This window comes from Pelodiscus sinensis, chromosome 1 (assembly GCF_052426305.1).
Source record: "Pelodiscus sinensis isolate ZL-2025 chromosome 1, ASM5242630v1, whole genome shotgun sequence".
In the NCBI taxonomy this organism is placed as follows: Eukaryota; Metazoa; Chordata; order Testudines; family Trionychidae; genus Pelodiscus; species Pelodiscus sinensis.
In genome coordinates, this window is record NC_143052.1 from 183084125 (window position 1) to 183372482 (window position 288358).

At 41.3% G+C, this 288358-nt stretch overlaps 1 long non-coding RNA gene across 8 annotated transcripts; it reads right to left on the reverse strand.

Moving 5' to 3' along the window:
* Positions 1 to 32578: 32578 nt before the first annotated feature.
* Positions 32579 to 174733, reverse strand: LOC102445745 (uncharacterized). Of its 8 annotated transcripts, XR_012897831.2 has the most exons (12): positions 174515 to 174733; positions 172631 to 172772; positions 166082 to 166177; positions 129972 to 130093; positions 129429 to 129590; positions 114477 to 114559; positions 66149 to 66210; positions 47903 to 47999; positions 41583 to 41642; positions 39930 to 40042; positions 39610 to 39829; positions 32579 to 32717 (listed from the first exon to the last, which is right to left on the reverse strand). It is a non-coding gene; the product is annotated as an uncharacterized LOC102445745 (long non-coding RNA). The 8 variants fall into 8 exon arrangements; XR_016347923.1 differs by lacking the exon at positions 32579 to 32717 and having other exon boundaries at positions 36097 to 39829; XR_016347925.1 differs by lacking the exons at positions 32579 to 32717; positions 166082 to 166177 and having other exon boundaries at positions 36097 to 39829.
* Positions 174734 to 288358: the final 113625 nt, after the last annotated feature.

Consider the following 288358-nt stretch of genomic DNA (forward strand, 5'->3'; position numbering starts at 1 on the left):
GACAGATTTCGCAATGAGCGTAGTTCCACCATTATCGCTATGACTAACCATAATCAAGGAGATACCATTCCAGATCTCTGGCTATGCTCTATAATCCTAGGCTATGTCTACATTGGCAAGATTTTGCCAAAAGCAGCCACCTGTCTACATTGGCCGTGAGTACGTGTGCAAGAACACTGACGGTCTAATGTATAAAATCAGTATTCTTGCGCAAATACTCTGATGCTCCCACTCAGGGATAAGCCTTCTTGCGCAAGTGTTCTTGGGCAAGAGGCCAGTGTAGACAGGCAACATCAATTTCTTGCGCAAGAAAGACCAATGTTTAAAATGGCCATCGGAGCTTTCTTGTGCAAGAGAGCATCTACACTGGCACGGATGCTTTTGCGCAAAAGCACATCTCTTGTGCAAAAGCACGTGCTAGTGTAGCTGCTCTCTTGCGCAAATACTTTTAACACAAAAACTCTTGCGTTAAAAGTATTTGCGCAAAATTTTGCCAACATAGACGTAGCCGTAGTGTGCATGGAGGAGTCTAGAAAAATCTAAGGCAGTCTTCAAAAAAAGAAAGGGAAAGAATGTCATTTATTTTCTTTCTTAATGACATAGGGTATGTCTACACTACAACGTTAATTCGAACTAACTTAATTCGAATTAGTTACTTCGAACTAAGCTAATTCGAACTAACAGATCCAGACTAAAAAACTAGTTCGAATTAGCGTTTTGCTAATTCGAACTAGCATGTCCACATTAAGTGGACCCTGAACCAGGCTTAAGGATGGCCGGAAGCAGTGCCGGCAGGGCATCAGATGAGGACTTAGAGCATGGAGATGCTGTCTCAGGCTAGCCGAGGGCTGTGTTAAAGGGTCCCGACCCCCACCCCGGACAGACAGTTCTCAGGGGTGCCCCGCTTGCAAAGCAGTCCTGGCTTGGATTGCCCGGTCTACCCACACTGGGCACATCACACCACTCAGCAATCAGACTGGCTGCACTTGCCGCAGGCTGCCATCTGGGGAGAGGGGGCAATTGGGGGGCTGCAGGAGACCTTCCACCCCCAGAAGCCCCCAGAGCCAGCCCAGTCCTCCCCATTGGGGGTGCGTACCCCATTCCTCCCTCACCTCCTTCCACTTACCCTTCCCTAGCCCCTCTTCTTGATGTATAAAATAAAGGACAATTGTGTTAAAAAATGGAATCTGTCTTTATTGAACAAAACTGGGGGAGAATGGGAAAAAGAGGTGGGAGAGGGGAAGAGAGAGGGTAGGAGAGGGGAGGGCAACTACAATGATCAGGGGTTGGGAACAGGTCCCATATGAAGAGAGGCTAAAGAGACTGGGACTTTTCAGCTTAGAAAAGAGGAGATGGAGGGGGGACAGGATAGAGGTTTCTAAAAGCAGGAGTTGGGTGGAGAGGGTGCATACAGAAAAGTTCTTCATTAGTTCCCATAAAGAAGGACTAGAGGACACGAAAGGAATGGGTAGCAGGCTTCAAACTAAGTAACAGAAAGTTGTTCTTCACAAAGCAAAGAGTCAACCTGTGGAACTCATTGCTGCAGGAGGCTGTGAAGGCTACAACTAGAACAGAGTTTAAAGGGAAGTGAGATCAAGTCATGGAGGTTGGGTCCATGGAGTGCTATTAGCCAGGGGGTAGGAGTGGTGTCCCTGGCCAAGGTTTGTGGAAAGCTGGAGAGGGATGGCACGAGACAAATGGCTTGGTCACTGGCTTTGGTCCATCATCTCCAGGGTCTCTAGGGTTGGCCGCTGTCGGCAGACAGGCTACTGGGCTAGATGGACCTTTGGTCTGACCCAGGACAGCCATTGTAAGCTCAGGGATCAGGGTCAGGGGTCTCAGTGGACCACCTTGATTTTCATGCACACCTGCTCGTGGGTGGCCAGGCTGGCAGCTCTCCTGCCCTAGCCGGCCACTTTCCTGTGCCTAGTGCCGAGGTCATGGACGAGGTACGCGATGTCCTCACTAGCCCAGGCGGGTGCCCGCCTCTTGCGGTCCCGGGCAAGCTTCCGGGAGCCGCCAGCCTGGTCCCGGGAACAGGGGGAGGGCTGGGGGGCTTCAGGTGGGTGGCTCGATCCGTGCCAGGTACAGGGTCTGCTGGCTGGGTGCTGGCAGGCTTGCACCTGGCACGGGCACCGTAGCCAGCCCGTGCCCCTTTAAGGGGTCCGGGGCCGGGAGGAGGGCAGACGAGTTTCCCTGGTGTTGGCCAGAGTGGCCACCAGGGAAACCTGGGGAGGGCTAGCCTCCCACTAGTTCGAATTAAGGGGCTACACACCCCTTAATTCGAACTAGCTAGTTCGAACTAGGCTTAATCCTCGTAAAATGAAGTTTTCCTAGTTCGAACTAAGCGCTCCGCTAGTTCGAATTAAATTCGAACTAGCGGAGCGCTAGTGTAGCGCCTATGAAAGTTAGTTCGAACTAACGTCTGTTAGTTCGAACTAACTTTGTGGTGTAGACATACCCATATATACATCTTGCCTCAGCAGTTCCAGTTCAATTCCAACCATACCGTTACTATAGGCATGCTCCCTGTGACTCCTGTATCAAATATTATTGGGCCTATATCTCAAACAATCAAAGTTCTCCAGCATGAAAAATGCCAGTCAGCTATAGGTAGGAGGTTGTCTCATCTTATCATAGGGTACAGAAATGTCCACTAACAAAATTTCAGAATAGAAAATGAAGTCTGGGAGTAGCCAAAAAAGAGAAGCTGACATACATACTGCAAGGCAGAGATAATTAATTATTTTAAATTAATTGATATTTTGAAATTATTTTCATTATTAATCATGCTGTATAAATAATACAAATAATGCAGAGATCCATAAACATTTTTACAACTAAAAATCCTGTTTTCTTGCCATTTTTTAAAAAAATTCTTAATTTATTGCCATTGTATTGTCCAATGAAATTGTAATAATAATAACAATAAAACATCTGCTGGATATTTATGAAAATTATGAATTCTTAGTACGTATACATTCTTTGCATTTGTGCAACGTGAACATAATCCTGTATCCCTAGCCCTTCCACCTTGTCTCCTCCCTTCTGTTTGTTAATTCCACAATATGTATTATATAGGATGAATTTTCCTTACCATTTGAATGACCCCTTTAGTAACAAAAGTTAGAAGAAAATGAATTACATAGTTACACATATGAATAGTTGTGGAAACCAAACCAGCATCTTAATCTTTACACTTTCACCTTCTGCCACTATAAACATAATAGGGAAATAAAATATAATTAACCCCAAACTGACACTTATAATATCAAGTTATTATTTTTATCCTTGGTATCTTCTATATGAGACCAGCTCTTTAAAGGCCTCGTTATAAGGATTTCTTTGCCAAGAGCCAGGTTTTCACCAACCCTCCGGCTTTTTCAATCAGGCTTAGGAGTCATTATGGAATATTTTTATTTTTGGATCCTTTCTTTAGTTAATGACCTGGAGCAATTAATATTGACTGCAGTAAAGCTAACAGGAAAAACAAAGCCAGTTTATTTTTAATACGCATGAATTTTAAAACATTTTGACTTTTGCCTCATCCTGTCTTCACATACATCTTTTTAACCAGTATATATTTTCAAGCACACTGTTGAGATGGGTAGTGAAATGGCCTTGGAACTGAAAGATGGAAGCTTTGCCAACCATTTGCTTCATGGCCTTATGTCATTTTTCATGCCTGTGGCAAGGTTTAATTAATTAATGTTTATACAGCATTTGAAATAGAAGGTGCTATATAAAGACTTAGGCTACATCTACAGTGGCATGATTTTGCGCAAGAACTCTTTTGCGGAAGAGTTCTTGTGCAAAACTCTTCCAGAAGAGAGCGTCTACACTGGCATGTGCCTTTGCGCAAGAAATGTGCTTTTGTGCAAGAGCATCCATGCCAGTGTAGATGCTCTCTTGCACAAGAAAGCTCTGATGGCCATTTTAACCATAGGGCTTTCTTGCGCAAGAAATTGATGTTGCCTGTCTACACTGGCCTCTTGCTCAAGAACAGTTGTACAAGAGGGCTTATTCCTGAGTGGGAACATCTTCTTGTGCAAAAAGCCCTGATTTCATACATTAGAACGTCAGTGTTCTTGCGCAAAACTCGCAGCCAGTGTAGACAGGCAGCAAGTTTTGGCGCAAAAGCGGCCGCTTTTGTGCAAGATCGTGCCAGTGTAGACACAGCCTGTGTGTTGCCATAAACCAGCTGAATATATCTGTACTGATCGAGGATTAAGCAAGCATATTTTAGACAGAGTTCTCTTGGCTATCTTCTGTTGTATGTTCATTATTCTCCCTCTCAGAAATCATACAACCCTTTCTCATGGTAGGAGCATGAAGGAGAAGCCAGGCTATGGACCTGCCCTCACCTCATTTGTTTTGGTTGTTATGACTACATTCAGAGTCTTGGGCTACGTCTACACTGGCCCCTTTTCCGGAAGGGGCATGTAAATTTCACCAGTCGTCGTAGGGAAATCCGCGGGGGATTTAAATATCCCCCGCGGCATTTAAATAAAAATGTCCGCCGCTTTTTTCCGGCTTTTAAAAAAGAGCGTCAGAGTAGGAATAAGAGCCTCCGGAAAAGGGCACTTTTTCCGGAGGATCGGGGCCAGTGTAGACGCTCTTTTCCGGCTTTTTTAAAAGCCGGAAAAAAGCGGTGGACATTTTTATTTAAATGCCGCTGGGGATATTTAAATCCCCCGCGGATTTCCCTACGACGACTGGTGAAATTTACATGCCCCTTCCGGAAAAGGGGCCAGTGTAGACGAGCCCTTGGTGGTTCCTGAATGCAAGGTTTATGATTCTCTTGTATGAGATCACATGGTTGGATAGGGAACCTAAGAAAGGCTTTTGGAAACCTTCAACTCCACTTGTCTCATTTGCCTTTCTTGGTCATGATACAAGAAATCATAGTCCATTTTAAGCAGGACATATTTAATGCAATTCCATCTTCGTCTCTCTTGTTTACTGTAAACCACATCCAATCTGGAACTCTGCACAGTGCTCAGAGCCGTCTACTGGCTTAATCATGTACTTTAAGTAAAACATATTATGCCCAAGTAAAAGTAGAGTATAACCTATCTCTGTCCATTAACACATAGGAATCTCCACCCTGACTCTCCAGTAGCATGGTACTTGGGGAACTAATTTGTCCTTCAGTTTCCTTACACTGTATTTCAAATATCTGCAAATATTTAAGATGCAAGATAATCCTGTTATATTGTGCAGAACCTTTAAGCTTCTAAAAGCAAGTTTGTATGAGCAGGAACAACAACACAGGTCAAAGGATACTGGAGAAAAATGTGAGTTGTATAAGTGATTTCACAATCTTTCCTACTCAAAAATATACATCCCTGGGTCTGTTTATTTAACCTTCTCTGTGGCTGTGTCTAGACTATATCCCTCTTTCGACAGAGGGATGTAAATTAGACACTTCAAAAGTGCAAATGAAGTGGGGATTTAAATATCCCGCACTTCATTTGCATAATCGCGTCATAGCACTCTTTCGAACAAGCGCCATTTTGAAAGTAAAACCGCGGTCTAGACGTGGTTCTTTTGAAAACAGCAGGCTTTTTCAAAAGGTCCTGTACTCCTCATTTTTTGATGAAAAAATGGGATAAAATGACTATATTATAAATGCCCACCTGCCCCATGTAGACATTGCAGATATGCTCTATCAAAGGTTAAACCAGTACTGTTTCAAACAGAATTACATCAGTCTATAGTAGAGAGCTTTTAGAATACATCAATGAATCTACATGGGGCAGTCACATTATATATTAAAGCTTTCTACATGTTGTGGTCCTCTAATTCACATTGCCATACCATATAGACAAACCCTCAAAGAAAAGCTAAGCTTCTCAGAAACATTTAAAAATCTTACCTCCAATCCATTCCATAATGGCAGAGGCAATTTACTATCTCACCAATAAAATGTGGCCCATTATCAATAGGCAGGCTTCAGACAAAATAACCTGTGCCTAACAATTCTACATCAGACATGTTCTCTCCCTTCCGCAGTGTGTTTATATTTCCAACTTATTTTCACAAAATCTTTTTCAACTGTCTTTGCTTGCTTGCCTCTTTTATATTTTTTTGTCATTGATCATTATCAACTTTCACCCTAATTATATATTTGTGGTTCAGTCCAGACCAGCAAGGAGTTATATCACCACTTGTCTTGTAACTCTGGATGCCTTGAATCTGATGTTGTTGCTGTTGCTTGCAGGCTGGACACCAACAGGAAGCCACACACTTACAGTTTGCAAAGTGACACACACACACACACACAAACACAGTTCCAAACTTACCTAAAGTATCCTTGGAGAATCCAGCCCTCTTCTGGAACACTCACAGATATTACATTCACAGATCTTTAAAGAGGAAAAACAGCAACGTGTTCACCAAACTGAAGTTAACAATCACTTCAGATGAACCAAAGAACTGGCTTGGTTTACATGAGAAGTAAAACCAGTTTATTCAATTAAAAAAGAGACTTAAAGTTAGTTCAAGTACAAGGAACAAATTTGGAAATGGTTACAAACAAACAAAAGCCAAAAAAAAGTTTTCTAATGGCTAAGACCTACTTAAAAGCTACAGTCTTCCTTCAAGGTAATTTCCTTACCTCTAGTAAGGGTCTGCACAGAATCCAAGGTGGTTGTTTCCTTGTCTCTGCAGGTCCCACTATTTTTATAGTCCCATGATCTTTTGAAATATATCCTTCTCAAATGTCCTTTTTTTGCCCATGTTTGCTGATATAGACTTCATGCTCATTCCAACTTCTTTCCCTCCCCAGTGACTTTTTAAATGTCAATAAACTTTTTCTCCAATACAAGTAAATAAATCCATTAAATCTGGCCACGTATAGTTTGAAGTGTTGGATTCTTTCCGTTGTCTGTAGAACTTTATCAATTCCCCTGACATGCCCACTTCAAACACATTTAGCCTCATGATTTCAGCAAATCTATATAACCCTTTGAAGTTTGATTGTACATAATTTCTACATAAGTATTAATAATCAGTGAGTTATTAGCTTTCCAATGGCATATTATATGTCACCATTTACCTACAATTTATAGTGAACTGAGGTACACTAAGTTGTTTCAGGCCAATGGAAACTCACTGTCAGCTGTCAGGGAGTCGCTTGCCTTCTGGCACAGAAATGCTTTTAGGGTCACACCTCTTTTAAGAGTGCCAAAGTCCTTGGCCAAAGTTATTTTAGAAATAATAAAAGCCCCATCATCTTTTCTGGCCACGAGTCTGGTTAAAAAATCATAACATGTAGTCAGAACCCTCTTGTGTGAAAGGAGAGACATGGATGCATTTTGGTTAGAAGCCAAGTATTTAAATAGACCTAAAAAGTGTACTTGGAAGACAGCTTAGTAAAAACACAACAAAAATTGGGGGTGGCACCATATTTATACTGCTAGCTTTTGTGACCCTATTACTGTTAATCAGGCCAGGGAGGGAGAGGTAGTGATAAAGTCTAAGCACCAAGGCACAGTGTAACAGGGTTGCAGCAATAATGGCATTTTGTTCCACAGGCTAAGTGAGAGGAGAGAGAAAAAGGATGAGCAGTATCGAAAGAGACTGAGTTTATGAACAGAATTGGTGAAAACCCCAGGAAGCAATTCAGAAAGTGCTTAACATCAGGGAATTGTAACCATACTCACTTAGTGGCTGGTCGAGAAGTGTGGTGTAGTGGTCAGAGCTACAACCCATGACCATCAGGCAGGGTTGGTAGGAAAGCCTATGCCCTTTCACTCCTCTGGTTTCTATCCCATTGCCCTTTGAGGGTTCCAGTTTTCTGGTTTCCAAGGCTGCTTCAGGTTGCTCTCCCTAGGTCACTTTTTATCCTTTTCCATCTAAAGTAGCTCAGTCCAAGGTTTTCTCCTGATGGAATAGTCCACACCAAGAAAGGAAGAATGGATTACCACTGAAAAAGGGACTATACATGGGAGGAGGATAATGCTTTTTTCTCTGTGTCTAGGTTGGGTTCTCCCATCCCTTAGGAAAGGCCCTTTGGGACAGTTATCCTAGAGATTTTGACCTTCCCTCTGTTCTGATTAAATGGTTTTGTTGGTTTGGTTTGTTTCAGTTAGCTCCAGATGCTGCCACTGTGAACCAGGCTGAGAAGTGCCTTATTCCTTAAGAGGTGACACTGGGATGAACCAAACAGTTTCCAGAAAAGCACACTGCTCAAGGTGTAAAAGGGCAATGGCATCTTACTGCCTTTTAAGAGCAGTCTCACTCGTACCAATGCACCAATTCATTTACCTAACAATTTGTAGTTTTGAAGTTGTGCAAGATAATTGGCCCCGATTTGGGTTCTATAATTACATAATTATTTCAAGAAATTTTGGAAAAATTTCAAAGATAATTGAGTTTTATAGACAGTTGTCTATGTAAATCAAACATGTTCCTCCCTCTTCCCCCCCGCATCACAAACTTTGCAGTCAGAGTTAAAAATATTGTTTGACTTTTTAGTACCTGTTCCCAAAGGATCCCCTGAATTAAGGGAACAAATGGTGAAATGTTTAGCAAAATAAATTGAGAGCGTGCACACCAACGCTGTGGGAAAAATGTGAATGTGTAGCTCTTAGAACACTTCGAGAAGGGTGTGTAATGAGAAAATACATTAATCTCCCTTTCAATTGCCACAATATCTTTAAGATAAAAGCACATTATTAAATCCTTGAAGAAACTTTAATTTTTATTTTCTTTTTATACTTTCTTTGGTCTATTATTTTTCCAACAAGCTAACAGCTATCCTTTATTTCCAGCTACTCAGATTTTACATGCAACATCATTAATAGCTTTTCAATAGAGACCAATATTGCTGATTAGACACATTGATTTCTATTTGGTGCTTGAATGTACAGCAAGCAACTTCAATCTGATAAAAGAAATTACTACCAGTGATAATTGCATAGAACTCTATTTTTAAATGAGCCAGAGAAAAATTACCTCCTCCAATAAAAGTTTTGTGTAACATTCAATTACAGCAATCAGTGCTCTTGTACAAAAATGTGAGAAGACATAGCTTTAAAAGCTTAATGACAATGAAATGGTGTACCTGATGTATGGTGCACACAAAAACTATGTTAAAAGAACATTAATGTTTCAAAATCAAGCATTCAAATGCTATTTTATGGCAGAATTGCCTTTGTAACTTTAATTTGACCCCATTGTGAATTAGTATTATGCTACTGGCTTTAATTACATGTCCACATACTATTTTTCCACAGGACTGCTGCCTCATTCAGTGCACAGCACAAACTGCCATCTGGGGGTGATTCAGGATTGTACAGTGGCTGTTGTGCATTGTCTTGTTCAGCCTCAGCATCCCTGGGCTAAATTTGCTAAGTGCAAATTAGGCTGCCAAACTCTAACATGTCTCTACTGAGCATGTGTAAACTGAGATTTTCCAAAGGCTCAAAACTTAACCAGATGTAGGCATTTCCCCCTACTGGGATAGCAAAGGAGTCATGCTCATTTCAGGAGGAGTAACGGTAGTTCGAACTAGGAAGCCTAGTTCGAACTACCTAGTTCGTGCCGCGTGTAGCCGTGCTGCACGGGGTTCGAACCAGCGGGGTTTTAAAAATGGCGGCTCCCCGCTTATGCAAATGAAGCCCGGGAAATTCAAATCCCAGGCTTCATTTGCAAGTGCGGTATGCCTACATTACCCCGCTAGTTTGAACTAGCGGGGTAGTGTAGACATACCCTGCTTGTGGCTGGTCTTTGGCCACTGAGTCTGGGTCTTACCCAGATCTAGGTTCAGCTCACACTTGGAGCTAGCCGTAGTGCTGATCTCTCAGTCAAGGAATAGACCTGACTGGATTGAGCTCCTGAAGGGGACTGCCAAGCACCAGTCCTGCAGCTTCTTTTACACCTCTCTGCTGGGTCCTACTTGGCTGCCGAAGAGACAGCCACTCTATAGGGGTACGTGTACACTACATCGTTAATTCGAACTAACTTAGTTCGAATTAACTAATTCGAACTAAGCTAATTCAAACTAACGGATCCAGACTAAAAAACTAGTTCGAATTAGCGTTTTGCTAATTCGAACTAGCATGTCCACATTAAGTGGACCATGAACCGGGCTTAAGGATGGCCGGAAGCAGTGCCGGCAGGGAATCAGAGGAGGACTTAGAGCGTGGAGATGCTGTCTCAGGCTAGCCGAGGGCTGTGTTAAAGGGTCCCGACCCCCACCCCGGACAGACAGTTCTCAAGGGTGCCCCGCTTGCAAAGCAGTCCCAGCTTGGAATGCCCGGAGTACCCACACTGGGCACATCACACCACTCAGCCATCACACCGGCTGCACTTGCCGCAGGCTGCCTTCTGGGGAGAGGGGGCAATCGGGGGGCTGCAGGAGAGCTTCCACCCCCAGAAGCCCACAGAGCCAGCCCAGTCCTCCCCATTGGGGGCGCGTACCCCATTCCTCCCTCACCTCCTTCCACTTACCCTTCCCTAGCCCCTCTTCTTGATGTATAAAATAAAGGACAATTGTGTTAAAAATGGAATCTGTCTTTATTGAACAAAACTGGGGGAGACTGGGAAAAGGAGGTTGGAGAGGGGAAGAGAGAGGGTGGGAGAGGGGAGGGCAACTAAAATGATCAGGGGTTGGGAACAGGTCCCATATAAAGAGAGGCTAAAGAGACTGGGACTTTTCAGCTTAGAAAAGAGGAGACGGAGGGGGGACAGGATAGAGGTCTCTAAAAGCAGGAGTTGGGTGGAGAGGGTGCATACAGAAAAGTTCTTCATTAGTTCCCATAAAGAAGGACTAGAGGACACGAAAGGAATGGGTAGCAGGCTTCAAACTAGTAACAGAAAGTTGTTCTTCACAAAGCAAAGAGTCAACCTGTGGAACTCCTTGCTGCAGGAGGCTGTGAAGGCTAGAACTAGAACAGAGTTTAAAGGGACGTGAGATCAAGTCATGGAGGTTGGGTCCATGGAGTGCTATTAGCCAGGGGGTAGGAGTGGTGTCCCTGGCCAAGGTTTGTGGAAGGCTGGAGAGGGATGGCATGAGACAAATGGCTTGGTCACTGTCTTCGGTCCTTCCATTCCAGGGTCCCTAGGGTTGGCCGCTGTCAGCAGACAGGCTACTGGGCTAGATGGACCTTTGGTCTGACCTAGTACGGCCATTCTAAGCTCAGGTCTCAGGGTCGGGGGTCTCAGTTGACCACCTTGATTTTCATGCACACCTGCTCATGGGTGGCCAGGCTGGCAGCTCTCCTGCCCTAGCCGGCCACTTTCCTGTGCCTAGTGCGGAGGTCGTGGACGAGGTCCACGATGTCTGCACTAACCCAGGTGAGTGCTCACCTCTTGTGGTCCCGGGCAAGCTCCCGGGAGCCGCCAGCCTGGTCCTGGGAAGAGGGGGAGGGCTGGGGGGCATCGGGTGGGTGGCTTGAGCCATGCCAGGTACAGGGTCTGCTGGCTGGCTGGTGGCAGGCTTGTACCTGGCACGGGCACCGTAGCCAGCCCGTGCCCCTTTAAGAGGTCCGGGGCCGGGAGGGGGGCAGTAGAGTTTTCCTGGTGTTGGCCAGAGTGGCCACCAGGGAAACCTGGGGAGGGCGAGCCTCCCACTAGTTCGAATTAAAGGGCTACACAGCCCTTAATTCGAACTAGCTAGTTTGAACTAGGCTTAATCCTCGTGGAATGAGGATTACCTAGTTTGAACTAAGCGCTCCGTTAGTTCGAATTAAATTCGAACTAACGGAGCGCTAGTGTAGCGCCTATGAAAGTTAGTTCAAACTAACGTCCGTTAGTTCGAACTAACTTTGTAGTGTAGACATACCCTAGTGTCTGGAGGACCTCTTCTTTGCTCCTCCTGCTGCGATAGGGTGCGGCAAGGCCACTAGCCTCCTGTAGGGGGCATTGGGGCCTAGTCCAGCCCATAACACTGTCAGACACATTCTACCTGATAGCCATCTCAGCATGGGGAATAGTAGCCTGTATGGCTAAGTTTGACCAAAGTTATAAACAACTGAAAATAGAATGCATTGGGCAACCTTGCTCTAGATGTCACTATTTGTTCATTTTATAGTTAGTTAAATTGTCAATTGTTCTTGCTCTGGTTGCATTGCACACATATTTGATAACCCTGAAAGTCTGAGTACTTTATATTTATTAAGTTTATGAGGGAGCCAGTCTGAGAATGCTTAAATACTTCTGACACTGGAGTAGTAGCTGATAATTAATACTTTCAAAACTGCAGTGTCATTCACAGAGAATTTTCAGGGAACAGTGATCAAAGCACAGATCTTGAGGTAGCTCCTTTTTCAACGTGGGGATGCACAATATAATCATGCCAGTTTCAGTTGTTTAGGTTATTTATTTTCTATCAGCAAGTATGTGTGGAACAATACAGACAAAAACAAAAATCAAGATCTTTTTTAATGACAAATAGGTTTCTTATAGGCATATTAATATAGAACTGAGTAATAAATAATTTAAACTACAGTTCAGAAATTTATTTCCTGAAGCCCTCAGAAGCAATGCAAAGGTATGGGAGACCAACGATAATGGAGAAGCTGAGGGAGAGGGAAACAATTGCTTTGAAGGAGCCTGAGTGAACCTGCAGGCTCATGGGATGTGATTGGGAGAAATATGGAACGGAGTTGTTTTTGAGGGGCGGGAGGATGGGAGAACTGTTAGAGAATTGTGGGAGCCTCCCCCATGCAGACTCTGACTGGCTCTGAGATTCTCCCATTCAGTTAGGCACATCCACTCCTGTCCCTTTATTTTATTTCATGCCCACTCAACTACTCAATCCTTGTCCCCATGTGTCCCTGGTTCCCCATTTCCCCCTATTCCTATGTGTCCCTGCACCCTCACTCAACTACCCCATCACTCCATCCCTATGTGTAACCACATCTCCCTCCCTCTGTCCCTTCGTGGCCCTGCAAACCCCACTCAGCCAACCTTCTGCCCCATGTGTCCCTGCACCCACATCCCCCATCTTCATGTGGTTCACTTCCATTCAGCCCTCACTTTAGTCTGTCCTTGCCACAAAACCTTTAAAGCCCCCATCTCTGTGACCCTGCTCTGTCTGTTCCCCTCCCCACACACACTTATCCTATGCTGTGTCACCTGGACCTCACAGAGTGCTGTGAGGAATGCAGCGTCTGCTTTCTCCCTATTGGCAGCTGACTTTTACAGCCAGTGAGCTGACTGCATCTGTTCTGGCACCACAGCAGCTCCTGATAGCTGAAAGATACAACTGCATCAACTTTCCATCAGTACATATTTTCTTCAAAGAAAAAACAATCTACTGGGCAAATGTTTTGCACAGTGGCACAGAATTCATATTGTTGATGCATATTGTAACATTGTTGCTAGCAGCTCAAACTGAATTTTCTTCAGAAAACCAATTTGGTCCTGATCTATATTATTTTATTGCAAGACCTGAAGCCTTTCTTGATGAAAATACAAAACTGGTGAATGAAGGAAAAGCACTAGATCTAATATATGTTGGATATTAATAACAAAATTTTCTATGGAACATCAGGAGCCCTTTGCAAGTGGACTAGAAATTGGTGTGGATGCAAGTACTGTCAAAAATTAAGACATGTCTGAAAGATGGCAAACAATGGCTATTGTAGATGGTAATATCAAGCTGTGACAAGATGTCTAATAGAAATGTAACAAGTATAAGCATCATAATACCATTATATTCTGGAAATGGAAGTAAATAATTAATAAAAGTTGTAGTTATTTTTCACTTGACATTTTGTTATCAACTAGGAGCATAACAACAATCTACAAAGTGATCCCCAGGTATAAGAAAAATGAGCAAGCAATAAAAAAAGGAGAATCAGCCTAGGAAAATGTAAATATAGGTTCATATCTGCTGAATGACTCCAGGTAAGCCAGGGCTCTCTGCCTGAGTGTATGAACGTTCAGGTCAGGTGCCTAATATACTGGCACCATATACCCAATGCACATAATATAGCTGAAAAATTGTAATTTCAGTGAATATCTACAAGAGAGACAGGCAGAAATTTAATAGGAATTTTCAGTATGATTTTGCAGCCTTAATAAAAGTATTTTTTGGTATCTCTGTGCCACTTCCCTCCCTCCTCCTTCGGGAGGCAAACACACTTTCCACACAGCCTATGAGGCTGACATTTTGTTTGTTTGCATTTTTGGGGGGAGAGAAGGGGAAAATATCTCCTTAATATTCTCCCTTCTTCTAAAATTACACACATATTCATAGAGTCCTAATAGAGGCATACATACTTCTTAAAGCTTCAGAGAAGTAGCCATGTTAGTCTGTAACTGGAAAAACTTAAAAAACAACAAATAGTCTATCAGCACCTTAAAGACTAACAAAACTTGTCAATGTTATCATGAGATTTCGTGGGCACAACCCATTTCTTCAGATTAATGGAGTTACGTGAATTCAAAATGTAAATATCAGGAGCATAGGAGCCTAGGTTGTACAGACCTTTTACATTTTGGTACATGTTAACCTCTGCAAATAACTAGTAAATATATATAGAGAGAACTGTTCCAGTGATTTAACATAGAATTTGCATGTTGTGTCTTTATCTGAACCATGTGGTTTTCCTCATTTGCTTTTTGTCTGTTTAGTTACTTGTTTTATTTAATCTGAAATAATGACTTTGTTCAGATGCACTTGGTACTAAACATTAATAATTTTAAAATAATTTTACAAGAAAATTGAAATAACTCCATTGTCAAGTTCAGTGTTCATTGTGTTACCAGAGCATTTGTTAAGGATCTCACAAATGTCTGTGTTTTGTGGACATTTCCCCTCTACATTGTTCTCAGATATCACTGTACAGGTTCAATCACAGAGATCCTTTCAGACTATATCCTGAAGTACTGAAAACATCACTGAGCCTCTCACACCCAGTCTTGCTCTGCCAAATGCTCTGCTGGCACAGAGTTGGGGTCAGAGCCACAAAAACTCTATCAGCTGAGTTTTGGGAAGTCTCAGTCAAAGGAGCTTGACATAGCATCCATGGCACCTATCAAGAAGGACAGTAATCAGATCTCCATCAGATTAAGCCCAAAACACTGCATTCAATAGGAAAAATGTTTATAGCTTGCTCATTCTGCAACCATTTAAACTTTCAGGACTAAACAAGGTTTTCTTCATCTTACTAACTTTCAAATAGTTACTAATGAAGAGACAAGGTCCTTAATAACCTCGATGCTACAGCAATATACCATGCACACATCTGTCTGCACAAGTGCATGCACTCACATACACACACACATGTTTATCTATGTTCTGCTGTCAAATCTTCTGATTCCCTTTCTGGTTCAACTAGAGGCAGAAAGAAAAAACCTGAAATGCCAAGACAAAGTTAAACTGGGGAGGTGGCACTGAAACTGCAGCCTCTGCATAGCTTCAAGACTTTGATGGATTTTTTTACCCAAGGTATTTAGTACCTGTTCAAGATTTTGTTTCTAGAACAATGCCCATCTGGCATTTATTTGAAGGTATGAAAGTGTTTCTAGATTTTTCAGGAAAGCCTTTGTGAGTATAATTCATTTATCTAGTCATAAATAGTCCAAAAATGTATCAATTTAGAATCAAATGCCTAGAATCTCAGTGGTTTAAATCTGCATCACTCCATTGATTTCTTTGGAGTTAATTGAGTTTATACTTGATGAGAATCTGGCATCAAATTCCTAATACATTTCTTTTGTTACTTATGCTGCACTCAAGCTGTATAATAAGGGTCTGTTTTTTCCCCCAGAAATACTGAGCTTCCACAACTCCAACCTTCATCCACTGGAGTGGATGGTGTTCAGCACTGTTGAATAATAAGGTTATAAATCTCACAAATAGCCTGAAACTAAATCCAGAAGGATGCGCTCAACACATGCTCAGAGAAGGAGAGGTAATTGTAGCATGAGGTTCTTCTGTGTCTCCTATGAACTGAAACTGCCAACTGTGGTGTGTAAATATGTAATATTTTTGTAATATGGACTATGGTCCATTAGGAACTAAAATCAGATCAGCAAGCTTACTAACATAGGGCCCCAGGCAATAGATTTAAACCAAAAAACAGCCCACAAAATCTGCTTGTTCTGTTTTTAATCAGCCTTTGAATGCAGACAATTACAATGAAGCTACTGAAAAATATGGACTTCTTGTCTTTTATCGTGTTTGGATAACCAAACAACGAGGTTTATGCAGCTTCCAGGCAATTGTTTTATTGCTTTTTCTCTTTCACTTTCACAGTACTGGCTTTCTTCCTCCTTCTTCTGAGCATTGACAAAGCCCATGAGTACTGAAAGACTGTCAGTTCAAACTCTAGCTTCTGTTTGTTTTCACTAATGAAAACTGTACTGAATGTATGCATGCAGCTTGGGGAAATCTGCTTTTTGTCTGTTATAACCAGCTGCACACATGAACCATTTTCATTCTGCTATAGTTGTAGAGTAATGAAGCTTTAAGTACCTGAAGTATCACTGCAGTTGGCTGATGGCATTTGTTCATAAGAGCATGTAAATAATTGTGATTATTATTATACTGTCACACTTCCTAATATGCAAATGATGGATAATCATGTTCAACTCTAACAAAAACGTTCCACTTTATTCAAGATTATCTATACATTTAATATAGTAGGCTTGGACGGATTCAATTTTTATTGGTAAATGTCAATTTCATCATACACACAAGCTGATAAAAATGAGGTTTACACAGATTTTCGAAAAAGGGGGAGTTGCCAAAAAAACCGCATCTAGACTACTTTCACTTTCGAAAGCTACACTCTTTCGAATCTTCCCCATAGTGTAGATGAGCCCTAAGGGTATGTCTACACTACCCTCCTAGTTCGAACTAGGAGGGTAATGTAGGCATACTGCACTTGCAAATGAAGCCCGGGATTTGAATTTCCCGGGCTTCATTTGCATAAGCAGGGAACTGCCGTTTTTAAAACCCCGCTGGTTCGAACCCCGTGCAGCACGGGGCACGAACTAGGTAGTTCGAACTAGGCTTGCTAGTTCGAACTACCGTTACTCCTCATTTCACGAGGAGTAACGGTAGTTCGAACTAGGAAGCCTAATTCGAACTACCTACTTCGTGCCCCGGATAGCCGCGCTACACGGGGCTCGAACCAGCGGGGTTTTAAAAATGGCGGCTCCCCGCTTATGCAAATGAAGCCCGGGAAATTCAAATCCCGGGCTTCATTTGCAAGTGCGGTATGCCTACATTACCCCGCTAGTTCGAACTAGCGGGGTAGTGTAGACATACCCTAAGGTGCTTGTTTGATCCTAAGACTGCATACACTGGGACCAATACTTAGCTGTAAAGACTTAGCTGTTAATAACAGTACCGCTTCGCATTTCTGTATTGGCTTCAATCCAAGAATCTCAAAGCACTTTACAAATTGTTGCCCGATCCTGGAAATTATGCACCTCTCTCTCTCCCCCTCTCTCTCTCATTTATATCTCTGGCTGCAAAAGCAGACAGAGAGAGGGGAGTTGTCAAGCATAGCAAGCTTGGGGTTTTCACAGCAGAGGGTCAGAGAGCCTAGCAAGCAGGGAGCAGCCCCCTAGTATTATATAAAAGCAGCACCAGGGCACAGAGAAATCAAGAGGTACCTGAGTGAGAGGTAGGAACAGAAGACATCTTCTCTTGACTCTTGATCTTGTGCTTAACAAACATGGTCTCTTTTTGGGCATACTTACACTAGGAAATAATTCTGAAATAAGTAAAATTGAAATAACTCCCTAAATAATAAAATCAAAATAGTGCATCCACACTACTGGGGAACATCGAAATAGCTCAGAATTATTTTGAAATAGCATGAGCACACTGTTTGAAGCCTGCTTTCAATTTAGCAATCCCGGAAGCACTCTGGGGAGGGCACTAGGAGCACAGACACTTCCTGTGGCTGATTGCTAGGGCTAGCTGAAAGATGTGCTTTCAAGGGATCCCCTCTACAGCCGCATCTCACACGCCACTCCTCCACTGCCTCCTCCCTGGTGGGACACCAAACTCACGCTGTGTGCTCTGGTTGCCCTTGCGAATGCCACAGCACTGACATCATGGAACCAGAGCTGCTGCAAAACTGTGCCAGACTCACAGGCCTCGTGCTGTGCCTCATGGCGCAGTTCGTCCAAACTGCTCACTTGTTGCTCTAGCAGGAAGATGACCAGCCCAAACAGAAGGTCCTGGCACTTCTGCTGCTGCAAATACTCCTAAACCCTCTAGATATCATGGAATGCCACTTCTGGAGGAAAGAGACCGGTTCCAACTGGTGGGACTGCATTGTCCTGCAGCAATGGATGACCAGAAGTGGCTACAGAACTTCCTCATAGAGAAGGACACCTTCCTGGAGCTCTGAAAGTGGCTCACCCTTGCCCTTAGGTGACAGGACACACAACTGCAACTCACCATCCTCCTGCAGAAGTGGGTCGCTATTGCCCTGTGGAAATTCACCATGCCGGACAGTTTACGCTCCGTCAGGAACCAGTTCAGTGTGGGGAAATCCACAGTCAGGGCCGTGTTCCTGCAGGTATCAACGGCCATCCACACCGTGATGCTACAGAGGGTCATCATGTCAGCACCCTCACTGACGGCTTTGCTGCCATGGGCTTCGCCAACTACGGGGGGAGGGGGAGGCATAAAGAGCACTCACATCCCCATCCTGTCCTCCAACCACCATGCCTTGAGGTACTTCTCAATGATGCTGCAGACCCTCTAGACCACAAAGGATACTTCACTGATGTTAGTGGTCTCTGGTTGGGGAAGGCGCACAATGCCCACATCTTCCAGAACTCAAGCCTGTTCCAGAAGATGGAAGCCAGCATGTTTTTCCCCATAAGGGTTGGGGATGTGGACATGCCCATGTGCATCTTGGGTAATGCTACCCACCCCTTCCTTTCCTGGCTGATGAAGTCTTACATGGGCATCCTGGATCCCACCAAGGAAAACTTCAATTCTAGGTGGAGAAAGTGCCACATTGTCATGGTGGTGCCCTGCTGTGTGCTCCACAACCTGTGTGAGAGCAAGGGGGAGACTTTCCTGCCAGGGTGGAGGGCAGAGGCTGAACAGCTGGCCAGGGCTTATGAGCATCCAGATACTGTGCAATTTGATGAGCACATCAAGGGACAGTGCTCATCCGGGAGATCTTGAGGGAGAGTTTCAGCCAAAGCCTCCTGTGAAACTCTCCCGCAAACTTCTCCATAAGGGGTCCCTGAATTGCCCCTGCATTACCTCCCTCACTCTTTCTTTCCCCTGCCCTTCCTTCCCATCTTGCCCCTCTCCCCTGCAGAGCAAATTAAAAAAACCTATCTTTTTGGTGCAAACAAGGCTATTTATTAGGGGAAATAAAACAGGGGAGGAACTGGAGATGGAATCTGGAGTGGTGCCTGCCTCAGTAAGCTTATGAGTCTTTGACTGCCTTCAAGGTCCCACCGCCCCATGTTTGGGCCCCCTGTGGAGAGGAAGGAGGTGAGGGAGGAGCACATGGCCTCATGCTGGTTCAACAGCTGGTCCTACATGGCCTTCCACTGCTCCCAGTAAGTCTGGTGCACATTCCAGTAAGCAGCCTGCTCTTGGCACTCATTGTTGAGCCCTGAGATGAGGTACTGGAGGCAGGCCATCTGCCCCACAGCAGGTCTTCCCAGATGCATTTCATCCAGTAGATCTCATGGAGTCAGGAGGATTGCATGGGAGGTGGTGGATGTGCCATGCTCATAACTGGCTCACCTGAGAAGAAAAGTTACAGGGACAGTCATTGTAGGACACACTGTGTATGAAGCCTAGCCCTAATCTCCAAGCCAACAGTGAAGGTCTTGATTCAGATGATGGTGATATGCTTTGGGCAAGGTCATCTGTTGCCTAGACAGTGGGCACTTTCCTGTAAGGACACAGATATACCAGGGGTACATCACTACACCCACAGCCCAGGGACAAACAGGCATGGGAAGGTCCCAGTCAAGCCAGGAGCATGCAGGTGGGAGGGCAGACAAGGGTGGTTTGGCCTCCTTCTGTGTCTCACACACACTGGGTCCAGCATTAGTGGCATCCCTCAAAGAGAGAACTTGTATCCCTGCCTGCTGGAGGGAGGTGTTGGGGGAGATGTATGTGAGTGACAGAGGCTGCTTGCTGGAGAGAGTGATACTGTGGTTCCCTTTTCTTACTCCCTTTGACAGGTGCCCATGCAGGGAATCAGTTTCCTCTGCATTTCTGCAGTTGACAGGGAGCATATCCTGTGAGGCACTGCTGTGTGTTTTCATGATCCCAAACTTCTTAGTGGTGTCTTGTCATGAGAAGGTGTCCCACCATGGAGGCTGGAGTAAGGCCTTGTCCAATGCCTGGGAGAAATCCTGGGAAGCAGGGACCAGCTCTAGGGTGAGGAGCAGCTCCTGGTTAGTGGGCATGGGTGCTTGACTGAGCTGCTCCTCTTCCTCCTCCTCCTTCTCTTTCTCCTCCTCCACAACCCCATCCTCATGGAGGCTGATGCCGGGCACGTCCTGGCTAGACTCAACAGCGACAGGAAGCAGGTGACTGGCCCCACTCCCAGGATGGCATCAAGTTGTTTGTAGTACCAGCACATTTGTGGTGCCACCTCAGAGAGTCTGCTCTGATCCCTGGCATTATTGTAGGCCTCCTGGAGCTTTTTTGTTTTCATGCAGACCTCGTTGAGGCTCCACATGTGTCCCTTCTTGGCCAGGATGAAGACCATCCCGCTGTGGACATCAGTGTTGTGCCTTCTGGTGTGGAAATCCTAGAGGTTAGTCTCTTTGCTCCAAACTTTGATGAAGGTCCAGGATCTCCATGCCAGTCCAGTTGGGGCAGCCAAGAATGCTGTGGGAGTGCTGGCAGTTGGCAGCTGTGGGGGGCTCAGAGGGAGTGCTGGGATCTGCCATGGCTCCTTGGATGGTAGCACAGGGTGTGGCAAGAGGCTGGCAAAGGTGTCCTTGTGCCACAAGCCCTTCTCCTGAAACCTGCTGCTTTATTAGCTCCACAGGAAAAGGGGAGCAGTGGAGCCAGCAGATGTGACCAAAATGTCCAAAAGGGCAGCTGTGAGAGGCAAATTATTTCAAAATAGCAACAGCTGAGCATTCATGCTCAAGCTATTTTGAAATAACAATTTTGAAATAAGGGTTATTCCTCGTGGAACGCAGGAGTACAGATTTCAAAATAGTCAGCCCATTATTTCAAAATAACAAGCTTGGTAGTGTGGATGCTCCACTTGCTATTTCAAAACAAGGGGAATTATTTTGAAATAACTCCCTAGTGTAGACCAGGGCTAAAAGTGTCTTGTAAAGCACTTTGGGTACGTCTACACTTGCTCCCTAGTTTGAGCTAATGTAGGCGACCGAAATTGCTAATGAAGCAGGGATTTAAATATCCCGGGCTTTATTAGCATGATCTCACCAGTGCAAAAACCTTGTAGTATAGACATAGCCTTAGGGGTAAATTAGAGCTAAATAATAGCACAGAACACAGAGCCGGGACTGGTGGCTGTAAACAAACTTTATGGGACTGCAGAAAACTTGGCTATACCCATGGTAAGAGGACAACTGGTTAAATAAAATCATGTCAGACCATGGATATTGCCGGACCAAAGAGAGCTAAAGCAAAGAGGTTCAACCTGTAGTATTATTGCTTCCATTCATTTTCTAGGCCAGCCATAGTGCAAGCCACCACACTCCTTCTCCCCTTGCCCTGTCCCACAACTCAGAATCCTCAAGGCTACTGGATTCAGTCCCCACTGATATTTAGAGCAACATCAAGTACATCAGCCAGAAATGCCACAAGGCACTGGCCAAAGCTCATTCATGCACAATAACTTGTTCATGCCCTATCATCCCTTTGCCACAACCGTTGCATATCTTCTAATGCAAGAGTTAGTGGAGAGGGAATCAAAGAAGGTGAGGTAGAACTGGCTGCGTTGGATTACTCCACCTGGTGATTCCAAGAAACATGACTACTACAGTTTTATGGTTTCTTACCACACCAAATAGGTACACAGTAGCTGGAACAGGAACCAGGATCTGTCCTAAAATTTTCTAATTTCTGGATTACATCTTTCTAATTTGTGATGCCCTGAGAGCTGATACACTTTAGTTATTTACCCTCTTTTCTTTTATAAGTCTATGAGCTTGCTATAAATACTTTCAATTTACAGGTGCTAACACTTTCTTCCACAAGTTTTCTTCTCCATTCTACTTCATATTTACTCTTTGCTCCAAAACTATCACCAATTTGTTTTAAAATGAAATATTAGAATATTAATATTAATAAATATGTAGAGGAGGGACAGGGCTGCACTTAAAAGAAATAGCCACTTCTTTGCGCCTAGATTTCATTTTTATTACAGTCAAAATAACATAGTGGTATTCTGCCAGTTAGCCCTCACTCTACATAATTTCTGTCAGTTTTAAAACTCAAAGCAGTTAATCTTATCACTCTGCTTACATGATGAATTATTTTACAACCTTTTTATTTTTTTAAAGTGCTGAGAAAATCCTAGGAACATTTCATCGAAAGCCTCCCCCATTTGTGTCTCATGAGCTGTGAAATATGGTTTAGATACAAGAGAGAAGATAAATAGTTTTCATTTGCAGTCCACAGAATATGGTTTGTTCTGCTCTGGTAACTGGTAAATCTAAAAAATGCCCTGACATAAATTCTCTGTTCTTTTTAATAACAATAGGCATTTAAGTGGATGGGTGAGCTCATTCAACCTTTGTGCGATGCATCAAATCAAATCCTATTAAACATTTAATGCTACAGGCACTTAACACTTAACAGCTATCTTTCATGTGACATAAAAATGCACAGTTTTCCCTTAACTTTAGGCAAAAATAAAGTTACCTGATACGAATGACTGTCCTGGAAATGTGTATTTAAAAGTAAACCCTTCTACATATGTTGTATCCTACAGTCTGGGTGCACTATTCTAACATCCCCACAATCCTCGTTCTACAAGGGTTAAGGGATTTGTCGGAATAGTGCCTTACTTTGAAATTTGGCACTGTCTACACAGTGCCAAATTTCAAAATAAGCTCTATCTACTTAAATGTAGAATATGCTATGCAATTTACATAGTGAATAGATATTTCATTTAAAATCATTTGAATTTCAGGATATATCAGCATCACAGGTGATCCATATTAAACTGTATATTTATGTGGTCCTCATCACCATAGTATCTGAGACTCTCCCAAATATTTATTCCCACAGTGCCCTTCTAAGGAAGGACAGTATTATTAGCTCAATTTACAAATGAGTAACAGCAGCAAAAGGAAATTAATGGACTCCCTAAGGACGTCTGAGCCCAGAACTGTGCCCATCATTTGGTTCCCATCCACTGCCTTGGTTCTACTCCTGCAGTGTAAGCCTAGAAATGTTTGGGACTAATGAGGCAGACAGATGCAGCGGCTACACTTAAAATCTTTCTTCTAGTTTAAAAATTCTATCAATTTAAGAGATATTCACTGTGCCTGAAGTGGAGAATATTCTACAAACAATAATTTTACTCAAAGTGGTGAAAACTATTTAAGTGAACCCATGCTCTTTGTGAGAATACTGCCATGGTTTAAGTTCTTTAGTTTATTTCTGTGATTTGTAAACTCTTGGGCTTTTTCTACACAACAAGATTTTTTGGCAGAAAATATGCTGATGAGGGACTCATTAGCAGAAATTGCAATATCATTAGCATATTTTCTGCTGTTTCTTTTTGCACAAGGGGTTTTTGAGCAAAAAGTAGCTGTGTAGCTGCTTCCATTTTGCACAGAAAACCCTTGTTTTGTTCAAGAACCTTATGCTTCTCCGGGACAGGCATAAGGATTTTGTGCAAAACGGGGGTTTTGCACAAAATGGAAGCGGCTAAACTGCTTCTTTTTCTGCAAAAACCCCTTGCACAAAAAGAAACAGCAGAAAATATGCTAATGATGTCACAGCTTATGCTAATGAGTCCATCATTAGCATATTTTCTGCCAAAAAAACTTGTAGTGTAGACATAGCCTTGGAGACTTCTACTCCCAATTTAAATACAACATAAAGTCAGTGTTTCTCAAAGACCAGTGCCTGAACCAGTGCCAGTCCCTGACACAGTTTAGGAAGGAAGAAAGCTGGTTCCTGGTAACAAGAAAGGTTGATAAACACTGAATTGAGGGATATCCCAAGAAAGATGAGCTGCATGTTTGTCAGTGTACAATGTGCAATAAATAGCAGTGAAGATGGGATCCAGTTTGGATCAGTTAAAAGATTTCCAGTGTACTCTCTGAAGAATCACAGTGATTAAAATGCACAAAGGGAAATGATGAAGTCTTCTTAAAGAGCTATTAATATGGCTGTGTGTTTATGCTGATCACTCCTCTCATTTTAATGAAAGTGAGCACAGCTTTGATATTTACATTGAATTTTGAATGGTATTTCATAACTCATGAAAACTGCTGTTGAAGAAATAGAAAGACAAATTTCTGATCTAAGTGGGAAGTAAAACTCAAAGGTCCTGGCACGCTAAATTTTGTGTTGTAAGCTACATTCTCCCTATTTCATTCTTCCTCTTTTTTCTGCACTTCTGCTAACAGCTTTGCCCAAGTAGGCAACCATGGAGCAAATGGGACAGCAACAACTGTTTGAAGAGAAGGAGAAGATTGCTCCTGTTTCTAAAGCCAATAGCACCAAAAGAAAGTCCCCAGAGAGAGACTCTAAAACAGTCTAGTGGAAGGAGAGTGAGGAAATAGATGGCACCATGCTAGTGGAATATCCTCTGTCCAGGGAGGTTAGAGACAGTAGGAATTGTAAAGTGTACCTCTATTTATATCAGCTCTCTTTTTAGAAAAATACAGGCAGCCCCCGACTTGCAACAAGATTGGTTCCTAGGGAAGCGTCACAAGTTGGGAGCGTCGTAACTCGAACCTGCATTTATGATAGGCACCTTGTGTCATCGTAAATGCAGTCCGAGGACGTATGTCTGGGGTTTTCGGCCCCTTCCACACTTACAAAAATGGTCATAAGTGTGGGGGGTCGCAACTCGGGCTGTCGTAATGCGAGGGTTTCCTGTATCTGCCAGGAAGCACAGCCAGGACAACATAATTTCCAGGGATGGGATGGGAGGTAGAGTGAGAACATAAGAATGGCCATATTAGGTCAGACTCAGGGTTGATCTATCCATATATCATGTCTTCCAACAGGGACTAATGCCAGGTTTTTGAGAGGTAGTGAACAGAACAGGCAATCAAGTGATCCTCCCCCTTTCTTCCACTCCCAACTTCTGGCAGTAAGAAGTATATGGCAACTGAGATCATGGGATTGCATCCCTGGCAATCTTAGATAATAAACATTGATGGGCCTATCCTACATGAACTTATCTAAGTTTTTTTTTTTAAACTAGCTATAGTTTTGACCTTTTCATCATCTTCTGGCATTTAATTCCACAGGAGCGGTGTGTGTTGTATAAAGAAGTACTTTGTTTTAAATGTAAGGCCTATTAATGTCATTGGGTGACCCTCTGATTTTCATGTTATGTGAAAGATTAAAATTTCCTTATTCACTTTCTACACACCATGACTGACTGTATAGACCTCTATTATATCCCCCCTTAGGGTATGTCTACACTACCCCCCTAGTTCGAACTAGGGGGGTAATGTATGCATACCGAACTTGCTAATGAAGCCCGGGATTTGAATTTCCCGGGCTTCATTAGCATAAAGCCGGCGCCGCCATTTTTAAAAGCCGGCTAGTGCGAACCCCGTGCCGCGTGGCTACACGCGGCACGGACTAGATAGTTCGGATTAGGCTTCCTAATCCGAACTATCTGTACGCCTCGTGGCTACACGCGGCACGGGGTTCACACTAGCCGGCTTTTAAAAATGGCAGCGCCGGCTTTATGCTAATGAAGCCCGGGAAATTCAAATCCCGGGCTTCATTAGCAAGTTCGGTATGCATACATTACCCCCCTAGTTCGAACTAGGGGGGTAGTGTAGACATACCCTATGTGTTCTCATCTTCCAAGCTGCAAAGCCCAGTCTTTTTAATCACGCTCATATGGAAGCTGTTCCATAAACTTAATTATTTTTAAAAGGTTCAGAGGGGTAGCCGTGTTGATCTGTAACTGGAAAAACTAAAAAACAACGAATGGTGTAGCAGCAACTTAAAGACTAAAAAAACATTTAGATAGCATCAGATGCTATCACTTCTCTAGATGAATGGAGTATTAAAAGTTCAGTTCCAAAATAAATCGATGGGGGGAGGGAGAAGGAAGTGAGAAAAATAGAAGTGAATTCACTTCTTCCTTTCCCTCCACACCTATTTATTTTAGAACTTGACTTTTAATACTCCATTCATCTGAAGAAGTGGGTTGTACCCACAAAAGATCGTGATACTATCTACATATTTTGTTAGTCTTTAAGGTGCTGCTAGACCATTCATTGTCTTTTAATTATTTTTGTCACCCTTTTCAGTACCTTTTCCAATTCTAATATATCCTTTTTTGAGATGTGGTAACGAGAACCTCATGAAGTATTCAAAGATGAGAGATGGGCAAAGAGTAGGCATTTGGGCTTCCTACATTGCTGGTGGAGGGGATCATCACTTTTCTCATGAGAACAGACAGTCAGTACAGGTTGGACCTCCCTGGTCCAGCACCCTCAGGACCTGAGTTGTCACGAACCAGGGAGTTTGCAGGAACAGGGGAGGTCAGTGCTCCCTTGCTGGCTGGCTGCTCTCAGGCTCCTCACCGTGGGGCTCCCTGACCAGTCTGGCACGGCAGGGCCTCCCCATACTACAGCCCACCCACTGCTTCAGCATCTCTCATGGCTGCCAGCTAGGACTGTCTGGCCACCACAACCCCACTGCCACAGGGTGATCACCATGGTTTCCTGGAAGGGGACGCCATGCCACCCTTACTCTCTTCTATGGCCAGCACTGCTAGGGCCAGCAATTCTCTGGGGCTCTCCGGTGGGGTCACCCACCTCCACCAGCCCCGCTTCAGTTGGGGCATTCTTGGCCAGCACTGCCCAGTCACACCAGGCCAGTTGCCACCAGGGGTTTCCCGTGGTTCTGGCAGGGGCTACCTGGCTGCTTCCTTCCCTGATGCTGCTAGAGGTTTCCTGGCTGGGCCTCCCAGCATTGGCAGTCCCTCTGCAGCTGGAGACCCATCTGACCCAAGGATTCCCCTGCCATGGAGTGTGCTCCCCAGCCATGCCTGGCCCCATTGATGTCAGGGGTTCTCTGGTCAAGTCAGGGGCTCCCCAGCAGCTGCCTTGAACATCTGCTGATGGTTGAGCCTTAGCTCCCCAGGCCCTATATTGTCTCCCACTGCTACCTCTGGTCATGCTGGACCACAGATGTTGCTGGACCAGAGAATCCTGGATTTGAGAGGTTCAACTTGTACAAAGGACACAGGGAAGGAAAGCTAATTTTTTCTGCCTGTGAAGGAGTTGATTACATTTACAAAACAAAGTAAACCAAATGTAATTGGCCTTTCCTGGTCCTAACCCACACATCTGTACAAAGGTGAGTGCAGCCAGCACTTTAATGTGTTTCCAGAAGCCTAATGAGAGTAGGTTTAATAACTAATGAATTTTAAGGAAATATATGCCTATGGCAAATATCACTGCATCACACAAAAGAAGCAAAATAATTTAGAAGGGGAAATGCTTTTAGAGTACTTTGATGATTAAAAGAAGCTGAAAGAAAAATTCCTAGCTTAAATATATTGTGGCAGATTGGTTTATGGCATGTGAAACCCAAAGTTATAGGTTCAATACTTGCCAGTTTTATTTAGAGAAAAAGGTGAATATTAGTCTTACTTGTGGAGAAGGGCCAGATTAAAAAAAAAGATTTTTCAATAGGTAGGAAATCATGATTGGTTAATTAAAAACAAAAACAAAAAACGCCCTCAAATCCAGTATGTCCCTGTCTCAATTTTTCAACTTATTTGGAATAGCCTAAAGTCAATTTTGTAATACAATGAAAATTGACTGCAATAATTTCACAAATACACTCCACCAAAATGCTCAGTTCCCCACAGTCTTCCAACCAGTACAGTCAAGCACAGAATGGTACCATTCTACATCCACTTCATGCAGATGTCAATGATGCTACAAGGTGCAAAGCCTAAACTACTCAGGCAGGTTTCTCAAGAGAAATAGAAACACTTGTCAGAAGAAAGAATAGGTTGTCGTCAATCTTCAGAGTTCAAACATTGGGATGGCAAGTAGATATTATAAAACCTAGACATTAATGCAGTTTTAATTACTAGTATTAATTTATTATTATTATTACAATACAGACTAGGTTTCCCCAGGACCTCAGCATCTCACATGCTGTGAAAACACGGAAAATGATAGACTATAAAGTCTTTGGGGGAAAGGACTATCTGATGGAACAACTATTCCCCCCCCCCCCCACACACACACACACACACAAAATGAAGTTATCAATCAAGATATAAGTGACACGAAACCTGGAAAAATATACAATCTTCCAATAAATACATTATTCTCTTTTTGTTGTTTCTCTTAGTGGGAGTATTTTAGGGCAGACCTAGAGGTCATAGGGTATGTCTACACTAGCCCCCTAGTTCAAACTAGGGAGGCTAATGTAGGCATTCAAAGTTGCAAATGAGGCCCGGGATTTAAATATCCTGGGCTTTATTTGAATCTTCCTACCCGGGCACCATTTTTAAATCCTCTTAGTCCGAACTAACTGCCTGTGGCTACATGTGGCAGTCAAACGTTAACTCCAACTAAGTCCTTAGTTCGAGTTAACTGTTACACCTCATGGCCTCTGAAACTGTTACACCTCGTGGGGCTCTGAAAGACTTAGTTGTAAAGCTTGCCATATTGATACATTTTGTCCTGCAATACATCATTGTATGGGTACGTCTACACTAGCCCCCTAGTTCAAACTAGGGTGGCTAATGTAGGCATTCTAACTTGCAAATGAAGCCCGGGATTTAAATATCCCGGGCTTTATTTGCATCTTTCCATCCAGGTGCCATTTTTAAATCCCCTTAGTCTGAACTAACTGCCCACAGCTACACGTGGCAGTCAAACGTTAACTCGAACTATGTCCTCAGAAAACAGCAAAAACAAGTTTCCATTTTCACCATTGTAAATGCATTAAAGCTTGACTCTTAAGTGTTCTCAAATCTGAATGAATTTTTGCCTTGTGGGGGCACAGAGTAGTATTATATATGACTGTATAAATCAGACCTTACTCAGACAGATGGCTATGAGTTCACTTCAATTACCATAACTGATGATAATTTAAATCACTAGTCCACATTTGTCAAAGAAGAGTTCTGGTATGAGTGGCAGGAGGTTACTATAATGACTAGTTCTGTATAAGTTTCCCTATGAAGCAGCTAGTACATCAGCTGTATTTTAGTGTACCATGGACCATTTAACACAGAATTTAAATTGAGTATTTGATTATTCAGTGTATGGCATGCTTATTTTAGGTGCAACTGATTATGTTTATTTTTATAAATCAGAGTTTTCTTTGACAGGATAACAATCTTGTGGATATAGCAAGAGAAGTGGTAGATGTAGTATATCATGGCTTTAGCAAAACTTTTGAAACTGTCTTACATAACTATCTTATAAACAAATTAGGGAAATGTAGCCTAGGTGGAGCTACTATATGTTGGGTGCATATAGTATTTGGAAAACCATTTTAGAGCGTGCTTACTAATGGTTAACAGTCAAGCGGCAAAGGCATATCAACTGGAGTCCTGCAGGAATGGGTCCCAGGTCCCGTTCTATTCAATAACTTCATCAGTGGTAAGATACTGTCCCAAAGAGTACACTTATAAAGTGTGTGGATGATACTAACCTGTGAAGTACTAGTACTTCAAAGTATACACTATTGAGTTATTTTGAAATAACAAGGTGAGTATCCCCACAGCAATCCCCTTATTTCAAAATTATTTTGAAACAATGGGCTTGTTATTTTGAAATAATAACCCCTCATACTATAAGTAATAATGCCTATTTTGAAATTGCTATTTTAAAATAGGGTTAGTGTGGACACTCAGTTGCTGTTATTTCAAAATAACTACTCCCCAGAGACATTCCAAATAATAACTCCCCAGTACTTCCTGGGGCTCTCAGTCAAGGTAGCGTATCCACATTAAGGCTATGTCTACACTGTAGCACTATTTTGAGATACCAAACATATCCCAAAATAGCTATTCTGCATTGAAATATAAGGGGCTCACTATTCTGATGTCCCTGTAAATGTCATTCCACGAGGAGTAAGGGATGTTTTGGAATAGTGATATATTTAGAAATAAGTGCAGTGTAAACAGAGCCAAATTACAAAATAAGCTATTTTGAAATCAACTCGAGATAAGCTACACAATTTGTGTTGTTAAAATTGCATAGCTTATTTTGAGCTCCAGGTCCAGCTGCAGAGCTCAAAAATAACTAACTTCAAGACTTCCCTGTACTGTGGATGTACTGTACCGAAATAGTTATTTCAGGAGCTATTATTTCAAAATAACATAGGGTGCACACATAGCCAGAGATAGGATTAAAATTCAGAATGATCTGGACAAACTGGAGAAATACTCTGAAGTAAAAAGGATGAAATTCAGTAAGGACTAAATAGCATGAAATTCAGTAAGGAGAAATGCAAAGTACTCCACTGGGAAGGAATAATCACTTGCACACATAGAAAATGGGAAATGAATGCTTAAGGAACAGTACAACAGAAAGGGATCTGAGGGTCACAGAAGATTAGAGGCTAATATGAATCATCATAACACTATTGCAAAAACAAACAAACAAGCAAACATTAGGGGGTGTACCAGCCTCAAGGCTAAAGCAGGATATGAGAAGTAATTTTCCACCCTACTCCTTACTAATTAAGCCAGTGCTACATTTCAAGAAAGATGTGGAGAAATTGGAGAATGTCCACAGAAGAGCAACAAAAATTATTAAAGCTCTAGAAAACTTCCTTTGAGGAAAGACTGAAAAATATGGGTTTGTTTAGTCTGGAGAAGAAAAGACTGGGAGGGAACAAAACAACAATGTTCAGATATATAAAAGATTTTTACAAGGAGGAGGATGAAAAATCTGTTCTCAACCTCTAAGAATAGAACAAGCAACAGTAGGCTTACTTTTCAATAAGGGTAGTTTAGGTGGAACATTAAAAAAAAACCTTCATATCATTGTATTTAAGCACTGGAATATATTGCTTAAGAGGTTGTGGAATCTCTGTGGAGGTTTTAAAGAGCACGTCAGACAGACATCTATCAGGAATAGTCTAGCTATTATTTAATCCTGCCTTGAGTGCAGGGGACTAGACTAGATGACCTACTAATGTCCCTTCCAGTCCTATACTGCTGTGTTTCGATATGTTGTCCAATAATTTAGTTCACAACAGACTGACTGTATATCAAGGGGTTTATGCATGATTATACTACATTCAAAGCAAATTTGCTGGCAGAATTGCATGGAAGTCATACAGGAATAGTGAGAATGAAAGCTGGTGGTCAAGCTGGATCAGGGGATAGAGTTTTTAAGCATACAATGTAGTGAATGTGAGCATGCCTTTCCGCCACCCTTGGAAATGGGCTCAGAGACCATAGCAGAGAATTCGTACTGGCTTTACAGAGAGGGACAAATGTTCCTCATGCTGCTCAATGCATACTCAAGGTGGTCAGAGGCAATAAGACATATATTTGTGGCATATAAGATTCCCAGAGTTCTATTAGGCAACTCCCATCTGAAAAGTTTCAGATATTCTTTAAAAATAGTAGAATCTAATATACTAGATCAGCTTTTTACCACCCTGCAGCAACTTGGATTAGCAGAGCTCTTTAGCTAAACATGAAAAATAGTAACTGAAAAAGGTAACCACCCAATAAGTCAATGAGCCATTGTGTTGCAGATATTTTTGCCTTGCTATGCTAACATTCGAGCAAAATTTTTTTTTAAAAAATCCCAAACACCAACACAATTACCAGGAAAATAAGACAAGCAGGTAGAAAAATGTGAAAATGTGAAATTAAATATTAAATATTGAACACATACTTTCTCCTATGAAACAATTGTTCTATATGGCAATGGAGGAGATGGAATGGAGAAGATAGAATAGAGAATAATATATGTATTCCTTTAAAAATAAACAAAGCTGAAATAAACATTAGCAAAATCCCATTGATATAACAGTTAGAATCTCTCTCAATTTTCATAAAACTAAACTACTTGGTTCTCTCCTTTATCCAAATTTCCTTTTAAATAAACAAAACCTTTTTTTTTAAAATGTGGCCAGTCAAATCACTTTTGTCATGTTTAATGCTTATGAAGCCTGCATGAAATCAACTGAAGGTCTACAGGTCATTGTAGACTAATGAGTGTAGATAAAATGTAACCATGGGAGAATGGATTCTAAACACAAAGAAATCAAGCACTTCAGCTGGAAACTAATTTTGGAAAAACCGAAGATATTAAAGAACAGCTTACTAGACCATTTTTTCCTGTTGAAAAGATAATCAGCACATTAGTAGGGGTAATTTACATCAAACTTGATTAACACACACTGGCCTAACACCAACATCAAATCTATGGAGACTAGTGTCATCCTTCTGTGTAAGGATCTTTATTCCCTGTGGTGTCCAGTCTGCTGCTACTCACCTGTCCCAGCTGAAGCAGTGAGTATAGCCTCTGGCTGCCATTCTCTCATCTGACCTTGGGGTATGATGATGCAAAAGGTAAGGTGCTCACTCAGCAACTCTGCAGTCCTAGATTCATAGAGCCTGGCTCGGATACAAAATTTGTATTAGCATCCACAACTGCATATGCAAAAACAAGCCACGGCTATCCACATCAACATCCATGGGTGTGGAAGCCTGTGGATATAAAGTGGATATCCTCAAATTTGCAGGATTCTAGATTAAAAATTTATGTCTGCATCTGCATCCATATCTGCAAAAGTGAACTGCAGATAGTTGGATCCACACAAATGGAAGTGGATACCTGCAGATTTGAAGTAGATACCTGAGGATTTGCAGGGCTCTATGGACGGCAGCACTTGACAGATACATTCCAAATTCTTAGTTCACAAGCAGAGTAGCACTTAGACTCCAAAATCAATGGCCTGATTGAAAGGGAAGACTCTCTGTTGACAATATTGCTTGATCTTATCTCAAGGAGAGAATAGCAATGTTATATCTATTTTCATGCTGTCTTACAGTAGTTTGCTGGAAAGATGTTCTCAGAAAGAAAGCGCTACAGATCATGCCATTTCCTAGCTCATATTTCTCTCTAGCTTCCGAAATATTTTTGGAAATATTAGAGTGCAGAGAAATCTATTGAAGTTGGAAAAGCCATAAAAAAAAACAGCAGGCAGGTCATCAGAAGTGCAAAGCCAATTAGTTTCATCTGAAGAAAAATGGCAGGAAACCAGGAGAGATATTAAGACAAAGTCCGAATTTGCTATTTGACATCCAAGGTGGAAGAGATTATCTAAGTCTCTTATTTCTACTAGTTTATTTTGGGTTTTCCCTTTCATAACTAAAATAGTAGTGATCCATTGCACATCCATTAATTCCCAAAAGTCAAATAATTGGGGTGATTTCTAAAGATACAAGACATCATATTCCTATTTTTGGATATTGAAAGAATCATGTTAACCAGTACTTTTCTTTGTTGTTGTTATTGTTATTGTCATGCCACATCCTATTGAGATGGATCAGATGAAATAAAAGTGTGTTTTGACACTGATGCAGGCACAGATATAAACACAATCACTTGTCATCTTGAACATTAAATACTATTTATAGTCAAATTTAAGAAACCAAACTTAGATTATAATTTTTTAAAATTTCTTTATTAAGCAGCCAACCATATTTTGACGCTTTATGTATTTAATGGACTACTTTTAGTGTTTTAAGCCAATTACTTAAAAAAAAACCCTGTCTTTAACTTTGACTTCTGGGTTTGATTACCTAGCTTTAATTAATTAAATGTTTTGCTTGAGAGTTAAGTTTATGAAATTAATCAATGTCCAGTAATATAGATGATTAGACTAGCAAACAAAGTTGAACAACCAATTCAGAGTTTTTAAAAAAGGGATTGCAGATTTAGTCTTTATTTGTTTATGAATTATCCATAGACAGACATTGATTTTCATGATTTTGCATAACTCAGAAACTATTCAGTGATTAGGTCACTGTAACATATTTCAGCATACAGATTGCTTTCTAGCTATTTGAGTTATTATCACTATATCCATTGGCTATGTCTACATTGGCAAGATTTTGCGCAAATACTTTTAATACAAGAGTTTTTGCATTAAAGTATTTGCGTAAGAGAGCATCTACACTGGCATGTGCTTTTGCGCAAGAGATGTGCTTTTGCGCAAAAGCATCCGTGCCAGTGTAGACACTCTCTTGCTCAAGAAAGCTCCGATGGCCATTTTAGCCATCGGGCTTTCTTGCTCAAAAAATTCATGTTACCTGTCTACACTGGCGTCTTGCACAAGAACAGTTGAGCAAGAGAGCTTATTCCTGAGTGGGAGAATCATAGTTCTTGCACAAGAAGCCCCGATTTCACATATTAGAATGTGATTGTTCTTGCGCGAGAATTCCCCACCAGTGCAGACAGGCAGCATATTTTTGCGCAAAAGCAAGTGCTTTTGCGCAAAATCATGCCAGTGTACACACAGCCATCTAGTTTGTTACTCATGCATATCAATTTATGAGTTACATGGTATTTTTCTATTTCTTGTCTGGGGGACACCCAGTCCCACACAGAGATTTCAAGCTGATTGCTCAAATATTTTGGAGCAAATATTCATATGCATGAGTATCTGCAACAACTTTCATGAACAAACAAAAGGTTCCTCATATGAATGTTTGCCTGAGACAAGGAAAAAAGGATAAAGGAAGCCATTTTAGGGGCGGATTCTGGCTGGCACTTACATAGGTGAGCAGTGGGAACAGAGAGAGAATGAGAGATCCATGCAAGTTCCAGCAAGAATTGCAGCATTTACACAAGTAATTCACTTTCCCTACCTCCATGGATAGGGTAGAGAAAAAGCTTTAATTCTCTCTGGCTAGCCGCATAGGCCGTGTCCAGACTCAGGGTTTTTTTCAGGAAAAGTAGCCTTTTCCCGAAAAAACTTCCCCTGCGTCCAGACTCAAGCCGCGTTCTTTCGAAATTATTTCAAAAGAACGCGGCTTTTCTTTCGATGGCGGTAAACCTCGTTTCACGAGGAAGAACGCCTTCTTTCGAAAGAGCCTCTTTCGAAAGAAGCCTGCAGTCTAGACATAGCCATAGTGAAATAGTGATGGAGAAGAAGTGTTCTCCATGTGTAATGGCGTGCTCTAGGAGGCATTTTGCCTCCCTAGTGCATTCCCTCTCCTTATTACAAATTATGTGCAGTTTGCACAATTAAGCCCTAAATTGTTTTCTTTCAACAAATTTTCCGGAATATTTTCCCTTTATCTGCCAAGTTAACTTATCCAATATACTGTCGTAGTTAAAAGCAGAATTAAATTATGTCAACCAGTACTTCTGTATACCATAATAAGAACTACATGACATATTCCAAAGAAAACAAGTTCTTTCTGGCTCATTTCACAGCATCTGTATCTCTATTGAACTACAGAAGAAAGCAGGGTCAGGGCATTCTTCGTAAACCTACCAATTGAAAAACTGACATTTGTAAAAGATCCTTTTCTAACACAGCTAAGAACCAAAGCATGTAGAGGAGCAAATGTCAATTAGCAGCTTGTGTTTGAGGCTGAAAGCCAGACTCTCCTAATTTGTAATCCCAGCTCAGCCATTTACTCCAGATGTGGCCTTGGTCAGATCCTCAGCTCTCTTCTGTAAAATGGGAACAATACCTACTTCAGGAGAACTAATGTTTATAAATCTTTTGCATTACTTTTCCTCTGCAACAAAACTCCATACATACAGGTAAAATAGCTTGCAACCAGACTTCCACAGTCTCTCCAAAATTACACAATTTAGAATGAGGACATTCTGCTTGTATGCACTTTAAAAGATTAATCTTTGTGTGTAACACAATTCACATCACAGTCATGAAAGCCATACACACACACACACACACACACACACACACACACACAAAGCAGCCAGTTTTTGTGAACCAAGGCATTTGTATGGTATATCAGTTTTTATTTGGAAAGGGAAACATTAAAATGATACTTTACACTAACAGAGAGCAATCAAGTAGTAGGCATGGTAGAGAGCAATCAAGTAGTAGGCATGGTAGAACAGATTTTAATGTTTCCTAGAACCAGCATACTAAGGGACTCACTCTGAATTTTAGCCAATGCCTGAAAATGACGATAGGAGTCTTTTCATTGACCTGCTTCACATCCTTGGGGGTGAAATTCGAATAATAGTATCTGTACTCAGGCATAGCTCATAAAATGATTTTCCACCTATGTTATACAGCATTGATTGGAACCTTACTGTCCTCCCAGATATCTGGCTAAAATTTGTCAAACAGATCTTCCCATTCTATGCTTTCATTATTTTTAAGGCGGGAGGCCATGTTCTGATCTTAGCAAAGTCACTATGAATGTGCATCCACGATCCTCAGCCCATCACATGGTGTGAGAAGTAAATACAAGTGTGTTGGTCCCCCAAGGGAGTACAGCATCCTGGCCACAGTGTGATGGCTTGTTGGTAACTAGTGGACTGAGTAGCTAAAGAAATCGTAGGCCCACCAAATCACCACCCATGGGAGTCCTGATAGTTGGAGCACTCAACCCCATCAACTGGTCCAGCATCATTATCTAAGCCAGGAGGTAGCAAAGGAAGTTGTTCATAAATTAGATGAAGTCCTGGATAGCTGCTACATTAGATACTGTTTTCTGGCCTGACCTCTATGCCCCATTGTCCCTGATTCTAGCTTCTATACCTTGCTCCTGCTTTCCAGCTTTCCTGCCTCATTACTGATCCCTACACAAGGTGTCTGATCCCAATTTTAGCTCTCACTCTTGCCTTGAGTTCCTCTCTGCTGATGCCAATCCCTGCTTTGACCACTATGTCTGACTGCCTGAGTTCTGATCATGATACATGGGGCATTTTCTTGAGTTTTATCTACATCAAGTATACGGTGTGTAATTCAAGGAATGAGCTCTGCCATGAAAATATTATTTGGATTTCATTTTGAACCCCTCTCCACTGGATAGTACCTAATATTAAAAAGATACTTCTCCTCTTCTGTATCACACTGAAAAATTCACACATTCTGAGTAATCTCTCCCAAGCCTCTTACACTACAATTTATATCATTGAACATTGACAGGCACTGTCATCTGAAGAAGGGGGTTGAGCCCACAAAAGCTTATGATATATTCTTCATTTTTTGTTAGTATCTAAATTGCTGCAGGACTATTCATCGATTTTTAAAGTTACTTTATTGATAGGCACTGTTCTCTTCTGTCTATAAATGATGCTATATTGTTAGCTTGGTCTATACACAGAGAAATAGATATCTAGTGAGACAGACTATTCAGTTCTCCACAGCTACTCCTTCTGCAGGGGAATTTTCTTCTTGACATGCCACTAACATCAAGTTGGATCTGAATGGTGCTGCAGCCCTGCATGCCAGGTTATAGCACCACTCACTGAAATTTGACCCAGCCACCCCCTCTCGTGATGGAGGGTAGCCGGGTCACATGTGAGTGGTACTGCCCCCTGTGTGTCAGGCTATAAAGTGCAGAATAGAGATCCAGTCCCAGCCTCCTGTCACAGGACCCACTGCTGCAGGATGTATGTGAAGAAGCCTCACTCTTCCACAAACACACCTGGTGCCTATCCTCCACACGGAGCTGGGATTGGAGCAGTGGTGGCAGGGTAGCAGGGCCTGTGATGACTAATCAGTGTCCCTTTGGCAGAGCAAGGATGCGGCAGTGGCAGAGGAGGGTGTTGGTCTGTGATTTTGGGCCATCCTCCCCACCACCATGACAACCCAAGAACAACACAAAGACAAAGTGCAGTTGGTGGATCACCTTTGTAAAAGTTTGGGAACCATGAATCCAAAATGTTCAGCGTGTGTGGGAAGGCTGGTCTGTAGCGGGACACTTCGCAAGAAGCACAAGATTTGAATTCACAGAATAAACAGTGTTCTCTTTGAACAGCTGACTCTTGTAATTTAAGGTGGAATGCTACCTAAACAGGACCATAACAGCAAAGACCCAGAAACATTACTGAGGGAGGAACATCGAAGTGTTATTGAAAGTGGGCTACCATAATAAAAAACCCTACAGGTTCAACCTCCCTTGTCCAGCTCCCTCATGACCTGAATGGTCCCAAACCACAGAATTTGCAGGACAAGGAGAGGCCAAGACTCACTACCTGGGTGTAGGGTTCTACTCCCAGCTGGGGCTGTGCTCCGTTCCACCTGCTCTGCTGCTTCCAGTCTCCCTCCCCCTCACTGCACCAGCCAGGACTGGGACCACCCAGCTGCTCACAGCACCAATTGGGGCTGCACTCTTGGCCATGGGCCCCACTGCCTCTCCCTGGCCAGGCCTGTGCTCCCCATGGTGCTGATGCACTGAGGCTGCGCTCTCCACCACCAGCCCAGACCATGGATGTTGCTGGACTAGAGAGTCCCAGATTTTAGAGGCTCATCCTGCAATTCAAACCTTGAAACACACTGATTTACTGCTGCTCCCCTTCTTTAATACTCACCTCATTGTCCTTTTGGCACTTGGCACCAACTTCAACATTTATAAAAATCTGTTTCTTTCTGCAAAATCCCTTGGTGCTTGTTGATAAAGGCATGCTAGATTGTATCATTCTGTGCAATACTGTCAGCAGAGGATCCATATCTTTATGGGGTTTCTGGTAGCAATCACAGCCATACTTGCTCTTTATATGTTGTTTTACATTTTCTAAGTGATCTTGGAAAAATGTATCTAAGTTTTGCACCAACTCCTGACAGCACCGAACCTAGTGCCAGGTCTCTGAACTTGAAAGGACCCATAGGCAGATGAGAAAGGGTAAGAAATGTTCCCCAAAACACATCTGGAGCTGAGAGGGGGCATATATGAGGCTGAGTGGAATATACTGTGATTGAATACATACTTGTTTAACTTACACTGGCATGGCTCCTCGGGAACCTCCCTTTGTGACCTCCCTTTCTAGCAAACACAAAGGGAGGACTGTCTTTGTTCCCTTAGGTGAATGCACCATCAGGCAGAGCAGAGAAAGCCTGCAGTGAAACAATTTGTACCTACTGTATCAGCCCTTAAGTTTAGTTAATTAACTAGTTAAGCCTCTCAGCAATCCCGCGAGGGGATCCCAATCAATTTATCCCATGAACAAATCCATGGTAGAGGTCTTGGAAGGAGAATCATTTTCTTAGCATTATTGCATAGGAAGTGGGGAGACAGCAGTTACAGCTTTTCCCTGCATGCACAACACACACAGCAATTCTTCCCTCAGAGAAGTTGCAGGTCCCCATGTGATGGCACTCTGCTTCTGTGACACTCGTAGATGCTTTTCCTCTCCTGCTGCTTCTGAATTATAGAGCTGCAGCTCCGTTGGTGTAGGGCATGATTGCTCCTGGGACCATTATTTAGTGGGTGCTTTTCCAACAGATAGTTTTTCTGTGATCCTTGTGCTCTAACATAGCTGAAGGCTGAATTAGTTTTGAACCTTTACCTCAGCACATTGGTGCGGGGACATATGACCCCATCGTCATGTCTTCACAGAGTCCAGGACCATAGGGACGGAATCCTCGGAGTGAATGGTATGTCCTTCCAACAGCTGATCTCACTTGTACTGCACACAAAGTGACATTTCTTTGTGCTTCTCAAAGGGAGGGCCCGATGGGGCCAGGACCTCATTCATCAACCTGGATCTGCATGTTGCCATCTTGATGCTGGAATAAAGCCCACAGTGTTACTCACCTTAAGAACACTCTCTGGAACTAGTTGCATGAGAGGTTAAGCTGTTTATTCCTTGTCACTGTCAATCCTCACCTTGAAAAGCAGTTTCAGGGAACGGTGGGAAGGGTGTAAATCAAGTCTGTCTTGTAGAAAGAGAATATCTTCAAAATGATCTTTCCAAACATGCTCATACAGCGACCTAAAAACTATAGAAAGATAGTGGGTGGTTTGTTGGGGGAGGGGAAAGAGATGCTGAAATTTCTGCAGCATATTCAGTACAATGGATTAAGACTGCCATCTATTGCCTGTAGTGCAGCAAATGTGCACTTATGTTATTCTGAGCTATTATACATCATTCAGCTGATAATACCTTAGTGCTAAAGTTGTTTACATACATTTTTGTCAGTTGTACGGCATGTTCATAACAAGAATGCAGCAAATAGAAATACCTAACAGATGAATAATTTGCAGAGCTAGAGCAGAGCATATTCTCTGTATCCAGAGTCTTTCTTCATCCTTTGTAGGTAACATTCTCATATACCCATATTATTCTTGCAAATGAAGGTCTATTTATGCACTATATAAATGTGGTGACTAAATGGAGGAAGCTGCTATTTGTTTCAGTCAATCATTAGTTAGGTATGAGGAAAACCATAACAGAAAATTTCATTTCACCCACACATTCATAGCTTAGACTTAATATTCACATTTCTGAAACTAAAAGCTAAGCACAACCTGACTGCAATGCAAAATAGCAATGACACTTTTTGCTTATGGGAGCAATTGCCTGTAAGTGAGCAGTATTGTGTCCTAAGGGGACTGCAAGGCTGGAGAGAAAGTGTTAAATTATATTATCACTGATCTGTAGAGGTCCCCTCTATCTCAGTAAGGCAATCAATGACAGAAAGTTTAGCCCTACTGTTGGTAGTGGACACTATAGGGCTGGCCACCTGAGGACAGGACAACACAACTAGTGGACTGGAATAGTGGAGCACCTGTGCTCTGCAGAAATAGTAGAGTTCTAAATGAGCCATGAATTCTTCTATGCCAGGTCTACACTAGATCCAGCAGCTCATCTTAAGGTAGAATATGTAGCTGGAGTTGGCTTACCTTAAGCCGAGTTTGGCGGTGTCCCCACAGCCAGAGCCCGACAAAAGCAAATGCTCCAATTGGCTTCTCTTACTCCTTGCAGGAGCAGGAATACTGAATGTGGGTGGGGGCACCCTCTAGTTCAATTTAGCAAATCTTAACTAGACTCGCTAAATCAAATTCTGGAAGATCGGTCACAGCAGTGGTGATCTGCAGAGTGCAAACATGGCCCTAGAGCCCTTTGAAGAATTGTAGCAGAGTCTGTTGTGATGTCTCTGGCAAATCCCTCTGCATGTACACCAAGGCCTTAAATTGACTGCACCTTACAAGCTACAATACAACCATAATATCCAGCTTGATGTGGAGTGATATGTTAGTGTCTCCAAGCATACACTTAGCTGTGAAATAATCAAAATGTCACAAGAAAATAATATGCCTTAAAATACTGCATTGAGCATAGTACAGCACATTGACCAGATCCTCAATATTGTAAATGGACATAGGTCCATTGAAACCAAAGGAATTCTGCCAATTCATACCACCAGTTGAGGACCTGGCCCTTTATTTGTAATTTGTAATTTATTAAAATGACCCATCACAATATATTTTAATATAATTTTCTTCAGATGTTGTCAGATGGTCTTAAAGTATAATTACCATATATTTATATTCAGCATCAGCAGGTATGGGCCTCAGCTGAGCTCGGAATTGCCATCACTGTATTACAAACACAAAGTAAAAATTAGTCTTTGCTCCAGAGGACCCATGATGGACTCTTAAAAAAGGAATTTCTAAACTATACCAAAGAGATCTCACTACAGGGAAGCATTCAGAGCCTGTCAGAACAGGAAAAATCAGCATTTAACTGTGAATTATTATTTCTGAATTTTCTGGATGTATGCACTGGTTATTTTTGCAGAAGACCTGTACACACAAGTGATTGTATGCACTGCAATCAGCGTGGCTATCTGTGTGAGCAAAGCTATTTATCTCTGTGTTCACCACATCAGACCACAAGGCTATAACTGGGCTAGATTAGAGGCCAGTGCCTTGGGGAAATCAGCACTGTCCTTACAAAGCAGGCCCTGCCATATCTGTTCTGCACATGAGTGTATCAATGATCTTTATTTCAGCCTATTGGCAAAATGTGTTACACACATTTGGTCAGGATGAACTTTCAACTGACTCCCAGTAAAACTAAAGATCGAAACTGTAGTGTGGTGTTTTCAACATTTATTAAACATGATCTATGTAATAAAATTCCAGAATTGTTAGTCTGAAATCTACAATATCTGTTGAGTCAGCTAAAAGTGAGGGGAACAGCTATACGCATGATTGGAGGCACTTTTTGTTTTAAATACTTCCAGGTTCCATCATCACTGGGATTTGTGGCCTACGAATGTCCAGTTTTTAAATTCTCAGTCAATTTTTGGCTTTTTTACATTTTACAGATTACATCCACATGATAAGCACACTCTTTTCCAAGTTAATATATCAAAGGTCTATAAAATTATTATATTATAGGTACTTTGTAGATAGCAACACCTATCCTAGAATTAAGATTGACTAACAGTTTCCCTAACAAGACTGTTTTCAGTTGCTTAGAACTTTGCTTAGGAGACAGTTGTCACTGACATTTTCCATACTCGTCGATTGCCCAAGGCTAATTTATTTTGGGATGGGAGTGAAGCAAAATGGAGAAAAAAATAGGGGTCAAGAAGGTTTCAGCAACAGTGATTCAGCCGTTTTTAGGATCAGTTTAAGGAATAATGTATTGTTTTGCACCTGTTAAAAGCTCATCCAAAGACCTCTTGGACCTAGCATTGGTAGAATTCGGTGCTAAATTCCTTGAAGATTCCATCTGCTCTGACCTTTGTCTAGACCCTCACAGTCTCTGCTTGTAACCAGAGTGTGCATGCCCTGATTCACCATCCCCACAGAGCAACTGTGTATGCATCATTCTAGGACTACATGGATTGTGCAAGACTTCCCCTACATTTGGTCTTTCAGGCTCTCATTATGGTTCCACAACATGGGAATTCTAAGATTTTTCTTGTTTTTCTGTTTTAAGTTTTTTAATGTAGGAAATTAAATTAAATATCCTATGTTAAAGATTGTTGTGCATTGTGATACAATGATTAATTGCATGGTCTCGTGTTAGTTTAGGAGGAGGGAGTTAAGCTAGTTGAGTTTATACCCCCTTTGGATATGTTTGAATTTAAGTTTGAAATATCAAATTCCAGGATAGATTCTATCACATTTCTCCATGCTGAGATAGTTTCATTTTGTTGTTGTTGCATAGAACATTTTATTTTAAAAAGGTACAATTATTCAGAACTTTAAAGCTAGAAATCCATTAAGCTTCTCCACCCCCTAAAGTAATCTACAAAACTCAGTTTGTTCAAAATGTTAGTAAACTATACTACATTCCAATACAGATTTTCTTACAGACTATAATACATATCATAGCTTGTCAAGCTGGAAATATAAATAATTGATGCCCGAGGCATTTGTTCTTTATCTTCAACTGACTTTTAATAGAAAAAAAGTTTGAAGAAAATTTAGACACGGATTTAATAATTGAATGCACTGGCACAGCTTAAAAATGTAGAGAACAAAACAAGTTATACACCATGACTAGAATGGCTCAGTGCCTTAGTGATGCATAGGACAATTCACAAGCAAGGAAAAATATCATTTTCTTAGTCCATCCAGAACAGTTTCTCTTCTTCCTAGAGCAAAGGTTGTCAAACTTTTCATTAAGTGGATAATGTTAATTAACAGATTGCTTCATGTGTCACCGCCTCTCTGACTCACAATTACATAATGCCACTGTAGCTGCTACAAAGGTTATTGACATGAAAAAGGAAAAATAACAGGAAGGTGTTTCTGTGTTTCTGCTATCTTCAGGGTGCTGTGTTGTTTGTTTTCATACCAATTAAATTACTCTGCTTGAACTCCAGGCCCCATTGAAGTCAATGTGAAAACTCCCACTGCTTTCAGATGGGCCAGAATTTCAATCATTGACACTTTTTGCTCTTCATACTTCCCCTCTCGTCTCTTAGGCCATGTCTACACTAGGTATTTTTTTTCAAATTTACTAAGTTTGACTTCTGGACAACAAATTCAAAGTTCTGTGTACTCACTACATGGAAGAATCGAATGTAATGTAGCGCATTCACATTAATGGAGCCTGCATTGGCCTCAGAGTCCCAGGAAGCACTCTGGGGAGCTGTGGAAGGCCTCCCAGAGGTAAGGTAGAATGAGTGGCACCGGAGCATCCACACTAATGTTATTTCAGATCTACGAGTTTGGGAATAGCATTATTCTTTGTGAAAAGCAGGAGTACAGAGTTTGAATCCCCCAGCCCCTTATTCCGGAATAATGGGCTTAGCAGTATGGATGCATCATTTAGAAAAGTGACTTGGGGGGCTAATTTTGAGCTAAGGTCCTAGTGTAGACCAGGCCTTATTCTCTTCCTTCCCTCTGCACATCCTGCTCTTCCATTTTCTCTGCACACACTACCAGATTCATTAATCCCTTCTTTCTCTCTGATCTTCCATGTATACTACCCAGTTGTCCCATTCCTTTTTCTATTAAGCATTCCTCTTACGTGTAGTGGCTTCCAGGTCCAGTCTCACTGCTAGAATCCATTCTCAAAAGAACGTCTTCCTCTTATGTAGCAGCAGCATCTCCTGGACACTGTTAAGTTAGAGTCTTCTTCTCATACTTTCCAGCTGCTTTTAAGGTTATCTATAGCTTACTTTTCAGTGAAGAGCCAGGATACCTCTAAAAGCAGCTAGAAACAAGGAGCAGCTTGCCTGTGATCCAAAGTCCACTAAAATCATTAAGAATTTTTGCAATGACTTTTGTGAGCTTTAGTAGGAAAATTACCTCCAGAGAATAGTGTCAAATATCAGTGTGCAATAGACTAATTTGAACAATCACTTTGGTTTATTACTTTATGGGTTTTAACATCCTTTTTAGAAGTACAATCATGAAACCATATTTATTTTGTTTTCTATCATTTCTTATGTAACACTAAATTCTAATCCAGGTAATAAAAACTGATACATATTAGAAGTTTGATGTCACAGTGAATTTATGAGAAACCAGTTAACTGAAATCACTTAACCAATGTGTGATATGTGACTCTATATACCCTAATGTTCTTACGTTAATTGAAGTCAATGCATCTCTTTGCATGTATGGGTGCTTTATCAGGTGACTAGTTAAAGTAATGTAGTTCTGCCCTGCAAAAGATCTTTGAGGGTCTGGCACCTTCTTTTTTCAAAGATTTGCTCCCTGAGTATATTCAGAATATGTGCTACCTGTAGCACGTCATGCGGATTGCTGCCACCACTTTATACTTCTGTTGGTCATGCTGAGCCAATATATTTAGGAGGGAGGAAACTGAATTCTGTTGCTTATTGTGGCCATTGATACAATTGTTAACTTGTTTCTAGTCAACAACATCTGTACACACCAAAGAAAAATAGTAGGTTTACACATTTGTAATTAAAAGTCTGCTTTAAACTTTGTTATTGGTCCCGATGATTAGGAAAGAAGTAATCCATCTTGCTTTTCAGTTCTGAGGCCAGGTCTACACTAGACCTGGAATGCTAGTTTAATGTACGCATTGTTTAATGTATGCAATACATAGCTGGAGTTGGCTTACCGTAAGACAAACTTGGTACCATCTTCACAGAGGGAGGCTGATTGGAACAAATACTCCCATCAGCTTTCCTTATTCCTTGCAACTATGAGGAGTACTGGTGTTGACCAGAGCCACTTTCAGCATTCAGTTTAGTGGGTCTTAACTAAACCCACTAAATCAAATGCCAGAAGATCACTCTCTAGTGCAACAAGTGAAGACATGGCCTGAGTGAAGTTTGCTAAATTAGCAACTGAAAAAAAAATGACTTATTCAATGAGGCTGCATCTAGACTGCCAAGTTTTTCCACAAAAGCAGCTGCTTTTGCGGGAAAACTTGCCAGCTGTCTGCACTGGCCACTTGAATTTGCACAAGAACACTGACGATCTAATGTAAGACTGTCAGTGTTCTTCCGCAAATACTATGTTGCTCCCGCTCGGGAAAAAGCCCTCTTGCGCAAATGCTTTTGCACAAGAGGGCCAGTGTAGACAGCTAAAAACTGTTTTGCGCAAAAAAAGCTCCGATGGTGAAAATGGCGATCGGGGCTTTCTTGCGCAAAACCACGTCTAGATTGGCACGGACGCTTTTCCGCCAAAAGTGCTTTTGCGCAAAAGTGTCCGTGCCAATCTAGATGCTCTTTTCTGCAAATGCTTTTAATGGAAAAACTTTTCTGTGAAAAGCATTTGCTGAAAATCATGCCAGTCTAGACGTAACCACAGTGTATTTGATATGAAATATCACTGAGAGACAAAGTGTAATCAAAGCCAATAATATCTTTTTTTTTCATTTGAAAAGAATTCTTTGAGAATTTGTACTAGATTTCACATATAGAGATTTTGCTTGCTTTTTCTTTGTCTGAACACCTCCTCACATATATCTATGCCAAAGAATTGTAGTGGCAGCACCCTTCAGTTATAAGCAGGGCCCAAGAACCTGAGGTTCTCCATTATTTTTTCTTAATCTCATGTTCAATATCTCAAGTCCTACTTCTCTTCATGTTAACAAGAAGCTTCATCTTATTTATATATCTTGTATGATTGCATTATCTATTGTTTTATTGGGCTTCATTCAACGCTCATTGAAGTTAATGGGAGTCCTTTCATTATCTTCAGTGGACATCGGATTAGGCCTGAAGTGTAGAGATACGCTAAAGTGACACTTCAAAAATGGTATTGTGCAGATTTATAGTTATCATCCCTTGGTAATGTTCCATAACAAATACACTCATTGTACAAGTTTGGTTTTTTGGGGTTTTTTTTGAAGTTGCTAATCTTTACATGCTTTACTTAGGCCATGTGTAGACAGCAACAAATTTCAAAATAAGCTACGCAATTTGCATAGCTCAAATTGCGTAGCTTGTTTTGAGATAAGGATAAGGTATAGATACACCCTCACAGCCCACTCAGCCTCATTAGCGTTGATGCTACAATTGACAGTTTTTTTCTCCCCCTCTCCCTTCTTTTTTGTTATAAATTTGAAGGGGCCTCCTTTTTTTCCCCATTTTTTATCTCAACTCATCGGAAGAGGTGGGTTTTGCCCATGAAAACTCATGATACTATACTATTCTAAGTAAGAAGGCATATTGCATGGGTTACTTGAGATTCCTGCAGCCATTCTTCTGCATCCTCACCATTCATTTTCTCGATTGTTGCATGAAGAGAAATGCACAGTTGAAAGTGGGGTAAACAGGTGCAGTTTATGTAATTAAAGCAAATGCTTTAGAAGTGCTATCTTGAGAAATCTTGTCTTATTCACTGTGTAAATTTCTAGTTTGCACAGCTTACAAGAGAACAACAGGGGAATTTTTGTAAATGGTTGCCAATCAGTATGGCAGTAATGGGCAGCTGGCAGGGGACCAGTGTTTGTGATATGCCTAATTGCAGTGCTGTTTTATTAATTATTATTATATATTCATAGATTTAAAATATGCACTTGCTCACTCCTTCCTGGTTTGTGCACATGGGTGTTGGCTACATGCAGGACTGGAAAGCAGTACCATTCCAAACTCCATGATTACAATACATTGGTGATAAAATTTAGCCTGAAATAATTAAAAGTTTTCATTTAATAATTTGCACATCAAGGAATATAATGTATTTAGATGAGGTGGTGCAAAGAGAGAACTTCTAAATTCATACACCTGATCAATCAATGACCTAGTGCGCATATATAGACAAGTTGCTAATATCTTTGTATTTGTTAGGACTGGTTAAAAATTTTCCATCAACACAAGCACACACACATGAAAGTGTCTGACTGAAGAAATTTTCATTTTTTTCCCCATGAAAAGTGAAACATTTGAAAAAAATAAATTTGAAAATACCTTTTAGGAGTTGTGTTTTGGGATTCAGATACTCCTATTAAACTTTGTAGGCTGGATGCCCCAGCTAAATTACCTCTCCTGTGATGCAGAGGAGTGGCTGAGGAAAAAAGATCATAGTTTACCATGAGTGACATAGTCCAACTGGTCAACCCACCCCATTGTAGAGAATTCATCATCTAAAGGTACCATCTACAAACTGAAAAAATTTGTTTTCAGATGAAAGTATATGGATTTTTTTTATTTAATTTTGTTTAAGTTGAAATTTTATGTGGGAAAAGAAACCCTGGCAGTTTATTCATCTGAAAAAAAAATAGATCCATGAGGCTGAATTAATATTTTCAAAGTCTTTTGACATCCTTCACTGAAAGGTGGTATACAAGTGCAAATATATTCTTTTAAAATATTTTCTGTTTAATGCATTGGAATAAAAGGATGAAGCTGATAAGAAATCTCTTTTTAGATGATATGGGTAAAAAAACCTCTAGTTCATTCTAAAAAAAAACCAAGCCATTTCCTGTGCTTGTTTAACATGAAAACCCTTCTTACTATAATTCTTCCAGTAATCACTCTAATTTGGAATAATTGATTTTGCTATTTTGAAAAATCTGAAATGAGTCAGTCTTGTTACAAATCAGTTAGTGGGAAAGTGCACTTAGTTATGTAATTGAACATGTCATGAATTTTTCAGCTAGATTTAGCACTGGGAGCTGCTCGTTCAGAGTTACCGTACTGCAATCTTTCAGGTCACTGATCTACAAACTGGAAATTCTTTAAGTGTCAAGAATTGGAGTTTGAGTAACTTTCCAATTATCTACAGCTATATACTTGGTGCAATGACAGACATGATCTTTATTCAGACCATATTAAGTAGTTCTGCTGTGCATGGGCATATGTTATACAGAGGTATGTACTCTGCATACCAGGTGAGTCACAAAGCGATGCTTCATATTGCAACCTTCCACAGAAACATAGAGGAAGAATTTGTAGAAATGCGTGTGTGTACATTAAGGAGAAATGTGAAGCAGCTCCAACACTATATTTACAGATGCAAAGATCTGAACTCTGGGCTCTGTCTACACTGGCAAGATTTTGCACAAAATCTTAACACTTGTCTACACTGGCTGCGAGTACTTTCACAAGAACACTGACGTTCTAATGTAGGAAATCAGTGCTTCTTGCACAAATACTCTGACACTCCCACTCAGGGATAAGCCCTCTTGCGCAACTATTCTTGTGCAAGTGGCCAGTGTAGACAGGCAATGTTAATTTCTTGCACAAGAAAGCCCAATGACTAAAATGGCCATCGGAGCTTTCTTGCGCAAAAGAGCATCTACACTGGCATGGATGCTTTTGCGCAAAAGCACATCTCTTGTGCAAAGGCACATGCCAGTGTAGATGCTCTCTTGCACAAATACTTTAACGCAAAAACTCTTGCATTAAAAGTATTTGCGCAAAATCATGCCAGTGTAGACGTAGCCAGAGATATGACTGAGTAGAAGCAGAGGTTTGCCTGTACCCCTTCCCAAAGTGTGGTCCCAATCCTTCAATCATTTTGATGTGCATGTACCTTTGTACCTGAGTTTCATTGATGGACATAAGAGTCTGGGTGTGAGGAACTAAGTCTAAACCACTAGATCAAGGTTCATAAGATTCTTTACCTGCAGCCTCTTTACATCCAATACATAAGCCTGGTTTTTAAGGTTCAAAGCTCAGAAAGACAAAAGTACAGTCGTTCTATATTTTAGCAAACAGTCCAACATCCAATGATGTATAAACCTAAAAATCTTCACAAGGAGTGCAAGAAAATTTCCCCCTTGGTTTGAATAAGCCCTCTAAGGTTTAAGTGCTACCTTGATCAGTTGGATTGTGCTGAAAGTAATACGTGACTATAGCCTTAAAGATTCCTAGAGGATTTTTTGGGAGTATTTCAGTATTTGAACTTCTGGTCTTTTGACAGTCATCAAGAAGTAGTGTATAAGTACAGACAGCATTAAAAATTTTATAAAACTTTTTGTACCTCAATAAAAAGTTTGGTCCAGTTTCGGTTTTAAAATGAGTAATTTATTTTTGTCAGTTTGTATTTTGCTTCTAAAATGGGTCATTATTACCTACTAAGAAATTTTATACCATGGGGGTCTGTAAACTACAGAAATCCTATATCACTTGCCAGACCACCAACTAGATACTGGGTTTAAAGTGTCCAAATGAGAGCAATGGGCATATACTTTGCGAATAAAATCAATTACAGTACTTTTTTCGATGGCATCTGGTACCTCCCGTGGATTTGCAATTCCAACTGGTCTCATTAGCATCCCTTTTCTGGAAGGGGATGCCAATGTAGACACAGCCATGGTGTTTACTGGAAGAAAAAAGGTTTAAATATCAGGGGGCATTAAGATGATACAGTAAAGCATATGATTTCTAATTGCTTTTAGCCTTTCTAAAACAAAATCTTATTAGCTAAATGAAACTCTCTTTGCAATGAACTGTTTTTCTCAATCACATTGTCAAACTTTTGCCTAAAGAGGGGAGAGGCAATGGTGAAAGGGTAAAATTCTATATCCTGTGCCATATTTTCTTTAGCTCATTTGTAGGATTGGGTCTAAATCAAATGTATGATACACTTACTAGCAATTGCACTACAGAAGTGTAGAAATTGTCAGGAAAGTTTACAACTCTAAATTGATGCAGAAATAGAAATGGAATCATTCTATTGGATATAATTATGGAGGATCGTCTTAATTCAAGTGTTATAACAGGACCAGAGGCAAAAAAATTATGGCAGAAGTTGACCAATTCAATGGAATAAGGTTTTAGCAGTAGGAACTAAAGATGAAAAGGTTTTAATGGAAATGTAGGATATAGCTATGTGGGAACTGGAATAAGTCAGCAGCCCCTAGGTGACATAAGGAATCATACTCTGGTAATTAGCCCATCTCACCAGTCCTACTATCAGAGGTACAGTTCTATTTTTAGTCCAACAGCTTGATCAGAGTAGTGGAAGTTATTCTGCATGAACTGTAACTTACATAATAAAAAAGATATGCAAAGCCCACTCAGACCTACTCCTTGTTCAGCCAAATCTCTAAGGGTATGTCTACACTGCATTCCTCTTCCGAGAGAGGAGTGCAAATGCAGACAAACGAAATTGCAAATGAAGTGCGGATTTAAATTTCCCATGCTTCATATGCATAATTGAATCCATTAAGCTTCATTTTATAAGGAGTAAGGGTAATTTCAAAAGAAGGTTTTTCTTTTGAACTAACTGTGTCTAGACAGCGTTTCTTTTTTCAAAATAGGGTATTTCGAAATAGTGCCCAGACGCGATTATGCAAATGACGTGGGGAAATTCAAATCCACGCTTCATTTTCAATTTCATTTGTCTGAATTTGCATTTCTCTCTCGAAAGAGGAATGTAGTGTAGACATGCCCTAAGACAATACACAGTAGTTTACATTTATAGGAGCTTATGCTACCTACTTCTTATTTATAGCACCTGAAAATAAGAACAGCAGTTTGCATGGCATGGTTATAGCCAATGTTACAAGGTATTTATGCGCTAAATGTTCAGATACCCATTTCATTTGTTGAAATAATTCAAATATATTTATAACACTGGTATTCCTTTCTTATTCAACAGTGACATTACAATTGATTCATCACTATTTTTAATCTCGCAGTTAACTGAAATTATTTTTGATCATGATATAACCCTAATAAAAATTAATTGGAAATTTAAAATTTAAAACCAAACCTAAATTTATATAGAGCATAAGCATATTGCCTTGGCTCCCAGAGAACAATGTGTTCATTATTATTTTAAAAAATGTGTATTATAATCTCCACCTACTCCAGGACCTCATGTAGGTATGTTAACCATTACAAGGAAGTTGAAGGTATTCCAAATCCCAAAATTACAAATCCAGGAAATTTCAGAAATAAACTTACACTCAAAGACATCTAAATATGGATGTAAAGGTATGAAAATGCACATTTAGGGTAACCACATCACCTTAACTCTGCCCTGCAGTTACAGCATGAGAAGAAAAGGAAAAAATTATCTATCTATCTATGTGCTAACGCATACTTAAAATTCTTTTTTTTTTTTTTTTTTTTTTACTTGAGGAACAAAGGAAAGGAATTTTTGGTTTAGGTACAAAGTATATTTTTACCTTTTACAAGTAAACGCTGAAAATGTTCTCTGATAAAGGCACTGACTCATATAAAAATGTATACTATAGGTTCCCTCACATTCATTCTTTTTAGGAAATCCACCTTAATAATAGATAGACAATAAATAGTTCATTCATATCCTGTGTGTTTACCCGCTGAACTACCCTCCTGTATGTGAGGTATCACAGTTCCCCTGTTAGATAAAAAAGTACTCTAATATTATTTAGGGATACAAGGATCTCCCAGTAAACTGAATGGCTCTTTTCCCCAAATCATTAATAAAGTAAGTAAGTGTCAACAAGCTATACAATGAGTAGTAGAAAGAAAAGCAAGGCCAAGACCCACAAAATCATTTACATGCATGAAAATCTTTGGTATCAGAGAAGGGGGAAAAGATGGTTTTGTTATGAAAAAAGAAACTTGCAGTATTCTCAGACAGAGGCAGTCTTTTCTGTTGACTTTCCACAAATAAGCAATTATTCAATAAATATGAACCGGACATCTGTCAACATTCTTTTTGTACTGACTATGAGGGATTAAGAGGGATTTTTAAAGTTTTATGTGAATTATTTCCAAGACATGGGTTAAATTATTGCCTAGTGTCTCATTAATGGGCTTTGAAAAAATTATATAGTACTAGTCGATGAGGCCCATCATTTACTGGCCAAAGTCATTTTGCACAGACGACACTTATAAGAAAGTTCAAGAAATTAAATATATGTAATAGAATTTATTAATGTGCTTGCAAAAGGTAAGTAAAAGAACAGTTTTAAATTTGCAGCATTTCAACTTCAAACATTATTCCTTTGATTGAACAATTACCATAGTACATTTGAATCAGAAACTCACAAAGCTTCCATTGCTCTTTCTGAAACTAATTTGAATGATTTTGTGATTTGTAACAGTAAACATTTTCTTTGAACTAAAATGACAGTTGAATAGGTGACTCATTTTTATTTTGTTAGCAAATATTGTTATGAACTCTAATCATAATAGTCATGACTTTTTTTCTAATGAAAAACAAAAATAATTAATTAAACATTCACCCAGCATATTCTGATGTAAAAAGTAGTGCATTCAGCTAATTTCAGTGGCAAGACAGTTTATGCAAAATTTGGTATCTGTAGGAAATCATGAAATATGTCTTTATTTTGCACAAACAAATCCACAAACAAATTCTTCAAAACATATAATAGGGTACGTCTAGACTACATGCCTCTGTCGCCAGAGGCATGTAGATTAGGCTACCAGACATAGTAAAACGAAGTGGCGATTTAAATAATCGCCACTTCATTTAAATTTACATGGCTGCCGCGCTGAGCCGACAAACAGCTGATCAGCTGTTTGTCGGCTCAGCACGATAGTCTGGATGCGCGGGTGTCGACATCAAAGGTATTTGTTGACCACCCAGGTAAACCTCATCCCAGGAGGCATACTTGGGTGGTCAACAAATACCTTTGATGTCGACACCCGCGCATCCAGACTATCGCTCTGAGCCGACAAACTGCATATCAGCTGTTTGTCGGCTCAGCGCGGCAGCCATTTAAATTTAAATGAAGCGGCAATTATTTAAATTGCCGCTTCATTTTACTATATCTGGTAGCCTAATCTACATGTCTCTGGCGACAGAGGCATGTAGTCTAGACGTACCCATAGATGTGTCAATAAATACAGTTTATTATGAAGGCCAAAAAAGTTGAGTATAATACATTAAGAAAATAATAGTGTAAGTCTAATGTATACACATAAAACCAGTTGGATTTATTGATATCCTATTACTTTTGGCTCTTGATATTTTAAAATAATATGATAATTGTACAATTATCATTGTAAAATGATAATTAATTACAAATACGTTAAAGCCATAACAAATCAGTAATGGTAGTTAAGGAGATAATGTCACATCTCTTTATAGTCTATTTCCTCTTCTGAAAAGTTCTATGGATATTAAAATGGATTAAACCAATAGGGTTGAATAGAAGCTATATTTAAAAATAACTATTGAGTTTAATAAATTAATATTCTTATCATAGAATTTAAGCCATGTTGAACATTTTTTAAACAGAATTATTTGTCTGCTATAGGATCATCCAGATTTTTTAAAAATTCTCCAAAGGTATTATTTTTCATTAAAGGACAAGATTATCTCTTGTCTTCTGTACCCATACAAAGGAGTAAGAAGGCATAAAATGAGCATAAGTAATGGTAAAGAATCTTCTTTGGAGTCACTATTGATCCTTCAAATCTGCATGAGTGAATGGTATGTAAACAGCAGTGAGGGATGGTCAAAGCTTTGACTTTTTCAATGTATTAGCCTGCAGAACTGAGCAATCATGTAGAGAAGCAATCTGCTCCCAAAGCAAAGGGATAGCATAGAACCATTGTGAGTTTTGTCATAATTGTTCCGCGTATGCTTCTGGGCAGTATTGACTTTTAGGGCACGCTCTGAAATGTGTATCATCCTTGTATATGTGTTCCTGCTGTTTAATACTTTTTTAAATACATGCACACACAATATGCACAAATACAAACACACGCAATACATTAAAAAGTAAGGAGAAAATTAAGGTTACAAAGTCAAACACTGTAAGCTGTGTGTATAGCCATCTTTTTTTTGTGAGTGATGGGTTGCTGGCTCATTTTCCAATGGCATGAGAAGCTCCAGTCCTCTGATGAAGTTCAGCGTTGCTGGAAATCAGCAGAGCCTCTCTCCCCTCTACTTGCTATCCTCAAAGAAGGCAAGGGCAGAGCAAAAAGAGCTCAACAGCTCTGTGCAACTATATTCCCACCTGTGGGCAACAGGGATAAGAAGAAGCATACTGACTATGCTTTTCAACATTCTATGCTTTGCAGCACCCGCTTGGGAAGGAGGTGGAGGGGATGACATACCCTTGGAGATGTCCCTTCCGCCATTAGTCTGCCTTGTTGAGGGCAGTGAAGAACTCCAGGAAAACCAGAGGTGAGGCTGGAATAGGCTGACTTGAAGATGGGCTGAATCTTAGGACATGAAGGAAAGGCATCACAAGGGCCATGGCCTAACAACTTTTTGCCCAGCCAAACCTGATTCATGCTCAAAAGCTTCAGAGGGGTGGCCGAGATAGTCTGTAACTGGAAAAACTAAAAAACAACAAATAATCTAGTAGCACCGTAAAGACTAACAAAACACTTAGATGGTATCACGAGCTTTTGTAGGCACAGTGATTCCACTAGCTAAGTTGCCAAACCACTCGCTCAAATTTGGCCTGAGTGCCACTCTATCACTTGAATTTGATGTCAGCGCTATCATAATGGAGGGGAAGCCAGGACAAGTTTGAGTGAGTGGCATTGGAACAGTCTGAATACCGTGCTCTCAAAACTGGAGGAGGTAGGTTTAGGGGCTCATAGGATAGGGAGGTTAGGAGGGGCAGGGGCAAATATGACCCCCACACATGCATATGAAATAGCTCTTCTCACCACCCGGGCTGAGCTGATGAGGGAGCTCACGGATAGAATTAGTTTTTCAGGTATCTAAAAGGGTGTCATAAAGAGGAGGGAGAAAACTTGTTCATCTTGGCCTCTGAGGATAGAACAAGAAGCAATGAGCTTAAACTGCAGCAAGGGAGGTTTAGGTTGGACATTAGGAAAAAGTTTCTAACTTTCAGGGTAGTCAAACACTGGAATAAATTGCCCAGGGAGGTTGTGGAATCTCCATCTCTGGAGATATTTAAGAGTAGATTAGATAAATGTCTATCAGGGATGGTCTAGACAGTACTAGACTGGTCCTGGAATGAGGGCAGGTGACTGGACTCGATGACCTCTCGAGGTCCCTTCCAGTCCTAGTATTCTATTATTCTATGATTTTATGAACTGTTGGGTGAGATATTCATAGATATAGGGACAGAACTATTTTCCCGAGATCTATGCCTCCTCATCATGAAGTCTCTTGCTTCACCATGCCATCTGTAGTTAAACATATATGTTTAAGGCCAGGTCTACACTAAAAAGGAAAGTTGAATCATGATACACAACTCCATCTATGTTAAATACACAGATGGAGTCGATGAACCTTGATTTGCGTTTCCCTGCTATCCTCCCATCAGGAGGCTGATGGGAGAAAATGCTTCCATTGGCTTCCCTTACTCCTTGCAGGAGCATGAGTAATGGTCGCTAATGAGGGCGCCCTCTGAGTTTGATTTAGTGGGTCTTAACTAGACTCACTAAATTGAACTTCGGAAGATTGATTGTTGCAGCATTGATCTTCCACTGAGTGATGACATGATCTTACATTGCAGCCAATATATAATTAATTTGTATGTATATTTAGGGCCTTCTAAACCCATTGTAGCCTCTGAGTCTATTCATTGATATCAATAGGCTTTGGCTCAGGCTCATATGGTATAATAAACAGTATTTATAGTATGAGTTTATATGATCTAAAGTGGAGTTTTGAAACCACTGCTTTTTTAGAATATTTTTCTATACCTTTGTTTAGTCTTTACCCCAAAATTATTTGGCTGATTTGGAGATATAACTTCTGATTATGATAAGTATGTGGGTTAATCAAGCATTTTGTGGAAATCCTGAACTCATGTTAAACAAAAATATAAAAATGAAATTGCCAAGAATGGAAAATTTTATAGCATCACAAGATAGATTATTGCTTCATAACATCTAGAAGGATGAGGCCAATAGTGGACAACTGATTATTTATGTTTATATAACCTACAGGAAAAGATCCATCTCGTTGAAGTTATTGTTTAAATTTTGAGACATCTATCTATCTATCTATCTATGTAACCCTTGTGAATTGATGATGAATGTCTGCATTTTTAAATTTGTGTTATTTACCACACATTAGGATCTAGAAGTTATATTGAACTCTGTGACGTGTTTTTTACCATGTAGGTTAAGTGGCATTAAGCAAACATCTGCTTGTGAAATATTGTTCAAATAGCCAAATATTTTTTTGAACTATGTCACTGGTGGAACATTTGTCTTTGATTTTTCAAATGTTGTTGTACATCATTAGCAAGGCAAGCACCACTGTTATTATCATGATGGTTCTGTAGAAAAAGGATTTCTGGATTTAACAATCCCACATGAAAGTGCAAAATTTCAGCTGCTTTCATTTGTGCTGTAGTTTCTGTTTGGCTGTACAGTCAGCCTAAGTCAAAAGTTTTCATCATAATATTTGAAGTTTATATTTGCTTATGTGCTTTAAATATGATTTTCTTTAAATTTGCTCCTCTTTCTTTTCAAAGGATTTTAAAGTTCTTATAAAGAGCATTATAATATACAATTGACATATATAGCATGGACACATCTCCTGCTATTATGGTTTTTACACCACAGAAGTTTAAATTCTATGTGGAGATTTCTTTGCTGTTATAAACTGATTCACCTTCACTGAAATCAGAATATGGCCCTATGCATCATAATATACAACTCCACTGTGTATACTTTATTATCCAAAGATATTGTTTGCTATTATTGCTCATAACTCATAACCTGTTATGATGCAAATGGTGAATGTAATCAATGAATTTTAGCTTAAAGAAATATAATTAATTCTTAACAGCTTGTCTAAGAAACCATTTTCATCCATTTAGGTCATCAAAAATAATTAACATTCTCCAAAAAATCTTTTTGGTTGGTTGTTTTTTTTAGGTCTGTCTCAGTTACATCCTTTGATACTTATAGCAATTGCTTATACTGGTTTTTTTAGGTTATGGTGGTCTCAATTTTTCTCAATATGCTATGTTTTTGGTTATGCCTTCTCAATTACTTAGACTCCAGACAGAAAATATATACACGAATTTCAGTATAAATTGCCTTGGTTTTGCCTGAGTAAAGTTTTGCTGTAACTCGCATCCGCAGCCCCATTCCAATATAGAAAGGATCAGGCTTCTAGGTTAATAGGAGGCAAACTGGTAAAATTGTTCAGATTGCAAAGAATCACATTCATTTTTCAAGGTGGAGAATAGGAAAATTAACTGAGGGTTTCTAAAAGTGAATGGGATTTGATCCTAGAAAGCTTTGCATGATTCTTAGGATTGCTGATATCACTACTTCTGTGATGGTATGACAGGTTGAACCTCTCTCAATCAGCACTCCCTGGTCTGGCAAACTATACGGTCTGGTGAGCGTTTTGAGCAGGGGGTGCAGCCCTGCAATATATATATTTTTCAAAGTATTTTAGTACAGGCAGTCCCCGGGTTACGTACAAGATAGGGACTATAGGTTTGTTCTTAAGTTGAATTTGTATGTAAGTCGGAACTGGCTCCAGATTCAGCTGCTGCCACTGAAACTGACCAGGGGCTGACTACAGGAAGCCAGAGGCAGAGTTGCTCTGCCCCCAGCTTCCTGGAATCAGCCTGATCAGTTTCAACAGCTGCTGAATCTGGAGCCTGGGACAGAACAGCTGGGGCGCTGCCCGGTAGGTTCCCACAGGACCAACCCGGCAGCACCCCAGCTGCTCTACCCGAGGTGTCCCACAACAAAAGCCTGGTCTTCTGGGGGGGGCACACTAGCTGCACCCCCTCCCCCCTCAGCAGACCAGGGGGACAGGAGCAAAGCCGCCCAGGTGGCGGGGGTCCCGCTGCCTGGGCGGCTTTGCTCCTGGGCAAACGAGCAAAGCCGCCCAGGTGGCGGCTTTGCTCGGGTGTCCCTGGTCTGCTGGGGGGATCCAGCAGCTTTGCTGGACCCCCCCCCCCAGCAGACCAGGGAGACTGGGAGAAGCTTTTCTCGCCCCGGAGGACGCGGGTGGCGACCCGCCGCCCGTGAGCTCCGGGGCGAGAAAAGCCCCGTTCGTAAGTGCGTATACGACGTAAGTCAGATCCGCGTAAGTCGGGGACTGCCTGTAACTATTTTTAACATTCTGAACAAAAATATAGATTTTTTTCTCTTGATCAAGCCTGCTGACTGTGTTGATGAACAACATAATCTACTATATATGGCTACGTCTAGACTGCAAGCTTCTTTCGAAAGAAATTTTTTGGGGAGAGATTTTCCAAAAGAACTTCTTTCGAAAGAGAGCATCTACACACAAAAGCACATCAAAAAAGCGATTTGCTTTTTTGAAAGATAGCGTCCAGACTGATTGGACGCTCTCTCATATAAAAGGCCACCCAGAACCACTTCAGCCAGGGCTTTAAGTCACCAGTTGCTTTCGAGTACTGGTGCTAGAGCCTTGCAGAGACACGTACTAAAATGGACACACACACACCCCGCCAGACAGCCGTTTCTGAGCTTCTGCTGCATGCTTGCTACCTCTTCGAGGGATAGCAAAGCTCTTTCAGTGCCTGCTGTGGTTGCCCCACTTTTTTGGATGCCACAGCTTTTCTATTGGTGCCAAGGAGCCAGAGCTGCCTCTGGGCATGCGATGGCCCCACAAGGCCATGTTTCAGTTTTTGCAGCACTTTGTGCCAGCTGTCTTTCTGGGTCTGCATGAGCTTGACCCCAAGCTCATTTTTGGGAACCTCTCCCTGGGTGCGGGAGCTACACTCTGGCAACAACACCCCACAGTGGAGAGGCATTTCTGGAGGCTCTATACCAGTTCAGATTGGTGGGTCGGTCTTGTCATGGATCATTGGGACAATGAGAAGTGGCTCCAAAACTTCCGCATGCGGAAGGCCACCTTTTTGGAACCATATGCCTGGATTGCCACCACCATCCAGAGACGCGACACCCACCTGCAGCCTGCCATCCCCCTGGAGAAGCAGGAGCTCGCCACCCCAGACAGCTACTGGTCAGTGGGCAACTAGTTTGGTGTGGGGAAGTCCACCGTTGGGGCCCTCTTCATGGAGATAAATCACTCTGGGGCTGCATTCGCTGCAGGTGGGGGGAGTCCTGGAAAAGTGGGTCCCTAGAGAAAGGGGGTTTGGGAACTATGGGTGTGAAGGGTTGTGCTGGTCTGTCCTCACACAGCCCTGCTTCTGGGGGGGTGGCCTCACAGAGGTTAGCTCCTGGGGTGTTTGGGCGAGGGGAGTGGAGAAGAGGGGGACGGCAACCTCTCAATGGTTCAGACGCTCCCTCTCTCATTCTCTCTTTTGTGCATTTGTTTGTCTCCTTCTGCAGGTTGAGAGGGCCACCAACTCGCTCCTGCTGTGGAGGGTCATCCACCTGGGAGACCTAGACCAAATCATGGCCAGATTTGCTGCTCTGGGGTTCCTGAACTATGCTACAGCCATAGATGGGACCAACATACCAATCCATGCACTGGAGCATCAAGCAGCCCAGTATATTAATCAGAGGGCTAATTCTCCATGGTGCTACAGGCCTTGGTCAACCACCATGGATACTTCAGAGACATTTTAGTCTGGTGGTCGGGCAGCGCACATGATGCCCATGTATTTTGGAGCTCTAGATTGTATGGGAAGCTGGAAGTGGGCACATTTTTCCCCCACCGTGAACTAGCAGTAGGGGATATGCAGATACCATTGTGTATTGTGGGGTTGTGGCTTACTCCTGATGCTTATGGAGCCTTATACATTGCGGAGAGGAAGGGGGAGGCCTTCCTCCCAGGGTGGGGGGGGGCAGATGACAGCTGCGAGGAGCCTTCAAGAATCCGTGGACAGCTGCCATCCACCAGGCCCATCAGGCCAGGATGCGCATCCAGGAGGCCTTGAGGGAGAGGCTCTCTCAAGGACCCCAGTAAGTCTCCCCGGTGCCTCCCCAACAGGCAGGCTTCTTCCTCGTAGAAAGAGAAGTACCGCTGTCAGAAAAATCCCTATGTTCTTTTGATTTACTTTCAAGAATGTGATTGCAGTGTGGACGTAACTCAAATTTGGTCAGAAAAATGGCTGTTTTTCCAACAAAACTCTGTAGTAGACATACCCTAAGGCTGTGTCTACATTGGTATCCCTTTCCGGAAAAGGGATGCTAATGAGACACTTCCGAATTGCAAATACGCGGGGGATTTAAATATCCCCCACGGCATTTGAATTTACATGGCTGCCGCTTTTTTCCAGCTCGGGGTTTTTGCTGGAGAAAAGCACCAGTCTAGACGCGATTTTCCAGAAAATAAGCCCTTTTCTGGAGGATCCCTTATTCCTACTTGAAAGGGATCCTCTGGAAAAGTAGGACTAAGGGATCTTCCGGAAAAGGGCTTATTTTCTGGAGAATCGCGTCTACACTGGCACTTTTCTCCGGCAAAAACCCCGAGCCGGAAAAAAGCGGCAGCCATGTAAATGCAAATGCCGCGGGGGATATTTAAATCCTCCGCGGATTTGCAATTCCGAAGTGTCTCATTAGCATCCCTTTTCCGGAAGGGGATGCCAATGTAGACACAGCCTAAGTGAGTTTGTCTGTCTTTCTGTCTATAAGGGCTTGTCTAGACTATGCTGAAGTTTCGATCTCACTTTTGAAAGTGGAGTTTTCGAAAGTGAAAGTTGTCAGGATGCAGGTTTTTCAGCAGCCCCCCCCCCTTTTCCGAAAAGCAGCGTAAACCTCATTTTTTAGGAAGTGAGATCGGAAGAAGATATACAAATTCTGCAGGATATCCTCTTTCAAAACTTCAGCGTAGTCTAGACATAGCCTTAGTTCAAGAACTCCTCCTAAACGGCAAGAGCTAGGACCACCAAACTGAGTATACAACTTCCTCTTATAATACCTTAAAGCAAGGTCAGAGTTTGGTTGTGCCAGGGAAACAGAATGTGCTTGGAATGGGATAACTTCTCATAAAATCAAACAGAAAAAAAAAGACAATCACCGGGCAGCTGAAAGGGATTGGCTGGGGAAAACCTCCACATCCAGGACTGCCCCATTCCGATGCCTCTAACCCCCAAACACCCATTAGGGAATGCAGGGGGATGAGGCTGAGGTTCCCCCCCCCCCAGATTGATATGGGGACATTTCTGGTGGGCCCCTTCATCGGGGGTGAGGGGAAAATGCACAGTTTGCTGCATTCTTCACTCTGACAGGGCAGTGCAGGTGCCAGATGAGCTGTGCGCTTTGCTTCTTGACATTAACGGGGAAGAGCAAGCTGCCCTGGTATGAATCTTGGAGGGAGCTTCATTACCCCATCCTTCCCAACACCTTCACGCTCCTGCCCAAACTCAAAGGACACCCCCATTGCCGTTGGTACTCCTGCTTCTCATAAGAAGCTGATGCAGGCATTTACTCCCTTCGGCTTCCCATTGTATGGACGTTGCAAAAACTCAATGTAAGATACAACGACTCCAGCTACATAATTTACACAGATGGGGTTCAATATCTTACTTTAACCATCCAATGAAGTGTAGACCAGGACTGACAATCTTGCCATTGGCTTTGATAAGCTAGGGATCAAACCCTCATTGTTGTTTACATTCTCTATACTTTCATTATTTTAATTCATTGCAGTGATACATATTCTTACATACTCTTGCAGTGGTATATGCCTTTTGGAAGCTTATCCTGCATTTTTATATTTCATACTAACAAGGAAGACCCAGGAGAAGACTAACTCCTAACAGTAATAGCAACATAATATAAGTACTGCTCTTTTATTGTGATTCAACAGAAAGGAAATAAATGGTATTAAAAATAAAGTCTTATTCATTTATGGGTAAGTGAAAATGTATTCCAGGGCTTATATGCAGCAGCACTTCACTTTAAAAATGTGATTAAAAAATAACGATGGTATGGTCTAATAGGAGACATTAGAACTTCTGTAAAAAATGAATAGAACTATGGAGAAGTCAACTAAAAACATATTTAAAGGATTCTTTTAATCTAGTTTTTTCATTGAACTACCCAGGCCTACATTCAGACTTACGTTTTCTGATTCCCAAGCTACTACTGCATGAAGGTTCAGAAATAAAAAAAAAGAGAAGCAATTATTTGGAGGGCTTATATGAGATAACGAAATATCTTTTTCATAAAATAAAAGTTTTCCACGGATCATTTTTTATTTTGCTGTAGTTTTTCAATTTTTGTGTCAGGAATTTTGTGTCAGATGAAATATTCAGTTTCAGAAAATACAGAATGACGTTTCAGTTTGGGTCCCTTTGATAGTCAGTTGCATCCATGACAGTTGTTGTTAATTAAGCTGTTAATTGCTAGAGCAGTCAACATCATATAGGGTTCTATGCCTAGTGTGTCATTCTGGATCCTTAATTTTAACCATGATTTCATTCCCATTCCAATTTTTGCATTGGTGATTCATGGGAATTCTACTTCAGGTGCCTCATCCACCCCTATCCCTGAAATGTGCAAAGTTCCAGTCAACCCATTGAGGAGAACTGGGGCATGAATAAACTGCAGTTTCCGTGAGGCACTTTGTCTGCTCACGTGAATGAAGTTCAATCTTGAACTAATCAGAAATTAAATAAAAGTTTTTTCTAAACTTTTCATTCAATAAATAAATGAGTATTTAGGCTTCTCATTCTTATTCAGGAAATAAACAGGTGTAGACAAGTCAGACTTTCCCCACAATGAACTACACCCGTTTGTCACTTAAGTACTAGAAATAACTCTTATAATGCGGTGGATTAGGGGCTAATATGAAAAAAACAAACAAACCTATAATGCAATTTACAATAGTAAAATTTCTACAATTACAAAAATACTAACAACAATTATTTCAATAAATCATAATAATATTTCCTTAATTCTCTAACAAAGCTATTCTTTATAAAGGTGAGGAAACAATGTAAGGTAAAATAGACACTTTTCCCTACCTCAATTTGTCTGATTTTTGGAACCAGCCCTTTCCTCTGGATTGGTAGTTCATGAAATGAATTTTATATTCAGATTCTTCCCAAGACTATAACCAGATGTCCAAAATACAGAGAGAAATCTTTTCCACTTAGAAATGGAAACAGAAATGCCTAGAAATTAATGAGAACTCTGTTCTGAAAAGATTTTCATACTACAGTTGGTGGTCCGGGAATGATAATGGGCCCAGATGTAGACAGTACATTATGTGAATAACTTTTCTCAAGTAGTCTCACAGAAATCAAGTGGAAGTACTCAGATAAGTTAAGAGTTGTTAACATTCAGAACATAAAACACCCAGAAATATAATACCTAGAGGGGATTAGGAAGTAGTGAAAAGGAAACTAGAATGAAGATAGAGGAACCCCAAGTTAGGAGTGTATTCGTTATTAATCTGTTCCTACGCTACATGGTGCAATCAAGTTCTTACCATTTGAATATGCATTCCAGATTAAAGACCTGAAACCCCAACAATGTGTGAAAAATATGTTAAACATATGAATGTATCTTCTGTTGTTGTTGTTGCCAAGAGTTACATACAATACATATGTTGGTACATCTTTTGCATTCTTCAAAACTAACATTATCAAACAAAAATAGCATATTGGTGTACACGAGGCACCTGGGGATTTAGTACTAGTAAGTACCAAAATAGCAGTTGTGTCAAAATAATAAACAAAAGGAAAAATTAGCCATCTCATAGCATTAATTGTCAATTTTACTTTTAATGTATGTGCAGATTAGATGCATTTCCATGTTTAAATAGGTAGAGGGAGTTTAATATTTGACCTATTGATATAATATACCATATTCTGGAAATTTACCTCTGAATGATAGAATTGTCAGAGATCAGAGAACACAATGAATTCATCAAGTGAGTAAATTTAGCTCACTGTTCAGAAAAGATTGGTCTTACTGCACTTTCCCAACTCCAATTTCTTGCCTCAGAAATTCACTTCCTTACAGAAAAAATGCATTAGCACAAATGTAGCTTTGCTTTTTTCAATGCTCTAAATTCCATTAGTCTAATGGTTTGATAAATTAATTTTAGAAAGTTAGCTATCCTTTTCTTATTTTGTTGCGAAAGTAGTATATTCAGATTGCAAGCAGGGTTGTCCTTAAATTAAACATTATGGCTACGTCTACACTGGCCCCTTTTCCGAAAGGGGCATGCTAATTTTACAGGTCGTAATAGGGAAATCCGTGGGGGATTTAAATATCCCCCGCGGCATTTAAATAAAAATGTCCGCCGCTTTTTTCCGGCTTTTAGAAAAGCCGGAAAAGAGCGTCTACACTGGCCCCGATCCTCCGGAAAAAAACCCTTTTCCGGAGGATCTCTTATTCCTGAAGTAGGAAGTGAAGTAGGAATAAGAGATCCTCCGGAAAAGGGCTTTTTTCCAGAGGATCGGGGCCAGTGTAGACGCTCTTTTCCGGCTTTTCTAAAAGCTGGAAAAAAGCGGCGGACATTTTTATTTAAATGCCGCGGGGGATATTTAAATCCCCCGCGGATTTCCCTATTACGACCTGTAAAATTAGCATGCCCCTTTCGGAAAAGGGGCCAGTGTAGACGTAGCCTATGGGAATGCTTAGAATAAAATTAGTTTACTCTACTTGATTCATGTTAATGAAAGACAGAGCATGTCTTGAGTACTAACTTTATCAATCCTAAAACTGCACTACAACTGATTTGAAATGCTATGCTAAGATCACATGCTTTTATTTGTAGTAATCTACCTCTTAATTTATTTCCAGCAAGTGCTTTATTATTTTATTTCATAAGACTAGCTATTGAATTAAAGATAACTAGAGATCTGTGGTATGCAGTTAAAAAAAAGTGCACAATCTGAAGCACTGAGCACTTAAAATCTCCCATTAAGTTACATAAGAATTTTGGTTTGTACAGAATGCAAGGGAGGACTTGTGATAAAGGCAAAGCTGACAACCTTAAAAAAAACAAGCATCATACAGACAGTGTGTTTACACAGCACCTAAACTGAAAATAAAATATGCAATTTGTGCTATGCAAATTGCGTATCTTATTTCGACCAAAATTTGAAATAGCGTATTTAGAAATTTGGCTTGTCTACACAGTGCCAGATTTTGAAATAACATGCTATTTTGAGACATCCCTTATCTCTTGTGGAATGAGGGTTATAGGGATGCCAAAACAGCACATCTGTTATTTCAAGACCTATCTCAAAATAGCGGGCATGTTCAAAAGATGTGGGGTAGCTATTTTGGGATACTTCCAGTATCCCGAAATAGCCCTGTGTGTAGGCGTACCCAAAATGAACAGTTTTCTCATTACAATTCTTCAACAATACTATACAATATGAACAGATCACATGCCTTGCAGACGTTGTCCAGTTCAACAAATCCTAAAATCCATCAACTTACCAGTAATGGCCTTTTTAGAACTGTGGTGTTTCCTCTGTCTTCAAAGAATCCCCTTCAATAGTCTGTGGTTATGAAGGAAGCATGAAATGTACAAGTGCATTTAATCCAGGAAGAAAGCAATCAAGAGCTAGTACCAAGTGACTTCACCTACTGTTTGGACTTCAAGATAAAGCTTTTTTCTATCTAAAGTAGCTCTCCCTTTTTAAGGAAGCAGTGATTTCTCTGATGCCTCTAATTTCTGCTTTTAAATAGTCTCAGCTGTAGGGTCTTTTCCCTAGCACTGGCAGCTTTTACAGGGAATGTCTAGTTAGCACCCTTCCTTTCCCTGCCACCGCCAACCTCCTTCATTTGGAAAGTAGTATATCATTTGACAATCATATATTTTAATATAAGGAGAATATCAAATACATGAAGTGTAAGTACACGGTCTTATTTCAGTTTACTTGTGTTAAATATAAGAAGATAGGAAAAGAGGACTAGATTATGCATTTGTACATTTAGCAATCATAATTACAGCATATGGAGAATATAAGAAAAGTTTCAGGTATTAATAAACTAATAATAGACTCTCCAAAGAAAAATCCATCTTCCATGCTATTATCAAGTCCCATGATACAGCCATTCTAGCTCTCCCTCTTCTTATCAACATGGATCTTGACAGTATTTGATTATGTTTCCCAGATAGGTAAATTGAAGTCTGACTGCCAGACAGCTTTCAGAATCTCTCCAGTTTGTCACCTATCCCACTGGGCTTCTTGGGATCACAGTATTTCTGGGGTCTGCAGCCCCAGGGCAGCCAACCAGGCTGACTGTCCCAGGACCTCATGATTCAAAAGGTTCACAATTCTGTTCCGATTGTATGAGTTAGGCATGAGGCTTGCCAGATTTTAAAACATTGAACCACTGAAATCCTGTGCATAATGGAACTGTTCTTTTCTCATTTCTTCAAGTTGAAATACATTACTCCCTGCTCAAATATCTTTAGGTTCTAGATAGAAGTGCACCAAAAAGTACAGATGTTTTCTGGCTCCACACCTTCCTCCTTGATGCCTAAATTTCCATGAACACACATAAACCCTAAGCTAACAGAGAGCCTTCAAAGAGGCCTAAGGGAAGAGAGAGAGTGCTGTAGAGTAGATGTGCAATGAAGTGCCCTAATAACTACATTAGAGAGAGAGAATGCATGAGGTAATATTTACATCAAGTGACTAAATATGAGACACATAAGAACATTACCGGAAGAATAGATTTCCAAATATGTAACTTACTAATTTTAGTGAGCACTAGGGGGCTGCGCCCCTCCTCCCCTGCTTGTTTCACTCGCCAACCCTGCTTTCTCTGGGGATAGATGGCTGGCTGGGAAGAGGATGCAAGAGTAGGTTGGAGGGAGGGTGTCTGGTCAGGGTGGAGGTGGAAGGGGTGCATGGTCTTGGCAGGGTGGTGTGTGAGGAGGCTGGGGGTGCAAGGTCTCAGGTTGGGGAGTATGAATGAGTGGGCTGGGGTGTGGGGTATTGATTGTGGGGTGTGTGACAGGGATGGGGGTGCAGGGATGGGGAGGGAGGCTGCATGGTTCCAGCCTCCCCGGAAGACAGGAGGGGGGAGGATGCACAGCTCCCCTCTCCCAGGGGGTGAAGGAGAATATCTACCACCCATCCAGAGTACCAGGGAGGAGGGAGGTCCTGTGGCACCTGCCCCACACCTCCAGGGGGGTGACAGGAGGGACGAGGAATGACATCACACTGTCATCCCACAGGAAAAAAAAATCATCTATATAGATAGTTATATACAGAATTTTATTGGCATTTCACCTGACAATGAATCATATGTTTCTCTGAACAGAACTCAAATATCTGTCCTTAAAATGACTCCAAACAGTTGCTGCATGGCAGATTAAATTCACACATCTGAATTATCACAAGTTGGAGAGAGCACTTTTTTATTGCTGTATGCAGCACACCTACAAATGAAGTGTGATTAAAAATAAAGTCACTGTCTGGGTTAGTATAATTACTTGACTTTTGATAACTTCTGATGGACTTATTCCAAAAGTTAACTGTAGCTCAGCATACCTAGTCCCTTGCATAGGTCCCATATGTTGACTGCAAAAGAGTGAGCAAAGTCAGGATTCCTCAGCAAAAGTCATAGGACTGAGTTAAAACCAAGAAAGGAGTTTCCCATTAACCTTAGCACAAAAAAATACAAACTTATTTCAAAACTGTCTACACCACTATTTTAACTAGTCAATACTTCAGATAACACCCTGATATATGTATATGTCCTTCTGCATGCAGGTGCCTCCATGCAACCATCCACAGCACTACTAGCTGATGCCACCTCAGTTTCCCCCTTCAACAGGGATGCCATAATTTGTGACAATAATGCTTTCCCTGGGCTTGTTTTAGTGGTATAAATTTCATCCTAAAATTAAAAATCAACTACCCCAAAAAATTAAGAGCAATAAAAAGTCTGCTGCTCCACTTGGCTCCTCTTTTAATTCGATCTCCAAAATCAAACATAACGGGGGAAAAAATCCATGGGAGATGCTTCACCCCTACTCTAGCTCAGCACTGTCCTTTTTCTGCTTGTCTTACCGAAGAATGGTACCTCCCAGGGCTTTCTCCTCTGGATGCCAGTGCCCCATAAATTGTTAATCCTCAAGGCTCCTTTCTTTCTAGTCCTGAGAAAGAGAAGGAAAGACTGACCCCCATTTCCCCTTCTACACTCTTCTCCAGGGAATCTCTCCCTGCTTCCTCTTCCAATCATCCCCACTCTTTGTAGGGCCCAGGTGTCCTCTATCCAGCTACCTTGGGACATACTTAAACAGTGGGATCTTTCTGCTTCTGTGAAATTTAGATCTCTGGGTGGGATGAGAGGACTCAGGCCAGGCCTGCCAACAAGAATTCTGGGCTCCAGGGAAGAGCAGCCAACGAGCCCATGCACATGCACAAGCCACACCCATGCGGATGCAGTCCACCTTCATTTGGACAGTGCAGCACTGGCCAGTGCACTCTTCCATTGCATGAGCCCACATACCGCCCCCCCCTCCGGTAGGGTTACCGACTGTGCAATTGTGCAGACCCAAAGACCCTTACCCAGCCTCTGCCCTGGCACTTCCTTCAGGCCATGCTTACATCCTACCCCTTATCCAATGCCCTCTACATCTGTCACTTGCTCTTCCTCACCCTCACTCATTTGCAGCAGGCTGGGGCATAGGGTTGGGATGAGAGTGGGGGGTGCTGGCTGTGGAAGGGAGTTTAGGTGCTGGCTCTGGACTGGGGCAGGCAGTTGGAGTGTGGGAGAGGATGCAGGGTGCTGGGATGGGATAGTCTGTAAACCTCGTTTTTTGAGGAATAAAGGCTCTTGTGCAAAAGGGTTTTTTTCCCTACAAATGGCCTTGTCTACACAGGGCTTTTAATCACAAAAACATCTTCTGCAAAAAGGATCGGAAGAGGATATGCAAATGAGAGTGTGAGATATGCAAATGAGCACTCCATTTGCATATCTTATGCAAAAAAAACCCACCATGCAGTGTAGACGTTGACTGAACAGTGGGGTTTTTTTTTTTGGAAGCCCTCTAGTTTGCCCAAGGTGTGCATCTGCATCAAATGGACACAGGACCACATTCATCCCTGGTATAACTACTTTGGAAATAATGGGTTTGATTACCACAGTTAGATTTCAACACCAGAGAGGAATGTGACCCATACTTTTATAGGCTGGACAAATCATTAACTGTAATTTATTAATTTGGACTCACAAACGATTTCAAATGACATAAACCTGGCCTGTTTTCAGAATCTATGCTAAGGCCAGGTTAAAATCTCCTCATAAAATCACTGCATAGCACTTAATTTTGGATGTGAATTCATCCTTATGCATACCTAGGCCTATATGACCACTTCAGTGATGTTTCATGAGTGAACAAGGGTATTCAATGAAATGTCTTCTCCTACTATGTCTGCATGTGCAATGAGTTAATTTTATGTAATGTGTAACTAGATAAAAATTACAGTGCAGTCACTTAGTCACTGAGCAGTTCTAAGCTAATTATTTGCTCTAGAGATGTACAGAGAAAGCATTCAGCAGGGTGTGCAGGGAATGAGATGCACATTTCCCATAATGGTTAATGAGAATTGCAATCTAAGTGGCTGTGTGCACATCATTGAAAATTTATTCCATAAATTGCTACTTTGTCTCTGGATACAAATTGCTAAAACCAGCTGAGGTCTTGCATGCACAAATATGCTCATATCATATAAGATGCTAATATATCTTCTAAGAGGCTGGAAGAGGCAGGAAAGTTGTACCAGCAGCACATATTGCATTCATTGTTTCAAGGCCCAAGAGATCATCATGTAATTTATTGTCTACCATTTTCCTACTTCTGTGTAATTGCTTTCTACATAAAGTTTTTAACATGCATGCTTAAGCATGCACAGGGAGTAAGGGCAGGCTTTGTTTTAAAGTGCACTCAAAGTGTTGAGAGTGGTTCAAATACCAGTGAACCTAAGATACATGTCTTTTTATGCCCAAATGATTATATATTACAATTCAACATTTTATTGGGTGTTGTAGGTGTCTTTTGTGGGTGTCTACTAGCACCCTGTCAATACCATTTTTCTGTAAGGACGAGTCTACACGAAGACATTATTTCAAAATAACTTATTTCAAAATAATAACTCCCAAAATAACTATTTTGAAATAGTGTGTCCATACTACAGGTAAGCCTTGAAGTGCTACCTCAACTTAGAGCCCTAGGAAGCACTAAGGAGTATTAATTTTAAATGACTCTAGGGAGTAGTTATTTTGAAATAGCAGCAGTGAAGCATCCACACTAATGTTATTTCAAAATAACTATTTCAAAATAAGTGTTATTCATCCTGGAAAGCAGAAATTATCATTTCAAAATAACCAAATCCTTATTTCAAAATAATGGGCTTGGTAGTGTGGATGATCCACTTGTTATTTCAAAATAAGGGGAGTTATTTCATAATAACTCCTTAGTGTAGACCAGGGCTAGGCAACACAAAGGAGCTTGGTGTAGAGAGACTACTCCTCCTACTTGGTTCCCAACTCATTTCAATGAGACTCTCCATGGGCTCCAGTATCACCAAACTATTTGAAGATTCAGGGTATTTACCTGCAGTATGGGCTGTCAATGGCTTGATTAACCTCCAAGACAAATGAGAGACCCTCAACTGAGTCTGAGGCACAGCATTGTTTCAGACTGTAAAACTGTGAGTGGGTGATTCCTCTTCTGACTAGAAAGGGGAATTAGATAAATAAGCAGTGGCCCAAGACAAAAGCTAGATGCAGACCAAATCTTTACCAAACTTCTGCAAAGCATTTTAATATTCCCCTGAAACTGACCATGACTACAGGTAGAACAATTAAAAATCTACATGGGATATTTGCTCAAGAGCCCCAGCCCAGCTGAAGCTACCAAAAGTGTAACGATGGAGTCTACTGTTAAGATCGTCAAACTAAAATGATTTGGTTTAAGCTTCAGCTGGAAGGAAACTGAACCTTCAGTATTTCTGACTCATAAGTCTTCAGCTAAGTTGTTAGAGCATTTTTCAATTAAACTTCAAGTTGGAAGATTTTGATTCATTAAAACAAACATTTATTTTTGCAGGATAGTGTTGTTTTCAACAAATTCCTAACTCAACACAATTTCAAAAAAATCTAAATGGTCAGAACACTTTGTTTGCATTTTTTAATCAAAATAGTTTGATTTTCCAGTTTTAAAACAAAAAATCATTTTAATCTAATTATAGTTTTAAAAAGTTTGAACACTCAAAATCCAAATGAAGCATTTTGAAATTTTCAGAATGAATTTTTTCAACTGATCCAAATAAATTTTCTCCAGATTTTCAGTGTGTGAAATTTTGAGATTCTAACTTCATGTCTCACTTGAGGATGGGAAAAAAAAATTTGGAATCTAAAAAAATATTTGAGGAGTAGAAAAATCTTTTCCTGCCCAGCTTTAGTCTTTAGGTCTATCTATAGGCTCCAGTACACAAGTCCTTACACAGACAAAATTCCTATTACTTTCCATGGAATGTTTCAGGATTCAGGTTCAGGTTTCTCAAATATGTGGAACTGAAGGATGGTTTATTTCTTTTGTCTTTACCCCATAGGTAAAATCCTCAGCTTGTCTTTCACTTTCCTTTACTCCAAATTGCTTTTGTATTTACTCATATCTCTGTGGTTTAGTATAATTGTATTTCCCTTTTTAATAAAGGAAACTGCTAGGGTTAGTTGACTATGTGGGGCATTGGGGGTGCTGAAAGCATGATTCAGAAGGTTGCTGCAATGCTAATGACCAAATCACTACTATGACTTCTACAGGCTCACAGGCATGAAGGGAAGGCATAAACTTGCTTCCTCTGCTGCTTTTAATAGTCGAGAGACATACTGTGTGTAATGTTAATTTGTCCTCTTCTTAGATTTGGTTTCACTGGTAACATAAAAAGCCTCACCATAAACATGCAACTCAGTGTAAACATCCTCCCCAAGTTCAGCTGCTTTGAGATTTCGTTTTTCAGGCACTACCCTAGGGAGAGACCCAAAAAGCTCTTAAATCCTGGCTGAAGCTAACAAGATCCAAATGCCAGTTGAAGTCTATGTGTTTATGCAGGGGTCTAGCACCTGATCTTAAAGCTGTCTCAACAAATGAGCTCTGCACAGAAACTGCCACCCTATTAACTGATGACTTTACCTATTGAAGTCCCTTATCTTGAATGTTAAAATTCCCCTGAGCGGCTCACTGTAGCTGCAAAAAATGCTCAAGGTGGGTAATTGATATTGATTGTAAAAGCAACTATTCACCTAAGCATGTCAGAGAGAAACTGCATGGGCTCAGATTGCTTTTTTAAAAAAATATGTCTTGACCATAAGTAGAAATGCATGCATTTATCCCAGATATAATATCTGCTTAGCCCAGCCCAGTAAGTTATAAAATGGTAGCAACTACCATAAAGGAAAGCGAGCAGGAACTCCATTTCCCATTGTCCTCCCAGCTTTGCCATTGCATAAACCTATTTAATTTTTCCTTCCTCTTCCTCTTGTTTATAAAAAATCTAATTAATAAATTTGTATGACAGCTATTACAACAATGTTCATGTAAATGTGCTACTTTTGAACTGCTCCAAAACATTGAAGAAGGGGAATTTCTACTGTATTCATGCTTCTGAACAAACTTTACTTTTTCTCTCTCTCTGCAGTGGCTGTGCCACACAGTGATTGAGGGAATACACTGGAAATAAAACAACTCAACTCCTCATTGGAACGTTGCCAAAAATAGCAGCATTGAGACTTCTTGTACAAGAATCAAACTATGGTTTGGGGAATGCATACAGAATGGGATGTTACATTCCTTGGACTGTTCAAAGTAAGCCAGTTTAATGAGACTACAGATATTTAGGGAAATGTCAGTAAAATGCATAATCTTAAATTTATGTTAATATGTATTTAAATATTTATGGACTGATGCACCTTGTTCAACGCTGTTCCTTACTGGGAATAAGCATGGGAGCACAGAGAGCCAAATTCTGGCCTTTACTGAACCCTTTCCTCTGTTTCAGGCATCAGAGTTTGCTTCCAGAATAGTGTCAGGACCACACAAGAAAGTGAGTCTAATGGACTGATGGCTTATATGAACCTGAGAAGGATCCAGAATTTACCAATGTGTAGTATATTATTAATATATTAGCAGCACCCATCAACTCCCCCCCCTCGCACCTGCCTCAGCACCTGCAGTCCACCAATCAGCTCCACCTCCTCCCTCTCAGTGCTTCCCGCCCACAGTAATCAATTGTTTCATGGCATGAAGGAGGATCTGGGGGAGAGGGAGTGGAGCGAGGGCACAACAGGCTCAGGGGAGGAGGTACGAAGGTGCAAAGTGGGAGCATGTTCTGTGGCAGAGCCAGGGTTGATCACTGAGCACCCTCCAGTACACTGGAAATTTGGTGCCTTTACCTCCAGCCCTGGAGCTGGCGCCTATGCACAGAGCCACATATTAACTTCCGAAGAGTTGCATGCAGCACCACAGCCAAAGGTTGGCTACCCCTAGCCTAATACATGGTCCCGCACACTCATATCCCTGAAACTTGTGCATCTATAGATTAGACGGCATGTCTAGAATATATGTAAGGGACCAGGTAGAGCCTACTTACATATTAAATTCTGGTATAAAAATAAACAAAACGAAAAAACCAAGCATTAACCTGAAGAACAATTTGCATCTTTGCAGAGGCGCACTAAAGTATATTCCATAGAATGGAGTGCAGGCTACCAGTGAGATATTATCCCTGAGCAAACAAGATTCCAGAGCTGGCTGAATTAAGAGGTGATTAGCTGCTGTAGTTCTACAAGCATATTCATGCTCCCTATATGCTTTTTTAAATCTAGGAGGGTACATCTACACAGCAGTATTATTCTGGAATGTTATTCCACGGTTATAACCAATGTTATTCTGAAATAACATAATACACATCTACAAGTCTTTATTTTGAAATAATGTTGAGCTGGAGGACTTCTTACTCCAACTCATGGTAACTCTCATTTCACGAGAAGCAAGGGAAGTCAAAGGAAGAGTGTTCTTCCTTCAACTTCCTGCTGGGTAAACAGCGCCAAAAGACAAATTAAGCTATTTTGACTTAAGCTACACAATTGACATAGCTGAAGTTGCATAGCTTAAATTGACTTTAGCCCTGCTGTGTAGATGTACCTGGAGACATTGTGATTATACTAAGTGCAATGCCACTGGGAGTTCTCACCAAAGGGTTGCAATTGAGTAGTTACTTTTAGATGGGGAAAAAATGCACCAGCAAGAGATACCGCTGGCTATGCTAACTTAAACATGGCATAGAAGAATTATTGTGGGTTAGGCCTCTGGTCTTCTCCTTTGGTTGCTTTTGCACAGGCTTCTGTTGCTTCCTTTGCACAGACTAAGTTTGCAGCCCCTGAGACTGATAACAAACAATAGGAGATGTGCTACGAAAAATCAATATGCTGTTTGCCTTGAGAAATATCCCAGAGGCAACATACAGTTATTGTGCTTTGAAATATCTTTATAATAATAAAAAATCATACCTGTCTTACACCACAGGGTATTGGAAGTACCCTTAGCAGCAAAGGCTTTAAGAAGTAGATAAAAGCAAAATGTTACTCACTATTGACCTATATTAACAGCAGTCAAATTGTTTGGTGTCACTTTATATCATATCAAGGCATCAAATCCTGAGAAATGCTGAGCACTTGCATCTGCTATTGCCTTCAAAAATGAGCTGCAAGAGGTGCACAGAATCTCTCAGAATTTAACAGTAGTTAGTTGCCACGATAAAATTATATTGGATGTTTGTTTCAGCTAATTGCTTATGCTAAAAATAAAGAGGTTAAGATGATAAGAGAAAGCATGAAAAGGCAGAGAAATGAAGAAATGGATTTAAGATGAACTAACTTACTTATTAAGGTGTCTAAGACATTCTGATATATTACCTTCCTCCAGTTGCTTATAAAAATAAATTCATTGAGCAATAACCATATTGAATGTAATGCTACCCGTTTGCAAAATCTATCAATATTACCAGGGCTGTACCATAAAGATTTTGATTTACCTAGGCATTGAGATATAATTTCCAGCACACAGATTGCCTTTAAAAAAACAAAACTTCAGATGAATCTCTTTTTGTGAAATATTATTAATCATTTCCCTTCCAGTCTTCTAACAAATACTTTTCATGTTGTCAGATTATTTTCCAGTAATGCCTTGGAGATCCCTCACTCCTCAGACCACCACTTCTCTGCACAGACCTCCCACAATATGTATCTGGGAAGTATGTGTGGAGGGGGAGTTGAGCTGTTTCAGAACAACTGTGCCTCGACTGAAGCTGGACTGTGTCCTTTTGAATTTTGAGGAAGTTCAAATTTGGACATCTCTAATCCAAACCAATAAATCCATGTACAAATGTAATTCAGAAGCAGCGCTCTGAGAAATGTAGCAGCAGAGATGGACTTTAATCTGTCTGTTGGCTCTGTAATCTTAGTCATTTCTATTAAATTTAAAATTCATTTGCAATACTAGAGTGATCTGATCCATAGAGTGCCAGATCCTGTCATCCTTAGTCACGTGTACAGTTCCTTTCTCCTTGAGTAGTTCCATTGATTTCACTGGAGCTACTTAATATGTAAAGTACTACATCACATGAGTAAATGTGGCAGGATATGATCCTTTAATAACAACATGCAACCCACTGATGTTTCAACCTATTAGAATGTGTTGGACTATGAAATTGTCTTTTCTTCTCTCCGATAGATTGCATAGATTATATACATCTAACATTTAATATTTTCTAATCTAATTCCCACTGGCAAAACCCAATAAGATCCAAGATAGTGTCCATAGCAGGATAACTTGAGTCTCTTTTTTCCTTTAGAAAAGCCCTGTGTCAGCAGAACAATATTTCAATAAAAAGAGGTCTCCAGGGAAGAATCTCTAATATGGTAGGAACTAGGAAGCAAACTCTGTTGAAATTCTCTTGGGCAGAAAAGAATTGTTGTTCTTATCCTGAGCTGAAGATGTGTGCTCACTGAATAGTGAACACATATCTTCATTGCAGCTGATGTCACTTTGTCAGATCAAAAAACTATATTCAGTGTAGCTAACGCAAAGTACCTGGGGCATGCTATGTTTCCTACACTTTCATCATACAACTTCATAACTATTTATATCTATGGCATACAAAATATTTCAAAGCACAAAAGTAGAAAGCATGGTTGTATAAATACATATGAAGAGAGACATAGGAAATGTTATACCGCTATGTACTGCTTTTGTAGAAATTAATTTGTAAAAGGTTTTAGATAATACAGTAGCTTCTCTAAAATGACTACAAGAAGGAGAGTGAACTGGAAGCAACAGCTTCTTCTTTCTTGGACAAACTTCAATGTGATAACCTCAGTGGTGAAAGTGACTAAAAATTTCTCATTAGTGCTGTCCTATTGCAACCCAGGTCTCTGCCTGCTCTTTAAATAGCTCCCTCCTGGTTTTTGCTGCAGCTCTGCCAGCACTTGCCAGAGCTGCATGCCAGGGTGCACCCACTTACTTTAACCTCTGGATAACCTTGAGAAATTGGGGGGTTATGCTTGCACCCCCTTCTGAATTGTGGATGACTTTATGGTATCATGAAGTTACTGTACCATAGAAAGTCCACATATATAAATGAATTAGCAGGGCTGTGACATAGCTCTACCAGGCCAAACACAGTGAGCAACACTCAGTGATTGTATATTCAAAGAAAAATACTTTGAGATAATGGATTTATGCTGCCTGAGAGAAGAGACATCCTCCTTCTTTCCTAAGGGAAGAGGGGTTGAAATCAATAGACGGTTACCAGCAGAAGAACACAACAGCTAATGATTCCATCAGGAATCTACAAAGAAACTCACAGGAAGAAACTGCAGAGAGAGTCATTTTGTATCACATTCAGATGAGGGAGGCTGCTTCAGGAGCAGGGTACGCCATGAGGGTAGAGAACACCCCGAAGATATGCTAAGGGAAAGCAAGCTAGTGAGGGTCATAGCACTAGAGCAATCAGGTATCTTTTTTGGACCCAAAAGCCCAGTCAAAAAGGAATTCTGGAGGCTCAGTGAGTACTTCTGAACAGGTCGTTGAATGTCCAGTTCATGGAACTGCAGGAGGGATCACAGGCTCCTTACTAGAAGCTGCATGACCCATTGGGAAGCAACCAAACCGGCATGTTCAGCTCCTAGTCTTAGGGGCTCCAGGGGAGGGGTTCCATATGCTGGCCTGCCCCCGACTCTCAGGCACAGTTGCCCAGGGAGGTAAGTCCCTCGCCCCTCCCCTTCAGCCCCCTTTCTTGCAGCCACAATTCCCCCAGACCCTCCTCTGGATGGCACAGTCAGGAGATGCGAGCAGGGCAGTTCCTGGGGTCAGTCAATGGGCTCATAGCAGGGGGTTTCCCAAGAGATGGGGAACAGGTGGATTGGCCAGAAGATGGAGGTTCCAGGGGGGCCATCAGAGGATGGGGAGCTGTGAGGGATTAGATTGGAGGTGGGGGTTCTGGGTGTGATGGTCAGGGGGCAGGAAGTGGAGGGGATCTATAATAGGCAGGAATCCTGGGGGTGGTGATGGTCAGACTGGGGAGTGAGGGAGGAGGGTGGATAGAGGATGGGGCCCTGTACTATCAGGGATGGGGAGGTGGATGGGGGTGGGAGTCAGGCTATGCCCTGTTTTTCAGGGAGGTAGACTACCCCAGCCATATCTACCTCGCCCTCCATACTAATTTTATGTACCCAGTGTAGCCCACCCCTGAACTAGCACCACTCAAGCACTCAGCAGGTGGCTGTTAAGGGAGTCCTGTGGCATCCACATCTCCTGCTGTTGCTCAGCCTCATGTGGTTGGACTCAAGCTGCAACATGTGCAATCTATTGCCCCATTTCCAGCATTCAGGATTTCAGGGTTCATATATCTCTGAGTGCTGGGATGTGAAGGGATGCAATAGCAGGGGGATGCTCATGTTTTGACCAAACTATGTAGAGAAGCATACATCACATATACCTACATGGACGGTCTTGTTTTAGCATCTTGCTTTCCTCAAAGTTTACGTTTTCTCACTCTCATCTAATAATTTTAGTATTCCTTTGGGCTCTACTTTGATAGTTGCTATGCAACATTCAGGAGCAGTTTGGTAAAAAGATTCCAGTTCATTCTTACCAGTTTTTCTGTGCTCTACATTATGCAACACTCCTCTGCCGTAATGCTATATTAACTTTATCATCACTATAAGTTGGGTTATATACTTGCCAAGACACACATTCTCTGTGTGATCACACAGATTTTAGTTTCCCTGCAGAGCATACATCATAAAACATACCTCAGATGTGCTGTCAGAAAAGCTATTTGTATAGCAAGAGGTTGGTTAGAAACATTAAGAAGCCTTATAAAGGCTAGCAGATACAGTGTACATTCATCCATTTTTTTTATTTTGTACATTTCAACATACTTTAAACAATGGATCAGTACTCACTATGGGTCCCTAGTTTACAGTGGTGTTAGATAATATCCCTTTAGATCTATACTTTACAATTCCCACAAGTCAAACATCAGAATGCTACCTCTTATACAGCACCTTTCAACAGTAGAACTCAAAAGTGTTTTAAAAAGTATGCTCAAATACTCCACACCCCAATACTCGTGCTCAAATATACATATTGGCTGTGTCTACACTGCACCCCTTTTCCAGAAAAGGGATGCAGATTAGACACTTTGGAACAGCAAAATCTGCGGGGGATTTAAATATCCCCTGCGGTATTTGCATTAACATGGCTGCCGCTTTTTTCCAGCTTGGGAATAAGCCGGAAAAAAGCGGCAGTCTAGACGTGATTCTCGGGCAAATAAACCCTTTTCCAGAGGATCTTTTATTCCTACTTTCAAGTAGGAATAAGAAATCCTCCGGAAAAGTTTTTATCCTCAAGCCGGAAAAAAGCGGCAGCCATGTTAATGCAAATACCGTGGGGGATATTTAAATGCCCCGCGGATTTTGCTATTCCAATGTTCTACATTAGCATCCCTTTTCCGGAAGGGATTCCAGTGTACACACAGCCATCCTGTTCTAGATCTAGCATAAGAGTTTTCTAGTGCGTTTGTGATGTGGATATACACTTAGCACACGTGTAAATAACATTTATAATGAATGTGATGTACAAAGCCTTTAACTGTACGACTGACTTTAGTTACAGGTTTTTAGTTAAAACAAGTTGTTTGGAAGAGCAATCATTCTGGTAAAGGGGAATTATGCTTCACTAGAATTCTTTGAGGGGGTCAACAAATGTGTGGACAAGGGGGATGCAGTGGATATAGTGTATAAAAATGTCTTTAAAAAACAATAAGATCCTTCCTTTAAGCAAAATAAGCTGGCATGGGAAGAAAGGAAAGGTTCTCTCATGGAATAATAATGGTTAAAAAACAGAAAACAAAGGTTTGGAATAAATGGTCAGTTTTCAGAATGGAGAGAAGTAAATAGTGTTATCCCCCAGGGGTCTGTACTGTGACCAGTACTGTTCAACATAGTCATAAATGATCTAGAGAAAGGGATAAAGAATAAGATGACAACATTTGCAGATGATATAAAGCTACTCTAGATAATTCACTCCAAAGTAGACTGCAAAGAGCTACAAAGGGATCTCTCAAAACTAGGTGACTAGCAGCAAAATGGCAGATGAAATTCAATGTTGATAAATGCAAATTAATGCACACGGGAAAACATAATCCTGACTATAAATATAAAATGATGGGGTCTAAATTAGATGTTACTACTCCAGAGAGCCATCTTGGGGTCATTGTACAAAGTCCTCTGAAAACATCACCTCAATATGCAGCAGCAGGCAAAAAAGTGAACAGATGTTATAAATCATTACGAAAATAAGAGATAATAAGACAGAAAATATAATATTGCCCCTATCTAAATCCACGGTAGGCCCACATCTTGCATAGTGAATGCAGATATGTTCTTCATATCTCAAAAAATATTTTAGAATTGAAAAAGGGCAACAGAAATAATTAGGGATATGAAGCAGCTTCTTTCTGAGGAGATATTAATAAGATTTGGGACTTTTCAGTTTTGAAAAGAAACAGCTAATGGGGGATATGATAGACATCTGGAAATTCATGACCTGTCAGAAAATTAACAAGGATGATTTATTTACTCCTTCTCATAACACAAGAAATAAGGGCCACCCAATGAAATTAATAGGCAGCAAAAAGAAGTATTTATTCACAAAATGCATAGTCTCTGCCAGAGACTGGTGTGAAGGTCAAAACTGCAACAGGGTTCAAAACAGAACTAGATACGTTCATGGAGGATAGGTACATCAATGACCTTTAGACAACATGGACAGGGATGGTGTCAATGGGCTCTCTTTGCCAGAAGCTGGGACTGGGCAACAGAGGATGGATCACTCAATGATTATCTTTGGTCTGATGCAGTAGGTATGTTCTTTTGTTTTGAAAAGTTCAACTCTAGAAGAGACAGCGGCAGGGCTTCTGGCCCACATGGGTTAGAAAGGTGTGGGAGAGGGAAAAGAAGGAGAGACATTAATTATTCCTAAGAGCTCAAACTAGCACACTTCCCATCCTCCTCATGCCTGCTACAATTCTAGCAATGTGGGCCTAAAATAAATACATGCATAATCATATAGCTGGAGCTCTTATTCCTTTCTCATCCCTTTCTTGCCCTATTGTGTATCACCTACAGTCACTGTGTCATGTCCAAATGAGTATTGCAAATTCTTTAGGGCAAGCACCATGTCTGATCTTCTGTGAAGCACTAAACCCAATAAATCAAATGCCATATGACTAGATGTCAGGGCACTGGAACCTGAGGCTGTGTCTAGACTGTATCCCTCTTCCAACAGAGGCATGCAAATGAAGCACTTCAGAAGTGCAAATGAGCCCGGGATTTAACTATCCCAGGCTTCATTTGCATACTCTGATGCTATGTGGATCAGGCTCAGTGTCAAAAGTAAAAGTAAAGTGTAGCTGTGGCTCTGCCGTGTTTCTGCTGAAAGCGGGGGGCTTTTTTGGCAGATTCTGTACTCCTCATTTTTTGCGTCGGCAGAGGAATGCAGTGTAGATGTAGCCTGAGAGAAAGAGTAACAGACACAGGATGTTCCTTATTCCATGACCTCAACAAGCTTAGGTTTGGGCAAAGGGAAAGACTCAAGGTATGTCTAGACTACAGGGTTTTTTCAAAAAAAGGGTCCTTTTTTCGAAAACTTCCCCTGTGTCTAGACTGCTGTCATGTTCTTTCAAAATTAAATTGAAAGAAACCGGTGGTTTTTTCGACCACGGTAAACCTCATTTTATGAGGAAGAAAGCCTTTTTTCTGAAAGTTCTCTTTTGAAAAAAGATATTCTTGAATGCAAACAGGGCTTTTTCGGAAGAGAGCACCCAGACTGCCTGGGTGTTCTCTTTCGAAAAAGTGGCTTGCTTTTTCAAAAAAAGTGGTTGCAGTGTAGACACTGTCTTTCAAAAGAGGCTTTTTTGAAAGAATCTTTTGAAAAAGCTTCTTTTGAAAGAGGCTTGTAGTCTACCTGTAGCCATATTGACTACAATGGGAAATAGCTCAGATCCTAGATCTTCAGATCCCTTTAGAAAGGAGGGGGTGGGATAAGACCAGGTTCCAGTGTTTAGGTTATCCTTATTAATTAATTTAATTGGTTCAAGGTACAGTTTAATTGGATTCAGAGATAGCTCCTGCATCCCTGCCTTGGGAGTCACCCAAGTACCTTTGATGTAGACTGCAATGATAATGGCAATGCTAACAAGTCTTATACTCGTCCACACAAATCAAAGCGGCTTTGCATGCGGTGCACTCACTTATCATACTAAAGTTTAGTAACACAGTTAACCTCCTTTCTCCCAGATTAACAAATGGGGAACTGAGGCACAGAGAAAGGAGTGACTAGGAGTAACTTGAATATTGCTAGCAGCATCTACAACAAGGATAAACCTCCCCTGTGTGGCAACAGAGACCAGAGCGTCCAAGGGGATTGTCTGTGACTCGGGCTGTTAATGTGCCTGAGGGGCTTGCACTTGATGCGGTTGGTAGGTGAAATCAAAGTTTACAGCACATGATTGTTTCGAGGTTTGCAACTTGGTTTTTGTTGGAGTTTTTAGGGGGTGTTTTTGGTGTGCCTGGAGATTAGTATGGGTACTCTTCCACTAGTACTGGGAGAGTGAGATTCATTATAGACAGTGAATGGTGCCTCTATTTTCTTATGTCAGACATCTGAAGTCATATCATAATTACGGGATAGTTGTATTTAAAAAACAAGTATCTAAACACTAATCTGGCACAAGGATGCTTGAATTAACAAGCAGCTTAGTGTGAAATCTGATTAATTTAAAATTTAGACAAAGTCTTTATGTACAAAGAAAAAGTAAAGCAACAGCCAATTTCACAAAATGAAGCAGATCAACAGGGGTAGTAGTTTAGTCCAAACTAACTACTTTAACACAAGGAAAGCACAACAGAGGCCAGTTTCAAGTGAACAAGCTTTCTAAAGAACAATGCAACATCTGAAAGCTGCCAAAAAAATTTAGTTTAGTTTGAGGGATAAAGTGCCAAAGTTTTCTGGATACAGCTCACCACCTTGATGTTTTTTGGCACTAAAGACACAATAATTTCAAAGAGATATACAGCTTGGTTTAAAGAATTAATTAAAAATAATCAGAGGGGTTCTCCCCATCTCCTCATTTGTTATGATATTATGAGCTAATGCAATGTGCCAGGATTTAACACAGTGTAATAATATATGCTGTACTAACTGCATAACCACACTGAATAGGATCAAAATTGTATAATGTAGAGATATTTCATCTATTTCATCTTCCTATAGATATCAAATTATGTCCTTTAGCACATACCCTACTATTTTATCCCATCATTTTATGGGTCCTGTGAGCTGGATTTACTGCTTTTCTTTTCTTTTTTTTTTTTCATGCTTTTTTGCCTCACGAAATTTTTAGGAATATTCTCTCAAACAGTAACCCATTATTTCCTTTGGTGTTTACTCATAGTAATTTTTGCAGGATCTTTCACAATCTATTTTTCTATATTTTTTCTAGAATTATAAGGCTGGAAAAGACCTCAGGAGGTCATCAAGTTCATCCCCCTGCCCAAAGCAGCACTAATCCCAACTAAATCAACCCAACCAGGGCTTTGTCAAGCTGGGATTTAAGAACCTCTAGGGATGAAGATTCCATCACCTCCCTAGGAAACCCATTCAAGTGCTTCACCACTCGCCGAGTGAAATAGTTTTTCCTAATATCCAACCCAGACCTCCCCTACTGTAGCTTGAGACCATTGCTCCTTGTTCTGTCATCTGTCACCTACTGAGAACAGTCTTTCTCCATCCTCTTTGGAACCTCCCTTCAAGAAGTTGAAGGCTGCTATTAAATTCTCCCTCACTCTTCTCTTCTGCAGACTAAATAAGCCTAAATCCTTCAGCCTCTCCTCATAGGTCATGTGCTCCAGGCCCCTAAACCAATCAAACCAGAAACTCAATAGCACCGCAATTTCTTTGCCATATTCATTTATTAATTAATCTATTTTCTCTCCATTATTTCTATTCCATGTTATGTTTCTCAAAGATCTCCTTCTCCTTAGCCTCTTGGGCTAGCATTAATTAATTCTGTAAGCTTTGCTTCAGCTAGCTTTGGCTGCTTTCCATTTTTGCATCTCCAAAAAAGAGAGGAAGAGAAAGAGAGACCCTAACCCTTTCTACTTTTCTCCCATCCCTTGTCCTGGGCACTTTTTCATTAAAGCAGATTAGCATAACATTAAGATGCCAGTCTCCCTTTTCAGGGGAATTTTACAGAATCTTGTGCCTCAGATATTATGTCTAACTGATTGTTCTTCTACATTAGATTATTGAATTCCTCTATGTCCTTATTTGCTCATTATTTGCTTGCTAAGGGGCTGATCCTGAAACCTGTACTCACATTTAGTCCTTACTCAGATGATTGTAGTTAAGGGCACTTCTCAAGTGGATACTTATTTGTATAAATAAAGCTGCAAGATCAGACCCTAAATCTATTATCAGAGCTGCACAGAAAATGCAATATCCACTCCACAGGGAACTCTGATAGAGGCATTTCAACACTTAGTTTCATCCCAAAAGGACAAAGTGAAAATTCTTACAGAAAGAAAAGTTTAAAATGAGTTTAATTTACTAATGTCTAATTGAGAGTGAGACTTGTGCTCCCCAACCCTCAAATAGCCAATAATCCAGTATTTAAAGAACTCATCAAAGGTGTGGGAGAGCAAGATTCATGGAGATTCACCTCACAAACTCAAACTAGTCTGCAAACAGGAGTTCTTGTTTTCCAGTCAGCTTTATTAGTTAATTCCTTCCCATCAATATGCAAAAAGTGTAGGTTAACTTATCGTTTGGTTGAAGTGTCTACATTCTGGATTATATAGTTGTTGTCTGCATAATTTTATATCGTCTTTGGTGTTTAGCATTGCCAAACGTTACAAACAGTATATTTACTACCCAGCAGATAGCATTATTTAAAAATGGGTGAATGAATGCTGCCCTCTAGCTCTTCTTGTTTTCAGTAGGCACAGTTATGCAAAACTTATTCAAGGTGATCATCCTTATTTACACCATTAGTCCCATCGAAGTCAGTGGAAATATTTAAGAGAAACTTTGGATGTTTTCACTGCAATCAGATGGCATCCCATTTAGCCACAGTCAAGCTAGTTTGGCTCTAGCTAGCTCAATCAATAGCTAGATAGCCTCAGAAGCATGAGCTATACTGCCCTTCCTGGGATCCTGAGCACATATACAAGGATCTAGCCAGGTTCAAGTCTACTCTTACCTGAATTAGGTAGATCAAAGCTAACTCGGGTATATCTGCAGCTGCTGCAGTCACACCTCTGATTGCAGTGTAGACATACCCTTTGATTGGAAAAAGTTTTTTCAAGGTCAAGTCCATGAACTGGGATGCAGTAGTTTGGGGGGAGGGAAATGCCATAAGTATTTACAGTGTTAGATCGTGACTACCATTGGACTATGCATGTTACTAAGCTCTATATCCTGTAATAAAATGTTTTAAGGACTGTGGCCTAAGGGTCTGATCCTGAAGATTTGCTCAAACTCTATTTGTCGTTAATGGGCATCTTGCCTGACTATGACATTCAGGAATGGACCTTAAATGGGACTAATCAAATATACAGTCAAGGGACATTAAATGTCTCTTTTCAATGCAACTGCACCAAATGCTTTTGAAGAGAAATCAGATGCTGAACTATACGATGATAGCTAGGCAGCCACATTTAAGCTAAATTGTAAAAGTAAAAATTTGGCATGTTTCTGAACAGCTGCACTAATTGGGCCAGATTCTCAGTTGATATAAATCCATGTATGTATGTTGACTTCAATAGAACTGTCCTAAGGCACACTTTTGGGGAGATCTGACTACTGAATTTGATATAGTCTTTTGAATGGGGCAATATTTGTTGTTTAAATCATAACGTTTTATTACTTAATTTCCTGCTGGTACACTTATTGTTAGGATTTCCTTGACTCACTTTCACTGATTTATTAGAGTGCTAGAGGTATTTTGGGTAGAAGTGGTGTAACAATAAAGAACAGATATTTATTATGTGTGACATCATGCATAATTATAGAAACATATTGGGCCAAACTTCTTGATTTTGTTCAAAGGAAATCACATGCACACACTCATTGGAATGTAATGTAAAAGGCATCATGCATTAATACCACATGCTAGATATCTAAACTGGAGCACTTCATAAAGTGTTTTTGGCCGTCAGAATCTTATCTAAGTTTCTGCATAAAACTCAAAAATTCCTTTTTTTGATAACAGCTATTCTAAGACTCAGCAATGAAAACCCCTTCAGTATATCAGGCTTGGGAATGTGATAGACCAATCAGGAAAAATGACACAATTTATGTAAGAAAAGCTGAAAAGCAGCAGTTATTTTCAATCCAGCTGAGACTACAGCTCTAGTGAATTGTAATGCATGGTTAGGGGTTTTGAGACTTTTGCATTCATTCATGTCACTTTCACTAACCCATGAACCCATGAATGAAGGGCACAATTAAAATATCTATCTGCTTCCACATGTGTTCCCCATCTTTCCCAAAAAATAATAATCCTCCCTAAAATAAAATCAGCATCAGATATTCTGTGAATAAGCCACCTGGAAAGCTTAATGCTCTGTTGTATCACGTCTTCCTTACAACTGCTTCTCAGCAGAAATTAAACATCTTGTGGACATGTACCCAAGGAGACTGCTGTGACAGTATATTATAACTGAACATCTAAATGGGCTATTACTATCTCCTACATGTTGTAAGAAAAAAGATATAATCCTTCCAGGACACACATTGCCTTGGTGTAAACTGCTTGTTCTCAAAAATTTCCATAATACATTACACAGTTTTACAATTATCTTTCAATTTAACCCATGTAGCAGGACATAAGTTGGCTGACTTCCATAAGATTCTGCAGAAGTATTGCGGATGTCGATCTAAATTTGCAAAAACTTATACACTCACATAACTTTACCCACTGTGAACAGTGCACTTCAGTGGAAATTGCACTTCAGTGGAAATATTCACAGATTAAGCATGTTCTGTGCTTAAGTTCTTTTTGGTACAGGGGCCTCAGACTGTGAAATCATCAGTGTAGAGACTGTGGTTACCTCTAAATTTCTACAGTGCCTAGCATAGTGGGCCTAAATGCTCACTGGCATCTCTTGGCACTACCATAATATATATTTAATCATTAAAATAGTTAATTTACATGACTATAGTTGCAATCATCATTTTCCATCATATGTATAGTAGCCCAGTGTCTGTGAGTCTGAAACGCTGACGTACACAGCCATGCCCCTGTCTGTGTTCGTCAGCGCCCCCCCTCCTCTCCCACTGTGGTGCTCAGCTGAGTGCTGTGCCCCTCAGCCAGGCCGCCATGGGGGAGCCAGAGGCTCAAGGGGCCATTTGGGCTCCCTCGCGGCATCCTGGCTGAGCAGGCAGCACTCAACCGAGCACCACAGCGAGAGGGGAAGAGGAAGGTGAACGGAGCGGGAAGAGATGGAGGGGAGAGGAGACCGAGACCGAGACCAAAGTCTCAGGAGAGAAGACCAAGGTGGAGGAGAGACCTGAAAATCCCATCTTATGACAGGCTAATTGGCTAGTTTTAAAATAATGCTTAGCTAGAAAAGGAATTTCTGTATTTATCAATGTTGCTGTCTCTTGTCAGCTGATTAGTAGACTTTAAGAATCATATATCATGTGCTGATATAAGATGCTAAGTTAAAATTGGGTCCTGGTTGACAATATTTCAATAGTTCCTTGTGGAGGAAATTTTTCAAAACTGACAACTTTTCATGGGGTTTGTAAGTTTTTCAAAATTTACAAACCTTTCATTGAGAAGGCTTCTCAAATCCAAGATGAAATTTGTGGTCAAAATCAAAGACTCACACTCCAAACAGGCTTATTGGCTAGTCTGGAATAGGCCTGTTTGGTTTTGCCCTGAAATCCCATCTTGGACTTGAGAAACCTATTAGCTATTCTCTGGTGGATGAGTCTCTCCCTCTCTCGGAATCCTCTACTCTTTTTTGAGAAAGAGGAATGTTTTCCAGACAGCCATATTTAAAATATCATAAGGTCTTTGGGAAAACAAAAGCAAATAAAAACATTTCTGATAGGATTCTCCTTCAGAATGATATTTAAAAATATTCTTTTTAGTTTGTAACCAAAATTTTGTGTTTTAAGTGAAATATAATTGAACTTTTAAGTCTCCCCTTTTTCTTTGTACATTTTTCTATTCATGACTGTCTCTCTGTGTATGCATGGGCAGGAACAAGGGGCATTGGATGGGAATTCTACCTGTTATTTATTTTGGAAATATCAGGAAATATACTAAGTCCCTGATCTAGCAAAACTGGATAATGAGGATGAACGATTAATGTCATAATAGGCTAAAACCTGAGTTTCTGCTTTCTCAGGCCTCTAGTGAATATGAGGCTGATGCATGGTGTTATGAAATCACATTCACCAGAACCACTCTTTTTAACAATTGGCTACCATTTACACTACTGCTTTCAAAAGGTTATTTAAAAATGCAATTTAAATTTGTCTGTGATGGATATTAAGCATTATATGCTCAGCCCTTCACCAATACTTCCTATGGTATTTGTGTCACCAAATGTTTGGTATTGGGCTGAAATATTATGTTATTTTGTTGTTTGTTTGTGATCAGCTTGAAACAAAGCTCTGTTTCCAAACATGCTCAGAGGTAATGGGCTGATTCTATATCCAAATGCTTATTTTTCCAGTAGTTAAACCATTTGTGGTTTGATGTTTGGATTTGGTCATTTTCAGAGAGGGAATTGTGGGATTCAAGCAACAAATACACAAATGAGTTAGGATCCAATGAGAATAAGATGAAAGGGGTAATATATTTTGTTGGGTCACTTTTTTGCTGGTGAAAGAGATAAGCTTTTGAATTTACATAGAATTCTTTGTGAACTCTTCTTTAAGTTTGGGAAAGTACTCAGACTGACACAACTAAACACAAAGTAGGATAGAGTGTTTAGCACAGGTAGTTAATATGCATATTGTAAAAGACAATTCAAGTGGTGAGTTAACATCTTTGCAATCATAGGACTGAAAAGAGGCTTGATGGGTTATAGATTTCTGTAAGAATAAAGACTCTGAATGTATGGTTTCAGTCCATAATTCTTAGCATCTAGCAAAGCTATGAATTTAAGCTCCCAGGCTCTTCCTTAGAAAGTGGTTTACAGGTGTCTTTTGGGGATGAGGATTGAGAGGTCAGATATGGAGTGGTCTTTCTATGAAAAGTGGTCACCCACAAGTGATATGGGATTTATTGTATTTTATCATTTAAAATCTGATGCTTTTATCTAGAACTTTGATTTGGAACCAGTTGTTGCTAACTTCTAAATATCTCCTACATTTGCATCTGTGTGTGAAATATCAAACAAATAAAAAAGCCCCAAATGCTCTGTAGTCGGATGGTCTAATATTAATCAAACTCCTAATGAGATAGGGGGGTTATGGAGCTCAAAGAGCTCAGCTGTCCAAGCTGATGGGATATTTACTGCAAGTGGAGAATATATTGGAGCTATATCAGAGGATTGGAAGAGGATCAGATAATTTTGATAGAACTCAAAGATAACTCAGGTCATACTAGAAGATGAAAGAGGATTAAAAGAAGCAGAGGAGTGAAGGGAAAGCTACAGAATGCTTTCACTAAATTCAGTTCTCTTGGGGTTGCAGAATAACTGCATTAGTAAGTGTATTTGCGGAAGATCTGTACATTATAGTCATTAGATAAGGGAGAGTGAAGAGCTAGCACACCAGTTCAGATAATGGACTACTTCTTAGGATCCTTATGAAACTTGAGTGATTAGTAGAGTTCCTTTAGGACTTAGTGTGACTTGACATCTGATATTTTCTTTATTAAACAGCTAAGGTTTCATCTATAGAAAAATCCTATATATTTAAGACAGATGATAAAGGACCATATAAAAATAAAATGGGATTCTATGTAAATTAGTTTAAAAGCCTGTAGATTTTTACAGGAACATGTGAAAATTAAGGTGTGCTGAAAGCTATCTGTTGTAGAAATTTAGTCATTTAGAGGCATCTGAGTAGTTGATGCTACAATTTCATCATCTGATGGAAACAAATGAAACATTGACTTAGTGGTTCTCTAGCATAAATTCCCAGTATGTCTGAGCTAGGAAATCAAATTAATAAGATTGGTGACATCAATAAAAGACCCATTTTCAGCAAAGCTAATGGGCATACTTCAGGGTGAATATCTGTCACAACCGTGACTTCCTTGACAAAAGAATGACTTTTGGTGGGGAGAGATTCCCCTCCAAAAAAAAAAAAAAAAAAAAAAAACAGGCCTGAATTCCATTGATACTAAGAACTACATTGATGTGGCACTTTAAAAGATCTTAAAGTTTAACTTACCCAATTTTAAGACCCTATTTCCTGCTACAGTGGTGGCAGAAGAGACACTAATGTAAATGAGAATCAGGTCTATAGTCTTTGTCACTCTGGACAGCTCACTACAGAGCAAAGCTCCTTGTTAATTAACAAAAACAAAACAAATTAACCTTTGTTGAGAGGTTTAGATGGTATTAAATGTTATTAATCTATTCATTAAATACACTTCATTGTTTTTAAAACAAGGGATATTTGCTGTTTCTCAACGGTTTCTTTAGACAGTTACTCATTCCCACGTGAGGGTGTACACATACTTTAAGAGAGATCAGACCCCAATACAAGTGGGTTTCACCTAAAAAAGCTCATTATATAATATACTGGTTAGTCTCTAAGGGTATGTCTACACTACCCCGCTAGTTCGAATTAGCGGGGTAATGTAGGCATACCGCACTTGCAAATGAAGCCCGGGATTTGAATTTCCTGGGCTTCATTTGCATAAGCCGGGCGCCGCCATTTTAAAATCCCGGCTAGTTCGAACCCCGTGCCGCGCGGCTACACGCGGCACGGAGTAGCTAGTTCGGATTAGGCTTCCTAATCCGAACTAGCTGTACTCCTCATTCCACGAGGAGTACAGCTAGTTCGGATTAGGAAGCCTAATCTGAACTAGCTACTCCGTGCCGCGTGTAGCCGCGTGGCACGGGGTTCGAACTAGCCGGGATTTAAAAATGGCGGCGCCCGTCTTATGCAAATGAAGCCCGGGAAATTCAAATCCTGGGCTTCATTTGCAAGTGCGGTATGCCTACATTACCCCTCCTAGTTCGAATTAGGAGGGTAGTGTAGACATACCCTAAGTGTATGTCTAGACTGCGTCCCTCTGTCGGCATAGGGATGCAGATTAGGCAGGTCAACATTTAAATATCCCGTGCTTAATTTGCATAAAAATGGCTTCCATTTTGCTGACTCCGCAATTTGAGGAGGTTTACGGGATCTGTTCAAAAAGGCTTTCTTTCTCGACAGATCCCCCTCTAGACTACCTCTTTTTGCTGACAAAGTGCTGAGTTGGCAAAAACGGTGGCCATTTTTATGCAAATTAAGCACAGGATAAATCCCCACTTCATTTGCAATGTCGACCTGCCTAATCTGCATCCCTCTGCTGACAGAGGGATGCAGTCTAGACATAGTCTAAGTTGCAACAGGACTGCTCATTGTTTTTAAAGTTACAGACTAACATGATTACCCATCTGAGACTTTTGGAAGTAGAGAAGTTATCGATAGAAAAGGATCTTCACTGTGCACAGCAGATATTCCATTGTGTTGTTTATGTAATCATGACCTTGATTAACCAAGCAAATAACACACATGCTATGATTTGGTGAAGGAATCCATTATATGCACTTTATTCATACCATGTCTAGAAGGAAAACACAAAATATTCGTTCATGCTCACCCCAACCAGTGGTTGTCCACCTGGGATGTCTCTCCCCCTCTCCATCCCCCATGCACACACACTAAGCTATTCATAGTGGGATTGAGCTTTTAAAATTTGTTTATACTGACACTCAGGGAGGGTTCATACATATTTATGAAGGTTTGAACTCCCTTTTCCTTATTTAAACTTCTACGACCCACTACTTTTGAGATGCCCTGGTTTTCATAGGTTAACTCATTAATTCCATTTATACTCAATATTTGCATAACTTTATTGCCTTAGTAACAGGTGGTTACTGAAGAGAGTCTCTCACATTTCACCTTGACTACCAAGGATCATCTTGTGGTATCTACTGTCTAAGCATAGACATTATCCAAACTTAGCAGTCATTTTGAAAGCATCAGCATATCACGAACAGATATAAACTCAGCAGGTGTATTACTCTTGCAAATATCCTAAAACCTAAATTTGCTATGTGAAACATCTTCCAGTCTTGTAGGCCTTCTAATACAACATTAGTTACTGGTTACATATCACTACGTCTATACTGCAAGAGCGTGTCCACACTGCTATGTGTTTTTGCGCCAGAGCTTCCATGGCAGTGTGGATGCTCTCTTGCACAAGAAAGCTCTGATGGCCATTTTAGCCATAGGAGTTTCTTGCACATGAATCCCTGTTGCCCGTCCTCACTGCCTTCTCGCGTAAGAGCGCTTGTGCAAAAGGGCTTATTCCTCGTGGGGAGAGGAATAACTCTTGCGCAAGAAGCCCTCTCTTCTGATGCTTTACTGTAAATTTACTTGCGCAAGAACACACATGCAGTGTAGACTGTCCACGGGTATGTCTACACTACCCTCCTAGTTCGAACTAGGAGGGTAATGTAGGCATACCGCACTTGCAAATGAAGCCCGGGATTTGAATTTCCCGGGCTTCATTTGCATAAACTGGGCGCCGCCATTTTTAAATCCCTGCTCGTTCGAACCCCGTGCTGCGCGGCTACACGCGGCACGAACTAGGTAGTTCGGACTAGGCTTCCTAGTCCGAACTACCGTTACTCCTCATTCCACGAGGAGTAACGGTAGTTCGGACTAGGAAGCGTAGTCCGAACTACCTAGTTCGTGCCGCGTGTAGCCGCGCGGCACAGGGTTCGAAAAAGCGGGGATTTAAAAATGGCGGCGCCCAGTTTATGCAAATGAATCCCGGGAAATTCAAATCCCGGGCTTCATTTGCAAGTGCAGTATGCCTACATTACCCCGCTACTTCGAACTAGCAGGGTAGTGTAGACATACCCCACAAGTTTTTCAAAAGAACAACCATTCTTGCACAAAAAGCCTGCAGTGTAGACATAACCCCACAGTATCCCCAGGCAAGTAATTTAAGATTAACTATTGTGCATAACAGTTAGTGGTTCTTAGCTAAAATTTTTACTTCTGCATTTTTATTGCTATGACTTTTCCCTTATTTTGGTATGATGAGCAGCCAGTCTGAGGCCACATATACACTGGGGCTGTGTCTATACTGGCACCTTTTTCCGGAAATGCTTAAAACGGAACAGTTTTCCGTTATAAGTATTTCCAGAAAAAGAGCGTCTACATTGGCAAGATGCTTTTCCGGAAAAGCCCTTTTTCCGGAAAAGCGTCTGTGGCCAATGTAGACGCGCTTTTCCGCAAAAAAGCCCCGATCGTCATTTTCGCGATCAGTGCTTTTTTGCAGAAAAGACTACTGTGCCGTCTACACTGGCCCTTTTCTGGAACAGTTTTCCGAAAAAAGGACTTTTGTCCGAGCGGGAGCAGCATAGTTTTTCTGGAAAAGCAGCTGATTTCTTGCAGTAAATCGTCACTGCTTTTCCGGAAATTCAAGGGGCCAGTGTAGACAGCTCGCAGCTTATTCCGGAAAAGCGGCTGCTATTCCGGAATAAGTGGCCCACTGTAGACACAGCCTGGGATATGTAAAGCTCTGGTAGTTGCAGTGCTGCTCACAAAGGGCTGCAGAGAAACCCCTATTGTGTGTCCACACCGTGTTCCTTGTGATGGTGAAGCATGTCCACATTAGCAATGCAGAGACCAGTGCATTGTGGTAGTTCCTTGTTGAGGCTCAATAAGGACAAGTGCACAGTTCTGAACATGGGATGGAAGAATCCCGAGCATTGTTACAGGCTAGAGATCGACTGGCTAAGTAGCAGTTCTGCAGAAAAGGACCTGGGGATAACATTGGATGAGAAGCTAGATATGAGTCATCAGTGTGCCCTTGTAGCCAAGAAGGCTAATGGCATATTAGGGTGCATTAGGAGGAGCACTGTCAGCAGGTCCAGAGAAGTGATTATTCCCCTTTATTCAGCTCTGGTGAGGCCACATCTGGAGTATTGCATCCAGTTCTGGGGCCCCCACTATAGAAAGGATGTGGACACATTGGGGAGGGTCCAGTGGAGGGCAACCAAAATGATTAGGGGACTGGAGCACATGACCTACGAAGAGCGGTTGGGGGATTTGGGTTTATTTAGTTGGCAGAAGAGAAGAGTGAGGGGGGATTTGACAGCAGCCTTCAACTTCCTGAAGGGAGGTTCCAAAGAGGATGGAGAAAGGCTGTTCTCAGTGGGGAGGGATGGCAGAACAAGGAGCAATGGTCTCAAGTTACAGTTGGGGAGGTCTAGGTTGGATATTAGGAAAAACTTTTTCACTAGGAGAGCAGTGATGCACTGGAATGGGTTACCTAGGGAGGTGGTGGAATCTCCATCCCTAGAGGTTTTTAAGTCCCGGCTTGACAAAGCCCTGGTTGGGTTGATTTAGTAGGGGTTGGTTCTGCTTTGGTCTCTTCCAGCCCTAGGATTCTATGATTCTATGATTCACTGTGCAACCTGCCACAGGGTAGTGTTTACAATGCTGCATGGAACAGTCAGTGTCACATGATGCAGGTTTTCCAGCCCTATTGCTCCATAGTCATCCTGCTACATTAACAGCGTTTTTTCAACAAAAGTCAGGAGAAAGTGGGGGAGAGTGTGACAGGGAATGTGAGTGTGTGTGTGGGGAGGGGCAGGGGGGAAGATAGTGTGTTTTGTGGGATATCAGCATGCTGTTTTGTAAGTTCAGACAGCTGCAGGAAAGAACCCATCCTGAGACAGTGGAAGGGGAAACTCTGATATCTTAGCCCCCTCTTTCCTCATCTCCTTCCCTGGACCAATGCATATCCCTCACACTCACACAAACAGATGCCTGCCTTTGTATTCAACAGCACCAGCATTTTATCTGAATGGTTTGCTCTGTGTCCTGGAGCAAATCAGCACAGCAAACAGGTTGTCAGAAACAGAGCTCTGAAAGGAGATATATACATGCCTAAAAAACAGATGAGTCCCACAAACAAAGAGCAGAGATGATTTGAGGGATTATGGGCCCCTCCTGGAGGCCATTCAGAATGCAGCAATCATTCAAGTGTCCTCACTGGTAATCTAGTGCTGTATCCAAAGTGCATCAAGCTCTACACTTCTCATTGAGATGTTTTACCTAGAGCTCAGCAAGTTCAGAGCTAGTGCACACTAGCACTCAGTATGGACAACCTCAAGAGTTACAATTCTGGGAGTTTATTTACTAATAGTAACTTGCCAGTATAGACTTGGCCTTAGAAATACTCCTGTAACATGCCTGATCTAGAAGTTAAATATTAAACTTTCTACTTTACAGTTAAAGTTAACTTGCTCTGTTAAAATGAACTTCTGCACAATCATCATGACAGCTGCTTTACAAAGTAACATCGCTCTATCTTTCTCACACACATGTTTCATGAGCTCCACAGAGCATGTTTGGAAAGCACCTAGTGGGCACTACCCTCAGTAAAAATTCAGAAGGGGCATTTTCCATGCCTGAAAAATAAACATTCATAGATTTGCATCCTCCCCTTTGGCAGTGATAGTACTGTTTGCATACCTGTATGGCATACCACTTTATGCCTCTTCAGTAAACCCAAAAGTGAGCATAGCAATTTAGTGGTAATTATAAAATAATGGCTGTGCCCCCTGAGGACTACACTGCAAAATGAAATTACTACTCTGGTGTATTTATTCATCTTGACAGTTGAACATCATTAGCTTCTCTGAATTTTGTAACTAGTTTCCCACTTCAACTGTTCTGATTTTCCAGCTCCATGCAAGGATGCATTCCATTCAGATGTCAGTATCCAATGGCTGTACTGATGTTGCCTTGTAGGAGGAGGAGCACAAAGACTCCCCACCATTTTAATGTGATCGATTAAGCAGGTGGTGGTTAACAAATTACAAAAATTAGCCTTTAAGTCTCTAGTGAAATTTTTAAAAGCCGTAGGATGATCTCTTGCACAAGAAGTCAGTGTAGACAGGCAACAGGCTAAAAGGGCCATCAGAGCTTTCTTGCTCAAGAAAGCATCCACACTGCCATGGAAGCTCTTGCCCAAAAGCACATCTCTTGCACAAAAACACATGGCAGTGTGGACGCGCTCTTGCGCAAGACCTTTTGTGCAAGAACTCTTGCACAAAACAGTTCTTGCACAAGAAGCCTGCGTGTGGATATAGCCAGTTTAATGTAGCAAACTGCAAGTTAGGAAAACTGATCAGGCTTCTGGGAAAATGGACATTATCTTAAGAAATCAGAATAGTCCTAGAGATATTACAGCAGGTGCTATATCTAAATGGAAGATTAATGTTAAGCCATCTGCCTTGTATTTGATGCTAATGTCAAGAGGCAGACACAGGAAGAAGAGGACAGCACAATTGTCTCACTGATGTTAGGAAGAGAAAGTTGGAAGCAAGGGAGGGAAAGCTTTTTGCAGAGGAGTATTACAAATGTTAAAGTTTCAATACCTGCTTTATAAAACAAGGAATGGTACTTGACTTAAACTACTTAAGTAGGACCCAACATAAGTTAGATGTAATGTTTCAGATGCTTATGCACATTTTGAGTAAGCATCAGTTGCATGTTATCTGTTCTGTTTTAGAATTTGATATATTCTTTGCATTCCCTTCCCCTCCCCAGAATTAAAAGTTGTCCTTCTCTGTCACTTTGAGGGTGGGAATTCAATCAGGAGAGAAATCACACTGAATAACTCAGAAATTGTAGAAATTTCATTGATGAGAAAACTACATGTTCATGTTTTGTGACATCTAGCATGAGTATGTGTGCTAAAAAACAGAGTGTAGCCTCTTCTGCACAAGCAGTGAGCAGGGCTTGTCATTCTGAGCATGTGCCTTGAGTGTCAGATGGCAGGTATTCCGGATGGCTAGGCTGTCCCTAGAGCACATAAGGCTGTGGTCACATTCTGTTCTTGCTGAATGTTGCAATGGTAATGCTGCTAGTTCAATGATAACTAGCATAAGTACATTTCCTCAGAGCTGGGAGTGCGATTCCTTTCCCGAAGTTCAGGCAGAACCACTGGCAGATTTTCTGGACAAGGACTCAGGAAATCTAGGTTCTATTCCCAATCTATCACTGGCTTATTGAGTCACCTTTGCCAAGTCATTTCCCCTCCCTGTGTCTCAGTTTCTCCATCTGTAAAATATGGATAATGATACTGATCCTCTTCTTAAAGTCCTTTGACATCTACTTATGAAAGTGAAATATAAGAACTAGCTATATTAGTATCAAGTATCAGAGAAGTAGCCGTGTTAGTCTGAATCTGAAAAAGTGGCAAGGAGTCCTGTGGCACCTTATAGACTAGCAGAAGTGTTGGAGCATAAGCTTTCGTGGGAAAAGACCCACTTCATCAGATGCATGTAGTGGAAATTTCCAGAGGCAGGTATAAATATGCAGGCCAGAATCAGGCTAGAGATAATAAGGTGAATCCAATCAGGGAGGATGAGACCGACTTTTTGCAGCTGATCTGGAGGTGTGAATACCAAGATATTAGTATGTTATTGCTGATATTGCTTTCCTCACTAATGCATAATTATGTCATTGTGGGGTTGTTTCTAGATCACAAGCACCTTTGGATAGAAGCATTTTTATTTATTCTTCTGTATCAGAAGTCCTGGACACACTTATGCACAGGCTTACATCCAAACATGTAAATAATCCTATTGAAGGAAACTGGCCTACTTACATATTTAAAAGTTAAGGATTTACTCCAGATCAGCAGTCCTATATCGGGGGAGGGCAAAGGGCCAATTACCCCAGGGGGCTGGGCAATTCAAAAGGGCCTGTGGGTCCAGTCGCCACTGCTGCTGCAGAACAGAGTGGCTCTTAGCCCCACCCCTTAGATTCGAGGCCCCGCCCCTTCTGAGAGTAGGGGCACTGAGCTGGGACCCCATCCCATGTTGCCCAGGACCCTGCAGAGGCTGTCAGCTCGGCTGAAGATCAGGGCCTCATTAAAATCTAAACTAACACAACACCCATTGTGGTAGCATCTATATGCTAAACTGACATCATGATCAGAGTCTGGTTTTTAGCCCCCTATTCTCTTCCTAAAGATGATAAATCTGATGCAAAATCATAGTGCCTTTTCATTGACTTTCACAGATGTGGAATCAGGCCCTACATAGCTTTGTGGGTTTTGTTAATGTGGGTGTTAAGAGTTCCTTGTCTTCCATTGTGGCATGAAGGCTGTACCAAATGGGGTGAGCTTTGCAGTTTTCTCTCAAGACAGCTAGGTTTGGATACAATTTTATTTCCTACAGTAACCCATTTCACTTTCAGGGTCATTCCATATTCTTCCCAGCCTGTGTTTTCTCAGTAGAAGTTGAGGGAGCAATCCATATAAATTTTAGTAGATTGAGCAGCAGAGATAGTAATTCTCATTTAAAATGGAGCCAAGCAGATATGTGCTTAATGTTTCAGTATTATGTACAGCTGAACCTGAAATAATTTAATACTAACCACAGAAGAAGGTATGGAACATTTGATCTGAATTTTATTATGGTTACTGAACCATGTTATTAAATATTAATAAAGATGGATTTTTTCTAATACCTTCAACAGTTGGGCTGAAAAGAGTTCTATGCACCAGAAACTTCGATTTAACTGCATACTGGAGAGCTGTCCAATGTTTCAAATGTTGGCTGAAGTAACTAAACAGGCAACATCAGCACAACTAGCAAAGAAAACAACTCTGAACAGCAGAAACAGAAATAGATTAAGGAGATGAAACTGCTAGCTATGAAAAGGAAACACGTTCATCACTTGTCAGCAAGGTCTGCAAGAAGAAAGGAAGAAACCCTGGTTCATTCCCAGATTAGAGACATATGGAAGCAGTAGTATGCTGCTAAAAAATCTTAAAGACTTCCTCAACATTTTTGCATGTCTGCCATTAGTATATAGCCCCTTGGATGGTGACTTGGAGTTTGACTTGGGAAAGTTTGACTTTCCTTGATTGTTGGCTGTCTCCCCCTAGCTTTTGCAAGAATGGAACAAACATGGAGTGCCCTGTAATGATTTATTAATCTTGTCAGTTGATCAGCCTTAGGAATATTGCTTCCAATAGAAATATTTGGGTTTCGGGACTGATTAAGCAACTGATTAATGTAATTCAGGCAGGCAGGTGGAGATAGGTCAGGGTAGTCACCTATCAGTTAACATTGTAGGGAACAATAGTAAAAGACCCCCAGAAAACAATGGCAGCACAATTACAGTATCAAAGTAATCCATAAAAGAACTGTGCAGTGGTTGCTGTCTTAACTGAAGATTAGAGACACAATTTCAACTTCCAGGTAATTAGTTTCTGAATACTCACAGATTTTTCAGTCCTCCCCATGAAAGAAAGAAGGCTGATTACCTGTGGAGAAACTCTTGGGAAGTAACAATAGCAAACTCTGATTGCTTTTTTTCCTCCTGTATTTTATTGAGACAGTGTTGTGAACAAGAAAACATATATAACAAGATGGTGCATATGTTTCCTAATCATCTAAGGCCAGCTCAAGAATGCCATGAAGGCTCATGAGACAGAAACCTAATTCTGAATACAAAAGATACTGCACGTACAACAAAAATAAAGATTAAAACTGTACACGGTAGCTTTGAATTATTACCATTAAAAGAGATTCTTTGTGGGAAATGAATTAAAGTCAATTTGTGCAAGTCTTACTTAGGTAAATCTGATTCTCAGTTAAAGCAATGGAAGCTTTTCCTTACTAAAGACTAAGGCTTGTATAACTAGAAGAGTTCAGGAATAACTATTTTAAGCCAATAATAAAAGGATAACATTTTGCACTTATCAAGCCTGGTATCTCAATACACCACATGTTAGTAAATAGATAGCAAGGAACTAGGTATTAATATTGTATAGATGAGGAAATGGAGGCACAGACATGCCCAAGGCAATACAGATTATGGTAAAGCTAAGCGGGGTGGGGAGCAGGTATTCTGATTTTGAATTAAACACTACATGTAACGATTGACACTTGGACGGGGGTGGGGGTCTATTTACCAGACCACTGATAGGATTAAAAAGCAATTTTCTGATTTCTTGAGGTTCTTTCCTGTTTCTCTTCTCCTAGTGCAATGTGTATTTGGGCCACCTTCCGTGTGGCTATAGAATCAACCTTATCTTTAAATGGTCATAGTATAACTGCAAAATAGATTAAGAAGTAGCAATGAGATATAAGATGTACTGCTTTTACTCTTCATACTGTGCCACCGATGACAATCACCCACTCACAGAAGAGCACCTTCCACCCACTTTCCACAGCACTTGCTATGATAATTCTTCCGAGCATAAATATGCCCAGTTTTTACCGTGAAACCTGGGTATGTAGGAGTCCCATAATGCTCCAAAATGTACAGAAATGTAAATATTAAGGATAAAATATTAGCTCCACTGAAGTTAGAGGCAAAATTCCTACGGATTTCAGTGAGTCCAGGATTTCATGATAGATTAGATAGCAAGCTATTCTTTTGGGGGGAATTATGGGACTCACCAGCTGGGCAGTTAAGGCACTGTACCCCTCAGTGGAGCACTTGAAGATGTGATTTTATCATTTCCTTCTTGACCTCTCTCATTGCAAAACAGTGAGAAATGGATACTAATCTCCCATTAAGCACACGATTAACTTCTAACGGGAGAAATTCATAACAAATGAAGCTCATTGTGTTGAAGGGCATTGTAATTGAACAGCAGCAAGTGATGGCTTTTCCTGGAGGAAAGCAAACAAATTCAGCAGTACAGTAATGTGTTCTGGAGTGACCATGAACTGCTAAATGAACACAGGTGGTTGTTTCCTCTGAGAGCTGTTCATAATAGACTTTAAATTAGCACAGGGAGGCATCAGCTTTAAATACTTTTGAAATCTCACAAGTGTGAAAGACTTCATACATCATAACTGAAATAATGGAAGGTGATTAATAATTGTCCTTTACCTAAATGAGTTGCCAGATGCATTCACTCTCAAGTGTGAAAAAATAATCTAGAAAAAAATCGAAGTCTTGATGCAAAATCTGTTCACCATTATTTTTGTTAATCCTCTACGACCCATGTAGTTTAAGATATGATACTACTCCGTAAGCTAGAAAAACTATTCACTGATCTTTTGAGAGGAGTTCAGGGAATTTTGGATTTAAAGAGATGATCTCATTCACTAGTCCATCCAGTTTCACTTCTTTCTTTCCAAATATTGCCATAATGAACACCCATGCAGAAGTGCCTCTTGTTTTAGGAATGTATCCTGAAGATACTCATTCTTTCAAAGATGTTTCAAAATACACTCTTCAAGCCAGAATAATTCTAGGAATGTTTTCCCTTGCCACAGTTAGTTTATCAAATAAAAACAAATAAGAACACTACATTTCCTTTTCCCCTTTACCAGGAAAACCCATTTCTTTCTCAACCTCTCCCCTCTTGGCCCAGTCCCTTCCCTTCCCACAACACACTTGAGCCACTTGAGCTGTGAAACCCAGTGGTAAAATGATGGCCTCTTCCTTGCCCCAAATCCCCATTAGTGAATGGCCAACAGAGGATATCAGCCTACTGCTGCTACAAGTTATCCCATTGGTCAAGTGACTCAACTGTGTTATGGGAGACTTCTGCAGGCTGGGGGGGAAGGCAGGGAGAATATATTGCCCTGCCTGATGGAACTGTTTGTTTGCCACAGTTTTTTCTTAGCACATTATATATTGTCACCTTTGCAAGCTGTGTAATTGCTCTGAGTCACATGCTATTATTTCTGTTAACTGATTGAATGACCAACCCATTCTAAGGTAATTTCACTTGAGATAATTTCATTTCATGGTTGTATAAATTAAAGTTCAGCTCTCAATTTAGTTTTCTGCTGAAATTCCATATGAGCAAAAACTTAATGGTTCTTCACTCCCCTCTCTCCGATTCCCCTTACCTCCTCCCCAAATAAATAAATACACAGATAGTCTGGGCATTGAGGACATTCATATACTTAAATAAGCATCTTGGGAAAAAAAGAATGAAAATTGTAATGAGGTGTGAACATGGATGATGCTAAGTTCATGGGTGAAATGAGAGATTTCATTAAATGTTTCCCATTATGGGCTGAGGCTCATCATAAGGTTGCCATTATTCTCAGCTTCATTGTGATCATAGTTTTACATTGTCCTCGAAAACATAAAAGTGACATGGAAGAATATATGGTAATATAACCCTTCTGCCAAGTGGAGCCAGCAGTTCCTGGTCTGGGTTCAATATCTAAGGGTTCTTCTCCCCATCCATCCAACACAGAACTTGCTTGAGCCCTCACTCAGTAGCCCAGAAAATTCACACATCAACCCTGTGCACCTCTGGAAGGCAATGCTTACCCATTTGCAAGTACAGAGTCTGAGTGTAGGAATGACACTTTTAATAAAAGGAAGAAAATAACTTGGCATTAATTTGGGAAAACACCACAAACAGGGGTCATAAACAGAAACCACGATTAAAATTCCTGCCCGAAGTAAGTTGGACAGTGCCCGCCTGCTCAGTGGTCTCTGCCACCACCCTGCTGATTGCTTGTTGCACCTCTCCATCACCTCCCTGTCATGCCACCACCACCACGTTGGCCTCTCGTAACTTTCCTCCATCGCCACCCTCCTGGCCTCTTATTGCATCTCTCTGCCACCACCCTGTTGGCTTTCAGTCTCCACCCCCTGCCATCCACATCTTGGCTGAGATTTCTGCCCATTCGTCTCAAGTATTTTTAGCTCCCAGGGTATGTCTACACTACCACCCTAGTTTGAACTAGGGTGGTTAATGTAGGCAACTGAAGTTGCAAATGAAGCCCGGGATTTAAATATCCCGGGCTTCATTTGCATCTTGCCAGGCACCGCCATTCTTAAAGCCCCGGTAGTTCGAACACCGTGCCCGCGGCTACATGTGGCACGGAGTAGGTAGTTTGGATTAGGCTCTCTAATCCGAACTACCGGTACTCCTCATGGTACTCCTCGAGAGAGCCTAATCCGAACTACCTACTCCATGCCGCGTGTAGCCGCGGGCACGGAGTCCGAACTACCGGGGCTTTAAAAATGGCAGCGCCCAGCAAGGTGCAAATGAAGCCCAGGATATTTAAATCCCGGGCTTCATTTGCAACTTCGGTTGCCTACATTAACCACCCTAGTTCGAACTAGGGTGGTAGTGTAGACATACCCCCAGTTATTTCAACTCTTAGCAAGCAGAACAGAAGAAACACGGCTCCAATACAACGAACATAAGGCTCTTCATGATGCCTATTTAGCTCTGATATTTCAATTGCGGGGGAAACAAGTCAAAGCAGACATCCAGGCAAGGGAGGGTATGTTGGCTCCTGACCAGAATAAACTTCTCTCACTCTCTCAGGGTATGTCTACACTACAGCGCTAATTTGAACTAACTTAGTTCGAATTAGTTAATTCGAACTAAGCTAATTCGAACTAACGCATCTAGAACTAAAAACTAGATTGAATTAGCGTTTTGCTAATTCGAACTAGTACGTCCACATTAAGTGGACCCTGAAGCGGGGTTAAGGATGGCCGGAAGCAGTGCCGGCAGTGCATCAGAGGAGGACTGAGAGCGTGGAGATGCTGTCTCAGGCTAGCCGAGGGTTGTGCTTAAAGGGTCCCGACCCCCACCCTGGACAGACAGTTCTCAAGGGTGCCCCGCTTGCAAAGCAGTCCTGGCTTGGAGTGTCCTGAGTGCCCACACTGGGCACATCACAGCACTCGGCCATCAGCTCGGCTGCACTTGCCGCAGGCTGCCATCTGGGGAGAGGGGCAATTGGGGGGCTGCAGGAGAGCTTCCACCCCCAGAAGCCCGCAGAGCCAGCCCAGTCCTCCCCATCGGGGGCTCGTGCCACATTCCTCACTCACGTCCTTCCACTTACCCTTCCCTAGCCCCTCTTCTTGATGTACAAAATAAAGATAACGTGTCTTCCAAAATGGAATCTGTCTTTATTGAACAAAACTGGGGGAGACTGGGAAAAGGAGGTGGGAGAGGGGAAGAGAGAGGTTGGGAGAAGGGAGGGCAACTAAAATGATCAGGGGTTTGGAACAGGTCTCATATGAAGAGAGGCTAAAGAGACTGGGACTTTTCAGCTTAGAAAAGAGGAGACGGAGGGGGGACAGGATAGAGGTCTCTAAAAGCAGGAGTTGGGTGGAAAAGGTGCATACAGAAAAGTTCTTCATTAGTTCCCATAAAGAAGGACTAGAGTACACCAAAGGAAAGGAATGGGTAGCAGGCTTCAAACTCGTAACAGAAAGTTGTTCTTCACAAAGCAAAGAGTCAACCTGTGGAACTCCTTGCTGCAGGAGGCTGTGAAGGCTACAACTGGAACAGAGTTTAAAGGAAAGTGAGATCAAGTCATGGAGTGCTATTAGCCAGGGGGTAGGAGTGGTGTCCCTGCCCAAGGTTTGTGGAAGGCTGGAGAGGGATGGCACGAGACAAATGGCTTGGTCACTGTCTTCGGTCCATCCCCTCCAGGGTCCCTAGGGTTGGCCACTGTCTGCAGACAGGCTACTGGGCTAGATGGACCTTTGGTCTGACCCAGTACGGCCATTGTAAGCTCAGGGCTCAGGGTCGGGGGTCTCAGTGGACCCCCTTGATTCTCTTGCACACCTGATCCTGGGTGGCCAGGCTGGCAGCTATCCTGCCAAGTTGGCCACTTTCCTGTGCCTAGTGCAGATCTCGCACTAGCCCAGGTGGGTGCCCGCCTCTTGCGGTCCCGGGCAAGCTCCCAGGAGCCGCCAGCCTGGTCCCGAGAAGAGGGGGAGGGCTTGGGGGCATCGGGTGGGTGGCTCGATCCGTGCCAGGTGCAGGGTCTGCTGGCTGGGTGCTGGTCAGGTTTGCACCTGGCACGGGCACCGTAGCCAGCCCGTGCCCCTTTATGGGGTCTGGGGCCGGGAGGGAGCAGTAGACTTTCCCTGGTGTTGGCCAGAGTGGCCACCAGGGAAAGCTGGGGAGGGCTAGCCTCCCACTAGTTTGAAGTAAGGGGCTACACAGCCCTTAATTCGAACTAGCTAGTTCGAACTAGTCTTAATCCTCGTTGAATGGGGATTACCTAGTTCAAACTAACGGAGCTCTAGTGTAGCGCCTATGAAAGTTAGTTCGAACTAATATCCTCATAGAGCTCTGAAAGTCAAGCCCCTACGTTAGCAAGATTCTGCTAACTCTGAGCCCTTTCCTTTGGCACAGTCCTATTTTTCTTTATTCCCACAAAACTGCAAACGTCAGTAAGCATATTTCAGTTATCCCTGCATTTCATACAAATACATCTAGTGTTGGGTCACAAATTAAGCAAAACAGAACTTCATCTGCTGAATATCTGACAATCTAAGCAAAGCAAGAGCAAATTATATTTATATAGACTCACTCAGGGTTTTTCCCTTCCCCTCCCTTGCAGATAGCTATAAGGGATGCATTCCTTCAGATTCTGCTTACAGTAGTTTGAGGCAAAGGCAGGGATATACACGGAAAATGGTAGTAGGAATGGCTTTGGAAACATACTATATTTTTTTAAAGACAGCTTGTCTGCAATATGTAGTAGCTATCCTGAGGAATTTTGCAGAACCTTCTTTTCAGGATATGCTTACACTCTTTGAGAAAGGAAAATGGATTTTTGCAAAACAGGATAAACAAATTTGTAGTCACTTTTCAAGTCCAAAGATAACTCTAGTCCCAGGCGGTCAGCATACCTCTAGAGTCTTCCAAAAAGCCAGATGTTGAAGCTGTGAAAGATTTTTTTTTTCTAATTCAACACGTGTGTTCCACAACTTCCAATTCAAACAGGAAATGAGAGCAGTATAATATTCTGTATTCAGATGAATACTATCTCTAATTCCGTTGGCATTTTCTTGCTGGTTGACTGAATAGATCGTAACTTTCAAGGTGGAAGGAGAAAATACACACAGTGTTGTTTTAAGAGAGAAAAGACATTTTTAAATTGGAATGATTATATCTGTGGCATCACTAGGGTGGCCCATCTTGGTTGGGATGGTCTCTCTTTTAAGCTTGGCAATCCCTACTTTTTTTGCAAAAGTGGGCACTTATCCTCAAAAGTGGGCACTTTACTCAAAAATGGGGTGGGGAGTGGGAGGAACTTGTGGGCAGGGGTGAGAACTGATGCCAGCCCCACACAAGGGGCAGAACTCTGGCAGTAAGAGCTTGAGCAAGCAGTGCCACCACCCCCATGTGGGGACAGGGAGACAGGGCCTTCATGTACAGCTGAGGCCAGCACTGTGAGGGGAGAGTAGGGCTCAGGTGAGCAGTTCAGGGTAGCCTTGCGCTAGCCCCATGCAATACCTGCTTTCCCTTTTGAAAATAAGGTCACTCTCAGCATCTATAAATTAGCACTCAGCAGCATTGTACCTTATTTTTCTAGGAATCATATTGAATTTTCATATGTTATAAGATAATGTGGATGAGGGGCATTGCTTGAAGACTTTTTGAAAGATGCCTCTCTCAAATTTAAGGAGTACTTGGGAAAAGAACAAAAACTTAGAAATTCACTAAGGCATTCCACTGGTTTTTACCCACTGTGGAATAGACAGCACATGAAGTATTTTCATCAATGAAAAATGTATTCTAGTTAAGTCATAGGATCCTGGTTCATCAGGCAGCAAAAGCATGTTTATAACTAAGCATAAGGGTGTTCTCACTGATTCCAAAAGGGCTAAACACATGACTGTGAGCCAAGCACCTTACTGAATTAAATTTGCATTCACTTTCTCACTACTAGTGAAAAAATTTATTGAAATTTTTCATAGTTCAGTTTTGAACTGGGTAAGTAAAGTTTTGAAACTTGGATGAAGTTACATGCTATTTATTCAGGTCTATTGATTAGCTACACATATCATACAGTCAAGAGGGTTGGAGGACATTTGGATTCACTTTCTCAAGTTTTTGCAAGAGCAGAGATCAATTCTTAGAGCATATAGCCCAGTATATTCTATGCTGGTGATGTTGGATCAAACAGGGAATTTTGCCGGAACATAGCGTTTCCACATGGGGAATAGCCATTTTATTTTGTTCACTGCAAGGTTTAAAATGTTAAAATAGTGAGCGTGTAAAATATTTATATTATACAAACCAATGCAATAAAAGAAAAATACCATTTGAGCCCTACTTGGTAACTCCATGTTAAAGTATGGTTCCCAAGTTGATGTGATGTTTCAAAAGATGGAGCATGTTGAGGTATTTTTTGACGTCAGTATAGCTCATAAGCTCCCCTTAGAGGTTATGTCTATAGCACAGTTTATGTCGGAATAATTTATGTTGTTCAAGGGTGTAAAAAAACCACATCTCTGAGCAACACAAGTTACATTGACATAAGTGGACAGGACTAGGTATGTGGGAGAGCTTCTCCCACTACCATTACTGCTGCTGCTCCTGGGGGCTGGAGTAGTTAAGCAGACAGAAGAGCTTAGAGCAGATTCATTAGAGAGCTTATGGGATGTAATAGTATAGCCATGCCTCATATGCCAGGAAGTGCCTCTGGTTTTCATGACTTCAAGCTCTGTGGCCATTCTGTAGCTTTTGTTGTGCTCATTTGTTTGGAGAGTTTTTTGCAAAATATTTTAACACATTGAATTTAACGCTTATGTCTGATCAGCCTGTCTCTTTAAAAGATGATATGCAGATTGCCTCAATATGAACAAGTGAACTTGATGTAAAATATGCTAATATAATTCAAATGATTTTTAAAGTGCTCAGGATTTCTACATTAATCTCTATGCCTGTTTCCAATTGAAAACTCAGGCACTACTCAAATTCAAACCGGTAACAATTACATTTAAATTATTAGTGCCCTAACAATTACTTGAAAGATCAGGGGTTTTTACAACAAATGATGTTATTGCTCTGTGATTGTTAGAGAATTTTGGAAAGGGCAGCAAATTTTTCTTTCACATTTCTGTAGGCTCTGACCATCTCCCATCAGATTCCTAATTTCTACCTATCAAAGAAAGGGAAACCCTGGTGTTACCCTCTAGGCCTTAGTGGAATGTACCTCCTCATGCAATATCTATTTTACTGTGTTCTTGCCTAACTCCTTGCCCTCTTCTCTGCTAGCTCTGATTACCAAAGTAAAAAAATGGCCTCAAGGTTTATGACAGAAAAGTTGCCTCCAACTGCCCTTTCAATAATTCACACCACAGATTCAATTACTGCAGTCAGATTAATATAAATGTACTGAATTTAACAAACAATACATATACAATGTTTACTAGCTGGCAACATAGCTAGAATTCCCTGGCCCAGAGTTGATTTAAAATCAGAAGAGCTTTTAACTTCAATAGAGCTATGCATTAGTTGAAGGTCTGGACCCCTGTGCTGAAATGGAAAGAAATGGTATTTTGAACACCTATGTGACAAGTCATAAATGTGAATCTACAGCTCACCAGCTTGGCATGTAGCAATGTCCCATTTGGCCACTAGGACAGTGCGCAGAAAGTCCAAGCGTGCAGCTTGGTGTACAACTTGGAAAAGCAGTATGTTAAGCCATACTTCAGACCTTTCAGTGTGGTAGCATTTTCTGCACACAAACTTGCAACATAGCAACATTGAGATCAACCTGGCTTAGAAACAACTGACTATGGACCGGTCTACACTACACAGTTAGGTTAAATGACAGCTTAGTTGTGTCAGCATACACACAACATAAGTGTGTCCCACTGTTATAAGTGGTCTATTACACAGATATGATAACTCCACCTCCACAAGAGCTGTAGGGCTTATGTCAGTGTAGTTAAGGTGAAGCAGTGCAGTTACTTATATTGGCTTTTGGTTGTCTTGTCAATTTTCAGGCCCAATGCTGGAGCCATGAAATTGACAAGAAAGCCAAACAGCTAGAGCCTAACTGCCCGGGCTCCCCTCCCCAACCCCAATCCCTTGTTCAAGAATATACTGGACCTTTCTTCATATTGTCCCAGTGCTTCTCAGATACTTCAAGGTGGATAAATGATGTCTTGATGATAATGACACTAATTAAGGGGAGGGGTCTGGCAAAGAAAAGGGGATGGAATTGGCTTTTTTAAATATTTTAGGGATTTTTGTGCTTTCACTTCTCTTGTAGTAGGACATTAAGAAGTGTGGAAGGACTGTTCTTAGGTATACTGGTGAAATTCCATATCACTTGAGGCAAAATTTTACCAGCCCACACATGGAACCCCATTGAAGTCAAAAGGATGCAGAGGTGTAAGAACAGAATGTGACTCTTAGGCGTTGTCAAAAAATTACCCCATCTATATTTGTTATCTCAGCTATATCCTGAAGTAAAAAATCAACATTATCCTATATAGCGGTTTAGCTGTGTTTTTATTTCTGAAATTTTGACTTCCATATCTTTCATTCTAGAGATCCTTCTGGATCTCAGTACTCTCTTCACTGTGTGTAGCATATTAACATGGGTAGAAAGCCATTTGATAGCTAAGGCCAAGGTTTTCAAGTATAAATGCCTAAAAATTAGGCTTTAAAATAATTGATCTGACTTTCAAAAGTACTGAGTCCCCACTAAAGTCAATGGGAACAGTGGCTGCTCCACACTTTTGAAAATTAGGCCATTATTTTGGGAGTAGAAGTAGGGACTAAAGTAGTCCAGCCGATGTTGAGGGACAAAGGGGTCAATTGCCCTGGGGCCTGGCAATTTCCGAAAGCCCCAGGCCCTTTAAACTGCAGACGGAGAGCCGTGTGGCATGCTACATACAACTCTAAAGGCAGCAGAGAAGTGGAGGGCTGAGTGAAGGCAGGTGTGGCATGCCCCTGACCCTTCAGACCAAGGCCTCACCCTTTCCAGGAGTGCGGAGTCAACCTCCCCTGTCCACACACACACACACCTTGTACAGTGGCCCAGCATGGTTGTTGGCTCCCCTGGACCCAGAAGACAGATTTTGGCCTCCTGTATTATGAGAGCCTTAACCTAGGTTCAGAAAAAAGTCAATTCCAATACCCTATTATTTTCTTCAGGCTCATGAGTATCAGAGAACATAATTGGAAGGTCAGGATATGTCTACACTACAGCGTTATTTCATAATATCTTATTTCGAAATAACGCATCTACACATGAAATGCATTTCGAAATAGCATTTTGCTATTTCAAAATAGCGTGTCCACACTGAGTGGACACTGAATCACATTTAAGGCCAGACAGAACTAGGTCTGGCAGGGCATCAGGTCAAGAGTTAAGTTGTGTGATTTCTGCCTGAGGCTATCTGAGGCCTGTGCTTAAAGGGACGCCCTCTTCTTCCCGCTCCCCCCACTCCCACCCCCGCATACAGCCGGTTCTCAGGTTTCCTTGTTTGCTTGTCTACCTCGTGAGGGACAGCAAAGCATTTTGTCTGTGCATGCTCTGGTTGCTCTCGCTCGGGACATCACAGCACTCTGCAACATGGAGCCAGAGCTGCCCCTGGGCACTCTGGTGCTTCTTGTGGACATGTTGCTGCAAGCCTGGCTGCATTTTTTACAGGCTTCCATCCATGAGGCCCATTGGGGGACTGTCAGTATTCAGGAGGCCCTGTAGGAGATCTTCCACCCTTAGAAGCACTAAGAGCCTCCCTGGTCTGCCCCACTGGGGGCTTGTGCATCATTCCTCCCTCACGTTCTTCCACTTACCCCTCACTAACTCTCTTTCCTGATGTCAAATAAAATACACATATTTTCATGAACACAAACTCTCTTTATTTAACAAAATGGAGGGGTGTAATGAAACTCTGATAAAACTGGGGAAAGGAGGCAGGAGAGGGGAGAAGAGAGGGTGGGAGAGGAGAGGGTTAAACCTGGGAGGAGGGAGCTGGTAGGGAGAAGCAGGGAGAAGAAGGGGGATGGGAAGATCAGGGCTCAGGGTTGGGGGTCTCGCCGGACCAACTTGATTTTCATGCGAACTTGCTCCTGGGTTCGCAGGTGGACTTTGGTGGCCAGGCTGGCAGCTATCATGCCCTAGATGGCCATGTTCCCCCATCTAGTGCAGAGATCATGGATGTTGGGGGCATCCCCCCCAAACCTGAATAAGATCCATGATCTCCACCCTGGACCAGGGGTGGCTGCCAGTGGTTTGCTGGCTCATGTTTTGAGGCCACTGGGTCAGGGGCTGTGACTTCTGGATCTGAGCTGGCAGACATGGAACTGGCATGGGCTCCAGGGAGGGGGAAGGGAGAAGAGTGTTCTTGGTCGAGGCTGGAGTGGCCACCAAGGCACACTGGGAAGGCTGGAGGGCCCCTATTTCGATATAAGTGTCTACACATCACTTATTTCGAAATAGCTATTTTGAATTTGGCGTTATTCTCCGTGGAATGAGGTTTACAAAATTTGAAATAAGTGCTGCACTATTTTGAATTAATTTTGAAATAGCGGTTTGGCTGTGTAGAAGCTAGTAAAGTTATTTTGAAATAACGGTTGTTATTTGGAAATAACTTTGCTGTGTAGACATACCTTCAGCTAAAATTTCTAAACAAATCAGTGGACAAAATTACAACAATAGTCACTAATAGAATTCATTGTGATTACTGATGTTCCATTTTCCAATAGTCATCCTAATAATAGCGTTAGTGGGAGGGATGATTTATGTAAAAAGTAACAGTTATTTTGAGGATTTAAAAGAGAAAATATGACAATCTATCTCCTCCCCCACTCCAAAAATAAATAATGGAAAGGAGGGAGACTGGCCCTTTGCTTATCACCATTTGTGATGAAATAGCATAAATATACTGTCTCTTTTATGGCCCTTAACATTTTGTTTTCTTTCTTTTTTTCCTAGTCATAGTACCGCTAGAGCTCTATTTTCCAGATATCAGCCAGATGACTCAAACCAAGCATCATGACCAGTTGCTATCATTGAGAGAAGCCTTCCTGGGGACAGAGACATTGATTCTTTATCCAGAAAAATTACAGTTCCAGTTACAGAACAAGTCATTTAGTTTCTGGGATGTAAAGTCTGTAGAAAAAATTAATTGTCAAGGTTAAGAAGTTGGCAGGTACCTTTAATTCACTGAAACATAGAATTTAAGTGATATAATCTTATGACAGGAATTGGTTAGTCGGAAATTATATGGACTATACATGACAACTGATTTTATTCTGTAGCCAGAGTAAGTGTCTTTTTGTCTTCCACTTTTCACTCGGTATCTCTAATACTTTTTCCATTTCTGTTTAGAATAATGTCAATGAAAAGTATGTATTACACAGGCATGAAATTTAAAGTATTAAACTGGTATGGATATATTTGTTGAGTGATTTAGAAAAAAAAGTATTTTTCTTTGGGGATGTGAATCTTTGGAGACTTTCCTGATATTGCCTTCATTGGTGAATCAAGTCTTCCTTTAATATCATCAGACTTACGTATGCATATTTTAGAAAAGGGGATAGAGCATCCATTCACATGCTCTATGCATTCTTGACATAAAAAAAAACAGATAAGTAATATTTTATTTTTGCCCATATATAATCAAAATGCAGCAAGTTTTCTTGCATAGAAACCAGGTTACTCAAAATCTCAAATCATCTTTAGAACCTTATCTTTCTGGACACATCAATAGGGTCCAAAATATTGCTATTCAATAAAGGGGAGAGGAAGAAAAAGAGCTGAAGTTTCAGTGAATTAGTATGTTTGCATTCAAAGAAATATATAGGTATAAACCTTCAAATACTTAGTTCTAGCATATCTGCTAATGCTATTCCTCTCATGCACTACCACTCAGTAGAGATGTGTTAAGCAGATTCTCCTCTTTGACCGGGGAAACTCTGGGCAGTTCAGTGAACAATGTGCATATGAGGCATTCCATTATAATTCACTCAACATAGTTTCTCATTTTGGTTCATCAAGATTTTAGGTATCTCTTTTTACATCAGAGAACTGGAAAATGTGAAAGTTAACCAGATCATTAAGGATACATTCTATACAATTACCTCAGTGGTGGGATTTTTGGAAAGTAATTTAAATAAGAGAAATTTGCTAACTTATTTGATATTTAACATGTGTTGTTTCCTGCCTCCTCTGCACCCATCTCACACACATGCACTTACCCTATCACAGCATTACATTTTGAAAGCATTGAAATTGCAGTGCATTCTCAATTTGTCATATCAGCATATGCCTGTTCCACCTCAAGAGCACATTTTCATAGTGTGCTGACAGTTGAGAACTATCCTTTTTCTTAATGTTCCTCAAACGTCATTCCGTATCATTTCCCTACCGCTGCCTACTCTATTTACATTGTCAGCTTCTTGATTGGTAGGTTGTTCATAATATAATCAATCCATAAAGTTCAGAGATTAGCAACACATTACATGTCAAAGGGTGTCTATAAAATATAAAGACATGTAGAAATATTCCAGTATTTCATTATTGCATTTTTCATTCATGCATCATTCACTTCTCATCTGAGATTTTTAAAAGGATTCTTTCTTAGGTCCCAATCCTGCATATATGCACATACCTCACTTTAAATATTCGAGAAGTCCCACTGATTTCACATGGGACAGGAGACAGATAATTTATAGTGAGCTGATTGAAACTTTATTGGGGTATATATGTGCTTGTGTGTGTGTGAGAGAGAGACTGAGTATTCTGTTCAAATCAAATCTGCAAAGTAAGTCAGGTTCAAAAAAAATTCCCAGTATGGAGATGGAAAATTGAGAAAAAGAAATGAAGTTATTAAAAAGAAACCTTACAATGTTTTCAAAAAAGAAAATAGCTCACTAATTTAAATTAAATAAACACTGACTAAACATTTTGCAATCCATATGAAATATTTAGATTGTCCTGAAATGAAAATAAAAAAAAGTTTTCATTCAGATATATTTTTTAATTTTTCATTCCAGTTCAGACCAGGGGAAAATTTTGAATTCAATATTCATAGGATGGGAAAACCATTTCCCATCCAGCTCTATTCAGTTACCATGGAGTCTAATTGAAGAAGACTCAGAGGGAAAGAAAAATTAAAAATGATAATTATAGCAAACTCTTATACATAAAAATTTCAGTGTTTTATAGTCTGATGTCATACCTGCTAATTCTGGAATCTGCTGCTGTGTCTCTTATTGGGAATCTTCCTTTTCCAGTCAAAGAATGTTCTTGGGTTTTTTAGTCCTGCAAGATCACAAGCTATCAAACATTAATGTAACATTCATCAATGAAAAAGTAGGTCTCTGTCCCAGCTCATACTTTTGCCTTTCCTAGGCCTCCAGCCAATGTAGGCAGAGGGCAGGTAGACTACTCAGAGGCACATGATAAATGAGCATGTCCAATAGATTATAATACAAATTAATTACTGTATAGAATATCATTAATATTGTCAAAATATCATGATAAATAAATTCAATTTATCACATGAATCTCACCTATATGTGTGAAGGAGGAGAGGGGCTGAGAAGGGTAGCCAGATATTCTCAGACTATTACCATTAACCTCAGCATTTGTTAGCAGTTACTACCAAATGTAATCTGAGATCTTGAAGTATGAGCTATTCTAAGAACAGAGAACTATTATTTCATAATGTCTGAATTACTGCAGATAACTACAAGTGAACACTGATTATACATCAAGTACTCATAACATGTGCAGTGCTAATTGCTGACCGGAACAGCAAAATGCTGAGTATGTGCCCTACCCATTGAAGCCAATGGGAGCTCTAAACCCTTGTTTCCATACAGTATTTAGCCCTCATTCTAGTCACCCAGAAAACACAACAGAATTTTGGCAAATGCAGAAAAGAAAATGAAGGAAACAGTTTTGATTTGTGAGGTGTCATAAGTTCTTTTTCTGTCATCTAAGGATATGTTCTGTCTTGGGAAGACATGTTATTTGCTGTGAATTTTGGATTATGCAAATGTCCAAGGGGTGGGAGCTGAAAGACTGCATGAGCAGCAAGAGGTTTTGCACTTTGCCCTGGAATTTTAGGAAAGACTTGTTCCTGGGAACTGGCCATTAATGTTGGGATGAGAATCTTGGAAGAAATGATTGCCCTGCAAACTGTTTATGACAACCTGTGTTAAAGGAATCGTCTGTGTCAATAAATCAAGTTCCAAGTAGAATGAAACCAGACTTCGTCACTGATTCTTCCTCCATCAGGAAGCCAACAAGCAAGCTCTCAGACGTCTAGTACTGCTCACAGAGCGGTTGTGGAGAGGACAATACAATAATATAGCCAGGGAAAATTGTTCAATTGTCTGAACATTACAAGGTGTTTGCTCCTACTGGGGTCCAGGAGTTGGGCAGGTGTAAGCCCACCCACATCTAAAGGACCCTCCCCAGCCTACAGGGAGAATCCACAGAGCCCTGAACTCCAAGGCTACACTGCACTGCTCTTCCGGAAAAAGCTACACAAATTGCAAACCACAATTTGCATAACTTTTTCCACTTTTTTTTGAAAGCAGCTTTTCCAACATTTGGCCCGTCTACACTGGGCCAAATGTAAATCTTTTTTGGAACATCCCTTCTTCCTCATAAAATAAGGTTTACAGGGATGCTGAAAAAGCACAACTGCTGTTCTGAAAAAAATTTAGGAAGAGCAGATGCATTCCCTGGACACAGCAGAGTTTTTCTGGGATACCTCTGGTATTGTGAGAAAACTCTGCAGTGTAGACATAGCTCAAATTATTACAGAGGACAAATCAAAGGAAAAACAGGGACAGGTGTGAAGGTCAAAGGGCTAAAATGAGGAAACCAGATGGGATACCAAGCAGAGAGCTCTGGACAGTGCCCACTGCCCCTTAAAGGCATTGAGAGAGCCAGCGGACACCACCCAGTGGAACTCTGCCCAGATACATGAGCTGATACAGGAGTGAAAATAGGTTCCACAGTTGCAGGCCCCTCCCTCATCCAACCTCTGCTCCCTGGTTTTATAAATAGCCATCTTAGCTACAGAGTGTTTGCTAATAAGGGTGAGAATTACTTTTAAATAACGATGTCTGTGTCCCTGCAGAAATCATTACACATGTTATGAATTGTAGATTTGAAGATTCAATATCTAGAAGGGACAACTGTGATCATCTAGTCAGACCTCTTGTATAACAGAACTGCCCTCAAATAATTCCTTCAATATATCTTGATTTGAAAATGGAGAGTGATAGAGAATCCTTCTTGACTTTAGGTGAATTGTTTCAACGAGTAATTGCCCTCACTGTTGAAAGTTTCCACTTCTTTCCAGTGTGAATTTCTCTATGTTCAACTTCCATCCCCTTGGATTTGTCTGCTAGACTGAATAACTCATCATTAAATATTTGTTCCTAATTTAGCTACCTATAGATTACATTAAGTCACCCCTTAACCTTCCTCTTTGTTCAACTGAATTGAGCCCCTTGACTCCAAGGCATGTTTTCTAATCCTTGTTTCATTCACTTGGCTTTTCTCTGAACACTCTCTAAGGGTATGTCTACACTACCCCGCTAGTTCGAACTAGCGGGGTAATGTAGGCATACCGCACTTGCAAATGAAGCCCGGGATTTGAATTTCCCGGGCTTCATTTGCATAAGTGGGGCGCCGCCATTTTTAAAACCCCGCTCGTTCGAACCCCGTGCAGCGCGGCTACACGGGGCACGAACTAGGTAGTTCGAACTAGGCTTCCTAGTTCGAACTACCGTTACTCCTCATGAAATTCAAATCCCGGGCTTCATTTGCAAGTGCGGTATGCCTACATTACCCTCCTAGTTCGAACTAGGAGGGTAGTGTAGACATACCCTAATGTACTCCACATCTGTCTTGAATGACTGGAACTAGTGTAGGACACAGTATTCTAGCTATTGTCACACCAGTGCCAAAATACAGAGGTAAAATAATATCCTATGCTTACTGGAGACTCCTGTTTATCTCAGAATTGCATTGGCGATAACAAGTCTTGTGCATAAGGGAGAAGTGGTGGATGTGATATATATAGACTTTAATAAGACATTTGATATGGTCTCGCATTATCTTCTTATCAATAAACTAGGAAAATACAACTTAGATGGGATAGATAACCATTCTCAGAGTGTAGTTATTAACAGTTCACAGTCATGCTGGAAGGGCATAACAAGTGGGGTTCTGCAGAGGTCTGTTCAGTATCTTCAGCGACGATTTAGATGATGGCATATTGAGAGTACGCTTATTAAGTTTGCAGATGATACGAAGCTAAGAATGGGTTTCAACTGCTTTGAGGGATAAGATCATAATTCAAAATGATCTGGACAAATTGCAGAAATGGTCTAAGGCGAAATTGGATGAAGTTTCCTAAGGACAAATGCAAAGTACTCCAATTAGGAAGGAACAATCAATTTCACACATGCAGAATGGGAAGTGATTTTCTAGGAAGAAGTACTGGACAAAAGGATCTAGGGGTCATAGTCAACCACAAGCTAAATATGAGTCAACACTGTGACACTGTTGCAAAAAAAGCAAACACGATTCTGGGATGCATTAACAAGAGTGTTGTAAGACACAAGAAGTAATTCTTCTACTCTACTCTACTCTGCATTGATTAGGCTGCAACTGGAGTATTGTGTCCATTTCTGGGCAGCACATTTCAAGAAAGATGTGGAGAAATTGGATAAGGTTCAGAGAAGAGCAACAAGAATGGTTAAAGGTCTAGAAAACATGAGCTATGAGTCAAGGCTGAAGGAAATGGGCTTTTTTTAGTTTGGAAAAGAGAAGGCTGAGCGGGAACATGAGAGCAGTTTTCAGGTATTTAAAAGGGTGTCACAGGCAGGAGGAGGTTAAGTTGTTCTACTTGGCCTCTGAGGATAGTACAAGAAGAAATGGGCTTAACCTGCAACAAGGGAGGTTTAGGTCAGACAATAGGGAAAAACTTCCTAATGGTCAGGGTGGTTAAGCAGTGGAATAAATTTCCTTGGGAAGTTGTGGAATGTCCAGCACTGAAGATATTTAAGATCAGGTTAGATAGACATCTATCAGGGATGCCAGACACTGTAACTGGTCCCGCCATAAGGGCAGGGAACTGGACTGGATGACCTCTCAAGGTCCCTTCCAGTTCTAGTGTTCTATGATTCTATGATTTTGACCACAGCATCACACTGTCCATGTATGTTCAGCTGATTATCCGCTATGCTCTAAGCCAATTTTTTCCAAAACCACTTCTTCCCAGGATAGAGTCTCTTTGTTCCTAAATGTATACATTTAACTGTATTAAAAACTGGATACAGTTGTTTGCTTGCACCCAGTTCACCTAGTGATCTACATTGCTGATCTGTCCTCTTCATTATTTACCATTCCCACAAATTAGAGGGAGGGAAAATCTGAAATTTTATCAGTGGTGATTTTATTCAGTCTTTCAGGTTGAGTAACATTGAATAGCATAGCCCTCAAAACAAATCCCTGTAGGATCCTATTGGAAATACTCTCACTTGATAATTTCCTATTTCTCATTTACTTTTTGAGACTTATCAAAAAGCTGTCTTTTAATCCACTTAATGTACACCATATTAATTGTCCTAGGGTTGCTTGTAAGAAAAATCATCATGCAAGAGCAGGTCAAATGTCCTAAAGAAATATCAAATTATTACATGAGCAATATTTCATTTATCAACTAACCTCATAATTTCATCAAAACAAGATATCAAGTTAGATATGGAAGTTTCTTGAAATATCATTTGGAGTCCTTATTGAATTAAGTTGAGTTATCTTTGGGTTCTATTGTATTAAGTATAATGCTTATTTATTATTGTGGGCTGGGATTTTATGTATCCTTTCCCCATAGAGATGTTATGTGAGGTCTGGGCATTCAAAGGACTCTATTAAAGGCTAGCATTGCATAAGAAACAGCTGAACTGCCAAACCGGGGTTCTAGTTTTGAATCTGAGACAGTTACAACTCATAACTAGGAGTGTAAAGGAAAAATGCCTACCAGCCTAGGAAGCTGGAGGCAAACTCTGGTAATGTTTTTAGCATGTTTATTACTTTTAAATGTGTGCTTTCTGTGGTACTTTCACCTTAAGAATAAAATGTGCTTGTTTAGAAAGTGCTGTGCAGTGACTTAGAACTCTTGGCAGTGTTCCCTCTAGGCTGTGTGCTTGTGCAGCTGCTTAGTTGAATTTCAAACGATGAATGTCAGAGCGCCCACAGCTAGGCTTTGTGTTTCTATGGATAGTGCACATTCTTACATGCTTTGGTGAACATAAAAAAAAATATTCCACACATGGATGGAAAAAAATAGAGGGAACATTGCCTGTGGGCAGAGACTCTGCAGAGAAATCCAAGCACAAACACCAGCCTCTTGTGTATGTGTATATATATATATATATATATGGGTATATCAATGTCGACAGTGGTCTGTACCGTTTTAAAGATCCCATGGTCAGAGAGGAGTGAAGCTCAACTCTCCTCTCAGGCTGGGAGTCAGAAGCCTAGAGTGGGTGCCCTTGGTGAATCAACAAATGCACATACAGGGTATATCTACATTTCACACTTATTTTGGAATAAGTTATTCCAGAAGAAATACTCCAAAATAGCTAATTTCAAAATAGCGTGTCTACACTACAGGGAAGCCTCAAAATTAGTCTGAGGCAGGCTTCTCTAATGTGAATGTGCTACCTCGATTTAGAGCCCCAGGATGCATTAGGGAGTGATTTTGGCAAGAAAACAACAAAAAATAAATGTTAACAAAAAGACAAAATCATTTGGGACTGAATGCAGCTGTTTGATCCAAAACAAGTGATTTCCCCTCCCAATATACCACCTTTTTAAAATTTTGAAATAGTGAATAAAGTTCATTTTGAAATGCCAGAGTGAACCATTTGGACTTTAAAAAATGCAAAAATAAAACAAAACTAACAAACAAAAAAACAGTTGCCCCGGCACTTGTCCTGAACAATGAACTTCAGAAACACTTAACTTTAAGCAAGTTACTAGTCCAACTGACTTCAATGACACCCACACTTGTGTAAAGTTAAACACATACTCACAGGCTTTGCGAAATCATAGCATCATCAAAATATAGGGCATAGGGTGACCTCAAGAGGTCATCTAGTCTAGCTTGCTGCACGGAGGCAGGACTAAATATATCTAAATCATCCCTGGCAAGTGTCTGTCCAACCTGCCCTTCAAAACCTTCAGCGACGGGATTCCACAACCTCCCTTCAAAAAGCCTATCCCAGTGCTTAGCTACCATGTATATCGTCAGGAAATTTTTCTAATATCTAACCTAAATCTACTTTACTGGTAATTAAGACCATTATTTCTTGTTCTACCTTCATTGAACATGGAGAACAACAGATTACTATCCTCTTTATAAATTCCTCATAACATTTTTGAAAGCTTATCTGCTTCTCCCTCTCCAGTCTTCTTGTGGCTAAATATGCCCTTTCTATACATCTTTCCTCATAGGTCAGGTTTTCTAAACCCTTCATCATTTTTGTAGCATTCCTCTGGGTGCTCTTCAATTTGTACACATCTTTCCTTAGATATGAAATCCAGAAATGGAAGCAACACTCCAGCTGAGACTTCACCACTCCTGAGTAGAGCAGAATAATTACTTTCTGTGTCTTACATATGACACTCCTATTAGCATGCCTCAGAATATCAGCTCTTTTTCACAAGTGTGTCACAGTGTTAACTCATATTCAGTTTGTGATCCACTATCACATCACAATCTGGACAAGTTATTCCCATTTGACTTCTATGCATTTGACTTTTCTTCTCAAGTGAAGTACTTATCGTTATTGAATTTCATCTTGTTGATTTCAGACCAACTCTCCAATATGTCAGGGTCATTTTGAATTCTAATCCTATCCTCCAAAATATTTGCACACCCAATCAGATTCATGTCATCAGCAAATATTATAAGACTTCTATCCACAATATTATATAGGTCACTTATTAAATTAACTAATGCTGTACCTAGAACAGTCACCTGCAGGATCCCACTAGATATATCCCTGTGAAATTCCATTCTAAGGAATGAATCAGGACAGATGGACAACTGTGTATCCTCAAATCTCCAATCTGGGGTGCCTTTTACACTGTTTTACTTTGAGAACCATTCCTGGTCAGTTTGCAAACAACCTCTAGCATGCAAAATCACTCCCAGCTGAATTACACGAATGTTCTGTCAGTCACTCATGAATTATATACAAGGCATTAGAAGCAAACTCCTAGATCTTCTCCCCAGAAATGAAAATCTTGTATTGCCCAGCTGTCTCCTGGACAGTAGAAAGCTCATACAATGTCCATCATTTCATCAATGAAAAGTAACAGGAACAAACCTTGTTATGTTAAGTGGAGGTTTCCAAAAATTTCCATCCAAACACACTGGTTTAGATAAAACAAGTTTATTAACTCGAGAAAATTAGATTTTTAAGTAATAAGTAGGAAGGTATAAAAGCCAGAATTGGTTGGAAAAAAATAAATAAAACAAACTAATATCTAACCTAGCAAACTGAAATGTGTTTAAAACAAAAGTTTCTCACCACCTGCTCTTTATCATCTTTACTCCAAGACATGACCCCTCCTCCAGTTTAGTGGTTCTTCAGTCACTGTTGCTGCCATGAGAAGAAGAAAGTGGAGTAGAGAGGTAATTTGTGTTGATTGTGTTCTCTTTTCTTACACCATTGTTTCCTCTTTAAGTACCAATTCTAGTTGGGGTTTAGGTGACAGCCAGTCTGTTAATACAGGAACTCCCAGCAATTTCCCATTGCTAATATGTACAATTTCTCCTTTACCCCCTACATCCTGCCAAAGAATGGCTGTTTAACTAGGCATTGGTCATATAGTTTTTGTTGATACCTGGCTGAGGTGTTGATTTATCTTTTGTTTCTGAGGAACTGGCCTATGCCTGCTTTTCTAAACTTGGAGCATGTTACAGCAATGTCATACAGCAGAATCATATAACTTCATATGATGTTCTGGAAGCCAGCTATACATACGGAAATTAACTCACAAATGCAATAATCACAAAGAGAAACAATGATCCCCAAAATTTCATCATGATAGCAATATTAGTAGGCATCATGGTGTAGGAAGCTGCCAGCAAGATGAAATAGTGAGTGGTGAAGTGATCTAAGGTATATCTATACTGCACCATTATTTCGAAATAACAATGCCAGCATCTACACAGCCATTCTGGTATTTCGAAATAATTTTGAAATAACGGATGGCTTATTTGGAAATCTGTAAGCCTCATTCTATGAGGAATAATGTCTATTCTGAAATAGCTATTTCAAAATAAGGTATGTATAGATGCTCCACTTCTGCTATTTCGAACTAGCCCGTCACCAGGGTCATTCTAAGTTATTCCTCCCCAGTGCCTCCTGGGGCTCTAACTCGAGATATCAAGTCTATATTAGGGAAGTCTGCCATTAGGGACTAATTTTGAGGCTTTCTTGAAGTGTAGACATTCTATTTCGAAATAAGCTATTTTGGAATAACTATTCTGGAATAGCTTATTTCAAAATAAGCATGCAGTGTAGATGTACCCTAAGACTAGATAATCATTACCTGAAGTTTTATTTTTAATACACTTTGTATGGATAATAGAAGTGAACAATCTTCTATCAGATTCTATTATTGCAAAAGGCATGTCTCCTATTTCAACTCATGCTAAAAAAAGAAATTGGAATACACTACCTGTCATTACACTCAAGAGCAACAGTTTTAACCATCTCCCATCTCATAATATAGAACCAGATTCTTATTTAGTATAAAGTCAGAATAACACTGTTGACTTCAGTGGAGCTATATTAATGTACACCATCTGGGACTCTGGACCACAGCTTCGGTCTATCACACCCCGCTCTCTGCAGTTGAGGATCTGCAGCTTTAATATGCTCTTACCACTTTGTTTGTATGGAAGAATATCAATGGCACCTCCCTAAGCAAGGAAAAAGACTGAATTTCCCCATAAGATTTATTTTTGCTACAGAATATTGGTGGATTTTCATATTGCTCTTAGACAATTTGACAGAACAACGCAAGAATATATTTGCATTTGTTGATACTAGTCATTTTAAGAGCAGCACTGAAGTCTAAGATGTGTAAGTACTATTAAAATAATGTAATACTGTGATATGACAGGTAGCAGCAGAATTTATATATCTTGCTAGATGTGTGTTTAGCTAACAGTGATGTCTTATGACTACAGATTAGGGTCCCAATTTTTGTTCAATACTGCACAGGGTATGGCTTCGCTACAAAGTTTTGTCGGAAAAACGGCCGTTTTTCTGATAAAACCTGCATTATGTCCACACTGCAATCACGTTCTTCTGAAAGTAAATCAAAAGGACAGAGGGATTTTTCCAGCATTGGTACTCTTCTTTCTTCGAGGAAGAAGCCTTTTTCCAAAAGAGCTCTTTCAGAAAAAGGCATGTGCGGATGGGGAGGAGGTTTTTTTTTTTTTTTTAAAAAAAAAGAAGAGGCCTCCAGGAAATAACAGAGGTGGCCACTACATCCAAATTAATCAGGACTGTATAATTCCTGTCTCCTGGTCCCTCTTAAAGCTGCAGGCAGCCTGGACAAGTTTTGTGGCAGGAAGCCAGCTTGAGAGCAGCACCTCACCAGACAGCTCTCCCTGCCACAGGCCTTGCCACTCATGGCCCAGCCTCAAGACCCCCGCAACCCTTTTGGCCCTCACAGGAAGCAGCCCTAGGGGTACCAGGACCCACCCAGGGGGACCAAGAGGTGGGCACCCTCCTGGTCTGGAGTGGAGATCCTGTCCCTCCTCAAGCTGTGGGGCGAGGAGGACACCTTGCAGGATCTCCGCTCTAAGCGCTGTAATGCCGAGATATTAGGGCACATGGCCGAGTCCCTGGTGGAACGTAGATACCCACTCTGGACTTGGAACAGGTCCAGAGTAAGGTCAAGGAGCTTCACCAGGGATATGTCTGGGCCAGAGAGTGCAGCTCACGCTCAGGGGCAGGACCCCACATCTGCCCCTACTTCAGCGAGCTGCACAAATCCTCGGGGGGGTGGAGAAACGTCTTCCCCACCCATCATGTTGGACTCCAGCCTCCAGACCCCTGTCATCACCAGGGCAGAGGTCACAGCGGAGAAGGAGCAGGAGGAGCAGGGCCAACCAGAGGAGGAGAAGGAGGAGACAGAGACCATGGCCCTGTCCCTGGAACTGGTGCCTGTGAGCCAGGATGTCTCCCATGCCTCGTCGGATGCCAGGGAGGGATCTTCAGGTGGGCGGTCTTAGTTTGTCACACACACAGGGTGCGGGAGGTTGTGCACAGGGGGCAGGGTGTGAGTGTCACTCAGGTTGCTCGGGCTGGACATCGTGCTGCGGTCCGCGCATGTGGAACCACGTGCAGTGTTTTCTGTGCACCACGCGGACTCAGCAAGCAGCCCCAGAGCATGGGTGGGATCCAGCTGCCAGGCTCAGGGGAAGCCACACACGTCCTGCCATGGGAGGGGGGGCCCTCCAGCACCTGCCATGTCTGGAAGCAGGCTAGCCATAAGGGCACAGGCATGACCCCAGGCACATGGAGGCACAGCACACGGGCATGCCTGTACATGCGAGGTACCACCCACTCCCACAGGCAGTGCTGCGAGCCACAGGGGTATGTGTGGACGCGAGGGTGGGCCATGCTGTTCCTTGCTCCTCTACGACCAGTGAAGGAATCCCACTGTGGCCGGATACTTCCCTTGCCTGCTTCTCCATGGGGTGGGGGGTTGGGAAGCGGGAAGCATGGTCCCCTGGCCACCTCGGGGCCCCTGTGAGGCAGGGCCCTCTGTGTAGGCCACGCATGGCCTTGCTCCTGGGACATCCACCATCTCTGCCCCAAGGACTGTTGGTCACTGCTCACAGAGGAGGGCACAGCTGCAGGGACAGTGTCTGCATGGATGACTGACCGCCTCTGCCTCTTTGTGTTTTCCACAGCCGGACCAGCTGGGACTGAGGGACAAGCCACACCACCCGTGCCAGCTGCCAAAGCCCAGGGGACCCGAAGGTGCCAGGGTTCTGGAAGACCTCATGTACCAGCATGTCAGCGTCCTGCGCGACGTGCAGCAGACCCTGGTGCAGAAGGTCCGTGAGGACTCTGAGTGGCGGAACCACACATGGGATCAGCTCATATAGAGGTTTGATAACATGTGTACCATCATGTCACTGCTGTAGCTGCTCCTGGCTTCCACTCTTCTTCCTCCCTGCTATGCCCATTCCCCCTTCACCTGTCCCCCATACAACACCTCTACTCCCTCCCCAGGTGATCCCCCCTCCCTCTGCTCCCTGCCACCTTTGACCCCGCTCCCTGTGGTCCCTGGACCCACCCAGCCCCAACTCCTTCCCTATGACTGTGAAAAATGGAAGTACAGATGCTATTCTTGACCCATATTATCTCTAGTTTTTATTTAAGAACTCACTTGACAGTCTTTGGTGAACAAGCACGAAGATGATCCTGTAAGCATCTTGCCAATTGGCACTGAGAGATTCATACCTCAGTTTTTATGTTTTATTTTTAGAATGTGACATTGTGGCTTTCCGCATGTGTGTATGAGCACCCATAATGTCCACATGTGGAAGGATCCAGAAAGAAGAGTATTCCAGGTTTAATCATCATTTTAAAACTCTTCACTACAGTGTGCCCTGTATTCTGTGCTTAAAAGTCCAAGAAACTTGAAATGGTCATCCTTAATTTCTGGTAAACAAGAATTGCCAAATTTCTGCATATCAGGAGTGTTTCATGATTGTCTGGATTATATGTTGTTGGAGAGAGAGGAAAGTGTTTGCCACCACACAAGATCAGAATTCTAAGAAAACTTTATAATGGGTTCTGAGGTAGGAGGTTCAGACAACAAATAATTTTGTTTCAATTAGGATGTTTAAACAGTTCTGGGGTCTAGATTTTATTGACTGTTAAAATTCTTCACTTGGGATTTAGAAGCAGTCAAACATCATTTCAGAACCTTCTTAGGATTTACAAGGATTGACTATATTTAGTTTTAATTGGTGATTTTACTTTTTTGATAATTTAATTCCAGTCCATTACTGAACCTAACTTGTAGATTTGCTTTTGATTTGATAGCTGTATTGCTATATTCACAGTTTAATTTAGTAGTATTAATAGAATCTTAGTCCAGTGATATGTTTTCTTGTATTTATTGTGGCTTCGTTACATTTATAGCACAGAGATGGAGTCATATTTCCTTCAAAAAGCAACATGAGTCTAGAAACTTTGAGGACATATGAGGACATCAGCCAGTAAAATGGAAAGCTTCAGTCACTTCACCCAATTAGCTTTGATTCTAACAAAAATGTGTGGTTTTTTACACTTGAATTCACATGCAAAGAAGTGGTGTCCCACTATCTGTACTGTGTATAGAGAGAGATTTTCACACCCTATGTTGGAATGCTCAACCCCTGTTCATAATGTTTTGGTCAACATATCTAGGAGCAGACAATACCAAGTGATTTCCATAGGAAACAAATCACAAACCATGAGTCATGATTAGGGAAAACTCAAAAGCCTTTTCTACACATATACAGTTTTTGTACCAATCTAACTGTATGTGATTTTACACCAGACAGTTAAATCACAAAAACTTTGTATAGATCAAACCAAAGGGAGTTGATGCATGCTCTTTTTAACCAACACAAGGTAAATATACACTCAACTTTTATATCTGCATTAATGAATTATTATTAATAAAATAATAATACAATAATAATAATAGTAATACTTTGCAAATAGAACAGTGATGTGAAATCAATTAAATAGCTTGCTACAAAAAATTTGCTCTGCTCTAGTTTCTACAACAGATTCTCAATAATGACATAGAAGTTGCAGGTTTATTGAAGAATTACCAATCTAGTTTATGGATTTATTTCCATTGTAGCTGAACTGCAAACAAAAGCTGGATACCAAGAAGAAAAACACGATTTGCCAGACACACACATCCTGAACATGTTTTTAAAAGCTTCAGATAGTGTCATCTGCCCTTTTAATGGCTTAGTAGTCTTACAAGTATCACTTAACATAGTGATATTTGTTTGAGTAAACACACATGCACAGAGAACACTTTCCCTCATGTATATTAGAATGTATTGTAAGCTAAGTCTCCCCCCTCCTCATTTTGACAAAATTATCTTTTTCCACAAAAAGGGGGTTGCTTTTTACAGACAATTTCAATACATTCTCTCTCCCTTGAACACCATAATGAAAACCAAGAAATTGTGAATTTCTGTTCAACAATTGCAACATTTTGTCCTCATTTTGAGTATCTTTTTTCCTATACTTTGTAGGACAAGGCAAATTTCAGAAAAAAACCCTCTTTCGAAAGCCTCCTCCTTCCAGAGGCTTAAGGAAGAGAGTGTTTGCGCTTCCGCAAAAAACGTGGAAGAGCAAACGCATTCCCTGGATGTGGCAGAGGTTTTTTGGGATACCTCTGGTACCCCAAAACCCCCCTGCAGTCTAGCTGTATCCCCAGAGAAAGTCACATGGTGAGAAGCTGGGGGTTGCACAGCACGCTGTGGTAGGGCTACGAGTGGTGGAGTGGCCAAAAACCACATGCCACTGGAAGCCAGCTTGGCTGCCTGCCGGCAAGGCTCCAATGGAGTATCCTATTCAGTCTGCAGAGGGAAGGGGGCAGGAGGCTGTTGCTGCTGCACCATGCCAGGGAGCAATGGCAGTGCACGGAGGCATTTCTTCGTTGCTTCTTCCCCGCAAGCCGATGTTCTCATCAAGTAGCGAAGTGTCCAGCAGGGCTTTCCAGGACGTTTCATTACTTGATGGGAACACCAGGACAGAGTATTTAAAATCGGGCCAGTCCTGGAAAATGCAGGATGTATGGTCGACATAGACTGAACTGTGAGGCAGGTTGCTAAGATTCCAGTTTTTACATTTGCCTGGCACAGCATTCATGGGGATACTCCTCAAGAAAGCTATAATTGTCCATAATTTGGTTTTAATTTTATATTTGCTGTAAAGCCCAGTATGGCCACTGGATGAAGAATCACCTTTTAGATTTTAAATGTAAAACAGAAAAGAACTAAGAAAGGGGATTCTTGAAAAGAAAGGAGGTGAGATTGGAAAAAAGAGGGATCGTTGACTGCCCCTGAAAAGGTTGTCATCAAATAGGCATGTTTTGGACACATCACAATGGCAACTTTTCAAAATAGTAGAAATTTTTCCATATCTTCATATATAATTTGTGAAAAATTATTCATAATTTCAATGTGGAAAAAATCCAACCAGTTCTACTCACTGCCGTTTTCATAATACTGCACAGATATAATCTTAGCACTATAAAGAGTAAGGGGGGAGGGAGGATAATGTGTCTGTTAAGTTAGAAGGATACTAAAAATATAGAAGTGCAGTAATGGAATCATATTCTCTTTCTTCCTTGCCTTCCTACATCTGAGGTCCCTTTCCATAACCTAGTAGCAAAGTGGCTAGAGGGGACTGTCTATTACAAATCCTTACTGGTTTTACATAGCAGCCTTTCACCAAATTTCTCAGAAGTATCAAGTACCAGAACAGCCACTAAAGCAACATAGCTAATTCCTGTTTTGCCACATGGGAACTGTGATCATTCGAATTACATTATAATGCAGGGAATGATTCTAATCCTAATAAACTTTTAAGAGAAAGCCTGCAAAAGAGCATATTACATGACACTAACAAGGATATTGGGGAGAGGCTAATTTTATTCTATATTGCTCATACCTCTCAGCAACATAATTTTTTTAAACACAAGCCTTAAATCAATCATAAGTCTCTGAATCTTTCATAAGTGTCAAATGGTATGTTTCTAAGTGCTTAGGGGCCTGCAAAAGCCTATTAGGAGTAATAGTTTTACATCTTGCTACCCCTGTGTTTAGCAGGAGAGTGGTAAACCCCACCGTCTTCTCTCTCTTGTTTGCTGCTGCTTGAAAGCAAAAGCCATCACAGACTTTGCCATTCTCTGTGTGAATGAATGAGGTAATAAACAAACCTGAAGCAGTTAATTCGAAGAAGTAAAGGATCACTCAGTCACTGAGGAAGAGAAGGCTGAAAGGAAGTTGCAGGAAGTGGTGCAATGGTTGATGTTAATATACCTGGCCAGTTCCTGATCCAGGTGATCCCTGTGGTGGCTGATTTGTGCAAAGCAGATGCAAAACCAGTTTCATCAGCCACATGACATGCTTTCTAGTGCAGAAGGATCTCTTGGTGGCATGTGAGCCAAGGGAGTGATTGTAAAAGCCATCCCTTCCCAACTCCTACAAAGGAAAAGGAGGCTAGAGTCAGGGAGCCACTACATTCAGCCAAACCCTACCTCCCTTCAGGTTGTTGTCAGATGGTGCAATTTAGAGCAGCTTCACTGCTGCTCTGAATTACTTCTCAGGAATGAGCCAGCCCTAGAATTAGAGAGGAGCAAAGACTCATTACGAATACTTGTTCTCTATGCTCCCTGCCCCCCATCACTATGGTGTACCAGGCACAAGAGATATGGTCTGGCCATCAGTTTGGCACCGTCTGTATTGTCAAGAGTGCATTTTGACTCAAAAAAATGCCCTCACATTTACAGGACTAGCTGTATCTCTATCCCTTTTCTGGGCTCTGACAGCACCCATCTCAGTAGTGTAAGCTCTTGGCTTTACCTGCTTTTGGGCAGAATCTCACAGTCCTTCCACTCTTAGCCCAAGATCCACATACATTAACCATCTGCTTCTTTGCTGGGCTGTCTCATTTTGGAAGCTGGTGGCTAACACATCCAAGAAGGCTGTTGGTCAAACAAAGAATTGTTGTTTTAGCAGTAGGAACAAAGCATTGTGGGGGGGAAAGTATTTTTAGAATAAACCATAAATTAGCTTCATCTGACTTCAGCCTAACTACAAAAAAATAAATACTTCACTATATGCTTAATTTACTGGACCAGAAATTAGAGTCTAACAAATTTAGACCCCATAGAGCAGGGTTACTTAACACATAGCCCACTTACTCCTGCTTTCCTGGGGGAATAATTTTATTTTAAAATAGTTATTTTGGGAGTTATTATTTTGAATTTAATTATATCAAAATCATTTCCTAGTGTAGACATGCCCATATATGTGAGCTATAGTTCACAATTCCTTTGACCCTCTAAATCATTGATTCCCAGACTTTTTGGTATAATGTCCCCATTTTTGATTTTTGAACTCCTTCTCCCCCCCCCCCCCCCAAAAAAAAAATAGCAGCAAAACTTGTTGGGGAAAAAAAGGAACTGACTGGACACAAAAACTTGATAGGGTGAGGGGGCAGGGTCGCCTCGCACCCTCCCCCCTAGAATTTCTTCACATACCTCCAGGAGAGTATGCCCCCCCGTTTGGGAACCCATGCTCTAAATCCATCTGCTACTTCTACTTTTTCTAGCCCCAGCATTTCTTAAGTATGTTCTTATGTAGTCTTACCTCAGGGTATGTCTACACTACAGCACTAATTCTAACTAAGTTAGTACGAATTAGTTAATTCGAACTAAGCTTATTCGAACTAACGCATCTAGAACTAAAAACTAGTTCGAATTAGCGTTTTGCTAATTCGAACTAGCGCGTCCACACTGATTGGACGCAGGGGCGCATTTAAGGGCGGCTGAAACCGGTTCTGGCAGGGCATTAGGTCAGTAGTTGCTTTATGTGGCTGCTGTCTGAGGCTATCTGAGGCTCATGCTTAAACCCCCCGGACAGCCGGTTCTCAGCTTTTCCTGCTTGCTTGCCAACCTCGCCGAGGGACGGCAAAGCGTTGATCTCTGTGCCCGTGTGTGTCGGTGCTTCCCTTCGGTGACGCCGCCGCAGGTGGCAACATGGAGCCAGAGCTCGCCCTGCATCTTCTGGTGCACTTTCTGGACTTGCTGCTGCAAGCCTGCCAGCAATGGCTCGAGGTTGCCTGGCACCTCCTGGTGCACATCAGCCCCCTGCCTCTCCGCCTGGCCGCCCTGAGGGCTGTGGAGGAGCCGCAGCGGCACCCCGGCACCGGCGTGCCCCGCCGCATCTGGCGTCTGGAAATCAGCAGCGACTGGTGGGACCGCATTGTCCTGGAGCGCTGGAAAGACCGACAGTGGACCCAGAACTTCAGGATGAGGAGGGACACCTTCCTGGAGCTCTGCGAGTGGCTCGCCCCTGCTCTGCGCAGAAGGGACACTCGCATGAGGCCCGCCATCCCCCTCCAGAAGCGGGTGGCCATCGCCCTCTGGAAGCTTCTTCCCCGACCCACTGCAGCCATGGCTGATGAAGCCCTACACGGGGCACCTCAATCCCTCCCGCCAGACCTTCAATGCCAGGCTGACCAGGGCCCGCATCGTGGTGGAGGGGACCTTCGGGCAACTGAAAGCCCGTTTTCGATGCCTCCTCACCCGCCTGGACCTGGCCGAGCACAACATCCCTCCCGTGGTGGCAGCATGTTGTGTGCTCCACAATATGTGTGAGAGAAAGGGGGAGGCTTTCCTGCCAGCCTGGATGGCTGAGGCTGACCGCATGGCTGGCCACTATGGTCAACCCTGCACCACCGCCGTCCGGGAAGTCCAGCGGGAGGCCGTCCGGATCCGGGAAGCCCTGCGGGAGAGCTTCCTGGTGGAGGAGGAGGACTGACCTCTCCCTGCATGCCCAACTGGGGCCTTCTTCCACCCTACCCCCTTCCGCTTTCCCCTCCCTACCTACTGTCAAATAAAGACACCTGTTTTTCAAACAAAAATGTCTTTTTATTTAACATAACTGGGGTGGGGGGAGGGAGGAAGGAGGAGGGTGGGAGAGGGGAAGGAGAAACCTGGGACGAGGGAGCTGGAAGGGGAGGGAAGGGAGGAAGGGAAAGGAAAGCTCAGGGGTGGGGGTCCGGCTGCCTCTCCTGTCTCGCAACACTGCGGGTCCGGGGGCGTTGGTGGGGAATGGTTGTGGAGGGTGGGGCAGGAGGGATGGGGGATGTGGAGGAAGCAGGAGCGGGAGCAGGAGGGGGAGCAGGGGGATCAGGAGGGGAAGCAGGGGGAGCTAGAGGAGGAGGAGGGGGAGCAGGAGGAATTGGGAAGCAGTTGAGCAGGCTCTGGAGGTGGCCTCGCAGGGCACGGCCCTGCTCCTCCAGGGCCTCCAAGCTCCTCCGGCGCAGTCTCAGGTCCTCCTGGACCCAGTGCTCCTGGATACGGAGCTGTTGCTCCAGGAACCGGAGGTGCCGCCTCTGGTACTCCTCCTGGTTCCTGGCTCTCCTGCTGGCCTGGGTGCGGACAGCTGCTGCAGGCGGGGTGGTGCACCCTGCAGGCCCAGGTGCTGCGGCTGTGGTGAAACAAGAACAGCGGTCAATTACCCCAGGGGCCCAGGTGTGTGAAACCCAGCTCCCCTCTGCAAGGCCAGGGCCCCTGCAGGATCCCCAGCTGCTGCTCCGTGATGGGCAAGGACCAAGCGCACAATCCCTGGGCTCCCTCTCGCCCCAGCTCCCCGTACACATAAGGAGAGCACGATGGTACTCACATGTGGACGCCTCCCCAGCCTCAGATGACACAGGCGACCGGCTCTGTGGGGTGCCTCGGCAGTCCCGGGTCCTGGGCTGGCTGCCGGCAGGCTCCTGGCTCTCGGAGCCCTCCTCCTCCTCCTCCGTGTCTGGGAGCGGTCCCTCTGTCCCGGGGTCTATCACGTCCCGGGGCAGGGATAGCATGAGCCCCCAGGAGGCGGTCCAGAGCCTGGAAGTTGGGGTATGCCTCCGGGTCGGCTCTTGGTAGGCAGGCCCGGGAGTAGGACTGCCGCAGGTCCTTGATTTTCCAGCGCACCTGCTCCCGGCTGCACTGGTGGCCCCTGGCGGCCAGGCTGGCAGCCATGCGGCCGTAGACTGCCGTGTTCCTGTGGCTAGTGCAGAGATCATGGACATTGGAGGCTTCCCCCCAAACCTCGATGAGGTCCACAATCTCCACACTAGACCACGCGGGCGCCCGCCTCTTGTGGCCCCGGGCAGGGTCCTTGGAGCCGCCAGGCTGGTCCCGGGAAGAGGGGGAGGGCTGGGTGTCATCGGGTGGCTGGCTCATGGGGTGTCAGCTGATGGGTGTGCTGGCACGGGTGCTGGCAGCCTTGCAACTGGCACAAACTGTGTAGCCAGCCCATGGCCCTTTAAGGGGTCCGGGGCCGGGAGGGGGGCAGTAGAGTTTCCCCGGTGTTGGCCAGAGTGGCCACCAGGGCAAGCTGGGAAGGTCTAGCCTCCCACTAGTTCGAATTAAGGGTCTACACAGCCCTTAATTCGAACTAGTAAATTCGAACTAGGCTTAATCCTCATGGAATGAGGATTACCTAGTTCGAACTAAGCGCTCCGTTAGTTCGAATTAAATTCGAACTAGCGGAGCGCTAGTGTAGCGCCTATCAAAGTTAGTTCAAACTAACTTTGTAGTGTAGACATACCCTCATACATTTTCATGTCTTACTTTCAGACAATACAATATACCGTACCCAAAAAGGTTTATAAAATATTTGTTTCCTGTTCAAGACAAAACTCAATCATTGCAAAAATATATGGCCAAATAGCTACTACTGATGATTCTATAAACAGTGGCTTCTATGAAATACACACTACACTACAGCTTAATAAGAATTTAAAATTAGTTAAAATATATAAAGTCTAGTAGAGTCCATGATTTCCTGATAGTCTGCAATAGATGAAAATATGAAACTCCAGATGTTCAGTACCAGACATCTCAAAAGCAGCCTGAATTTAGGAAAATAACTGTAGGTACCCTATTTTTACTCCTTTTCACAGTGAATTCTGAACAATTATTTGCTTTCAGTACAGTAGCCTATATGTGCCCATTCTTAAAGCAGAAAAGGTATCACCATAATACACTATACACACTCCTTACAGAGTTGTTCCAGAGGCTGAGTCATATTACAAACATTTGATGAAAACAGGAGATGCATTCTTCAGGATGGATTTTAATGGGCAATGTATTTTACACATCATTTGTGAAAAGAGTTTGTTACATCAATTAAGTTTATAATTTTTCCCTTTAAAGTTGAGAAATTAACCAAGAAAAGCATGTTCATAACATTCATTACATAAAAGACCTGACAAGTGCAAGAGAACCAGAAAGAAAGAGAGACCGAGTTAGTTCAAACAAAATGGCATACTCATCTGGCTCAAGGACCGTGTTGAGCTTGAACTAAATAAATAAGGAAAAAGATTAAATGAAGTTTGTCCTTAAATAAATGTGTTTAATTGGTGGACAAACCAAAGGGAGAGAATAAGTTATTCCACACACCATTTCTTCTATAGGTCTTTAAAATACACCTTAACACAATATTAATGTTTAACACCTGGGCTGTATCTAGACTGGCAAGTTTTTCCGCAAAATCGTCTGCTTTTGCGGAAAAACTTGCCAGCTGTCTACACTGGCTGTTTGAATTTCCGCAAGAAAACTGACGATCTCATGTAAGATCGTCAGTGTTCTTGCGGAAATACTGTGCTGCTCCCGTTCGGGCAAAAGCCCTCTGGCGCAAATCATGATTTGCGCTAGAGGGCCAGTGTAAACAGCACAGTACTGTTTTCCGCAAAAAAGCCCCGATCGCGAAAATGGCAATCGGGGCTTTTTTGCGGAAAAGCACGTCTGGATTGGCCACGGACACTTTCCGCAAAAAGTGCTTTTCCGTTAAAAGCATTTCCAGAAAATCATGCCAGTGTAGACATAGCCCTGGAGAAAAGCACTTTTTTTATCTGAAAGAATAGACTAGAATATAGAATAGAATATTGTAAATAATTTAAATATTAATGTTTAATATTGTAAAGAAAACTAGAGCCCAGGGCTCAATCTTGAATGGTTCTGAGCATTTGGGCCCCAAAACAGTAAAGTATTTAAACACAAAATTAAAATGGGATCTCTTACAATTTTAAAGCTGAGCATGCATTGGAGCAAATTGCTGGATTAGGGCCAAAGTGTTCAGCACTTTGCAGGACTGAGCTCTAGCTGCAGAGATGTCTCATCCACAGGACAAATTGGGATTGCCTTTTTAGACCCTGTACTTTTTAGACCCTATGGTGGCTGCCCCAAACATCCTCTGGATGGGAGGGACTTGGGGGATTACAGGGACTTAGATATGGGGAACAGCAGGGTCTCCTCCACTCATCGCCTGGGTGATGAGAGCTGGAGTGGCCTAGTATCCTATTCCGCCCCCCTGTGCTGCCCTCCCGGCTCACTGCCCTGACTACTGCACATAGCCGCAGAAAAGCAGGGCATAGCAGGCCTGGAGAGGGCTGTGAAGCAGGGTGGTGCTGGCTGCCAGGCCACTCCGGCTCCCACCACCACAGAGAACATGGGGGCACGTGGCAACCTCTGCTGCTAGCCCATCAGGCTCCCCATAATCTTCTGAGGATGTGTTGCTCAGGGAGAGGGGCCTGAAGCATGGGAGTTGCACTAGGCCCTGCACGTAGGCCTCTGGATGGTCTTGTCCAGATTTATTGCCTGTGATCTTACCATTTTGGTACAATCACTGCTTTTTGCTGAGCTTCTGTCTTCAAGATCATCATAAGGACCTGAACTCCTTTTACATTGTCATGTAAATCAGGAGTAACTCCACTGAAATCAGTGGAATGACACCAACCTGTAAATTGGTGACAGAAGAATCAGGACGGGAGCAAACAGTCCTGAAGATGCTGAGATGGAAAACAGCTGATATTTTTCAAACATGGAAGTTAGCAGGACTGCTGAAATGAAAGGCAAAATCAGAGCAAGATTAGAGACTGTTGTTATTGATTTAAAATGCTTTTGTGATGCAAATATGGGACTAGTAAAAGTATCAAGAGAGTGAAAAGGAAAAAGAAATGTCTTGAACTGAAATTCCAAGCAAGTAAACAGCACTTTTATCCTCATCTCTCCAATTCCTAAACATAGGCCTCTGAGAAATTGAAGAAGAAAATTGACTCAGCTTCAACATAATTCTTTTAAAAAACTTCTCCTACCCACACCTGTTCCCTTCAAAGTAAACAGCAGAAAAAGGAAGAGAAAGGAAAGACTTTACAAAGCAGATGCAATGTCCCTGGTAATTAGAAGGAAAGATGTGGGAAGGCAGAGTCTACAAAAGATCATTTAAAAGCATGTTTTGTTAGTTCTCAAAGCACAAGGATGGAAATGGAAAAATGACAGAGAGCCCTCTTGTCAGAAACTTCTTGATTGTTTTATTTAGTTTTTTAAAAAAGCACACAGGACATCAAGCACACAAGACTCTGTAAGTGCAGTTTTTGTGCCAGCAGGGGCGGATAAAGGGCAGGGCGAGTGGGGTGGCCTCCCCGGGCCCCGGGCTTCAAGAAGACCCACGCATGAGCAGTGGCAAAGGGGGGCCCCGCAAAATTGTGCTGCCCCGGGCCCCGCAAAATGGTCATCTGCCCCTGTGTGCCAGTCCAACTCTGTGGTCAGCACAATGGGAGGAGAATAGCCCCATTCTTGTATTCACTCCATTACCTGAGGGATTTCAAGTATCGCTGTCAGTTTAATAATCCACCAGCTTTAACCCAAGTGCAAGGATTGACATTATGCCTTTGTACACAATCAGCAGGAAAAAGCTCCTTGAACTCTGTCTTCCATCTGCATTCTTGTGTGACAGGATCTAGTTGAACCAATTTAATGCATAGAGGTACAATACAATACCGTATGTAATTTTTAAAGGGAAGGACCAGGCTTCTATTTGTTATTATACAAGTAATGTGCTGAAATTTACCATGCAAAGTATTGGTATGAGTTCTCCTTTCAATTAGTTTCTAAGTTCTGATATTGAGAAGGACACCTGAGCTTCCAAATTTTATCAACTTAGGAAACAGAATTGTTTGTTTGTTTGTTTGTTTGTTTGTTTGTTTGTTTGTTCTAAGGGGAGCACTAGAAAAAAGAGTTTACAAAATATATTGTAAAGTCCTGCTATCTCTTTTGAACTATGTCAGGGTATGTATACACTACCACCCTAGTTCGGACTAGGGTGGTAATGTAGGCAACCGGAGTTGCAAATGAAGCCCGGGATTTGAATTTCCAGGGCTTCATTTGCATATTGCCAGGCGCCGCCATTTTTAAATGTCCGCTAGTATGACTAGGTAGTTCGGATTAGGCTTCCTATTCTGAACTACCGTTACTCCTCATTTCACTCCTCATGTAGCCGCGCGGCACGGAGTCTGCACTAGCGGACATTTAAAAATGGCGGCGCCCGGCAATATGAAGCCCGGGAAATTCAAATCCTGGGCTTCATTTGCAACTCCGGTTGCCTACATTATCACCCTAGTTCGAACTAGGGTGGTAGTGTAGACTTACCCTAACAGATCTAGCTCCCATGGGACTTCCATTTCTCTCTAGTTTGATTATTTTTTTCTTATCTCTGTGTTTGATTATATTAGTGACAATACTTTTGAGGAAGTCATGTAGCTCCCTCTATTAAAATATTTGGTTGGGTTTTTCAAAACTGTCAAAGAGAGTTAGGCACATAACTCCCATTAAACATTATTGTGAGTTGGGCTCCTAACTTCCTCACTTCCTTTTGAAAATTCACATAGAAAGACCTTCAGCATCTTTATTGCATCTTAGCAAATATTCATAAAAAGTCACTTTCTAAACAAACTTACTTTCTTTTGCTGTTACAAATTGTCTAGTTGCAGCTTCACCATTTTTGAGAAATTATTAATTATTTGAAATCATTCAGTCTTTATGAGCAGTCTGTTGGGAGTGCCTGATATTCTGAATTAGAGAAATGTTACTCATTTCTAATTAGATACATATTATTGTTTCTGCTCCCTGCCCTTATATTTAAGTGTTTGGTGTGAATATTCATATTTGCAGATGTCAAATTTGCTGTCCTTGCATATTCTTTAAACTATCTGTTTCTGAAAACATTCCTGTTGGCTAAACTGTTGACTGAAATATTTGCAGTTAGAAAACATAACAAGAACCAAAACACCTGGAAAAAAGCTTTTTTTAAAATCTGAATGAATATTTTTAATAGTTGTTTGAGGTATTCCAAAGTATTTTCAAAATATTTCTGAAGTCCCAAATTGCCAAAATTTCAAGTATTAGTGACCCAAAGTTGCAGATAGAGGTCTAGTGGATAATTGAAGACCTCAGGTTACTAAATTCCATGAATTTCATCAAGAGATGGAAATTTTAGAAACACTTAAGCATCAATTAGGCATCGGTCAAAATCTTTACAGTTAGATCTAACACACATTTTCGTAAGTAACTTGGGCACTCCATTGACACTCTAGAGCTATAGTCTGTTAAGGCCCTACCTACACTAAAAAATAACATTGACCTAATTTACATGGAGGAGACCTGTGGCACTTTAGGATACGTCTACACTGCATGCTCATTTTGAAATAAGCTATTCTGGAATAGTTATTCCAAAATAGATTATTTTGAAATAGCACGTCTACACTGCAGGGAAGCCTCAAAATTAGACCGAAGCACGCTTCCCTAATGTAGATATGCTATCTCAATTTAGAGCCCTAGGAGGCACTGGGAAGGAATAACTTAGAATGGCCCTGATAAGGGGCTATTTTGAAATAGCAACAATGGAGCATCTACACTCACCTTATTTTGAAATAGCTATATTGGAATAGGCATTATTCCTTCTAGAATGAAGTTTACAGATTTTGTCATAAGCCATCTGTTATTTCTAAATTATTTTGAAACAAGGCAATTGCTGTGTAGATACTAGCATTGGGGTTTTTTGGGGGGGGTATAATGGCGGTTATTCTGCAATAACAGTGCAGAATATACGCACCCTTAGAGACTAACACATCTATTAGGGGAAAAGCTTTCAGTGGTAAAACTCACTTCATCACATGAATTGGAGTAGAAGTTTTAATTACTCCAGTTCATCCAATGAAGTGGGTTTTACTCACAAAAGCTTATGTCCTAAGTCTCTAATGTGCCACAGGACTCCTTGTTCTCCACTGGTTCTGTTTATCTTATTTTGATGTAGGCATTATTTTTCTGTGTAAAATTAGACATAAGGGCTGTGTCTACATTAGCATCCCTTTTCCGGAAAGGGATGCCAATGAGACACTTCGGAATTGCAAATCCGAGGGGGCTTTAAATATCCCCCACAGCATTTGCATTTACATGGCTGCCACTTTTTTCCGGCTTGGGGTTTTTGCCGGAGAAAAGCGCCAGTGTAGACGCGATTCTCCGGAAAATAAGCCCTTTTCCGGAGGATCCCTTATTCCTACTTGAAAGCGCGTCTACACTGGCGCTTTTCTCCGGCAAAAACCCCAAGCCGGAAAAAAGCGGCAGCCATGTAAATGCAAATGCTGCAGGGGATATTTAAAGCCCCCGCGGATTTGCAATTCTGAAGTGTCTCATTAGCATCCCTTTTCCAGAAAGGGATGCCAATGTAGACACAGCCAAGGAGTGGGGAATACTTTGTGGGTTTTAAATGTGTGAATGACAAGCATCAAGGGTGTTGCCCTCAACGTTTCGATGAGCAGCTGTTAAGCAACCTCTTGGTCCTTAAGTCTGAGTAGTGGTTGGTAGGGAGTAGCCTCAATTCCTTAAAAAAGAATAGGAAAGCCAAAGTCTTTTGGCTGGGCTATAGCTAGAGGAAGGAGCTAAAGCCCCAGGGTGGAGAGACAGCCCTGGTTTGGAAGGACAGCTGGAAAAGAGGTTTTAGGGTGAGTCTGAGTAAGTTTGTACTGAGGTTTCAGTGTAGAATTAGCTAAACGTTTTTGTTTCTTTTGATTTGTAATCTACTTTGCTCTGCCTGTTCTCACTTATTACCACTTAAATCTTACTGCTTCTACTTAATAAAATCACTTTTATTTTCTATCAAACCCAGTGTAAATAATTGTTACCTAGAGGGGCAACCAGCATGTACATTCTCCTTTTCTTTGTTAAAGGGAGCTTACCCAGATAATTATTTGAGGGGTTTTGATCCCATTTGGGGAGTGGTATCCCAGGAAGCTGGGCTCAAAATTGCACTCTTTGGACCTGACAAAGTTCAGTGTCTTTACTGCTTCTCGCTGGCGGCAGCTCTGGGCTTTGACTGGGGGAGACCAGCAGACCTGGCCCTGCAGGACTGGGTAGTAAGGAGACCCAGAGAGCAGGAAGACAAGGGACAGTGGCCATGTTAGCACCTCAGGAACGATACCCAAGGGGTTGACTGTGACTTCACCCCATCACAAAGTCCTCTGTAAATCAGAATCCATAAAAGTTTCTCCAGGGTATCCAAAATCACTATTCACTTTGTTCAAATATCAGTTAGAGCACCATTATATGGTATAGTCTATAACATAATGGCATTCTTCATTTAATTCCTTAAAACAAACTATTATGACTCATCTGTCCAAGTACAACAAGTTCACATTTTCTTTTCTTTTGTTCCTTATAATCCCAAATGTTTTCTCAGCCCTTGCCCCAGAACAAGAAAATCTTTTGTACCATGTGTGGCTGTAACTCACGGTTCTCTACCATATCAGGGTGAATAAATACACTAAATTATTCATATGAAAGTAGAAATTTGGGTTTTTTTGGTTTTGTTTAACTAGCTGTCTTTAAATCATTGCACATAGGCAACCTAGTTGTCCCATTTTGCCATAAAAAGTAATGCAAGAGATGAAGTTTGAAGAATGATTTGAAAAGTGGGGTACATTCACTCACTCTGAGTAGCAGTATTGTCATAAGTGAAATGGATTGCCTAATGGATTTCTAATATAGCTGGAAAGTTTTAGTCAAATTGAGACAAAGGTGTGATTGACAAGAGGAATTGTACCTTCTATTGATATTCTTAGAGTTAAAGGGATATGCTGAAAAAGCTTTCACTGTTATTTTTAAGATTCCTGTCTCCCATTCTCTGCCGCCTTTCATTATGTTGTGGTAAAGACGATGTTTCTATGGATGATTAGCATACAATTTCAGCTATTTCAGTACATTGCACATGTTTTGACAAGTGCAGAACGTCCTTGAAACTCTTGTTTTGTGCAAACATTTTTGCTAAAGTAGTTGGATAAACAACTAAAGCAGTCATTCACCCCTGGAATCATTATTGAAATTCAGCAAAAACAATGGAGAGAAATATCAGCATGGTGGTTTCAGCGTAGTTCTCAGCAATAGTATGCATGCATACAAAACATTATTCTGCACAACCAGTTATACAGGTACTTGCTGCTATAAAGAGATAATGTCAAAGGAATAGCACATTGTGACATGATAATGGTCTCCTGCTAGAATATAAATGCTGGGGCAAAGCTGTGAATTTTACAGAAAAGAAACATTGAAAGCCAAGACTATTATTTTCCAAGTGGGAGATCATTATCTAATCTTCCAGCCAGCAAAACCAAAGGATTTATTTACAATAAACCCATTGATTAAAAAAAAGCAGATTATACAATAGCAGGTGATCGACAGAGACAGAAAACAGGTTGTTTTAGCAGATGAAGGTGCCGGAATCTGACATACTCAATGCCATTGTTTGGAATGGAGTGTTCTGGATCAGCAAATGTATTATGAAATTGATGTTCCCACAAAAAATCACAACCACCCTATATTAAAAATACAGATTTTAAAAATAAATAGTGAAGATTTGACACATCTGACAAAAAAACGAGGTTACACTGATGAACTGCTAAATGGAGCAAAATTTTGGTTGTAGTCCATTCCATCTCAACAAAGAATCCAGATATGAGGTGGGTGGGAATTCTGTACATACAATTGGGAAGGCCCTGTGACTTCACCTCATGGGTTTGAAGACCTGGGTACATGAATTCTTATGTGAAGAAATATGTGTTGATTTCTCAGACACAGTCTGAGAATATATAGTCTGTATACAGAAACTATAATCTGATTGGTCAGTCTAGAGTAGTGTTTCTCAAAGCAGGCAGCGGGTTTGGGAAAGCAGCTAATGGGTCCACGCGACTTTGTTTATCTAAAGCGTCCATAGCCATGGAGCCTCCCATCTCCCGTTGCTTCCAGTTTGCTGTTTCTAGTCACATGGAGCTGTGGGATGCAGAGTGGCCAGCATTTCCCGTGGCTCCCCTTGGCTGGAAATGGTAAACTAATGGGAGCCGCGAAGCTCTGTGGTTACAGACCCTTTATGTAAACAAAGCAGTGCAGGCCTGCTAACGCCTTTCCCAAAGTGGGCCTGCAGCTCACTTTGAGAAACACTGCTCTAGAGAATCCTCAAAGAACCTCTCTAAGGAAATTAGAAAACATTATATATAAAAAGTTACATAGATTTTTAAAAAAATATGAATGTATTCAAAACCACAGTCTTTTAAAGCTATGCCCTGAGGAAAGGATTATTGTCTGTTGATTGCCAGCTACAGAAGGCCAAGATCAAAGGCCCAAGCTATATAAAAATATGGCTGATCTTCCCATGTGCTCTGGTTTTGGAGCTAAGAAAGATGAACTTATTACCAGAAGAAAGACTCTGTTTTGGATTGCAAATGACTAAAATACCCAAAGACCTAGGTTGAAGTTCAGGGTGACCCTTGGTAACCTTTTTAGTGTGCATGTGGGCTTTTCTATTGTTTGCATATATTTTCTCTGTAATGATTGCAACTTAAGAATAACAGGAACTATGCGGTAACTTGTAACTGTGGACCATGCACCTTATAGCTCTCAGAATGCAAGCAAAGTGCAGGCCATCTGGCTTGCATATCATAGTGTAAAGCAGGGAGCTGTGCAGCCTTAAAATCTCTGGCCAGGAGATTGAGTTTTTAAATGGTAGTTAAATTGGTGAAAATCCTGGCATTGGTACTCTTAGTTCTGTTTAATGGTCTCTTATTTCAGCATAGCTGGATGCTGACGCTAATGCAGTTAGCCACATGTTTAAAGTTAAAGCACGTTGCTGAACTGGACCAGAAAATTCGATACCTTATAACCTGAGTCCTTACAATTTGTCATGACTAGAAAAGTGGCTGAGTTTAGGCTGGGTTTAGCTTAAGATTTTCATAACATTTCCCTATCTCATAAGAGTGCTAGAGTCTATAGAAAAAGGATAGTTCCAGAACATAAGCCAGTGAGAGGCCCTGGGAGGAGTAAGTGGACCTGTGGGCTAAAGGGGAGAAGCTCTGAGGAGGAAAGGGGCAGTGCATGAGTTGGAAGAAGCTCAGGGGAACAAAAGGTGAGTCCCCACAAAGTCTGTCCTATCCTTGCCTCCCCACAGCTATACCCAGATCCTGCTCACTGTGAAAGGTTCCACTGTCCAGGTAGTTTCATTATATAGCTCCTGACTTTGCTCTACCACTTGTTCCCAGGTGCTCCAGACCCCATTCTCCAGTCCAGTCTGCAGCACCCTTGGCTCCATCTGTGCAGACCCTCACTTTGTGGCCCTCACCAGGCATAGCACCAGAACCTGCCAGCTTGAAGGATGCTCACTGGCCAGGAAGGGAAAGAACTACCTGGCCCTGAACAAGCAGAAGTATCAGAACAGTGTTCTAGAGCCTCAAAAACCTCCAGAATGGTTTTGCGCAGTGCTCCAGCACCACTTAAGGACAGAATCATAAAAATAATATTTACAACACTCCTGCAAGGTGGTCATATTGCATAGTTATAGAGGCATTCAGATTGAAAAAGAGCCTCCTGCGTCTATGATAAATATTTAACACCTGGAGCAATGGGGAGATTCAGCAGTATATTCTGACTACTTTGTGCCACTCTAGTGAAGCAAAGCCGATGTAATTCTGGCTGAACTAGCCAATAATTAGATTTACTCCATTTTGCCATTAGATTTGAGAGCTGAATAATACAGTGCCATGTACCAGTGACTCTGACTCAAAAGTCTTTTCCAAGTTCACAAAGCCAAAAGAAATCCAGCAGAACTAAATCTATATATATTTGACTCCTTCACTACTATATGACCTTGACTTCTGCCATACTTACCTGTATCTTCTCTGCCACACTGGAGGTATTATATACAACTAGACATCCAGAAAGCTATACCATTTTGGCAAGTAAACAAGCATCAGCCTATATGACCTGTTAATCCACATCATAATTAAAGATGGTAGATCCCTAAAATTCTCTATGTTACAATAGATGTGTTGTTTCAAAGAAGAGGACAAAATCATGACTAACGTGACTGAAATGACACTTTTCTGACTAAGCTGAATACTACACAGTAAAGGTTGCAAGAAATAAAGTTAAATGAGGAGTCTCTGTCCTCCATATTTGATGGTTGTCCTAGGGCAGAGCCTTGGCCTTCAACAACATGCTTTGATCACCATTCTTCTCACTTCAATGTCTACACTATCTCACTGCTTCCAGGCACAGTTTTCAACTTGCCAAGACCCTAATTGATTAATCAAGTCACTGTGAACTATTTAACATATGTTAAAAGGTAACATCAATTGCAGTCTGGAACGGATGGTTAGGAATAGAATTCCAATACCAATACCCTCGGGGCTTTATAATATATCAGTAGACTTTCCTGGTGTTCATTATCTACAAAATAATATAAAAGATTCATATGTTTATTCATTAGTAATTCACTAGTAAAATGCATTGTAAACTGCTAATGAAAAAGCAAGTTGTTAATTATAAAGTGACAGCAGTTGAGCCCCCGCAAAATGCAATTTTCAGATTTGTTTTATCTCAGTAAATGACTGAGACATTACATTAGAATTTTTAATGTTAATACATACTCACATTCCATAAAAAAATAAAAAGTTTGTTTCTGCAGTTTGGATTGAGTGGAAAGATTTAGAATATTAAGAGAAGTATAATATTCTTTGTTGATGCCACAAGCTGAAGCTGAATAAAGATAATTACCACTTTGATGAACAAAACCATACTCCCAAAATTTGCTAAGTGTCAGGATAATGTACAGTATAATCTTTTTACATAAGTCCATGTGGGTTCTAGTTCAAACATATATTATAAAAGCAAGGCAGCTATATGTCTAGTTAACATTCACAGTCCTGATCCACAACACTTTCTAAAATTTCCTTTCCCTGTAATTGAACTGTCTGAGAATAGGGACAGTCATACGAGAGCCTAATGGCACAGGTTGGACGTCCCTGGTCCAGCACCCTCAGGACTGGACTAATTTGTCCTGGACCAGGGGAGATCAGTGCTCCCCTGCTGGCTACCCCACTCCCAGGTTCCCAAGGCTGGTGCCCCCACCCTGCTGCCACTCACTGCCACCTGGGTTCTGGTCAGGACTTCCTGGCTGCTGTCAGTCCCAATGCTGCCAGGGTTCCCTGGAGGTTCCTGGGGCCACCTAGCCACTGTCAGCCCCTCTCAGAAGCCATCAGCCCTGCTGCCACTAGAGATTCTCTAGGGATTCACTAGGGATTCTGTAGATGCCAGGGATTCCCCAGCCCCACCTGCCTCAGAGAACTCAGTGGAGTTCCCTGGCCAGGCCACGTGGCTGCTGGAGGTTTCTGGGGTTCCTCGGCTGGGGCTGCCCAGCCACCACTGGCCCCACTGCTGGGGCCAGGCCTGCTTCCACCTGGATTCTCTGGCCCAGGGCTGCCTGGCTACCACTTGGCCCCGCTGTTGCAAGGGGCTTCCCAGCCAGGGTAGGAGCTCCTCATTCACCGCCTGGCCTGGCTGACACCAGGGGTTCCCTGGCTGGGGTGGGGGCTCTCTCTTCACTACCTGGTCCCACTGGTGCTGGGTTCTCTGGCCCCACTGATGCTGGGGGTTCCCCATCCAAGCTGGGATTCCTCAGCCTCCACCTGGCGCAGCCAGGGGTCCCCAGCCCTACAATCTCCAGCTGGCTTCCACTCCCACCTCCAGGGCTCTTTGGTCCAGCAACATCCATGGCCCTGCTGGACCACAAATGTTGCCAGACCATAGAGGCCTGGATTTGAGGGTTCAACCTGTATTACAAGCATATAATTGAACATGGTTTTGCATCTTTTTTTCTTTTGTCTAACATTACATATAACTTCTTCCCCTTATCAAAATATTAAGGTTGAAGAATCAAACTCTCAGAAACTAGAAAATGCCAGAATTAAGGTTCTATTTTTCCCCTCCCCTGCCTCATTGTGATAGAATCTAATTACATGGTCACATATTATTTTCCCACAAGCTGTGTCTGTCACTCAGTGTACCAAATGGCTAGTGCTCAGGGAGTAAGGCAGTTATTCAATAATTACGTTTACCCATCTCAATCAACAAATGTTTATTAACCAACATTTATACGTGCCAGTTAATTAAATGGCACTCAAAACCTGCTGATCCTAAGATTTGACCCATTTGTCTTCTAGCTTCATTTTTCATGATGCTTCCATATAGGTGACTGAAATAGTATAGCTCCCACATATAACTAATGGGGATAAAACAAAAATCAGAAAGTGGCCTAGTGATTTATGGTGACACTGATTGGTCTATAAAAGATAAAAGGAAACTTCCAAGAGGCTGCAGGATGTATTTGTCAACCAATGACAAATTAAATGCATATTCATGTATCTATAGATCCAAATCCTGATAGCTAGGGGGCCAGATCTTTACCATATTAAGATCCATATTAAGATGGCTCAGATTTGCAAAGTTCATACTGTGTTGGATCCAGATTCCTTAAAGCCCATGCTCTTATAGCCCCCCCTGCCCTATGCTTATGACTTCTCTGCTTACCCTTCTCCAAGCAAGGTAGTGTGGGTATCAAGGAAATTAGTATGAAAATGTCAGCCATAGTAACCACTACAAAATGTACAGTAAGATTTACAAGTAGTCATAGCAGCGCCACATTAAAATAGTCTCCCAAGCTCAGACTCATCCTTCATCTGACCACATCACATGCCCTTCAAATTCTGAATAGTTGTTCATGGAGACAGACTTTTTAGTGTTCATAAGGAAGAGGATGAATGTTATTGCTTAGTTCTCTTCCCTTTATGTGTTTGGCCAGACACGATTAGTATTTGCATGAATTTGATATCTTCCTGCCTCGAGACCCTTCAATGGTCTTCAAATTAAGCAAATTCAATACTTCACTGCAATTGCACCTCAAAAACAGATGGGATGAGAGTTTCTTTATATCACAGAATATGGTTTCCATTTGTTTGTCAGGTAATTGCTGTTATTTGTACTATTGTTTTCATATCTGAGCCATAAGGCAACAATGAATTTATCCCCTCATAATATCACCTTTATTGTACTGTGCATCTTCCCTGGCTCCTCGTATAACAAAACGAGACTGCATTTAAAGGAAGATATAATGCAACATGTTCCTCCTGACGACCAAATGTAGTCATGGAAATTAATAGAGCATTTTCTGAAAGGCTAGAAAAGCCATATTAGATTACTCAGCCAAATGCATGTTATTTTTCAAAATTTAAATAGGTTTGTTACAATGATAAGTAACAGATGCACTATAGACTAATTACATATGATCAAGGTGTCCATTTTAGCTAACTACAGAGGGAGGAAGAAAACAGCATTAGAATTTGCATTTACAATTTGAAAATAGAAAAAAAAGGGAACATTGTTTTTCACAGCAAATGAAAAGTAAACTAATTTTGAACCTTTTTAATAATTAAGGGTGTACTCAGTCCTTTAAAAAAAAAGTGTAGACATCATGGAAAGTGAAATTACTGCACCTAGAAAAATCAGAGAAATGCATGTCTCTGGGTTTTCAAAATGGTAGAATGGAGAAAGTGGCTCAGTAATTTTCAGGAAAGAAGAGCTAGTCAATAGAAGATTGTACAATAGAAAAGGCAAAGTATAATGCCCGAACTTGCACTGACCAAATTACAGGTATGGATAATCCACTGAGTTCACCGGGATCTCTCACAATTACAGGGCTAACTGCACCTTTGACATTTTTTGTGAACTCTGAATGCACTTTCCCCTCCAAAGTGATGAGACCATTCCACTCCAGAGAAGTAATTTCACACTCTTAGGGCAGGTCTGTACTGGGGGGGAAAGTTGACCTAAGTAATGCAATTTGAGTTACATTAGTAGTGTAACTCAAGTCAATATAACTGAGATCATCTTACTGTGGGGTCCGCACAATGCTGGATCAACAGAAAAGACTCCCATTCCAGTGGAGTTCTGGAATTTACATCCGAGCAATTGACAATGACTCTTCACTAGACCCACTGAATCCATCCCTGTGGATTGATTGCCATAACATCAGTCCTGGCTGTAGTACAAACAAGACCTTAGACTGAGTCCTGGGCTACAGTAGCCTATAAAATAACTGTGCTTACCCAGCAGGTCACATTGTCCCTTTGGGAATTGTATCAATGGTGAATAAAGAGACCCAACATAGCCTTCTGAAACAAAGCATTGTTTAAGCTCAACAAATAGGAAAAAAAGGCTTTTAAAACAATAAATTGTATGCATGTCTTTCTTTCCTAAAATCACAGGCAAGCCTATTATACCCCAAGCCCCTGAACCCCGGAATCAGCCTGCTCCTCAGCAGACTCTCTGCCTTTATAATTGAGGGCCTGTTTTTAATCCAATTAAAAGTCTTTTTTTATTATTATTTCTCAATTTACACATTTGGATGGACCACTAATAATCAAGTTAGTTAGCTCTCAGGTTACTCAGAAAAATGGAAGGAGGGGGACCAAAGCATTAAAGTGAATAACTAAAGCATTATCTCTTAACCCTTGAAGTGTTTGCAAGGAAGTGTTTTATCTGGAGCCACTGTCTGGATTTCCTGTGCCCATGCAGCTAAACCCTGCTTGAATTAACTCCTTGTATTCAGAGAATGCCTCTGCATCTTATGGAAGTCAAACAAATACATAAAACACAGAACAGTCATCAATATAGTAGCTCCAAATCCACCACAGGATCACTCAAGGGAGTAGCATCACACACAAGTATAAGCATTTGCAGGGTCATTCTCATAAACAAAGCAGTACTGCAAGAGCATTTTGCTAGTGGCAAATAGAGAAGGAGAGAGCATAATCCAAAAATAAAGCAAGAAGAATGTGGGTGACATTTTCTTACTGCCATATGTCCCTCATAAGATGTCTGGGTTGCAAGTTCCCTGGGATCCAGATGGAACCTTTACAATGCAGCGAGACACTCCTAACTGGCTTCAGATAGGCCAACGCAAAGAGAATCATGAGAAGCAGAATGAAAATGGACCTCTGGATCTATACTGAAATGGATCCTTTGGGCAGGAATCCTAGAAAGAAGATGTAGAAAGACAGCAACCATTACTTTGGCCCTAGGTTGAAGTAATGGCTGCAGAGGACTTCAGAAAGACTGTATAGTAGTCCCACGGCCTACCTCTTGAAATTCAGAGAGGAATTTCAATTCTGTTAAGTGCCCACACAGATCAGGTGCAGGAAAACCTTTGAGAATTTAGGTGGAATATCTTTACACAGTGAAAACTCAATAAAAGCAATTAGAAGAAACATTTTAAAAAACGAATTAGGCATATCAAGGCAGACCATTGTGGGGGAGCAGAGTGACTTAACTCAAAGAACAGAACAGTGTTCTACAACTAACATTTAGTGTAAAATGATTAGTAATTGGCTGTCGGCAATTCTCTATGTTCTGATACTGTGTGCTGTATAATAGACTAGCGTTGCTAAGGAATGTTGCTAAGCAAGGCAACACTCAGAGGAGGTCAGTCACCTTTTCAGTGACAACTTCAAACATCAATTATTTTTGTGAACTGCAGATTTCATTTTTTAAATGTTCTGCATATTTCTTGAGATAAGGGAAGATTTATCACCATAATACAGTTCAAACATGCAAAGACCTAAAACTTGTTCTGGAATTAGATCTTTTTCATTAAAACCTAATTTCTTCTGCTGCGTATTGCTATGCATTTATCAGAAGGTAATAACCATGGTATGACCTAGTTTTTTTTACTTAGTTTTGACCAAATTACATGAGAAATCTGTATATTCTCACCAAAGGCAACATAATTTTCATGTAAATTTAAACTGTTCAGCCTGTCAGTGTCAGCTGGGCTTTTTTGAAGGTTGGTTGTTTTACTTGGAAAAACAGAACTGGAAAAAATGCAAAAGAATTACCTTTAAAAAGAGAAAGAACAAAAGCAACTGGTGTACACATTGTTAGTCAAGTGTAACTTTCGCTATATAGCTGAAATTGTTTTACATAAAAACACTAATATTCAAAAGCCTCAATTACTCTAAATAAATACATTATTTACTAGATTTTTGGTTCAAAAGTATTCTAGTGTTTATTTAGAAGCACAAATTCCCTCACAGAAAATGTAGAATCAAATGAAGTAAAAATCGTAAATTAACCAAAATGTTCCATAGAATCTCTATGGATAGTAATTCCATGCTCTAATAATAAGAATAGAATGGTAGGGATATATTGCCAACCTCCTGACCAGGACAAGGATAGTGACTATGAAGGGAGATTAGAGAGGCTATCAAAATAAAAAACTCCATAATAGTGGGGTATTTCAACTATCCCCAGATTGACTGGATACATGTCACTTCAGGACGGGATGCAGAGATAAAGTTTCTAGATACCTTAATTGACTGCTTCTTAGAGCAGCTAGTTCTAGAACCTACAAGGGGAGAGGTGTTTCTTGATTTAGTCCTAAGTGGAGCACAGGATTTTGTTTAAGAGGTAAATATAACTGGACCACTCGGAAATAATGACCATAATGCAATGTAATTTAACATCTCTGTGGTGGAAAAACACCTCAGCAGCCCAGCACGGTTGCATTTAATTTCAGAAAGGGGAAATACACAAAAATAAGGAGGTTAATTAAACATCAATTAAAAGTCTCAATGCCAAAAGTAAAATCCCTGCAAGCTGCATGAAGACTTGTTAAAGACACCATAATAGAGGCCCAATTTAAATGTATACCCCAAATTCAAAAACAGTAAGAGAACCACAGTGGAGGAACAGCCAAGGAAAAAAAAAACAGCGGGAGATAAAAAGGCATAGTTTAAAAAGTGGAAGTTAAATCCAATGAGGAAAATAGAAAGGAGCATAAACTTTGTCAAATTAAGTGTAAAAAATATAATAAGAAAAGCCAAAAAGAAGTTTGAAGAACAGCTAGCCAAAAACTCAAAAAGTAATAGCAAAATATTTTTAAGTATCTCAGAAGCACGTAAACAACCAGTGGGGCCACTGGACAATCAAGATGCTAAAGGAGCACTCAAAGACAATAAGGTAATTATGGAGAAACTAAATGAATTATTTGCTCAGAGCTAAGGATGTAAGGGAGATTCCCAAACCTGAGCCATTCTTTTTCAGGTGACAAATATGAGAAATTGTCCTAGATTGAGGTGTCATTAGAGGAGGTTTTGGAACAAATTGATAAACTTAACTGTAACAAGTCACTGGGACCAGGTGACATTCACCCAAGAGTTCTGAAAGAACTTGCAAATAGGAATAAGAGATCTTCCGGAAAAGGGTTTATTTTCCGCAAGATCCAGTCTAGACTGGCGCTTTTCTCCGGCAAAACCCCGAGCCGGAAAAAAGCGGCAGCCATGTTCATGCAAATGCTGCAGGGGATATGTAAATCCCCCGTGGCATTTGCAATTCCGAAGTGTCTCATTAGCATCCCTTTTCCGGAAAAGGATGCCAATGTAGACACTGCCGTATAGTTCTTCATGGGGGTCAACAAGCATGTGGCCAAGAGGATCCAGTGGTTATAGTGTACTTAGATTTCCAGAGAGCCTTTGACAAGGTCCCTTACCACAGACACTTAAGTAGTTAGTTGTCATGGGATAAGAGAGAAGGTCCTCTCATAGACTGATAACTGGCAAAAGACAGGAAACAAGGGTAAGCATAAATGGTCAGTTTTCAGAATGGAGAGAGGTAACTAATGATGTCTCCCGAGGGTCCATACTGGGACCAATCCTATTTAACCTATTTATAAATGATCTGGAGAAATGGGTAAACAGTGAAGTGGCAAAATTTGCAGAAAATACTCAACTCCTCAAGATAGTTAAGACCAAAGCAGATTGTGAAGAGCTTCAACAGGCCCTCACAAAACTAAGTGATTGGGCAACAAAATGTCAAAGTTTTGGGGGGAGGGTTAGCTCAGTGGTTTGCTTACTGGCCTGCTAAACCAAGGTTTGTGAGCTCAATCCCTGAGGGGAGCCATTTAGGGATCTGGGGCAAATCTATCAGGGATTGTACTTGGTCCTGCTGTCAGGGCAGGGGAGTGGACTCAATGACATCTCAAGGTCCCTTCCACCTCTATGAGGTAGGTTATGTTGATAAATGCATATTGAAAAAAATAATCCCAACTATACCTGTGATATGATGGGGACTTATTTAGCTAATCATTCAAGAAAGAGATCTTGGAGTCACTGTGGATAGTTCTCTGAAAACATCCACTCCATTTGCAGCAGAAGTCAAAAAAGCAAACAATGTTGGGAATCATTAAAAAAGGGATAGAGAATAAGACAGAAAATATCTTATTACCTCTGTATAAATCCATGGTACACGCACATCTTGAATACTACATACTAATGTGGTCACCTCATCTAAAAAAAGATATATTGGCATTGGAAAAGGTTCAGAAAAGGGTAACAAAAATGATCAGGGGTTTGGAACAGGTGCCATAGGTAGAGAGATTAAAAAAAAGCCTGGGACTTTTCTGTTTAGAAAAGAAGAGACTAAGGGGGAATATGATAGAGGGCTATAAAATCATGACAGGAATGGAGAAAGTGAATAAGGGAAAGTTATTTTCTTGTTCCCATATCTTAAGAACTAGGGGTCACTAAACAAAATTAATAGGTAGCAGGTTTTAAACAAACAACCAAAAGGAGGTTTTTCTTCACACAGCACACAGACAATCTGTGAAACTCCTTGTCAAAGGATGTTGTGAAGACCAGGACTTTAACAGGGTTCAAAAAAGAACTGGATAGATTCATAGAGGTTAGGCCCATCAATACCCTGCCGAAATGGGTAGGAATGGTGTCCCTAGCCTCTGGTCACTTATGATCACATTTGTAACTCATAGCAATGGAATATATGTAATGATTAATATGTATATGAGACAGGCCTGGGCTGTTTTCTAAACACGATTTATTCAGTACTAGAAGGTTTACCTGGTATTGCTCAAGTCCTTAACAATCAATTTTTATTTTGGGGAAAATAAAATGAAAATGCACACACTTCATTTAAATCATTGTTCTGGGAAGGGGCTAGGAACGAGGGGTTCAGTATGCAGGCTGCCCTTGGAGACAGGAGTACTCCAGCCCTTTCTTAGCATTGCAGCTTGGTGCCCGGTGAGAAGTGCCTCTCCATGGCCACCGTAGCTCCAGCGGGCACAGCCAGGGGAAAGGTCCATGTTCCCCAAATGAGGCAGATCCAGGTTCATCTGCCCTCTACACTCCCCAGCATTTAGAATTTAGAAAACTATATCCGTTACCCTCACTCCTGGATGAAGGGGTACAGCCGCCAATGTTCCCATATGAATCAGAGGGTGGGGACTAACTTCAGCACCCTCCTGCCCTAAAGGGTGTCTGAGGAATGGGAGGCTTGGGACTGGGGCAGTCTCAGATGGGGGAAAGGAGGTGTGCCCCCATCTGGCCCCTTTTCCCTGCCTGATGTTTCTCTTTTCTATATGGTTTTATGAGAAGCAAGCCACATCCAGGCACATCCCATTTTCCTGGTACATAAGAGGAAGCTGTGTACCAAATTTAGTGGTCCCAGCACTCACCGTTTTAGTGGGCGTTCTTGACCAAACTGAGACAGAGAGACAAATTCTCTCAAATTTATAATAAATTATCAGTATGGATATTAGTTTTCTAAAGTTCTCATGAACAATTTTTAAAAGGATCTACATTATTTAGTCTTCTAAGTTCTATTTTGAAAGCTGAAAATCAGTGTGGGTTGGCCAAATGGAAAAGTAGAGAACAACCATCAAACTTTTTGATGCTAGGACAGTGACTAGAAGTCTATGATGGATCAGGTTCTGTTCTACCTTCACACTGCTCATATGATGACTCTCACCCTTTGTATCAGATCCCATTCTTTTGAACAGTTATTCATTTTAAAGATCAACCCTTGAAACATTGCACATTTTTATTTACTAATCTTAGTTAGTCCCTTTTGTGGCACTATTGGAGAGTTCAAGACCATATGCCACACTTCCAGATGGTCACAGGGATCAGACTATCCATTCATCTCAAATTATTTCACTAGAGTTGCAACAATAATCACATTTCACATATAGCAAGTGCAATGGTTGTAGGCAGACACGTTAAGTCAGAGCCACAGCTTGGACTTTTTTTCCCAACCACTGGATCTCAATACAGATTTCGTACTCCAAATTACCTTTTCTATACTAACCTGCTAGTTGTACATTTTAGCAACACAAAATAAGTACGATTAACAAAGGTCTAATTTAAAAAACCCACAACCATGAGCTATATTCTATTCAGACACAGATGTGTGACTTGCATACAAGATGACTGTTTATTTTTTGCTAGTTCCCCGTCAATAATCTCCCATGTATCTGAGATTAGAATACTGTGCTATTGATTTGCATTATTTTTTCAAAAAAATTTCTGGTCATTAAGTTACTATTTTTGTGGCTTTTTTTTTTCCAAACACAAAATAGATGTGAATCACAGAATGGCAGCAGTGCAGGTAAGTTCAGGGCTAATAGTTAGTACAAATAACAATTTATACCATGTGTAATCTGTATTGTGTATGGTAGAATTTAGACAGCCAAACAGAAGGGCTATGAATTAGCTTTTAATTTCTATTATCTATCTGGGTTTTTTTTACTGTGCATATTCATGTGTGTGATTACAAAAGTAAATTCTTTAAAGGATCTCTATGTATCTTGCCAACTATTGGTTTTTTTCTTTGTTTCATTTTGCCAAGAGAATGTTAGTTCAAAGGAGTGGGCTTTACATTTCACTATGAAGGTGCAAAGATCTGTGGTAGTTCTGATACCTTCTCAGCATAACCCACAGTCATGGACAGCTGCCAAGGAAGCTCTGTCTCCCTGGAGTCCTGGGAAAACTGCAGGACACTTTTTAAATAGAGGATTTATAGTTATATAGAGGCTAGAAATAGAAAAAACTGGTTAAACAACCAGCTGATCTCCCAAGGTGAGGAAATATTAAAAATATTTTGTACTTTCATAGCACAATCATGCATTGATATTGTCCATGACAACCTTGTCAGATTAGTATTACAATCCCCATTTTACACACAAGATAACAAAGGCTAAGAATTTAAGTAAATGACCACTTTGCCACACAAAATGTATGACAAAGTGGGGGGAGGAAATCCCAGATCTATATTGATATTGACAGCAACTTATGCTTTAGTCACACAACCATTCTTCCTCCTTAAAGGGTGTATTCCTGCTTCTGTTAAAAATCAATGGAAAAACTTCCTTTGACTTCCACCGAAGTAGAAATGGGCCCATGTACATCTAGACTATGCTTCCTCCATTATTTCTCAGTCTTTCGTTAAACATTATTATCTGTGAGACAAATGGATTCCAATGTACTAATAACTCATACTTGATACATAGATGAAGAAAAAATAAAATTATATAAGACATTTGAAAAGCAGAATGAGCTGGCTTCTAGTGGATGCTCTGAGACAATTGAGTTCATGTGAAAAGCCTAGAAATTAAGCTAAGATAAAGTGTACATTTATCCAGCTGCATTTATCCATTTATCCACCCTGTATTTTCCAGAATGGGATGCCTATTTGAATGAGAAGAAGTAAACGTGTATGAAAAAAATATTATTGAGTGTTTACACCATCAAAAAGACTCCTTATATTGAAAAAATAGGGAGAGGGGAGGAATACAGGTGCAGGAAAACTGTTTATCCAAAACAATAAATACAAGCCTGAGAGGATCTGGGATACAGATAATGGATGCCTGGAGAAAAAGACTTGGAGGTATTGCTTTATAGGGATTATATCTGGTATCATATAATAAGCCAAGAACAACAAAGAAATCCAACAGTCATAACAGCAGTATGAGATGGGTAAAGGGAAGAGGACACTCAAGATTGAAAATGAAAGGTTGCATCCCTGACAGGCTGGAGTGCAAAAAAAGCCCAGACGGGAGGAAAAAAACCAATGTCCTCTCTAGAAATGCATCTGACGAATCTGCCACATGCATCTGACGAAGTGGGTCTTTGCCCACGAAAGCTTATGCTCCTACACTTCAGTTAGTCTATAAGGTGCCACAGGACTCCTCGCCGCTCTCTAGAAATGTAATCTTTTTTATTATTATTATTCACTTATAATTAAATCCATAGGGAATAAATAAAGATTTCCAGGTTAGATCAGTTCTGCAGATTACTGTTTTAACTCTTTCTCTTACCTAGTTTGAATACATTTAGTCTTTAATTAGAACACTAGAATCCTGCAGTATTGCTTGAGAACATCACACAGGCCACCACAGAAAGAAGAAGAAGCTCTCTCCTTTCATGGTGTGGATATGAAAGGAGACTGTCCCTACTCTGGATTCTTGTTTAAATGAGCACAGAGTAGTTAGTTTTATTGCAATACATGTGCTGTGTCTACACTGGACCACTTATTCCAGAAAAGCAGCCGTTTTTCCGGAATAAGCTGCGAGCTGTCTACACTGGCCGCTTGCTTTTCCAGAAAAGCAATGACGATCTACTGTAAAATTGTCAGTGTTTTTCCGGAAAAACTGTGCTGCTCCCATTCGGGCAAAAGTCCTTTTCCGGAAAAACTGTTCCGGAAAAGGGCCAGTGTAGACAGCACAGTAGTCTTTCCCGCAAAAAAGCCCCGGTTGCGAAATGACAATCGGGGCTTTTTTCCGGAAAAGCGTGTCTACATTGGCCACGGACGCTTTTCCGGAAAAAGTGCTTTTCTGGAAAAACATCCTGCCAATGTAGACGCGCTTTTTCCGGAAATACTTATAACGGAAAACTGTTCCGTTTTAAGCATTTCCGGAAAAGTCTGCCAATGTAGACGTAGCCATAGAATACATTTATGACCACAGATATGAACCAAATTTAAGGAGCATAGCTGCTATATTAATAGACTGCTCAAGAGGCAGCTGTCTACTGCATGGGCTAGCAAATATGTGAGAGAGCAAGACAGAATGAGATCATTCTGCTCATTAGTACTTCTACACAAATTGCTGATGCTTGCACTTTATAGGGAAAATATAATCCCTAATATTAGGATACAAATGTGACTGGTTTTTGGATTAAAATGAGTACAAATATTTTAGAAGTCTAAGCAGGGCCAACCAGGGTGTCATGGTCAGGGGGAAATCATGAGTGCTTAAATTGGCTAGGGCTTACTAGAGCTGAACCCTGGCACCTCTGAGCTCCTGGGTAGCAGCTTCCACTCTGCCACCACCCCAGCTGGAAGGCAGCACCACTGCCAGCAGCAGCACAAAATAAAGGGTGGCCATACCATTCTGTGGTGCTGGCATGGTATGTTATGGCCCTCAGAGCTACGCACCCGGTCAAAAGCTGACTAACTATGGCCATCATGATCAGGGACAAGGAGCAGCAAGGGCCTGAGGTTTGAGGCAGCAGGGTGTTCGTATGATGAGGAAAAGCCAGCAAAGGGGCAAGGGCACCAAAATACAAGTTCACCCAGGGTGCCATTTTCCCAAAGGCCAGCCCTGGTTCCAGGCCCAACAATGGGAGGTAGGGGTGGAGGAGGGGCAACTGCCTTGGGGCCCAGCAATTCAAAAGTGCCCAGAACTCTGGCTGCTTTTTTCATGGCACTATTCATTGGTATATCAACAAATATCTATTTTTACCTTGGCAGTCAGATATCCCCTACCCTTTCTTTTTCCCCCCACAGATGACAGTGCTTCAAAATGACCTGAATAGCTTTACAAGAAGAGAGGAAAACAGCATACTAAAGGCAGAAGTCATTAACACAATCATCTGTACCATCAAAAGATTATGCAGTTTTACAACACAGCACTCTTGAGGGGAAAAAACAACATCTATGAATTTCTATTCAACAGACCTCTGACATAGAGACATTTCCTTTTTCAATCTCTTGCTTGGTTCTCAAATTCTATAGAATATAAGGGCTTTCATGAAATCTAGTTGCTTGAGACTCAGTTCAGTTAGAAGTGAACTGGAAAATACAGCAGCTGCTGCAGCTGCAGTCATCTACCCACCAATCAAAATAGGTGTTTCATAGTTTTAGATTGGGACTTCTCACTCCTGGATGACCACAGAGAAGTAATAGCCAAGAATGATTTCATTCTCCTCTGTATCTCAGAATATGGTAATCATTTTTGACCAGACATGCCACAGTGATCCATGTTTTCATAATATCCATTCTGGGCAACTGAAATACACTGTACCCATAGGTAACCTTAAGGCCACCAATTGCCATTTCACCTGTGTGTGAAATAAAAGGTGTTGGTGATGGTCTACAGAGTCTTAAATGGTTTGGATATCAGCTATATCAGAGACCACTCAACTAAAGAAATATCACCTGATGGACATACTATCTAGAAGATATTGCTAAAGAGATGCTCAGATGCATTCAGGATAGGTAATTTCTGAGGGGCAAACTTTGCTTGAGAAATTCAATCCTCTTACCTTAGACTTTTTTCTGGGATACTTGAATACTGCTTCAACAGAAATTTAAATCTTTATTTGCCCTGAGTGATACCTCATCATTTGAAACCTTAAACTATTGAATGCAGACTACTTAGAAGAAACCAATAGAAAACAATAAGCTACTTGGCATGGTTGTAAGAAAACCATCCCCTTTTGACTTTAGTAATGCACATGCTGTTACCCCAATAATATTCTCACTGGAGACCACCCAGGGTTACATTAGAATGGGTTTATTTCCACTAAGTAAGACTAAAGAGGAGAAAGCAGCCACCAAAGGTTTAAACTAAAGAAGACAGAACTCTCTCTCTCTCTCTCTCTCTCTCTCACACACACACACACACACACACACACACACACACACACACGCAAGCATACACGATTCCATTCATTCACTCATTCGCACCCATTCCTTCTTGCCCTCAGGCAATCACACACTTGCACAGACATATGGGTTGCAGAAGGAGCCAAGGCATGTGGATCCTGGAGGGTCTGTCTGCTCATCATGGCTGGGGAAGCTGGTCAGGAGGAGATACACTGGAGGGGAGCTTCTCAGGATCAGAGGAAGGAAAAAGAGAGAGTCTCACATGTGCTCCTTCTCTTTATATAGTGTCTGAATGGCCCCTGTGACTCATTCACCTTGTTATCCAGCAGAGAGCATGCCCAGACTGTGATGACTCATTGAAATGTGCTCCATTGTTCCCAGTCTTCTTCAAACACACTCTCACTCCATTCATTCAGGGGAGAATGCAGCTTAGGGAAAGCAAAGTGGCTGAAAGTTACAAAGATTACAAAGTTGCAGTTTATAGTACATTTGAGAGTTACACAGTTTACAAAGTTTGACAAAGATCACAATGAGTTACAGTTTAAAACCTTAAACCTTACAGTTTGATGTAGCTGCAGAAAATCCATGTATATAAATCAAGTAAGCTCAGGCAGAGGTTTTTTTATGCAACACGTGTCTAATTACCTGGTTTCTGATTCATTTTGATTTTCATACTGGATGAAATTCACTGCTGTGTGGTGGTCTGGATCAAGTCCTACAAACCATTTAGAAATCATCCTTAAACAGAGGACTTAATTGTTGAAACTTTTATTGGTGCAGTTATTGCATGAACCCATGACCCTCAGGCTATGTCTAGACTGCAAGCCTCTTTCGAAAGAGAGCGTCTAGACTGCACGCGGAACTTTTGAAAGAGCAAGCCGCTTTTTCGAAAGAAAGCACCCAGTGAGTCTGGATGCTCTCTTTCGAAGAAGCCCTATTTACATTCAAGAATGCCTTCTTTCAAAAGAAGCATTTTTGAAAGAAGGCGTTCTTTCCTCGTGAAATGAGGTTTACCGCCGTCAAAAGAAAAGCCGCGTTCTTTTGATTTAATTTCGAAAGAACGCGGCTGCAGTCTAGACGCAGGTGAAGTTTTTTCGGAAAAAGGCTACTTTTCCCGAAAAAACCCCTGAGTCTGGACACAGCCTCAGGGAAAACCAGTATGTCACCTTCAGCTGATTGCTTAGACCTTGTTCTGGCCCTCTTCACAGATATACCTTTCACCCAATGTATGCTTTGATTTGCCTTGAAAGCAACTTGAAATAGCTGTGAAATAAATTATATTTTTCTGAATTATAACAAGACCCTCACAATTTGGTAAATTTTTTAATGTAATTCAGCTGTTATAAAAGGGGCCATTAAATGAAAGTAATGGAAAAGGAGTGTAAAACATCCAATGGATTCTCCTTTGATCAATTGCGCTTTTCAAATTTTTGTGTTGAATCCAAGAACGTCAGTGGGAACTGATCTCAGTAGGAAAAGTTATTTTCCCTAAGAAATCTTAGGCCTTTCATATAATGACAAAGTGACAAAGGATTTCCCCTGCCCCTCTTGAATTTATAAGTTGAAATTTCACAAGATCAAGACATAAGAAAAGAGACTACAAACACATTGCAAGTAGCAGAAAAGTTCAAATGGGGGATATGCATTTGCAACCTTCTCTAAAATTCAGCTCTTCATTGAAGGGAAAGGAAGAAAAAGAAAATGTAGCTTCAGTCCCTTTGTCAGAAAACTTGTGTAGGGTCCCAGACATTTAGTTATGGAAGTGCAAAAGGGGAAAAAAGATAGAGAATCTTCCACAGAACATTGTCTGATACCCAATGATCTTTTAAAACTCCTTAGGCTTTAAAGGTTGGACAGTACTGAGTATCAAAGACCTGATAAAACACCAGAGACAACTATCTCTTCTGTAATGTTGGGACATAATTTTCCTTCAAATTTATTGGACAGAAAATTGGATTTTTCATTTAACAGAAAATTGGACTGAACATTTCATTTTCAATTGAAAAAAGCAACCTCCTAAAACCAAAATATTTAAACTGAGAAGAGAATATATTTCTCTCTAAATATCTTAGCACAGTAGAGTTCAATTTCCTCATGTTCTCACTGTGTTCTATGAGAAAGGACTTTCAATCCCTCATGATTTACCAGAGGAAGAGGTGACGGTGATCAGGGAGACCCACAATACCTGTGCCAGCACTGCTTCTGTCTCCTCCACTGGTGCCTGTAGCCAGACAGAGTGCCTGAGCATGAATGCCTCTGCCCAGATCCTGGTGTGGTTTTGCAGGGACTGTGGCTTGCAATTCCCACTTACTGATATCCAGGCCGAGGAGATCATCCAATGCAAAAGGTGCCTGCTGGTGGTATCTCTCAGGCAGCAGGTGGGAGAGCTACAGGAAGAGGTGGCTAGGTTGAGAAGCACCCGCATCCATGAGAAATTCCTGGACCGTGTTCATGAGGAGATAGCTGAGGTAGCTGTCCTGGTACACAGGACTGCGGACACACTACTGGTGAAGGAGGAGACAGCTCAGGGTGGACACTGGCAGCTGGTTACTTCTGGCAGCAGGTACTGCTCCCCCCCTGCTCTGAACCCTCCTGCCGTGGTACTAGGAAACCGTTATGCTCTTCTTTATACAGGAGATAAGGAATCACCCCTTACAACAGAAGAGGAGAAGCCTCTTACCCCCAAGGCTGGGAGGTCTGCTGCCACCCCTGAGAATAGGAAATGTAGGGTAGTGGTGGTCGGAGACTCTCCTCTGAGGGAGACAGAGGCACCCATCTGTTGCCCTGATGTTTCATCTCGGGAGGTATTCTGTCTGCCGGGGTCCAGTATCCGAGATGTTACAGAGGCATTGTCAAGGATTATCTGGCCCTCTGACTACTACCACGTACTACTTATCCACATGGGCACAAATGATACTGAGAGGTGTGACATTGAGTGGATCAAAAGCGACTACAGGGCTCTGGGAGTACGGGTGAAAGAGTTTGGAGAGCAGGTGCTATTCTCTTCGAACCTTCCTGTCAAAGGTAGGGGCCCGGGCAGAGACAGGTGCATCCTGGAGGTGAATGCCTGGCTGTGAAGATGGTGTCGCCAGGAGGGCTTTGGCTTCCTCGACCATGGGATGCTATTCCTGGAAAGACTACTAGGCAGAGATGGCATTCACATTTAAAAGAGGGGAAAGACCTTATTTGGGCTCACACTGGCTAACCTAATGAGGAGGGCTTTCAACTAGGTTCAATGAAGACAGGGGAGCAAAGACCACGGGTAAGTGGAGAACATGGAGACCTGGGAGATGAGTCGGAAATTGGAGGGAGCGTGGGTTATAATGGCAGAGAGAAAGGAGGCAAAACTGGAAGGCAAGGTCAAATCAGAATCTTAGATGCCTATATACAAACTAGCCAATTAGCCCATCATAAGATGGGATTTTCAGGTCTCTCCTCCATGTTGGTTTTCTCTCCTGAGCCTCCGGTCTCTCGCTCCATCTCTATTTCTCTCTCTCTCTCTCCTCCTCCTCCTCCTACCTTTCCCTCTCTCTCTCTCAGCTCTCCTCTTCTCTGTCTCCTGCCTCTCTCTCCATCTCTCTCTTTCTCTTCTCTTCCCCCTCCTGCCTCTCATTCGGGGGACCGCGGCGTCCAAACGGTCACTTGCACCACTTGCTCCCATGCGGCAGTTTGGCTGAGCGGTGCAGAAGTCAGCCGAGCGCCATGGCGGGAGGCGAAGAGGGACAGTGACGTTCACGGCCAGAGGGCAGGGCCTGGAGCCGCTGTCACACTGCACGTCACTGCCCCACCCCCGTTCGCCTCCCACTGTGGCGCTCGGCTGACTTCTTCACCACTCAACCAGGCCACTGTGGGGCAGCAAGCAGCCATTTGGGCTTCCCCGTGGTGGCCCGGCTGAGCGGTGCAGAAGTCAGCCGAGCACCATGGCAGGTGGCGAAGGGGGGCGAGGCGGTGATGTACATGGCCAGGACCCACCCCCTGGGCATGTAAGTCACCGCCCCGCCCCACCCCCTTTTCCCTTCCACCGTGGCACTCGGCTGACTTCTGTGCAACTCAGCCAGGCCACCGCAGGGGAGGAAGTGGCGCAAGCAGCCATTTGAGCCCCGCACTCCCCATGCAGCATGGGCTGCCCAGAGGGAACAGACAGCATTTCGAGCAACAGCTCTGCCCAGAGAGAACAGCCAGCATTTCAGGTAACAGCGCCCCCCAGAGGGAACACCCAGCATTTTGGTGTTACAGACTCACAGACACTGGGTTACTATATATATGATAATGCGAGAAGTATGGGTAATAAGCAGGAAGAACTGGAAGTGCTAATAAATAAGCACAATTATGACATTGTTGGCATCACAGAAACTTGGTGGGATAATACACATGATTGGGATGTTTGTATAGAAGGGTACAGCTTGCTCAGGAAGGATAGACAGGAAGCCTTTGTCGACCGCTCCGGTATCTCTAGTCATCTGTTCAGCTTGTTTCTTTGGTGCCAATGCAATCAATATACCAGGAACTGGATAAAAAGGAAGAAAGAAAAGGGAAGCTATCATGGGAAATTTTACAGTTTAGTGAAACAGACTTCTTTACGTTCAGTTTCATGATACTTCAGTAACATACTGACTTTGCATTTTGTTTGTAAGCTCCTCAAGCAGAGGGTTCTGTTCTTTGCTTGGCATAGTAAAGATACTCTAATGTGCCAGACAAACTAATAGATGCTATGTGGATTAAAGTAAAATAACACCATTGTTACCGATGTGGAAGGGAAAGAGAGATGGCACAAAACTGTCATCCTGCACTAACTGTTAACAAGGCTTCTTTTCTTCTTCTACTTTCAGGTAGGAATAAGAGATCCTCCAGAAAAGGGCTTTATTCCGGAGGATCGCGCCAGTCTAGATGCTTTTTTCCGGCTTTTCCCCAAGCCGGAAAAAAAGTGGCGGACATGTTTATTTAAATCCGCAGGGAATATTTAAATCCCCCACGGATTTCCCTATTCTGACTTACCTGATTTGCATCCCTTTTCCGGAATTTGGGGCCAGTGTAGACGTAGCCATGGGGTTCTGCTATCAGTATACAAAGAAAGAAGAGTAGGAGGCACCAAAAAGACCAAAAGAAGGTCTATGCAGTAGAAAGGAGAGGAACTTCTCTCTTTCTGTCTCTTTGAAAAAGGCCTGTTCCTTCCCTTTCGACATGTACAAAGTGGTCCACTTCGGAATGTCTTTGTCCTGACCTGGGCAGTGGTTCCACCAAGAGCAGTCTTAAGGGCAAAAAATGAAAGAAGCTGCACCAGTGAGGCAAAAATAGATGAAGAAATAGTATGAACAAAACAGCCCAGAGGCCACATACACATGCCAGTAAGCAACAATACCTTTGTGGGCTATGACTCTATTGTTGTGCTTCATTGTAATGTTGCCACACAAGCTGCATGTGTATATATATATATATATATATATATATATACACACACTAAATGCTGTTATTGGGACAAGAAACCCATCAAAGCGGCTGATTGTAACTTTGCGGGATCACCCCTCTGTAACAAATATCCCAGATTTGTCAGATGATGTGCATTTTCCTAAAGTATCAGAAGGAAAAGCTTAACCTTAATAAATCACCAGTTACTATTTCCCCTTTCTGATTTTCTGGGTTACTCTAACCTGTTGGGAGAAATGGTGCTAGAGCATGACACCTACCATTCTTTCTCTTTCTTCCCCTCCGCCTTCCATTAATACTAATGTGAGCCTCTCTGCATCCAGCTTTGAGAGCAGGCACCAGTCCACTTTTGCCATTCCATTATCCCCCAACAACCAAATTTTCTGCTTTCTTCATCAGCATGATCATTGCCATTGAAAAACGCAATCTAGAATAATCTGTATCAGCAGAAACTGTATTAACGTTCAATACCTTTCAGTATTTTCAAGCAAAGACCAAACACAATTACTTTTGCTCCACAGGGAAAACTATTTATACAGCTAATTGGAGAGATAAGGTGGATCTGCAGCCTTTATCAGTCATGAAGATTCTGCATATATGCAGGCTGATTAGATTCTGCTCATCTGAAATATGATAGCCCATAGAAGGTCAGCCTTTTCAGGAACTATTCTGTCTGCATAGAAATTATCAGAGTATTCAAATGGGGAAAAAGTTTATATTTGGCAAATTGTTACATGCTATACTATTGATATGTGTATAGGCATAAATTCATATCTAAAATACCTGCCTTTAACAGGTAATGGAAGTAGTTGTCTAGATAGATGGTCCTATATATTTTCTGCCTTGACCCTTTCTCCTGTGGGATTGCTAATTCTTCACATAAGGTGTATCTACACTGCAATGTTCTTTCGAGATAACTATCATTATTTCAAAATAACAACGCAAGTATCTACACAGCCATTGCATTATTTTGAAATCATTTCAAAATAACAGACAGCTTATTTCAAAATCTGTAAACCTCATTCTACGAGGAATAATGCCTATTCTGAAATAACTGATTCGAAAGAAGGCGTGTGTGGATGCTCCACTGCTGCTATTTCAAAATAGCTCCTCACCAGGGCTATTCTAAATTATTCCTCCCCAATGCCTCCTGGGACTCTAAATAGAGATAGCTCATCTACATTAGGGAAGCTTGCCTCGGAGTAATTTTGAGGCTTTCCTGCAGTGTAGATGTACGTTTAGTGTCACTGACAGAACCTGTGCATCAGTCCTGTATTGTGCTCACCTCAGCAAAAGGGAAAAATCCTTAAGTACACTGAGCAATTTGCATAAAATCCTGGGATCATGGCTATAAGGCAGACAGGGCTAGAACATGGGCATCTTAAGACTAGCTTCTTGATTACTGACCACATATATATATATATATAGAGAGAGAGAGAGAGAGAGAGAGAGAGAGAGAGAGATTACATCAAAATTCAGAGCAAGTTGTCAACAAAGAGCAGTATAAGAATGCCCATTGGTAATGACTAAAAATTTACAACTTAATATTATTGATAATTGACATGATGATTAATAATAACGTAAATACAACGTTGTACTCACATATATGTAATGGGACTTCTGCTGCTGCATCTTTTTGCACATTTATTCGAAGTTTACATCATAACTGGTCAAATTCAGGTTCATGCAGCATTCAAGCTAAATGAGTAATTATGCATTTTGAAATTTTTGAAATTTTCATTTTAATTTAAAAAGTTGCATGTACTTTGGGAATGATAAAAGAGCCATATTTGGTTCCACAATGAACCATATTTGACTCGAGAGCTGTAGGTTGTAGACCCTGTAGTTGCTCATATCATGTCAAAAGGGTCTGTATGCTGTAAGACACACTAGCATACAGTAAAAAACAACTAATAGTGTAGCAGCACCTTAAAGACTAACAAAACAAGTAGATGGTATAATGAGCTTGAAGTAGGTTGTACACACGAAAGCTCATGATACCATCTACTTATTTTGTTAGTATTTAAGGTGATGCTACATTATTTGTTGTTTTTCCAGTTACAGACTAAATTTAGCTAGTCCTCTTAAGCTTTTTAGCATAAAGTAGACAGTGTCGCTGTCGCAGTATTAGTCTCAGCATATGAGAGTCATAAGGCAAGAGAGGGAATATATTTTACTGTACGAACTTCTGCAGGTGGAAGAAAGGAGCTTTGAGCAGCACAGATGGAAACTGGAAACTGCATCTCAAAAGCTTGTATCTTCCACCTGCAGAAATGGATCCAGTAAAACACACTGCTCATCCACGTTGTGTCACTATTGTCAGAGGGCATCCAAAGTTGAAATTTCTTTCACTCAGGCCAAAGGTGGTTCTGCCTCATTTATGCCCTCCCAGTACACAATGAAGTCATTTAAACAAGATATCCTTGTTTATAAATTCAGCAAAATTAGCAGATGTTTCTTAATTTAGCCTTCAATACACTAGCAAAGTTTCTTTTGAGTTTTGGTATATACAGTAAATATGAATTTTTCTGATATATGCATTCAAGAAATAGGTTTTAAAAACATGTAATTATTTTCATCATTAATTCTGAAGCAAAAAATAGACATATGGCTGACACCTACCTTTAGACACTTGTACAATATCAATAAGCTTTCCCACAAAATATTAAGTAATTGTAAGATATGAAGCTTATAAAAGGAATTTCTCTTGTACTAAATCATTTACTCTGTGAAATCCTAGGTATTTCTCATCTTTACTCTTCTCAAATTGCATCATTCGTTTTGTTCACTTATTAATATTTTTTCCCAGGTTTCAGTGAATTACAAAATGTTGCCAGGTGGTTTCTGGCTATCTTGTCAGGAGAGCACAGTACATATTTATAATCATTTCCTCCCTGCAAGTAGAACCAAAAATCTAAGGATAAAAGCAGTTTGCCATCCTGCGTCTATTCTGACAATATAATCCCAGAACAAATCAATATTCTGTAGAGTAACCTGTGATGCTCTGGGGTGTGCAGATATATATTTGATTGTTCTGCATATTCTGTTAAGTCCTGGCAATATGATCTGTACAGCATTGAGCACAGAGTAAAAGGCAGTCCCTGTCCCAAGGAATCCACAATCTTATGTTATTACCAATTAAGAACATTTTGAGGAAAGCTACTTGGTGAGCTACAAATGGCTGATACTAGGTGGCAACCACACTACTTGTGTTATTTAGTATTGGATGTAATAACTACAACACTTCAAGAGCTGGCACTTAGAACTGAAGAGATGTTAAAGGAAGTAAAACTTTCCACAAAATGTAAACACCCTGAACTTCCTATTATTTGCATGATTTTCAATTATACCAAAACTCAATTTTTTTAGATAGAATAGTTTACATGTATTGCAGAAGATTGTACAGCAAGGGCCTTCACTGCAGTACAAGATTAAACAAATATGGCTAGCATGTTCCTGCACATTCATTAAAACATTAATTATGCAACTCCTACTCTGGTTTGAGCTTTTCTTGAAACTCTTGGTTCTGGTTGAAACTTCACTAAAGTCACTGTAAAGATTCCTACTAGCACCAATGGGCCCAGATTAAATGTCTAAAAATGTTATGAAAAGAGCGTATAGTGATACGAAAAGAAAAATAATGGACATTGAATTTTGATTGACGATGCTCTTTCACTGAAGCTGTAACACATGATAAAGCTACTACATTATTTTTATGTTCTCCTTAAGGAGATTGCTAGGCGAAAATACTCTTCTTTTATTTTAAATTCTGATTGAACTACCATTGATACTCTCTCACTGAGACTCTCACAACTCTCTCATTATTTTTAAATGCATACCTGAGGTTAGAAGAACTAATTACAATTGTAATAATTTAGAACTTAAGAAAATTAAAATTATACAATGAAACCATTTCAGTTCTGTCTTTCATAAGAAAAAAGTGCATTTCTTTTAATGCATTTGTTTAAATGGGCTATCTTTAAAACCTTGCCTAAACTTTTTAGAAGATGAAGGGAAAAAAATTATTGATGAGTTTCACAGAAAAAAAAATTCAACAAATTAATCTTCCATTAATTCTTAATAAGATCCAAGGTAATATTTTCAAAAGTGCCTAAGTATTTTAGGGTCTAAAATCCCCTTTTTAAAATTCATATATATGAATACGTCTACACTACAGCACTATTTTGGGATACTTCCCATATCCTGAAATAGTTATTTCATGTCCTGAGACCATACCCATAATTTCAAAATATCTTTCGAAATAATGGGCGTGCTATTTCGACATCTCTGTAAACTTTATTCCACAAGGAGTAAGGGATATTTCAGAATAGTGATTTATTTTGAAATTTGGCAGTGTACAGACAGTGCCAAATTACAAAATAAGCTATTTTGAAATACACTCAAACTAAGTTATACAATTTGCATAGCTCAAATTGTGCAGCTTATTTTGAGCTAAGGATGCAATGTAGACATAGTCACACAACCCTAAATTAATTAAAATGTACTTTGGCTGCTAAATGACTTGGTTGCTTTGACAAAAAATGGAATTAATGCTCCTGTATCACTTAGGGCATGTCTACACAGCAAGGCTAAAGCCGAAATAAGGTACACAACTTGAGTTACATTAATTTCGTAGCTTAAGTCAAAATAGCTTAAGAAATCAGTTTTTTTCCTTTGTCAACACAGCAGGAAGTCTGAAAAAGAGCACTCTTCTTCCGACTTCCCTTACTCCTCATAAAATGAGGGATACTGTAGTCAGAGTAAGGAGTCCTCTAGCTTGACATTATTTTGACATGTTGAAATAACAGTTTGCTGTTTAGACATGGACTATGTTATTTCAGAATAACGTTAGTCATTCCAAAATAACACTGCTATGTAGTACCCTGAGACACTAAATAATTTAAACCCTTATTCCATAAACATAGATCCTTCCTGAAAACTTGCACGTGGACTGAAGAAAGCTACCTGCATCAAGAGCCTATGGCCCAAATCATATTTCCATTATCCTCGACAACAAAACTCCCAAAGACTTCAAGTAGAACGAGGATTTGACCATTTATCTTTTAAATAACTGGTCAGATTTTTTGAATCACATATGGGAAAATAGATTTTTAATCCTATACTTCTATCTATATGTTTCCCCTGGGAATGTTGGATTTTAGACACTCTCTTTCACACACACACACTTTGTAATTTAAATTTTGGCCAGGACTAACATTTCCTTATGAACATATCATCCTATTACATTGCTCTTGTCTTCAGAACCACATTGTGCAGGTTACCAAGACATGTGAGCAGCTCTGTCTCCCTAAAGACAAAGAAGACCTGATTCAAATCCAGAAGAGTCAGTAGAAAGACTCCCATTGATTTCAGTAGGCTTTGGATCAGACTCATAATGAATATTTTATAAAGTATGGCCTCCAATAAATTAAGTCAGATTTCTTACTAATTCCTGTTTCAGTTCCAACCCCAAGGAACAATTATGAATAAATTACAGTTTCAGACCCCTGCTGTCATTGCTGCTTTGGATGCTCCTGCTAATTTACCAACTGAAGAGGACTGAATTCATTTTCAGAAATGAGTCTCTTCCAGTCCCTCTTGAACTGTTTTTTATTTCAATATTGTCTGTTGTTCAGCATTTTATTATATCATAAAGAATTAATATACACTGCATCATGTGTGAGAATACCATCATTTACTTTCAAGTATCTATTGACTACATGATGCCACAATAAAATCCAGTCAAATTTTCAAGTACATTAAGAGAATAGCTAGCATGTTATACAGCTAACATTTTCTAACCCCATTAGCCACTTTATATGGTACTTATAAACTGCACATGATAGATTTGTAATTGGTGGGCAGGACCAAGACCTTAATGTACATCTGTACCATTGTAGTCAGGAAAATATATTGTACTCTGGTCAACAGTATGATGGTCACAGATGCAACACTTGTCCAAATATATTCCCTTTTTGTTACCTAAACCTCCGCTCATGGTTTGCCTTTATTCCTCAGCCTTACCCATTTCTTTTAATAGTAACATCTTGTGGCTGGTAAATAAAACAGCACAATCCCTTCTACTCTTCTCCTATAGATTAGAAAATATCATATACAATAATAAATTTACCCAGAGAAAACTTTTTTTAATGTTAGCAATGAATAGGGAATGATGTTTAGAATGTGCAGGCAAGTTTAGACTAAGTTTCATTAATGTTAAAATGACAACAAGTAGTCCTATAGCTTAAGAACATAAGAACATAAGAATGGTCATACTGGGTCAGACCTAAGGTCCATCTAGCCCAGTATCCTGTCTGCCGACAGTGGCCAATACCAGGTGCCCCTGGGGGAGGGATCACAACAGGTAACCCTCAAGCGATCTCTGCAATGTCACCCACTTCCAGAGAAACAGAGGGTAGGGGCACCATTCCTACCTATTCTGGCTAATAACCATTGATGGATCTAACCTCCATGAATCTATCTAGCTCTTTTTTGAACCCTGTTAAAGTTCTAACCTTCACCGTATCCTCTGGCAAGGAGTTCCACAGTTTGACTTATGTGCCGAGCGAAGGAAAACTTCTTTTTGTTTGTTTTAAAACTGCTGCACCGTAGGGTATTTCTGGTAAACCTCTTTCTACAAGGCAGAAGCCTTTTTCCAAAAGAGCTCAGACTAACATGGCTACCCTTCTGAGACTTTTATGCTGAAATGGTTATTGTTTTCTAATTGACAGAGTAAGACTATTGTAACATGATGATTAAAACATAATTATGTAAATCATTGTTATTACCATTGTTATATAATTGCAACAAATCTTGTATAAAATGTGCCAAGTAAGGTATCTCTGGAAAAGTTATGATGTGCATAATAGGATAATCATATTTGTGTGCATGTATCATTTCTGTATTTGAAATTAAAATGAATATTGACCAAGTACCTATATTTCAAATGTGTTTGCCATTTCACCTGTGTGTGAAGGATCGAGGTCTGGTTGGGCTCAGTTTGGAGAGGGATGCAGGTCTGCTCTAGTTCAGGAGTTTGGTCTAGGGAGAGATGCAGGTCATGTCTAGTTTGGTCTGGGGAGGGAGGTGGATATGGTTCAATTTGGAGAGTTGGGTGTGGTCTTTTGGGGGCCACAGTTGGTCCTGATCCTAGTCTCTGTGCCTCTCTGCCTGAGGGGAAAGGACTAGCAAGGCTAGTATGAATTATGACACTGTAAATACAATGTATTACAGTTTATAAATTTTTTTAAAAAATGTAAAAATGTAATTCAAGCCCTGGTAGTTAATATGAGTAATGGGGGGATTAACTAATAATAATAGTAATAGTGTGGTCTATCGCTTTTAGTGGCAGCCGCACATGGCTGTTGGTTTGGCCAGCTTTAGTTTTTGGTAGCACTTTCCCTACCTCGGCTTAACTGCTGCTCTCATGCCCTCTTGTTATGCAGCCCAAGCAGGGAATGTGACCTTGATGCAGAAAGCTCCGACATTGCTCCTTGGTCCCTCATCAGAAATTCTGAGGAGCCTGTGGTGCTGAGGAGCAGCAATCCCAGACAGAGTGAGCAGCAATGACAGCTGCTTCATGCATACAGGTCAGTTTCCCTACCTGTGTGCAGGAGGGAAGCAGGGGTTAGGAGTGAAGGCGTGTAGGGATTAGGGGTGCAGGAGAGGGAAGCTCACTGGTCCTGGGGCAATGGGAGGCACCACATCCACTGGGCACCAGAATGAAAATTTGCCCAGGGTGCCATTTTCCTTAAGGCCAGCCTGCAAGTAGTCAGGGGGTATGGATCAGAGCTGGGGTTTTTTAACTGCACTGTAGACATACTTATAGACCAGAAGGACTTCTCAGTACTTAAAGTTAAGCACACATTTAAGTGCTTAGCTAGAATAGATACAGGAGAAAACTTCTAAAAAAATATTCCTTTACATATAACTACCCACAATTAACAGCTCTTTCATTAAGTTGGCAGCATACTACCATTTTAGTAAGTCTAGGGAAAACAGGGACTGACACACACACACAAAATATCCCTCTTGCAACATCCCCTCCCTGCATCCACAATGAAATCACTATGTGTGTGTCACAACCCCAGTGTAACAACTCTAATCCTAGGCCAGAATCAAGGTCCAGACAACGGTGGGAGATAAACTGACCTGCATCCATTTCACAATCGCAGCTCCTGTCCCACAGGATTGGGCCTGGCTCCCTGCACTGAGTACTGTGACCCAGTACATGGGCTGATAGTGCTACTCAGCTTTGGTCCACCTGATCATCCATCACGGCCTCTCTTCTGCCCTGGGCCAAAAGAAACAAAGTGCATGTTTGTGTTGGGCCCCACCAGCCATCTGGAACCTTCCAGTGAGCCACTGGTGGGATGGGAACCACAGTTACACACACATAACTACAGTGTGTGCAAAGGACAGACATCATAGTTCATATATTATGTATAGAAATGGCCAGAGATTCAGTCTCTTTTCAGTTCTAGCAGCACAAAGGTAAGCTATGCAAATCCCATCTTCCCAAGTGGAAACTCCCCTTGGACTGAGTTCTTCAGCAAAGAGCCAGTTTCCCGAGTATTACCCCCAACCCTTCAATGGCCCTGTTTTCCATGGCATGAATGGGATCAAATAGCTGCATGGTCAAAACATTTCTGGGCTCTGACTTGGAAAAGGCCCCAAAGCACATAGTTCATGCTCTGAATTACGCCAGGCCCAGGGGTAAGTGAAGAATTGTCCCTCTGCACCCAGTATCTTCAGTGGAAGCTCTAGATCACTGAGTACAAATACACCTTTAAATGTATTATTTCCATTCTTATTAAAGAGAGCCAAACACATTTTTGTATATTCCCAAGAAATAAACATTTAGACAGCCTCCTTTCCCACAAAAATAAAATCAGATTTTGAAAAGTGTGTGTAGCCTTGTGTAGGCTACTGAAGCATGATAGCCAGATGGAAACATTAATTAAATTAGTCTACTGTAGAAGTCACTGTGTGTGGTTATTTTTCTTTAGAAAACATTTTCTCCTTATTGTATTTTAAAAAGAGAGGAGAATACAAAGGCAGATCATCCTAGTTAACAGTATAAAGCAATTATAAGTGATACTTGGCCAGATACTGTTCTTATTTGTAGCAGTCTAATTCAAAGTAACAAAAAGTACATGCAGTAGCATAGACTCCTACACTCATATGGTTCATTGAAAACAGTGGGATTCTGGATGAGCACAAACTATCACATCTACTGCAGGAATTAAAATTGTGCAACAGTGCAGAATTCATCCTTCTGTTTCCTAGAGCAGTGGTTTTCAACCTGCAGACTCTGGACACCGGGGGGTCTGCAGATTATATTGAAGATTTCCAAAGCTGTCCGCACCTCCATTTGATATTTTCTAGGGATCCACAAAGGAAAAGAAAAAAGGCTGAAAAACACTACCTAAGGCCTTGTCTATACTTATGCAGAGATCAACACTCCAGAGATCAATCTTCCTGGGTTCAATATAACAGATCTAGTAAGGACCTCCTAAATTGACCACTGAAAGTGCCCCTGTCAACTCCAGTACTCAACAGAGTCATGAGGAATAATGGAAATTGATGGGAGGGTGTCATGGCTCCTTCCCCACTCTGGCACGATAAAAATACAGAAGTGGAGGCAGGCTTTGGTATAAAACTTCCCCAAAAATCTTAAAATCCTAGATTTTGGGAATAAAACTTCTGCTGCCACCACCCAAAATTAATAATGAAATTAGGGGAAAGATCATTTGGGAAATCTCACCCTAAAATAAAAATCAGGGCACACAATTAACCAATGCCAGGTTAATAAAAAGAAAAGAGAAACTTTTATTATTACAACAATATTCCTGTTACAATCATAATAACTAGATAGAAAGGTAATAAAATATACTCATGGAGAACTCCATGGGCCTAGAACTTAGTTACAAAGAAAGCCAAAACATCTTTTACACAGAGTACAGACATCAGACCCCATACTCAAACCATAAAACAAGAAACCTAATAGATTTATCTAAACTTTACCCTACTTACAGAAAGTGAAGAAAGAGTCTTTTCTTGGAAGAAGACACAGTGTTTGTCCCCCTCAATAGCTGGAAAGAACTCACAGAGACAAAGGAGGGAAAAACCCAAATTCCTTTGTCCCAGTTTGAAATTCCTACCTACATTCCTATCCGCCACTCAACCTGGCTAGGTGTAGTTAACCCCTTAGTCCCCAGGCTGCTGGCTAACCCTCATAATCATGACAGAGGATTTCTTCCGTCCCCTGCATTGGGAACACCTCAGAAATTCTACTTAAGGTATGTTGACTCCAGCTATGCAATTCTCTTATATCTTAAGTCAACGTTCTCCAGTGTGCACCTCGACTTAGGAATCTGAAAGCAATAAGATCAAGCACATTGTTAAAGTGTGATTCTGTGCTTCCTATTTTCTGTGGGAAGAGAAATACCAAATTGGCATTTAAAGATGTTCCTGTGGTATTTCCAATCCGGCTGACATGATGAAGTACTGAAAAAAGAGTTTTATCTCAGTTTGCAAATTTAACTGGGAACCTTACCAAAAAGATTTGGATTGATTTATATAAGCTTTTAGAAAAGTCTCAACTTCTAACAGCCTTCTGTGAGCACTTAAATTCATCTATCACTAGTTTCGAATTAGAATAGTAGATAATCTAAAAAATACATTATACACTCTGGATGTAGTTCTTTGTGTTTATGAGAAAACCTCTGAACACAAATATTTTTCAAATGTTAAATGAGAATGAAAATCAGGTGTTGTCAGAGTAAATACATTGAAGATTGTGAAGTGCTTTGAGATCTGTGGATAAAACTCTAAAAAACAGGCATTATTTCTGCTTGTATTGCTTATGGAAAGCTATAAACATCAAGAGGAGTTATATCAGTGAATAATTTTGACCTCCTTTTTAAAACTTGGTCTGACATGTTTTCTATATACTTACAGCCTGAGAAAGTACAAAATATTCTTATTTGTATACCTTAAAAAAAATTCAGTTGACTGACCATGCTAACTCTTTTTAAAAATATATTTCACATGAAGAACACAAAGAGAAAAAAGAATGTGCTTGGAAAATTGTTTCATCAGGTTGCTTTATTATCCTTCCACAATTATTTCATCATTTATAGCACAGGTGGGGAACTTCCAACCTGCAGGCTGCATGCAGTTGGTCAGGATTAGCTGCTGGATGACTGCTAGATAGTTTGTTTACCCAAGCATCCACAGGCAAGAAGCCTTACTGCCACCTGTGTCCATGGTTTGTCATTCCTAGTCTGTGGGAAGTGGATTAGAGCTGTAAACAGTGCTGTTTGGGGGCCTCGGGTGGATAGACTCAGTACTGCCATGACTGATTACCAGCCAGAATCCTCAACTATTTATTTCCTGGTCCTCCTTGATTTCAAGCAAAGTAACCCTAACCCTAACCCTAACCCCCACCCCACACACACGCAAACTGAATTGCTCCTGCAGCAAATAGACATGGACTTCTGCCCTGACCAACAGGGAGACATCTGCAAATGCCTTACAAATACAAATAATTCATTTGCAGTATAAAGGAGAAACATTCCTATTTACTACAGTAAGAACCAGCGAACCAGATCAACCAGACTTCTTTATATAGAACTACATTATCAAATGCCCTGCTAACCTACCAGAAGTTTCTAGATTCTAGTAGACAACTCTCCAATAATATTTTATAGCTAGGTCCATTGCCCTCTTCAGCATCAAGCATTTCATCCTCTAGTCAGGTATTTCTCTCTAGTCCTCACTGATGACACCACTCTTTTCCCTCTGTCTCTAGGTTTCCAGGCAGCTATACAAGCTCCCTTGTTGGTTCTTAATAGTTACAAGAGCCTTGATATATCTTCACCTCTTTTTTAACTTTGTAGAATAGCTTCCATTCAAAGACTGAAATTAAATGTCAAAGTCTCCACAATTAAAATGTTTTCAAACATATACCCTATGCTCATGGAAATACTTCAAAGTTCAAATTTTTGGGAAGATATGAATAAGCAAACAATCCACTTGTTCTGTTGGATAAAATGGATTTTTCAGTATTAATATTTGTAAGGAAGATATGAAGTTGAAAAGGTAACATGGCTTACCCAGGATCTAACAGTAAAGTTTGAACTCATAAAAGCAAGTAAAGATTTTGTTCTCTTGTAAGCAAACATAGGTTTCACTGTTCTTTTCAAAAACAGAAAATAGTTAAGCAACCTTATTTCTTCCTGAATTAGTAAAATTGCTGTTTTCTTGCTTAAATTGGTTCCTTTTCTCTTCTCCATACCATTCCTTTCATCTATGCAGCCTCAAAAGGCAATTATTCTGAAAAGTGGTGTATTTTTGTTTACCAGTTGAGCCACTAATTGCTTCCGATAAGGATTGCTTCCGGAAAACTGATAGTACAATGTACAGCCCACACCAGGGTCTCTCTCATTGAAAAAGCTATTTCACATTTTAAAATTGCATAATATGTATAATTGTATTATTTTATCTCAATTTCTACACACTTTACATATTGTAGACCTGTTACAGAACAAAATAAATACATTTGGAAGTCATAGACACAGTATTTGTGCTACCTCGTGAGATTTTCTGCAAATGATCTTTCTGCAAATCTCCCCATCTCAAAGCCATTTCTTGCTATTTTAAGAGTAGAATATAAGTTGGTGGCAATTACGATGAAGTACATTGACATTTTATATTCTATTTATGCTACCTAACAATCCAAAAAAGAAGATAGAAAAAATACTGATTTGTGAACTTGACATTTTGACTTGAAAATCTAAGTCTGAAAAATAGATTCTTGCTGAAGGTCAGTGGCATTTTATGTGACAACTTAAATGGTATAGTCTTTCCAAAATTTGGAACCTCCTTTGTTGCATAGATAGTATCACTGACTGGTTTTCTCTGGAAGGACACACACACAAACATACAGTTCAGAGGTAAAACATGTTCTGCATCACTAAGCTGTGCCAGGGTCTAATTCCATTGATGGTCAATAGAAGTTTGGCATTGACTTTAACAGAAGCAGCATGGGGACTTTTAAGTCTAAAAAAAGTCCTAGTTCAGCATTCTGAGAGAACTGCTTGAATCATGTTTGCAATGGAGACCAATACTAACATTGTGAAAAGTTACAAAAAAAAAAAAAATTCAATTGCATGTATATCCTGGAAGCCTAGGAAGGTTTTGGCAAAGTGTTAGATGTTTTTGTAATCACTAATTCCAAATGAAAATGTAATACAATCTGCACAGGTGCCAACTCTTTTCTTTCCTCTAAGGTAAATAAGCTATCCATCAGCTGTGGTTCGATGAATGGGGTATTCTGAGTACCCTGATCAGGACAAGAGAAAAATTTTAATGTACCTTTTAGCTAAATCCAGTTTAAGCAACTACCAAAGGATTATCTGAGTCTATAGGGATCCCCAGGTGGCCCTGAGCCATATTAGCAAGTTTAATGCTGTCACTCCCTTGAGTACTCTGCCATTTGTAGACTATATTGAGAATATAAATGGAAGAGGAGGGACTATGCAAGTTTCTGTTGTGCAGGTTGAGGAAGAATGTTCATAAGAGGGTAGAGTTAGGTTGTTTTTGGAACAGGGGCAGGGAAGGTGATATTTCACACTGTTTCATAAATTTGAAAGAGTGCATGAAATGGTAATGGAAGTAACTCATTTTCATGATTTGAAAATGCTTTAATTTTGTAAAACAACTCGTTATACTCTTAGGGCTCGTCTACACTGGCCCCTTTTCCGGAAGGGGCATGTAAATTTCACCAGTCGTCGTAGGGAAATCCGCGGGGGATTTAAATATCCCCCGCGGCATTTAAATAAAAATGTCCGCCGCTTTTTTCCGGCTTTTAAAAAAGCCGGAAAAGAGCGTCTACACTGGCCCCGATCCTCTGGAAAAAGCGCCCTTTTCCGGAGGCTCTTATTCCTAGGAGCAAGGAGAAGCAAGGAGAAGAAGGGGGAGAGGAAGCTCAGGGCTTATTCCTAGGAATAAGAGCCTCCGGAAAAGGGCGCTTTTCCAGAGGATCGGGGCCAGTGTAGACGCTCTTTTCCGGCTTTTTTAAAAGCCGGAAAAAAGCGGCGGACATTTTTATTTAAATGCCGCGGGGGATATTTAAATCCCCCGCGGATTTCCCTACGACGACTGGTGAAATTTACATGCCCCTTCCGGAAAAGGGGCCAGTGTAGACGAGCCCTTAGGGTATGTCTACACAACAGCGTTATTTCAAGATATCAGATTTTGAAATAGTTAATTCAAAATAAGTTATTTTGAAATAGCGCATCCACACTGAGTAGACGCTGAATTGCATTTAAGCCTGGCTGGAACCAGGTCCGTCATGGCATCAGGTCAGGAGTTACTTTGTGTGTCTGCTGCCTGAGGCTATCTGAGGCCAGTGCTTAAAGGGACCCCTCCTTTCTCAGGTTTCCCTAATTGCTTGCCTACCTCGGTGAGGGACAGCAAAGCATTTTGTCTCTGCATACGCTAGTTACCCTCACTCAGGACACCACAGCACTCTGCAACATGGAACTGGAGCCGCCCCTGGACACTCTGGTGCTTCTCGTGGATGCGTTGCTGTGAGCCTGGCTGCACTTTTCTAGGAGGTCCATCATTTTTCTAGGAGGTCCGTCAGTATCCAGGAGGCCCTGTGGGAAAGCTTCCACGCTGAGGAGTACTAAGAGCCTCCCTGGTCTGCCCCACTGGGGGCTTGTGCCTCAATTCTCCCTCACGTCCTTCCACGTACCCCTCCCTAACCCCCCTTCCTGACGTCAAATAAAATACACGTATTTTCATCAACACAAACTCTCTTTATTTAACAAAACTGGGGGGGGGGGTGGGGAATGAAACTCTGGTGAGACGGAGGAAAGGAGGCGGGAGAGAGGAGAAGAGAGGGTGGGAGACAGGGGAGGGGGAAACCTGGAAGGAGGGAGCTGGAAGGGGGAAGCAAGGAGAAGAAGGGGGAGAGGAAGCTCAGGGCTTAGGGTTGGGGGTCTCGCTGGACCAACTTGGTTGTCATGCGGACCTGCTCCTGGGTTCGCATGTGGCCTTTGGTGGCCAGCCTGGCAGTTATCCTGCAATAGAGGGCTGCGTTCCTCTGTCTAGTGCGGAGATCATGGATGTTGAGGGCATCCCCCCCAAACCTGAATAAGGTCCATGATCTCCACCCTGGACTAGCAAGGCGCCTGCCTTCTCCCAGCCCTGGCAGGCTCCTGGGAGCTGGCAGACTGCTTCTGAGGAGTGGTGGAGAGCTGGTTGCCAGTGGCTTGCTGGCTTATGTTTTGGGGCCACTGGCTGAGGGACAGTGACTGCTGGCTCTGGGCTGGCAGGCTTGGGCACCCTGGGAAGGCTGGAGGCCCCCTATTTCTATATAGGGGTGTGTCTAGACTACCTAGTTTTGTCGACAAAAGTGGACTTTTGTCGACAAAACTAAACCAGCGTCTACACTACCACTGAGTTCTGTCGACATAACGTCGACAGAACTCAGCAGTTTTGTCGACGCTGGTATACCTCATTTTACGAGGCATAACACCTTCTGTCAACAGAACTCTGTTGACAGAAGGTGTTATTGCCTGTAACATTGCGTCCAGACTATGGAATTCTGTCGACAAAGCAGCTTGCTTTGTCGACAGAACTCAATGTGTCTGGACGTTCTTTGTCGACGGAAGTTTTGTCGACAGTATCTGTCGACAAAACTTCCGTCAACAAAACGCGGTAATCTAGACGTACCCTAAGTGTCTACACAGCACTTATTTTGAAATAGCTATTTTGAATTTGGCATTATTCCTCATGGAATAAGGTTCACCAAATTCAAAATAAGTGCTCTGCTATTTCAAATTAATGTAGAAATAGTGGTTTGGCTGTGTAGACACTAGAAAAGTTATTTCAAAATAGCGGCTGTTATTTCGAAATAACTTTGTTGTGTAGAGATACCCTTAGACACACATGAATGATAGCAATCTTTAAAGGCCAATAAATACTTGCATTTAATATTTTACAAATTTTAGAATATGTGAAGCTTCTCATAGACATTGCAGGTGAGACGGGAAGTAAAAATACAAACCTTGTAGTTTGTTGTTAGGGTTGTCTCAATACCTTTTACACAATATTTAAAATGCAAGACCTCAATTCCAGTCAGAGCACTAACTATATTACAGACACGTGGAACTGCGCACACTTCACAATACTCTCTTCCAAAATTTGGTATGAAATATGTGTGACAGGGTGTGGTGCAATGAGGAGTAACAGTTAATTTGAGGGAAAGGTTTTTGATCGGACTACTGCGTCTACACGCAGCGAGTTAATTCGGGCTACTGGCATTTTAAAATGGCAACCGGCCACGAATATGCTAATCAAGTGCTGGATATTTAAATCCCTCGCTTCCATTAGCAACTTCGATATGCTTCATTTGCTTCCCTCATCTGAACTAGGGGGCAAGTGTAGACATACTGTAAGCCTTCAAACCAGGGACATTTCCCCTCTCTGGGTGTAGCCATTCCCCTGCTAGCCAGCTAAAGAGCAAGAAACTCCTATGATTCCTATTGTTTTATAAATTCCACTTTGGGCAGCAATTCTGTTTCTACATTCCACCCTTCCATTAGTTGGTCAGCCCCTACCAGTTGGGCTGGACATGTGACTTTCTCAGACCAATGGATGCTAAGACTTAGAGGATAAAGAAGATTGTTTATAGTTGGTCATCTAGACTAGACTTTGAGGGTGAGACCCTTGATGACTTTCATTTGCACATTTAAAACCATAATGCATTCCATATTCCATGTATCTCACTTTACACATAAGAATGATACATATATCAAAATAAGATATACAGACCCAGTGGATTAAGACATGAAGACTGATAGGTTACAGGATGCAATTGGTTCAAAACAACGTTGAGTTATGCATATTTGTGTCCATAAGTCCATTTCATAAAGCATGAAGGGTTCTGTCACAACATGTTTTCCTTATTATTGGCTCACCATAAACCAAGCAGTTTCCCTTACTAGTTTGATAAGTACAAAGCTTAATGAAATCTATTTTAACTTTCAAAATTCAGGCTAAAGAGAGAGAAAAAACTTAATATGATAGAACTGTAACTTATAAAAGTAGTCTTATCATTAATAAATTGAATTTCCGTGTCAAGAAGCCAAAACATTTTAGAGAAACATTTTAAGGTAGTGTAAGTGAATATTGGACCATAACTTATCTAGTTTGACGCTACCCAAGAATTCTATATAATCTTAGGAAAGAGGCCGGTCCAAATGCCTTCCATTTTGCCACATAGTCTATAGAACAGAACTGGATTTACAAAAGGTGAATCCTCACACATGTCTGTGCTAATACATGTTATCATGTCACTTTTTAGCACCTATAAGGCAACAGTGCATTATTTTCCAAATGAAAAACTGCTGTTATGTACAAACACATTCCCTTACTACTACTCCTGGCTTCTTGTCCTTCAAGTGCTTTTGAGAATAAACATGCTGAAAAACAACATTTTTCCACATGTATGTAAGCCTGGTTTACTGCTGCTGTTACAGGATGGTTTAATCTTGAAAGCCCTTACTCATGTTAAAATAATTTGACCAAGGCCACTTTTTCAAGACCTAACCTCTATCTTGACACCTGTAGTAAACTTCTAAGGATGCATATACACTGCACCCATAGTTTTAAATAAGCTACATAATTTGAGCTATACAAATTGCATGAATTATTTCAAGTTAATTTCCAAATAGCTTATTATAGAGTGCCAAATTTTGAAATAACCCGCAGTTCTGGGTTTACAGGGATGTTGGAATAGTGAACACGTTATATTTCAAAATAACGAGTGTGTTGTTAAGACACGGGATGATTATTTCAGGACACCTCTAGTATCCCAAAATAGCAACACAATGTAGATATAGACTAACAGAACAGGCCCAGGCCCACTAGAAATGAATTAATATTTCCCATTTATTATCCTTTACATACATAGAATCATAGAATACTAGGACTGGAAGGGTACGTCTACACTACAACGTTAATTCGAACTAACTTAGTTAGAATTAGTTAATTCGAACTAAGCTAATTCGAACTAATGCATCTAGAACTAAAAACTAGTTCGAATTAGCGTTTTGCTAATTCGAACTAGCAAGTCCACATTGAGTGGACCCTGAACAGGGCTTAAGGATGGCCGGAAGCAGTGCCGGCAGGGCATCAGAGGAGGACTTAGAGCGTGGAGATGCTGTCTCAGGCTAGCCGAGGGCTGCCTTTAAGGGTCCCGACCCCCACCCCGGACAGACAGTCCTGGCTTGGATTGCCCAGAGTACCCACACTGGGCACATCACACCACTCGGCCATCAGCCCGGCTGCACTTGCCGCAGGCTGCCATCTGGGGAGAGGGGGCAATCGGGGGGCTGCAGAAGAGCTTCCACTCCCAGAAGCCGCAGAGCCAGCCCAGTCCTTCCCATCGGGGGCTCGTACCCCATTCCTCCCTCACCTCCTTCCACTTACCCTTCCCTAGCCCCCCTTCCTGATGTACAAAATAAAGATAACATGTGGTCAAAAATAGAATCTCTCTTTATTGAACAAAACTGGGGGAGACTGGGAAAAGGAGGTGGGAGAGGGGAAGAGAGAGGCTGGGAGAGGGGAGGGCAACTAACATGATCAGGGGTTGGGAACAGGTCCCAGATGAAGAGAGGCTACAGAGACTGGGACTGTTCAGCTTAGAAAAGAGGAGATGGAGCGGGGACAGGATAGAGGTCTCTAAAAGCAGGGATTGGGTGGAGAGGGTGCATTCAGAAAAGTTCTTCATGAGTTCCCATAAAGAAGGACTAGAGGACACCAAAGAAATTGAATGGGTAGCAGGCTTCAGGGTCCAGTCCTCTGCCCTCGTGGTAGGACGAAATACTGTCTAGACCATCCCTGACGGATATCTATCTAGCCTACTCTTAAATATCTCCACAGATGGAGATTCCACAACCTCCCTGGGCAATTTATTCTGACTACTCTGACAGTTAGGAACTTTTTCCTAATGTCCAACCTAAACCTCCCTTGCTGCAGTTTAAGCCCATTGCTTCCTGTTCTATTCTGAGAGGCCAAGATGAACAAGTTTTCTCCCTCCTCCTTTTGACACCCTTTTAGATATCTGAAAACTGCTATCATGTCCCCCCCCCCCCAATCTTCTCTTTTCTAAACTAAACATACCCAATTCCTTCAGTCTTCCCTCATAGGACATGTTCTCAAGACCTTTAATCAGTCTCGTTGTTCTTCTCTCGACCCTCTCCAATTTCTCCACATATTTCTTGAAATGAGGTGCCCAGAACTGAACACAATACTCCAACTGAGGCCTAACCAGCGCAGAGTTGAGCGGAAGAATGACTTCTTGTGTCTTGTTTACAACACACCTGATAATGCATCCCAGAATCATGTTTGCTTTCTTTGCAACAGCATCACACTGCTGACTCATATTCAACTTGTGGTCCACTATAACACCTAAATTCCTTTCTGGCATACTCCTTCCCAGACAGACAATTCCCATTCTGTATGTATGAAACTGATTGTTCCTTCCTAAGTGGAGCATTTTGCATTTGTCTTTATTAAACTTCATCCTATTTACCTCAGACCATTTCTCCAATTTGTCCAGGTCATTTTGAATTATGGCCCTATCCTCCAGATTAGTTGTAACTCCTCCCAGCTTGGTATAATCTGCAAACTTAATAAGCGTGCTTTCTATACCAATATCTAAATAGTTGGTGAAGATATTGAACAGAGCCAGTCCCAAAACAGACCCCTGCAGAACCCCACTTGTTATGCCTTTCCAGCAGGATTGTGAACCATTAATAACTACTCTCTTAGAACGGTTATCCAGCAGTTATGCACCCACCTCATAGTAGCCTCATGTAAGTTGTATTTACCTAGTTTATTGATAAGAATATCATGCGAGACCATATCAAACTCCTTACTAAAGTCTAGGTATACCACATCTACCGCTTCTTCCTTATCCATAAGACTCGTTATCCTATTACAGAAAGCTATCAGATTGGTTTGACATGGTTTGTTCTTTACAAATCCATGCTGCATGTTCCCTATCACCTTGCCACATTCCAAGTGTTTACAGATGATTTCCTTATTTACTTGCTCCATTATCTTCTCTGGCACAGAAGTTAAACTAACTGGTCTGTAGTTTTCTGGGTTGTTCTTATTTCCCTTTTTATAAATGGGCACTATATTTGCCCTTTTCCAATCTTCTGGAATCTCTCCTGTCTCCCAAGTTTTTCCAAAGATGATAACTAGAGGCTCAGATACCTCCTTTATCAGCTCCTTGAGTATTTGAGGATGCATTTCATCAGGCCCTGGTGACTTGCAGGCATCTAACTTTTCTAGGTGATTTTTGATTTGTTCTTTTTTTATTTTACCTTCTAAAACTACCCCCCTCCCACTCGCATTCACTATGTGAAGCGTTCCTGCAGACTTCTCAGTGAAGACCGAAACAAAGAAGTCATTGAGCATCTCTGCCATTTCCAAGTTTCCTGTTACTGTTTCTCCCTCCTCAGTGACTAGTGGGCCTACCCTCTCCTTGGTCTTCCTCTTGCTTCTAATGTATTTATAAAAAGTCTTCTTGTTTCCTTTTATTCCCGTAGCTAGTTTGAGCTCATTCTGTGCCTTTGCCTTTCTAATCTTGCCCCTGCATTCCTGTGCTGTTTGCCTATATTCATCCTTTGTAATTTGTCCTACTTTCCATTTTTTATGAGACTCCTTTTTTATTTTTATATCATGCAAGATCTCGTGGTTAAGCCAAGGCGGTCTTTTGCCATATTTTCCTATCTTTCCGACACATCGGAAAGATTGACATCAAATAATCAAAATCATTCGAGTCATACACTGGAGCTGGTCAAACATAAAATTTCTAATACTTCCACATTATTTTTACATAAATTACTTGAACAAGTCAGAACATTTAATTTCAATATTTTTACCTAATTGGTTTCAGTTGCCAGACAAATAAAATCCCTTTAATTGTGGCTCAGATTGACATTTTAATCAAGTCTGCAAGAGATGTGCATCATGAGAGTTGCCGTTTAGGTGTTTCATATCCCCATTATACTGGGGAAAGTCCATCAAATTATTGGTGAGTGAAGATATGTCACCAAAATCAGTAGGTTGAGAGCTGCTCAGGGAGGGAAAATTGTCTCCCCACCCCTCACCACCAATTCTAGTTCCTATCTTCTTCTCATCCTCCCATTATCCATTTTGGAGATTCATAGTGAGCACCAAATACAGCTAAAATCAACAACCTCCTTAGAAGGAGGGAGACAGGCAAATAGTCCCATTAGCAAACCTTTCATCCTCCAAACAGAATTCTGAACTAGCGACTAGAATGATAGGATGTTCCTGCCTCAGCACAGAGAAGTTAACACTAAAAACATAAAGGTTGGTGAACAGATTTCTTCAAGTACTTTAGGAAGCAGGCAGCAAGAAATTGAGTATGTGTCTGTTTTATGCTGCATGCTGCATTAGTTTGAAATCCAAACTTTAAACCAGGTCAATGTCAAGCTCAACAGAAATAAAAGATCAGAAGCTGTGTGCACCGACTGCATAATAAATGGGTTTTCAAATTATGTAAGCTGTGCATCTAAAAGCACGAATTGCTTGTCTTACATAAACAAAAAACCCAAAATGGAAGTGGTTTATGAAGCTGTAATGGTCTAATTTTCTATTCAAAAACAGTAAGGTTCAGGAAGTCAAATTAAACAGTTCAGGAGTGAGGTTATGTAGTAAAATTCCTTTAATAGTTTTTCAGTGATTTCTTTATGCATACTTATGTTAATGTGTTTTCCATTTTAATTTTTGGTTGCATGATTAATGCACACAATAGAAGCTCCATCAGTAGCTGAAACAGACTCGTGTCCAGACTATTGATTGTCATATTTATGTTAGGAGATTTTTTTGACTCTATATTTACCAATCTGTGCTCCTTTTATAGCACTTTAGAATAAAATTGTTGGCATTCATTTTGCCTAAGCACGATCTTACTACACCTTTATACTTAGATGAGTTTAAAACAAAAATATTTTAAAAGATCTCACATTTTCTCTTGTATGTACTTTAGCTCATGGGCATCAAAATAAATAATCTTATCAGTGCAGTTTAATCTTCCCTTCCTAATATATTTAAATTAAGACATCCAACTAATGTGCTTCAATATGGCATTAATTGGAGGAGGAGGGTGGTAGCAGCTTTTTTAACATTGTGCTTAATTTATGATGCCTCATTACACCTAGAAAAGAAATAAAATACAAAATGATTTCAAATCATAAAAACATAGACTGGTAATTGATCTGAATATTGAAACACAGTCAGACTCCAGTAGCATTCTTTCAGCATATGAGCAACATACCTTAGGTAGCATGCAACCAAAATTCATCACTGGATTTGGTCTACTGGTTGCACAGTTAGCTTCCCCAGCTTATGCTGGGTTTTGACAGGGAGTGCAATGTGAACACTGATCCATGCACCCCCTACCTCCACCATATATTAGTTTAATTTAGATAACGGCATCTGGACAGTCAGCATGTATTCTATCTAGTCTGTGCTCACCACTCGTATGTAAAGGATGAGGGGACAGGCTCACATGAAATCATGTCCTAACACAAGATGTGATGATCAGAAGCATGCAGGCATTATGGCCATGCAAACAGCAACATACTCACTGCATTGCTGCACTGCAGTGTAATAATGGAGCACTGGCCTGAAGTAAATATGTCAAATAGAAGTGCAATAATTAAGTGCAACCCTTTTAACAGCCTTTGACAGAAAGATTTCTGTTGAACTCTAGCCTTCAGAAAGAGTTCCCCCCTCCCTATCAGAAACCCCAGAGACTGGTGGCACAATCCCTGCCAGCATTTGCTCGAGTTGCATCCACTCGGCAAGTCAGAGTTCTGAACTGGAGCAAGAATAAATTGTATTGTCCTGCACCAGTAGCGAATACCTCTCGACTGTGCTCTCTTTTCCTACAGGCTTTCTCACTAGTCTACTCCTGTGGGAAGGAACACATTACAATGGCATCTCGTGACAACCAGATAATAATAAATGCTAGAAAAGTGTTTCCCATTTCTCCTGGGTCTGAATGGAGGTCACAGAATTAGAGGAGCCTCCGTGGTGGAGGAGTAATCAGAGGGGAATGGGAGGTTTTAGGAATTCTAAGAGCCCTGTGTGGGACTCTTTGGTGGGGGCAGAAGCCTCAGGAGCAAATGGCACTTTCTTTAGCATAGCAGCAAAAGGGTCAAATTGAAGCCAAACAAAAGGGCTGAGATCAAGGCACAGCTAAGTGTAGAGATAGAGCCAGATCCTCAATTACTATAAATTCAGAAAAGCTTCACTGATTGCAATGAAAGGGAATTCATGAATATTAGAGAGTTGTAAAACAAATAATCTATAATAAAAATCTTGGTATATCAGAGAGCACAGCATAAGAGGACAATGTTGTATATATACAGCTCAAACATAACCAGAACAAGTTCATGAATGGTATTAAGCTTTCCTCTTTTTTTTTTTTTTTGTTAAGTAAGATATTTAATCTAAAGATTTTGGTGTGACTTTAATCAGTTCAAACACTCAAAACCATGCAAACTATTACAATGTAATTAATGCTACTTGATTCAAAATTGGTTCATGGTTGTGCTGTGAAGCACTCTGGTGAACAGCCTGCAGCAGGACAATATTTAGATTTAATGAGTAACGAAAGCTGGGAGAATGGCTCATTAAAGCAAGAGGGAAACAGTTTTTGCAAGAAGTTGGGAGTTTAATCGAAACCCTTCTGAAGTCAGTGGGAATCCTTCCAGTGACTTCAATGGGCTTTGGATCTCATCCTTACAGCTAATATTATAAGAGTATTTTAATATATTTAAGGCAAGGGTGGTCATAGGGACCTCCACAGGCTGAATCCAGCCTGCCAACCTGATGGATCTGGCCTGCAGCCACCCTGCTACTCCCCCGCCTCTAGGCCAATTGAGACCTGGGGATAGGGGAGCTCACAAAGTCTCTTGCCCCACCAAGAGTGCACGTCCGTGAGAGAGAAACACCGGCTGTTCTAAAACAACTGGCATTTCATTCTAGCCACTGCATGCCCCTGGCAGGGTGGGAGCAGGAGGCAAGAGACTTTGCATGCTCCCCAAACTCCAGGCACTGATTAGCCTAGGGAAGGGGGATTGTACAGAGTATCATCCCCCCCACTAGGGGTGTGCAGCATCAGAGGGAACTGTGGGTTGTTTTAAAACACCTGGCAATTTTTTGGGGGGGAGGGAGGAGACTTCACATGCTCCCCCAAACCCAGACCAATCAGAGTCTGGGTTGGGGAGCACAAGAAATCTCCTGGCCCCACCCCTTCTGTGTGAGGCCCCACCCCTTGCACGGTGGTCCAGGGCTACTTCAGAAATTTATGAAGTGCCCCTCTCTTAAAAATGATTGCCTACCCCTGATTTAAAGTAACTGGGGTTCTTATTTTTATTTTTTATTTTTTTTTAGATTCTGTGAGCAACATCTTTAATCACTGTAACCACTCATGTACATTAAGAAAATAAATGTTTGTACACTGTATTTACATGTCTACTACAATGGAACTCTGATCATGGTTAGGGCCTGTGGGAGTTATTGTAACACAAACAATATAACTTATTTCTGCAATAAGATTCCTTTTTTGCAGGAGAGGTTGCAATGCAGCTGATGTTTTCATGACCCACACTGAAGTATCAATGTAATTCTTAGCCTCCAGAAGAAATTGGTTCTAAAGAGCCTATTTTAGAAACCACTAATGAAGTAGTGTGATTCACAGCAATGCTTTTTAAGAATGATACTACAAAAGCAAATCCTTTGTTACATTAAATGAGCATGACCAGACCTTCAGCAATGTAAAACCAGAGTAGTGCTATTGAAATCAAAAGGATCTATGCTGATTTACACCAGCTCCAGACTAATTCACACAACCTGTATTTTTCAAGGAAACAATAGATTTTATAAGAGTCTGACAGCACAAGCTATTATATTATTCTCTTTAGGCCAGCTCCTGAAGGCTGATCATCTCTATTTCCACTGAGCTTAATGTGTCACAGCAGGTACTCAGCACTTCTGGATCAGGCCTTTACCTGTTCAGTTCCTTTGGAGGCTGTCCTACCTATCGAGTAAGTGACAGCCTCAGTCACATTGAGTATAATATGACTCCTTAAGTGGACTCACTGGTTTCCAGAGGGCTGCCTAAAGATTAAGTTGCTGCTCATTAACAGTAAGGGTGGCAGAATTTAGCCCAATTACAGTTTAATGAGATTTTGTTCCTCAATTTAAAAAAAATTAAACATTCACTTTAAAGGTATCCCTTCTAGGGTAAATGGGCCATACGTAAAATATCTGCATTCAGTGGAAACAGAGGTCTGTTTAATTTACTTTACCTATTTACACAGTAAAACTTCTTTAAAATAGCTATTCATGCCTTTGGGCAATTTTACAAGTTTAAAATGTACCATGGCAAGATAAGTATATCCATAATGGAGGGACTGCACAATGTGCCAACAGTACTTGCCTGGAAGAGAGAGTATTCAACTTTTAGTGCTCTGTGGAGGACATCTTACTGCCATGCCACCTTTTGTCCACTGGTGCACTCAGGAAGTATTGAGAAGACAAATTTAATCCCAATAAGGTGTTTGAAGTTTTCTTCGTACCACCATAATCAGCAGTCCAGAACATCCTCACTAGGGCTATGTCCAGACTCAGGGGTTTTTTCGAAAAAAGTAGCCTTTTTTCGAAAAAACTTCCCCTGCGTCCAGACTCAAGCCGCGTTCTTTCGAAATTAATTCGAAAGAACGTGGCTTTTCTTTCGATGGCGGTAAACCTCATTTCACGAGGAAGAATGCCTTCTTTCGAAAGTTCCTCTTTCGAAAGAAGGCGTTCTTCAATGTAAATAGGGCTTCTTCAAAAGAGAGCATCCAGACTCACTGGATGCTTTCTTTCGAAAAAGCAAGCTGCTTTTTCAAAATTTCTCCGTGCAGTCTAGACGCTCCCTTTCGAAAGAAGCCTGCCTCTTTCAAAAGAAGCCTGCAGTCTAGACATAGCCTCGTTGTGCTGTTTCAGATGCAGATTTCACTCTTGTGAGTGGCCACTTTATGGTCGATAAAACTTCTGGGATCCCAGGATAACTGTGGGGGCAGTCTAAGTCACCAGAATACCTTCACTTTTCTGCCAAAACTCCTTTAGATCCAAGGGCATCACTACCATTTTCTTTTCTTTTCTTTTCTTTTCTTTTCTTTTCTTTTCTTTTCTTTTCTTTTCTTTTCTTTTCTTTTCTTTTCTTTTCTTTTCTTTTCTTTTCTTTTCTTTTCTTTTCTTTTCTTTTCTTAAATCAAAATGCAGCCCAGGATGAATTTCTATTTCCTGGTTTTGGTCTACTAAAAAGATTTCAGGTGGAGCTTGTGAAAACAACTGTGATGTACTCAATGCTGGTACAGAAAAGGTAGTTCCAGGAATATCCACAAAGAAAGACAGAGCAGCAACTTCTGTCATTTTTGCTGGCGTAGCTAGTTCTGTGCAGTGGAGATGCTATTATATCAGATGAAAGACTACTTTGTCCCTGGACCACAAGCAGACTGGTGGGACCACATTTGCCCTCATGAGACATGTATATGATGCACACAAGTGGCCCAAATACTTCAGAATATGAAAGAAAACATCTATGTGGTAGAAGGGAGTGGGAGTCTGCCATTGGTATTTCAACACAAGATGATGGAAGACAAGGACTTGAATCACCATGGAAAAGTGATGCCCTATATGGCATGATCACTTGTTCAGACAACATTAAGAAGAGTCTTCCTACCCTTGTGTGATTCACAAATATTTACAGCTTCTTTCATCTGCATTCCACCCTAACAGGACATAGGTACCTAAGTGTGTAGTATTGTTTCTGGAGGGAAGCATGAGACTTCGGTAGTAGAAAAATAGCATTGTGTTAACACTACCACATACATTCAAGTTATTACATAATATACAGCAGACTTATTCAATTGCCATAGAAAGCAGAATGTAGAAAGATAAGGGAATAAATACTGCTTTTGTCCCTCAACAAACCATGATAAAAAGAGAAGTTAACGAAAGGTCTGAGACCTTGCTTATCTTATGGGTAATAAAAAGAGGCTTCAGTTGACATTATGTTAAAATGTTAGTGGGATTAGCAGCATTTACATTCAGGCTATAATAAAAGCTGTACAGTATATTCACATCTTATTCTTAAGCACACCAGAACTATAAAACCATACCAGAAATGCGGGTATTGTGGAAGATAATTTACAACAAGAGTACAAATATCTTCTTTTTTATTCAACATTCTCAGGAACTGATGGAGCTGCCAGTATCACAGTACCAAAAATAGTGTTTAAAGATGTGTCACAATATAGATACATCTCATTAATCTATGTATTATCTCTCTATTGATCATAAATCTCTGTATTAATAATTTTCTCATTGAAATTTTTATTTTTACTTTGTATCAAGTCCTTTTAGCTTTGTATTAAGTCCTTTTATATAGAAACTTTGTATATTTCATATAGAACATAGAAACTTTGTATTAAGTCTTTTTACATGGAAACTTTGTATCTTGTAGACTTTGTACCCCCTTTTGCTTAATTGATTATCCTGTTGAGTGAATGAGGTGTGAATGGATAAGTCATGAAAGGCTAGCACTTCTGGGGAGCTGCAAGGGTTGGAAAGAGGATGGAAGCCAGATCCAAGAACTATGAGAAGAACAATGAGACCTATGAAGTGGGTTCATTGAAAGAAAACTGGACATATGGATGCCTTGGGAGTCAGCAGCAAGTGACTGCTTTTGGAACCCCTCTCTTTGAAGGTGAAGGTGTCAGCATTGAAGGTGCCACAGATGTTTAACTGCATATGCTTATGATGACTCTCACAGATTATGCTTAAGCATGTGATGACTAACTGGTGTAGATCTGCATTAGACAGAAGATATTATAAATCTAAGGCATCTTGCAAGGAGGATCCGGGTCTCCTCTTGTCAACATTGAAGCATCCATCCAGATCAGAAGAAGCCTGGCTCCATCCCTTCCCCCCCATCTAACTCACCTGGCCAGTGTAGTTAAGGAGAACAACTATTGGTAACAACAACAAAATGGAGAGTGTGTGTGTGTGTGTGTGTGTGTGTGTGTGAGAGAGAGAGAGGGAGTGCATGAGTTTTAGCTATCATATGTATAATATAAGTGTTGATTGATATATGTGCTACAAATAAATGTGGTCTTTTGCCTTTTCCCGCTGAAAATATCCCATGCAGTATTTTTAAGTTTCCTCTATTTCATCTACAAAATGAGAACTTCTCTCAGATGCACAAGAGCAGCAAACATCTTGAGCAACAAGTTAGCATCTTCTCTATAAAATATCAACACCATTTATTTTCCCACTCATCTTTCAAAGATCATCTATGCAACTGATTTAATCATTTTGCAGCCATCTTGGATGGGTGTTTATACTCAGCTAATTCTTTAAAAGAAGTAAAATGAATAGAAATATTTTATTTCATGTATGTTACTTTCCCCTGTCCCTTTATTTGATTCTTCTCCCTTAGCTGCTCTTAATGTGACATTCACTTATTCCAAGATGCCTACAGCTCTTCACCTACTTCCAGAATTCATTTTGCTTATTTAAAAAAGCTCCATTTATTTGTTTTCTGGAAAATGCAGGGATAAGCATGTCACAAAAAGTAGACTAATTTCAAAGTAAACAGGGAAAGGGAAAATATTTATTTATTTCCTATATTTAAAACATGGCTATTAAAAATAAAGAGATCAGAGTTATTTAGGAATGTATGGTTTACAATCAAAATGTGCTTAATTCTTTCACTAATCAGAATGTTAGTGCTAGAAATCCAGTTGAATTTTTCTTATGATTAGCATGGTAATTATATATTTGCATATGGTTTACCTCTGAATTAAATATAAAGATTTGCACAAACTTCAAATGGGCTAAAGCTTGCTGAACATGGCGGGGAAGATTTTCAGTCCTAAATATTATCCCACATTCAATGTCAAAATTGCAAATGCACTAAATCAAAGCCTTGCAAAAAAGCACTAAAAATCAGGTCAATATTGCTATATTGCTAACCCTTTACTGGTTAACTAAACACAGAAATGCTGATTGATTTTTTAAATTATTGTCTCAGAGAAAAAGTGCCCCAACTCATTTTGAAAATTAAATACACTTTCACACTTTCACACTTAGTAGCTGGTGTCTGGTCTGAAATTATGTACAAGTTCACACTAGTAACTAGAAAATGTTTTTCACACCTGTAAACAAAGAAAGGAACAAAATTCAATCTTATTTCTCCAACAACATTGTCCGAAAGTGTTTCAGCTCACACAATTCACGTCACATACTTTAAAAATAAGCTCACTTTCTATTACTACAGTGTCTCCAAAAATCATATGATTAGCTCTTTAAATTCTATTGCTCTTGTCCAGTGGTATGCTGCATATTTCAAAACACTCTTCCTATTTTCGTTGTCCTCACACCATAAAATGTATTTTATAAATATAATTCATAATTTTTCAGTGTTGATAAATACTCTTAATTCTGGAGACCTTTATTGCACAAATGTCTGAGGGTATGTGTAGGGGTAAATTGAGGCAGTCCATGGTATTTTGCTAAGAACCCCTATCCAATCCCAAATTTGAGACAGGCCTGGGAACACACAGCACAAGCAGTTAACATAACCTTGGTCGCCCTGCCAACCACATTCCAAGAGGGCCTCACTCCAATAAGATGCTGGCTGGTACCAAAACAACTTTTGTGGAAACTGTTCTCACTGTCTTCCTTTAACCCTAGATAATAAGCCTGGAACCCAAGAACTTCGCCAACGTGAGGCAGTATCACCCTGCAGTAGACGCATCATAATTTCAGCAAAGTTACCAATAACATGTCTGTTTTGTTTATGTTGGCTTCTTTAGCTTGTTAGGAATAACTACCTGTATTATTGGTAAGATGTTTTATTGGTGATGGGCGGAGTTGCTGCGTAACCTTTGTAGCTTACATGCTCATTCTGTCTTGCCGCCAGACCCTATCAAATTGCTTCTCCTGTTCATCTGCCACCTATATACTCTACTGTAATGTTTTGTTTAACCAGTGTTCGCCAGCCTAAAAGCTGAGGGACGCTCCACCAGCTGTGTGTAATAAATCCTCTACTTGTTTTCACCTGCATCCAGAGTTGTCCAGAATTATTCCCTCAGTGTGTCTACACTACAGGACAAAGTTAAATTAAGATAAGCAACTTCAGCTACTTTAATTGCGCAGCTGAAGTCAAAGTAGCTTAACTCAGCTTTTGGCACTATCTACACTACAGGAAGTCACAGGAAGAATACTGTCCCTTCAACTTCCCTTACTCCTCATAAAAGCAGGGCTATTGGCATAGACTGGATTGCCCTTCTCACTTAGAATTAGCTTTCTTAACTAGACTGCTAATTCGAACCCTGGAAGCTTGACACCAGCGGCCTCAATCTTCTTCTGCAATGTACAGGTACCCTGAGTGATTAAGACTTACAAGGAAAAGGGTCCTCATTCAGATAAGCTTTATGTATCTTTATAACTAACAAGGAAGAAATTTTAGACCGAAGCCATATAAAAGCAGATAAACTTAAGTGGGTTTTGGAGTAAGAATTTGGAGTATTTCTGCAAATATTTGAGGAAATTAACTCAGAGAAGGCGCAGAAAACTCTACCATTTAGTTTACATAATATGCCATTTAGACGTCCCTCTCTTGGGAGGTCTTTAGGAAAGAGTAAGGTTTTATTATTTATTTATATACATATTGCAGAGAAGGGGCAGTGAGCTCTGATGTGCAGAACACCTAACAAAGATACTGGGAATACTCAAATCTCATTGACTTTTTTAGAAAATGAATTCCCATTCAACATAGTGCATCCATGATCACAAACTTACTATTATATAGTGATTGCATTTAAATATGTTTGGTTTTTTTCTTAGGTGAAATTCTCCATTTGTTATTTTATTTTAAGTGAATCTTCATTTATAACAATTCCCTGTGTTTGTCACAGGTCCTGATTCTAGAACAGCAATGCTTAAATACTTTCTTGGAAAGGGTCGCATTTATGAATTGGAGCCATCAGAAATACCACAAATACTGGTGGAATGTAATTTAGTTATCCTAGGCAAATAGGAAAATTATTAAGGTCAGTCGTTATATTTTCAGTATAAATTAGGGGGAAAAAAGATAATTAGCAGAAGTGCCAAAGAAAATACCTAAATGAAAGGTAAAGAGAACAGTGTGCAAAGTTCCCATACTCACCTGCTGCTAAAGTTGTTCTTTGCAGGTCATCAGTAATTCAAGAAAATAAGTAAGGTGAACCCTTATGCAAGGTGGTGTTAGCAGCAATAAAGGCTGGGTTAAATAGGTAAGGGTCCCACTCCGGACACAAAATAGAATTGGCTGAAGCCTCCACCCAGTTATCTGAGCAGGCCAGGTGCATAGTTTAGCTCAGCTCTTAGTGATTTTAGCTCTTTGTGATTTCAAAGGGTGGCAGGAACCTCTCTGCCATTGTTGCCTCTTCATTGTCTTTCACTGGGACATTGTCCCTACACCAAGTCTGAGGCTTATCAGGGATTCAGTTCAAGTCACCACAAACAGATGGTTAACAAACAATGGACTTTTAATTGAGTTAATCAAGATCTCTCTTTAAACACTGTCAAGGAGAGGAACAAGTTGGATGAAGGACCCTTTAAGCAAACGTCACACCTTCAGGCAGAATACCTGTCCCCACCTTCCTTCACTCAAGCCCTCCCCACTTCTTCATCACTAGACATCAGGGAAGAGCTCATTTAGACCCTGCTTACAAGTGCATATACACATTCAACCTCTTTTAATCTCCTTTGTACATTACATGGTTACTGATCTCCAGGATGACATTTGTCTTCCTTCCTGAGGAGTGAGAGAATAACTTATGAGTAATGCTGGCACATGAGAGTTATTTCTCGGCTCCTCTCCAGACTAGGTAAATGTCATAACAGAGATCAAACTATTATGTATTCTAGTAGGGCACTGGAGGGATACAGCTCGCTGGATCCATTTTGCCTTTCAGAGGACTGCCAATTTTATCGAAACGTTCATATGAATATCATGGGCACAATCCTTTTTTTTTACAATAAAATACTTTAGCCATCAGGGCGAGTGGGTTTTGCAAGCAATGGTAACCCCTCCAAGAAGGTCTCTCCTACCCACTTAACACTGTGTCTTACATAGCATTTTATAATACTTTAATTTTCTTAATGGAGCCTCTAAGAACAAAAACTAACACAGCATAGGGAAGTGTCATGTTAGGTTATGTCATGGCTCTTACCTAGAACGGACTCAAATCTGGAATTTCCAGTTGACAGGAAATTTCAAAATTTGATTTTGTTCCACATCATTTTCAAGCTAGTCGTTCCCTAAAACAGAGCTGAGGCTCACACTGCAGTCCTCATGGCAGGGCTGCTGCAGATCTGAGAAGTCTTAGGGTATGTCTACACTACAGTGTTATTTCGAAATATCTTATTTGCAATAGTTATTTTGAAATAGCTTATTTTAAAATAACGCATATACACACAAAATACATTTCGAAATAGCATTTTGCTATTTCAAAATAGTGCATCCACACTGAGTGGATGCTGAATCGCATTTAAGGCTGGCCAGAACCAGTAACGTTATTTTGAAATAACGGCTGTTTTTTCAAAATAACTTTGTGGTGTAGACATACCCTGACTGTTTAGAAAGCAGCAAGCCAATCCTTGGTACCAAAAAAGTTGAGAAACAGTCCTAACTACTTACATTAAACTGTTTGACCTTGTATTTAGCTGTGATAGAGAGTATCTTTCCCAGACTTGAGGGCGAGCTCTGCTTAACTTGTTATTGTCCCATATACTTGTGTTTGGACCAATACTGCATCTCTTCCACACACAGTTTCTTCCAACAGTACCCGGCTCCTTGCACTTGTGAAAACTCTCCACTCACTCAGCTCAGATTCCTGCCTGGCCTGGCACTTGTGGCTGGTGTTTTGGGCACCTATGGTTCATGCTGTTTATACCACAAAAGCTGAATTGCTTTTAATATTTATCCCGAATAAAGGCCGGATGTCATGTTCCCAAGCTTCATCACAGTTCCTACACAGTCAGTGTAAAGAGACACTTGACACTACAATTCAAAGGCAGCCACAGGGACTGCTTGCCACATTGATCTTTCATTTAAAGAAAGATTATAATGTAAGAGAGACAGATATATAATGTATGTGATGTTTGTGTAGAGAAATGCTACAGCTACCGCTACACAGAGTGTATTTTCTCCAAAGCTTATGTAGGCCATAGAAAACAGATTAACCTAACATCACTTAAAAAAAAACTGTTCTTTGCTTTCCTATCCAGTATGAGACAAGCACTGGGCTGTGGCAAGGGGCCAGAATGTGTGAAAGGGAATATATGTTGGGCCATGGTTGGGGTGGACATGACAAGAATAATGCTGCACTTTGATCATTCCTAACTCCCAAGCAGCTATTCTGGCAATGACTGCACTCAGGCACAATTTGGAGCAGCCCTTTGAATGCTTTACAATCATTAAAAGCAAACTCAGGGTAAGTGGAGGGCAAAGTGTTACCAGATTTGCCCAATACTCTGGGGTATGCTCATTTATTAGGGTTGCTTCTATGGGACTGGGGAGAGGTTAACAATTCTATCTGGGTATGTCTACACTGCCACCCTAGTTCGAACTAGGGTGGCTAATGTAGGCATTTGAACTTGCAAGTGAAGCCTGGGATTTAAATATCCTGGGCTTTATTTTCATGTTCCCAGACATCGCCATTTTTAAATGCCCTGTAGTTCAAACTACCTGCCTGCGGCTACACACGGCACAAACTAGGTAGTTCGAATTAAAGCTCCTAATTCGAACTACTGTTACTCCTCATTGCTAACCATATAACAGTTTACATAGGGCAGGGTCAGAAGGCTATGCTTAGAGAGGTAGTTGATGGGAGAGAGAACAAGAGACCTCACCACTCCATTGAGCTTACACTGATCAGGGTTCCCAGATGATGATGGTAGCCGGGGGTCCAGAGAGCAGGAGACAAGCAAAGCAGAGCCCCCAGCATGATCAGATAGGAGATGAAGAAGTCTCAATGGAACTGATGCAGTTTAAATCCAGGTATCAGAACAGTTTTTCTTGGGGGCAAGGATAGGAGTTTTTATAGGGATAGGACAATAATTCAAAGAGGAAGAGGCGAGACAATAGAGACTGATCACCCCTGGTTATGGGTGATGTTCCTTGAACCAGCTCACAATGCAACTAGACAGTTTCAGTATTTTAGATGTCAATAGTATCATTACTAGAATTGGCCTGATAATGACTAATTTGGGTGTGAACAGGCCTAGGTTCGTTATCATCTGGAGCAGAGATTTCCCATCAGGCAGTGCTTCTCGCTTTCGGTATCCCACAGTTCACTGTGGTTCCTGCCTTGGAATAGCTGGTCTCCATTCTGTATGCTAATGAGTTCTATCTTCAATGCAGATGAGGCTGGGATGTTTCCTTAATTAGTTTAGGTGTGTCTTCCCTGGCCTTTTCATTGCTTTGTCTGATTCTAGCAAAGGCTTAGGAGAAGGAAGGGGGGCAGGAGGATGGTTTTCCATGAATGTCACTCCCTGGCTCTCAAGCGCACATGGCTGGTAGTTAACAAAAGTTACTTTAAAGCTTTTGTTGTTTGTTTGTTTGTTTGTTTGTTTGTTTGTTTGTTTGTTTGTGTAAAAAAAGAACAGGGTCTTGGGGTCGAAGTCAACTAGATAATTTAAGGGTCATATAATAAAAGGAGGGGTTCGTGGTGAGGTATCTGCTCAGAAGTGGTGAAAACCATAATACAACTGACTTCTGAGTCATTCCACCATAGATGAATAATGGAGACAATTTGCAATTCGCTGTAGCATGTAATTTCACAGTTTTTAAGATGGATTTAGTGAGTTCATGTAATCCAGAGTAGGATTCCATAGTATATGAAATCCCTTCAGTTCTAAAAATAGTCAAAATAGTATACTGCTGTATCCAATGTGTAGCAGTTTGATCTTTTAACATAAGTAGTAATCAGTTTCTCCAAAGCAAAGCAAAGCCAAAGCATACTTATTGGATCAATTATTAACCGACTCTTTATTCTTTCCCTGCCCCTTTATTAAGTAAGCAAAATAACTTATGAATCTCTCAGCAGTCAAAAAGGCCCACCAAAATGAAAGTGGATTCATTCTAATACTTAGTTTACCCACTTTTCAAGATATCCAGGAAACTACAAATGCTTCCATAAAATATTCTTAAACCTTATTTACTCAAGTTTTCATTCAAATCTTGTATAACCTTTTAATGAACCTGAAGTGGAACATGGGTACATGAGACTCTCAAACCCCAAATTGAATATATTATTCTCCTAGACTTGGGGGTAATCTGCATAGATAAGAGAAAAGGCCACAAGTTACAACTACCCCTTTCTGGATTTCCCTTTGATTTTTGTTCTGAGGGCCAGGTTTTGCTTCCCAGAGGAAAAAAGGCAGGCATTCTTTCCCTCAAAATATGTGATTTTCAATGGATCACTATAGTCAAGTGACCAAGTGTTTTAATTGCTATAAAGTCAGTATTGATCTACTGAAATTAATGAAGGAACACAGATTTATAGTTCAGTGAAGAGCCCAAGTGTCTTCTTAAGCCTAAACATGCAATGGACTCAGATGTGCTTCCTGAAAAATTCAGAGGGATGATAAGATCATGAAAGACATCCTCACTCCTTGGTATAGTAAGGTAAAAAATACACCTTTTTGTGATCTAGAATATACTGTTACAAACAACCTCCTACAATCCAGTTAACTTTTATTCTTGTCACTACATCCTTTTGTAATTCCTGATAGGCTTCTTCTCCTTGAGAAACCCCTAGGGGACTACTGCATTCTTTCCAATAGGATTTGTTTCAGGCCTTAGACATCTTCTTGATGGCATAAAAGCATTAGTTATTTATCTAGTGTCTTTACTTCCCATACAGACAGCAAAAATTATGAAAGTTTCAATCTTGTGTTAAGTTGATTAATGCTGAACAAACAGAGTTACAGAATATTTCCCCAACCAAAAAGTGCTCATAAATGATGTTATAGAATAACACTCAAAATCAATATTTATTATAATTCTAACTACAAACCAGAACTGTCATTGATATTTCTGTGAGTTGCGAGTAAAACAGAAAACTCTAAAAGTGATGTGAACAGTTCAGTAAAGTAAATGACTGGTAAATAAATACACAGCCAAATCATCTTCAGCCGCAAAAACCGTCTAATGATAATATGAAACCAGAAGCTGAAAAGACGCTCAGATAGAAAACCAGATGAAGAGAAAGACTATAGCATAACAAAGAAGACAGACAGACATTTTTATGTTGTGAAACTTATTTTAAGGATGGAACTGGATACATGAGCACAATGAACAGGTTAGTATCTCTTTCATTATAACAAAGGTCACCCTTGCTCCTTTTGGAGTAAAAATTCAGTTTCATTGGTCCATCTCTAAAATCTGAAGGGCCTCATTGCATTCCCAAGGTTCCTGGTGGTCATCTTCATCAAAAACAATTTTTATAACTGCTCCTAGACAACCTGTTCCTTTGTTCCATTTTAACGGGACACGTTGGTACGCAGATGGCTGGAAAGTTGCAGGAGATGAAGTAATTAAGGAGGAGATAAATACTAGAGGTTGACATATGCTTTGTGACAGACCAGCTGTGAGAATTCTTGGAGTTCTGTACCATGATTGTAGTGGATGTTGACAAAACATTTTCTTTCATTATCATATCTGAAGTATGAATCAGAGGAACTGTAGAGCAAGAGAGTTGGCCATTTCTTACTATGAGGGGAATTCCATGTCATTTATGGATAATATGGATTTTATTTAGAACAGATTGCCTAGACTTCTCTGAAAATTCACTCAGCATAATATTGGAGGCTAGATCTTCAGCTGGTACAAATCAGCCTAGCTCCATTTAAGTCAAACCTATGACAATTTAAAAAAACTCAACATTACATAGTCCAAGTGTGCCAGCTGACAAAGGGCTCACTACTCTTTAAACAACCTGATTAGGTCAGACAAATTCACTACAATATAGTGCTCTCATATCTATCCATAAAAACATCATGTAAAATCTTACGTTAAAACCAGAATTATGTTGGTTGTCAATGTCGTTGTCTAAATTCTACACTGATAGTAGTTGAAAAAGGATATGTCTATATACACTGAAAATTTGTCCTAGTTTGTATCAAGCTGAGCAGAGGTGTGAAACTGGTGAAAGGACTAGACGTTTCATCCATTTAACATTAAAATATAATTAAATATTAAGTAGGGCTCTCAAGTGATTAAAAAAATTAATCTCACTGTTAAATAGTTGAATACTATTTATTTGAATATTATGTGTTTTCTACATTTTAAAATATTGTTTTTTTCAAGTAAAACACAGAATACAAAGTGTACAATGCTCACTTTATATTGAATTACAAATATTTGCACCATAAAATTAAAAAAGATCAATTTACCTAATACAATTATAGTGCAATCTCTATTATGAAAGTTGAACTGACAAATGTAGAATTATGTTAAAAAATAACAGCATCCAAACACAAAATAAAGTAAAAGTTTGTAGTCTGAAAGTCCATTCTGTTTGTTTCTTGTTCAGAGAATAGACTTTTTTTAAACATTTTCAGAAGATACGGCTTTCCTCTCCTTGTTTTTAATACTGCCTGAAAATGAGAATATGTGTTTGCATGGTATTGATGCAGCTGGCATCACAAAATATTTTGTGCCAGATGTGCTAGAGATTCATATGTCCCTTCATGCTTTTACCACATTCCAAAGGACATGCATCCATGCTGATGGATTTTGCTAGATAAAGATTCAAAGCAGTACAGGCCAATTCATGTTCCTTTTTATCATCTGTCTCAGATGCCACCAACAGAAGATTGATTTTCTTTTTTGGTAGTTCAGGTTCTGTAGTTTCCTCAGAGTGCTGCTCTTTTAAGATATCTGAAAGCGTGCTCCACACCTTATCCCTCTCAGATTTTGGAAGGCACTTTAGATTCTTAAACTTTGGGTCAAGTGCTGTTGCTATCTTTAGAAATCTGATATTGGAACCGTCTTTGAATTTTGTCAAATCTGCAGTGAAAATTTTTGTCAAATCTGCAGTTGCCCTTTTTAACATGTGCTGGGTTGTCATCTGAGATCACTATAATGCAAAATGTATGGCAGAATGCAGATAAAACCATGCAGCAGGAAACATACCATTTTCCTCTAAGCAGTTAAATAATAAACTTAATTAACACATGAAAGCATGTTCGCTAGAACAGTGATGGAAACATAGAATAATAAAACACTAACTGGAAGGGACCTCGAGAGAGTCCAGTCTCCTGTCATGGCAGGACCCATTACTCTCTAGGCCATCCCTGAAAAAGCATCTGAACCTTTAGCATATCTAACATGTAAATATCTTGCAATGCCAGCTACAAAGGTGCCATGTGGATATCTGTTTTCGCTTTCAGGTGACACTGTAAATAAGACGCAGACCAAATATATTTCTTTTACTGAATTACTGAACAGGAATAAGGAATGAGTGAATATGTCAGCACTAAAGCTTTACATTGCAGTCAAAACCAAAACATTTATGTAACAAAAATCTACATTTATTAGTTGCACTTTCAAAATAAAAAGATTGCACTACAGCACTTGTATGATATGTATTGAAAAAATCCTATTTTGTCATATTTACAGTGGAAATATTTGTAATCAAAAGCAATATAAAATGAGCACCATGCACTTTGGACTGTATGGTAATTGAAATCAATATAGTTAGAAATGTAGAAAAATATCCAAAAATATTTAATTTGAATTAGCATTCTGTTTTAATAGTGTAATTAACTCATAATAATTACAGTTTTGGTCATGTAAGGTACAGTGATTAATTGACAGCCCTAATATTAATTCATTCACAGTCCACGGTCTGAGTTAAAGATGGATCTAAAAAAAAAAAGGAGAAAAGCAGAGGAAAGAGCTTTGTTTGAGTGTGTACATCCAAGATTTATTTGGACTATCACTGGGGACAGGGTCATCCTGCACTTGAGGAAGTAATCAGACAGTGTGATTATATTCATGAAAACAGAATATATCCTGTTTGGAAATGCTGCAGGGAAGTTCTAGGTAAGAAACTGCTTTAGACAAGGATTTTAGCTTGTTCCGGTTAAGTGCAGAAGTATATTATACTTTTGTTACAAATGTAGCCATTTCTGTTTCCATTACTCTTTCCCAGAATCTCTTAAACATTCATCTTTGAAAATGAACATATGATTCTAACGCCTCAGCAGTGGTGTTGGTGGTGTTTCATTATAGTGAAATGAAGAACTTGATCCTCCATTGTACCAATAACAGTGTTCATATACCAGTCCCTCTGGAATAGTGAATCTATATGGGTATGTCTACACTACAAAGTTAGTTCGAACTAACAGACGTTAGTTCGAACTAACTTTAATAGGCACTACACTAGCGCTCCGCTAGTTCGAATTTAATTCGAACTAGCGGAGCGCTTAGTTCGAACTAGGAAAACCTCATTTTATGAGGATTAAGCCTAGTTCGAATTAAGGGGTGTGTAGCCCCTTAATTCGAACTAGTGGGAGGCTAGCTCTCCCCAGCTTTCCCTGGTGGCCACTCTGGCCAACACCAGGGAAACTCGTCTGCCTCCCTCCCGGCCCCGGACCCCTTAAAGGGGCACGGGCTGGCTACGGTGCCCGTGCCAGGTGCAAGCCTGCCAGCACCCAGCCAGCAGAACCTGCACCTGGCGCGGATCGAGCCACCCACCCAATGCCCCCCAGCCCTCCCCCTCTTCCCGGGACCAGGCTGGCGGCTCCCGGGAGCTTGCCTGGGACCGCAAGAGGCGGGCACACGCCTGGGCTAGTGCGGACATCGTGGAACTTGTCCACGACCTCCACACTAGGCACAGGAAAGTGGCCGTCTAGGGCAGGAGAGCTGCCAGCCTGGCCACCCAGGAGCAGGTGTGCAAGAGAATCAAGGGGGTCCACTGAGACCCCCGACCCTGAGCCCTGAGCTTACAATGGCCGTCCTGGGTCAGACCGAAGGTCCATCTAGCCCAGTAGCCTGTCTGCAGACAGCGGCCAACCCTAGGGACCCTGGAGGGGATGGACCAAAGACAGTAACCAAGCCATTTGTCTCGTGCCATCCCTCTCCAGCCTTCCACAAACCTTGGCCAGGGACACCACTCCTACCCCCTGGCTAATACCACTCCATGAACCCAACCTCCATGACTTTATCTCACTTCCCTTTAAACTCTGTTCTAGTTCTAGCCTTCACAGCCTCCTGCAGCAAGGAGTTCCACAGGTTGACTCTTTGCTTTGTGAAGAACAACTTTGTTACTAGTTTGAAGCCTGCTACCCATTCCTTTCCTTTGGTGTCCTCTAGTCCTTCTGTTATGGGAACTAATGAAGAACTTTTCTGTATGCATCCTCTCCACCCAACTCCTGCTTTTAGAGACCTCTATCCTGTCCCCCCTCCATCTCCTCTTTTCTAAGCTGAAAAGTCCCAGTCTCTTTAGCCTCTCTTCATATGGGACCTGTTCCCAACCCCTGATCATTTTAGTTGCCCTCTCCTCTCCCACCCTCTCTCTTCCCCTCTCCCACCTCCTTTTCCCAATCTCCCCCAGTTTTATTCAATAAAGACAGATTCAATTTTTGAACACAATTGTCCTTTATCTTGTACGACAAGAAGAGGGGCTAGGGAAGGGTAAGTGGAAGGAGGTGAGGGAGGAATGGGGTGCGTGCCCCCGATGGGGAGGACTGGGCTGGCTCTGCGGGCTTCTGGGGGTGGAAGCTCTCCTGCAGCCCCCCAATTGCCCCCTCTCCCCAGATGGCAGCCTGCAGCAAGTGCAGCCGGGCTGATGGCCGAGTGCTGTGATGTGCCCAGCGTGGGCACTCAGGGCACTCCAAGCCAGGACTGCTTTGCAAGCGGGACACCCCTGAGAACTGTCTGTCCGGGGTGGGGGTCGGGACCCTTTAAGCACAGCCCTCGGCTAGCCTGAGACAGCATCTCCACGCTCTAAGTCCTCCTCTGATGCCCTGCCGGCACTGCTTCCGGCCATCCTTAACCCCGGTTCAGGGTCCACTTAATGTGGACATGCTAGTTTGAATTAGCAAAACGCTAATTCGAACTAGTTTTTTAGTCTGGATCCGTTAGTTCGAATTAGCTTAGTTCGAACTAGGGGGGGTAATGTAGTCATACGGAGTTGCAAATGAAGCCCGGGATTTGAATTTCCCGGGCTTCATTTGCATAAAGCTGGCCAGCGCCATTTTTAAATCCCGGCTCGTTCGAACCCCGTGCCACGCGGCTACACGCGGCACGGACTAGGTAGTTTGGACTAGTCCGAACTACCGTTACCCCTCGTGGAATGAATTAGGAGGGTAGTGTAGACATACCCTATGTTACTGTGAGCTTCCAGTGAGAGGTTGACGTTTCAGAGGATCTTGGGGTCTGTGTTACACGGAGTCTTTACCTTGCAAGTTAAAAAAAGGCTGGCTGAGTCCTGAGGAGATTGTATAGGTGGCTTACAGACCAAAAGGGTTAAAGAACTGACACCCAGACTAGCATCAGCAAGTTTCTCTTTCACACTTGAAGAGGGAGAGGGGCATAACAGTGACACACAGACCCAGGCACTCCTAGAAAGTGTCATACTGAAGATCACATCTGTGATCTCCAACTTGTGAAATTAATGCTGTGTGCGTGGTTCATATGTGTTGGTGTGGGGGGAAACAGCCTAGAGAATGAGGTTAGAGAGGAGAGAAGAAACATTCATAGAAATCCTTAATGGGTCTCCCTTCAGGAAAGCAAGGTGCCTGAAACCCTGAAAAAGAACAATTGGAAGGCTCTTTCTTAGGGAATCATTTCTCACCAATTAACACTCTATTGCAACCTTCCCTTTTTGGGATAGGTTGATGTAAAATGTGGATGACTGAGCTTACACAATCAGATGAAAATATCCTTAGACAAGGAAACAGCTGTAATAAAATTAACTTTGTTTTGTTACCATGCAATAATCCAACAAAAAGCATATTTAGAAAATTCAGTTGCTTAAGAACCCTGCCTCTCTCCACCATACACACACTTCAACCACAATTTCATTATGCTTTATTTTACAACAGAACTTGTGGGTTGATTTCCTCCCACTCTCAGATATTTAAACCGCCACACGCATCCTTCAAAAGGAAGATATTTCAACCAGAGCTTATCAGAAACACCATAAAAAAGTGGCAAGAACTTGGTTAGACTATTGTCAATGCCATAGATTGCAACTAAATCAAAGCTTCTTTTGTCTGCTATTTCTGTGCTAGTGATGACTGAAGCAATCAATACTCCCTTAAAATGCAAAATATGTTTGCCAGCCTGAGGCTACAGATTTCAAACCACCAACCTTTATTTCCTCTGAATTTCAAAATTACTTTACAACTGTCTCTGTCTTCAGAAGGAGTACATTTTGCATTAATTTATATGGAAATAGGTTGGCCCTTTGTAAATTCCTTATGTTAACAAGTAATTAGAGATTGCATGAACTGGTTTGCAATCCTCTGAACATGATGTTACCTGCCTTAATGGGTCTTTTGGAGACCTTTCAAATATTGTAGGACAGTGAAATCCCTGAATATTCACTTTACAATAAGCAGTTTATCCTTGCTACACCAGCTCCCATGGACTCAGCTGTGGAAGGAGGAGAAAAGAGGGGAGCAAAGCTGAGTAATGTGGAGAAGAAATGCCCCCAAAATTGCCAAAGAGTGGGGAACCAGATCAACATCTTGATCCCTTGATGCTGCAAAGAGTGTGGTAGCTTCCCAGAGTGACACTTTTACAGGAAAAGAGAGCAGATGGAGCACGTCCAGGCAACATCTCTCCTCATTGACATGTTCCTATTAATATAGCAAAGATTACTCATTGAATATCCACGTGCAAGTTAATCCTCAGAGATGTAATTATTTTCTGCTGAATGCCTGCATCCTAACTGGAGAACACTGTGTAGACACAGGCAGGGGAGCAAGTGGACCATGATTTTGAACAAAGACATGCTAAAGAATATGGGCAACAGCAGGAAGCCTGTGCTGTCTTTAGAGATGGAAGCCCTGGGGATCTGTACAAGTTGCCTATAGATGCTTAAGCTCCACAAGGGTTAGAGGACTCCGGTGACAGCTAGAACAGAGGGAGAAATGCCCACCATTTTCTTTAAACCAAAGAAAATCTTTGTAAAAGTTACCTTTCTCTTTCTCCTCCTATCTATCAGTAATACAGAGAGTACAAAGGAGAAGTGCACAACTCCTTCAGTGCAGCACCACAGTCTTCAGTCAGGTGAGGGAAGAATTGTTAATATCTACCCCCTAAAATAGCTAGTCTCTCCTGTGCTATGCACGCAACACCCTGTAATTCCATTTTGTAAGGGTGTGAGAGAACATCTTGATCGTTTCAGCACCTGTCTTTTCACCAATCTGAGTTGCAGTTAGAAGACAATTGAAACATGATTGTCAAAGAGGTTCGGGTTTTGAAAAGATGGATCCAGAAGTCTCTGAAGGACATTGCAAATGTTTCACAGTTGGGTTTCAGAAGCAAAAGGGGAACATCCCATAAGTAAGTTATGAAGAAGGGACCTTCTGTGTCACCATTCAATGGCTGAAGAATGGGGAAATTCCGAGGCTACATTTACGCTGGAGAAATTGCAGTGTTGCATCCATAGAGCTGTGTCACTGTAAGCTCTCTAATGTATCCACTTTAAGATTTCTCTTTGGCTAAAGCCCTAAAAGTGGCAGTAGCTATCTCAGCAGGAGAATCTTTCTGAGCTGTTTAACTTACTCACTTACAAAGGGATGGCATTTTCACTGGAGTGTCATAAGTTTTACTGTAGTAAGTGCTGGTGTAGACATAGCCCTAGTGACAAGGGTGAAGGAAGGACTTAAATTCATTGATACTCATGAATATAATAAAAGCACAGCTCACATCCCTTCTCTTTCCCCTATATAATGCTGCTTGACACCAGAACAAAGGATGCAACATTTCCAGGAGTTCTGGAGGCAGCTTTACAGTTTCTTGAAATGGTTTTGCCCCAAAAATGAGCACTAAATTGGCAAGACACAGGAGAATGGAAAAATAGCTCCAGTACCAACCATCCCTATAGTCAGTCTCCCAACCTTTTTCAAATCCTTATGACATATAAATACCCACTTTAACCTAGCAAATGTCCATCATCCTGTCCCCACACAGAATGAACCATCTCCTCTGCATCATTTCCCAGCAAAAAAACACACCTGCTCTTCCACCATAATCAGTTTATTGATCTGATCCAAATCCCACCATCCTCAATGGCTTTTGACTACTTTATTGCCCTCTGCCAGCAAGACTTGGTGTTGCAATCTCTGCTGCAGCTTTCCCCTTGGACAAGGTCTTACAAAACTCCTTATTTGGGTTCATTTATTAGGACAAATATTGGTCTAAGATAAAGTCCTCAAAGTTCAAACCTGACAGTATCCAACAGGCCAAAAATCATAAACAGAAAATCTTCTGCCTCTTCCAAGAATTCTCTTCTGTTAACAATGATCTTAAACATAAGAAAATGTAAGCTCATCCCCCTTCTACAAATTCTTTGTGCCTTCTCCTGCATTCTGAAGACTGTTTCCTGGCTCTTTTGGACAAGTACTGCCTCTGAAGGCTTTCTCCAAGAGACTTCATCTCCTCTCCTCCCCCCCACCATATGTTCCCACTAGCTTCCCTTGTAGGGAAATCTCTGTTACAATTGCTTTCTTGCTTTCCTTTCCCAGTTTACAGCCCAGCTCCTTGTAGAAAGTATCCATTGCAGCTCATTAATGAAGAGGGTTGGCTGTTTCTAAACCTCAGGACCCTGAAAGGATGAGCCAACTTCTTGCAGTACAATAATTTTAATATCATTCTAACAAAATGAGTCAATATTTCCGAATCAATGTTCTGCTAGAAATTTTAAAAATTTGACTTTTCATTGGGAGTCAGAATGAAAACAAGATTTCAAAGTGTGGAACTGCCTCAGAAGGGAAATTGTTTCCTGACCAGTTTGAGATAAAAGCCATTGTATTGCAACATATCTTCTGCCAATGTTATAGCTAAACAGTAATTTTGTATTTTCCTATTTTCAAGGGAACAACATAGTAACTCACATTGCATAATGAAGCAAATGCCAGACAATTGTCATTGCTGGTAATCAATATCATTTCCAAAATTACACACAAATTAAAATGCATTACAGTGGTCTCACCTTGCCTTCAGGTCAGTGTTTACAAAATGGAAGGAAATGAGATTAGCACATTAGTCACTTCTTAATAACCTCCTGCGTGAGACCAGAAAATGGATTTAAAGAGTTCAAATCTTTTAGACATATCACTTCAAGTAAAAGCTTTACTGGCCATTGTTCATAATTCCTTTATTTTACCTCTTCTTGAATGATATTTAAAAAATTTTAAATAAGTTAATATGGATTTACATAACTAGTGGGCAAGATTTCTAAATATACAGGTCCTAAAAGAAATCACTTTGACCATACTCTACAACACAATAGGAGATGAATATAGAAGAAGCTGCAGGAGGCAAAGGGCTCCAATGCAACTGGATTGACTACTGGGCTGTGTCTAGACTACATCCCTTTTTCAGAAAAGAGATGTAGATTAGGCATGTCGATATTGCAAATGAAGCTTCATTTGCATAATGGTGGCTGCCGCTTTTTTTTCAGAATGGGGCTTTTTCGAAAAAAAGCGGCAGTTTAGACATGGATCTTTTGAAAATAAAACCCCTTTTCGAAAGATCCCGTATTCCTCAAAAAGGCTACATCTAGACTACAAGCCTCTTTCGAAAGAGAGCGTCTAGACTGCAACCACTTCTTTCGAAAAAGTGAGACGCTTTTTAGAAAGAGAGTACCCGGGCAGTTTGGATGCTCTCTTTCGTAAAAGCCCTGTTTGCATTCAAGAACACCTTTTTTTGAAAGAGCACTTTCGAAAAAAGTTGTTGTTCCTCGTAAAATGAGGTTTACCGTGGTCAAAAAAAACCCGCCGTGTTCTTTTGATTTTATTTCAAAAGAACTCAGCAGCAATCTAGATGCAGGGGAAGTTTTTCTAAAAAAAGGCCACCTTTTTCAAAAAAAACCTGTAATCTAGACACACCCAAAATGAGGTTTACAGGATCTTTTGAAAAAGGGTTTTATTTTCAAAAGATCCATGTCGAAACTGTTGCTTTTTTCTGAAAAAAGTGGCAGCCGCCATTATGCAAATGAAGCATGGGATATTTAAATCATTGCTTCATTTGCAATATCAATGTGCCTAATCTACATCCCTTTTCTGAAAAAGGGATGTAGTCTAGACGTATCCCTGCTGTGCATTTGGCTTAAGGAAAGTCATCTGGGCATTGCAAAGCAGAAGATAATTGCAGCTGCTTGGTGGCATCAATTTGAAAGGAAAAACTACAAGGCAATAAGAGGTGCTGAGGGAATGATGAATCTCCAGGGAAGAAAAACTGGATCCAGAAGAAACTGGGATGAAGATTTTTTTGTTTGAAAGACTCTGCAAAGGATTTAATACACTCAGAAGGGAAGGTTTGGAACATCTGGACTGTGTACATGTAAAGGGTTTCTGTGTGAGAGGGGGGGAAATGAGGCAGGTCTCTGCAGAGCCACACAGAGCCAAAAGGGGATCCTGCAGCACAGGGTGTATCTAGACTGCAGGTTTTTTTGGAAAAACAGCTGTTTTTCCAAAAAAACCTTCACTTACATTCACCCTGCTATTGCGTTCTTTCAAAAGAAAATTGGTAAACATTGATAAACCTCATTTTCCAACACTGGTAAACCTACGAGGAAGAACGCCTTTTCCGAAGGAGGTCTTTCAGAAAAAGGATGTGTGTGGATGCGGAAGAGGGAGTTCTTTCGAAAAAAGAGGAAAGAGGAAAAAGCACAGGTGACCTGGTGGCCACTCCATCCATAACAATCACAGCTTAAATGCTAGAGAGTGTCCATTCAGTGTGAATGCTATCTTTCGAAAAAGCAGATTGCTTTTTTGATGAGCTTTGGCAGTGTGAACGCTCTCTTTCAGAAGAAACAAAAAACAGGACTGTGTAGCACTTTAAAGACTAACAAGATGGTTTAATAGGTGATGAGTTTTCGTAAGCTCATCACCTATTAAACCATCTTGTTAGTCTTTAAAGTGCTACACAGTCCTGTTTTTTGTTTCAGCTGCACCAGACTAACATGGCTACATTTCTACCACTCATTCAGAAGAAGGTTTTTTGGAATATCTCTTCTGGAAAAGCTTCTTCCAAAAGAAGCCTGCAGTCTGGATGTACCGACAGACATGTCCTTTGGCCTGTGTCTAAACTATCATCTTCTCAATGTAGATATATTAGCATAGTGTTCATAGGGGGAAGGGTGGAATGTGAATAAAGATACTGAGAAGTGGGTGTGCATGACCTGAAGGAGGGAGTTGAGAAACTCCTCAGTGGATTCTCCAAGGGAGTCCTAAAATATAATTGTTATCCACCAGAGAAAACACCTTTGAAAAGAAAGAGCATGGGGCCAAGACTTCATCAAGTCTATTTACATCAGGAAGGAACACAACTGACTAAGCAAATAACTGAAGTCTACAAATTTTGCTCTACAGTCAGACTGTGTGTGCTCCATAGACTCTAAGTGTCATTTATAAAACCATATTCAGTCCCAAGTATCAGCTTCTTTTTTGATGTGTCCCAGAGTTCCCTTGTGACTTTGTATTGAAAGCCTAAGCTAAAACATGAGAAGTCAACTGAAAGATTTGCATTGACATCAATGAGCTTTAAATCAGAGCCTAAAGAGACCCAGTGCCTAAAACTGCAAAACACAATATATTTAGCACATGGTGGCAACTGATAAGTATAGAGAGTGACCCTAAGCACTCCTCAGTGGCAATGACTTTACTGTTCTCTAACAGTAAGTGAGAGTCCTGACAAACTCACAGTACCCAACCTATTGCTTTGATGCTATTTATCCAAAGAGGTTCATGTGAAAAGACTGGTTGGCTGGCTAACAGACAAGTAGCATTAATGAGTTAGCACTCTTGGGCCTTAGCTACACTATCAAGTTTTGTTGGGTGGGAGAACCGTATGTCAACACTCAAAAAAGTCAACAAAACAAAAATTTCCAAAGGGTGTTCACACTTGCTCCCTCTGTCAACTGGGGAGAGGGAGCACCATCATTGACAGCATGGGCCAAGTAATGTGGTATGTATCTCATAATGCAGAGTGACACCTTCTGTCGCGAAGGGCTCATCTATACTACACCAAAGTTCCAAAAGAGGCTATACAAATTCCACAGGAATTTTCTTATCTTCTTCCGATCTCACTTTCTAAAGTGGAGCTTTCGAAAGTGAAAGTAATCAGGACGTGTTTTTTTCAGTAACCCACCCTTTCCGAAAAGCTGCTCTTCCTCAAAAAATGAGGTTTACGCTACTTTTCGAAAAAGGGGGAGGTTGCCAAAAAAAAAAAAAAAAAACCTCATCCCGACTACTTTTACTTTCAAAAGCTCTGCTTTAGAAAGTGAGATCATAAGAAGATGATCGGAACTTTTGCGTAGTCTAGACATAGCCTGAGTGTTCAGAGAGCAAAATGTTGCACATCTTGGGACCATGCTAAATGTCCTGTTGTGCATTACTTTCTGTCCCAGTCCTCCATTGGCTTCAGTCTTCCTTTTGCACCATTTCTTCAACTGCCATTCATTACGGTGCACTCTGATGTGAGAAAGGATGGATCCCACTCTGATCAGTTAAGTATTGGGAGGACATCACTGATGGCAGCGCAGTTCATCATGAAGTTATTGAGAAAGGAAGACTCACCTGGCATTCTGCATGGTAGAGGCAGCAGCATTCAATGATCAGCTGCATAGGCTAGACCATTGCTTTTGGGCTAGGGAAACCAGTACTGAGGAGATCACATCATCATGCAGGTGTGGGATCAAGAGCAGTGGCTACAGAATTTTAGAATGCATAAAGACATGTCCCTGGAGCTCTGTGCTGAGCGGGCCCCCCAAACTACAGTGCAAGGACACTCGAATGAGAGCTGCCCTCTTAGTAGAGAAGCATGTGGCATTTGCTATCAGCTGGAAGATGGCAACTCCAAACTGCTACCAGTCAGTTGCAAATCAATTTGGAGTGGCTCTACTACTGCAAATGTACAGAGCAATAAATTGCATCCTGTTAATAAGGACCATGACTCTGGGAAATGTGCATGGCTTTACCTAATTGGTGGCAAAGAGATAAATTGCACACATTCTGATATTAGTCCCAGATCATCTTGCAAGAGAGTACAGCAATAGGAAAGGTTACTTCTCCATGGTGTTGCAGGTGCTTGTGCATCACTATGCGTGTTTCACCATCAATGTGGAATGGTCTGGAAAGGTGCATGATGTATGTGTCTTTCGGAAATCTGGCCTGTATAGAAAACTGCAAGTGGAAACTTCCTGTCCAGACCACAAGATTGCAGTGAGGGATGGGGAAAGGCACATCGTGATTCTGAGAGATCCAGCTTGCATCTTACACAGCCCTGTCACATGAAACCTTACATGGAACATCTGGATAGCAGTAAGGAACATTTTAACAGGCAACAGTTGAATGTGCCTTTGACATATTAAAGATGGGTTGCTGGTGCCTTTATGGCAGGCTAGACCTTACTGAGGGTAATAGACCCATGATTATAGCTGAATGTTGCACTTTGCACCATATCTGTGAATCTAAAGGTAAAATATTTGGTTGGGATGGAGCACTGAGGCACAGCACTTGGCTGCTGAGTTTGAGCAGTCAGCTACTAGGGCTGTCAGAGAAGCCCAGAGGGCTGCAACTGAAATCAGGGAGGTTTTGAGGAAGCATTGTGATAATGAGAGGCAATAATATATATTTCGATTGGAGTTGCATCCTTGGTGCATCTCAGAATGCTTGCAGCTTTTGCCCTATTCTAAAAGCATCTCACCTATATACCTAGATGCCATTTTGGCTCCTGCACAAATGACTGCCAAACAGCATGCGGACAGTGTCCTACAATGGGATAAGAAAAAAAGCGGTACTGCCATGGAACCTGCAGCAGAGAATTAACAAATTAACAAATCTCTCTGGAGAATTCCCCTGAGACCTAGCATGCAACAACACTCTGCTTGGCCATATTGATTAGCTATGCATGGAAATGTCCAGCTAACAGAAACACAGCCAACCTCCAACTTTTCTATACCCTACACCCACCTCTGAACTGTAGCACTTACCATGTATTTCATCTCAGCAAATGCTGGGACTGGCCACGCACTTCAGGAGTGGAGAACAGTTCCTGGCTGCCTGCCTTACTGGGCAACCCCACTGGGAGATCCATATCCTCATCTAGCTCAACCTCTTCATCAATAATTTCATCCTCTTGTGTTAGAACCTCTTTCCACTGCCCCCATGCCCTATGAAGTATCCATGGGGATTTTGGCGATGGAGGTGGGGTCACCACCCAGGATAGCATCCAGCTCCTTATAGAAATGGCAACGCTAGAGTAACAGTTTTCCTCCCGCACTTTATGGTACACCAGCCTCAGCTCCTTTATCTTTGCTCTTCACTGAGAAGTATTCCAATCATAGCCCTTTTTGCACAGGCTTTGAAAAATGTGCCCATAGGCATCCCCATACCTACAGGTCAACCATAGCAGACATGGCAAAAAATCCATTCCTCGTACACTGACCAGATCCAACATAGTGGACCAAATGGGAAAGTATTTGGTGCAATAGCCAGCCATGGTCCCCTTGGAGGAAGGATGAGACCTCTCAATGTCAAACCAGAAAGCAGGAAAAGGAATTTTATTCCTAGGGCTTGCAGTGGAGAGGATCTGACTGTTGTTTACCTAGCTACAGGACAGCAGAGTTCAAATTGTTGACAAGAGTGGTCAGCATGGGCATTCTGGGACACTTCCTGGGGGCCAATTAAAGTGATTATAGGAGATGTGATGTCTACACTGGCTCTTTGTCAACAATAAAGGGAGGGGAAAGTTTTTAAAAAGGCTTTTGAAGGGGTGGAATTTGTTGTTACTGAAACGAAGAATTTTCCGCAACAAAAGTCACAGTACAGTGTGTGCACTCTCACTGTTTTGTCAGCAAAAGTCACTTTTGATTGAAAAAATTTGGTAGTATAGACAAGGCCTCAGTTACAGAGAAGCAAATCTTCCTGTCATGTTCACCCCTAGGCACCTGAAAAAAACTGTCACAAGGATTGTTTCGCTATTTAGTTGCAAAAAAATTCTGTGGGAAAAGATAAGAGCAACACTGTTTAATATTTAGAAAATAGAATAACAGCAGTTGCCAGTTGCAATGACTTTATTCTAAGGAAAAAAAATCAGATATTATCTGTACTGATTGAGAGATAAATTATTATAAGAGGACAAAGTTTTATAAATCTAAAAATGCTAAATATGATATAGATTGCAACCAGAACCAAATCCTAGTCTCGCATACTGGAGTAATCAGATGTGTAAATGACAAATTGCATAGCATGAACAAGAACACATGTTCAGTCCTAAGGGCATAACTTGCCCTTAATCTAGAAATACAACATGAACTTATATTAGTGTGTCAAGTGATAATGGAGATAGTAATGCACAGAATCATTACTACAGATGACAAAAGTTGGAAGAATATATCCACCAGGAGAAACGTGCTCTTTTAATATAATAGCAATAACTGAATTTTTGCATCTTGCTAGTTTGTGAGTACATTGATTTTTTTCAGAATTTATGTGTGCCATTTTTGGAACTGAAATATATACAATGAATGACTAAAGAACACACAAATTCAGCTCTACAACTATATTTAATGGATTTCATATTTCTGTCCACTCTGTTGTTCCCTTTCTTGTATTCTGTTTTGAAGAGTTCAATATACAGAATACTTTCTTGTCTCTTCCTATTGACCCATACGCACAGGTGGATCAGTGACAGGATATGGCCCTTGAAATGTTTTTAAATGGCATGTAATGTTTTTGCTTGCTTGCCTAGGTATATCCTGTAGGGAGCAGTTTCACACCTACAAAATCATTCTAGTGAGACACGCAGACAAGAAAAAAGGCTTGCTGGTGATATGCAACAACCTCTAAAAATGGCAACACAACTAACAGCATTTATCAAGCTATAGCTGCCTGCACATTTAAACACATTTTGTAATATTCACTGCAATAGTGCCATCTGCTGTATCCCAATATTACAGTTCTAAGTCCTCATGTACAAGGCAAAAGTTACTGCTCAAAGAAACCATTTTATGAAGCAATTTTTAAAATTATTTTTAGATCCCAATTTTGCCACCAACCCGCAATTTAGTAGGCAGGCAGCACTTAAAATGGCTTACCATCTCAAATACTAAGATCTTTATGCTTCTTTGCTTGCTACATGGAGCAGAGAAGGTAAGCTAAAAAGCCAAAGGAAAGCCCTGGTGAAGCTATTCTGAAAGGAATATTTCTAAGCCAGGATACTCTTCCTATTAAGCCACCGACTCCTTTAGAGCACGTCTACAAAGCAGCATTATTTTGTAATAACAGACGTTATTCTAAAATAACTTTGTAAGCATCTACACAGCAAGTCCATTATTCTGAATTAATTTCAAAATAATGGGAGGCTTATTCAGATTTCTGTAAACCTCATTCCATGAGGAATAATGCCTATTTTGAAATAGCTATTTTGAAATAGTGCATGTATAGGCAGCCTGGAGTTATTTCAAAATAAGAAGCCTCCAGGAAATCTCACAGGTGCACTGCTGGCCATTCTGTCCACACTCATCAGAACTCTATAGTTTCCCTTCACGTGCAGCCCTTAAAGCTGCAGGCGGAAGGGAACGGGCTTGTGGCAGGAAACTGGCTCTGACAGCCCAGAGACACGCAACAGCTGCCACTGCTTAGCATTTCAACAAAATGAGCAACTCTGTTGCTCCCACCGAGCCCTCTACTGCTCCCATGGAGCAATCAGACAGCTCCCAGAACCCTGCCAGAAGCACGTGCCTTCCTGGTCTGGTGCAGAGATCCTGGCCTTCCTTGAGGTTTGGGGTGAGGATGCAAACCTCTATGATCTCTGCACCAGGCACAGGAATGTGGATGTCTATGGCCACATGGCTGGGAGCCTGGGCACAAAGGACCATATTTGCACCCAGGCGCATGTGTGGATGAAGGTAAAGGAGCTCTGCCAGGCCTATACCAAGGCCAGGAGGTGCAGTTCTTACTCCAGGGCGGAACCCCACACCTGCCCCTACTACTCTGACCTGTAGTGCATCATAGTTGGTGAGTCAGTCCCTTCCCCCCAGCAGTGGACTCAGGGCTGGAGACGCCCGTCATCGCCCTCCCAGGGGACAAAGACGCAGCAGAGGAGGGGGAAGAGGAGGAACTGGATGAGGCCAGCACCATCACAATCCTCACCCTGGAACTGGAACCCCATGCTCTGAATGTCTCCCATGCATCGTGCTATGCCAGGGCAGGCACATCAGGTGAGTGCCAATACTTTTCCTTCACACACAGGGTGGAAGTGGCTGGGTCTAAGGGGCTGGGATGTGCTCCTTGCTCGGCCTTCTCGGCCTGGGGATCATGCAGCAGCTTGTGCATGTGGAGCGCCAATCTGAGGCACACAGCCCAAAGAGGCTACACCACAAGACCCTTGTGCTATTGCTCACAGGAACTGGGAAGGCCGGCTGGCCACACTCCTGACACTGAGGTGGGACATCCTCCCACCATAAGAAGGAGGCTGTGGACATGGAAACAAACACACACACTCAGCAATGCCACACATGGCACAAGGGCATGCCTGCACACTTGGGGCAGCACCCGCTCCCAGGGACAGTGCGGTAAGGCACAAGAACATCTGCCATTCACACATGCACATCGCCCCCCAAACATCCTGACTCCCTCTCCTCCAATGGAAGGTCAATGCACAGGCCCCTAGTTGGGAGGCCCAGGGTAGAGTATCATTGGGGTCCTTGTGAGAAACTCTCCTTCAGGACCTCACGGATGCACACAGCCCCCTGATGGGCCTGCCAGATGGCAGCCATGCAGTGCTGCAATCCAGTCAACCTCTGCCCCCCATGCTTGCAGGAACATCTCCCTCTTCCTTTCACAACCCCAAGGACACAGCAATGCCACCATCACCCCGGGGATGTTCCCCTCCCTGACATCCAGCCAGGTGAGGAGGCAACAGAACTGAGGTCTTAGCAGTAGTTTATCCTAGGAAGTCATGTGACTTCCCCCACAACTGGTAGGGTCTGACCAGCTGTGACTTTTCATGTAAGGGTGGAATGTAGAGACAGAATTCCCACCCAAAGTGGAAATCTATAAAACTAAGCTAGAAGATTCTTTGTCTTTGGCTGGCATGGCACTCCCAAGAAAGTGAACCAGAGACCCCAGGGAGAGGGAACTTCCCTAGTTTGAAGGTTTAGCTAGAATAAGAACAATTTTAGGGTGAGTTTGTGATAAGTATTAGAATTAGCTAAGTGTTTTTTGTTATTTTAAATTTGTAATCTACTTTGTTCTGCCTCTTCTCACTTACAACTACATAAGTCCTACTGCTTGTACTTAATAAAACCACTTTTAATTACTATCAAGCCCAGTGTAAATAATTGTGATCTGGGGGAGCAATCTATGTGTACATTCTCCATTCATTGTTAAAGAGGGCTTACCTAAATAATTCCTGTGGGATTCTGATCCCATTTGGGGAGTGGTATCCCAGGAAGCTGGGTCCAAAATGGCATTTTCCTTGGACCTGAAGAGTTTCAGTGTGTGTTCTGCTTCTTGGGATGGGATGGGAAGGTGAGCGATCTCACGTCTGTGACTTGGCTGGTAGAGACCAAGTGAGCTGGCCCAGCAGGACAGAGTGGTGAGAAGCCCCAGATAGTGGGAAGGCTAGTGTTAGTGGCTTTTCAGCACTCTGGTAAGCACTCCCAAGGAGTCTTATATGACCGCACCCCATCACACATCCCTATATTTGCATAGGACTTTTTCATTGTTTTCAGCTATGTGAGTGTGACTCTCAAGAAAATACTTGATTTCTTTTCATCTTATATTGAGCCTTTGTTTTGCTTAAATAATTTTAAAACAAGTCAAAAGCTTTAACGCATTTCTGGGAAAAAAATTGTATCTGCACTGTTAATGTTATCTTTGACAGGGGAAAAACATAGCTTTAATTTGACTCATTCTCCTGATAAACTCTGCTGTGCTCTACAGTATATCCTCTGTTGTGAGCCTGACATTACCTCTCACTTTAATTTATAACATTTGTCGTTCTGTCACCTTTTCCTCTGCAGCCGTAGTTTTAAATCTTTGTGCTTTTCTTCCCTATGTAAAGAGAAGTGTGGGTTTATTGTTTTTTTGTTTGTCTTTTTTCAATGCAGTATATGGAAGTGTGGAGTTGAAAGAATAGATTAAACAAAACCAGTTCTCCTTGTGGATCTATAAGCAATTGTAATCAAGGAATAAGATGAGCATTTAAATACATATTCAGATACATACCTCTAAATTAAAACAAAACACTTGAAGTGCTGTCTGAAATATACGTCCAGTTCCTTGTGCAACCTAAATATATAGATTGATACAATAAAGTGGATTTGTGTGCACGTAAATATAGTTGCACAAGAAGATGGAAATTCAAATGCAACTCTTCTCGCATACACTGTAGCTATAGCTTAGTTTTTATTTCATGTATACACACACACTCTGTTTACTAATGTTGTTCTAATATGCTGTAAAATATTTGAATTTTTTGTGGGGCACACAGCCTTATCTGAAAAAGGAGATCAATACATTTGTGGCTTATGAAATTAAAGTCTAGAAACAGCGGTCTTGCGATGGAAATCAATAAATATGTACTGAAAGATTTTTCCTATAAAAGACTTAACTGAGTTTACAATGTAAAGCCTTCTTGATCTCACTTTTTTTTTAAAAAAACATGCTTTTTATGTAAGGATTAAAAAACAAATCCCCCCTCCCCCCCCACACACACAAACACTATCTACTGAAATGTGTAAAGTGTTTCTTGGTGTTATTTAGGAACTTTCCAACCAGTACTAACTATGCAGTGGACCTTCTGTCTGTAAAATATGCTCTTTTGTTACAGAAGATCTTGGGTGGTGATTTAGTGGCAGTTAGCTAGGTACAGTAGAGGTGCAGTTGAATGATGATCCACACACTGGCATGATGGGCCCGATTAATTCTCCTCCTGTAGCCCAGTCTGTGTCAGTGGAACTCGGCCACATATAAGCAGTACAAAAGGCTCTGGCACACTAGGGTGGGTGGAGGAGTAAGTATGGCATTTTTGTGCAATGGTGAATCTGTCCTGTGGTAAATGGCTAAGGTAAGTGAGTGTAAGCTGATGTTTGGAGCAGCTTAGGGAATGGTGCTACAGTTGGGTGAAGGGAAGAGATTCCAAATCACCCCTTTGCCGAGCATTCACAAATGTCTATGGTATGATGGTTGGCTTGCCAATGGAAGAGGAATTCATGACAGAGACTAGATGTACTTTAACTACAGCTTTCTTTTTTATTGACCTGCATACACCAGTGAGATGGGCAAATAATATGGCATTTTTTTCCAGGAAACTCAGCCCAATACCAGTGTCCAGTTCCCATAGAGCTCTTGCCTCAAGAATTGACTCTAATCAAACAAAAACTGAGAGAAAACTCTTTCACAGTTTCCATAGCTCTATGTGTACTGAAGCTGCCTCTGCCTTGCATAGCCCAGATGTAATACCACAGCATGGCTGCACAAGTTAACATTTGCACTGACACAGAGAAAGAGCTTAGGGTATGTCTACACTACAGCGTTATTTCGAAATATCTTATTTTGAAATAGTTAATTTGAAATAAGTTATTTCGAAATAACGTGTCTACACACAAAATGCATTTTGAAATAGTGTTTTGCTACTTTGAAATAGCACGTCCACACTGAGTGGACACTGAATCGCACTTCAGTCTAGCTGGAACCAGGTTCAGCAGGGCATCAGGTCAGGAGTTACTTTGTGTGGCTGCTGCCTGAGGCTATTTGAGGCATATGTCTAAAGGGACCCCTCCCCCCCTAGACAGCCTGTTCTCAGCTTTCCCTGCTTGCTTGCCTACCTCGATGAGGGACAGCAAAGTATTTTGTCTCTGTGTGCTCTGGTTGCCCTTACTTGGGACACCACAGCACTCTGCAACATGGAGCCCGAGTTGCCCCTGGGCTCTCTGGTGCTTCTCATGGACGCATTGCTGTGAGCCTGGCTGCACTTTCTGCAGGCTGCCATCTGGGAGACCCATCGGGGGGCTCTTAGTATCCAGGAGGCCCTGTGGGAGAGCTTGCACCCCGAGGAGCACTAAAAACCTCCCTGGTCTGCCCCACTAGGAGCTTGTGCCTCATTCCTCCCTCACATCCTTCCACTTACCCTTCCCTAATCCCCCTTCCTGATGTCAAATAAAAGACACATATTTTCATGAACACAAACTCTCTTTATTTAACAAAACTGGGGGGGGGAGTCAAACTCTGGTGAGACTGGGGAAAGGAGGCTGGAGAGGGGAGAAAAGAGGGTAGGAGAGGGGAGAGAGAAACCTGGGAGGAGGGAGCTGGAAGGGGGAAGCAAGGAGAAGAAGGGGGAGGAGAAGCTCAGGGCTCAGGTTTGGAGGTCTTGCTGGACCAACTTGATTTTCATGCGAACCTGCTCTTGGGTTCGCATGTGGCCTTTGGTGGCCAGGCTGGCAGCTTTCCTACCATAGACGCTGCATTCCTCCATCTAGTGCAGAGATTATGGTTGTTGGGGGCATCCCCCCAAACCTGAATAAGGGCCATGATCTCCACCCTGGACCAGGAAGGTGCCTGCCTTTTCCAGGCCCTGGCAGGCTCCTGGGAGTTGGCAGACTGCTTCTGGGGAGCGGTGGAAGGCTGGCTGCCAGTGACTTACTGGCTCATGTTTTGGGGCCACTGGGTCAGGAGCAGTGACTGCTGGCTCTGGGCTGGCAGGCTTGGAGCTGGCACAAGCACTGTGGCCAGAGTCAACCCCTTTAAGGGCTCTGGAGATGGGGGGAGGTAGTGGAGTGTTCTTGGTTGAGGCTGGGGTGGCCACTAGGGCACCCTGGAAAGGCTGGAGGCCCCCTATTTCAAAATAAGTGTCTACACAGCACTTATTTCAAAATAGCTATTTTGAATTTGGCGTTATTCCTCGTGAAATGAGATTTACCAAATTCGAAATAAGCACTCCGCTATTTCAAATTAATTTTGAAATAGTGGTTTGGCTGTGGACGCTAGTAAAGTTATTTCGAAATAACAGCTGTTATTTCAAAATAACTTTGCTGTGTAGACATGCCCTTAGAATGCTATGAGTAATAGTGACAGAGATCACAACAGTTGGAGCAAGATATCACATAACTTTTATGTTAGTAAATAGCATTTAGGTGCCCTCAAAATGCCAGGTGATTAGACTAAGTAATGAAGGAAAAGACATTTTTAGAACTTTTTTACTAGACCTGGTAGAAACTTGGAATATCCACTTTGAAGGAAATCCTGACATTTCTAAATCAGCTTCAAAACAGAATTAAAAAAAAAAAGTTTTGGGTCAATCAAAATATTTTTGTTCCAATTTTGAGGCTTTTATATTATATTAAATTTCAAAACAAAAAAAAGTTGATCTGAAACAAAAAGTCAGTGTTTCATTCTGACTTTATGAAAACGCTTTTACTGCAAAATAAAATGGTTGAACTCCATTTGTTCTCATGTTGAGTTTCTATTTCAATGAATCATCACTTTGAACAACAAAAAACAGTTCACTCAAGATTTTTTTGCAGCTTAGTCACTTAAAATTCGAATGAAAGACATCTGTCAATTTTTATGTTTTGTTTTACTTTATTTGCTGCTTAATTTTCTACCACAATCAAGACAGGAAGAAATGTAATATTATAATTAATTATAAATAAATTACAATTATTTATTTAATTAAAATTATAATTAAATAATTTATACAAATGCTTCCATGGGTGTGCAAGCTAAAGCCCATGACCCTGACTCGCCTGCCTACCGAACTCCTGCCTCTAGCAAGAGGAAGGCTTGCTTGGGCTTAACTGGGTGTCAGCTCCCTGACACCTCCAGTTTTTCAGGCACCCCGACAGTCTTCTTGGGTGCACTCTAGTCTCTGAGGTCATTTGAAATGTTTGCTCCTCCTCCTCCTCCACTGAATAATCATGATACCTGGTATATTGTCCCAAATTGAGCAGTGTACATGGTATCTTGAATGAGGATTGGCTGCTTTGTACAATACAACAGGCACTGAGGCACTGAGATGAATTTATAGTGAAAATAATAAGTTGATCAAAGATCAAGATTTCAGATTTAACAAGTAAGAATCAGGAAACAGAAAGGTTCCATATAAAGCAAAATCGTAATAGTAAGTGTAAATACTAAATGTACACTTATTTGGACAGAAATGTTTCTCCAAATTATCCTTTGCAGTGTTTTCATCCATGCCTCTTTCATGAATTTAATCAAACTGATTACTTTATAGATATAGGATAAAGAGGTTTCTTCCTTGTTTTCTATTTATAGCCCCAGTAAAACCCCCATCACTTATTTTTCCTATTGATTTCATATACTCCCTGTTGATTTCATAAGTAAATTACTTCCCATACTCTTCGTTTACAGTGCTTAATTTACCTATCTCTGTTGGTCGGCATATAAACATCCTTTGACTAAGAGAAACATGTTTGTCAACTCTGCCTTAGTACAGATTTTAGGAACATATTTTCAGCATTCACAACTCCTCCTCACATAGTATTTGTAAATACATTTCAGAACAATATTAATGACCAACATACCTAAAGCTTTAATTTAAGACTTCACATAACCCTGTGCAGTGGACTGCAGTGGACTAGAACATACGTGTCAGACTCAGGAAATATAACCTCTATGCACTCTGTTAGTATCCCTTTGCCAACTTGCATTAAAAGGTTTGTGGGTCATAGGCACTGAGTGCAAAGCAACTTCATACCCCAAATCAGATCACTTGAGAACTTAAATACAGAGTTAGGAGCCTAATGTCAGGCCACAATATTTAAAAGCATAGTTTCAGTTTTTATATAAGGTCCAACATCCTAGTGCATTTTGTCCTTGCCAACATTGAACTGTCCTTGCTAAAGTCTTGTTCTCCACACTGGGTCAAATTCACCCTGGTGCACTTCTGCTCAAACAGCATGTTAGATCAGAGCACAACTAGAGCCTTTCAGTGCAAATGTAATCCAACTGTTTCAATGAACCCACGCCTCCGTTTTGGTTATTTACCAGCCATATCACCTCAAGCAGGAGAAAAAAAAATAACCGAGAGAAAAAAAAATCACATTTCCTCTCTTCCCTTTCCAAAAAAACACTAAAAAGGTACCCGTCTCTCATTTTGATGGCAAAATAATGAGTTAAAACTGGAGGATCGAAACCTCAGGGAAGCAGCACTCCTATACATTGAAGTTAACATATACTAACTTTGTTTGTGTTAGTTTAGCTGTTTCCTCAGAAGTAGGCACTAAAGTAAAAAATTAAAATTCAGACAATTATGCCATTTACTGTCTAGTTTGAGGAAGGAAATGACACTAGCAAGTCATCCATTGTGTATAGTTATTCTACATACCTTTTAGCTGCAGTCTGAAAAGGGAAAGATGAGAAATGAAAATTGGGGTAAGATGTTAACAAAAATGTGCTTTGATTGTCTGTTATTTTTGCTCACTGGATATACGGGTTTCATACAGGTCATCCAGTGATTTATATGAGCTTGGGGCTACTGCAGTTTTATTCTAAATTACTATATCACAAGAAATCTTTAGAAAAACACAACTCACACAGGTCCTGCATAAATTACTGCAGAATAAGACCAGAGTAATTTTATGGCTTGGTGGTTCTGATTTTATTAAATGTAGGACTGTAGAATACAGAATATAGACAAAAGAAAGAAATGGGGTTCTAAACTGTCCCTGTCCCTTTTTGAATTCATGGTGTAGGCCTTGCCAAATCTTAGAGGATAAGACATTATGATAAATGTTGTGCCTCATACATATCCAGCTACATATTTAATATTCAAAGATTACTGGGAGGGTACAGTTATTTTCTAATTCCTGTCCTGGAAACTTCCCCATTAGTACTTTTTTTCCAAAAGTATAAATCCAGAGGATTTTAAGAAGAAAATATGGCACCCACCTGAATGATGGATCTCACAATTGTATTTGCTATGTAATGGTAACACCCACAGATAATAGTTTTATCTAGTAGTGAAATGAAGTAATCAATTGTCACTGTTACCATAACAAACAGCCTTGGATAGGCTCTCTGTTTCTCTTTCACATCAAAACTGTACTTTGTACACGATTAAGACTCAAAACTATTAATTCAGCCAAGCTTGTCTGAATGGTTTGATCTTTGGACTTGACGCCCCTAACTTGCTAAGCTTATGGGATAGCCCCAATCTCCGAGATTATTAATTTAACGCTACTGATAAAGCAGATGCAAATTAGAAAAGCTTACTAATGTTGGTGGTTTCACGTCATCATTGTTATCAGTTTCATGTGGTGGGATCCAATGTGGGGAAGACAATGAGAAAAGGCAACAAACATTACAACTGACGGAATTATTTTTCAATGGAACAGTTCTTTCCAAAAATTCAGTTTTATTGAACTCAGAATATTTCATGGGAACATGTTGATTTCAATGAAACTTTGATGGGAAAGTTTCCAAACAAATTACACTGACACTTTTGTTTCAAGAAGGTTGTAAAGGTTTTTTATTTCCCCCACATCTGTCATTTTGACCTAACCATTCTAATTCTTTAGTATACCATAGGAACAATTTTATATTAGAATGTTTTGATATCACAATTAAATTGATAATTCTGAATCAAAGCTTTTCATAATTTCTGTATTACAATTTTCAAATTGATTTTTCAGTACAATTCAGAATGGAAAAATACAATAATGATGGAATTTTCAATCTGTGGAAAATTTATTTTTCAACCAATCAACACCTCAGCCTATAGCCAGCCAAACAAATGAGAGTATGCATACACACATATGAAAAGAGTTTGAAGCTAAGGGCTGGTCTAAATTAGAAAAATCCACATCCTGACCAACAGAGCTATCCCGGCGTAACTCCCTCAGATACACAGCTGTAGATGGATGAAGAATTATTCCATTGCTATGGCCTCTCAGGGAGCTAGGTTTCCTATAGAACCCCTTCCGTAGCTATAATAACTGTTTACACTGAAGTACTATAGTGGAGCTGCTGCAGTTGTAGTATTTTAAATGTAGACATAGCTTAAGGCAGGGGGTTCCAATGTTTTTCTTTTTGCTCCCCCTCCTCACCTGCTATAAAATCTCCACACCCCACCTATGCCACCACAACGGTGTATCTGCATATGAAAGCCAGGTTAAGTGTTAGGGGGTAGAAAGCAGGTCAATTGCCTGGGGTCCCGTGCCACAGGGGGCCCTGCAAAGCTAACTTGATAAATTGTTGGGTTCAACCCTGGCTGGCAGGGCTCAGGGTCCTAGGCTTCCTTTCCATGTGGTGGGGCCTTCAGCCCTGTGCCCTAAAAAGTTTAATGCCAACCCTTCTTGAGAGGTCCTCTAAAACCTGCTCACAGCCCCCCAGGAGGTCCTATACTCCTGACTGAGAACTGCTAGCCTGCGTTTACAATGCAGGGTTGACATACACTGTTAGAGGGTATGAAGTGAGTGCAAAAAAGAGACCCAGCTCTATATAGAGGTGCATCTACAGTGAACCCTTAGTGCAAAATAAGCTACACAATTTGAGCTCTGCACTTTTCGAGTTAATTTTGAAATAGCTTATTTCATAATTTGGCACTGTCTACACAACGCCAAATTTCGAATAAATTTCGATTCCAAAACATCTCTTAATCCTCATGGAACGAGGTTTACATGGACATTGGAATAGTGCACCCACTATTTAGAAAGATATTTCAAAATAATAGGTGCACTGTCAAGACATAGAGTAGCTATTTCGGGCTCCTAGAAATATCCCAAAATAGCGCTGCTCTCTAGACATACTAGGTATGTCTAGACTGCATCCCTCTGCCAGCAGAGGGATGCAGATTAGGCTGGTCGACATTGCAAATGAGGCAGGGATTTAAATATCCCGTGCCTAATTTGCATAAAATGGCCATTGTGTTTTGCTGACTCAGCACTTTTCCAGCAAAAAGCGGCAGTCAAGAGGGGGATCTGTTGAGAAAGAAAGCCTTTTTCTTACTCGTTAAATCTGAAATCTTGATCCTTGATCCTTTCAGAAGGCATAAGGGATCTGTCCAAAAAGGCTTTCTTTCTCAATAGATCCCCCCTTGACTGTCGCTTTTTGCCGAAAAATTGATGAGTCGGCAAAATGCGGCGGCCATATTTATGCAAATTAGGCACGGGATATTTAAATCCCTGCCTCATTTGCAATGTCGACCTGCCTAATCTGCATCCCTCTGCCGACAGAGGGATGCAGCCTAGACATACCCACTCTAAATCAGACGGGTAAGCAGTTGAAGCAGATCTTGCTGTCAAGGAAAGGAGGAAGATAAGGGACTCCCAGATGGACAGTTTTTCACCCATCAGGTTCCAGTGCTGCTCTAACAACTGGTGAGGAGGTTTGGACCCCTAAAAACTCCCCAGCCTGGCAGAGGATCCTATGGTTGATCTCAATCTGGATTCTCTTACTACCTCAAAGAGGTTGAAAGGAAGGAATCTTAGGTCCTTCAAGCATGGCTGTAATATGAAAGGAACTTTCCATATGGTTTTAACAGAGAATGAGGTGGGCCCCCTTGCACTTGTATTCCATCCTCCACTAGTGGTAGCTGTAAGATGAAAGAAATCCTGTTGTTTCCTGATGTGATTTATATTTGAAAATAAGCAGTTTGTGGCTCATTGGACTGTTTTTATTTAAATATCATTTGTCTTTTCACAAATACCCCAGGAAAAAAAAAACCTGCTTAATCTACTAATGAACATGGGGAAAGTGAAATTTAAATGTTGATAATGAATATTATAAACCCGCAAGCTCTGTATTTAAGTGTTGGGAATTGTTGATTTCTAATGTTGACATTCCAAAGTAAATATTTTTTGCTGAGGGTGCTGGTCTAACCATGCAGAACTACTATATTTGCATGTATTATGTAAATTTGATTTTGAAAACAATTCTGGTGTTTTTCTCTGTTGAAAATTGGTATTTTACAGACATTATGTAAATAAGCTGTTGTGAAAAGAGTCCATTTTCCCTCTCTAGAGAGATTTATGAAACTTTTGAAAAAATTCAAAGATACTTTTGAGTCATATATAGAGTAGTGCAACATGAGAAAATATTTAAGGTACTACAATAGAACCTCATAGTTACAAACACCAGAGTTATACCTGACCAGTCAACCACACACCTCATTTGGATCCAGAAGTTCATAATGAGGCAGCAAAGACAAAAAAACAAATACACTACACAGTCTGCTCTGTTACTAGGACCAAGTTTCCATGTTACCACAAGAACTCCAGTTCACAAGATTTCAACCCAAATTCTAAAGTGCACATGGGTGTGCTTAATAAAATACACCATAGATAATCTTTTGTTTATTCATTATGCATTTCATTTAGGAGCTGTATATCCATCTGCCTTGTGACTAAGATAAAGTCTCTATGTGGAAACTGTCTCCTGTTCTATTGATAAGTCTTAAAGGATGTGAAATGATTATCAAAAACTGTATGGAGCACGTCCACTAGATTTAGAATACTGAAAGGGATGTTTATTTTCTAAACTATTGTTGCACTATGGAAATAGCATGACTTACATGGGACAAGAAAGAAAATTATAGAATGAAGGACAGGAAGGATGGCTTGGGTCATCTATTAATGAAAAATCCAGTTACGTAAATGAGGTAATTTTTTAGAATATTATGAAATATTGCTTAAAAGGGGGTATTTCAAATAACTATGATCCACTAATACTAAATAAATCTATGAAACCAAACAAAAAACCCTCCAACAAGAGCAGCACCAAAGAAATGTGTTACACATTACTGCCATCTACTGGATATTGATGTAAACAGCAAAGACAGTAAGCTGAAATTGACAGCCAGTGCCAAATAGAAAATACAGGATTTCATTTCCTCTTACAGACCTAAAACTGGATATATAAACCGAACACCAAAACCTGAACACCATAGATAGCTTAACCCATGTAGGGAGACTTTTCTTTAATACCAAGAACTTAAAGTTATCCGGCTGATTCTGCAAACTTTGTAGTAAGACCTCAGAGAACCATATTTTGTATTTTAACTAAATAATGCTCCATGAATATTCTCCTTTAAAAGCCAAAGCAAATTGGCCTCACAAACCAATTGCTTGTGATGTTCTACACTTGCCATTTTCAAAGCAAACTATTCAAATAACAGGTTATACTATTAAGAATGCCTTTAAAACAAGTCTATAACCTTGTTATTTTCAGAGGTCCTCGAAGTGTAAAACATACAATAAAAATACTAAAAAAATTGTAAGTGATGATTAAGAAAAATATAAGAAATCTTGGTGATTGCTTTGTATAGATATTGGATCTAAAAATTGATTCGTTAACTGTTTAAAAGATTGTGTTTACAAATGTTTAGTATTTAGCTAAAACTTTTGTATCAACAGTGAATTAATTAACTATGGATTATTTACTTGGGAGGTTTCTGGGGAAGTTAATAGACTATTTAGGTAAGAATAACAGAAATATCAAGACCCACAAAATACTGGCCAAGGTAAAAGTTGACCTGGAAAGAACCTAATGTTAAAATTAGCAATACTAATTTTTACTCTATTAAAAGGGGACTATCCTACCTAAATTCCACCATGGTTTTGGCTAGAATATTTACAAGAATACTGAGCTGCCAGTTAGAATACTGAGCTGCATATGACTATGGCCTTGTCTACACTACCAAGTTTTGTCAATAAGATTTATGTTGACACCCAAATGTAGTCAAAACAAAAACTACCAAAGAATGTTCAAACTTGCTCCCTCTGTCGACAGATCATATCCACATTTGGCGTACTGTAGTGACAGTGTAGTGTTATGGGAAGGTGGAGTTGATCGCTGTGCATTCTCCCACAGCCTGTTCAGCTGCTGGGAGTAGCATCATGAGTAGCTCTGTGAGCTCTCCATGATGAGAAATGTCAAAGTATCACAACAGTCTCTCTCCCCACTCCCTACAGCAGCAGTCTGCCTGCCAATGTGTTCCTAGTGCAGAACAGAGCAGGAGCATTCCAATGATTTGCTCTTTGCTCCCCAAATGGAGCAGCACACTCAGCTGTCAGATACTTCTCAGAGCTTTGAGAGGGAAGAGGCATATACCTGAAGGGCAGCAGAGATCAAACCAGTAGGCAGAGCCATCGAGGTTGCATCGTGGGATACTGGCAGAAGTCAGTTGTGTCAACAAAACCAACAACAGTGTCTACACTGGCTCTTTGTTGATTATGAAGGGAGAAGAAAAGTCTCATAAGGGGTTGGAAGTTTTTTATCTCCAAAAGTTGCATGGCAGTGCATATGTTTTCATTGCTTTGCTGCCAAAAGGCAGTTTCTGGTGACAAAACTTGGCAATGTAGATAAACCTAAGAAGATCTGTCAAATTCACAAGAAGTTGACCTCCATTCATACTTACATCTCACAGAGAAGCAGCATGATTTGAACTAATGGGCTCATCTGGTTCTAGTAGAGAGAGAGAGAGATTCCAAGATGAAATTCTCCAAAAGTTGAGGGAACACAGGGGAAAAGAAAAGCTGAATGAGGAGAAAGAAACTGATATGCTACAAAGTATTTTAGGAAGTGACCAAACATCTCCCTTATCCAAACCCCATCCTCAATCCAAATTGATTACTCCTTTTGCCCAAGTACCTGTTTCTTGCAAACCCAAGAAGTTAATTTTAGTGGTTTCTCATGCTTGTAGTAGGGTACACAACTTTGTATAGCTGACAAGACCTGCTGATATTGGTTGATAATAGTACAAGACAGACACTAGCACCAATGAACTAACTCCCTATGGGGAACCTCTGTTCTCAAGCTAGATCAAATGTCACATGACATTACAAGCAATCAACAGAGAATATAAAGAAATTCACAGAGAGAAAAGATGAGGGGGAACAGGGATCTTACAGGGACGAAGGACAAATTCACTGAAGGGGAAAGAGAAGAAAAAAAGGAATTCAGGCAATCAGGTGACAGGTAGGGACGTTAAAATAGTTAACCCATTAAAACACTAGTGGCTTAATGTGTTAATCACTTCAAATTAAGGTCTGCAGGTGGCCCCACCATGGCCCCAGCCATCAGATCCTGCCAACAGTGCTGCCCCAGCTGTGAGATCCCACCTCCAGGCCCACCAGCACCTTCACACTGGTGTTTCAGTCCGCTGTGGTTTTCAGTCCTCCTACCACCACAATTCATTAGTAAGAGTCACTTACCAGTATGCTACCCAGTTAACATCCCTAGTGACAGGATCAGAATAGAAAAAGTTGAGAACACATATCAGGGGGAGTAGAGGGGACCAAGGAGAGAAACTAAAAACAGATGTGGATAGGCACACACAGCAATATGAAAATGGGGAAATATATAGCTATAAGAGGGGGAAAGTTACTAATAGAAAAAAAAATAGAAATGATGCACAGCATTACCCATATAGATATCTAAGTGTACAAAGCCCAACCCACTGATTTATAACCATAAATTACAAGAGTTTAGAGAGAATTCCTAAAGAAGATTTTTGTTGTCTTTGCATCTAAGTTATGTAACCAAGCTTCTCCTGGTAAATGTACATGATTTAAAAGCATAACATTGGCTGATTGGTAATCTGATTTAAAAAGAAGTCAGAGCCTGCTTACTTCAGCTAAAAATTTAATGTGGTTAACTAATCATTTTGGAAGGCTGCGCAAAGAGGATAAACCTGAATATTCATAACCTGGAAACTTAATCGTTTTAAAAATGTTTTCCTTCTTCATTATACAATGGCACTGAGTACAGCTAGCATGCTCTTCAGATTACGGTATTTAACATTCCTTCAGGATCTCACAGCTAGCATGCTCTCTGTAGATTACTTGTAATATCATGTGGCATTTGATCTAGCTTGGGAACAGTCTATCATGTTTTGTAGACTACAGTCCATTTTGTATATCTTCCTAAAACAGCATCTTATGGCTTGCTTAAAAGCCACCTTACCTTGTTGGTTTTATCACAATTCGACCAAAATATAAATAAGAACATTTCTAGAAGTGTTAGAAAGGTTTCTACAGTTTTTCAGACAAGATAGGAGACAATGGAAATGTTTGCAATAGTTGGCACTACTTTTGTTCATGTCCTTGGCAAGGTGTGACTCACCACTGCAGAGACCTACTGCTGGCTGTCCTGGGGATTAGCCAGTGTGCCCTTTTCTGGTGGAGTCCCTACTGCTTTAGGAGCCACATCACTCTCTGGGCCACATCATCCTCTTCATGACACAGCTTTGTGGCTGTGCTGCATTCTGTGCTGCCCCTTCACCACTTCTGGGGAAACTGTAGTCCACGATCTGGCCACTTCTTCAGTAATATGTGGGGTGGGAGGACTAGGACCCACCCAGTATTCTAGGTCCCAGCGCAGAGACCCTGTAGATGGTAGCCACATTCTGCATGCCCTCCAACTTCACAGTCTACTTCCCTGGTCCATTTTCCTGAAACCCTAACCTCATCTCTTCCTTTCTAAGGGCCTCAGCATTGCACCAGGGATCTCACACTCACTCCCCTGAACTTGCCCAGCACTGCTCTATCAAAGATGCAACTTTCTTCCCCCTTCAAGGTAGGTAGTTCTCCCCTTCACAGCCAGACATATATCAACTAGAAATTAGGAAGATATTTCTTACAATGAGGGTGACTAACAAGGGAAGTGGTGGATTTCCCCATCTCTATAAAAAAAAGTGAACAAGAAAAGTATTTGGGAATCTCTCTGAGTCACATTTGAAAGGCAAAGTTATTTCCATTGAACAATGTTTACTTTCATGCTGGGAGAACTTACTGACTGCTTCTACTACCAATGTTAGACTAGATCACAAGAACCGATCAGAAAAATGGAACTTCCATCCTGTAGGAAATTTTGACCCTTTAAAAAACTGTTTTCATCCCAATTTGAGATGAAAAGGTCTCAAATGTTAATTTGTATAGTACAAAAATACAAAATCATCAAAATATTGAAATTACTTCATCAAACATTGTTTTGATATTTAAAACTAATATCATGCTTATGTAACATTAGAATAAATATTTTATAGGGCAAGATGAATCAAAATGAGATGGGAAAGTTGAAATGAGAGATTCCATTTTGATACTGAAGAGTTTTGAAATGTCTCCATCAAAATTTTTATCCAAGTCAACGAGTTCTCCAAAAAAGTTGATGAAATAGCATGATTGATAGAAAACTGCCACTAAGAAGCATTAACAACGAGAAGTCCTGTGGCACCTTATAGACTAACAGATTTATTGGAGCATAAGCTTTTGTGGGCAAAGACCCGCTCCGTCAGATGCATCCAATGAAGTGGGTCTTTGCCCAAAAAAGCTTATGCTCCAATACATCTGTTAGTCTATAAGGTGCCACAGGACTTCTCATTGTTTATGCAGATTCAGACTAACATGGCTACCCCTCTGATACTTGTCACTAAGGAGCATTGTTAACATGCTATAATCCTGCCACATCTTGTCTGTAATCAAGGCATCATCTCCAAATCCGGGAGCAGCTCATTGCTTTTTAGGTCAGAACTGTACTAAGAATGTTTAAAGTCGATGAGACAAGCTTCCTAGAGTCCCCAGTTCCTGAATCCCAAAGGAAGCTTCCACAGAGACTCACTCCCCTGTGTTCCATAAAAGCATGCCTTTCCTGCTCTAGAAACAAGTAACCTCTTAGTTACTTAGTTTCTACAGTCATTAGCAAAAACCTTCTGAAAAAATATAACAGGCCCAGACGTGCCCTAATCTGGAAAAAAGACACCCCCTCACATCCTTCCTGAGTGGGCTAAAACTATATTTCCAATTCATAACCTATGCAAAGGATGTTTATACAAAGGTAACTAACACTAGAGGAGAAAATCTCTTCAGTCTAAGCCCTTAGAAGTGACTCTGAATGAAAACATCTAGTGTCAGTGGATAAACTCCAATTTCATGGTTGCTAAATCCTCTAGGGATTACCGCCTGGTGCTAAATCAATTTATGACTGCCCATACCTTTCACACAAATAGCCTCAAAGACCTGAGTCAAAGCTCATTTTTGCAAAGAAGGCTTTCTGGACAACTACACCTGAACAATCTTCCCACAATCCAAATTACTAAGTGTAGCTGAAGTTGTCTTGGAAAGGAATTCTGCTGTTTATCAACAAAGAATTACAGTGTTTGATCTGTGTTTTGGCTCAGGTCCTTTAACAATGCAATAATCCAGTTAGGTAAGGTTCTGAGAGCAAAAATGTTTATTTACTTTGGGTGAGATTGTAATACCCTCACTTTTTGGCAAGTATTTTCATTGAAATGAATGGAGACACATGTAGATTAAAATGTTACTTAATATGACTAGGGGTAGAATTTTCTCACATTAAAAGTTTTCAGATAGAAGAAAATGGTTTTGTTTTTAAACATGGATTATATATACTGCACATTAATATACACAGTGTATCTATTGGAAGTTAGTAATCCATATATTCTTTATTGAGTTATTAAGGAGATTGAAACAACTGGACACATGTAAAACAAAGTGATAGGAAAATGTTCCATATTTATAAGGGATTCTGACAGCTTTTAGCTTGTGTATGAAAATGAGCTTTGCTATCTCCTTTTAGCTAAATGCACAGATGAGTACCCTACTGCTGAAAAATGATGGGCATGTTTACTGTAGTCAGTTGTAATACACTAGAAGTCAATTTCCCCCAGTGTTTACCCTTCCCCCCTTTTTTTAATTCTTAAAAAAAATCAAAGCTATTTTAAATCACATGCACAATTTCAGGGCTATTATAATACAGTAATTGTTACTGGAAATTGTGATCTACAATGATCAAGCATGTAATGGGACCAGTCTGTGTGCATAATACAAATTTCAAATTGTTAAGAACATGCCTGGAACACTAGATGTATGATTACCACAATCTTTTGAGAAGTTGAGCGCATTCAACTCGCCTTATAGAACAGGGCTAATTCTCCAGCTAACATCTTATCTTCATGGCACCACAGTACAAACTAAAAGGCTATGAACTGTGAAATGCTAACTTATTGTCCTCTAGCTGCCCTATGTAGACCATGCTGGTGCAAAGTTAGAAGTAGCTAGTGCATGTTAACATAGCCCTTTGCACTACTGCACTTAAGGATGTGTGTTAATACTTTGTTAATTAGCAATGAACTGAGTATATGCTTTAGTGATTTGTTGAATTTTGGATTTAAACAAAAGCTAAATGGGATTCCAAGATTAATTTACTGTGAATTTGCTAATATACTGTAATAAATTTTAAAGGAAGTCTTTGTGCATGTCAGTGAAGATGGGTGTTGTTATAACTAGCAAGGATAATGATTCTCTTCTTTGAATAATTTAACACATGTTATTCTCTTTTCAGAAGTTAATTTTTTGAACATAACAAAGTTTAATGGTCAAGAACTCCACACTGACTGCTCCAGTATTAAAGTTCTTTTTGTGTTCTATCAATTAATACAGCAAGGCGTTAAAATAAAACATTTTTAATTGTAGATGTGGGTGATAACCCATAGCTAATTACCCTTAACTACATAAACCTGCTCCAATGCTTTAAATGTAAAACACTACTACAGTACAGTCCTTTCTAATACCTTTGAAGGATTGAAAAATCAAAAGGATATACAGGCAGTCCCCGGGTTACGTACAAGATAGGGACTGTAGGTTTGTTCTTAAGTTGAATCTGTATGTAAGTCGGAACTGGCGTCCAGATTCAGCCGCTGCTGAAACTGACCGCCAGTTCTGACTTACATACAGATTCAACTTAAGAACCCCAGGTATCCCCAAGTCAGCTGCTGCTGAAACTGATCAGCGCTGATTCCAGGAAGCCTGGGGCAGAGCAACTCTGCCTCGGGCTTCCTGTAGTCAGTGCTGGTCAGTTTCAGCAGCGGCTGACTTGGGGACGCCTGGGGCAGAGCAACTGGGGTGCTGCTGGGTTGCTCCAGTAGCACCGCTCCTCGGCACTACTGGACCAACCCAGCAGCACCCCAGCTGCTCTGCCCCAGGCGTCCTGATTCAGCCACTGCTGAAACTGACCAGCAGCGGCTGAATCAGGACCTGGGGCAGAGCAGCTGGGGTGCTGCCGGGTTGGTCCAGTAGTGCCCAGAGCGGGCGCTGCAGGACCAATCGGCAGCGCCCCAGCTGCTCTGCTCCAGGGTCCAAAACAAAAGCCTTGTCTGCTGGGGGGGAGGGGCACACTAGCTCTGGCAAAGTATCAGAGGCGTGGGACCCCCCCCGCGGCTGCGGCTTGAGTCCCGGTGCCTGTGGTCTGCTGGGGACCGTCCCCTGCAGACCACTGGCACCGGGACTCAAACGGCAGCAGCGGCAGTTCCCCGCGCTTCTGAGGCTTTGCGCTGGCAAAGCCTCAGAAGCGCAGGAACCCACCCGGTGCCTCTGGTCTGCTGGAGACGGTCTCCAGCAGACCAGGGGCACCGGAGCAGCTTATGAATGGGGCTTTCTCGCCCCGGAGCTCGCAGGTAGCAATCCGCTACCTCGACCTCCGGGGCGAGAAAGCCCGGTTCGTAAGTGCGGATCCGACATAAGTCGGATCCACGTAAGTCGGGGACTGCCTGTACCACATGATAGGCTAGGTCTACACAACAGGGTTATTTTAAAAAGATCTAAATTGTCATCCAGTTTTCAATACAACAGGTGTCACTTACCATGTTTTTTTTTTTCTGAAATGTCAGGTGATCTGATTGGCTGAGTATTGGAAAAACATGATTCATATTGTGGCATCTCCTTGAATACCTAATAATTGTGACCAAGTGCTGTACAAATACAGAACAAATATGGTTTCTAACCCAAAAACTAAACACAGCCTATAGGATCCGATACCATGTACTAATTTGAATAGGATAGGCACTCCCTGAAAAGAGAAGAGAAGCAGGCAGAAAACCAGTGATGTCTCTGGTGGGGAGGAGGACCCTCATCTTACCTATTTAGAGGATTCATTTACACTCTGGGTAAATCTACACAGCAGGGCAAAAGTTGAGTTAAGATACCCAACTTCAGCTATGTCAATTGCGTAGCTAAAGTCGAAATAGCTTAATTCGGCTTTTGGCACTGTCCACAAAGCAGAAAGTTGAAGGAAGAACATTCTTCATCTGACTTCCCTGACTCCTCATAAAATAGGGGTTACACGAGTCAGAGTAAGAAGTCCTCCATCTCGACATTATTTTGAAATAATGGGTTGTCATATAAACACGCATTTTGTAATTTTGAAATAAAGTCAGTTATTCCAAAATAATGCTGCTGTGTATTCGTGCTTCTTGACTCCTCACAGCACTAACATTCTCAACAACTTTTTTTATAGTGTGACTTTTCTAGAGGTCAATTACAAAAAAGCATTTCCTATATTTTTTGCATAATTATGAAAGCTTAGTCTACACCTCTTAGCATAGATACATTAGTAAAGGGTACAGAAAATAACACGCACCCTCGACAACAAAATCCCTTCTTACATAGTCATTTAATGATACAAGGTGCCGACATTCCCAGAATTACAGAACATATTTTCTGCATAAGGACAGGCTTGTTTGACACTGTCCTTAAATATGCAATATTATGCATCTGTTCTGAAGTTGTTCAAGTCCTCTTGCAAACCTCCTGTGGGAATGCTAACAAAGAAACAGAATATTGTTCTGTTCATAAGGTTTTCGGTCAAGAATATGATACCTTGTATATCTTGTAATATTTAAGGCCCTGTTCCTCCTTTAACTGGGACTCTCTGGTCCAGCAGCCAGAGTCCAAGTATAAGGAGGCCAGTCACAGGGCAGGAGCAGTGGGGAGGGGGTGTGACTCAGCCCGGAGCCCTATGTTGAGGGAGGGACAGGTAGTGCAGCAAGGAGTTCTGTCCCCTGCAGCTGGGCAGTAGCAGGAACTGGAAGCAGCCACAGAGCCCCGGCAGTCACAGAGCCTTTGCCTGGGGAGCACCAGCTGGGCAAGCAGCAGCGGGGCTCAGCTGGAGTCCTAGCCGGGGGCAACATGGGCCATATTGGGAAGGTCCTTCCCTCATTCGGCAAATCCCCTTGTTTGGGACCAGTCACGTCCCAAGGGTGCCAGAAGAGGGAGGTCCAACCTGTACTCACAAACTTGAAGTTATCTAAACACTAGTTTTGCTGGATGAACACCTCTTGCACCACTTCTCTCTTTTGGACATGATCTGAAGACACTTGCTGGGGTGATTCTCACATACTGTGCTACTGAAGATTGTTTCTTTATAGCTAAATAACATCGCTTTGAAATATGGGTTTGAAGTTTTTTGCCAGAGAATATGGCAAATATATGTCAGCAACCAGGGGCACACAGTAGTACTATGACCACAACTTATTTCTACTTCCTCATCACCAGGCCCTTTTAAAAAACCCACTAGATCGCAGCATTCGCAGCCCAAATTCCTTTAATTCACTCTTTCCCAAGAGTTCTAGTTCCACACAGTCATCTGGCCTGCTTTAATATACAGCCAGGTTACCTCAGGCAGTCACATAATAAATCTCTACAGCTTTCTGCTGCCTTTTAAATTGGAATCACCTGACTCCTTCCAGGTAGAGCTTAACTTGTAATCAGAACTGGCTTGGCCCCAGGCTATACATCTCATGATTTTGGGGACTCCTATGTCAATTTGAAATGCTTGGGAGGTAATCCTTTAAAGTCAGATGCCCAGTGTTAATAGGAAAGAATATATTCCACATGTCCTCCATGTGCTTTCCAAGCAATTATCATTTTGTTTATAAACCACATTTCTTCAGACATCTTGTATATTCCTGAGAAACTAAGACCACGACAAATCTGAAAGTGTAAAGAAACTATCTCTGAATTATCAGGGTGCAAAATATGTCTGAAAAAAAACTGCAACTGGGGGAGAAAATATAAGCATTCATGCTCGGATATCTCATGACTAGATATCAGAAACAAACAGAATATAATTGCATTTCTAATTGATTACATATTCCTCCGGTCTGAAATTTATTATGCTTGTTTTCATTAAAAAACAACATTTAGGGGAATTATTAATTGGATCTTAGAATGTAAATACATTATCAACTGTAAATATAATGCAGTAGTTCATTACTATAATATTGTGAATTCTAGAAACAACAGAACACTGTAACAGAAGCACCTTTGAGGATAAGCACATGGTATATGATTTGTTGCATCCTGTCCATTTGGGAACTAAATTACTTGGACACTGCTATCACCATTTGAGACATCTGAGTGAATTAACAAAATATATAATGGTAAAATATAATGATTGGAAAAGGACTTTACCAAAATCCCAGTTAGGAAATCTGTTCTGACCATGATCATATAGATGGACTGAACTTGAAGTTGGTTAAGCAAAATGGCCAATACACATGAGGAGTGAGAGGAAATGGCCCAAGAAAACCAATTGAGAAATAAAAGATCAGCTTCTTCAGAGTAAAAGCAGAGGGCAGTGAATGAAACAGGCTGTCATAGAATCATAGAATCATTGGACTGGAAGGGACCTCGAAAGGTCATCGAGTCCAGCCCCCCGCCCTCAAGGCAGGACCAAGCTCTGTCTACACCATCCCTGACAGATGTCTATCTAACCTGTTCTTAAATATCTCCAGAGAGGGAGATTCCACCACCTCCCTTGGCAATTTATTCCAATATTTGACCAATTTTTTCCTAATGTCCAATCTAAACCTCCCTTGTTGCACTTTAAGCCCATTACTCCTTGTCCTGTCCTCAGAAACCAAGAGGAACAAATTTTCTCCTTCCTCCTTGTGACACCCTTTTAGATATTTGAAAACCGCTATCATGTCCCCCCTTAATCTTCTTTTTTCCAAACTAAACAAGCCCAGTTCATGAAGCCTGGCTTCATAGGTCATGTTCTCTAGAACTTTAATCATTCTTGTCGCTCTTCTCTGTACCCTTTCCAATTTCTCCACATCTTTCTTGAAATGTGGCGCCCAGAACTGGACACAGTACTCCAGCTGAGGCCTAACTAGTGCAGAGTAGAGCGGCAGAATGACTTCACGAGTTTTGCTTACAACACACCTGTTGATACAACCTAGAATCATATTTGCTTTTTTTGCAACAGCATCACACTGTTGACTCATATTCAACTTGTGGTCCACTATGACCCCTAGATCCCTTTCCGCCATGCTCCTTCCTAGACAGTCGCTTCCCATCTTGTATGTATGGAACTGATTGTTCCTTCCTAAGTGGAGCACTTTGCATTTCTCTTTATTAAACTTCATCCTGTTTACCTCTGACCATTTCTCTAACTTGCTACGGTCATTTTGAATTATGTCCCTATCCTCCAAAGAAGTTGCAACCCCACCCAGTTTGGTATCATCTGCAAACTTAATAAGCGTACTCTCTATCCCAATATCTACATCATTGATGAAGATATTGAACAGTACGGGTCCCAAAACAGACCCTTGCGGAACTCCACTTGTTATCCCTTTCCAGCAGGATTTAGCACCGTTAACAACAACTCTCTGATTACGGTTATCCAGACAATTATGCACCCACCTTATCGTGGCTCTATCTAAGTTATATTTGCCTAGTTTATCAATAATAATATCATGCGAGACTGTATCAAATGCCTTACTAAAGTCTAGGTATATGACATCCACAAGGCTCGTTATCCTATCAAAGAAAGCTCTCAGATTAGTTTGGCATGACTTGTTCTTCACAAACCCATGCTGGCTATTCCCTATCACTTTATTACCTTCCAAGTGTTTGCATATGATTTCCTTAATTACCTGCTCCATTATCTTCCCTGGGACAGACGTTAAACTAGACGTTAAATAAGAGCTAGAAAAGGATGCTTCCAGGAAATGAAGGGCTAGAATTAAGAACCCAAACCATTCATAGCTACTAATGACTGCATTGGAGGGACCTAATGAATAAACCAAGAAAACACCAGAGAGGAAATCTCTGGGGTCAGGGATAAATAATCACAACTCTTCGAAATGTTGTACCACTCTAGATAGGATATGCTATGTAAATGTAATTATGTTAATGTGCATATTTGCAAATTTTTATAAAAATATAATATTCAGCTTTTAAAGATCTGTGACGATTTAATGCTAATGAAAAATAATCACTGGAATGACTACTCTGATAACTAGATATGTTTGACAAATACAAGTATTTGCTATGAAATTTTAAATAATACATTAACCATTTGCATTGATTTTTTGTAGTTATGAGTTACTCTGAACCTGAAACATTTCAGATTTTCTTTTAAAGAAAAACAGGATTAAAAAAACCCACAGAAAGTCTTTTGTTTTTCAATTTAGGAAAAAAAGTTAGAAAAAGAAGTGACCAATACTGCTGGCACTCCTTGGGAGCTGGGAAGTGTTGAGAGCCAGAATTCCTGAGTTTTGTTCCTGTGTCAAAGGAAAGTGTTATCTGCTGGTTAAAACAGTGCATCTAGACAGTAGAAAAGTTAATAGTCATGCATGAAAAGTTTGACATACTCATTTTGCCATACAGTATGAGTGAAACATCATTCTGTCATCTGTGTTTTTATTCCCAGCTTTCTTAGTTTCACAGTCAGTGAGAGGGGTGAGACCATAACCCTTGGTAATTTGGCTCCCAGGAGACTGTCTCTGAAATTTTACTTGATAGACAGAGCACCATATAAGGCTGCCAAGCGCAGGATTGTTTTATAAGACACATGGCATCTAGCAGTTTTGGGTAACCACAGCTAGGAGCTGTGGCAGTGCTTGAAGAGAGATCCTATGGCAAAAAAAGGAACAGCACATGTAGCTATCAGCAGCTGCTGAGAAAAAGAAGCCCAGAGCCGCAGCCATTGATATGGTTGCATTATTCCCTAATGTCTGTTTCTAAAAAATAGATATCTTATGGCATATTTAGCAGGACTCTTGTCACAGCCATTGAAGGGGAACTTCCTCACAGCTGGGGTTAGGGTGAGTACAGTCACTTTCAGATCTCTGGTGTGGTCCTTCTGTGAAAGTCGTACTGATGCCTAAGTTAAGGCCGTCTGCACATGTATTGCCTCTTTCTCCCTGCTGGTGCCCTATAATTGAATATATGTCGGTGTAATTTACCATGTCCTGTTCTTGTGGTTGTCCAGAGAAAAGTAAGTTGTGTGTATAAATGCCAAGAGCAAGAGAAGAATCAAGAGTGCTTCCTTTCATTTTATGGGAACTGCATCAGTACACGCTTGAAGAATGAGTTTCCCCCATGTGATCTTCAGGGCTCTATTGCACACTATGTAACATTTCTCTAGTACAGAGTCCTTTTGCTGTTATTAGAACACTGAACTGGAATACAGGAAAACTGTATTCTATTCCAACAGCTCTGCTCCAGGCCTGTTATGTGACCTGGGGCAAGTCACCCCACCTCCACATGTCTCAAGTTATGTCAGCACTGCAAGTAGGTTGAGCCTCCCAGACTGGGTAGACAGATTCACACTAGTAGGGGTTAAACTACAATGCTATTAGATCTGAACTCTCCACTGCAGCCTGGACTCTCAAACCTACCAGTTCAATGCCCACTCTGCTATTTTTAGCATGCTATCCCAAGCTACATTTTGTGCTTTAGACAGAACAAATCTTGCATCTTGGACAGGGGTTAAACTAGATGACCTTTGCAGTCCTTTCTAATTCTCGCATGCGGTTCCAACTAGCATGAGTCTGTCTCAGATGGGAGGCTCACCCAGAGCTGCAGTATACACATACCCTCAGTTTCCCCACCTATAAAATGGGGGTCATGATACTTACCTCCTTTGGAATGAACTTCAAGAATTAGTGATAAAAATGTTGCAAGATCTAGGAATTATCATTATTGTCTGAAGGAGGGAAACAAGAAGTCTCCCCATCCTGTTTTCCATTTGAAATAGCCCTTCTAAAATTGTTGGTTGTCAGTGAGTTTCCCATTTGCTTCAGAAAGTCTCTTACATAACTATTGCTGATCTCCATGGGCAATAGTCCAGAGTTGAACTGAATATCAATTGTCTGTACTGGATCTCTTTTCCTAGCCTGTGTCACTTCGTCTCTCCCCTTTATGCTGATATATTTTGGTCAGCTTTACCATTTGAAAATCTTACTGTTTGTGCTTTTGTAACCACCACAAGGCAGATTTGAACCTGGAATCTTGGGAGTTTAGTGTAGGAGCCTCCACAGCCTGACTTATAAAGCCAGCTTGCTCTCAGCTTAGGCTGTAGAGCTCACGTATTCTTCTCTCTCGCTGGGACAATGAACCACACCTATTAGATGTGTTCTGTTCACAATTAAATGTAAGGTTTTTTTTTTATGAAGTTGATCTTTTTTTTTTTCAAATCATTCCATGAACAGTTCATGCAAACATGGATGTCTTTGACTATTGCTTAAGATACCCCTAAATGTGACTAACCACTCTGGCTGTGCTGCAGTCCCTGGAGTTATTTAAATTTTCCCTCTCTGTCCCACATATCCAGTTCATATCAATCACTTCTTCTCTCACCTCATGTCCACAATGATCTTTTCCTTTCCATCCCCACAACCATCTCTCCCATTCAGGCAGTGTTCCCCATTATATCCTGCCTATACTAATGCAGCATCTTCCTCTTAACCCTTGAGACATACTCATTGCTTCCACTCCTTCCTCCAAACCACATGGGTCTCCTAAAATCATCCTCCTTCTCTGTCAATTTAATCATATAACTTCCCTCTCTGGCTCCTTCCTGTGGTTCCTTGTGTTCTATCATCTTAAATTTAGACCTCTTGCTACTGCCTCAAACCCTCTACATAACTTTGATCCTTTCCTATTTACTAACCCCTTTTGAGCTTCATGTTTCCACCTCATACCTCCCACTCCACCAATGTCCCAAGCATTCTCTGCATTTCAATGTCTTCAATCATTCTTTCCATATCCCTTTTAATAGAGTGCTGAAATGATGTTATTGGGGGAGTGGGAATACTGAGAGCCACTGAACCAAGTTATAAACCCTGAATGTAAGAATGGAAATATAGGGTCAGCCCAATGGTCCATCCAGCCCAGTCTCCTGTCTTCTTAACGGTGCTTAATGCCTGGTGCCCCAGAGGGAATGAACAGAACAGTTAACCATCAAGTGATCCCACTCCATCCCCATCCCCAGCTTCTGACAAACAGAGGCTAGGGACATCATTCCTGCCCAACCTGGCTAACAGCAATTAATGGACCTATCCTCCATGAATGTATCTAGCTCTTTTTAAAAAATATAATGGAAACCATTTCAATTCAGAGGGTGTGGGAGCATCCCCAGTTCCAGCACGTATGTTTCCACATGTGTCATCTAAAAATGGTGCAACTTTAGAGTTCAAAGTCCCTATACTGCCCATGTTATGTCAATTTTGAAGGACTTCTGCCATGCTTTCTAGAATGAACTGAGCTGGCTTGTTTAGCAACCTATTGCCCTTCTTCCCCCTAATTTCTGTCACTTTGTCCTTAGATTGAGAGATCCTTAATGCAGAGACCACTCCTTGAGTGTTTGGGCAAGTACATAGTTTATTTATTTTCAGTGGTAACAATGTGCTAACATTAGCAAATACATAGGTCTGATAATAATCCTCAGATGTCTTCCACAACTGAAAATTTTTAAGTAGATATTAGGTAACAGATATAAGTTAGTTGTCTAGCTCACAAAGAACCAAATATGCTTGTCTCACACCGTGCCAATGCAGAATCAGGGGAAGTTTTAAAAAAAGTGTCAGGTTCTTACAGACAACTGCTAATTGAGCAGTTCTAATACCTAAGTGCTAATTAATTTGCTGAGCTCAAGGTCTCAACTATCTTTTCCTTTCATCATGAAAGAGGAAATTACTGATAGAATTGAACAATCCCTTCCCACTATGCCAATATACAGCTATTCTGAACTGGTTTTACAAATGACCTCTGAGTCAGAAATACATAATTAAAATAAGTCAACTCTGTGGCAGTCAAGATTTACTGTTCACTCTTTGAAATTGGTTTTAGTCGAAGTGGCAGGCAGCTCAATGTCCATAATAAATTCACAAATGGAAGTAATTATTTAGCCTAGATTAATATTCAGGAAAGATGTGAAAATATGACTCATCCAGTAATGGAGGGTTGGATTATGAGGCAGCTTCAAACTTGTGTCTGTGTCCATATGCAGCTTTTTAACTACAACCTGCATATTGGACATGTAATTACTTACTTTGTGTACACAACTGCAAGTTTTACAAGCACACAAATCAGAGGCTCTTGGAAAATGTGGCCAATGAATTTCATATTATACAAATACCCTAGAGCAATATCTTCCAAAATTAGGAGGGACAGGTTAACTATGACAAATGCTGTTTATCTGTGGCTGGCAAGCATTTTTATCTTTGCCACCGAGAAAAAATACAGTTAAAAATGCAAATGTGTCTTATTCAAATGTGCAAATGTGTCTGTTCAACTGTTCTACCACCCAAGTGATTCTGGACATTCTGGTTGACTCACTGCTCAGCATTGCAAGTACAATAACCAGAACCCTTGAAATAGCAGATATCTGTTTTATATCCATAGATCCTGTTTGTGGATCATGAATCAGATGTGGAAACAAATTTTGTATTTGCTCAGGGCTCTAGCTATAACTTCGTTTTGCTTCTAGGTTGAAAATGTGGGGTGCGTTCTTCAGATACAGTATTCCTCCATCTGGTGCCTCTGCCTCAAGTCAATATCCATCCTAGCAATGTGATTTAAAGGATGGAGCTCTTGGGGCTCATTCTCCCACTAAAGTGAATGGCAATATTCCTATTTTTTCAATGGAAGTGGGACCCTACTTTAAGAAGTGAGGCAACAAATTGCCTACAACTAACAAGTTTACAATTTCAGCATGTACAGTTATGCAAAATCTATGTTTTGTCTTTGTCTGACAGCAGTGAGGGCAGTGAGTCAGGCCTCTGATTCACTGAGTCTCCACTGAGCCCAGCAAAGAACTACAAAAGAACCAGTCGTGGCTTCCCTATCCTATGGGCAGTTGGGGATTGATTCTGTTGCGGGATGCACAGCCCTCAGGACTGCTCTAAAATATATGATGGCTGCAAAGGCCTCCAATCTGCAAGGATTATCCTCTGGTTTCATCAGGTATGTCTTCAAGAGAGGAATGCAAATGCAGCTGAGCAAAATTGCAAATGAAGTGCGGATTTGAATTTCCCACGCTTCATTTGCATAATCGCATCCGGGCGCTATTTCAAAATACCCTATTTTGAAAAAAGAAACGCTGGTTATTTCAAAAGAAAACCCTTCTTTCGAAATTACCCTTAAACCTCATTTTCAAAATAACCACGTCTAGACAGCATTTCTTTTTTTTGAAATAGGGAATTTCGAAATAGAGCATGGACGTGATTATGCAAATGAAGCATGGGAAATTCAAATTCGCGCTTCATTTGCAATTTCGCTCAGCTGCATTTGCATTCCTCTCTTGAAAGAGGAATGCAGTGTAGACATACCCATCCTCTTGAATGCCCCCCGACTTGGGAGTGGTATGGGACGCAACATGGCTACACCAATACCACCTGAGGATTCACACTTCAGGCCAGGGGAAGTTTCAAGCTCCCAGTTTAATCCAATTATGAAACAGCACAAAGAGGCCATTCATGGGCTAAAAATGAAGTCCCTCACTGGAGTACAATAGTTTTTATCTGGAGTATGTTCTTCAGGAACTTATAGTGCACTTTTATTATACTCAGTCTTTAAAAACACCAAAAACCACATTTTGTGCTTTTTCAAAACAAACTCTGGAGCTTTGTTTAAAATCCATAAAAACATTAAATCACTGATTTTTTTTTAATCAGGCCATAAAACTCTTAATACATTTCTTGGGGTCAAGTGGTCTGCATAGCAGTACAAATCTTCTGCATTATTTCTGAGGTGTAAATAAAGGATGAACTCTTAAGCGGCAATTTCCATATAGTAATAGGGCTTTTGAACCACATCCAAATCTGAAGCAATCAATTTCAAATGGACCCACCATGATACAATGGCAATTATTAAAGGATATTTATAGTTCAAACATGTACATTAGAGAAAATAATGCAAAGGAATAATGCAAAAGAAATTCCTTGCAGTCTTAATCCATAGGAATTTAGATTTGGAGGAGACGATGAATAACATTTTTTCACTGATGAACATATTGCTTTCTTAAGACATTTCAGTGCTCTTAAAGACCATAAAGAATACATAATGTACTAATATTTGAATAAATATACTAAGATGCTGTAGAACAAGATGCCATGGAAGTTTAAGTAGTAAGCAGAGTGAAAAATGAAAAAAAAAAAAAGTACTGAGTCTGTGCACATAACGTCCCCCCCCCCCCCAACAACTGTTTGATGAGAGTAAGGGGATAATGTAATGAGGAATATGATCCATTCTACCTGACATAATTGTACACACATGGAGCTTTAGAAATTTTGTATTTCCCATTTGAATGTGAGTAGCATTTCCAATACTCCATTGATGGCTTCCTATGAGTATTCCTTAAACATGTTCTGCAAAGCTTTTCTGTCAACACCACCTAAAAATCTTCAAAAATGTTAAGAATACCTTTAAATGTGACAGTATACAATAAAAGCAGATGTGCTAAAATAAAGCAGAAGAAATTCTAGTAGGAATGGATCTAAAAAGTATACCAGGTTTAATAAGTATACTGTCATTTACACTTGTTCATCTGAGATCTGATTTACGTTGCATGGTTGGTGGAGCTGGTTGAAAATTTGACAGAATGGATTTCCATCAGAATTTGTTATTTTGTAAAAATCTAAATGTTTCATTAGGAGGGTCAATTTTGACTAAATATGTTGTAAAAGTTTTGAAACTATTGCATAGTTAGATGAATATTTTGTTCTACTTTGCTTAATTTAGACTTAAGTTATGGATATACATATGAAATAACCTAATTTTATATATTAGTTATAAATTTATACAGATAACATTTTGACACTATAGAAGCAAATGTTTTTATAAGGCCTTTTTGGAATTTTGACTTTTTTTTAACAATTTGAGATTAAAACAAAATTTTAAATGTTACTATTTTCTCTGGGATGGAAATTCTCACATCTGACCAACTCTAATGCTTGTTAACTGGATATATTTTGCAGCTAAAAAGTATGCTAACTCAATATTTCCCTCTGACCACAGATTTCTCCCAGAGATATTTAAATAATCTGACTAAATATCTGAAGATGCCTTAAATCAAAGTAGCGTCTTGCTGAATAGATCACTAGCTATTGCTTAGACACTTCTATGTTTGTGGTATCATCAATGAGCATATATATAGTAGTACTGACTAACTCCTGACTAAACAAAAGCCATGTTTCCTTTTTTAAAGAAAATAAGCCATTTCTTAACAACAAAAAAGTTCTTGTTACTACAGTTTAAAATAAGCTCTTTTGTTTCTTTGCCTCCATGGCCCATTCAAACAGGTGATATCTCCCAAATCTGGAACTCCTTGGTCCAATAGGACCACAGATGTTCCCGAACCAGAGAACCTTTAATTTCATCTCCCTTAGGGTACGTCTACACTACAGCGCTAGTTCAAACTAACTTAGTTCGAATTAGTTAATTCAAACTAAGCTAGTTCGAACTAACGCGTCTAGAACCAAAAACTAGTTCGAATTAGCGTTTTGCTAGTTCGAACTAGCAAGTCCACATTGAGTGGACTCTGAACAGGGCTTAAGGATGGCTGGAAGCAGTGCCGGCAGGGCATAAAAGGAGGACTTAGAGCATGGAGATGCTGTCTCAGGCTAGCCGAGGGCTGCGCTTAAAGGGTCCCGACCCCCACCCCGGACAGACAGTTCTAAGGGGTGCCCCGCTTGCAAAGAAGTTCTGGCTTGGAGTGCCCTGAGTGCCCACACTGGGCACATCACACCACTCGGCCATCAGCCCGGCTGCACTTGCCGCAGGCTGCCATCTGGGGAGGGGGAGTAATTGGGGGACTGCAGGAGAGCTTCCACCCCCAGAAGCCCGCAGAGCCAGCCCAGTCCTCCCCATCGGGGGCTCGTACCCCATTCCTCCCTCACCTCCTTCCACTTACCCTTCCTTAGCCCCCCTTCTTATTGATGTACAAAATAAAGATAACATTTCTTCCAACATTGACTCTGTCTTTATTGAAAAAAAACTGGTGGAGACTGGGAAAAGGAGGTGGGAGAGGGGAAGAGAAAGGCTGGGAGAGGGGAGGGCAACTAACATGATCAGGGGTTGGGAACAGGTCCCATATGAAGAAAGGCTACAGAGACTGGGACTGTTCAGCTTAGAAAAGAGGAGACGGAGGGGGGACAGGATAGAGGTCTCTAAAAGCAGGGGTTGGGTGGAGAGGGTGCATTGAGAAAAGTTCTTCCTGAGTTCCCATAAAGAAGGACTAGAGGACACCAAAGGAAAGGAATGGGTAGCAGGCTTCAAACTAGTAAGAGAAAGTTGTTGTTCTTCAGAAAGCAAATAGTTAACCTGTGGAACTCCTTGCTGCAGGAGGCTGTGAAGGCTACAACTAGAACAGAGTTTAAAGGGAAGTGAGATCAAGTCATGGAGGTTGGGTCCATGGAGTCCTATTAGCCAGAGGGTAGGAGTGGTGTCCATGGCCAAAGTTTGTGGAAGGCTGGAGAGGGATGGCACGAGACAAATGGCTTGGTCATTGTCTTCGGTCCATCCCCTCCAGGGTCCCTAGGGTTGGCCGCTGTTGGCAGACAGGCTACTGGGCTAGATGGACCTTTGGTCTGACCCAGGACGGCCATTGTAAGCTCAGGGCTCAGTGTCGGGGGTCTCAGTGGACCACCTTGATTTTCATGCACACCTGGTCCTGGGTGGCAGCTCTCCTGCCCTAGATGGCCACTTTCCTGTGCCTAGTGCGGAGATCGTGGACGAGGTCCACGATGTCCGCACTAGCCCAGGAAGGTGCCCGCCTCTTGCGGTCCAGGGCAAGCTCCCGGGAGCCGCCAGCCTGGTCCCGGCAAGAGGGGGTGGGCTGGGGGGCATCGGGTGGGTGGCTCTGTGCCGTGCCAGGTGCAGGGTCTGCTAGCTGGGTGCTGGCAGGCTTGCACCTGGCACGGGCACCGTAGCCAGCCCGTGCCCCTTTAAGGGGTCCGGGGCCGGGAGGGGGGCATAGAGTTTCCCTGGTGTTGGCCAGAGTGGCCACCAGGGAAACCTGGGGAGGGCTAGCCTCCCACTAGTTCGAACTAAAGGGCTACACAGCCCTTAGTTCGAACTAGCTAGTTCGAACTAGGCGTTAGTCCTCGTAAAATGAGGTTTACCTAGTTCGAACTAAGCGCTCCGCTAGTTCGATTCAAATTCGAACTAGCGGAGCGCTAGTGTAGCACCTATTAAAGTTAGTTCGAACTAACGTCCGTTAGTTCGAACTAACTTTGTAGTGTAGACATACCCTTATGATATGGTGCTGGTCTCACAGGGACAGAGTTTGATGCATCTTCTTATAAGTTTAGCAATTGCTGAGTGCACCCAGAGGCTTCATTCTGCTGGCATTCTCTGCAAGCAGAATGCTGATAGGAACTGCTGTTTGAGTAACCTTTCCCTGTACCAAGACCTATGTCTACTGCAGCAACAACCTGGCTCTCATCCAAAGTCCACTGAAGTCATTGAAAGTCTCTCCATTAACTTCAAAGGACTTTTGATAGGGCCTTAAGTGCACAATAAAAATGTCAGTGATTCTGACCACACCAGATAAGGTCAAACTGATATATTAATCTGAATGTTAAATGTATATTTTATTCCCTTGTTTTACATTATTCCTTTTTGTTCAGTAAAGTAGGTTTCATAGAGTTTAATAAACTACAAAACATCCTTTTCTGGTCAACAGGCTGCATAAGATGAATATTATTAATTTTGTACAGCATTAAAGAGGGTGGGGGAAGAGAAAGAGTTTATATATTCAATTGTAGATCATTTAGGATTGAATAATTTTTATAAGAACAAGCACCATAGGCCAGCTATTAAATCTTTGCAAAGGTTTTTTTTCCATATGGGCTTTTTATAGAGCTCTATGTCATTTTTATTGAACAGTTTTGTATGGATGGTGCCCAGGAAGCCACATGCTAGAAGTAAATAACCAGAGTGAGGGCAAAGAGCAAGGCATAATAGGATAAGGACAAGAAGCCAAATGTTGAAAATTGCAACCCATCTGCAAAAACAGTGCCAAAGAAATTGGTTCAAATGTCAAGGTACATAATGGAGGCTCTGTGATAGAAAAGTTCCATAGACTGCAAATAGCACTAGGTTTTCTGGTATTTATTTGTACTTCACTTCACATGATAATTAAGATTTAAGTAAGATGTTGAATGTTTCACTTATGGTAAAAATAGTTAGCTGAGCACAGAAAGTAACCAAGAAATTGTATTTTTTAGTTCAGATTGGACAGATATTTTGTTATGGATATAATAAACACAGTTGACTTGATTGTCAATAGAAATAGGAAGAGGATAATAATTGCATTTGCAACAGATGTCAAGATGCCACAATCTGGTTTTGTTTCAATTTGGAACAAAACCAATTATTTGTTCTCTGTGAAGTGGAAATTTAAAAAAAAACCCTCTCATTTTGGAAATGTTGAAACATAATTTTGCTTTTACTTCTTAAAAATATTTCTGGGGTTTTTCATTCCACCCTGGTAGTCCACTAGATAGATAGCTGGGTAGGTTTAGCAGCCTTGATTCCCAGTGCTTCTAGTCTGCTCTGTTTTGGAAGCATTGGTTCCAGAACAGGCTATAAAACTCAACAGAAATTTGATTTTTGCTTTTACTACTGAGTAGTTCCCAGTTAATTAGAATCATAAAATTGTAGGACAGGAAGGCAGCTCAAGAGTCATCTAGTTCAGTCCCCTGAACTCAAAACAGAACTAAGTATTATCTAGCCCAGCCCTGACAGGAATTTGTCTAACTTGCTCTTTAAAAAGCTCCAATGATGGAGATTCCATAACCTCCTTAAGCAATTTATTCAAGCGATTAACAACCTTGGCATTTTCCAAATGTCCAACCGTAAACAAGCCCTTCTTGCAGTTTAAGCCTATTGCTTCTTGTCCTATTCTCAGTGTTTAAGGAGAATAATCTTTCCTTCCTCCTTCTCCTAACAACCTTTTATGTACTTCAAAACTGTGATCATGTATTTTCTCAGTCTTCTCCTCTCCATATTACGTAAGTCTAATGGTTCTTCATTTTTCCTCTGAGGTTATGTTTTTTAGACGTTTAATTATTTTGTTGTTCTTTGGACTTGTCCACATATTTCTTCAAGTGTGGCACCCAGAACTGGACGCAAATCTCTAGTTGAGGCTTAATCCACATGGAGTAAAGCAGAAGAATTACTTCTCCTGCTCATACTTTTTATAACATTTGCTTTTTCGCAATTGTCTTATACCGTTGACTAATATTTAGCTTGTGATCCACTATAATTCACATATCCCTTTCTGAAATACTACATCCTAAGTATTAATTTCATATTTTGTGTACAACTAACTGTTTCTTCCTAAGGCCAGCTCTACACTAGACCTGAAATGTTGGCTTAAGGTACGCAACTTCAGCTAAATTCAATACATAACTGGAGTCAACTTATCTTAAGCTAAGTTTGGCACCATCCCACTGCAGGAAGCTGATGAAAGCAAAAACTCCCATAAGCTTCCTTTACTCCTTGAAACTGTGAGGAGTAGATGCCGGTCAAAGCTTCCCTCAGTGTTCGATTTACAGGTCCATACCAGACCTGCTAAATCGAATGCCAGAATGTTGCTCTCTGGGGCACAGTGAGTGAAGAAGTGCCCTAAGCAAAGTCCTTTGCATTTGGAGTAGGCTTTATAGTATTAATAACAAACAGGAATTCTCTGGAAATCAGATGGTACCTGTTAAAATTCTGACAAAGCTGAAAAGGTCAGTTTCTAAGATATTATATCTCCTTGGACTATTTACTTAGTCCATTATGGCATTTTAAATTTCTGCATAGCTCAGGACTTACTGGAAATTAGACAAGGTTCCCTTGATATGATTATAAAGTTTTCCGTGTGCATTAGCATGGACACCATTCCCACAAAGGAAGATGGCCTACTTAATATCTTGCCATTTCAATGTTAAGAGAGGTCTGTCAGCCAGAGTCAAGGAGAAAAGAAGGCAGAAGAATGAAAATCAGGATAATTGTTTTGGGATCTACAAGTTCATATGTTCTAACAGGTTACTCTGCAGAATTATAGGATAATTGCAGTTTTACTTGGCTTGTGTTGAAAAGAAATGAAAAAGTATTGTACAATCTACCTTGCTATTTGGCATGTTGGTTGTAAAATTACAGGAGAACATTTCTCCTGTGTTTCTTTGTGCACTTTTACTTTCTGCCTGATCAATCCTTTACAAAACCACAGTACCTGCAAAGTTGCATAGACTCTGTACGGATCCTGATTCTTATCCAGTATAAATCAGCAAAGCTCTGGATTCTGGCCCGCTAAGCTTTATTCATGCTGAGATACCAACAGAAAAATATATTTAAGAGATAATTAAATATGGATTTTATTTTTATGGTTTAGTCACAGTCTTCTCAGTCTTCTCATGGGAAGCCACAATACTCACTTACCACACAAACCAATTGGTTTCTTTGAACTATGACTCCATGAGAATTCGCAACTGAATGTTATGGAGGATCAATAGTAGACTGACACTTCCATTAAGTGTTGTTGATAGTTGACAATTATTTTTGACAAAGTGATTTTTTTCAACATGAGACTAACGTATTGGTTTTGCTGGGGGTAGAGTTTAGCTCTGACAGAGGCTACAGGATAACATTTTTTTAAATAATAAAAAAAAAATCTCGTAAGTCCCATTTTCAATGGGAAAGGAGGTGACTGTGGAGACACAGGCAGGAGCCATCAGAAAAATGCCCAAGTCACTTTTTGAAAATAGGATTTAGATTCCCAATTCATAATCTAAGAACATGAGGGCCCATCATATTATTTAGTCTGACTTCTCATATATTCCAGACCACTATTCTGTACCATGCCATTCCCATACCAGGCCCAACAAGCAGAATTAGACCCAAGGTCCCCACCAGTCTGACCTACAGAGAAATTCTTTCCTCACTCCAAATATAGGAATCAATTAGACTCTGAATATGTGCGCAAAACCTGCCAGCCACCTGAGAAAGAATTCTCAGTAGTGCCTTAGAGCTCCAGCCCACCCCAACCAGCATTCCATCTCCAGCCATGGCTGTCTTTGATATTTCAGAGGAATAGTGATGAGAAGGGACTCTGCCTGAGGAAAAAAATCCTTCCTGACTGTTCTGGATAACTAGTTGAAGCTGTGAAGCACGAGGTTTTGAGATACAAGATACAACAACTAGAAGGGACCAAGAGGCTGACAAATCCAGCTCCTTGCCACTGCAACCAACCTTGTCGCATACATGTATTGTGCTCTATGTTAAAACTAATGGGATCTTGCTCCTGTTGGAGATAGTTTGAGAACCTCACTCCTCTCATGGTTAGAAAATTTCCTCTAATCTCCAACTTGAATTTGTTCCTGGCCTGCTTATATCCATTTGCTATGAGCCAATGATATCACTAAGCTTAAATAGTTTGAACACACTTCCCAAGTTTGTTTGTTCTCAGTGCCAAGAAGAACACAATTCTGCATTAATTTTTTGATTCCATGATTCCATCTGAGTTTTCTCACTACCTCTTCTTCTCACTGACCAATGAGATCCACTCCTTCCCCTGTAGTTCAGGGGAGCCAACCTGTTCATCTGGACAGGAGCTATGGGAGATCTTCAAGCTAAATTAATGGAGATTAGCTAGCACCGGAAGGAACCTTGAAAGGTCATCAAGTCCAGTCCTCTGCCTACACAGCAGGACCAAGTACCACCACTGATGAATTTTTGCCCCAAATGGCCTCAACAAGGATTGAACTGACAACCCTGGGTTTAACAGGCCAGTGCGCAAACCACTGAGCTATCCTTGAGCCTTGAAAGGGACGCAGGCCTGCATAGCTGGAAGCAGAGCAAAGGAGTTCAACACAGCGAGCAGGACACTGATACTTTGTCAATATAACTTTGCCACAAAAAGCTCTGCACCTTTACTCGAGGTGGTTTTATTTGGGTGGCAAAGCAGGAAGATTTTGTTGATGGAAGGAGCACTGTGGTGTGTACACTTCCACTGGTTTGTCAAGAAAAGCTGTTTTTTACCATGAAAACTAAGTAGCGGGGACAAGGCCCTAGGTAGCTAAAGAAGCAGAGAGGTGACTGAGCATCTTTGAGAAGTTGGGCCTCAGTAGGTATAGCTCAGCAAAAGTCTGCATTGAACGTGTCATTTTAATAAAGCAAAAGCCTTTGATGATTTGTCCCTCAATAACTGCAATAGTTGGTATTGTCCAAAATATACCAGGTAAAATTAAGATCTTTCAAGAACTGACCCTTGATAACCATCTACATGTGCATAATTACACCTAAGAATAAGATAAAAGAGATATGAATATGGCATCTGCAGTTTTCATTTGAATAGTTACCTTTCAACACATTAGGACAATATCTAAGAATGATTTCCCTCGACCCTAGGTATTGATCTATCTGACGTAGGCTACCTCTAGACTGCAGGTTTTCTTCAGAAGAAGCTTTTCCAGAAGAGATCTTCCAAAATAACTTCTTCTAAAAGACAGCATCCACACTAAAAGTACACACTGAATGGATGCTTTCTCATATCTAAGCTGTGATTTCTATGGGCAGAATGGCTACCAGGGCACCTGTAGACATACCCTCGATTTGATAAATAAGGGAAATATACAGTACTATAGCCCCCTTGTTTTTAATAAAGGATACCCAGAAGACTTCATTATGTGATTTAGTACGACAGATTTTTACTTAATAAGATCTTGGAAAAATGAATCACCCCACCTTTGAACTATTCTTGAGGCTTTTCTGCAAATAAAAATATTTCATGCAATCTAAGGAAATCTTCCATCCTTCAAAAATGTCAGCAGTACTCCCATGAATACAGAAAAGTTCCACCATTAATACTATCAAACCCTATTCAGTTCATCAATCAGTTTTCCAGTTTGATGGATAGCCATTTCTACAACACAGACAGGTGTTTCTCTGGGAGTCTACAGGGAGAAGTTTGGCATCAATTCATTGTTTCCTTTCACCCCACTTAATAAGCAAATTTCTGAATTTCAAGTTTTTGCTGGTCTAAAGTTGCACAGGTAAAAGGTGCCACCCTGCCAGAATAATTAGATATTACTGAATTTTGAGACTAATCAGTTTTATTGGACTGTAAACTTTTTACCCCTCTAACCATCATTCTGTTGACAAAGAATACAAACTTTGTACAAAACATGAGACAACTTAGCTCAATGATGCAGTCATTAGCGTTGCATAATCTGTGTTCTTTGATGTTTTAATAATGCAAAACATGTTTTTTGTTTTATTGCATTGCTGTTAATGCAGAAAGGACATGCTTACAAAAGATTTATTATATTCCATTCGCATCCACACTTCCTAATTAGATGGAAATGCTTGCTACTCCTTTGAAATGAAATTTTTAGTCTAAACACTCTATACTGAACTAAGACTGAAATCTTCTGCAACAACTGTAATATATAAGTATTCCCAAATTAGAGGAGATTATATGTTAGGTGGGACTTGTTCAATATCTTTTAATAGCCTCTCCAATTATCATCCATTTAATGTAAGAAATTGAAGATGGGGAAACTATATACATTTCAGCAGAGGTTCACAAAATACGTTTTAGGGATTATTTTGTTTTTCTGCAATGTGATGCTTTTTACTGTGCTATAAACTGTTAGGCTATGTCTACACTACGAGTTTTCTCGGCAAAATATGCAAATGAGGGACTCATTTGTGCAAAAACAAGCAGAGTGGACATTTTATTTTTGCACAAAAACGCCTTTTTCTGCAAGATCAGTAAACCTACTTTCTGGGGCATAAGGATCTTGCAGAAAAAGGGGGTTTGTGCAAAAAGAAAACATCCACACTGCTTGTTTTTGTGCAAAAACCTCAGTGCAAAAATGGATCTGCAGAAAATATGCACGAGATCACAACTCATGCAAATGAGTCCCTCATTTGCATATTTTTTGCCAAGAAAAAAAGCCCTAAATCGAATTAGCTGGTAAACCTCATTGCAGGAAGAATAACAGCTAATTCAAGTTAGGGCTTTAATTCAGAATCCCGTTTCACTGCCGCATGTAGACACGGGCAGTTACTTCGGGCTAGTCAATTTCTAAAATGGCAACTGTCCGGGAACATGCTAACAAAGCGTGGGATATTTAAATCCCGCACTTCATTTGCAATTTTGATTGCCCTCATTAGCCTCCCTAGATCGAACTAGGGGACTAGTGTAGACATACCCTTAGATGCATGGAGGTCAGCTATTAAAATGAGATTGCTAAATGTTTCTCCTTATTTACTCAAGTCAAATCATAATGCATTGGAGCAGCAACTCGAAAACAGCATCCTCTTATCTAAAAGCACTTATTTTACTGATTACTTAGAAAAAGTAAGCTACTTTTAAAGACTAAAAATATGGTAATTTAGCAAAAGGGAAAAGGTTAAATTCAGTGGCTGGAAAGTTAATGGTAGACCTGCTGAGTGAATGTTCTCAAATCCCAGCTGCCCATGGAATTATATGCTGCATGAACATCTGGAGTTCTACAGGGAGAATTAAATGCTTGTAGAATTATAAGAAATTTGTTCATTTCAAGTCACATGGATTGAAACACTATGGAATTCGAAATTCCAAACTGCAGACAGACCTAGCCTAGACAAACTTCGTAAACCCAAGAATTAGCAATAATTTGATATAGTGTTTCCCAAATGCATTTGGTACTAAAAGCTTCTGAATTAACATGTTAATTTTTAATAAAGCTAGTCTGAATCTGAAACAGAGCTGAGAAATCTCTCTTTCTTTTTATTTTATTTTATTTTTTGTACTGAAAGAGTCAAATGCAGGTCATGCTAAATAGTTTCTGAATTCATGTCATTTTCTGCAAATTGTTTTGGTAAAAGCAAAAAAAAAATGGATATTTGTTTGAACATTAACAAATTGTCTCATTTCCATTTTTGGACTAGAGTCACACAACAAATCCATCAAAGGGGAGAGAGGTGATGATGGAGAAGATCGGTGAATTTTTTTTTGGATGATAATTTATTCATGAAAAACAAAGGAGGTTTTGTTGATTCAAAATTATTTGGAATTATTGACAAAGTTGTCAAATAGTTTCAGTCCAGACCTTTTTTCAGGGCTTAAATTCCATTCACAAAATAGTTAGAGAAGGAAATGGTGTCCTGTATAGCCTTTAGCTGACTAGGCTTACCTAGGAAATGTGGAGTGAATGCAGGGGCTCAATACCCACACACACTAGATAGGAAGCAATCGTTTGAACCAGGGGTCTCCATCACTCTAGGAGAGTGAACCACCTCTGGTCTGGAGAGCACACTAGCCAGTAGACTGTAGGATATTCTGATATATGCCTCTCAATCTCGCCTGCAGAAGCTGTTCCATCTTGTATAAATAGTTACTGAAGCAGGAACATAAAATTGGGTCTTTGATCTTCAGATCAGTGTGTCACGTTATTGGATTGTGAGAGGAGCAGCCAGATCACTGCTGCACCCATGGGGGGGGGGGGTGTTGGCCCCAAAAGTGGCACAAAGGGGTGACATGTGAAGTGTCAAATAAAAGCCTACTTTCTTCTGATTCCATATATGCTATTCATGTGATTGTATGATGTTGATATGTGAAGTTAAAAGCATGTATTTTGTGTGGGTACCAAATGTTTCTCTATATGTGGTTGAACTATGGGCAAAGCAGCTCAGCCTATGGACATGCTAACGAGCAAAGCTCTGGAACAATAGCCCTCTATAAGCCAAGGACACACCTCTAGAGTGGTGACTCGTACCTAGGGGCTATCAGCAGGGAACACAGGGATAGGCCACGGTCCAGGTGACCTGCTGTAGCCAAGAAGAGACCAGGAAGGAGGTATAAATAGGCCATGTGGCTGACTCCATTTTGGTCTTCAGATCTGCTTCTGACCTGATGCAGCCTCGCAAGGAATCACAAGCCGGGAAGAACTGTAGACCCATCCTGCTATAGGATGTGCAACAAGGACCTTTAAGCCAGCAGCTATAACATTTCTGCTAGAGTCTGCATTGAGACTGGAAGATTTGATTCACGTAATGTATGAGTCTTTAGCAACCTTACTCTCATGCTTTTCTTTCTTGTAGCAATAAACCTTTAGATGTTAGATGCTAAAGGATTGGCTCAGCATGATTTGTAGGTAAGGTCCACAGGGTAAATTGACCGGGGATCTGTGGCTGGTTTCCTGGAACCGGACAGAACTTGTTCGGGGTAGGTGGGATTGGGTTCTAAGATCTCCCCCCGACCACCACCTGCGTAAGAGGCCCGGGGCTATCTGGGGCACAGATATTGCTGGGGTGTCGGAGGGGTTTTGCTCGTGAGGCTTCAGGCTGAAGCGCTCTGTGGGACTGGTTTGTGGCCTGTTTGGAAAGTCACCAGTCTGGGGGCTGTGAGGAGCCCCGAATTTGAGCAATTCGCCCTGAGCAGACACCCTCAGCTGTGCCCAGACCCGGCCCAATCCGTCACACAGTGTCCTAACCACCAGATTGATTATCCAAAGTTGTACAGACAGTGGAATAGTTTAACAAAAAAAATTCTGAAACTTGAAACTAATCAAAAATTTCCCATAAAACTACATTTTGTTGCAACCTAAACTGGACATTCTCCCCGCGCGCGCCCCCCACCCCCAACCAAATCTTTTGGGTGCTGCTAATGAACCAAAAAAAAATCACACACACAAAAACTCATGATAACATATATTTTTGTTAGTCTCTTAGGCTATATCTAGATTGCGCTTTATTTTTGAAAGAGAATATGCAAATTCTGCGGGAATTTGCATATCTTCTTCCGATCTCACTTTTGAAAGTGGGTCTTTCAAAAGTGAAAGTAGTCTGGACAGGTTTTTTTCAGAGAAAAAAACCTTTTGAAAAACCACATAAACCTCATATTTTAAGGGAGAGTGGTTTTTAAGAAACCATGTAAACCTCATTTTTTAAGAAAGAGGGGAAGTTCCAAAGAAACCACATCCAGAATACTTTCAAAAGTGAGATTGGAAGAAAATATACAAATTCCCACAGAATTTGCATATCCTCTTTTGAAAATAAAGCGTAGTTTAGACATACCCTAAGGTTCCACAGGACTACTCATTTTCAAAAAAGTCAGTTATCCTCATGGCTCTAGTTTGTATTGAACAACTGAACAGGTGAGTTTTGCATTGCTTGGATCTTTATTGTGGGCATATTTCACAACTCTCTTGAAAGCAAATAAAACAAGAAATGGAAAACAATGGTATGAAATAGACTACAAAACTGTTTTTCCATATTGTGTCTAGATGGTTGTTTTGTTATTATCTGCACTGTGGTATACAGATACCAGGCCTCAGTCCTATAGTTCATATACTTTGGGTTGTTTTTTTCTTTTTTGAGGGGGGGAGGTATAATTACATATAGAACACCGCCAATCAAACAATCCAATGACCCCATTGTTAGCATTATGCAAAGTCCCAAAGCCTTCCTTGATTCTTTAATCTACACTCAACTCTAGCATAAGTCCGCAGAGCACATCATAGAGTAAAGTGCAATAGAGGATTGTTCTACTAGAAAACGACAACCCACTTTAGTCTCAAAAATCTACCAGCAAATACGCTAAATCTCACCACACATTGAACACCAGTTCTACAGGATGAACCTGGGGAAGGTTTTTTTCCCCATCCTGTTTCCCATTGGCCAATTGAATCTACAAAGTTTCATGAAATTTACTGACCTGCATTATACAGGAAGTCATACTAGAGGTTTATTACTGTCATCACTGGTCAGATTGGCAGAAACCTTGGGGGATTTTTGTCTTCCTCTGAGTTGCTTGCTGGTTTGACCTAGAGTACATGGTGGATTCTCTGTAACTTGAAGTCTTTCAATCAAGAATTGAGGAATTTAGTAATTCAATCAATGTGTATGAGCCTATTTCCAGGGTAGGTGGGTATGAGTCTATGACTTGGAAAGTTCAGAAGGTCAGACGTCACGGACCCACTCTGAGAAAGATGCTACTGGGCCACTCCAGTTTGTTTACTTACTGGTTCCTCAGCCACAGAGCCTCACAGCTCCCATTAGCTGCGGTTTGCCATTTGAAGCCCAAGGAGAGCCATGGGAAGTAGAAGCCTGGGGCACACTGATTCCTGTGGCTTCTCTTGGCTGTAAACATTGAACCACAGCCAATGGGAGCCATGAGGCTCCATGGCTATGGAGCTGGTAAGTAAACAAACCAGAGCGGCCTGGTAGCAGCTTTCAAAGAGTGGGTCCATGGACCACTTTGAGAAACACTGGACTAAACAATTGTGATGGTCCCTTCTGGCCTCAAAGTCTATAAGTCCAGCCAGGGACTGTGACCCACTGGGAAGTATCAGGGTATCAGAGCATCCTAAATTAAAACTCCCAGCATGCAATGCAAGATAATGGAAAAATGCAGTTTAATGTTGAACTGACTCAAAGTGAAAGGCCATTTAAATAAAACAAAATGAAACGTCTTGACATTTCTGAATTAAAATTTCAGAACTTCCATTTCATGAAAGGTGTGGAAATTGCACCTTTTGTGTTCCAAATTAGGTTGAAAACTAAAGTGCTGAAAGTTCTCTCATAGAATTTCTAAATTTTGCTCATTTCTAGTACCACAGCATGGGCCTAATTGTAGTGAAATGAAATGGGTCTATTTTTATACCTTAATTTAGGCACATGCTTAAGCTCCTTCTCAATGAAAGCCAAAAGTGAAAAGAAAAAGAATGTTAATTCTCCAGGGCTCACAACCAAACAAATGCTAAATGTACTTTAGACTTGCTAAAAAAGCATGTATGTTTCTTCTGTTATTGAATGGGTCTAAATAGAACTGATAAATAAATAAGTTATATTGTGTATTTTAACAGTAAACATCCAAAAGCCTCGCAGAATTATTTTAACCATAGTTAAGTGGATATGTCTACAATTAGACTACCATGGCTGGCCCAGGTCGGCTGACTCAGGCATGTGCGCTCAGGTTAAGGGATCGTGTAAGTATGGTGTAACTGTTCCAGTTCAGACTGTAACCCCATCTTGCAGAGTCCTAGATTCTGGGTCCTAGCCCAAGCCTGAATGGCTACACTGCCATTAAACAGCCCCTTAGCCCAGCAGTGCAAGGAAGGGGGCATAATACAAAGGGCCATACCAGGAAAATATTTATAGCTGGTATGGCATACCAAAAAGACATGGGAGGAGCAGAATGTTGGGCTCCCAGGCAACCCCATGCTGTCAGCAGCTCCTGCACAGCTGTACTGCCACCAACCCTTTCAAGCAGGGTCTCCTCTGTTTGTAGAGCAGCCCCACCAAAGGAAAGGGCTGGGGGAGGGGAGCGGTGCAACTGCACCAGAGAAACTGGCAGCAGGGAATGAAGCAGAACAATGGAAGTTCTTCCAGGGGCTATACCACCCCAGAAACCCCCTCCAGCCCTGTACTCTGGCACAGCTGCAGTAAATATGGAGGAGACACAGCTGTGTGGCAGAGAAGGAAACGGAGCTGGAGATTCTGCTCCTTTCCCTTCTGGGGTTCCCAGGAGAGCCTTGAAAAGCAAGTTTTTTCCTAGGAACCACTGTAGGAAAAGGAGCCGGAAGCCCCTCCAGCATGCCTGTGCCATCCTCAGCCCTTTGCTCCCATGGAGCTGCCCTATAGAACCCAGACAGATGCAGCTGCGTGGAAGGGCTGGAGTGATAGAGATGTGCCAGAGGCGTTGGTGTGGAGCTGCCCATTGGCCCCATATTTTGCTCCTTTTGCCACTGCGGTTCTTAAATCTCTGGCATAGTGAGAGAAGGACAAACTCCCCTGTCCCTTAGGTAAGGGAAGGTGGATCATGGGTAGTGGAACAGTAGATCATGGTGGTTCTAGGCTCCGGGTAAGGTTATGTGTTATGTGGAAAGTCCACATGAGGAGGTCATGTTGTCCCTCTTCCCTCCCCCCCATTACCTGCTGCCCTCTCCCCTGTACCAGGAAAAAATGGATTTCATTAGCACCAATGCCTTAGCCACAGCTTCATGAGCCCTGGAACTGACCAGCCACTGACTTTTCCTTGCAGTGAAGATATATCCATATCCAACCTGTCTTTTTCCAAGATCTACTGACTGTTCATGCTGTTAGCGCTGAGACATTCAATGATTCACTGAATCATTCACAGCAAGTTACCTTGCACTGACAGAGCTCCTAAAACAGTTGCCCACTAGTGATAAAGGAGAATGTGATGTCAAAGCCAGTGATGATTTAACCCAGCTACTGGATCTCAAGATACATTTTTGTGGGAATATTCTCAACAGCCTGCTCCCATGACATTTTCAATGTGGCTCTTTAACGTCAAAACAGTATCTTTACCATTGGGGAACTATGATAAATTGTTTATAGAAATTCTGCAAGGGGGTTAGCAAGAGATTGAAGAGCTGAACAAAAAAGAACAGCTGACCTCATCCACAGTACTTAACTTAGTTGAATAATGGTGATGTTACAAGTTCAGTGCATCAATGGAGCAACAGGGGAAGTTTCTAGAGTACTTATTTATACCGGGCATGACATCCTTGCCCCCACTGAGATCAATGGGAATTTTGTCATTGACTTCAGGGGAGCCAGAATTTCACCCTGCATCTTGTTTTAGCAGGTACTTTCACTGTCTTTTGTGCATGAATATTAACATTGACTAAATTTGCCATTCATCATTCAAATAACTCCCCTCATCCATAAAAGACAATCTTCTCAGGGTCATCTCAATGGACACCCTTGTGTCAGCATATTCCAAGAAATCACACAAGGTTACAGTGTAAATAGTTATTCTAGAAAAACCTGGGTGATGTAAAAGGACTGGTGAATATTTAACTAATTACTTACAACATTTGTCAAGTGGTTCATTCTTTTTATGAGAAGCTGAACTGCATCAGTCTCTCCAATTTCTTCCCTACTTCTCCCCCTGCCATGATACTTTCAAGTTTGTCACTGATCAAGTGTGTGAAATAAACTTATTTTAACTAAACACATTGGTTTGGTTGGCTATGGAGAAGCAACACTGCCCCTAAAGTGAGTTCCTTTTCAGGGTGGAAAAATGACAGGTATTAATATTAAATATTTTAATCATGTGGCAACAGTTTTCAAGGTGCTTTACAGACACATCTGAAACATCATCTTTTCCCGGCAGAGTCTAAGTAGACAGAGAAACTACTGGAAGAGGAGCCAGATCATGCAAATGGACTTACCTGATGTGATTTCTGCTCAGTAGAGAACTTTTGAAAACATAGTTTATAGCAGTGGTCTCCAACCTTTTTACACTCAAGATCACTTTTTAAGTGATCTACCGCCCCGCCCCTTCCTTGAAGCCCTGCCCTTCCTTGAAGCCCCACCCTCTCCATTCTCCTGTCCAGCACTTGCTATCCCCAACCCTTATACACTCTGTTAAACAGTTTATTTTTAAATTATTCAATATATAAAATTAAAATCACGTTTATAATTGTTGGTCTGTTTTTAGTTCATGCTATTTAAATGTCAAATGAAGCATTTACAATTATACATTTTGTTCTCTGCTATTTTGTAAATCTAAAATCAAGTATTGATAATTGTATATTTTTTCTTCCAGTAACAAAGTCTCTGTGGGTATGTCTACACTACAAAGTTAGTTCGAACTAATGGACGTTAGTTCGAACTAACTTTAATAGGTGCTACACTAGCGCTCCGCTAGTTCGAATTTGAATCGAACTAGCGGAGCGCTTAGTTCGAACTAAGTAAACCTCATTTTACGAGGACTAACACCTAGTTCGAACTAGCTAGTTCGAACTAAGGGCTGTGTAGCCCTTTAGTTCGAACTAGTGGGAGGCTAGCCCTCCCCAGGTTTCCCTGGTGGCCACTCTGGCCAACACCAGGGAAACTCTATGCCCCCCTCCCGGCCCCGGACCCCTTAAAGGGGCACGGGCTGGCTACGGTGCCCTTGCCAGGTGCAAGCCTGCCAGCACCCAGCCAGCAGACCCTGCACCTGGCATGGCACAGACCCACCCACCCGATGCCCCCCAGCCCACCCCCTCTTGCCGGGACCAGGCTGGCGGCTCCCGGGAGCTTGCCCTGGACCGCAAGTGGCGGGCACCTTCCTGGGCTACTGCGGACATCGTGGATCTCGTCCACGATCTCCGCACTAGGCACAGGAAAGTGGCCGTCTAGGGCAGGAGAGCTGCCAGCCTGGCCACCCAGGAGCAGGTGTGCATGAAAATCAAGGGGATCCACTGAGACCCCCGACACTGAGACCTGAACTTACAATGGCCGTCCTGGGTCAGACCAAAGGTCCATCTAGCCCAGTAGCCTGTCTGCCAACAGCGGCCAACCCTAGGGACCCTGGAGGGGATGGACCGAAGACAGTGAACAAGCCATTTGTCTCGTGCCATCCCTCTCCAGCCTTCCACAAACTTTGGGCAGGGACACCACTCCTACCCCCTGGCCAATACCACTCCATGGACCCAACCTCCATGACTTGATCTCACTTCCCTTTCAACTCTGTTCTAGTTGTAGCCTTCACAGCCTCCTGCAGCAAGGAGTTCCGCAGGTTAACTATTTGCTTTCTGAAGAACAACAACTTTCTCTTACTAGTTTCAAGCCTGCTACCCATTCCTTTCCTTTGGTGTCCTCTAGTCCTTCTTTATGGGAACTCAGGAAGAACTTTTCTCAATGCAGCCTCTCCACCCAAACCCTGCTTTTAGAGACCTCTATCCTGTCCCCCCTCCATCTCCTCTTTTCTAAGCTGAACAGTCCCAGTCTCTGTAGCCTCTCTTCATATGGGACCTGTTCCCAACCCCTGATCATTTTAGTTGCCCTCCCTTCTCCCAGCCTTTCTCTTCCCCTCTCCCACCTCCTTTTCCCAGTCTCCCCCAGTTTTTTTCAATAAAGACAGAGTCAATGTTGGAAGAAACGTTGTCTTTATTTTGTACATCAATAAGAAGGGAGGCTAGGGAAGGGTAAGTGGAAGGAGGTGAGGGAGGAATGGGGTACAAGCCCCCGATGGGGAGGACTGGGCTGGCTCTGCGGGCTTCTGGGGGTGGAAGCTCTCCTGCAGCCCCCCCAATTACCCCCTCTCCCCAGATGGCAGCCTGTGGCAAGTGCAACCGGGCTGATGGCCGAGTGCTGTGATGTGCCCAGTGTGGGCACTCCGGGCACTCCAAGCCAGAACTTCTTTGCAAGCGGGGCACCCCTTAGAACTGTGTGTCCGGGGTGGGGGTCGGGACCCTTTAAGCGCAGCCCTCGGCTAGCCTGAGACACCATCTCCACGCTCTAAGTCCTCCTCTTATGCCCTGCCGGCACTGCTTCCGGCCATCCTTAAGCCCTGTTCAGAGTCCACTCAATGTGGACTTGCTAGTTCGAATTAGCAAAACGCTAATTCGAACTAGTTTTTAGTTCTAGACGTGTTAGTTCGAATTAGCTTAGTTCGAATTAAGTAATTCGAACTAAGTTAGTTCGAACTAGCGCTGTAGTGTAGACGTACCCAGTGTGACTCCTGTGACTGAACAGTATCTGCCAGTGTCTTGAAGTCTGGGTTGTAGTCTGAGATTGCTAGTCATATACAGTCCATCAGATGGTTATCTGTGATCCTGCGCTCAGCCTGGGAAGCTTGCTCCAGCACAGCTGGAGCTAGAAGCAGCCTCCCTGGGCTGAGTGCAGGGCAGCCGGGCTGGAGGGAAGAGAAGTGGCTGCCCAGCCAGCTGGTCATGGCACTCAGCCAGGGTGCACCAAGCTCCATGTGGGCAAGCGCAGAGGAGAAGCTACTGATCAGCTGGAGTGCGGGGCAGCCTCTTTCAGCTGAAAGCCACAGTCAGCTTGCTGGGGTGTTTCAGCCCTCCCGACCTCCCAGCTCCCGCCATTCCTCGCAGCTACTCACCTGGGCTACGTCTACACTGGCCCCTTTTCCGGAAGGGGCATGTAAATTTCACTAGTCGTCGTAGGGAAATCCGCGGGGGATTTAAATATCCCCCACGGCATTTAAATAAAAATGTCCGCCGCTTTTTTCCGGCTTTTAAAAAAGAGCGTCTACACTGGCCCCGATCCTCCGGAAAAAGCGCCCTTTTCCGGAGGATCGGGGCCAGTCTAGACGCTCTTTTCTGGCTTTTTTAAAAGCCGTAAAAAAGCGGCGGACATTTTTATTTAAATGCCGCGGGGGATATTTAAATCCCCCGCGGATTTCCCTACGACGACTAGTGAAATTTACATGCCCCTTCCGGAAAAGGGGCCAGTGTAGACGTAGCCCTGTGTTGTTGCTCGGTGAGTAGCTGCTCCTCAAATGAGGAAATCTAATGTAAATGTACTGAGCAGGTGCACAGTTAAGAGAGGGCTCAAGAGCTACTCTTAGAGCCCCTGAGATCTACTGGTAGATTGCGATCTACTGGTTGGTGACCACGGGTTTATAGAGTCTCTGCTCTCTCCATTCTCTTCCCCTCATCGAGGTGGTGTAAAAAGAGCAGAAACCTCCTGTGACCACCCTTCACACAGTTAGAGATACCTCCAGTTGTGTATTTTATACAAAGATAAAATAAACCTTGCCACTGACAGGTTATGACATAAGATCTACAGCAGCAAGGCACAGCTCACCTCAACTTGTTTTAAACTGACCCTTTCCAGACTGGTTGCCTATGGACCGAGTAAAATGACCCAAATCATATGGCATTCCTCAGAGCTTGCAGAGAAGTTCCATGAAATCCCTCACACTTAAAGTGATAGTTTGGTATTATAATCAGCTTCCAGTATATCACAAGAGGAGTACACGGGTGACATAGAGCCATCTCCTCCATCTCCCATTTCATCACCATCCACATAGGGAGCAAGGAGGGCTTGCAGGAGATAGCCAGTATTTACATTCCCTAAGGGACTCTACTCATCTGGAGTAATTCAGAAAGTATCCCTTTACTGACCTCAACTAAGCTACACATGTTTTCACCAGCTGAGGACCTGGCCCTAGCTATGCACATTCAGAGATGTTCTGAGTACATATTTATTTATGTAGTTTTAGGATCAGTTTAGGTGTCCAATTTCAAAGAAGGGCCAGACACTAATCTACAATAGATAGGAAAGGGTCGAATCACTACACCCATATTGATGGGTTGAAAAATCAAATTGAGGCTAAGGAAATTTCCTTTAAACAAGTAATTTTTTTTGCAGATGTAGCTGTAGAAAAGGTTATACTACCTAAAAGGAGAACCAGTTGACTTTTAGGTTTCTAGTCCGAAAGCTGGAATAAAACAGCCCTGTTTCTCTGTAGGCTCAAAGACGAATTTATGCGGTTGAGAAAAAGAGTCCAGTTTAGTGTTTATTTAGACATTCTGAGATGAGTTTATTGTTTGATGAGCTATCCAGTAGATATGGGATCTTTGTTACATTAGATTTCTGGTGAGGTTACAACTCACATGAAGTCTTCATTCAGCACTGAAACATAACTGTGGCGAAATAGAACTTTCTGTTAAAATTAATTGGTTCTGGGTGCAAAAGTAGTAAGGAGAAGAGATTTAATCGGTAAACAACATCTTGCCTAATACTTCATATTTGCATATTTTAATGCTTCCATGAAAGTTGAGCCTTCTCTTCTCAAATATTTCAGCTGATCTTCTCCATGCACATGATTACTGGTATCAAACATTCAGTGTGCAATAAGTACATTTCAGAGATATTTGATAGTTCAGAAAACACTTGTCATTATAGCAGCATTTCTGATTCTTTAGAAGGCAGCAGATGAAGACAGCTAAAAATTCTATTGACTAAAGAACAGTTTGATACAACATCTGTGAAGATTTGTGAAATCAATCGATATACAGTTTATGAATTCTGTTTGAAATTATGCATTCTCTAGATGTGTGCACTTATGTCTACCTGTGCTGTATTCCTGAATCAGACTTCTTGTTTTAAGGGTGCCTGGATGTCTGTTTCTGAATGGGTTGGTTATTGAGGACTATCAACAACTGAAGAAAACATGGCCTGAATAAGCAAAACAATAGGATAATACCAGTTCTCTCCAGCCCATCTCCAGAGAATTGAATAATATTAAAAGAACCAGGAGAAAGAGAAATAAATCAAGTTGTTAGTGCTAGCTTTTAAAATACAGGGATTAAGAGAATCACAAACTCAAAGGAATGAAAAGATGACAGGATCCACGGGAAAATCCTGAGCTGGAAGACTGCATTTTAGGAAAGGGAATGGATCCGTGTCCTCTGTGTACTGTTAAAAGTAAAGTTTGTTGGGTTTTGAAATCCCTCCACAGTCTGTATTTAGTTCAATTATCTCATGTCTCTGAAAGGCAAGATATGTATCAAAATACTCATGAAGGCGGAGCTCAGAGTAAATTGTGCTTAAGCTATTGAAAAGGTTTTGTGGGGATCAACACTGATCTCAGAGCCTAGGCAACAGGACTGTGGAGGTCCATTTCTGAGAAAGGGTACTGGACAAAGAGTCACCATTTTAAAAAAAGCACAGTGAAATATGAAAGTTAAACTCATATTGGGGTGAAAATATATTATGAGTGACATCCTGTTCTCATTGAACTTAATGACAAAACTTCCACTGACTTCCAACGGTCAGGATTACTGCTCTTAATCATATAGGGTATGTCTCCACTACCCCGCTAGTTCGAACTAGCGGGGGTAATGTAGTCATCCGCAGTTGCAAATGAAGCCCGGGATTTGAATTTCCCGGGCTTCATTTGCATGAAGCCGGCCGGCGCCATGTTTAAATGCCGGCTAGTTCGGACTCCGTGCCGCGCGGCTACACGCGGCACGGACTAGCTAGTTCGGATTAGACTTCTAATCCGAACTAGCTGTACACCTCATTCCACGAGGTCCTGGAGCTATCCTGCCTCTATTTTGTACAGGCAGTCCCCGACTTACGCGGATCTGACTTACGTTGGATCCGCACTTACGAACAGGGCTTTCTCGCCCCGGAGTTCGCAGGCAGCGGGACCACCCAGAGTGCAGCGGTCCCGCCACCTCGACCTCCGGGGCGAGAAAAACTGCTCCGGGTGCCCCTGGTCTGCTGGGGACCATCTCCAACAGACCAGGGACACCTGGAGCAAAGCCAGGGAGGTGGAGGGGTCCCGTGCCTCTGAGGCTTTGCTCTGGCAAAGCCGGGGAGGCGCTGCACCCCTCTGACGCTGAGGCTTTGCTCCCCGTGTCCCCGGTCTGCTGGGGGAGGGGGGCGCAGCTAGTGCGCCCCCCCCAGCAGACCAGGCTTTTGTTGTGGAGCCTGGGGTAGAGCAGCTGGGGTGCACATCCGAACTAGCTAGTCCGTGCCGCATGTAGCCGCGCGGCATGGAGTCCGAACTAGCCGGCATTTAAAAATGGCGCTGGCCGGCTTCATGCAAATGAAGCCCGGGAAATTCAAATCCCGGGCTTCATTTGCAACTGTGGATGACTACATTACCCCCGCTAGTTCGAACTAGCGGGGTAGTGTAGACATACCCATATATAGAAGCCCAATGTCTGTGACTGTAATGCTGAAATGCTGGCTGTTCCCTCTGGGCGGCGCTGTTGCCTCCCGCCGTGGCACTCGGCTGACTTCTGCGCTGCTCAGCTGGGCTGCCACGGGGGAGCAAGCGGTGCAAGCAACTGTTTGGGCCCTACACTCCCCATGCAGCACCCCCGTGCTCCATTGGAAGCGCAGGGCCCAAATGGCTGCTTGCGCCACTTGCTCCCCCTTGGCGGCCCAGCTGAGCAGCGCAGAAGTCAGCCGAGTGCCACGGCGGGAGGGGAAGGAGGGCAGGGCGATGACGTACATGGCCAGGGTGTGGGGCCTGTCTGTGTACGTCATTGCCTACCCCCCCTTTGCCTCCTGCCATGGCGCTCAGCTGACTTCTGTGCCACTCAGCCAGGCCGCCGCAGGGGAGCCCAAACAGCCATTTACTCCACTTGCTTCCCCGCGGCAGCCTGGCTGAGCAGTGCAGAAGTCAGCTGAGTGTCACGGTAGGAGGCAAAGGGGGATCAGGGGGTGACGTGAGGCGTGACAGCAGCTCCAGACCCTGCCCCCTGGCCGTGAACGTCACTTCCCTACCCCCCTTTGCCTCCCACAGTGGCGCTCAGCTTACTTCTGCGCCACTCAGTCAGGCTGCCACGGAGGAGCAAGTGATGCAAGTGACCATTTGGGCTCTGCGGTCTCCCAAGTGAAAAACAGGAGGGGGAGGAGAAGATAAAGAGAGAGAGGCAGGAGGTAGAGGAGAGCTGAGAGAGACAGAGACAGAGACGGAGCAAGAGACCAGAGGCTCAGGATAGAAAACCAATGTGGAGGAGAGACCTGAAAATCCTGTCTTATGACGGGCTAATTGGCTAATGTATACATGTTGATACATGAGCTGAAGAATATTTTAGCCATGGTTTGAGCTTCAAAACCTCACACAGTTCCAGATATCTTATCAGTACAGAAGAATTGCTATAAGAGATCATTCCTGTGGTCCTTCTTAGATCAGTATCCTCTCTCTGACAATAATCCATTCCAGATGCTTCAGAGAAAGGTGAAATCCCAAAGTAGGTTGAAGTAACATAATAAATCCCCAAGGAAGTTTTATTCTAATTCCTAATATTAGGCATCAAATCTACTTTGAAGTAGGAATAAGAGATCCTCCGGAAAAGGGCTTTATTCCGGATGATCGGGCCAGTCTAGACGCTTTTTTCCGGCTTTTCTACAAGCCGGAAAAAAGCGGCGGACATCTTTATTTAAATCCCGCGGGGGATATTTAAATCCCCCGCGGATTTCCCTATTACGAAGTGTAAAATTAGCATGCCCCTTTCGGAAAAGGGGCCAGTGTAGACGTAGCCAACAGGTATTTCTCTGGGGAAACTGGAATGTAAATGACTATCAAGTCCCTTGTCTGAGCCAGCTGCAATAGTCACAGATCATGAAAAGTCCTGAACTAGATTGGAGGTTATTTTCTTAAACAGAAAGGTAGTTTGCATCATCCAAAAAATATCACATGAGATCCTTTGATGCAAGGGATGTTACCCAGGCTCATAAGTATAAGATCGTACTAAAAATTAAATTAACAATGCTTTTGTGCAACATTTACTAATGCAAAGAAGCTCCCCCGTTGTCTGCCCCCGTTGTGTTACGTTGTACTTATGGTTCTCAAGAGTATCACTTCTTCTGATTAGAAAATGTATGTTAATCCAGGTAGAGTGCAATGCTAGAAGACGATATTGTTTCCAGGATTCTGGACTGGGCAAATATCAGACATGGAGGAAGAGAGGAAAAAAGGGGACAATATGAAAAAGTCCAATTAAGTATTCCGTAGCTATAGGAGAGATACATTTAGAATCTGAAAGTCTACACTGCTAAACAGTCAAATAAAAATAAGATGCTTCTGTGAGCAGGTGAACATGGAGGGCAGTTCAACTATAGGATGAGAACATTAGTTGCCTTCTTTGGGCAGCAATATTCCTAACACAATCACACATTTAGCCAATGCATGCTTTTGGTGTGGGAATAGGTTACATTTTCTTTAGATTTATTGTACATATAAAGAATCCCCAATAAAGCACATTTGCAATTTGTATGTATTATTTAAGCAGACCAGACTTCATTCAAACAGTATGGTGGGGAATTTGTATTGTCCCACAATAGAGTATAATATTAATATCACCTGCATTTCTGAAATGCAGAAGCCTTAGATATTTTGATTTCAGTGGGAGCTGAGAATGTTGCACTTCCATCAAGGGGCTCTGAACACCCCTCAAGATAATGCTCTTTCTTTGTGAAGCTGCCAGTTTTGCCTAGAGCTCCCTATCTCCCAGCAGAAGTCACTATAAACCAAAGCCATACTTCCTTTCTTCAGATTGTAATTTTATAATGCATAGTTGTAAATACTCTTTGAAGTCTACTTTTGATAGAACTTCAAAGTAGCTCCCCTGTGCCTAGGGATAGACAGAAAGTTGATGTTGAAGCAACACATTATACCATTGAAGTTTGCCTGTAGCTATAAGTTCAAGGAGAGCACACTCAGAATAAATGCATTCTTCCTAACTTCCTAAACACACATAGTTTAAAAGGTAGTAGTCACAGAAGGGGGGAAAAAAACAGTTCCCAAAGATATTACTTGCCAGTATTCAATTTTTTTGCAGGAATGCCTTCAATTTCTTTACAAAATCTTGTAAACACTTCACAAAAATACTGAGAATTTTGCTTTAAAAGTGGATTTTCAAATTGAGGTATTATAAAAGGGTAAAAAAAAATCCTGGAATAACCCTGTATTTTATAACTACTACAGCTCAAGAAAATTCATCCCTGTACAGAGAGTCAACTGAATTCTAACTATGGCCCCAATTTACAGGTTCACCCTAAAAAGCACAGAAGGCTACTTCATTTGTCCCAGAACACTTTTTGAAACCATAAGGCTATGTCTACAATAGGAGATTATTCCAAATTTACTAAATTTGACTTTTGACCTCCCGATTTAACAAATTCAAAGTCCCGTGTCCTCATTATGGGGAAGCATCAAAATTAGTCCCAGGCAGACTTGGTTAATGTGGATGCGCTACCTCAGACTCAGAGCCCCAGGAAGCACTCTGAGGAGCTGCGGGAGGCCTTCCGGAGGCCAATAAGTTTGAATGAATGGCACAAAAGTGTCCACACTAATGTTATTTCAGACTTACAGTACAGGCAGTCCCCGAGTTACGCGGATCCGACTTATGTCGGATCCGCAGTTACGAACGGGGCCCTTCCTCTCCCTGGTCTCCAGCAGACGAGGGAGAGGAAGCAAAGTGGCAGAACACGCGGGCAGCGGACAGCCCAGACGCGTCTGGGCTGTCTGCTGGCCGCGTGCTCCGCGGCTTAGCTCTGCTCTGCTCCCCCTCCCCCTGGTCTGCAGACCAGGGGGAGGGGGAGCAGAGCAGAGCAAAGCCGCGTGTTCTGCCGCTTTGCTCTGCTCTGCTCTGCTCTGCTCTGCTCAGAGCAGAACAGTTAACAGGGCTGGAGTCACTGGACCTAATACAGATGAAATGCTTGGAAATGTTAACAGGAAGCCCCCGACAAACTATGCTGAGTTGTGGCAATTTTAAGAGACTAAAACCTTGGCCTAATCTGTATCACTTTTTCAAGTCAGAGCAAAAGTATTTTTCCAAGTTTCTGCTCCAAAGCTCTAAGCTGCTATCTCTTCAAAGAAACAATTGAAAAAATCTGGAACATTAACAAAACACTCCAGTTTCACTCTAGCCTCTTTTTTGTAAGTCACTGAGTTCATAATTGATGGGAAATCCAAAAACAGTAACAAAATCAGCCTGAAGCCTAACACAAGTCATGGAAAATTCCAGCCTGAACACTTAAAAGTCTGGCAAAGTTAGAAGGAATTGAAAACACGAGCTTATATAAGGGAAAGTTTTGAGCAACCTTAACTAAAGGTGACACAGTATGCTTTGCCTATAACTTAACTATTGTAGGTAAAGCTAAACAAATCACCCTATTGTCTATTTATTGACCCACCCTAGACAACACTTTGGTAAGGATATGTCATCCCTAATTCCAGTCCCTTCTTTGTCACAGACTTACATGACCTAGCACAAATCACTGAAGCCCAAAATGTTGGTGTTACTGAAATTCTCAAAATCCCTGCTCAGTGGATATCTAAACCTACAGGCACATAAAAGTAAGGAGCACTTTCACTATAAAAGTTCCCTAGCTGCCTGTCCCTGCCTTTAGGAATGCACGCTGCTGCCCCAGGAAAGCACCCAGACACCTATCTGTCAGCTAAGCCTCAACATGATCTTCAAACTAGAAAGAGATAGTTGTTCCACTACTATCCTGGGCCCAAACTAGTAGAGGAAATCAGAGCATGCTTCACTCTACACAAAGTGAAAGAGGGGGGCATTTACCTTAGAAGTGGAAAACCCATGTTTGAAACCATTCTCATCATACCAAATAGAGGAATTGAACCTGTGTGTTCTACATTCTAGACAAGTGCCTGACCACTGAGCTAAAGGTTATAAGCAAACACTGAGCATTGAATCTAGGCCTTCATTTATCTCTGCTCAAGTTCCCAATCTGAACACAGTGGATAATCCTGCCTTACTCCTGCTGAAAAGATAAATATAATAATGAAAAGGAATTATTTCAGACACTACTGTAATGAGGAACATGCAACTGATGGTATACTAAAATGCAAATGCAAGATTCCTGTAACTCTTTTAATCTCTTGTGATAACTGTCAGTTGGCATCCAGATGTTCTTGTGTCACACTTATATAATAAATTGCAACTACAATTAAGGTTCTGATCCAAAACCCATGAAATGGATACCTTGTCATGTACAAATGTCTGTCCCTGACAGAGCTTTTTCAAATTCCAAAGCGTGGGGTCTTTAATCAAAATTGAGATAATTTTTTTAAATTTTATTTTGGCCAATCTACTTAACCCTTTCCTAATAAAGGCATAGCACCACATTTTACATCCAACTTTTAATTATTTTCTAATGGTTCATTATCTAGTTGATGAAGATATGTCCAAAATATTTAAGCATGATCAAGATAAGATGCATTTTTGTACTTGAAAAATAATTTGCCCATGTGATTGTATTCCCCCAAAGCCTGATTTCTTTAATGTGTGTTTCAAAAGACAGCAGTTTTACTTTGTGACATGTCATATTTGCTTAAATCAATCATGTTGCGTTACACTGATGTAACAAGACACCAGAAAAAATGGAAATGAAGCGCTATCAGTGAAAATGTATAAACTTGATAAGTCACAAAAGTCAAAGAAGTTGTTTAAATTTTCAGAGAAATTAACACACTTAACAAAAATAAAGCTCTTACTCTGTTATAATGAGACCCTTCTGTTTATTAAAGTCAGGGTAGATTAATACTGCTTTGAAAAATGGGATATTTTTGGAGAAGTCTGTAAATAACTTACCAATCACCATCTCATATCTATGCTTAAGCTTCTAATTCATCAGCTATGTTGTGACAACACAGCAAAATATCTTGTTTGATTATTAATTTGGATAAATAATACATACATTATTTTATATTAATACTATTTGTCAAAGATGATGGTTTGACAAAAGTGGATGAAGTCCTCTATTCTAATAGTGGTAGTGTATAAAGGCCTCCACTGGGGTCAAAACCATTGCATTATGCCCTGTACAAAACAAGAATATAAGGCAGTCCCCCGAAGCCCCATCTAAAACACAAAAACTAGACAAAGACAAAGAAGCATCTTACCACAATTTCAGACCTCGTAACTTACAGTAAAATTCCCTCTGCACTTAACAACCTCCTCCCAGCCACATTTTTATCCTGTTTATGTCCATAACCACAGAGCAAAAATGAGGCGGTGCAATGTACAATTTCTTTTGTTGTGCATCTCAACCCAAACACAGGCATTCCACCTTTAGGGATCACTCCAACCACCACTGATATCAGAGATTCCCATGCACTGGATTGTATGGAAAGAATAATTAACTGTCCAGAATTATACAATCTTTGGCCTTTTCAATAAAGCTGCCAGACAGACAAGGAGCCAGTGTAACAGAGGTCTTCATGAAAAAGACACTCCATGGTAGGAACTGGACTCTTTTTATATAAGTTACAACATATCCATCTGATGACAATTAATTTTGGTTTCTATTAGGACATTACAAAATATTCACTTTGTAATCTAGAAACTGGTGTTTCTTAAGGTCCACATGAAATACAAAAGTGATTTGGTGTGGCCCAAGATGTGACAGCATTCCTGACAGATTTGTTTGAATTTTCTAGTTCACATTAAAAGTTGGCAAAAAAAATTGTCAGTTTTGGTTGACTGAGCATATGGACTTTTAGACTGTGGGATTTCTCAGAGTGCTAGTCACTGTAGGTAGGACCTCCCTGGTCCGGCACTCTCAAGACCTGACCAGTCCCAGATGAGGGATTTTGCTAGACAAGGGGAGGCCATTTCTGCTCCCCACCACCCATATCAACCCAATCCCCCAGCCCTGGTCTGGCCAGTGGTGTACCAACTGCCCCTCCCCCCCCCCCGCTCTGCCAGCCCTCAGGGCTCCCAGCCACCAGCCCTCAAACGGGTCCTGTCAGACCATGGATATTACTGGATCAAAGAATCCTGGTTTAGAGAGGTGCAACTTGTACTAACATGTTTAGACAAGAAATGAGGGCCTAGATATGGACGTTTCTGTTTAACACTACTAATTCCCTGACCCAGTCAGTCCCCCATATGACAATAATATAGTAAATGGTAATTGCAAGTTGTGTAACTTTTTACCATGTCATATTTCTAACCCTTGGTCTAAGTTACAAACCTATGCACTTGTAGTACTCAATATTACAGTATATTGAGGCAATGCATTTGAAAGTACTCTGCTGGATTCTTATCAGAGATACAAAAACTGCACTTTTTTTTTTTTTTTTGAGTTGCAGTCTATACTTTTTAAGTCCTGGAATGAACTTCCTTAGGTGAACTCTCATCTGTGTTTCCATTTTAAGGGTTATAGAGCTAAAATCTGGCCTCCAAAATACTGCACCCAGGAGATTTGTAGTATATCAAAAGACTGTTCCCCACAATCTCTGAGCTTTACAAGCACATCTTGTGTGCTTGATTTCCAGCTGACACTGACTCCATCATTGGTAAATGGAATAAGCACACAATCAGGCTGTGTCTAGACTACATGCCTCTGTCGGCAGAGGCATGCAGATTAGACACATAGGCAAAGGGAAATGAAGCCGCGATTTAAATGATCGCGGCTTCATTTACATTTACATGGCTGCCGCGCTGAGCCGACAAACAGCTGATTAGCTGTTTGTCGGCTCGCGCGCTAGTCTGGATGTTCCCCCTGTCGACATCAAAGCCCTTTGTCGGCAGCCCCGTTATTCCTCGTGGAATGAGGTTTACCGGGGCTGCCGACAAAGGGCTTTGATGTCGACAGGGGGAACGTCCAGACTAGCGCGCGAGCCGACAAACAGCTGATCAGCTGTTTGTCGGCTCAGCGTGGCAGCCATGTAAATGTAAATGAAGCCGCGATCATTTAAATCGCGGCTTCATTTCCCTTTTCCAAAACAACAAATCTACATGGCTCCGTCGACGGAGCCATGTAGTCTAGACATACCCTCAGAAAGATGTTGTTCCATTTAAACTTACACATTAATTCTCTATGGGCTCTGAATATAAGGGATTTGCTGTTTAAGATCTTCCATTGCACTCACCTGCATCCTTTGCCTCTATAATTTTAAACATGTTTGGAGAAATGTGATTTGGAAGGAAACAAGTGTCATAACTGGTGGTTATACTCACACCAGGGGAGACGCATGAGGGGGCATGAGGGTCACATTCCCCGAATGTTGTGGCAGAAGAGCAGGGAGAGACAGAATAAAGGGGGTACCCGCAGCAGAAGTCCTGCCCCCTACACTGACTGGCAGCAGCGGAGAAGCGGAGCAAGATGGCATCAGCAGCTTTGCTGTCCCAGGGTACGCCTACACTGCAACACTATTTCAAAATAACAGAGTCCTTGTCTACACAGCAGGCAGTTATTTCAAAATAATGTGGAAATACTGTCAAGCTGGAGGACTTCTCACTCAGACTCCTGTAAACCTTATTATATGAGGAGTAAGGGGAGTCGGAGGAAGAGTGCCCTATTTTGAAATAATTGTTACGTAGATGCTCCCAATGTCAAAATAAGCTATACAATTATTTTCAAGTTAAGGCCTGTTGTATAGAAGCACCCCTGGTGTGCCCACTGGGGAAGGAGGAGGGGCGACATTGTCCCACACTCCCTGGTGGGAAGCAGAGTGGCCAGGGGAGCAAAGCAAGAGGGGCCACTTGGCTCCACTTCCCTTGCTGCTACCAGTGAGTGGGATGGAGCAGGCTGTGGGCACCAGCTTCCCAGGCCCAGGGCTGGATTACCCAATAGGCAGACTAAGCACATGCTTAGGGCACCAGCAAGGCATGGGCGCACACACACACAAAAGAGATTTTACGTTATAGTATTGTTTTTATTTTGAAGATATATGGGAAGATAATGGAGCAGGTAATTAAGGAAATCATATGCAAACACTTGGAAGGTAATAAAGTGATAGGGAATAGCCAGCATGGGTTTGTGAAGAACAAGTCATGCCAAACTAATCTGATAGCTTTCTTTGATAAGATAACGAGCCTTGTGGATAAGGGAGAAGCGGTGGATGTCATATACCTAGACTTTAGTAAGGCATTTGATACGGTCTCACATGATATTCTTATTGATAAACTAGGCAAATATAACTTAGATAGGGCCACGATAAGGTGGGTGCATAATTGGCTGGATAACCGTAGTCAGAGAGTGGTTGTTAACGGTTCTAAATCCTGCTGGAAAGGGATAACAAGTGGAGTTCCTCAAGGGTCTGTTTTGGGACCCATACTGTTCAATATCTTCATCAATGATGTAGATATTGGGATAGAGAGTACGCTTATTAAGTTTGCAGATGATACCAAACTGGGTGGGGTTGCGACTTCTTTGGAGGATAGGGACATAATTCAGAATGACCTTAGCAAGTTAGAGAAATGGTCGGAGGTAAACAGGATGAGGTTTAATAGAGAGAAATGCAAAGTGCTCCACTTAGGAAGGAACAATCAGTTCCATACATACAAGATGGGAAGCGACTGTCTAGGAAGGAGCATGGCAGAAAGGGATCTAGGGGTCATAGTGGACCACAAGTTGAATATGAGTCAACAGTGTGATGCTGTTGCAAAAAAAGCAAATATGATTCTAGGTTGTATTAACAGGTGTGTTGTAAGCAAAACTCGTGAAGTCATTCTGCCGCTCTACTCTGCACTAGTTAGGCCTCAGCTGGAGTACTGTGTCCAGTTCTGGGCGCCACATTTCAAGAAAGATGTGGAGAAATTGGAAAGGGTACAGAGAAGAGCGACAAGAATGATTAAAGGTTTAGAGAACATGACCTATGAAGCCAGGCTTCATGAACTGGGCTTGTTTAGTTTGGAAAAAAGAAGATTAAGGGGGGACATGATAGCGGCTTTCAAATATCTAAAAGGGTGTCACAAGGAGGAAGGAGAAAATTTGTTCCTCTTGGTTTCTGAGGACAGGACAAGGAGTAATGGGCTTAAAGTGCAGCAGGGGAGGTTTAGATTGGACATTAGGAAAAAATTCCTAACTGTCAGGGTGGTCAAATATTGGAATAAATTGCCAAGGGAGGTGGTGGAATCTCCCTCTCTGGAGATATTTAAGAACAGGTTAGATAGACATCTGTCAGGGATGGTGTAGACGGAGCTTGATCCTGCCTTGAGGGCAGGGGGCTGGACTCGATGACCTCTCGAGGTCCCTTCCAGTCCTATGATTCTATGATTCTATGATTCTATACGTGTGGGGCGCCATCATCTTTCAGTGCTTAGGGCCTCTAAAGGTCTTAATCCAGCCCTGCCCAGCCCTGCTAGTGACCCAGGCTGGCATAGTTGGGGAAGAGACAGGGCAGGGGCAGTGAGATAGCGGAGCAGGAGTGGGGAAGGGCAGGGGCTGAAATGGAGGGGAAATGTCCTGGTGTTTCCTTGGGGTGGTGGGTCACATACCCCCCTCACCAGTTGTGTGTCAGTACTTTTTGGAAAAATTACTTATTCTGAAACAGTAAGGCTGTCTGAAGTTATATTCCCCACTGCTTGCTCTACAGCTTCTCTTTAAGACTAGTCTTCAAGTTGTTTGATGAACGATTTACTGATCACCCCAGAGCACATTTTCCAGTATTCCCATGACAGGATCACTGTACACAAACCTGAGAATGTGTTTGATTGAGAAACATGTAGTGCTAATAGGAAGTCAGGGTGAGTACTTTGGCCATATGTTAAGAAATTGATTCTCACTATGGTATGTGAATGTGGCATGAGACTCTCTGCTGTGTTCCATCACTCTTTGTGTTCTGCTCCTCCCACCCTCTGAATGTTTATTAACAAATATACTAGTCTGAACTTCTTCTTTCTTCTGGGTGACTGGCCAGCAATATGGCAGATGGCACTCAATGCTGATCAATGCAAAGTAAAGCACATTGCAAACATAATCCTAACTATATATATAAAAGTATGGGTGGGGGTTTAAAGCCACTGTTACCATTAATGAAAGATCGTGAAGTCATTGTGGATAGTTCTCTAAAAACATCTGAGAAAGTGCAATAGCAGCAGCAGTCAAAAATGGTAACAATGATAGGAACCATTAGGAAAAGTCTAGAAAATAAGAAAATATCATACCACCTCTATGTAAATCCATGAATACTTCATGCAGTTCTAATTGCTCTAGCTCATAAACAAATTCATTAGAACTGGGAAAAGGACAGAGAAAGGCAACAAAAAGATTAGTGGCATGGAACAGCTTCTGTATGAGGAGAGATGAAAAAGACCAGGGCTGTTCAGTTTGTAAAAGATGACTAAAGGGAGATTTGTTAGAAGAATATAAAATCATGAATGGTGTGAAGAAAGTAAATAAGGAAGTGTTACTTACCCCTTCACTTAACACAAGAACCTTGAGTACCCAGTGAATTTAATAGGTATCCAGTTTAAAACAAGCAAAAGGATGTATCTCTTTGCACAACTCATGGATAATCTATGGAACTCATTGTCATGGGATGATGTGAAGGACAAAAGTATAAGTGGGATCAAAAAAGAATTAGACAATTTCTTGGAGAATAGATCCATAAATGAATACAGGCAGTCCCCAGGTTACGTACAAGATAGGGACTGTAGGTTTGTTCTTAAGTTGAATTTGTATGTAAGTCGGAACTGGTACATATTGTAGCGGAAACTCTAGCCAAACATTTCTCCAGAGCTCAGTTTTATTCTCCCACACCTCACTTCCCTCAGTCCTTTATTCTCAAGCTGAGGTGTCTGCTGAGAAAAGCCGCTCCGCGTCTCCCTGGTTTGCTGGGGGGGGGGGGGGGGCGCTAGCTTCACGTCTTCCTGGTCTGCTGGGGGGAAGCAGCTAGTGCGGGGTTGCCTCACCCCGTTTGTAAGTAGGGATCCGATGTAAGTCGGATCCATGTAACCCGGGGACTGCCTGTACTGTCCAAGATGGTTACTGACACAAAACCCATGCACTGGGTTTCTCTAAACCTTAAACTGCCAAAAGCTGGAACTGGACCACTCAATAATTTCTCTGTTCAGTTCATTCCTGCTAAACCATTTGGCGCTGGACACTGTCAGAATACACAATACTGGGCTAAATGGATCATTGGTCTGATCAAATATAGCCGTTCCAATGGTCTTAATATATCTGGTTCATTTTTCTACAAGTTTGGATTTTTCATGCTATTTCCTCTGTTGTATCTTACCTTAGGGACAGATCTTAGCACCATTATTCACACAGAATAGTCCTTCACTTGTGAGATGGTACCACTGATGTCAATGAAATTATTCATGAAGAATGCTATTACTCATTAAGAATGATACACAAGGTTCTGTCATCCTAATTATGTGTACTGTTTAAGGGACAGATTAAGAACATAAGAACAGCCATACTGGGTCAGACCGAAGGTCCATCTAGCCCAGTATACTGTCTGCTGACAGTGGCTAATGCCAGGTGCCCCAGAGGGAGTGAACAGACCAGGGAATCTTCAAGCAATCCCTCTTCAGTCACCCACCCATTCCCAGCCTCTGACCGAGGCTAAGGACACCACTCCTTCCCATCCTGGCTAATAGGCTTAATAGATCTAACCTCCATGAATTTATCTAGTTTTTTCTTGAACCTTGCTAAAGTCGTGATGTTCACAACATCCTCTGGCAAGGAATTCCACAGCCTGACCATGCACTGTGTGAAGAAAAATTTCCTTTTGTTTGTTTGAAACCTGCTACCTATTAATTTCATTTGATGACCCCTAGTTCTTACGTTATGAGAACAAGTAAATAACTTTTCCTTCTTCACTTTTTCCACACCAGATGTGATCTTAGAGATCTCTATCATATCCCACCTCTGTCTCCTCTTTTTTAGGATGAAAAGTCCCCATCTTTTAAATCTCTTTTCATATGAGACCCATTCCAAACCCCTAATCATTTTTGTTGCCCTTTTCTGAACCTTTTCCAATGTCAATATATCTTTTTTGAGATGTGCAACTACATCTGCACACAGTATTCAAGATGGGGGTGTACCATGGTTTTATACAGAGGCAATAAGATATTCTCTGTCTTATTCTCTATCCCTTTTTTAATTATTCCTAACATTCTGGTTGCTTTTTTAACTGCCTCTGCACATTGAATGGATGTTTTCAGAGAACTATCCACAATGAATCCAAGATCTGTCTCGAGTAATTATAGCTAAATTAGTCCCCATCATATTGTATGTATAGTTGGAATTATTTTTTCCGATGTGCATTTGTTTACATTTATCAACATTAAATTTCATTTGCCATTTTGTTGCCCAATCACTTAGTTTTCTGAGATCGTTTTGAAGCTCTTACCAGTCTGCTTAGGTCTTAACTATTTTGAGCACTTTGGTATCATCTGCAAACTTTGCCACCTCACTGTTTACCCCTTTCTCCAGATGGTTTATAAATAGGTTGAACAGGATTGGTCCCAATACGGACCCTTGGGGAACACTACCAGTTATCTTTCTTCATTCTGAAAACTTACCATTTATTCTTACTCTTTGTTTCCTGTCTTTTAAACAGTTATCAATCTATGAAAGGGCCTTCACTCTTATACTGTGACAACTTATTTACATAAGACCCTTTAGTGAGGGACCTTGTCAAAGGCTTTCTGAAAATCTAAGTACACTATCTAAGTATAAATCTAAGTACCCCCTCAAAGAACTCTAATAGATTAGTAAGGCATGATTTCCCTTTACAGAAACCTTGTTGACTTTTCTCCCCAAAATTATGTTGTCTATGTGTCTGACAATTTTATTCTTTATTATAGTTTCAACTAATTGGCCTGGTACCGATGTTAGACTTTCTGGTCTGTAATTGCCAGGATTGCCTCTAGAGCCCTTTTTTAAATACTGGCATCACTTAGCTATCTTTCAGTCATTAGGTACAGAAGCTGATTTAAAGGATAGATTACAAAACACAGTTAATAGTTCAGCAATTTCCCATTTGTGTGCTTTCAGAACTCACAGGAGAATGCTATCTGGTCCTGGTCCTGGTGACTTGTTACTGTTAAGTTTATCAATATAAAAACTTACATAAAAAATGGAAACTAGGACAAATTAAAAAAGATGAATATAGGCAAACAATACAGGAATGCAGGGGCAAGATTAGAAAGGCAAAGGCACAAAACGAGTTCAAACTAGCTACACGCATAAAGGGAAACAAGACGACATTCTATAAATATATTAAAAGCAAGAAGAAAGACCAAGGACAGGAAAGTCCCATTGCTCAGTGACGAGGGGGGAAACAGTAACAGGAAATTTGGAAATGGCAGAGATGCTTAATGACTTTTTTGTTTCAGTCTTCACCGAGAAGTCTGATGAAGGAATGCCTGACATAGTGAATACTAGTGGGAAGGGGGTAGGTTTAGAAGATAAAATAATAAAAGAACAAGTTAAAGATCACATAGAAAAGTTAGAGTTCTGTAAGTCACCAACTAATAGAAGATGAAAAGAAATAAACTATTTAATTTATTGCCAGTTTCACTTTAACTCTACATATCATTTAAATCTTATTTTTAAACTGCTAGCATTTCTATTGTGTATTTGAATTTGTATTTTAGAGATGAATATGTTTTTTCACAATATTAAATAGTGCCCCTTGTAAAAGAGTATTTTTTTAAAAAGTGTCTGCTACATCTGAGATATAAAATGTATGCAGTTTTCCCAGGTGAAATAGTGAGGGAAATCAGTGAAGCAGATAGCTAGAAATTCCCTCAACACTAGCTTCCTGATACCTGTAGTGATGTTTTGGGAAAGGCTGGACTTTGTATTTGCATGAAGCCAGCCTACATTGCTAACATTGTTAAGCCTCAGCTCATTTAAATTAGGTTCATTGGCATCAGGCAGCCTAAGCAGCTTGTTTTGGCTTCTTGGTTGAAAGAGAAGTGTAATGAGGTGCGGAAAATTTAAGAGCATGTCCCTGCCCATCTGAACATAGAGATCACTGCACAGCATGAGCACTGCAGGTAGTTTAGATAGCATTGGTGGGTGGAATAAATTTATAGCAAATACCACAGAGCTGACTTAGTGGAAAGTGGGCATTAGCTGTATTTCTAGATAAAAAATAAACCATAAAGATTCCTGACTTTATTCATTTAAACATCAACTATAATTCAATTGTATATTACGTGCCACGAGGAAATAAGCAATAAAATCAACTGTAACTCAAAATAGATGATGTCTTTGCCAAGCAGTTGCCCTTCTCAACTTATCCTGTTTTTCTGTCCTACTTATATATTAGCTTTAGGTTCAGGATTGTGTAATACTCACACATTATCCTGGAAAAACTGAATAAAATAAGTAATGATGACTGATGCTTTGGCCTCCTAAATAAAAAAGACAACATGGTTTCTTAAAATGCCCCCACATTTAAATAAGTTAAAGATAATGCAGATGGTGTTTACTTACGTGGAATTGGTTTCCAATGCAGGGATAGATTATGTCTACTAGCAAAGCCCTGAGCAAACAGCAGCACCCCAGCAGTCACCTCAGCAAGTACTGTGCGCCTGAGGAAAGTCTGAGAGTCAATTCCAACCCTTCCCGCTCTTATCCTCTAAAGGAAGTAAGTTAATGCAGCCCTTGAAAACAGACAGCTTATTCTCCCCTCACCCTGCACTTCACATGCTACTAAAGACAGTGAGTTGAGGGGACAGAACTAAAACTCTATCAACTCTCCACCCTTCCTCACACATTTGCTCTCAGAAAGGTGCAAGAGGTGTGCAGCACACCAAACCTAGAACCAAAGATATGGGTAGGCCAAGCAAAGGCAGTAGGGGTCCTTCCATGTTTGGATGGGTATGACAAAGGCACAAACTTGACCTTAAATCTTTTCATAGAATTATAGAACTGGAAGAGACTCAGAAGGCCATCAAGGCAGGACCAATCCCAATTAAATCAACCCTGCCAGGGCTTTGTCAAGACTTAAACACCTCTAGGGATGGAGACTCCACTATTTCCCTCTCTAACCCATTACAGGGCTTCACCACCCTCCTAGGCTGTGTCCAGACTCAGGGGTTTTTTCGAAAAAAGTAGCCTTTTTTCGAAAAAACTTCACCTGCGTCTAGACTGCAGCCGCGTTCTTTCGAAATTAAATCAAAAGAATGCGGCTTTTCTTTCGACGGTGGTAAACCTAATTCCACGAGGAAGAACGCCTTCTTTCGAAAGTGCTCTTTCAAAAGAAGGCATTCTTGAAAGCAAACAGGCTTTTTAGAAAGAGAGCATCCAGACTCACTGAGTGCTTTCTTTCGAAAAAGCGGCTTGCTTTTTCGAAATTCCGCTTGCAGTCTAGACGCTCTCTTTCGAAAGAGGCTCTTTTGAAAGTATCTTTCGAAAGAGCCTCTTTCGAAAGAGGCTTGCAGTCTAGACATAGCCCTAGTGAAATAGTTTTTCCTAATATCCAACCTGGACCTCTCCCACCGCAACTTGAGACCATTGTTCCTTGTTCTGCCATCTGTCACTGCTGTGAACAGCCTTTCTCCAGCCTCTTTGGAACCTACCTTCAGGAAGTTGAAGGCTGCTATCAAATCCCCCCTCACTCTTCTCTTTTGCAGACTAAATAGACCCAACTCCCTCAGCCTCTCCTCGTAGGTCATATGCTCCAACCCCCTAATCATTTTGGTTGCCCTCTGCTGGACCCTTTCCAATGCATCCACATCCTTCCTGTAATTGGGGGCCCAGAACTGGACACAATAGTCCAGATGTGGCCTCACCAGGGCCGAGAAAAGAGGAATAATCACATCTCTGGATCGACTGGCTTAAAGCTCCTCTTAATGCCACCTAGTATGCCTTTTGGTTTTGTCTTTTTAAATAGACTCCTATCCCTCCCTGATGAGGATGCTCCTTGATTCTGAAACATCAGCCAACCAGCAGCTTTCCTTGGGACTGAAAACTATATTGTATGCATCCTTATGAGCTACATTTCCTCCTGTGTAAAGGATTAATCTTAAAGTATGTATAGATATAAATTAACATAAATTTTCATGTGGAAAATCACAAAAACAGTTGTTCTGCTTTGTTAAGATTGATAATTGGAGCCCAAGGTATTCAGCAATTCATGAGATAAAATACATGGAGCTACAACTCAAATTCTGTACATATACTGTGTCTACATTGGCATCCCTTTCTGGAAAAGGGATGCTAATGAGACACATCGCAATTGCAAATCCATGGGGGATTTAAATATCCCCCGCGGCATTTGCATTTACATGGCTGCCGCTTTTTTCCGGGTTGGGGATAAGCCGGAGAAAAGCGCCAGTCTACTTTCAAGTAGGAATAAGAGATCCTCCAGAAAAGGGCTTATTTTCCGGAGAATCACATCTAGACTGGCGCTTTTCTCTGGCTTATCCCCAAGCCGGAAAAAAGCGGCAGTCATGTAAATGCAAATGCCGCGGGGGATATTTAAATC